The sequence below is a fragment of the Solea solea genome, chromosome 3, assembly GCF_958295425.1.
Source record: "Solea solea chromosome 3, fSolSol10.1, whole genome shotgun sequence".
Lineage (NCBI taxonomy): Eukaryota > Metazoa > Chordata > Actinopteri > Pleuronectiformes > Soleidae > Solea > Solea solea.
The window spans coordinates 33,419,829-33,704,249 of NC_081136.1; the positions used below are offsets into that span (position 1 = coordinate 33,419,829).

Genomic DNA, 284,421 nt, shown 5'->3' on the forward strand with positions numbered 1-284,421 from the left:
GGTACAATCTGAAGAAAGTGGAAACCATAAGCAGTCAGGCATTTCATTCCTTATTATTTACATTATTAATGATGAGTAAATGTAATACCAAGGCTTCTTTATTGACTAAATACTATGTGTTTCCATATTTAATACTGGCCATTAACCCTTTAACACCTAAGCCTCAAAATGTCCACATTTATTATTTTTTTACTTATTTTAACCTTAAAAGAGCCAGAAAATGTCCTGTGAGTAAGTGTTTTGGCCCATTTTTCCAGAACACATGGATTTTTTAATACCTGGCAGTTTATTTACAATTTACTGCACGTTAAGAGAGTGTATGAACAGTTTAAAGTCAAGAAAAACTCATTTTGACCAGAATGAAACATGCTTCCAATGGAATCTTTCGAGTATTTGTCATAAAAATTCAATGCTCTCTGCTCCGCTTCTCCACCGCTGATTCGCCGGCTTCCCGCTTTCTTTTTCCGATATCACAAAACCACCGCGTAATTACGGTAACGCAAAGACCGCGTGCCCAAAAGTGTCCACAAGATCCACCCTGGGGTTCTCCTCTCACTCTTCAACAGTGCTGAACTGTATGCAGGAGCTGCATAGAGGGTTCCAGAGTGTAACACATCAGGAGGCCACACAGACAGTAATAAGTCAGCTCCATCCTGACTGAGAGGTCGGCCTTTATTAAAGCGGGTCGAGTGCTGCAGTGCCCTTGAGGAACACATACCTATCTGCATGATGGATGGAGATTTTAGCCACAACAGAACCTCTTGTCGCTTTAGGGAGGGAGGGAGGGAGGGGGAGGAGAGAGAGAGAAAAAAAAGTTTTTCACTTTCTTTGAAGAGTATTTTTGAACATTGGAAGCAGGGAGTCAGGAGTTCAAGCTGATAAGACGCTGTAGATTTACAGAAGACAGGCTTGGCCGGGTTATTTGTTGCCTCCCCGCGTCTGCTGAGGATTCGAGTGAATGAGCTGCAGACGCTGAGCACTTAGGGAAGTTGGGAAAGTGTGGACGTGAGTTGGAGAGGTGCTAACTTGTCAACCACCCATCAGGCTGCGGGGTGGATGTAATGAGCTGTGTGTGTATGTGTGTGTGTGGGTTGCAGTGGTCATTTCTTTCCCTTTTCTCCTTTTCCTTCCATCCTCTCCACATGCAAACACTCACATATGCACAGTTACACTGCAACACCTAAATGAAAAATAACAAGACAATACTACATTATACCCGATGTCCACTGGTCAAAAATACTGTATAATCCTGGGTTTTAATGGGTTTTTGACTGTGAATAATCTGCATTCACTCCCACACCAAATGGCTCAGCATTGGTAGGAACACAGGACTTGTTCGTTTCGAGCCAACCTTACTTTTTACAACCTGGTACAGTGCTCAATATTCTTTATTCTATCCTTACCTTATTGTTTTTGGGTTGTTTTTATGCTCCCTCACAATTCACTTTAAATGTGACTGATGTGAGATGCAAATACAGCAATAAAACACAATGAAAAGGAAAAGGCTGTAGAGTCAAGAGGTTAAAGCCCTGTCTTAACTTTAAAATAAACTGAAAAAATGCAAATAAAACACAACTGCTGAAGGCTGGAGTTAAAACAAAAAGAAGCTAAGTTTTAAGTCTTTATTTTAAAGATATCTCGTGAGCTGGCTTTCCTGATATCTAAGAATAGTGTGTTCCAAAGTTTAGGAAGTAAGAAAACATCCCCAGTTTTCTTTCGACTGTTGTGGGGAACCTCCGATAAACTAGCAGCACATAGCTTAGCAATAGCTTGGCAATGTAGCTTGATCCTAGCTGAGGAGGAGGAAGAGCTTAAAGTCAAAGTCAAACAGAATCTGTTTTTACAAGTCTTGCTTTTCATTTTGTGTAAAAAGTAATTGGTGGAAACAACTTTTTTTTTCTCCCGTTATTGATTACGAAGACGTGTTGTTCTGCTCAGGCTGATAGTGTGAGATTCATTGACTTTTTAAGGCCCTCGAATGGAGGTCACTGGAGTTGTGCTTTTTCACGGACTGACCCCACAGTACGTGAAAAAATTGTGATGTATTGATTTATATTCACTTTATTAAAATCCGGCGCGCTGATGGATGGCGGTGCTCAGTTGGGACACGTGTCAGGCCACCGCTGATGGATGTTTGGCCTGGGTAACATGTCAGTATTGATAGGTGGCGTGAAAGTGCTAAAACATGCATGCTTATTGATTTGGTTGTGTGTGTGTGTGTGTGTGTGTGTGTGGATGTGCTGGTATGAATGTCAACCAAGGTTGCAACACGTGTGTTTAGGGTGGGCTGGGGCCTGTTTGAGGCAGTGTTTTCACCTTGAACCTTGAGTGTTTCCTCACTGCTGACTTTTGTACATTAATGACCCTGCTTCCTTGTGTAGATTGATATATTTGCATCTATGTGTCTCCATACTCGCGTCAGCTTCTTCTCTCTGTTTGCAATTCTACGGTCAAGGCCAAAATCACGCACTAAAAAAAAAGAAAATGTAATTGCAAGGCTATCTGTGCGATGGCATATAGCCACACCAAGATAGATTAGTGGAGTGATTTTCTTCAGAAGGTCATTTCCACTGTAATTTTAAATACCACTAACATCCTCCTAGTGTTGCGTTACTCTCATAGTTTATAAATTGTCAGTAAAGTGGTGAGCCTCACCAATTTCTTCAAACCAAACCAGCGTCGTTTGGCCTCGCTTGTGCTGGCGAAGCCTCGAAAACAAAGGAGACAATGATAGGTGTTTTTCCATTAGGTGCTGCTGGGAGTTGAGGACGTTGCAACAGAGTTCTCGCATTGTTCTTCGATTTCGTGTGTGTTCCAGTCTGAAACGCACGCTGACACTTTCATTTGGTGGAGTAAATAGTTATGTGTTTGGCTGAGGAACGTGTCTCTTGTTGCCTTAAACCTAACACGTTTTATTGTGATACATGTACAGTTCAATACTGGCAGAGATGTTTTACGACGGAGACAATTAGTCTCGGTGGCTGCTGCCAAAAACACAGAAATACCACGACTTTTTTCTCATGTGTGATGATTTGTGGTTTTCACTGATGCTTTAACGTTTGTTTGTTTTTTCCTCTAATCCACAAACAAATACCAATAAAGTGATTTGAAAAACTGCCACCACTTGAATTTCCAAATGTATATTATGTAAAATACTTAAATATTGGAAAAACACTTCAAAAGTCGTATATAAATGCACTGGAAAAGGCTCTAAATGTAACAGGCGTTTGTGCTTCAGAAGATGTGAATAGTTACAAAAAACCCCATTCACAAATAACTAAATCCATATGTCTTGGATGATTACTGAATATCTATATATATATTATTTTCATAATTGATTAATCTGTCGATGATTTTCACGATTAATCGAGTCATCGTTTGGTCCATAAAATGTTAAAAAACGTTGATCTGTGTTTGTCAAACCTGGAAATTAAGAAAATATTGTCATTTAAGGGGCGGAAACATCCAAAAATCTTGTTTTAATCATGGAAAAAAGCTTCAAACCCATTTATCAATTATTAATAATCATAATTAATAAAAGTTTACATTGGGCTTTTTAATTCAGAATATGCTGTGTCTGAACAGTTGAGGTGGAAGTTGTTTTTATGGCCTTGAAGATGCGTGAAAACTCCCCAAAATACCTTTAATCACATTCATAAAAGATAATTCTCGGAGACTGATGCCGCCGTGGCGCGCTGTTGCTCTCAGAATGCAAGGTCAATGCCGTGTTCAGCTTTAAACGATATTAAAAGTGTTTTGTATTTTTTTTAAATGTCGTGTCCTTGTCTCAGTAATGACGGTGTAGGAGGGAACACCTGCCGCACGCATGCATCGCTATCAAGGACTGAGAATCTTCAGTGCGGTGTGGATTTCCGCGGATATTTGTTCAGTAATTGTTAGCAGAGCAACCCGTGTCACTAATGTTACAGTTATCGTGTTAGTTTTGTCACGATATCGCAGCCTAATCTCAGCGAGACAACCCTCCAGACGACGCGGCTCTGTTGAGTGTTGTCATTTGATCCCGGTGAGCTCACAGTTTTGGGGGAGGTTAATAACACTCTATAGATCCTGTTTGGATAGTATCCACAACATGACCCGGTGTTGTTACTGTGCCTGTTTGTTCAAACAATCAAACTGGCCTGAAATAGACAACACGGTTCTACTCTCTCATTGATTTTATAGTAGAAACACATACTCGGTTGTGATTTGTTCAACATGAATGCGAAATGACAAGCGTGAGAATAAGATTCAAAGAGTTGCGACGCGGCACCTTCCTCCGTTTCCACCCAGTGATAGCTGCGCGATCACGGCTTGTTCAGTGTCCGACCCATCGCTATTAACTCAGTTAGGTCATGTGACCTAATGACCCCAAGTCCTGATCGTACTGCACTGCTTAATCAACTCTTTTTATTCCATTTTAATACTTCTCATGTGTTTTATTCATTTTTTTAATGTAAAATATTAGCATTTAGACAAATAATTTGTTGATGGTCCCTAAATGAGACAGCAGTAGTTAAGATTCAAGATTCAAGAGTCAAGAAGTTTTTATTGTCATTATGAGGACATAATGACATTTTTGCAGAGACTCCCGGCTTGAGGTACACAATAAAATAGCAAAAATAACGAAGGACTTAACATTTAAATAGACATAACGAAAGGCTTAACCCTTAAATAAGACCCGAAAAAGACTTGACATTTAAATTTTAGGCAATTTACCATAGGTACACCTGCGTTAAAACAGTATTTTAACATGCAATAAATTGTAAATAACTGCCAGATATTGGACGTTATTCTGGAAAAAAATGTCCAGACGGAGATTTTGAGGCTCAGGTGTTAAAGGGTTAATGCGTCTGTGTGCAACGGTGAGTTAACCTTTTCACTCGGCAAGAAAGACCGAAAGAGTTTTCCTCTCTCATCCTCACACCTGCATCAAGCATGGGGTGGAAAAAATGAGCCAGGCAAAGAGAGAGAGAGCAAAAAGCAGTGGTGGATCACGTCTTCATGGCTGTCCTACAGTAAATTAAAACGAGGAGCAATTTCCTGAGGCCCAATTAGCAGAAAATTGGTCCTGTCTGTTGGAGTGATTCCCGCGGGAGGAGAGGGGGCTGTTGCCGAGGGAATGAGAGAAGGTAAACTCTGCTGTGCACAGATTGTCGCGTCACACTGTGTGAACCATAGACGTGTGTGTGTGTGTGCGAACAGTGAGCCATGCTGAATTGACGGGGGTAAAAATAGTGGCAATGATGACAGGGTGAGCAAAGTTAAACAGACATAAACAGGGGAAAGTGTGCGTTACAAAGTCAGGGCTACACCTAGAAATTTGGATTTATGTGGGGGGGGGGGGGGGGGATGACTCTACGCTTCCACTCCTCGTATGAAGTATGTGGTCTACAGGAACAATGCGAAAACAAACAATTCTATACGCTTGTTTTATCTCGGCGAAATATATCCATGATTAAACGTCCTGAATGAAACAAAGGAAGTGGCAAATCATCCGCCGCGGCCCGACAGAGTCATTGAAATAAACATAAAAGCATGTTTTTCCCCCCATAAAGACAGTTAAATCACATGAAAGGCGGCTGGAAAAGTTGTTTTGTCACGGTGGAGGAAGTATTCAAGTGTTTTCTGTGAAATTGAAGGATCAACATGTAGAGAAACGGGAGGAGAAGCCCAAAGCATGACCATCATCCATCCCCAGTCTTAACACATGGAGAGATGTTCTTTTCACAAAGTTCTGCACCTGTTTTTCCTCCAAACATTTGTTTTTGTCCATTGTGACCAAAAAAACATCAATTCCAGCCTCACCGACGCATGTGATTTGTCTCCTTGGATGGTTTGGATGTTCCTCAGCAATATTCAAAAGAAGAGTATTAGGGCCACAAAAAAGCAGAAGTCAGAACTCTGAGAAAATATCTGAATTCTGATATAAATCTCCGAATTCTGACTTAAATCTCCGAATTCTGACTTTTTTTCTCCGAATTCTGACTTTAACCTCAGAGTATTGGGGCCACAAAATCAGAAATCTGAGATTAAAGTCAGAAATCGGAGATTAAAGTTAGAATTCTGAAAAATATCTGAATTCTCACTAAAATATCTGAATTCTGACTTAAATCTCAGAATTCTGACTTTTTTTCTCAGAATTCTGACTTTAATCTCAGAGTATTAGGGCCACAAAAAAGACTAAAACAGCAGGAATCCTGAGATTAAAGTTAGAAATCTGAGATTAAAGTCAGAATTCTGAGAAAATATCTAAATTCTCACTTTGATCTCAGAGTATTAGGGCCACAAAAAAAAACTGCTTGAATTCTTAGATTAAAGTCAAATTAAACAAAATGGGTCGATCCTGGTTCTGGATTGACCCACTATCTGAGATTAAAGTCAGAATTCAAATTTTTTTAATCTATAATCTCAGAATTAAAAGGTTTTTTTTTACATGTAGCCCTAATACCGTAAATGGCATTATCTTATTTGATATATATTTGTTTTGTATTGTAAAATTGAGCATACAATTTACATCTTAAATATCATAATGATATAAAGTCGCAGAGTAAGTGAAAATACAAGTATCTCTCAGCAGATGAAAGCCAGCGAAACAAGGAAAACAAAGAAAAAAAAACGATTCACACATGTGTTCAGGATCAACTTTCTTGCAACTTTGCAGATGTTGGTGGACAAAGTGGACTTGAAAAGCGTGTGAGAAACAAAGAGTTCTGGGCAGCTTTGCAGATGATTTTCTGTGTGAATGTCCCGATGACAAGGCTGGCAGTGCAGCAAACAGAAAAAAGGTTGAGAGAGAGGGGAAAAGAATGCAGGGAATTAAAACTTCAGTTCCCATCAAAACAACCCAGAGGATTTCAGCAAGTGTTTGTTTTCACCAAAACACACGACGACCACGAAACTAATGAGTGGTTGAGCTTTAATTTCACCATAATGGAGAATTGATAGCAGCAGGGAACATGTGTGGGCTTTTAATTGTGAGTAACACATTCTGCATGTGTGTGTTTCACACTTGTTTCGACACTGATGATGGACTTGGGGTCGTCGCAGCACTCGCACGGGGAGGGAACTGGGTCAATGTCAGTCCTGGTTCTGGATCGACCCGCACTGGGCGCCCTTCACTCATTGTTAATGAAAGTGCCCACGATCCATCGATCCATCGATCCATCGATCCGAACTGAACTCATCAACCCGGCGAAAGTCAATGAGCGACAAGCAGCCATTCATGCACTTATTTTTCTCAATCTGCTAATGATGCAAACATTTATCTGCTCTTTCTTTTCTTGCGAGGGGGTTTTTGACCCAGAGATGAATATACGAGCCCTAATTCTCGTCGTAAATCCTTGTCTCGCCCGTGTTTTCAGTAGAAAAAAAAACACATCTTTAACATGTTTGACATGATTATGCACGACCTAATTAAGACGGAGCGATAAATCACGGAAACTGCAGCACAGAAATGTGTGTTAAAGCTGTTTCTGGCTCCAATCGGGCCTTTGTACAGCAAAGCTATTTATAAAGTGTGTGTCAAAACAGCCTGATTTATAATTTTCATCGATGGCTGCGTGTTGCACGAGCGCGATTTATGGGTTTATTAAGATTATTTGTTGTCGCTTCATGACTTGGAATCTGTAAATCTTTCATTTCTTGTGAGATTTTCATACATTTTAAAGCAGTAAGCGAGAGCTGTTGGTCCCTTGCTTCTTTCATGCTCTGCCTTTAAATTAAATAAATGATAAAAATAAATCACAATCAGAGCCAATTCAGCTGAATTCGGAGCAAAAATCAACAGCAAAGTCACATAAAACAAACTCATTATACGTATGTATGAATAACGCATTTATTCTTAACTCAATCTGACCAATGTCTGCCTTTGTGACCCTAACGAGACAGGAAATAACCTATAGCCGACACGGAGCATTCGCTTTCAGCCTTTTAAAACACCACATTTATTATAATGGACCAAACTTTTTTTAACGAGCAAGTGCCTCTGTGGCCCCAACAAAGAGATGAGGACACGGCGCCCCAGCATTGTCTGCTTCCCTGTTGTTCCTCACTGATAAGATTCAGCTCTCTGTCTGCCCATCCATCTAATTATCTGTCTACCTGCCGGCCTCTGTCCATCGCCACCCTGCTCCATTGTTATTCACTCCAGGCAGGACAAACATGACACGCTGACCTCTGGCCATTAGAGACCTTTAATGCCAAAAGAAACGGTGACCCTGTTTTACTTGTGGCGCCCGGGGGTCACCGGACGCCACTGTTTCAGTCAAACATGCCATTATATCAACTGAAGGGAGGACAATGCTGTTGCCAGGTTTCATAGCCTCAACCCCGAATGAAACGGCCGCGTCCAAAGAGACAAAAGCAGCGCACTTCGGGGGTTAATATATAATTAAGCACGCAAGAGTTTCTTCAAAGACCTCAAAGACACAGACGGGGCTTGACCTGGATTTTTGTGAAGCTGTAACTCTCGGTGACTGCAGAACTATTCAGAGATATCAGCCTTATCATCTTTCTTTTTTTTTTAATGCTTAAGTAGCATCGCTTAGTTCCGTAAAAGCTGTGGTTTGTAACAATGGGCCTTATTCTCCTGGTGATTGAGGTGCAGCTTTCATGCTGCAGACCCTGATGCAGAGGAAGGTAATTTCATGGCTCCTTCCTGCAGACACGAATCAGACACAGCGCTTTATTATCAAGCCCTGGGTATTAGGCTCCTAGGTAGGGGATGGAGGTGGAGAGGAGATTAAGTCTAGGAGTGGATATAGGTGTGTGTGTGTGTGTGTGTGAGAGAGAGTGTATGTGGTCTCCATGAAGCTATAGAGAGGGGATGGTGTGCCGTGGTTTGCAAGTGGACCTGTGCACGATGTATCATGTTCCTGACTGTGTGGCTGCTGCCATCACATCCAAGAACAAAGGGGTGTTTATGTCAAGTCTGACTGATTTGGTTTTTATTAATGTCCTACCTCTCCCTTCTCCCCCTACCATCGCCCCCGCATCATATTAACTCCAAACAGAGCTGCGGAGAGGCCACGCTGATTTCTTTTGCACAGGGCTCCTGTCTCAGCCGGGGCCCCGCACTGAAACATGCCATGTTTTCTCCCTGAGTGGATGGAGCGCAGTGACAGACCTTCATTCCCACACGAGTTACTCTTCCTCCCTCGGAGCCATTTACATAGTGGAAAAAAGGTTAATTGCCTAAAACACCCGACAGCTAAATCCAGGAGCATTTCATTTGATAATAAGCAGAGAAGAGATTACGGTGATGATAGCAAACGGTGTGCCAGTGGATTCTGTGCACGTAGATGCTTGGATTTTTAGGCTAAAATCTACAGTAAATGATCCTTTAAACGTGCGATTCGAAGCCGCTCCAAAAATGATTTTCTGTTCAATCCGCCCTTTACTCTCTGCTTTTCTCACACATGAGTGATGGCTCCATGTGCAGAGAGCCGGCCCTAATCCCTCATGACCACACTGTGCACACTATCGTCACCGCATGAAGACCATTAGCATCGTAGCTGTGGATGATTAGTTTCTACGGTTCAGGGTCAGCGCTGAGTTTACTTTGAGGTAGCAACCAGCCTGCCGCAGGAAGCACAGATATGGAAAAGTGGGGGGGATTTAAGAGGAGAAAAGAGACGACAGACACGGACGGAAGATTAACTGACAGAAGCGTTTGAGTCAATAAGGAGGAAAAACAAAAACTCAGCCGTTAGAATGTTCCCAGGTGACGCCACAAATCCAGCAATTAGCCTGACATCACAAACGTCCCCACTGAAGAAATACTATACTATATATTTTGTCATGTACTCGCTTCAAGAGCGCACCAAAGTCAACTAAATGCTATACTTAACAGTATGCTCATAATGACAGGGATTAGGAGGCAAATTTGCTGTGATCACAGTTTAGCATGCTAGCATGATCCCATTTGGAAAGTAAAGACAAAGAAAGACAAAGTGCGTGTGAAGATGAAGGGGATGTCATATTTTAAGACGGGAACACACTGCAAGAAGTCTTTGCCTGATTTTACCCATGATTCAGAGTCTGCGCTAGTTGGGGACAGTCGGCATGGCGAGTTAGCACGGAAATCATAACGTGAGGGGAACAGAACCAGCCTCAGTCGCAATCAATTTTGTCGTTTGAATTTTTTGACGCACTTGGGTCGCGTGTACTTATTACTGACCCGACTGTTGCCAACAGCCAATGAAAGAGAGTAGGAGGGACACAGGAAATAGCATCCGATGACGGCAGGAAGTAGCCGGAATATCGAAAGAACAATGGTTTGTTTACCCTTTAAACCAGGGGTGTCAAACATACGGCCGGTATAGGGTTCAATCTGGCCCGCAGGATGAATTTGTGAAAATTGAATTCAATCAAATACTGTATTTTTCAGTTCCAGATACAGATTGTGTGTCTTTGCAGATTCACTGTGATCTCGCACAAGTGAGATATTTCAGGTTGTTAATAATAGGTTTTGATAATTCATTAAATGGAAAAACAATTGGAGTTCTTGTTGTTTATCGGTTATTATGCGTTTACTTCAGGGTTCCGGTCGGTGCAGTTTGACACCCCTGCTCTCTGTCGTTTCATTCAGCTGGTTTGACAAACCATGTCGTCGGTGTTTGCTCCAAGTCTTTTCAAAAAAATCCTGTGAAAGTTGCGTAGTGTGACCTCAGCTTAAGCCCCAGAGTGAAGGGTCAGAAATTAACTTTATTGTCGGGGTTTGTGCAAAACTGCATAGCAGTAGCATGGTGGTGAAAACACACTGCTAGCCCAGCAAACTGTGTAGATTAATGAAGAATTCGGTTTTGTTGTCATTAATGAAATTGCAGCAGGGCAAAGTGCCCTTTCAATGTGAATTATTCATATTGCACTGTCCTGTTTAAGTGTTGTCATAATGTTTAATTTAGCTCGTAATAAGCGGCACAATTAGCCGCTGCCGCATCTCATGAATTTGTTATGTCTGTGTTATGTAAGTTTTTTGTTTTTTTTCTCCATACGTGTGTGTGTGTGTGTGTGTTACTGTGCACGCACATGTGCGATTCTGTTAATACTCAAACATATTAGGTGTAAGTGGCGTCGCAGAGTCTTGCACAGTCAAACAAAATACACAAAGGAAGCGGTAGCCTGCGCTCTCCAAGACGTTACAGTGATTGAGCTTGAGAGGCTGAGTGTGGCATTCTTTAAACACGCCGTGTTTGGGGAGTGGCGGCGTATTTAAACACATTATGGATAAGAGAAATGGGGTCTTGCAGCAGAATGCATTACAGAGTCGGGAAAAGGTTGAGGGAGTGCGATATTTCTAAACACATTATGGCGGAGCGGCAATGGCATGCTTAAACAGAGTGTTGATGGAGAGTGGGGAGAGAGCGGGAGGGTCAAGAGAGTTTCTGTTTTATTTCGGCACGGTGTGTGTGTGTGTGTGCTCTGTCTTTCCATTGAGCACTGACGGAGCTTTGACATCAGCTCAACCTGAGTACACAAACTTATCACAGCGATTCGTCTCACCCTAAAGCATACTTGAGGGCTTATTGGCACACTCGAATACACAAATAAGGTACACGCACACAGGCATGGGTGCAGGAGTACAACCGTGTTTTATTGTTTTTTTCAAAAAACCCGAAGCATCTAATAAAAGCAGCTTGTAGAATCACTGCCAGACCTACACTCCTGACCCCGCCGATAAAGCCTGTCATGAAAGATTAAGCTCAGATGCAGCAAAACACTTCAAGACATGTTCCCCCATACTTTATCTTGGCACTGTGTCCAGCCCAATTAACCTTACATGCAGGGCTATTTTCACATTGCCAACTTTGAAGCAGTGGGGCACCTCTTCCCTGACATATTTTTTCCCGCCTGGCAACAGAACACCTTGAACAATGGGTGGAATAAATGCTCTCTTCCACTCCTCTGCTCCTGCCGTGGTACTCATGTCGAACCTTTTCAATTAGCCAGGTTGACTTTGCATGGCTAATTAAGTCCTCATCCTTGACGAACTGTCTGACTTCTCCTCCAAGCCTCTTACCGGGGCTTTACAGCCATGCAGGGGCCACAGGCCAGACGGATTGTTGTCCAGTTGGAATGAGATTAGCAGTGCACCAGGGCCCTGAGGCCCACAGTCCTCCAGCTTTTGTTTGAATCTGAAGTGTCGAGTTGGAAGGGGTGAAGCAGGGAGAGAGGATTGAGGTAATCCCCTCCTCTTCAGGACTGTTCCCCAGAGGAGCAAATCCCCAGTAAACCACTGAAAACCGTAGACCACCAACTGCCATCATAGCCAGTGTTTACCCATTGCACCCCAGCAGGTAGAAAGCCAAAGAAGACAACAACCGTGCGCCGCTGAGATGAATTAAAATGTCTTCTGTGGGGCAGTCTTCAGTGGCTGTAATCAAAACATGACGCTCCCTGGTGAAGCATTGTTGTCTGGCTGGATTAAAGGCTTCGTGTGATGCAGCAGCCGCTTATGAAACCCACCTCGTCCGATGGGATTTTCATTTGTCGCAGCCAGAGCAATCAGATTATCTAATCAAATAACTGCCAATCGCAATCATTATTATGGAAAATAAATTGACATTGGCAAGAAAAACAATGTTAACTCACAACAAAAATCATACTTCAAACTTCAATGGCTTTAAAGGAGCCATATGTATTATATTAAGGCATAAAATGGCCTTTATATGTCATCAGTGATTAAGGAAATTTAATTGGTAGGAATGGTTCACAAAAATACACTTTTTTTGTGCGAGTTGCAAACTATGCTCATGTTTTGGTCTGCTGCCAACTATGCATTGACATAGCCAAATATTACCAAACTTAAAAAGCCTCACTACCCCTCTCAAAAACGACTCAACTGTTCATGATCGGCTCCTGCTATAACGCAGTTTCGTTTGCTGTTCAGTTTGATTGCTCTGTGACATCACTCTCATGACTCTTCCAGTGACAACACTGACCAATCAGTGGCCGACACATTTCAGTATCGGCTCAGCTTGCTTGGAACTGGGTACTAAAAAAAGTACCAGGTACCAGGTACTATCGCTAATGGAAAAGCAAAAAAAAAAACTGTGCTGGAACTGCATAGTGGAAAAGTGCCATAAATGACTCTCAAAAGCACTCCAGCACACCTCAGCAGGTGTTAGTAGACAAGTCCATACTTCAGGATAAGATAAGAAAAGAGCATTCAAAAAGGCAGATATTTTGCTCAGGGTCATGATTTGTGGTGAAGTGTTAGCGTGCATATTTCCCCCGACAACTGTTGTTATAACATAATCCCGTATATACAAGATGAAGACATGTTAATCACAACTACCTCAGGTGCCGAGGCTAAACTTGTCAAGTCTGCCTGGATCTTGCAACAAAGAGCACAGTGAGTCCGCCCATTTTGAAGGATTAGAAGAATTCTGTAGATCGCTAGGTTTGTAGCTGCAAAATCAGGTTTTACAAGTTCAAACCAGCGTTGTCCACTGCTGTTGAGTGACTGGCATTCATCAGTCGGGAATCCCTGTCACTTGGCCAATTTGTTTAATTCGTTTTTCAATGAAAACCATATATTGAGTCTATTATTTGCACGTAGGACTAACATTATATTACACGAAGCGCTGGGTTTGGCTTGTTGTGTGACCTCTCCTCTCCCCTGGTGCACCTGTGCGTCAGCCTCAGTATTGAGCCAACACCAACAGGCTGTCTTTCATCGCAGTATGACAGAAGCACATGGGATTAGAGCAGAATCCACCCAAAACAACCACACTGAGCTGAGGGATAATGCAGAGCCCAAACATCAGAGGAAAACAGGAGGATACGGCCTCATCTATCATCCATCAAGAATCCGCCCCAAAGAAAAACAAGGGGGGGGGGGGGATGAGATGTTCGCCCATTGTCCAACCTCGCTGGCACAGGAAAAACAGGATGTGATGAGTTTCTGTGCCTGGGGTGACTGGTGAACCACTTTGCCACTAACATGGGAACTTGTGATTTTCACTGTTGCAATAGCAACTCCTTCATTTATTCATGTTTGCAAAATGGTTTTCATTTATGTCATCGTCCTTGGCTTCATTTGGAGGCCAACAAGTGTGTACAAAAAAAAAAAAAAAAAAAAGTTGGCCCGAGTGCAGCTTCATCAATGATGGGCTTTGAAATGAAGCTCTGAATAGACGTAAGGCTTCGGGGCATTTTCACTCTTTGACGGCTACTGAAAGAAATCCTATGCTAATTTGAACAGCGTACCATTCTGCACCTTTCACTGCTCAGGTGACTCATGTCGGTTTTTTAACAGTCGGCGCTTCACATCTCTTTTTGCAGTCGCCACAAAAGCTTTCGTTTCAAAGGCCGAGCATACGCAGTTACGGCTGTTTGAGACACTCTATACATCGATATCATCTTAATCTTTACTTTATGACATAAACCAACACCCAGGCCACACACAGCTCCCCTGCAAACGTACAGTATCTTGTCGGCGCTCCCTATTGAAATGCAAGATGACTACACTGAGCCTCTGTGCCGCTGCATGATATGACTCTTGTCTCGGAGAATGCATTCAGCGAGCTCTGCCCAGTTCTCACCAGCAGGACCAGAAGCTATTTTTCCAAGCAGCATTTCTTGTGTCAGTTTTCCGAGACGTCAGAAGTGACAGCTCAGAAGAAAAGGAGTCACTGACTGAAGAGGAACAAGACGGATCCTTTGCCAGACAGCCTCTGCTGGGGGGGGGGGCACCATCCAGTTTCCCAACTAGGCCCCACGTCCTCAAAACTCCACCCACTCTCTGCCCTCCCTACATGCCTTTCTGGACGTGCAGTGATAACAGAATTTGTGGGGAACTGTCCAAACAGCCTGCCCGTGGACATGGACACTTTGGATTGATTCCATAATAGTTGTGTCTTCATTGTTATTGTCTTTCTGTCTCTAATTCACCAGATGTTGGACTGCTGAAGCTCAAGCCTTTGTGGTCCTCACAGGTCCCACATGGACAGTGGTGTTCCGGTCGAAACAGAACAAATAAATGACACACTGACTAATTTCGACACAGGCACTAACTGCTGACATTATAATCCACTCAATCCCTTCTTTCCGCCGCACTTCCTCATCCTCTCTGTCTCTCTCTTGTTCTCTTACGGTCAAAAAGAAGAGTCCTCAAAAGTTCACATCTCACAACCATTTATCCTGATCCCTGGAGACTTCCTTTTTTTTTTTCAAACTAATGGAGACATTCTTTAAAGACATTTATTATAAGGCAGTAAAAAGTAATGGAGTGTTTCATTTGACATAATGAAACCTAATCACTCTGTGGACAGTGCTTTGAATCCATCTGTCTCGTGGTTTAATAGTCCGAGTTGAGGCGTGGAACATGAGTGGCTCTCGCTCTGCCGGCTGTCAGGGAAAGCAGTTGAAGGAAGGGATTCCTTTACATCCTAAAAGATTGAAGTGTGGATAATGATGATGATGAGAGGAGTCGTTGGAAGTCCAACTTTTTTTCCTTACCCCCTGGGAATAGAGGGATTCAGACTGATGATGGTGAATCCATGTAAGGAAGCTCTCAGTGGCATTTGCTAAGGGGGAAAATAAAACCGTTTTACTGTTGAATTTTTTTTAACCTTGGTTACAGCAATATTTAAATTGCAATTTTTGTCTGTGTCTCAAGGAATTGCTTTGTTTTTTATTGCATTGTGTCCAAAAAAAAATGTTCACTCGTGACTTATGTGGTTGTGTTCTTATTGTTCCAGCTGAGCCAGAGCCTCCAAAGTTTCATATGATTGAGGCTCCAAAAACCATTCTGCAAATGTCCCAAAGCCCGCATGCCCCGGACTATGAATGTAGTCAAACAGTGAAGTAAATAGACATCACTGCCAGTCCATCACAGGGACACATAACGGTCAATTTAGAATGTCCAATTTGCCTAATCCCCAAATCTGCATGTTTTTGGACTGTGGGAGAAACCGGAGAACCTGGAGAAAACCTCAGTGTTATTTAAAGTAATTATGACTCTCCTCATTCCCTCCTGTCCCCAGAACAAATAATATATGTGTTAATTATTTTGGTAAATGGAACGTTTTCAGCCCAGTCTGAGGACCACCTTTAAAGACCCTGGTTGGTACCCAATGCGCATCAGTATTAAGCCTCTCTCACCAAGCAGAAAAAACACTTCGACAACAGAAGAACAAGTAGTCGCCAAGGACAGTCACCCGAGCCTCGACCTGGCGACCCTCAAACCACCGGACACCCCGACTCCCCTGCCCGAACCAGACATGTCTGAGGGAGCTGTAGCGTCATTCTCTTCTTCTTTGGTAGAAGAAGAACGCGTCCAGACTCAGATACAACAGGACCCCAATGCGCGAGTATACCAGGGTCTTGAGGCCCATTGGTGGGCTGCCACCCACATATTGGGCAACACTGAATAGTTTTGTACAGTTGCAGTTGTAGCAAATGTTGAGCAGTCGTGCAAACTCAGAACAAAATGATACACAGTCCTAATATAAAGTGTGTGGAAGGAGGAAAATGGCCCAGTAAACTGAAAATAGAGACAAGCTCTAAGAGCCATAATGACCAAGTAGCTCTGGTTAATGTGTAAGCGCATACAGTTGCTTGCCAAGTAGGCTACATAAGATTATAGTACTGCATCGCAGGCCACACGGAGCCGCGTGATTTTCTGTGGGCTTTTTTTGTCGTGACCAATCGTTCAGACTTGAGTGAAGGACACAGACTTCTCAGAGCGACTGTTGAACTCTTGAAATCAAAAACAAAATCGTTAGATTTTCAGCTGAACTTTTATCATCGGCATATAAAACTTTTCCCTCGCTGCCTTAGCTCACCGCTAAGTGTTTTCTCTTTACTATCCTTCTGCCTGTGTTATTTGCCAAGCGTGTGTGAGAGATAATTGGTCGCCTAGGAGGTTTTAATGGAGCCGCTTTGATGGAGTCATTTAGTTGCACCTCTTTGCATTTCATCACTTCTGTCTGTCAATTATACTTGATTTACAGGGTGTCTAAGGGACGGCAAATGTGAAGCATCAATTTGTGAGTGGGTGATTGCGCTAGAGAGAGAGAGGAGATGGCAGAATATATCATTCATTAACATGGCAGGATGTCCTTCAATTATCCCTTGTCGAACTGGAATGAGTCCTTTTGGTCATTACTCTTATCACCAAACGACCTCTCCTCAGGTGTACGCAGAGACTTTGAAATTGGATGTAGTCTTCTAGTTTGAGAAGTGAACCCGAGGGGGCGACTCCACTGGTCCACGGACAAAGAAAAGAACTCAGTTTGAATTGAAGTCCATGCGAAAATGAGGGTTAATTGTCTTCATCATTCGTTTTCTTCAAGAGCACAGGATGTTAGTTAGACATCACCCATAAGAATCCAAGCTCCTGTTCTGAAGGCGTTCCAGAATCGGGACTTCAGGTGTTGTTGAATCAAAGTTATGATACATTTCGTATAGCATATATATGTTTTTTTATCAATAATGGTGCAGAAGTCCCAAAATAGACTATTTTTGTTTTATTTTTCTTCATAAAAATGAGCCAAGCGAACTTTGAACTAGTGATGGTATTTCCAACTTTCACCAATTTTAAATACTTTTTGCTCAGCTGTGTTTATGTAATCTGTGAAAATTAAAATTTTGCCTAGGTCTAGGTTGAAAAAAGGATTTAAGACCAAGTATTCCATATTGTTATAGCCTCTGTATATACCTTTTAACATATTAATGGTAAAAAAAACTGCCTAAATTCTCAGTTTCCTAAGGGTCTAAGGGTTTTCCCTTTACATGGAAACATACTTTGCAAAAGCAACTAGACCCAAAACTAGTGTTTAAACTTTCATTCAAATGGGGTTATTTTTACTACCAGCAGAGTTGCCCCCAATTAGCTATCCAGTATTCTTATTTCTGATTGGCTATGTCCATATTTCATATATATGTATATGGTCTATGGGTGCTATGCAGGTGACTGTGAATTTCTGGTTTCATGGCACCGGTCAAATCCTGAAACTTGAGGCTTCACAACAGGAGTTTGTTTTGCAAGTCTAAGACTATATATATATATATATGATATACTATATATACATGGGTGTACACTAAGAGTCTTCACCGCTGTGCATGAGTGTCTGTGACTTGTCAAAAGCAGCTACATAACCACATCAGAAAACCTTTGCCGAGGTATTGTGCTCGCGTACAGGTGGGAGCCATCGCTCATCATACAAGCTTGTCAGAAGTCTGTGTTGACACAGATGGTTTTTATTCACCCAAGGCCTTGTGTGAATGCTGTAAAGCTCGCCACATACGCGTCTGCGTACAGAGAGGAATGAATGGAGCGTACACAAGAGTTTGGTTCTCAGGTTTACATGACACGGGGTCTCTTAAAAAAAGTTAAAGGTGACAGACATGAAACACATCCTTCAGACAGACGTGGGCCACAAAGGTTGTAAAGTTCCCCGAGGTTGCGTTATGAGCCCTGATAAATTTGAACTGATAATATTGTGCTAATGGCCTTTTAGAGAGAGCTAGGACAATAAATAGAGGAAGATAATTACGTTGTTAAAAATGGGGGCCATAGCTCAGTTTAAGAGGTACGGTCTTTTATCTGGAGGAAAAACAGGTTGTGGTAATGAAAGGTGATGGAGTTTGGAGTTACCAGCCGAGCAACGACCGCTGTGCGTCGTGTGTGTGTGTGTGTGTGTGTGTGTGTGTGTGATGAGTTTTCTGCTCTTGATAAAACACAGAAATGTTTTCCCTTGGCGTGGAAGTGTTAGTGAGCTCTCGCAGCTGGGCCGAATCACCGTGGAGAAATATGTGACAGCTGAGTCACCCACATGCCACGACGCATCGAATATATTATCAAGAGACGTTTAGCAAACAAGCTGAAATACATGACATGACTTTGCTCCATGTAGTTTCATCTACATTCGTAGCGGTTTCTGAAAACAGTGATTATTGGGTTTTTTTTTTAATGCAACTTTTTTAGTGGAAAACCACAAATGGTGAAAGTGTCATTTCCCCCTAGAAATAATTATCTTTTAATTGTTTTTTTTCTTCTGCCCTTAAAGGAAAAAGTAACTGGTTTCTTTAACTTTTTATTTATTGGGACAATTTTCAGTGTCATCCAATTTAAAATGATTATTTTATGACAGACATTTCTGTCCACGATACATATGATTATTTTATACTTGTCTGTTTTTCTATCTATCTATCTATCTATCTATCTATCTATCTATCTATCTATCTATCTATCTATCTATCAAGCTATCAAGCTAACTAGCATTTATCTAGCAAGTTAACTAGCATCTAAATAGCTAGCTAGCATCTATCTAAATCAAGATTTTATTCAGCTCATGGTAATTACAATTCAACTTTATTTATAAAGCACTTTCAAAACAACAGCAGCTGAAACAAAGTGCCGTACATAAGAGATAAATAAAATAAATAAAATATAGAAGCATAATACCAAAAAAACAAACAATAACATACTGTAGAAAATATAAAAACAACAGTAATTTTGCAGATTAAACCCTGTATAAAAAGGTCAACTTTCTCACTGTAATATCACTGCTGAAGTTTATAGTGTAATATGTAAAAATCCCACCTTTAAAAAGACTTGATTGATTCTTCATCCATGCACAGTCGCTGCACTTTCACCATCGTTGTTTAAAGTTTTCAAATCTTCCTGTGGAGGAAACACAGTAGCAGCCGGGAATCCTTCAAACTGACTTTACTGCACATGATCTGTTCAACCGGTGAGGCCAAATAGAGATTTGAGATTTGTTTCACAGAGAAAATGTATGTGCAGTTTCCTCGTGTGGGAATTTTAAGGCCTTGGCTTGACACAAAAAAGACTCCCCCCTTGCCCATTACACACACACATGAATGCAGTTGGTGTCTCTATCTTCTGTCTCTCTCTCTCCAGATCTCCTTATTTAACGCACATATTCTTGGAAGCGAATGTGAGCCATATTAAATCCGACTCCTCTGCAGAGCGGTAACGCGAGCACCGGTGGTTAGTTTTATATGTTTCACAAGCGTGTAAATATTTAATATAAGCGCAGGGCCCGGAGTGCTGTGTCACTGTTCCTGCTCCGTCGGGCCGTGGAGGAGAAACGCTCGGAGAATTTCCTCCTGACAGATGAAATTTATGAAGCGACCAGAAGATTCGTACACAAGTCTTATTCTTAACCATTCATGGATCGTGTGACACGGACACGGATATACAAGCTGTTTATGGTCGCAGGAGATGTTAGTTGGTATAGATGTTGATCCCTAACTTGATACGTATGAAACATGATGGCGACAAACCGGCATTCCAAACTAAGGATGTGTGTGTGTGTGTGTGTGTGTGTGTTTGAGGAACCTGGCCGTGCATGTACTTGTTATGTGGTCTTATAGAATTTTCCATTCATGTTTCCATCTTCACTGTGAGATCCTAATCGGCCGAGAGGCTTGAGGATGTGTGCCGGACTCATACAAACAATCAAAGCTGGATTAATAAACACTGATGTCAAAGTTTCCTGTGGAGCCTGTGACGAGTGTCAAAACACTGGCTGCACGTCTGCGTGCCCCCACAGGAATCTGACTCGGGGGGGGGGGGGGGCAAATATAATCATGTAATCATGTAAAATAGTGGATTTATTTCCTGATATTTGCATCTCGTTTCAGCTGAGAGGTTGAACAGAGTTCAGTGCAACATCATCATCATCGTCCTTCATAATGTGATTTCCCTGCACGGCATAAAAGGCAGACTGAGTTATTATTACTGTGTCTTTGTATGAATGACTGTGATTCTACTTTAGTGAAAAAATAATAAGATAATTAACCCAGCAGCATGAATTACTAATGATTATAGTTTTTTTTACCTATTTATATTAATTAATAAGTTATATTTTTGTTCTCTGAGGCTGTTTTTTTTCATTCAAACTATTATTTCACAATATTTAGGTGTTTTTTTTTTTAAATCAACTGTTTCATTTAATTAATATACATTTGATTGACGAGAATAAGTGTTATTCAGAAAATGTTTACTTAACTTAAACCTTAAATACCTAAGCCTCAAAATGTCAGCCTGGACTTTAAGACTTATTTTAACTAGAAAAGGGCCAGAAAATTGTCCTGTGAGTGAGTGCTTTTGCCCATTTTTCTAGAATCAATTTCAATATCTGCCACTTATTTACAGTTTACAGCATGTTAAAATACTGTATTAACAAGTTAAAATGAAGAAAAACTAAAGGTTTTGTTTAGAAAAAACACATTGTAGTTGTGTATTTATTTTTTTTTTTATGCCGTAAAACATGGAGGGAAAGAAAGAAAACTGGTCAAACATATTGGCCAAAAAAAAGCATCATATATCAGCTGCACTGATTTCTAAAGTTTGACATAGTTTGGATTCTACTGAGATGTTTGTGTACGTCTGAGAATGACAGGCCAACAGGCTCAGCTGTGCAAAAATACTTCAAATATTTAATAAATCTCTCCACACTCCTGCAGCACTGACATTTCCGTACGAGCGTTTTTTAAAAGAAAACATTATGAAAATGTGGTCACGTGACAAAGCAGAGTCCCGCTGTAAAGCTTTTTAGTGTCATCATTACGCCCCCACTGCCACTTAGGCCGCTCTTTAATTTCAGCAAAGCCACCGCAGAGGCTCTAATGCCCTTTGAGAGAAATCTCTCACAGGCTCCATTCACACTGAATAAGCTCCCTGCTCCGCTCACACACGGGGAATAATGAGCTTCTCCACCGTTGTCTCATCCTTAAATCCCCCCCCCCCCCCATTCACAAACGCTGTGTTTTCTTGCATTTACATATACATACGAGTTAAAAGAAATCCCTCAGGTTTCAGATTAGTCCGCGCCTCTCTCTCACTTTGGTTCCTTTACGCCTCGATGACGCTGCATGACGAGCTTTCTTCAGGGTCAAAGGGGACGCGGGAGTCTTTGGTCACCCGGTCATTCATCTGTTACATCGTTCTTGTGATGCGGTCGCTGTCGTTTAAAACTGCACTTTAATAATCTTTATTATCAGAGACAATGCAGTGAGACATAAAGTGCACTGAAAACTACGAGTCGTAATCTTATGAGAATAAAGACGGAATATTATGAGAATAAAGTCGAAATCTTATGAGAAAAAAGTCGGATATTATGAGAATAAAGTCGGAATCTTATGAGAAAAAAGTTGGAATATTATGAGAAAAAAGTCGGAATAATATATGAATAAAGTCGGAATTTTATGAGAAAAAAGTCTGACTATTATGAGAATAAAGTCATAATCTTATGAGAAAAAAGTAGGAATATTATGAGAATAAAGTCGGAATTTTATTAGAACAAAGTCGTAATCTTATGAGAAAAAAGTCATAATAGTACGAGAATAATGTCGTAACATTACGAGAATAAAGTCGAAATCTTACAAGAATAAAGTTCTAACATTACGAGAATAAGTCGTAATCTTATGAGAAAAAAGTTGTAATCTTACAAGAATAAAGTCGTAATATTAGGAAAAAGTCATAATATGAGAAAAAAGTTGTAATATTATGAAAAAAAGGCTCATAATCTCAAAATATTACCACTTTATTGTTGAAACGTAAGGTTTTTTTTTCTTTGTTGTTTAGCCCTAATACTCCCTCATAGAAAACACAAAGAAGTGTCCGTGAAACGTTAAGTGAATTCTGCTTCTTCCAGCAGTTTATACTGCTGTACACACACACACACACACAGACACACTCACTCTGTCAGGTCTGATAGTATTTCTTGACAGAGCTTATTTTTTCATGAATGTCTCAGGATACAAATAACGGTCTGCATAATCTGTTTACATTACATATCACACACTGCAGCTTTAAAGAGAACCTGTTACATGGAGAGTAGCGTATCCTGATCTGCTCCATTAGAAGAGATTACACCTCTGCGTCAGACAACTCGGTCATGTTTTCACTCAACAAGTGCACACTTGCTGATGTCAGACAAACACAACTCCCACGTCCTTCTCCTCCTCCTCCTGCCCCCGAAACCCCAGCGTCAGCACCGCGTCTCACCAGGAAATGATCATATTTTATGAATCAGTGTTACGTTTCAGTCAAATTTCCTCGCTTCCTGTAAGCTCCTCCTGAACGGCCTCCGCCTCACGAGCAGAGCGGACACATCTGCGAGACGCAAGGCCTCCACGGGAGACTCCAGTCAGCGGAAGATGGATGGAAATGGATCAACATTGGATAAATACACCCAAACATCTCCCTCCTTCACTTCAGCAGATGTTAGGTCTTGCTCGGGTTTTCTCTCCCATGGTGCAATGTGGTTCCACTTGTGTTTATTTATACTTTATTCATTCCCGTACTTGTCCTGAGTGGATGCGGAAGCGGAATGTGCGCCCATAGAGCGGCGCATATACGCATTATGTAGGCGGAGGGTCTCGCTAAAAGAGATAATCCCCCGGGCTCCGTCATGCACACGATGGGGTTGCGCGACCCCATTGTAAACCTGCAGGCTGACCTCTGACCTTTTGAGAGGCAATGAAATGGAGGGAAACCGCCCATTTCCCTCGAGCCCCGAGTTTGAAGACTCTTCTTGGTGTAGAGGAAGCTTTTGTTAATGAGCCCTAGAATGGATTTTAAATAAAAGCGCCACTTTGTTTGGGGAGCTACCAAAAGGCAGGTGTCGGCACTTGAGCGGACAAACATCGGGGAATTACTCTCATCATTTTATAAAACTTGACTTTGAAGGAGGTCACTTTCTTTTTGTTTCTCTATCAATCTTGACATGTCATTTCTGTTCTTGGAACCACTTCTACATTCTTTCATGTAGCCCTCACAGAAACACAGATTTCTTTCTGTTTTTTTGTTTTCTTCTTCACAACCTGCGATATATTGGGTGAGCTCTGCACACATGCTGCAGGTTCTGTTCCTTACTCGCCCGCTCGTCGCTGCGTCTTCCAGGCCTTTGTTTGTGCTCCTGTGAGGCAACGCTGCAAGGAGATCATCTGGATAAACAGGAAGTCAACATCTGCTGATGCTGTTAAATTAGACGAGATACAGTGAATCACTTCTTTTTCCCCCATGTTTACCATCTCCTTCATTGTCACTTTCCAGCGAAACCAAAGCGGGCCACCGGCTGGACTGGAAAGTGTTGTGCGACTGGAAAACTCTCCACGTAGGGTCCACGTGGACCACTGTGGAAATGGGCGGATGACAGAGTTTATGTCACACGAAACCCAGCAAACCTCGGCTGTGGAAAGTATGACCCGGCCTGAACTTCTCTCCCTGTGTTGTCTTTGTTAATCGTGCCATAAAAACTCCTCTTTTGGAGCTCGTACCTCGGCGGAGATTATGTCATTTCAGCCGCGAGGCACGACGCAGCAGGTACTGTATAACCTAAGCTTCACACGACTGCACTGTCATACCTCCCTCCCATCTCCTCCCTCATCCTGGACAAGTCATTTGTGCTGAGTAAGCGGTTGTCGTCTGACCTCCAGTAGCGCCAGAGAGAGAGCACAGGAAGAGGAAATCCTCCGGCATTAAGGAAGTGGGGCGAGCGTCCTTACCTTGAACTTCATATTTCATTTTATTCAAAACTGCGGTTATAGTCATTGTGTGTGTGTGTGTGTGTGGTGCTGGCAACGACCTCGGAACACCGAGGGTGGGGGGTGGGGGGGGGCTCGTTTGTAGGCGTGTGCTAAATAGGAGTGAGGTCAGAGGGCAACGTGTGCGAAGTACAGGGTGGGAACATTTCCGATGTTCCCTGTAAAAGAGACATCTGAGGTCGTGTTACCGTAATCATTTTCTCTTCTCAGAGACACACACACACACACACACACACAGGGAAGATTAACAGCGCTTCCCATACCTCCGGATGAAGATACACAGCCATATCGGTAACAGCACATTGACACACACACACACACTGACGCCTATCCCCTAACCACTGTGTCCTCATAAGCAGAGTGTCTCATGTCGCCGTCTATTTTTACCGACAGGCGCTGAAAGCCTCCTGTCAATGGGCGCCTCATACCACGGTCAGCGGCGTGTCACCATTTATTAAGTCGTCATTACTCGGGGGGTGCTGGGGTGCCGGCGCGGCGTTGGAAATAGATTGGCAGGGGATAGGGTGGGCTGTTGCTGCACTCCCTAAAGGGCACGTCCCGCTCCGCCAAGCCAAGATCGATGCCATTAGTTTGGTTAATGGAAGGGAAGGGAAGGGTCGGCCGATCGGGGCAACAGGCAGAGGTCGATGGAGAGTGGGCTGAGTGAAGAGAGGACACTTCCCTGTGTCTGTCCGCACAGCTTGTTATGGGTAAACATCTAAAAAGGTTGCTTAAACTAAAGGGGTGATGAGTTACAGGGAGGTGGAGGTGAAGACCTACTGAAGGATTCACTATAACCCTAACCCAAAACAATGAGAAAAATCATAAATAAATGTTTCTTTCCATAGTTAAATCGTACATTTTTTATTTTATTAAAACCTACCTGGGAACATCATGACGCCAGATTAAACTTAACCACTTTCCTTGGAGGTGACAGCCCAGCGTTACACAGGAAACTGCTTTCCCCAAACTACAATACCTCTCAGTCTGAAAATCAATCTGTAAACTGTGGTGGAGATATTTATGAGCTTGAGTTTGGATTAAAATTTTATTGTTTACCTTGAGTTTTTTCCCCACTTTCAGAGGTTCAACAGTGGTTTCTTGCCCAGACTGAAAAAAAACACACTTTTTAGAAAGTGACATGTGTTTCCATTTGTGGGCAACTGTTAACTGTGAGGAACTGTAACCAATCGCAATAATGACTGAAACTATAAAAATAAAAGTTGGAATAAACTTTACTTAGCCCCCACATGCTTGATAAATTAGGTTAGGATACATGAAAAAAACACCCAACAATATTCTGGTAGTGCTACTGCAGATTAAATCCATTTAAACCTGGGATTAAGAGTTTTTTTGACCAGCGGGAATGGGAATATACAAGCTCATTTCATCCACTATTTGCTTTTTAGTGTGTTAAGGTGTGTGAGTTGACACATCAGCACTCCTGTTTATCAAAGCTTTTATCACCTCACCAGTGCAATGTCACCCCCCCGGAGAGGAAGCAGGAGATGTCCACACACACACACACACACCTGCAGGGGCCAGCAGGGGTTGGGTTGGGAGGGAGGGGGGGGTTGTTGTTGACCTGCACTGAATGACTTTACCAGAGACAGGATCCATCTCAGACTATACAGGTTTAACTAACCGCATGTGTCTGAAGTCTCATCTGTCAGAAAACACAGCGAGTGAAATCCGACGGTCACTGTGGGAACGTGATAATATACTGACCTTTCATTTTACGCAGGTTATGACTCACAGTTCTCTGCAAACGAGTGTAAATAAATATCCCCGAACTCCAAAGAAAACACGATTACGAAAGCCAATAAAGGTCGTTTTTTTTTTAACCTTTTTTAATAATCCGCCGCTCTGTCTCTGATTTATCTCTCTCAACATTTCCCCGGCCCCCCCGTGACTGTTTTTCTTTCAGAGTCCTAAACTCATTTAAATCCCTCTGTTTTAACATGAACTTTAAGAGATATATATGTATTTGCTGTAATTGGTGAATACTTCACTGGAGTATTTCCTGAAAATTTCTGCAAAGCAAACATTCACAAATCAGAAGCCGGCGCCCGAAACAGCTGCAACGTATAAAATGGCTGTTACCAGATTAGAACGGCTCCTCCTGTCAAAGTCTCGGCAACCCAAGATATACATTTTTACATTGAAGAAAAACAAACGATATCTTTTAATGGCTTTATAATCAACCAGGCATTTTTGTTCAACTGTTGGACAACTGTCTTTGTCCCGGTGTGGACACACACACTCTCTTCGTACTATCCATTAACTCAAAAATATCATATTTTATTAAGCTGCATAAAAGCAGTCTCCTCTGGTCAGACTAACGCAGTAATTTGTTTTTTCAAATGTAGATTTTTTATACAAATTATTGCGTTGGTCTGACTAAAACCCAGACTTTTACAATTCATGCAAAAATGACTTAGTCTGACTTAAACCAAGACTTAACACGTTAGTCTGACTAAAACCAAGACTTAACATGTTAGTCTGACTAAAACCAAGACTTAACACGTTAGTCTGACTTAAACCAAGACTTAACACATTAGTCTGACTAAAACCAAGACTTGACACATTAGTCTGACTAAAACCAAGATTTAACACGGAAGTCTGACTAAAACCCAGACTTTTACAATTCATGCAAACACGTTAATCTGACTAAAACCAAACTTAGCACGTTAGTCTGACTAAAACCAAGACTTAACACGTTAGTCTGACTAAAACCAAGACTTAACACGTTAGTCTGACTAAAACCTAGACTTTTACAATTCATGTAAACACGTTAGTCTGACTAAAACCCGAACTTAGCACGTTAGTCTGACTAAAACCAAAATTTAGCATGTTAGTCCTACTAAAACCAAGACTTAACACGTTAGTCTGACTAAAACCAAGACTTAACACGTTAGTCTGACTAAAACCCAGACTTTTACAATTCATGTAAACATGTTAGTCTGACTAAAACCTAGACTTAACACGTTAGTCTGACTAAAATTGAACTAAATTGAGTTTCACAAGGTTAGAGCGACACACCCAGAAAATAGAAGTGGAGCTTCTCCTGAATGAATCTGCAGACAGTCAAACCAGAGTCATGTAAATGTTGTGAGTGTCTGTATCTACAGCTACAACAACAGAAAAAAACAATAATAAACATGCTCCACAATATTTGTTTTGATAAAAAATAAATCGGAAATAAGCGAGTATAAGGCTTTATTTATGTTGTACTTTTTAAAAACTGAGTTCCAAACAATAGCATACAGATATTAAACAATTTATATGAAGGAAAAACTGAATAAACCCAGTTTGTTTATTTTAATTCACTTATTTTTAGACTGACATTCCAATGTTTTATGTTACTATTTATTATTCTTTGTATATAGGCATTTAATTTATTCAGTCTCATATATATACATATATACATATATTATTTTTTTTGTATTATTCTTCTCTCTTATACTCCTAGTATACAAGTATTACTGATTCTCCTGATGCTTTTTAGAGCTTCAAACCTCTATAAAACAACCAGTGTACAACCAGACAGACAAGAAAAAAAAGGGGGGGAAGATAAAATAATTGAGCAGAGAGTGATTCTGTTAAAGATATCAGAATACAGGAAACGGAGAATTGATGACTTAAGAAAAGAAAAAACTGGAGAGGAAAAGACAACACTATAAAAACCTGACATCCACTGTACTTCCTATCCAGGTTTCATCGTTTTCTCACCAGCAGCACTCCCGTTCTCTCTATCTCTCTCTCTCTCTCTGTGTGTGTGTCTCTCTCTCAGCTGCTCTCTCTCTCTCCCTCCCTCCCTCCCTCCCTTTTCTTCCTGTGGATGGTGTAGCGCTTGCTCTCTCTCACTCCCTCTCTCTCTCTCTCTCTCTCGCAGTCTGGTGGAGCCGCACTCAAGGATTAGAGGGTTGCTGTGAGTGTCTGCTCAGAAGAGAGAGAGAAGAAGAAGCCAGATAAAAATAAAATAGAAAGAAAGAAAGAAAGAAAGAAAATCTGCTGAAGGGAAAAAAGAAACACCTCTCCATTGTGGATAAAGTGATCTGATTTACCTTTCATTTCATTCCTGCCAGGCTAAAGTTGCTGAGGCTTCACCTGATCAAACCGAAGGACCATAACAGATCCTGGACCTCCACACACGGAGCCATGTGAGCAGCGACCCATCCGCCCACTTCACACTCTCCAAGTCCAGCCACCCCAACCTCCTCAAGACCTGCACTCTGAGCCTGGGGAGCACATCCAGGATTTTTTCCCCCCCCTCCTGCCTGGGACCCTCCATCCAGTGTCAGGGACTCTACGGGCTCGGGCGTACACCCCCCCTTCACAGCGGGAGACGCTCATTTCAGTCGGGGGGGGAAGTGGTCGGGGTGTAAGTGCCCCCTGGTCTGGAGGCCAGCCAGCAGCTCTCCAGCACCATGGATTACCTGCTTGGGATTGTAGTGCTGCTGTGTGGGGCAATGCAGCTGGGGAGAGGAGCGGAGCCCAAGCACAATGTACCCAGGCTAAAGCTGTCATACAAGGGTGAGCCCATTCTCCATTCTCTCTCTCTCTCTCCTGACTACTGTGCTGCTTTTAACACAAACTGCCCTGCCTTAGTCTTCTTTTTCCTGCCCTCCCCCCTCCGGGGCCGCTCTTTCTTTTTCATTTATTCTTTTTACGTAGAGAATCCCTCTTTGCGTACAGCATCCAACTCTGTATTCTCGTCTCCTATGAGCACACAAACCTTCCTTCCTGCTGCCTTCCTCTCCCAAAAAAAAGAGAAAAAGACTATTACAAATAGTCAGATTGGTTCCATATGGCGAGGAAAGGGCTCTTGCCTGTAGCTAAATGTATATATTGGCCCCTGTACCAGTTCCCCCCCCCCCCCTTGCGCTGTCCCCTTCTGCCAGTACTGAGCAGCGCTGTGAAGTGCCTCTGTTTTAATGGCTTCTGTCCCAAAAAAAAAACTCAGTCATGACATAGGACATTTCTTTAAGGGGCCGCGCAGCCTCTCTACCCCCCCCCACCACCCCCTAACTTCTTATTACTGCACTGTAAATGGATCCAGCAGTTTGTTTTTAAATGGGGGGGGGGAATGCTGATTTATAACGCACACGCAGTAAATCGCGCATCTGCAGCGTATTTGCCGTCCGCACTGTGCACGTGTACATTTTGACGTACACAGCAAACATGTTATTCTCTCTCTACCCTCTGTGTTATTTTGAGGGGAGACTGCGGAGCGCCGGTTCTTCCTCTCCTCTCCTCTCACCCTTTCTCCCTCTCTTTCTCCATCCCTCACACCCTACACTAAATCAGGCTCTTTGTAATAGCAGACTTTTCATCTGGGCTAGAAATAACTGTCAACATTTTTGGCATATTTTGGGAAGCTTTTTTCTTCTTCTTCTTCTTCTTCTTCTTCTTCATGTCAGTGAAGGAGGCTATTGTGGTTCTTTGTCCTGAAACATGACCAAAAGTATAGAGCTGGGACTGTGGTCTCTGGAGTCTTTATTTTAGTCCCCGTTTCCTCCATAAAACATGTCCTCTGAAAATTTACGAACACGGCCGGCTTGCCGTTATTCTGCAGCCGAAAACACGAGCGCGCGGTTCAGAAGTGCTTTTCTGTGTCTGACCGTCACCCTGAAGGTTTGGTTTCCTCAGATCATTTCTGTTCCCGTCGAGGGGGGGGGGGGGGGGGAATCAAATGTTTATGAATATGATGTTTGTCATCTAATTCGTTGTCTATCTTTAGCCGAGACGCTTGGCGTAACTTGTGTTTAGAGGCCTGCCGTGTGACATGCTTTCTTCTTCACATGGAGCGCGAGTTGTAATTTGGGCTAGTATGTTTCCCTTTATCACCCTCGTCTGCGTTCTAAACCCATGTCGGACTTTTCCTTTATGTTTCACGTTAAAATCACAAACTAATGGACGGAATAAATCTGGAGAGAATCGCAGCTGAACTCACCTGACTCAGGAGCCACAACATGTCCCCGGGGCTCCATCACGTCAGCTCGCACAACGCAGCAGAGCCTGATGGGAAAATGTCATCCCGTCTTTGCACAGCCATCTGTTCAAAGAATGCAAATATCATTTTTTCTCTCTCTCTCTCTCTTTCTCTCCCTCTCTCCTTCCACTCTTCAGTCTGACAAGTGAACATGTCGCTGACAACAATACGACGACGAGAGATGTGTCGTCGAGCGTCAAAGTGTGTGTCGGCTGACTGTGGAAGTGATGGATGTGTGTTGGAGAGCAGGTCCACGGGATTAGATGTGCGATTTCTGCCAGAAAAGCCTCCTTGTTTATGTATATACAGTACATATATGTGTGTGTGTGTGTGTGTGTGTGCGTGTGAATGTTCTTGCCACATCTTGGTGTGGGAACTCGACAACCTTCTCTTGTGATTTCCTCCTCTTAGACTGTAAGCAGTGTCTCGGTGTGTGTGAATGTGTTTGTGTGTGTTTTAGCGAGACATGAAAAAGTGTCAGGTCTGGAGTGTGTGTGTGTGTGTGTGTGCGCTCGTATAATTAGACACCTGGTTCTGTGCTTGTGCTTGTGCCCGTGCGCGGCAGGCATGAGCTCACAAAATGGTATCTTTTATTGTGCTGTTGAATCAGTGTTTCTATAATTACGTGTGATTGCAAACTGCTGTTGGCTCGCACACTCGTGTGTGTGTGTGTGTGTGTGTGTGTGTGTGAGAGTGTATCATTCGCCACTGCCTTTGTGTGTCACTGCTCGCCCGGGGCCTGCGTGTGCTTGTGCGCCGGCCTCACAGGTGTCTGATGGCTCTCTTGATGCCTGTCAGTGGACGCTTCTCCGTCAACACCCCACACCGATGGCACAGGAAGGTGGAGGAAGGTGGAAGTGATGCAGAGGGGAGGAGATTGCTGTTAATGAAGGGGAGAATAAAAAAATAAATAAAAAAAAGAAGCTGGCAGGCGACGTACAGTAGAAGTCCACGCAGAAGGAAGGGAGGCTGGTCGCTAAGTGAAGTGTCACTCATCCCGTCTCCCGTCTCCCCCTTTCCACGAAGCCGGGCATAGTAATTAAGTCAAATAAACAACGAGGAGGAGGAGGAGGAGGAGGAGGAGGAGGAATCCTCCTGGGATGCACAGTCAAACAAGTGCGAAAACAGAAGAGTGGCCAAGGCCCTCGAGTGGGACGATCACACATGTAGTCTCCTAGTTTACGGTTTCCTTCCTGAAGCCAACGCGGAAGTAGCGATATCATACAAGGTCTCTGAAGGAGGAGTTAGGGTCTCACGCGGTACTTTCAGGTCTTCTTCTGCAGTGGAGCATGATGTCATTGACCGAAAGGAAAATACAGTAGATGATAACGAAAAGGTACATAAGAAGTTGTGATTGACAGTCTGGTTACAGGTTGTCTCGTCTCTGAGAGTCCATTTTTGCCAAATCCTGAATCTGAAAAATCCTTTTTTTTATCATCTTTATCACTTTGCCATGTTTACTTATTCAACATTTTGTTTGTCACCAAGTTTCATCGTGTTTTTTTTCACTCTGATTCATTTTGTGTCATGTCGCATTTCCGATGTCATGGGAATATAATCCTAATTTTTAATGTGAAAAAACCCTCGGGTGTGAACTGAAGGACCTGGACAGCGGGGGCTGTAAGTCTGAGGCAAACACACACCGAGCACGTGAAATCACTCTCAAATGGCCGCCGATGATCTGCCTCCGGGGGCCGATAGTCGGACAAAAGTAAGTGATTCTCCCCGTCCCCGTCCCCCCCCGTCCCCCCCCTGCGTGGAAAGGACAGGCAGCCAGCAGAGCGACTGCAGAGTGAGCACTTTGAGTGGGAGAATGTCTGAGAAATGGAGGCAGGTAGATAAAATGACCTCTCGGGGGAACAGCTGGTGCAGCAAGTGTGGAGTAAATGATTTCCCAGTGGGGTCAGTTAGACATTCCGCGGAAAAGGGATCTGACTTCACGGGGACAGAACAATGATCACAGGGGTTAATTATTTTCTCGTCTCCTTCGCGCTAAAACAGCTCTTTCTGTCCGTGTTACAGCAAGGAGCGGCGGACGCTGCTGAAACGCTAAAATAAGTGTTTATATGACTTCATTTAACGGGAAATAATCAAATAGTGATAGTGCTGCAAGTGCAATACGGTCGCTGTATTACAAGCCTGCAACAGTGACACACGAGCAGGGATCAATGCATCCCTGAACACAGTCCGTGCACAGGAGGAACACTGACCCCTGAAGGTCACTACGTGCTCATACAGCAACGTACAGTGTATTATGTGCAAGGGTTTGACCCCATTGTGATCCCTGCGAGGGAGCCAGGGAGCGGCGCTTTTCAGAATAAAAGCTCTCGTTAAACAACCTGATAATTACCCTCAGCTCCGGGGGTAATTACGCAGCCTGCCGCGTATGACCTCCTGACGCTGGGGCCGCCCGCCCTCGCGTACCAGGCCCCGCATGGGTGGAACCGAGGAGGGAAGATAGAGAAACAGACAGAGGGAATCCGAAATTGGCTCGCGAGCCTTCGAAAATAGACACTTGGTGTGGAACCGCACTCGACGCAGTCTGGACTCAGCCCCATATTAGGCCCGTCTGTGTGTGTGTGTGTGTTTGCGTGTGGGCGTGCCTGCAAGTGAAAATAAGCACCGTGTGTGTGTGTGTGTGTGTGTGTGTGTGTTTGTGGGTGTTTGCATTCATCACCGAGTGTTTCTTCTCTTCGTTATTTCACGGATGTGAATGAGTGAGTCTTTCTCGCCGTTTCCCTGTCCGCTCTGTGGGCTGAGGTTGACAGAGCGGATGTAGATAATTAGAAGGTGTTCTCCCAATGCGCCAACTTTGGAGATGTCTGCCTCTCCCTCCCCTCTCTTCCCTCTCTTCCCCTTCCCTCGCTCTCTCCTCCTCCTCCTACCCCCCCCCCCCTTCTTCTTCCTCTCCCGTGGCTCAATCTCGAGGAACCACAGCGCCGCAGACCCTAAGTGCAATCTTCCAGCAGGCTGTTTGTGTGTCAGTGTGCGTATATAATTTTTGCCTAACTCGCCTCCTTTTTCCGTCTCTTTGATTGTAGCTCAGTTCGTACATATCTTTTTTTTTTTTTCATCCCTATTTGCACACACACACACACACACTGAGCTGCCCTCATCTCTGCTCCCACACAGCCACATTCCTATTGTATATAAACCAATGTTGTGCTTCTCAACTCGTCCCATATGCTGCATTCTGAATATATGACATTTGCACACACACACACACACACACCTGACCGCAGTGTTTGGTGAGCTCCCACCACCCCTCGGCCACAAGTTGAAAGATGGCATAGCAAAGTATGTGTGTGTGTGTGTTTGTGTAGTCGCGCTGATTGTCCCGCAGATAATTGTGCAATGACACAGCCGCACTTTACAAAAACAAAAAAAAGCCATTCATCACCTCGCGGGAAGATGTGTCACTTGTTTGTCGTGGCAGTTTCACACTTGCACACGACACAGTCAGAGCACGATTCCGTCCTTCATGCAGTGTTTCGCCAGTTCACGCTTACACAAGAGAGAAGAGGGTGGAAACGGCGGTGTCGTCAGAAACCTCACACTTTTCAAGAGGCGCGACCGACGGACGTAGACGAACGTGCCTCTGGACGCAATCTGTAGAAGATCCCAGTTCTCAAATGATCTAGTTCACAGACTTACTCACTCATTTTCAAATTTGATGCACTTGTGGGTGACATTTGATGCATCTTGTATCTCAGCATTTCAGAAAATCGCTTCAAAAAGCTCAGGAGTTGAACTTGCGGCGCTGCTGTTTGTTTTTCCGGTTTGCTCCGACAAAGCGGGAAACATTGTTCTGCGACACGGAATGTCTCTTGCGGTCATTTTGAGTCTTTATGTTATCATAGATTGTTTCATCGTGAATCTGCAGGGTCAAACCTGACTTCTTTCCCGTGCATCTGTCTTTTATTTCCCCCGCTGTCGTGTGTCGTGTTTTGGAACATGCCCGCGTTTCCCGCTTTGCTTCATAAAATGTTCTTTTGCAAATGTGATTACAAAAGAACTTTGCTGTAGAAAATTCTATTTAAACGAGGGGGACGATGATCAGAACCAGTCTGGATGCTGCACCGTGCTCACGGGAGGCTGCAGGAGGAGATAGTGTCAGCTATGTGTGTGTGTGTGTTTGCTCAGAGATTAATGTGTGTGCACACGGCGAACACGTATGTTCCGTGTACATTTTTCCTCCGTGTGTGTACATAAGCGCTGTATGGTCATGCACACAGGGAAAATATCCAGTGTCTTTGCATCTGTGTTTGGGACGTGGGCTTGGGTTACAGGCCGTTTGCCGGAGCGAGGGTATGAATGGGTCTCACCACCTGCTAAGTCTCGTCAGTCAGACGGAGAGGGAGCCAGGGCGCACCGTTCGAAACCCGGACAGAGTCGAGTTACAAATGAAATCTCTGCAGACAGACAGACAGACAACGGACAGACAGACAGACATACAGACAGACAGACAGACAGACTCGCTGACAAAGAGCGAGGCGGACAAAACTCGAGGAAGTGGGTGAAAATATACAGAAAATAGACGAATCGCAATTAATTCATCATCGCCACTTTCTTTTATCCGATATGGACACTTTTGAGTATTTGCCAAACTTAAAACTGTCAAACGTGGCTTTTAAATGTAAATAAATAAATAGATTAATAAAAAAACTGACACTCCTGCACAGAGGAAGTGAGAAATCCGGTCGTTCAGCCGTTCGTCGGGATAAACGCCACATTCATATTCTGACATCCGTCACTTTTGACCAGTATCATAGCGTCACTGATTCTAAATATAATATGGGCTCATATTCCTCCTGTTATAGACCCCGTTATTGATCCCAAAGTCAAATTGAATCTCGTCTTGAAATGCCAGCCCCTTAAAATCTCAATTTCTTTCTTTACTATTCATCTTCTCCTGTCATAAATAACACAAGCAGCATGACATGTAATGAGGTACGCTATGAAAACCCCCCACAAAAAAAATCATATTATAGATTTCCACATGACACAATCTTGACATCGTAAAAAAAATAATAATAATAAAGAAATTGCTGCACTTGGAGATTTTATAGATTGTGATTTTTCCAGTGTAAAAGCCGGTTTTATCCCCTGCCCTGAAATGTCGTTCTGCGAAAGAATTATGAATTGTGTTCCAGCGTCTCCGCCGTTGGATGTGTCGACCGTGCGTTTTGCCCGGGACAAACGCTCACATCTGTAACCGTGCCTCATTAATTTCTAATGAAATGGCAGCGCTGACATTCAGCGGCGGCATGCAGCTGACAGGCCGCACTAACAGGCAGTGGCTCCAGACATGACCACGCTAACCACAGCCTGGTTCCTCTCAACCTCCATCCATCAAACTGCGATAGCAGCATCCCCCCCCCCCCCCCCCCCCCCCGAACGCCCCCTCCTCCATGCACGGCTTTACTGCACACAGTGATTGTGCGACATATCTGCACACACACACACACACACTTAAAGACTTTGTCGCTCTTACGCGCATGCAAACGTGAGTGTGTGTGTATTCTGCGTTTGAGTTAAAGTGTTTTCTGTGTTTGTTTTCCTTGAAATGAATGTAAACCAGGGAGGGCCAGGCAGCCTGGTTATGCTCGGAACACTTAGTGATGTGTGAGCGAGGTTTCTGTGGCCAACATGGCCAGGACTGAAGCCGACTGTGGTCGCAGCGCTGGAGAAGCCATGAAAACCTCACTCAGTGGTCCAGTCATCCAAAGGCATGAGGAGACACACACTAATGAAATCATTCCATATCTGACCGCTTTTCTTATGTATGTGCATTTTTATTCCTTCTCCTGCACTCCTTGCTCATTGGTGCTGCTGTAGGGCTGGGCCCAAAATTATACTGTGTATAATTTCTTCAATAGCGGCGTAACAAAGGTTCAGCATATATGGATTCATATAATATTAATTAATTCATTCATTCATTCATTTATTGCTCTTAAAGAAGTTTGAAACCTCAATTATTTAACTGATTTAATTCAGATTCACAAGGATTCGATTCAATCCGATTTCCATTCCAATTTTCCCGGATTATGAAAGACATTATTTTACCAGGATAATCCCATTGAGATTACACAGAACTAAACATTTTTTAAATCTTTCTTACCTGGTAAAATAATAATTTGTACATTTAAAAAGTGACCCCAAAGTGCAAATGAACTCTACTTCAAAATGTTCAATCGATAGAGCCTAGAAGCGCAGCAGACAGTTTGAAGTAATAACCAAGTTGCCCAGCAGGAGCGGTGCTGTGAGCACAGCTCGGCTTCTTTGCTTACCAGAAGAAGAAGGAGTTTCTCTGGGACGAAAAACAATGAAATGTCCGCGCCGTGACATCAAAGTAGCTGAAAAACAACGCGTGAACTCAGCTGTTCGTAATAGTCTGTGAGAGTGAGATGTGCGCACAGGATACAGGAATCGTAACGTAGTGAAAGATTGATCTGAGGATTTTGTTAACCGATATTGATCTTTTGGACGCAGCCCTGTGGAAAACCTTCTGTTTTTGTGGCTCCATGACACAAAAACCCTCTGCTTTTCATCTCTCCTCTTCTCTTCTCGTCTCTCGTCAACTCTTCTTGTCTAACTTTGCTCTTCGGCTCTCGAGCGAGGGGAGAAAATCGTGCCGCGTGGTGAAAAATCCAACACATACTTAAGATTACACGCACACATATAGTCCGTGTGGTTTGAGACGCGGTCACATTTTCCTCTGACGCAGCCTACATTATCCTATGGTTAATCCTAAGTGTTAATACAGTATGTCCCATAGGGTATGATACGTGCTGCGAGTCAAAAGAACACTTCTCTGTCTTTTATTTCTTATAATAATAAATGAGTGTATATGCACTGTGCTCTGTTGGAGTTTAACCACACAAAGGGCTCCGTGTGTGTAGGGAAGCACACGTCCTGTAGGCGCAGTCACTCGGCTACACCTGAATGACAACAGCCCAGGTTGTATTGTGCACGGGATCGCCATGGAAACCAACCCACACCTGCTAGTGCCTTCAGAGGCAGAGAAAAGAGAGAAAGGGAGGGAAGGTGAACGTCCAAGGCATGCGTGGATGATATCCTTGAGCTCGGAGCGAGAATTCATCTGAACATTTTTGTTAAGCAAAAAGCTCTCGGTTTTCTTTTTTTATTGTTTGTTTTTCTTTTTGTTTCTGACACCTGTGTTTTTACGGCCAAGGCCGTTATGAGAAATGTACACGGCACCACACACGGAGAAAAAGGAAGAAAAAGGGGGAGAGAGCGACGTGCCAAACCCAAACCGCCGGAGATATAACAGCACAGAGTGTGCCTTTGCGTTTGTGAAGCTAGCCTTGTATTTGAAAGATAAACGTGTAATTCTCTGCGCCCAGGTCCTTTCATGCTGCTATTTTCTTTCAAACTTTCCCTTTTTTCTCCCTCCCCGCTGCCTGTCAGCGTAGTAGCTCTTTAGTATAACACAGTAACTCACCTAGTGGAGCTAAGTCTCGCTGTTTTCTGCCAGCTGCAGTTTAGGGGGAAAAAAACAAGTCTGAGTGAAAACGCCATCGACTGCATATATAAACACTTTAAGAAGTCTGACAGTATTTTCAATGGAACATAGCCCATCAGGCTTTTATGTTTGACGTCACTCACACACACACACACACACACTCACAGCTGCGCGTACAGTTCACGCACATCCAGATAAACATAATTTAATGCCTTGTCTCCTTTCTTTCATTCGGTTTCATTATTCCACTATTGCGTGGCATGTAGGCGTCTGAAAAATGCCTGCCTGTTTGGAGAATGGGGGAGTGAAGAGCTCTCCACAGACAATTGCACTTGAATTTTCAATGTAGCTCTTTTTTTTTTTTTTTTTGAAGATAAGAGCCAGGTTATTTTCCATAATGGAGCTTGACAGTGGAACAAATCATAATTTATTTGAATGATTTGCTTTTATTTAGCCAGTTTTTAAGGGGCGTCCTTGAATATAATGCATTGTTTTTGTGCAAAGTGAGCGTGAAAACGCAGGCATAAAACCTCATTGTAATTACATATCGTACGGCGTTATGTATATTTACGCCTTAGATTTAGAACCGCGTGAACTCCTGCATGTGCACATGAGGCCTCACATGTGTGTGGGTCAACGTTTTCTGCCTGAAAGACAGAAAGTGTGAGTGAAAGAGAGCAGACAGCGGATATGTAACAAGAGAAAGTGGGATGAATGTGGGTAGAGACTGAATGGTGTGTGTGTGTGTGTGTGTGTGTGCACCATAGCCACTGAAACACATTTAAAAGCACATATATATACTTGTGTGTATGTGTGTGTGCGCACATGCATTCCAGCCACCACACGGTTTCCATGACTTCAGAGGACTGAGATTACGTTGACTTACATTCATTTCCTGGAGACTTTAACTCTTAACTTTAACCATAACTACTACTGGGCCTAACCCGAAAACCTCACCCTCACCATGCAACATATCTTCATCTTAAAATAATAATAATTTTACATTATGAGAACTTGCTTTTTTTGTCCCCATAAGGAAGGAAGACGAGTCAAATTTAGGTTCCCACAACATAAGTTATGCCTACACACATAACGCTTTCTAACCTTTATCATAACCAACTAACCTAAGCACAACTCAAATCTTAGCCCTAAACATAATCAGTACCTCAGAAAGGAGGTTTTGATTTTTAGTCTCCATGAGGACTACTGGTCCGGAAGTGTTTGTGCCAGAAACGGCTCTAAAGAGGTAACAAATACAAGTTTGCGCACACACAAACACACACATGAAAAACGGTGTCTTTGTGTGTATTGGGGGTCTGGGTCCATAGAGGGTGTCAGAGATAGAAGCTGCTGAGTGCGCTCTCTGTTCAACTAGTTTGTGCCGCGTAAGCAGAAATACTTATTGGATTATAATTTTCATCTTGTGTGTGTGTTTGTATATGTAGCTTTGTGAGGACCGTAGAAAGTGAAGGCATTTTGCAGGTCCTCACATATTTAACCCTCAAATTTTTTGTTGTTGCTTATTTTAACCATAAAAAGACCAGATAATGTCCCGTAACTACAATATTTTTGCACATTTTGCCAGAATAACGTCCAATATCTGGCAGTCATTTACAATTTACTGCCATGTTAAAATACTGTGTTAACAATTTAAAATGAGGAAAAACAAAAGGGATTATTTGTTTAAAGAGATTTTGCATGTTGCATTTGAAATTTGGACAGTATGAAACATATTTGCGATAACATTTTTTTTGAGTCTCTCAATGTCTCAATGTGCAAAAAACAGGCCAAAAATTTGGAAACTTCTGTATGTACAGGTGTTCTTCCAACTCTATCCTCTCTGGCGACAAAGACGCTGATTCGCCAGCTTCCTGAAATTACCGTAATGACCACACATAGGCTTTGACACAACTCCTCAGCTTCCAGAAACTGTTGGAATTTTTCCGTTAGCACAAACCGTCGCGTAACTACGGTAATGCAAAGTGCGCTCGGCGATACATAGAACTTGATAAGGGTTTTGAATTGCTTTTTGAGGGTTAGGACCCGGGTTTAGGTTAGAATTGTGTTTAGGATAGGGTTACACATTTAGTTGTCGTGGTTAAGGTTAGGTGTGTGTGTGTTTTCAGAGAGAAGTGATGGGTTGCAAACATTTATAGGTCACTATTAATTTATGGACATGACTTTAAGGCTGTGTTTGGTGTTTTTAAAAGTAGAGCAAAGTGAACTCATGTTGAACCTGTCGTGTGTGTGTGTTATTCCAAGCATACATCCACTGAATGTGGATACTCTTTCCCTCTTTGCCTGGTTTACTATATTATGTGTGAGCTGTGTGCCATGTGCTCTCAGCGTTTCTCTGCTCCCACTTCCAAACGAGCGTGTCTGTGTTTAGGTTGGAAGGGTCCTTAGGTGCTCACGCCCCAGTTCCTCCAATCCTCCAAACCGCAGAGAGATCCCAGCACAGATAAAGCCTCTTTGTGTGTGTGTTTCTATGTGCGCTCTGTCCACCTTGTCTTTGTCAGTGATCACCACGTGTTGAAATATGCGTGTGTTTTTACTTAAGCCCATCATGGGAAAACCTTTCATGAGGATCCGCGTACGGTGCCAGTTTGGACCGTCTCCATGGGTTCAGCTCCAGAGTGTCACTTTCAGTTGATATGGGTCGTCACATGATCGGGGCCCAAATGGCAAGCTTTGAGAAACGGTTCCAAGTGGAAAGAGGCAGAAGATACAGGATATTCTTTTCCTCCAGTTTGTCCACTTGCTACTGACTGGTTTAAACTCTGTGCCTCAGAAACCTGCCTGGATACCACCTTTTTTTCCCCCCCACAATATATTAACGGATAATACAAAAATAATAAGATTTGAAAAGAAACTTTTAAAAGATAGATGTATTAACTACATCACTCTAAATGTTTATATCCATACAAACAGCATTTATGTAACCACTTTTGTACTATTACTTATTTCCAGAACAATGCTTTTAGCATAAGACGTATATCTATCACGATGCATTTATTTATTTTTAGTATATTTATAATGACTCTCTCTACCTCTTTCCCAAAGAAATGCTCTGACACATTGTGTCCATAAATCCTTTGCCTCAAACAGTTAATATTTCTTTTTTATTTAGGGTTTTTTTGTCTACCTTGGCTTTCTGCCACACCCCATACCTTTTTCCATTACTTCATTCTGCAGTTGAAAAATAAAAAGCAACAATCTTTGCTGACTTGAAACCCCATTTTGCTATTGGCCACCACATAATCACAGCATTTATCTGGATACACCTCATCATGTCTGCAGAAACATGAGCGCTGTGCAGATTCCTCTCGGGGTGGATGTGGATAGTGGTTTCGCACGAAATGGCCCGTGTTGAATCAAGGATACACACTGAATCCCACACACACACACACACACACACACTCAACCCATCTGTGTCACAGTACAAATTCTGACACAAAACACACATTCACAGACCTCCATTCATGCCCACTCCCACCCACACGATTTCTTTAGCCCCCCGAAACGTAGATGAGCTGCGACCACCTTTATGAAGTGACGGCAACGCCGTGATCCGCCTCTCTCTCTCTCACTCGTTCTCGACTTGCAGAGACGGTCGATGCACCACTTCCTCCCCGGTGGTTTCCTTCTTTCATGTAGACACAGATGTCCAAGGTTTTACACAGTGTGAGTGGGCGCAGATGGCTCCTATAGCAGCTCGTCAGTCACAGCTTTGCAGAGAGAGAGCAGGGAGATCACAATCCACTGGACTCTCTGTGTGTGTGTGTGTGTGTGTACACATCCTGGTTTCTATATATTGTGTGCCTGCATGTGTCCGCGCCGTGTTGACACTGACGATGACGGATGATGTCGTGTGATAGACTGCGACTGATGTATGGGCGGACTTCACCTGCGGTGAAATATGGAGCACATGTTCCGTGTCCAGTGAACCAGGCAAAGATACACGTGTTTAATTATTCATTTCATTAAACAGGAAATCACTTCTTTTTTTTTCCCACTGCTATCAGAATTATTTTATTTTGGAGCGGCCCGCTGCACTGCTGATTGTCATACTGCTTTGTCAAATGGATTTATATTCGGCATTTTGCTCAGCTCGGGTTGTCCGTGATTGATTTGTTGTCGTATAATTTTGTTATGGCAAGCTATTTTGGTCAGATGAGCCTCAAAATAAGAGATTTTGATCTCAAAGGACTTCCTGGTGGGGCTGAATAATTCATCCGCACTTTAAAACGATGCAATTAAGGCTGTAATTGCCTTTTTTTTTTTTTTAAGTACATGTTGGAAAGGACCAGAGAATGATAATGAAAGTGCTTTTGTCCAATTTTTTCAGAATAACTTCCAATACCTGGCAGTTTTTTATTCACTGCCTGTTAAAATATATGAAGAAAAAAAAGGTTTATTTACAAAAACACTGCAACTTTGTCTCTCAATGTGCAAAAACAGGCCCAAAAATGGATACTATATACCAGCCTTCTTCCCACGCTCTCCTCTCTGGCGACAAAGACACTGATTCTCCGGCGATAGCACAAACTGCCGCGTAACTACGATAATGCAAATTATTCTGTAACACAGCATTATTTAACTGCAATTAAAGTATTTTTCCTCAAATAGTTTAACTACTTCCTGGCTGAATTATAGTTATAAAGTAAATAGAACACAACAGAAACATCCTGTAATCAGATTACAGGTGTCTTAAGTGTCTTTAGGGCAACAGCACTTTATATTTTGACTTATTAGAAAACAAGTGCAGATTTTCAGAGATCTTCTTCACTGACACTGAAAGCACCAGGATTACACATCCTGTGGGATTTACTGGCTGTATAATCCCGGGTTAACCTGTACTCAGGATGGGAGTGTTGTTGTTTTTTTGTTGTTAATACAACACCAGTGCTTATTACAGAGTTGATGAACTCCTCTTCGGTGATTAAACGTTAACTGACATGTCGGCGATTATGGTTTGACTTTGACCCACTTTAACTTTAAAGTCTGAGTGCACGGTGCAAACTCTCACCTTTACATTCTAACATATTTACACACAGCGTCTGCTCACGCCTCCCTGACTCCGCATGAATTATTCAGCCAATCACACGACTGAACAGTTTCAATTGTGTCCCCGATCGGGACATGCTTCACTTTAAATGTCTCACGCTATATCTGACTCACGTGTGGGAGGAAAAGGAACGTTGAAAAGCAATTAAAATAAATAAATGACTTTAAGGTCCAGTGTGTAACGTTTCACTGGCAGATGTTGATGTTTGAATACAGCTGTCACTCATTCGCACACACTGGACCTTTAAGAGACAACAACAACTTGTTTTTTTGTCCAAAATATGTATTCAAATGAATATTTTACTTTAGAATGATGCTTTCATAACATATTTCATACTACTTTTATTAACATCAACTCTTCCTCCTCCTCCTCCTCCTCCTTCTCTTTCAGAGATGTTAGAGTCCAGTAACCTCGTCACCTTCAACGGCTTGGCCAACAGCTCAGGCTATGACACTTTCCTCCTGGACGAGGAGCGGGGGAGACTACTGGTGGGAGCCGAGGACCACATCTTCTCCTTTGACCTCGTCAACATCAACAGAGACCACAAACAGGTTTGACTCATGTACTCCTTTTCTCCTCTCCTCGCCTCTCCTCTCCCTCTGGAGTCCATTACCCCTTTCTCCACCTCCCCTTCACCCCCTCCCCGCCGCCTGTCTCGGTCCAGACAGGGCTGTCCGTAATTCCATTACTCCACCTGGACTAGGTTAACAGTGTTTTTATCAGATTCGAGCAGCTATCATTGACACACAAGACTGACCGAGGCTTGCCTGCAGGCTGCAAAGAGCCGAGCAGTGCTGAAAAATTCATAGTCAGTTCACAGAAGGGGGGTGTGTGTGCGTGTGTGTGTGTGTGTGTCTCCTTCTTTCTTCTTTGACTGATTTTAACATTGCAACATTACGAGATAAAAGACCAAAAAGAAGTGATTAAGCAAAACTAATGTAATTACTCAGCTTCCCGAGAAAGGAAAACTCAGCTGATCTAGAGAGGAGTTAAACTATGATGGTGTGTGTGTATGTGTCAGTGTATTATAGGGACGTAATAATGCATAAACATGCTTCTGCATACATTTTCGTTGCCTCTCAAGCTCTCAACACCTGTTCGGCCACGGGCAAATAGATCGAGCTCAGTCGCACCCAGGTTTTTCTAGTATATAATCATTCCCTTATGCATTAATGCTCGTACATGCACAGCCATAATAATATGCTCCATTCGTGGGTGATAATTCACGTGACACGAGGACTCGTTCTGTGTGTTTGCTCTTTACAGTGCGGCCACATTCACTTTGGCTAGTTTACAGTTCAAAAGAGCTGAACTTGGAGTTTAAACCGATAAAAATGCCATCCCTCTTTTGAACAAATCATTGTTTTCAAATCTAATTAAGAATTTGTAACTTTTAATTGTTCTATTTTTAAAATGTAACTATTCAAATAATCAATTAATATGTTAAAGGGGTTCAGTACATAAAATAAAATTCAGTTCAGTGAGCTTTCAGCTTCGTAAATGTGAATATTCACTGGTTTCAGATTAATAAATGATGAACATAATCCCAAGTAACAGCCATAGTAACTATATTTATGTATGATGGTGCTCCATCTTGTTTTTAAATCTTTAAAAAGTGAATATTTACGTGAAGGGAAACTTAAAAAGTATCGCAATATATGCAAGAAAAGCGATTCTCTTTTTTCATCATCTGACTTTGTAACACAGCCTTAAAATACTGTAAAAAAGTGAAATATGACAGAACAGAAACAGTAAGTCAATCTATTCCAAATAAGAAAGACCAAAGCGATCCCTGACGCTCATATCGTGTGAGAACATATTTCCTATTAAAACAACATGGACATCTCAGTAACCCTTCCGTCATGTTTGGCGCCACTTGTCAGTGTGTGTGTGTGTGTGTGTGTGTGTGTGTGTGTAAGATAAGGCCTCCGGGGGTCATATATGGATTCACCATGAGGAAAAGTACAAAGTACTGAAATAAATGCAAGTCCCATCTTTTTCTGTAAGAATATATCAAAAGCTTGTTTTCTCTTCATATTTGAAGTGAAAAGTATAACCATATGCCCGGGATTGTAACTATACAAAGGACTTTAACATTTTAAATCCTATAATTTGAACCAGAAGCCATATTTAGGAAATGTAAAATGTCTTTTTTTCACCGAGCATGTGTAACATAAAGGGTAGAGTTCCTGCCTGTTCTGTCTCACCCCCCCCCCCCCCCCAAACCCCGCCCCGCCCCCCCAACTTTGGTTTCAAGTCATTCAAATTCCTTTTCTTCTCTTTGATGCTGTCTGCCTTTATTTATTTAGTTATTCATGTATCATACTTACACTCAATGCTAATGTTGCAACAAAGGGAGTGAGTCGTATGGATTTCTGTCGATATGAAACCTGACAAATCAAAAGTCATTCTCCGGGAAGGACACAAATCCTTCTCTCCCTCTGATTCACCGCTTTGACTCACTGCCTCCCTGTTTCAAGAAACAACATGTAAAAAAAAACAAAAAAAAAACTCCTCTGCACCTCCTCCAGCATAGTGTGACTTTGTCTCTGTCTCATTTTGCACAGATTGCATGGCCTGCCACCCCCTCCAAGAGGGATGAATGCAAGTGGGCAGGGAAAGACTATGGGGTAAGTCCATATTCATACCGGTGTCATGATTTGTTGCTTCTGTCGTAAAATTTGAGTCACTCGCATCCCTTTATATGTAAGGATTGTATAATACTAAGTGATGAAATGACAATGGTATGTGATCAGAGCGTAAGGAAACATGTTAAACTGAAGTACTGGCTTCACTGATCATTATGTTTTGATTAGGATTAAAATCCAACTGTCACCCACCCAATAATACAGCTTTGACACTGGGGTTGTCAGCGGAATGTTTCCAAACCTAAAAAGCCTCACTACCCATCTCAAAAACGTCTCAACCGAAAGATGAGAAGAGATTACAGTAGCGGCAAAGGGTTAAAATGTGGACGATTGAAAGTGTTTTAAATCGGGATTGCAGTCACTGATTTAAATGCAAAAGGTCACTTGTTGTACATACACAATCTTTCGGTACCTGTTGGATTTGTATTTCGGTAGTCAGAGAGTCAGTTTATGGAACAATCTATAAAGAATCGAAATCCAGTGTTACATGTAAAAATATAATTAAAAGAAGTATGATAAGGAAATATAATGAACTGTGTTAGTTAATTCGATACCAATTGGTTAAAAACATGTAATACTTGACCTATTCATTATAATTGCTCTGTGTCAAGTATTTATTGCGACAAAGGAGCAGATTTAATAAGATGAATTCTCCTTTCTGCTTTTGAATTTTGACTTATTCTAAATGGTTCTTTTCTTTTGCCAATGAATGAATTAAATACGTAAATAAATAAATAAATAAACAAAAACAAAAAAACATTACCAAGATTATTAATCATAGCAGTAACTGTGTGGTTCCAGCGTCTGCAGAATTAAAAGAGCACTGAAGGAAATTCACTCGGCTAAAAATAATGGTGCCCCACTTCACCTCCAGCTCACTGTACCCTCTGTGGACCAGCCATTAACCACTGACACCAACATCTGAACACACTGTACGACAGATGTTCGGCCACACTTTTCCCAGTGGCTCAAGAACAATGAAGCACTTCCATGAACGTGTGGTTTTTGCGTGCGACCGAGAGTGTGCACACGTTTGCATATTCACGCGGAAGCGTATTGTTTGTGCCCGTTATCTGGCGCGGTGTGTTGGCTCACATGTGCAGTTGTGCACAGGTTTGCTGAACACACACTGTATGGCACCAGCTCTGTTTGTGTTGCCCGACGGTGTCGCAGTAGGCCCTCCTCTGTGTGGTATCTGATCCTAATTTCACGGCTGGATGAGTCTCGAGTGCAGCGGCTGCAGGGTTTAAGGATTATCCAGAATTACATAGTGCCTTTTAAATCACAGAGGTTCCACTGGTGTCTGTAGATCTCTAGCTTTTTTTCTTTTTTTTTTAGCGTTCACACTCAAACATGAAGTCACAGCCGCTTGAGGAACACTGCAGCCTTTCGCTGTGAAAAGGTTGTGCTCTGGCAGCAAAAAAAAAAAACACACACACAAAATACAGCGATGAGATATTTGCGTGCTACAAAATTGTTTACCCTTGAAAATGGAGCAGTGAGAGCAGCACGGGAAGCCTTGATTGGGACACTACCAAAGCATTCAGGGCTTCCAAAGTGATGCATTTCTCCAAACCACACTTTATAGCCGCAGAACAAATGTAACAGCTGCCCCCCCCCCCCCCCCCCCAACCCCCTCTCCAAAATGCCTGATGGGTGTATCATCCTCTTTGGCAGGATGGGTCTGTAACTTGGCCCTGCTTGTTGCATTTGATTTAGTGAACAAAGGTTTGAGATACTGAAATGTGTCATGATGTCATTTCCGATTTGTCTGCCCAGCCATTATGGATGTGAGAGGGAAATTAATAGTCCCAAAGTTGTGCTACATACCCGCTGAATTTTCCATATTCAATTATAGAGACCTCAGCACAATCTCAAAATTCACTCAACTCCAAATTTACACAAACCGCATACATATCTGTGAGCCCATTTCTCTCATGGAAAGTCACCATCAATAGCCAGTCCAATGCCAGTCATTAATTTTATCCAATAATGACTCATTTATCCTCTGCTGCTGTTGTGGTTTTCGTATAATCAAATGGTTTGTGATCAGGAAATCCATTTTTTCCTCAGAGTGCAGAGACAGACGGGGCTGCCGTCAGTGTTTAGGTGCAACCTGCCTCCCACGTAGCTAATGAGCCTGACTTGAAGACAGCCATGTACTGTAATCCTAAACAGAGCTGACAATGTGAAATGCATATAATCTGGGGCGTGAGAATGATGCGAGGGCACATGTGCTTTCACTGTTCGACAGTAGGAAAAACAGAGGGTAAAGTCATTAAGTTAACACAGTCATCTAGACATAGAGACGTGGCTGAGGTTAGCCACAAGACATCGTGGAGGTTTAGTCCATCTTTGTCAAATCAGCAGCAACAGTGTGGCTGAACTTTGTTGGGATTATGATAACATGTACAGATTAATGGTGTTAAATACCTTAATTCAACCCAGATAAATGCAAACACGTGTAGTACAAGATAGCTAATGTCAGCTCTCTTTCTTTGGGATCATAATCATTTTTAAAATGGCAATTTAAAAACAGTGTATTAATATTTTGATGGTTGTAATGCGCTTTAAGATAGTAAGTATTGAACTGAATATTGACCTAAAAAGTTGTATCACAAATTAAACAGCAATTACAATGTGTTTTATTTTGTTTTGTTTTGTTTTTTTAAATGCAATAAGATAAATATCCCAAATCTTTCAGTCCTATAAGCTATAATGACCAATTAAAACAAAAATCACCTTAAACAGACACACACAACAATTGAGACAAACAATCCAAACAGTAAAAATAAGCATTTTACAATAAACTGTGATAAATATAACCTGCTGGAAAAACCAGCATAAACCAATATAGTTTCCATGCTGGTCTGTGCTCGCCTATGCTAGTTTTTCTAGCAGGGAAGCTAAAGTGAAAACCGAAACAAACAAAAAGGTAATCACATAATGTATAAAAATGTTCAGAATACACTGTTCAGGACAAGTGTAAACTGTTGCGTCTGTACAGTAAATTCAGCTGCAGTCAGGTTAGCTTAGCACGTAGGCTAATGGGGAAACAGCGAAGCTAGCTCTTTCGACAAGGCCACAAAATCTGCTGCCAGCATTTCCACACCTAACAAATGAATATCTTATTTAGTGTGTTATTTTAAACTGAATAATAATGGAAGCAAAGACGGAACCATTTTCAGCACTTTGTTTTAGCTCATTTGGCCCTAACAAATCAAACATGCTAATTGCAGGGTGAGGCTAGCCAGCTAACTTGGCTTTATAGCTCTATAATGAGCTTATAGTGTGTGTGTGAGCTCAAGTATGTGGTGTCTATTTTCACATTCTCTCAACAAGTTCAAGTGTATTTCCCAAGTTGTCACCTTCAATCATATCAAATGTGGAGGAAAAACAGTCGACACAGTATTATTTTAAATAACATGGATTAACACCCGGGGTTTCTTTTCTCGGTGTATGATGCAGAGTTAATGTTGTTTTGCACTGGGAAATGTCTTAACTCCAACCTGCAACCTCATATCCATTTATGTCTCATCTGAGAGACATCAAACTGAAACGACGGAGACGTTAAGAAGCCTGAGGAGATACATGTGTTCAAGGGAGGAGACGAGCGGGATCATTTGGCCGCCTGTGTTGTGATGCGACGACACGGCAACGTGCTACATTTCCAAATCCCCAAACAACTTGGTGTTCTTATTTGTTCGCTGGGTATCCAGCATGTATTTTGTAATTAGGCAAAACCCCAGACTAATCTCTTAAACACATGTGCCCAAATCAGGTCCTCAAGGCTGCTAATAAGCCTCCTACACCGACCAATCTCCTTGATTAGCACTCTAATAAACAGTCTCACACCACTGGGATTATCAGCGTCTCCTGGAGAGCCAACCCAAATACCCTCGCTAAATTGAAACATATGGATCATTAAAGATTGGAGGTAGATTCGCTTGATTTGAGTTACAGGTGGGATTTCCCTCAGTGCCTTTTTTCCACTGGAAAGTCCCTGCTTTAAAGTTCCAACAAAGCTTTTCTCTATTCCCCAACTATTCTCCCCATTTTCAGTCAAATCACATCAGGGCTTTTCTTTATTGTAAGTGTCTAGTTTGTTTTAATAAAGGGTAAACCCGTCTATAAAAGGAGGGAATTTGGCAAGTGCGTAAGCTACTGCTAACATGTGTACATTGTCATATAAATCCTCGCACGTGGACAATTTTCTATTTCTCTTTTCCAGCTGTTAATTTTACTGTAGAAAATTATCTTTATAGCAACACTTTACTGTTCACTAACAAAAGGGTAATTGTGAGGCACTCATTTTGTTCAAGGGAAATAATACCATTTTATGTCTATGGTAAATCAATGAGAACAAGAGAAATGTGTGGAAGACTTACAGTATAGTAAAAAATAAACTTATAATAATATAGTTTTTATTAACAAACATTTTCAGCCTAAATAACAGGAGGCGCAGTATTAAAGCCAAAAATGTGTGTCAAATTACCATTTTATATTAAATATTGTAATTTAATATGGGCTAAGATTGTGGGATATACTGAATAAAACATGACAATTTATTATATAAATTCTATATTTATTACAAATGACTCTGTTTTCTTTCCTTCTTGTTTCTTCTTTGTTTGTCTTCTTTTTATTATTATCACGTTTCATTGAAAATGAAATAATGATCTTTGTGAGGATTTTTCACGGAATATCAAAGGACAAGTGTTTCTTTCGACATGGAACGACGATGAAAAATGAAAAAAAAGTCTTATTATTCAACAAAAACATGCTGGAATCACTAATTGTAACAAGTCTGAGACCCCTCTTTTCCACAGACTGAAGAAAACGTCTTCGTTTCTCACAGATCTGCACAAAAATCACACAGTGATCATTTTAAACGTGTTATTCAAATGAAAATCAGATTAACTATGTAAAAATCATATTGCAATCGCAAATTCATGATTATTTCACAATCAAGTTTTTAAACTTTCTTCCATTTTGTCACAAAAATATTACTACTGTATGTTATTTCTACACTGTAATGTTTGTTTTCAAGTGTTTAATATATATACCCACTGTTTCAGAAGGAGTGTTCTAACTTCGTTCGAGTCCTGCAGCCGTACAACCAGACTCACCTGTACATCTGCGGCACGGGAGCCTTCCACCCCATCTGTTCTTATCTGGAAATGGGCAAAAGAGCAGAGGTAAAAACACTCGCTCCGTTGAGTGTTAGTTAAACGAATGTTGTGTGTGTGTGTGTGTGTGTGTGTGTGTGGGGTTTAATCAGTTATATATATGCATAAAGTCATTTAGACTTCAATTGAGTTTTCATTAAGGAGTCATGAATTGTGACACCCGCGCTGTGCTGAACTAATGAGAGATAAAAATCCAAAAAGTGTGCCACGTCAACCGCACTGGGTTTCTGTCAGGCTGCAGCGGCGTCTGGGGGCCGCTCATTGATTATCTCCTCATCAATGTTTTCCTTTGTGCGAAGAAGTGGAGACAAAAAATAAGCATAGGTCAGTACACGGGAAATTAAACAGCCTCTCGCCAACATGAAAGTTTAATCAGTCTCTGTGATAGAGGGTTTTACAAGAGAATCAATGCAACAGCGTGGCTCCTGCAGCCTGTCAATGGGGAAGGGATTGACTGTTTGCACCATGCAGATTTTTAGTATAGGAGACCCTGCGTGTGTTCTGATTTGCCTAAAAGTTGGATTTCTCTTTTGTAACTCTAACTTTATTTAAAAATAAAAGTTTCTTTCTTTGTATTCCCTCTGTGTTCCTCTTGGTTTCTCTGCTGCAGCATAAAATAAAAATGCTTGTGTTGTGGTCCTAATATTGCTGAAGCTGCGGCGCTTCCCGTCACCCGTAGTAGTGCGCTATAGTCAGACTATGCTGTAATCTGAAACACGGGCTTTAAGTGCACCTTTAGCCAGTCTTAATTTGGCTCTCACTGCCCTCATGTTGAACTCTGACCCATTCCACGGCAGGACAACATCTTCCGACTGGCTCCACATTTCGAGAACGGGCGCGGGAAAAGCCCCTATGACCCCAGGATGCTCTCAGCCTCGCTCCTGATCGGTGAGTTTGATCCCGGGGCCTCGATTAGTTCCAGAAAATGTGCATGTGCACGTCAGAGCTGCATAATTTGTTCCTAACTCAACTTGTCTCACTGGCAGATGGAGAACTGTACTCTGGCACATCTGCTGATTTCATGGGAAGGGACTTTGCAATTTTCCGTACGCTGGGAGATCATCATCCAATCAGGACAGAGCAGCATGATTCAAGATGGCTGAATGGTAAAAAAAAATAAAAAGTATTCAATTTTGCACTTAAAGTAGAACTTTTTTGTGTTTAATATCTGTTTTAAACTCTCTGTAATTCTGCAGGTGAATCTAACCCAAAAATGATCCAAGTAGGCACCTGTCGCCTCCACACAATATTCCGAACAATGTGGAATTAAGTCCCCTGTAATTGGACAGTTGCGAAGAAAGATGCGGCGGAACTTTTCCAGCGGATTTTAAAGCGTCGGATTCCCCTCATAAGCCTCATGTGCAGTCATCAGATATCGGAGCCCATTCACAGAGTCACAGGAATTGTCCGCGCGGGTCAGATTAGCACGGCAGTGAGGGTCGTTGTCTGTGCGGTCCGTCTGGGTATCAGTCGGCACCGAAAGGAGACATAAAAGGTTGAGTTTGAACCTTTCCCTCAAGCTGTGCCATCGCTTCGCCCCCGCCCCGCCCCCCCCCTTCGTTCCCACACAACTAATCCACTCTCAGCTGTTTTCCTGTAGAGGAGTCAAATTCCTCGCGAGTTCCCCCCTCGACCACCACCTCACCCAGCAGCACTGAAAAATCTCTGCGGGGGCTGATTACCGTGACATATTAATAATAAAGCGCGAGTTGAAAAGGGAGAAGTCATTGTTGCCACTTTAATCCCCATCGATCTTTCACCTTGTTCAAACAAATGCTCCCGTGGATTATCTCCTTTCTTCAAAATCCAAATCCCGCTCCATAAAAGGGGGATTGTAATTGCACGGATTACTGGAATGGGGATATTCTGTCGCGCCTTTATCAACAAGGTTACACGGTAACTAAAATAATGAATGCTTCTATAGCACATTAAGGAAAACGATTTAGGGTAAAATTCAATTTATTTACACATCTTTAATTCCCGCTCACTGTGAGGTTGGATTAAACCTCCTTGTGTCAGGAGTTAAGTGTAACCTCGATGTGAGCGCCTACACGGCTGGATTTATTAATGTGTGCATTTATGTGGCGCAGTCTCACAATAAAGGTCTGGAGCATGTGTGAGGTGCACATGATTCATGCCAGAGGTCCCTCGCACCCGCACAGAGCTTATAAATCTGCGTCCCACTTTGGCCACAATCTCCGTTTTCACAGCTCCTCTTATATCCCGGGCGGCCATGGAGGCGTAACATGGCACGGCTTGTTTCTCTCCGGCTAACCCCCGGGCTTTCAGACGCAGGCTCGTTTTACGCGTGACGACGCCTCAGTGGCTGTGGCCACTTGCCCCCCACCCCCCACCCCCCACCAAGCCCTCGTGCCCCCTTTCGAATCAAGATCGTTCTCAGCTCGGTCCGCCCCGCTTAGCTTTGATTTCCCCCTCGCCGTGTTTAACGTTGAGATAAATGTGTTCACGTGACAATCAGAGCCATGTGTGTTTGCGAGGATGTGGTCCAGAGACGGGAGGGTTTATATGGGATTTTTTTTTTGTCTCGCCGTGCTCAATCTGGGCTAAAGTCGGATATTACAACGCCGGGGTGTAAAGTAAATGGCTGTTTTTATCGAGCCGTGACTGGAGAGCATCATGGGAGATTGCCTTCCGAGGTGTAAAATAGGGGTGAGAGGCTCTGTTGTTGGCACAGAGGATTGTAACATTAAATCTGTGCAGAGCGAGTGAGTGAGTCTGCGTGTGAACACGTGTACGATCGTGTCTCTTTTATGCACGGCACTTAAGAGGCTTAATGGAAGTACCAGGAAACAGTTGTATCTAGCGACACATGTGGCCATAAAGTGAACTGCAGCCCATGTTTCCTGGGGCTAATTACAGCCAGGTGACAGAGGAAAGTGCAGTACCGACAGGCTGCACATCTAAACTTCTAAACCTTCTATTATATTTTATGCTTTTGTGTGATTTTCTTCAGATTCAGACACAGAAAACTTTATTTATCCCTGTAGGACAATTCAAGGACATTGAGGAAAGGTATATATAGTATATTATTGCACTGAGGTTTGTGTGTTAAAGGTCAGCGTTGAGAGAGTTCAGGGAGTTCAGAGAGTTCAAAAGGAGGGGAACAGTCTGGGGAACAAAGGTCGCTCTCCTCTTCTGGATCCTGCAGCCCGGACACCGTAGAAGGCAGCCTCTCGAAACCAGGGAAAGAGTTGTTGGATATTCGACTCATTCCTGTTTAAATTATAACTTACTTATTCAGTAACAGTGAACAAAAGTACGATCCATCCCAGCTTCAATCCATCTATCCATCTGCAGGCCATTGTGGGCAGAAGGTTGCAGAAGGTCCCATTTTTTAAGTCACATTATGATTGAAGTTACATATTTCCCCTTCATTTCCCCCTCTTTCTTCTTTTAGACCCCAGGTTTGTCAGCGTTCACTTGATCCCGGAGAGCGACAACCCCGAGGACGACAAGATCTTCCTGTTCTTCAAAGAGAACGCCATCGACGGAGAGCACACCGGGAAGGCGACCATCGCCAGGATAGGACAACTGTGTAAGGTAACAACACACAGAAAACACACAAAATCCTCACCGCAGTGTATCCTTGCAGTCGTTTAAAAGGAGAAGGAAGAAGAACAAAAAGTGCTGATTGACGTGTTGATGTCGTTCCAGAATGATATGGGAGGCCACAGGAGTCTGGTCAACAAGTGGACCACTTTCCTCAAGGCCCGGTTAATGTGTTCAGTCCCTGGTGTCAATGGCATCGATACACACTTTGACGAACTGCGTAAGTGTGTATTCTTTGCGTGTGTATGTTTTCATTCAAACTTGTTCAAAATTCAAAGCCTAAAAGTGCATCAGCCTGTTTGAAGTAATTACCATGTGATCCAGCAGAGGGTGCTATGAGTGCAGCTTTTTAAAACCGTTTAAATATATAAGACAGTGATGTTGTGTTGCTCTCGGAGCTGGGCTTGTTTTCTTAAACTTAATGTCTTAATTTAGAGCAGCGTGAGGATTAACGGGATTACTGGACTAATAGAAAGAGGAATAACAAATCCTGTTGTCACCTTTGTGTGAAAATATACACATTTATTAGAGTGTACGTTGAAAAGACGAACTATAATAAGACTTTAAACAACCTTGGCGTCACTCGCTCTTATTTTTGATCTCGTTCTCATTCCAGAGGACGTGTTTCTCATGAGTTCCAAGGACCCGAAGAACCCCGTCATCTACGCCGTGTTCACCACATCCAGGTACGACTCCGTCCCGACGTGTCCGAGTCCTGTCAGTGTTTGTGTTGTTGATGTGTTGCTCGGCGACTAGAAGGTTATTTTCTTTGCATTTGAAAAACACACATGCACACAAAAGTCATCTATTTAAAAACATCTGGAATGACAAGGAAAAATATGGACGTGCAGGACCCAGACAGTGCCTCACCCCCCCCCACCACCTCCCTTTTCCATAATCCACTTACAGGTGTCTCCTGCTTGTTTTCCCCGACCACTCCACTCCGATTGGAGCCCCTTCCCATTTCTTTGCTACCTGTCCCGCTTTTTCATTGAAACCTTGGCAGAGGCTTGCAAGGGGGAAATCCGATTATGGAGCGTCAGGGAGCGAGAGAAACACGATATTCACTCAGTGGCAACGCACGTCTCTCACCCATACAAATCCCCCCTCCTCTGGCTGCCGCTCCAACATTGAATAGGGTTTTTCAGAGTCCGGGTGTGGCTCTATTGGAGCATGTGGAGAGGGTGAAGGCACGGGCCAAGGCAGATAAGTGAAATGAAATGGCACAGATGGTGGCACTTATGAGGATGATGAATTTGCATTTTGGGGCAAAGAAAAAAAAAGAAAAAGGGGGTCCAGTAGAGTCTCTAAACCGCTCTGAACAAAGGAGCCGGGCCACAATCAATCACAGCTAATAATGACAACGGGCTGAAAAGAAAGGCAGCACAAGCAAACACATACTGTCAGTCAGCGTGTATCGCCTGGGCCCGAATGGCCTTTTCTCAGCTTTCAGAAATGAAGAGGGTTCACCTACGCACACCACATGTGTGCCTGCCCACACACACACACACACACACATATGCATGCTTTAAAATTCAATTATAGGGCACTGAGGAATTAGAGTGGTTTAATTGGTTTTCTAAGTGGCCGGTTTTCAGAGATGAATAGAACAGAGATGCAAAAGGGACCGGCTTTTAATATCACTGCTTAATGAGGCACAAAGAAGCTGCCACTGACAGATCACTGTTTGATTGTTTCTCGACTTGTGTGCGTGTTTGTGTGTTTGCTTGATGTTGTTTGGGGGGGGGGGGTTATCGAAATGTGCGCGCCGCTCTCTGTATCTGCACAGACACATGTTCACCCTCCTTCTGAAGCACAGACACAGGAGTGTCTGTTTTTGCCCCCGGAGTTAATTGAATTTCTCTGTAATTAACATTTTTCAAATGCTAATCCATTCATCTTCCATGCTTTGCTGGGTACTATGGGCTGTGTGTGTGTGTGCGTGTGTGTGTGCCAGCCCCATCTTTAATTAGTCTGATACAACTCGCCATTGCAGTCAGCGAGACAAAGGACGTCGCGAATCTCACTGGAGCGTTCCTTTCCTGCAAAGGCAAGAGAGATTCAGTGCAAAACTGAAAATCTGCCATTTGTTAAAAAGTGACACTTGAAACAACTGTCTGTCACATTCAAGCCATTGTGTTTCTCACTAAAGCGGCGTTTAGTTTTTTTTAGTAGTCGGGATGACTCAGGTCCTTTTCACACCTAATCGTCTCCGCTAGACTCGGTGCGATCGGGGGGGTTTGCGACATTCAGCCGGTCCGGGTTCTCTTTCACGCGTAGTAAAGTAATAAAATACTGTAGAAAATATAAAAAAAACAACACAAATAAACAAGTCATACAATAAAACTATAAGAAAAAAGATAAAAACCAACATGTCATATTGGGTCAAAAGCCAAAGAGTAAAAAAACCTTTAAAAAACCTGGTCGAACCTCTTGACTCCACCCACCCCTGCGCTGCCGCTGTATACACACAAACGCTCCTTCAGTCAGGTCTGATAGTATTGCTGTAAAGAGCCCATGAAGGAAACCAGCGTACAGATAATGTGACATTGTTTCTGTTCACAAAGACATCACTAGAAGTTACGTACCGCATCTTTAAAATGAGATTATTTCATCTCTCTAAGTGTGATCTCCACGTACAGCGAAACCTATAAGCGTCCATTACCCTAATCTCATGAATACTTCAATCACATTTGTGGAATATGCAGTACATCTTGGATTGGATCGCGTGGAATCTATGAGTCACGGGCTCAGATTGTCAGATTTTGGACCAAACCAGGACGAAGCATAAATTGAAACCCCCGTCATTTCCCCCCGGCCCAGTGTGATTGATTGACCTTGCCTGCGCTGGACCTCGTCTGGCGAGCGGAGAGCAGAAATCCGCCCATCTGGCTACGGGGCAAACACTCGCAAAACATTGGAGTGGATTTCAAATGTGTTCTGAGGCAGGTCTTCTGTTTTATTGGTGGCGTGCCCAAATTCCTGTCTGCTCTCAAGATGCTGGAAGCAATCACGGAGGAGTTCCAATCTGTCATTCCAGTACTTAGGTAATGACAACCTTGCTCCCCTCCGTCTTTGTGCGCTGAAGGGTCATTTTGTTGTCTTTCTTCGGTATTTCACGAACTCCTAATCCCTGTCTTGTGACCGATCATCTATAAATCCCCTTTTGTTTGCCTCTGTCATCGTCCTCCGCTTCCACCGCCCTCCCGTTCCCTCCCTCTCTTCAACTTAATGTATTTTTTTTTTTTATCAGTTTTACCCCTTCACCTCTTCCCCATTTATCTCTCTCTCTCTCTCTCCTTGCCTCCACAGTAACATATTTAAAGGCTCGGCAGTGTGTATGTACAACATGGCGGACGTCAGGAGGGTTTTCCTGGGTCCTTACGCGCACAGGGACGGACCCAACTACCAGTGGGTGCCTTTCCAGGGCCGAGTGCCCTACCCTCGTCCAGGAACTGTGAGTTTCCTCTCCGTCTCGCCCTTAAAATATAGCTTTCTTTGTGATATTAATGCTGGTTTTATTTGTGCTTTTCCGTCCGCCTCAGTGTCCCAGTAAGACGTTTGGAGGTTTCGACTCCACGAAGGACCTCCCCGATGACGTCATCACTTTCGCCCGGGGTCACCCGGCCATGTACAACCCGGTGCACCCGATCGGGGGGCGTCCCATCATGGTGAGGACGGACGTGGACTACCAGTTCTCCCAGCTCGTGGTGGACAGAGTGGAGGCGGAGGACGGACAGTACGATGTCATGTTTATCGGCACAGGTACGCAGATTTCAGCCTTTCTCTTATTATACATTAAAAAGTCTGTAAACTTGGTAAAGTAAAGTTGGTTATTTGCATTTTAACCGATACAATACTAGTATAGTAGGAGTTTTGATTCTGTTCTAGATCTGCAACACACGATTATTTTCATAATCAATTAATCTATCGATTATTTTCACGATTAATCGAGTAATTGTTTGATCCGTAAAATGTCTGATCAATGTCTCGTTTTGTCCACGAACCAAAATAATTCAGTTTTTAATGATTTCTTTGTAAATAGGTAAATATTCTCATTTAATAAGCTGAAACAATCCAGAAATCTTGTTTTAATCATGAAAAAAAGCTTCAAACTGATGAATGGATTATCAAAATAGTTGACGATTCATTTAGTGATTGATTAATAATCGATTCATCGAGTAATTGTTTCAGCTCCTATGTAAAAGTAGATGTTTGCTCCTGGTCTTAATAAATGGATGATAATTGACTTCAAACTTCCACTTCCTTTCCAGTTTTTAGTTTGTTTTTTTCAGGGTGTCAAAATTTCCTTTGCTTCCAAAAGAAACATAAATAAATTCTACTTTAGAAAACTGAAAAATGATAATATAAAAACAAATAATTTGCCATAATTTACCACAGAGGTCAGTGAACTGCTTCACTCATAAACAAATCTGTCCGTGCGTCATGAAAATAATCTTTTCACATACACATAATGTAATCTGTGTTTTCTTTCAGATGTGGGAACCGTGCTGAAAGTGGTGACGATCCCCAGAGAGAGCTGGCACGACCTGGAGGAGGTGGTGCTGGAGGAGATGACCGTCTTCAGGGTACGGCTTTGACAGTCTTTGACAGTGTCAACGACACCTTTTTCTGATAGGCTTATAAAAACAGTCATTTGTGTCCGTGGATGTGGTGTGAAGCCCGGCTGCTTTTGTCTTTGTACAGGAGCCAACTCCCATTACTGCCATGGAGCTGTCCACCAAGCAGGTAACGACCTGTTCCAGCAGCACACTGTAATTTATGCAAAAAAAAAAGGTTGTTGACAAGCTAACAAAGGGCCAAGCGAGAACTTCTGGGCCTTTCACCAAACGCTGACATCCGAAAACAAAGTATATGTGATGTGCCTGCTGAGAACCCAACCTCCAATCGCCCGTCTTCTCACAAGACCTCTGCCAACTGAGCCACACACAAAGTGTTTCAACTACTAAAGTCCTCGCTGTTTCTTTGGCTCCTGCAGCAACAGCTGTACCTTGGCTCGTCCCTGGGCGTCTCGCAGATGTCTTTGCACCGTTGCGAGGTCTATGGGAAAGCGTGCGCCGAGTGCTGTTTGGCCAGAGACCCGTACTGTGCCTGGGACGGCACCGAGTGTTCGAGATACTTTCCGACCGCCAAGAGGTAGGCGCACACACACACACACACACACACACACACACACACACACACACGGCGTAATTTATGAGTTTATATTGGGCTAGCTGAGCGCGTTTCGGCTGACGCCTTCACACGCGGCTACACCTGGCAGTTATCAGAGCACCTGCAGTGTGCTGTTGAAATTGGCCCGAAGGAGTTTGCCGAATGCCTGGCGCTGTTACCTCAGACCTCCACTGGCCTGTGAGCAAGTGCACCAAACACTTAAATATGGAAGTCATCCGGAGTGGTAATATTTCACAGGTGCAACATACGCTCATTAAAAAGTCCCTTTTCCAAGAGGTGCAGTCCAGCAACCTGTCTTAGAACTCCCTCCAGCAACACTTCCTGTGAGTTGTGATCCCGTTAAAGATGAACGCGCAAACATAACGAGACCCACGTCGAAGCGCACACACACACACACACATACACACACACACACACTAAATTATAGCCAACAGGAGCTGTCTGACCGCTTCACCCTGCAGCACGGAGGTATGAACATACACACCCTCAAATTACCCTCTGACTCTATGCAGCAGGATTAGGCCCGAGCACGGCAGCCCTCACACACACACACACACACACACATTTACACTTACACACTCTCTAGAACTTCTCACACTCGCAGACCGAGGCCAGTGGGTTACAGTCGAGGTGGCACACCCCATGGTTAAGGCCTGGGGCCGGCTCCTCTCCGTGCCGCGCTCCACTACACTGCAAAATAATTTTCCCTCTCCCAGAATGGGAACCAGACACTCGGCCCCGCACGTGTTCAGACGGCCAAAAAGACAGGAATGTCAGCTCGGAGGAGGGAACGAGAAAAGAGATGGATGAGTGTGTGGCACAGAGAGATAATGAAGGAGAGGGATTCTCACAGATGGGACATTTCACTTCCATGGTTCCACGACTTTATCTCTGCCTTTAAAGCTCCCCCTTTTTTTCCCCTCACCTTTGGCTCACCCGCACCTGTCCCCGCGCGTTTTTTTTTTTTACACCATCCATCGTCACATTTGCACTCCATGGCAACCAGAAACAAGGACGACACACATTGGCAGTCAGGCGGCGTGAGTGTGGAAGCCAGGCTGTGAAAAACTGTGAAAAATAAAGCAGTGGACAAAGAGCGAGGAATTCCAAGGGGCGAAACCGAAGCGTTTGTGTTTTATAATAACGACTCATCGGGCAGCAGTGGGGCTTTAGTGTACGGCAGGTTGTTGTTTTTTTTACGCTTCTTACATTCCGCACATGTGATTCAAACTGTAGAGTAAAGGTTGAATAAATACACATTTTTCTGGTCCTTAAATGGGAGAAGCTGCACATGGAGACGCAACATTGGGCAACATTGGCCCCTAGTGGTTGAAATGAAGCAGTACACAGATGAGTGTATGTTTGGTAAATTGGTGTTACCCAGTTTTTATGCTGTTTTTATATATATATATATATATATATATATATATATATATATATATATATGTATATATATATACATAAATATTAAATATAGTGTTATTATGCTTTATTTCAAATTCTGGCACTTATAGGCTCCTAGTGCCTGATTGTGTATGCTGCTGTCTGTGCTTTGTTGTCTTCACCTTGCTGTACTTGTACTCATTGCCTGTAGAGGGATTAATAAGTATTTGAATTTACAAATCTATAACATATACACACAGACAACATATAACACAAGCACATTCACAATCCAGGGTGAGGGAAAATAAAGCGGCTTTATGTTAGATATTAAATCCATTTAGTCCGTCTTTATTCAAATATGTGTCAAGCGGTTCTCTGCTTCTACGTGTCCAAGTGTCTTTGTGTTAATTTAATGTCCACGTCTCTGTCCAGGCGCACGAGGCGACAGGACATCAGAAACGGAGACCCTCTCTCTCAGTGCTCGGACCTGCAGCATCACGGTGACTAAACTTAACGACTTCCGACTTCTCTGCTCGTCGCTCTTCGTTTTTTGTGTCTCTGTGTCCTCACACCGTCTCTCTCTCTCTCTCTCTCTGTGTGTGTGTCCACTCGAGCAGACGACGTGGACGGCGCCGGGGGCAGCGTGGAGGACAGGAGTGTGTTCGGCGTGGAGAACAGCAGCATGTTCCTCGAGTGCAGCCCCAAGTCTCAGAGAGCGCTCATCTACTGGCAGCTGCAGAAGCTCAACGACGATCGCAAGCACGAGGTGTGTGTGTGTGTGTGTGTGTGTGTGTGTGTGTACTTATATCTTTACATCTAAAAACTATCATTGGGCCCCACAACTTAAAGGGTTAGGACCTGGTTTTAGGATAGGCAATATAAAGCAATATAAAGTTATAATGAGTTCATTTTCCATATCAAAACAAACCCTTTTACTTTGGAATTGTGTGAAATATCATCATAAATATTATTATTTTGATGTTTTTTTCTTAAAGGGTTTGACTTTCTTTTCGCCTACTTGACCAAACCAGACCCTCAGTGGCCCCCAGGTCATTTGCGTGTGTGTTACTCATAGTAAATTGCACCTGGGTGAGAAAATGCAACAAAAAAATGTAATTTGAACCAGGGATATGCATGAATATAGACACAAAGTCTGCCATTTAATGTGACTGTTTGTAATTAGATTAAAAGGTTACACGACCACATATTGTTTTATCAAATTACTTAATTGTTGACTTAATTGTTGACAATTCTTAACAGGTTTCTTGAATGCACCTCGAAGCTCAGCTTCGTGGTTGGAGTACTCGCACTTTTTCCTCCCTGGTAAAATCCCAAAGTTAGTTTGAAAGCACACACACTGCTGCATCTGAAACTTGCTCATTTTACCGTGTTGTACTGTTGCGTACTGCTGCTGAATATCTAGCAGGTCACATTCAAATACACAGATTGCATTTTTGCAAATTCCTCCCTAATTTAAAACTGTAGCATCTATTTCACACACATCTATTTTAGTTTCCTGTAGACAAAACATCGTTTCACCTGCCCTGCTGTGATCGTGTCATGACCTTTAGACTGTTGTTACCTTTGTGACTCTCTGACGCCAGAGAAGATTTTGGCTAACATTTGTCTCACCAGGCGTTCAGAGTGAGTTTAAATACAAATACGACACAGTGTGAACCAGGTTCAGCCCCCCTCCCCTCCCCCCCTCCCCTTTTCTCTAACACAGTGGTCCCATTCAAATAAACGCAGCGGCTGCAGTTTTTCAGTTGTTCACGCGATGACGAACACCGCTACAGTTTGTGCTGAACCTTTGGCTAAACCTGAGTTTCTACCGTCCAAATTTGTGGTCTGTGGAAACTAGAAAATGTCCTGTGGAGTTTGGTGTAAAATAAAAATAAGTTATGTTTACATTCAATGTTTTCCTTCATAACTCTTTGTGTGTATCCTGGAGACCTGAAAAACACTTTTTTTATTATCATTGTTCATTGTTTACATCGACATTTGGCAGTTTTCAGTCTTCTTTTTCTTCCACACCGTGTTTACCCCGGTCGGCGTGAATTCAGCGTGTTTTATTTATTCCACACCAAATGGCAGCCGCTTGTAATGTCAACAATTGGATTTGCAATTTGACCAATGCCAGGTTTAAGGAATAAATGACGGGAACCAGGCGTTCACAGGCTTCATTATCTATTTTCCTCTCAGTGGGAACAGCCATCCATCCATCTATCCGTCCGTCTTCTACTGCTTTATCCTCCACATGAGGGTCGCGGTGTCAATCTCAGCTGACATGAGGCGATAGGCGAGGTCCATCGTGGACAGATCACCAGTCCATCACGGGGACACCACTCTCCATCCACTCTCACACCCAATTTAGAGTGTCCAATTCACCTAATCCCCAAATCTGCATGTTTTTGGAAACCGGAGAACCTGGAGAAACACACACACACACACACACACTGGGGAACACTAAATGGGAAAAACATCATTTACAAAAATCAACATCATGAGTTACTGAAGAAGAGCTGAAAAGAGTGATTGAGACCATCAAGAATTGTTTATAGATTTTATTAATCCATCAGTGTGCCCCCTGGTGGCTCATCAGTATATTCCTTCTTCTGTCAAACATCCAACTTTTCAGTTGAACACAAAAAATAACAAGAAAATCAAGTTAAAAAAAGACAGTATATACATATATATATATATATATATACATATATATATAATATACAGCAGCATGAATAATCATTTTTTTCTTTGTTTTCAGATCAAGCTCGACGAGCGAATGCTTCGCACAGACCAGGGTTTGCTCATTCGCAGCCTGACACAGTCGGACACCGGTATCTACCACTGTCAGGCGGTCGAACACGGCTTCATTCAGCCCCTGCAGCGCCTCAACCTTCAGGTCATCCCTGCCCAGAGACTGGGCGACATCCTTCCAGGACTCCCCGGCGTGGGTGGCGGTGGCGGTGGCGGTGGCGGTGGCGGCGGTGGAGGCGTAGATCAGACTGCCAAGCACAGGCCGTGGTACAGAGATTTCCTCTCTCTCCTGGATCACCCCGACCTAAACAGCGTCGAAGAGTTCTGTGATCGAGTTTGGAAGAAGGAGCGCAAACAGAAGAAGGCGAAGACGCCCGCAGCCAGTGATCAGGGGAAATCTGACAACAAAGGTGGCTCCAGCTCTCCGTTGGGGCCTAAAGCGTTTGGTCCTAATGCGCAGAAGCAGCAGTCCGGGCCACCACAGAGCAGGCAATGGCTTCAGGCCGGCGCTCCAACTGTGGAGGGGCCGGCACGGGGCCAGAATTCCCAGAAAGGTCAGACAAATCCGGGGACAGCCAGGAACAACCAGAAGTCGCAGAACAGCCAGAAGGGCCAGGGAAGCCAGGCTGGCTCTCAAGCGGCGGGGGCATCGCGGGCGAGCAGCCAGCACGCGGCCAAGTGGCGGCGGATGCAGGAAAACAAGAAGGGACGCAACAGGAGAACCCACGAGCTCCAGAGACCACCGCGCAGTGTTTGAACGAGGCGCGCCGGTGAAAGAAGAAGCACACGACATGCAAACTGAGATCGACCAACAACACGAGCACAAACCCATGCATCCACACATACCGTACCCACACGAGCACATTCTGTCGACTGTGTGTGTGTGTGTGCGTGATTCAGTGACCTCTCCATAACAACCGCGGCAAGAAACAGTCACACTTTGTAAACGGCAGCAGAGCTCTCATTCAAAATAACAGCACATAACCTTGGACGCGGACAGAGACGAAGAGAGGACGGAGGAACTGGAAGGCGTACTGTAAATGTGTGAGCATGCGGTCGGTTGGTTGCCTGGGATACCGTCTGGCAGACACTTCAACCTCCTGTACATAAGCGACTAAAATAGGACTGGGACAAAAAAAAAAAAAAACAAAAGAAAACGTTGACTGAGGTGTTTGTCGGTGAGCAGATGGACCTAAATACGCTGAGAGGACAGTTGTGGGGACATTTATAGATGCACACGGGGACGTTCGCGGAGGCGGCGGAGACGACGCCGTCGGTGACCTGAGCATGTGAACTTGCAAGTTAGCGTTTCAACGGAAATAGATAAACAGAACTCTTTTATTTTTTGGGGGCGAAGACAAAAAGGAAACCTTTCCGTCGAAGTCTGTGTGGCCAACAGGAATCATTCGAATATAAACATGCAAAAAAACAAACAAACACTGCAAGCGTGGAGAAAAGTGCTTCGTCACAACCCTCTTCCATCCGAGGCTGGGAAAGCATTGTGCATGTTGTTGTCAATCAATGTTTTAATAAGCTAGTTATTTTATGGAGTTCAAGGGGCTTTTTTTTTTTTTTTCCTTTTATATTTTCTTTCCTTTCCAAACCAGTGGTTCTATTTCTTTTTTTTCCTTTTTTTTTTGGCAGAAATGACAAAGCAACACAGTAGTCTCATTGTGCATTATCCCCCTCTGCCGGATTCTGTGTGAGGGATTATGTCGTTGCTTTTTCTAGGGATTTATTTCGAATTTTCCGGCATAAAAAAAAAAGAAGAAAAAAGGGTCTGGAAATAGACGGCCACTTGTTTTCTTTGTGTACATATATACAACAAAATTTAAACTCTCTGTGTATATACAGTACATATACAGTACAAGAAACACCACTTTTATTATTTATTGCTCATTGTTTTGTGAAAGGGTTGCATTTATTTTTGATATTATGGTCATTTTCGGGCTCATCGATACATCGGAGAATCTACGGCAACGGCGACTTACACGGAATCTTTGATGGACCAAGTGACTGAGATAGTAACGAGGAGTCCCTTTTTGGGGATTTTTTTTTTTTTAAAGTGAATTAAGTAATAAGCACAATTTTTGTCTCTCTTTTTTTTTTTTTTTCGTTGTATTTACGTCCTCGCTTTCTCCCCCAAAACCCAACCAACGACGTGTGTTTTCACTCATCGAGCAGCCATCATTATGTGTAAGATAATTCCCCCCGAAAGACTGAGAAAACTTAGCTGTGAAATCTCTGTAAGAAATAGTGGAGAAAAATGTAGTCGGAGGAGGAGGAGACACGTTATTACTGCATGTGAATGCTACCTTACAGTAAGTGCATCTTTTAAAAAAAAAACAACAAAAAAAAATCGTCTCGTTTTCGTGTGAGAGGTCAAGCAACTTTTTTAACACCACAGTGATATCTGCAAATTTCACGATACCGTGGCCAAAGCTCCTCAATCTCCGATTCAACGACAGTTAAACCCCCCCCACCACCTCCGCCTGTCTTCCTTGTCCCCCTTTAAACACATGACAAGAGTGAAGTGTCGATGCAATAAAATCCACGGCAGTTTTTCAGTTTTTTCTTGTACCAACACACAAAAAAAAGCTCTGGTGTGTCAATAATTCAACTTCTCTCCCTCCGAGTTAGAAGAGCTCCGAGAGCTGAACGTTACCACTGCTGTAACACACAGTTCTTTCTGGCATGCATTCAGTTGTCTAAATAAACATCTCCGTTACAAAAAGAAAAGCTTGTTTTTTATGGTTTTTCCCACTCATTTCTCTCCGAAAGATGCTCATGTCAAAATGTATGTATAAAAAAAACCCCACCAGATATTTCAAAGAAGTGGATGTTTCTAAATCAAATTTGAGGTAAGTGAGATTCTTGTTTTATCCTCTTAAGACTTTTCCCATGAATCAAAGCTTGGTCCATCAGATGTCAGAAAACGTTAAAAAATAGGAAATAATCCGGTTACATAATAATCCACAAACCAACATGATTCACTTTAAATGATTTCTTTGTTATTTGGTGCAAAGAAACCAAAACATATTCACCTTTAAGAAGCTGAAACAACCAGAAATCTATTTATAACTATTTTACGACGATTAATTTAGTAATCAATTAACAGTCAAGTAGTTGTGTCACATTTTGCCTTTTCATAGCAGGAAAAGCAAATACTGTATTCCTTTATTAAAACATTTCAAAACAACTTCAGTTGTCATACAAATGAACCATGAAATAAACACAACAACCATTTCGAAAACGTTATATAATGGAGAAAAACAGTATTTAACAATATTTAAATATTTTAAATAATAAAAAATCATTATCCTGTTTTTTAAAGCACATTCTCATCATTCTCATAAAGTACCAGCAGAGGTCGCTGTTGTCAAACTGCCTGTGCAGCTTGTTCATCAAGGCCAGTCTCAAGTGCTGAAGTGAGCCTCTAGAGGGCGCAGTAACATCACTTCTTTTTCTCTCTATTATTTATGACACCAAAAAAATCCCTTGACTGTCAGAAAATAATCCACCAAAGCAGCATTTCCTAACACACTGGCTGTGCTGTTACCATGGCGACTGTCCTTAAATGTCCTGTGTGTGTGTGAGAGACAGAGACAGAGAGTTGTGAGCATTTTCTGCTGCTGAGAGACGACATTATGACCATTATGTTGGAGTGTGTCATTATTATTATTGTCCTTTGCTTTACTGGAGCGTCGCCTCTGTTTTAAGTGGTTTTTCTCTTCACGTGTCAGGTCAGGGCAACATTTCGGTTCAAGTAAATTCATCTCTGTCTCCAGATTCACTGAGGAAACCACTATGTCCAATTCATTTTGTTATTTAAAAGAAATGAACTAGTATATGGTGAGAGAAACAATGAGAATTTAGAATAAAGCTGTTGTTGTGGTTTCATAATATTAGGCTTCCCTTGGTAATGGGACTATTGTTCTCAAAAGATTGCATTTTTGTTTTAAACCTAAAAAATAATTTGGATATTTTACAATTTATTGTGAAAGAAAAAACTATTTATATATTATATATTATATTATAATATATATTTATAATATTAGACAGCTGACCAAGAGTATAGTTTTATCATTTTTGTTCAAAATATCATTATCTGTGCTAACTTAATTGCTTTTTGTAAAGAGAGACCTCGACATAACCAAATGAACCAAAGAAAAATGAAGAACAATTAAGAGTTTTAAATTGATTTTACTTTTCATCCTCAAAACTCTGCTTAATTTGTTTTTAATGAAACTGATTTTTAATGCTCAGTATAAAAATATAATTATAGTTTTACGTTTCAGATCCACTCACTATTCTGTGTTTATATCTAAACCCTCAAATGCAGTCGAAACGGCGTGAGTTTCCCACTAATGCCAGTTCATGGAAGCACTCTGCCGCCATCTAGCGGCCGGAGTGTTAAACTACATCCGGTTTACGGACGCGGAAGTGTTGGCTCGGCAGAGGATGTGGATTTTGATTGCTAATTTCGGGAAATTGTCCGAATTTGAGGTAAGTTGTTCGAAAGATAAAAATATGTAGCCGCTTATCGGTTCATTCTGCTGTTGATATATCGGAAAAGACTACATGTGACAAAAATTATGGAAGTTATTTGCAGTTTTCCGTACTGTTTTCACTACATGAAGTAGTAATGGCTGTGTATAAGTCATATATTTTTTAAAATCTTTAAACTTTGATAAATTTAGCTCCTAATCGGTTTCTGTAATTATTGTAAGAGTGAATGTGTTTAATGACACAGTAAGGAAAATGTTTTCCCTGTACAATGAAGTTCTTGTTGAAGTACTTTTGTTGTAAAATGGCTGACACACGGTTCACCCTGACCTCCTTCTTGGATATAACCAAACAGTAACGGCATTTTTTGTAAGATGTAACTTGCTTGATTGTGGAAAAATCACGGTCACGAGTAGTAGTAGTAGTAGTCCTAAAGTTATCTAGAAGTCGCTAATGACGTATTTGCTAATTTGCATAATTGACCATGTGTAGTAAATTGTAATGGACGCTATAAGAGGAAAAATAAATAAAAATTGAACGATTGAAAATCTCTAATAACACCAGAAAAAGTCTGTAGATCTGTCACTATAAGAGTCTGAATACTCACTTAATATAGAAATCGCTCAATAACGAGCAGGACAGGAAGTCAGACACTTTTACAACATTAAAAGCGTTATTTTCAGAATAAAAGCTCCTGTTTTGTAATAACAATAATAATAGATTTGTTGTTTTGTTTTTGTTATCGTTTGGGTCTGTAATCGGAATGGAAATTTGCAAGTTTAATTGCACAGCCTTAATATTTACCACTCGTTACCACAGTATATACACATACATATATATACTGTATATATATGTACACACACACATGCTATTTGTATCCTCCCTCTTTCTCTGCGTATGTGTGTTTTCTCACGACTCCTCATCATGTAGGCTCTGTTGAGAATGTAAAAGGCTCTGACTCATTCCTTCCTGCCCGGAAGCAAACCCCAGGGGATTGTGGGATATGAAGTCTGTGGGCAAGGAGAGATGAGATTTAGGTGAATGGCATGACAACACAGCAGCAGCCTGCTAACATCCTCCCTCTCCTCTCTTCTCTCTCCCTCTGGCTAATGTTAAAACATCTGTCAATTCTGTTCTGATTAACTGTAAAACAACGACACACACACTGTATGACATGCTTATGTACAGATGGAGGCCTTGTGTGTGTGTGCTACTGTACTGTACTGCACTAATCGTTGAGTGGTTCCATAATTAGGAGCCCTGCAGGTGAGTGGCAGCTGCTGCAGAAACCATGGTAACTGATAAAGAGCAGCTCTCCTTGATGATATGACATTTTCCATCAAGACTGAACCTGAGAGTGTCTTCTACAGAAGCAGATTCCCTGTTACCTCCCCACTGATTGAAGTTGCTGCAGTAGATGTAAGCACATAATACTGTATATACCGTACAGGAATGCAATATCATAGCATATTTTTGTCCATAACATAATGGAAGCAAGAAAAACACATGTTATTGTTTTCCAGCAGAGTTAGAAAATGTCATTATGAATTTGTAACTAAGGCAATGTGACGTGACATTTACGAGGGTTTACTGGCAGACATGGAATTCAGTAACCCAAAAAATACGTTTTTTTTTGAGTGTTTTGTTTTTGTAGCCTTGGAATATGAAGGGCATCATTGAAGCAGAAGTTTACTGCATGAACAAAGTAGGACAGAATACTTTCTCATAGTTCCCTGAGTCTGGGAAATACAGAGGTGATTGGAGGAGTTCGCAGCTTCTTACAATCTCACACACTGTATCTTTTAATGCTAAAATGTACCTCTTTAATCTACGCTGAATACTCCAGAGAAGTAAAACAGAAGAAAACAAACTGAAATCTCATATGTGACCTAGTTTTTGACTGATTGTGATATGAAATGTAATGGCACGTCTTTGAGATGTTTCTCCATGTTGACTGATCTCCACCTGTGGTTAATTCAGCTCATTGGACGTGGTGTGACGATGCAAAACATCCGAGGCAGGATTGTTGTTATTTTGGCAAAGATCTGAAGATGGTGAGAAAAAAAAAATGGTGTTCAAACTTACAAATTGTGTGTAGACAATATCACATAGCTTTAGTTTAAATGAATTGTATTGCCTTAGATGTTGGATTATTCTTTTAGAGTTTGTCAACCACTTTTTTCAGTGATTCAGGATTGTGACCAAGGAATTTTCAATCTCATTGATATTGATTTAAAAAAAAAAAAAAACAACAACCTATATATATATATCTATATGCAGTGCAGTGTCCACTTGGTGAGCTGTCTCCATGTCTCCTGTTTAGGGGCCGTGATTAATGGCTGTGATTCCACCTCTTCAACACTGAGCTACAAGAATGGGAGTCATAAACCGTGACACTTCACTCAGCCAGGCATGTGCAATGACTCACACACACACACACACACACACACACACACACACACCGGCTTGACCTCATTCGCACTCCATTCACTGATTGCTTAGAATTGATGAGGTGATCAATGACCTATTCTTGTCTGCTGCTCCCCGAGAACACTGATTCACAACAGGCTGCTGAGTTACGTTCAAGGACTTGTGAAGCTTTTGGTTCCAAACAAAATACCAGTCCCTTGTAGAGATATTTGACTTTGCAGTATTTCATGTGACTTGTCTTAATTTAAGTTAATAACTGCGTCGTGTGAGCTGTTTGTTTTTCTCTATTTGTACATTTTAATTCACCTTCAGTGTGACTCACTGCTGTTTTCCTTACGAAACACATGGGACATGCCCCATCGATGCAGAGCAGTGACGTCGCCGGCTGTGACGCACTTCACAGCGTGACAACAGGGATTTCTCCCCCTCTCCTCTCTCTTTACTTATGAATCACACCGTTAGACGCCGGCGTAACATCAGTAACAAGTGTCAGCCTCTGTCATTTTGAAAAATGAAAGTGGAGTGTGTGTGGGTGGCAGCGGGGTATTTGAATTTAAATGTCATTTCAGGTTTCTGGTTTTCATTTGCCTTTGCACTTGGCAAAGAGTTGAGGGACAACTCGCTGAAAGAATACGAGGAGCAGCGAATCCTACACCGGTGTGCATCAAGGGGTGAGGCTTGCATTTTTGTATCGTATTATCATAAAATATCATTAATAATAGAGAATATGGCACAGTTGTCGGGAGGAACTTGTGGGTTAGCGTCTTCCCCAGGGACGCGTTGACCCTGTGGTTGGAAGACGCTAACCCAGCCCTAGAACCTGGCAGACTCTGGAAGATGACGACTGAACTCAGTCTAAGGCAGAGGTGTCAAACTGGCGGCACACCAATTAATATCATGTAATAATAAAAACATGGCCCACGACCTCACCTTCGTTTAAACTGAGGCACAGCTACACACTGTATAATATAGACAGAATATAATATATGTTTGCAAGCTAAGCTATTCAGTCATAATTATCATTGAATTACGTATATAAATAAGCTTGTTTGGTCTTTTCATTACAGTTGTCCACATTATTATTTACGGTATTTTAAATGAATGTCTCTGGTTTTGATATTAGTAGATTAATTTTGCATCATAATTATGTTTTTATTCTGAAGTATACGTCATTCCATCTCAAAACAAGCACTTTTACTTTTTAAATTCTGGAAAATATCATCATGAATATCTTAATTGTGATATCATGATGCAATATTGTGTTTTAATTTTAAGCTTGTGCTACTGAGCAGTTGTTTCCCCCCCACACACACTTTTTGTTCTCTAGACCGGCCCCCTCTTGACCAGATTAGACGCTGATTGGCCCCCAGGTCATTTGAGTTTGACAATAAGACATCGTCTTATACTGATAGATTAAATTTCTGCTCATTAGTTCACAGTTAAGTTCTACACACTGTACATTTTTTAATGCTGTCATTACAGCAAATGGCCACTGAGAGAGTGGCTTTAGAGATTGGCTTCCCAGACAGTGTCCAGTAAATCCTATTAACAGACTTGTTACAAGTTAAAGTCTCCTCCCCGCGACCTTCACCTGAGCACCAGACTAAATAAATCCAAGACACTGATTCCAGATTTTTTTTTTAGTCTTTATTTTCACTCATCAAAGAAAAATCATGTGGCAGTGATGTAAGGGATCCTTTTACAGTCGTTTAAATCCTTTAAATCCACCACAGTCGTGACTGGATGCAGATGAGGACACGTGACTGTTAAACCTGGAAGCAGCTGAAGAAGAAGTGTTTTTATCAAGTTTCACAGACGGTAATGTTTGTTAGTTTTTCTGTGCAGTTTGACTTGTGTGCCTTTGTCATTGGTGCTGCAGTGAATTGACGGCAAACAAAGAGCTTTATGTAACGTCAACACTGAGTGCAGAGTGTGAATCGGAAGCCTTTTGTGAGTCTTCAGGGAGCAGAAGAAAAACCATAGAAATCTTGGCTGTCTGCATGAAGCAGTGACAGAGAAAATGCAGCTTGTTTCTCAAATATGCAGAGCAATCTTACATTTGTAACTCTTCTATTAAGAACATAAACAGTTAATACAAATATGCACTAGTGTTGACAACAGTGGTGACAACAAACGACACAGAGGAAAATTACTAAACACATATGTACTGTATATAGTAGATTTTATAATCCATAATTTTTTGCAGAGATCTTGTTCATAGTTTGAGTTCAATCCTCTATCCCAGGGGTGTCAAACGTACGGCCCATGGCCTAGAATTGGCCCACCAGACGGTCCAATTTGGTCCTATTTTCCAGTTCCATATACTTCCATAGACTAAATGCTTTGTGCCTTTGTAGATCTGTTGTAATGTACACATGTAAATGGCAAACTTTTGCATTATATTGTTGAAATTGAAATTTCTATTTTTGTCAAGAAATTTGAGGTTCACAATGTTTTGCTACAAGATACTTTTGAAATCCTTGTTTGTAGATTATTATGCTGTTATTTTACTGTCCATTGACTTTTATGTATCTACGTTTGTGGATAAGATGTTTCCCCAGCACAAACACTAGTTATTGAGGAGTAGTGAGTTTTTTTTTTTACCAGGAGTTCTTCCACTTTTATCACAATAACCTCAAGTGAATCTTGGTGGTATGGTTACTGTCAAACAAGACACAGCATGTGCAGACTGTAAAGTCGCTTATAAAATATTGGTAGTTGCAGGTTTTCTGTGGCGTGTTACTTAAGTGTAGTTGTATATTTGGGCTTGTTCCCAGTTCCATGAGTTGTCAAGTAGATATGTTGTGTAAACACAGGATAGTTTGTCCACTTACTGGATCACCCTTCACCCCATCCTGTTCTCCATACACACAGGTGGCAGCAGAGTTTTCCCCCTGCTTCTGATTGGGTTATTTCTATATATTTAAACTATTTTGGTTCTATTTTATGCCATATGGGATTTAAGTCACATAATAAAGCAACAACACATTTGTGGATTCAGGTTTAATTATCAGCGTTTATTGCATATATAATATACTTGGTACCACAGTCCAAAATTGATTTGCAAATGTCCGTATGCCATGTGTTTTATAATGTATAAGTTAATGCTAAATGCTGGTTAAAAGTCTGTATTGGTGAAATGTAAATTCACTACCCATAAACCTCAACTGACCTGTGGAAAATATAACCTAGCCCAAATATTTTCTTTTTTGCAGAATATTTAAAAAAAAAATGTTGGTCAAAAGTATTCCGACTGAGAGAAAAACATTGCTAGAGATGAATTATGGATTCAAGAGCCCCCCTTTTTTTCCTGCTCGTTTGTGGTGTTGTTGTTGTTTCTCTTGATTGCCAGTGACTTCACTTGACCCTCCACTGTGGCAGAGTGGACTCCATGCCTGCATGAGAACAGCTTACAGCACATGGCACTGTGTGATTGGCCTGTCTCTAAAGAGAAAAGAGGATTAGAGGGACCTCTGTGTATGAGTGTGCTTTTGTCCTAAGTTGCTGCTTGTGTTTGCATGAGTGTAGCGTTTGTGTGTATGTGTGAGCAGCGGGTGAGCCCATGCACGACTACCCTGTGTGCGCGTGTGTGTGTGTGGTTGCCAGACGGTACGGCTGGCAAGAAAAGGAAGGAACGAAGCCTCTGTGACTTTAAAGGTATTTTTAGTCGACAGAATCTCGCTAGTCAGGAAGGGTTGAGAAAGGATTTAGGTGTGTGCCAGGTTCGCTAATAGGGATGAGGGAAGGCTCAGTCCTAATGTACCAGAAATTAAACGTCACTTTTCGCATACACCGTGACTTTGGAGCCACTTCATCACACACAGAGTTTGAGGATAGCAGCTGATACCCCTGCACTCATACAACCCACTTAAGTTCAGGTATGTAATTCTGTTTGCTGTGTGAAACTGTTGCTGGAGAAGTAGTAGGGTGTTGTGGCATTAAAGCTCTTTACAGAGGGATTTATTAGTTTGTTTCAGCAACGATACTGCCCGGAGAAAATGGCATTTCTGGTCCCTACACTGTCTCAAAGGTGTCTTTATGCGTCTATGTGAGTGTGTTTGGTGAATGGTCTCCTGGTGTAAATATGCAACTTGCTGTGCTTTGGAGTGAGTTATTTCTCTTTTAATTTTGAATTCAGACCGTGACATTGATCTTCACGGCAAAAGAAGTAGCCTTTGTTCACGTCTTTGCACTCATTTGCCCCAACTGAGCATTTAAAATTCATGAACAGTGTTATCTGGTTACCAGACTCGGGTTACACAGGTGAGACAGCCCGGCAAAAACCTCTACATGTATCTCTCATACAAACACTAAATATGTAGGAGAGGAGCTTCATTTAAATATAGTTCCACAATATTCTGCTCCACTGCATTTCCTACTGCACATTGTATTCATGATTAATTCAATGTACTGTATATTTAGCAGATTTAACCTGGGAATCTCTTTTACTTGATTAAAATCTTGTTAAAGGTCTAAAAACACATTCATTATTCAACAAAGCTAAGAACAACCAATGCCACAAAAATTCTTATACAGTTTTTGGCTTCATTTTGTGTAGGAGAATATTTTCTATCATGACCCTTAAGATTTCTGGGGTCCACATGTTTAAGCAAACCTAACTGAATAAAAAGAAAAGACATAAAAGACTTTAGTTTGACCTGCTTTGATTCTTATTTTACAGGTGTAGTAATTTAAATGTCTGTTGCATTCAAACTGTGTCCTTAGTTCACAAAATGCCGATTAAGGCTGTCACATGGCTTTCTCTGTCTGTGTTTCTCAGCAGGTTTTTTAAATTTCTTTTTTATCGTTTGCCACATTCCTAAAGCGAGAGCGGTTGACCTAAATTCATTGGCTATCAGCTTTTTAATATATCTGCGGTCATATGCACTGGCCAAATGATTGCTAGTTGTGTTAAAAAAAGAAAATCCATTCGGAAAAGTTTTCCCAACTGCAGCTCTGTGCTCCAGTTTCTCATTGCCCATCCGACAGTAAATGATTGGAAATGCTAGTCTGGAAGTCTTGGCCTGGATATAATCCACTGTCTGGAAGCTTACAATTATTGAACCTCGTGCCCAGAGGCTAATTCATTCCCTTAAAATAGAGTCGATGAGTTTAGAGATTGACGACAAGCTAGCTGCGTCAACTGTCTGTATGCTAAGCGCTAAGCTACGCTAGATATTCTCCGGGTGAAGGGAACCCAAATTGAACCGACTCAGATGAACAGGGTGGAGTAGCAGCAAATATAGAATGCAAATATTCTAACAACAATCAGATCATGTTATGTTTTAAGCTACGCAGCCTAAACAGGGGCTTCACAAGTGCATTAGCGACACTAGCCATGTAGTTAGCTATGATTCTTCTTTGTAGCGTTGCCAAAGGTTCCGTAAAATAAGGACTTGTTCCGTATTTAAAAGATAAAAGAGTAGCATGTAGGTTGTGGGGGTAAACTAGCCTATAAAGTGCAGTATACCAGGTACATGGGGGGAGAGGGCTCCTTGTTTTGCTCTTATGTGGTGGAAACAGAAGTTGTCTTGCATTAACCAACAGATGAGCGAGTTTTCTTGTTCATTGTTTGTCTCGTCTTCTCCTTCATTAATTCTAAATGCAGCGCTGCCTCAGGCGAGGAGGAGAAATACGCCATTCAAACGGTTCTGTTAGTTTCACTAAAGTGCAGCGTGAAAGCAAATTCAGACCGGCTGAATGTTGCAACCGAGTCCCCAATCGCGCCGAGTACCGGACTATCGTCAAGCATTAAAGCAACATGTACATGTGAGTCTACTCTAAGACGCAGATACATTTGGTAAACTGTTGACCTTGCTGGGTGATGCGGCTCAAAGCCTTCAAATCCCGTCTATTACTCTTACCTCGCTGTAACCTTGGCTCTTTCCTTTCATCTTCTCCTCCGGCCCTTTTCTATACATATTTATACATTATCTCCTAAGTATAAATATTCCTATTTGCCCATTCCTCCTCCTTCACCTCAGTGCATGCTTCGGGCAGAGGTGAGGCTTGGTTTCTGTCTCGGGTGATAGATGATGTTAGTACAGCGATTGCTCTGCTCGTCTCCTTCTTTTCCTCATGATCGCTGAGGCATGGCGTGATTGTCTCTATGCTATGAGGCGGAAGTAGGGCCCATAGATGCATACTCTCTTTCTCTTCGTCTCTCTCCCTCTCTCTCATTCTCTGTATTTCACCCACATATTCATATTCACACTGGCTAAAGCATCCAGTCATGCAAAGCAAACATATTCACCCAGACAGACAGACAGAGAGACAGACAGACACTCTCACACACACATACATACAGGTATAAATACGCACAACATCAAACACAGGCCTGAGGACAAGAACTCTCTGAAGCATGTGCAAACCCTGCAGTTTACACACACTCTCCACAGAGTAGACTAATTTGCACAAAGCTATCACAGTCCGTCAAGAATAAAACGTAAACATAATGTCAGGTTTTAACTAAAAGTCCATTGTCTAACATTGAGGAGTTTTTTATATATATATACTGTATTTGTATACATGTATAATCACTTGGAAACGAAGATGATTTGGTTTTTATAGCTTCAGAATACGCCTTTTACATATGCGCTCACCCACCGGCCACACTCAAAACATGGTGCCCATCTTGTGCCACCTTGTTTTTGCCCCCATTAACCACTTTGAAGTGGTAGCTACACGACATCCTCTCTGGTGTGTAAAGGCCATGGTAGTTCCATGGTGTGTTTGGGAAAGGGAGAAGTAAAATCTGAAGTCTCAACTGTAGTTGTAACTAATCCTTACTGACTTGGACCTTGATAGCTCCACTGCAGAACCCCTATCTCCCCTCTTCTTCTGGACTTCTGAGTAATTACCAAAAAAAAACTGTGGTCCTAGATGACCTAGTTTTTCCTCACACACACATACACACACACAGAGGGAGAGAGACAAAAACAAGTATGTTTACTTCTGTAAATTATATGTTGTTAATCTGTCTATTACTTGTCCTAACTGCATCCAGGAAACTTTTAGAGCTGTGAGGTGCAAATGCAGGCACATAGTCAGCAGTTTGGGGGAGCACTATAGGCAAAGTACCTATTTTCAATATGGAATGATCACATTCATGAAGCTAAAATCTAGGTTTATTTTTAGCAGTAAAAATCCACCTCTGAAGCTTCTTCTTTAGCCATATGCTTGACCTGTGAGCAGCCAAAGCATGTTCAAATATGATTGCTCAATCAGAGGAGATGGCTTTCAGCCCTAAAATCTTTCCCCTAGCTTACAGATTCTGCGTATTCAAATACAGAATGTTAGGGATTAGCTAGGCACTGGTAAAACTGCCCTGGGTCAGTCTTGCGTTTTGACTGAGAGCAGTACCTTTACTTGGTAGATTGTGTGTTGGCTGTGCCCGGTGGCTGCGTCAGGGGAACATGTAGCATGACGTCGTACCGGTGCGACGACAACAAATGACGCTTTTCTGTCGCCCAGTCCGTCTAGCTCCACCCGTACTGTACCATTATTCTCTGATATCCCAAGGGACGGGTTCCGAAAATTGGAACAGTTGTGGCCGGTTATTTTCGTACTATTCTTAATGGCAATGGAAAGAAATCTGTACCATATGGAACCATTCCACTCGGTGTAAACAGACCATAACCGGCAAAAGCTTAAGTGAAGGTCTGCCTTTCACCACGTCGTAGCATCTTGAGCTGCTTTTCTCACAGACTCTGATCTACAATCAGTTCATCAAGCAGCTCATTCAGCACCAGGTTCCTTAAAACCATGTGATCCAGGATATGAAAGGCACAACCATCCTCTTGCTGAGCATCAACACTGTTGCAAACAGCCAAACCAAAGTTTTGTGATGCTACATTCGACACTTATTGTTACATCTTACCAGGATTGCGACTCGGAGGCATTCAGACCTTAACACAGATGGTAGCTTTGCAACGTTGGCTCGTCAGCTCAGTACATGCGCCAAATATGCGGTTCCCCGTGTACTGAGCAGCATCTGTAAAACTCACTAATTAGAATATTATATCTCATTTGTTTCATGTATAATAACATGAGTGGGCGTTGGGTTATGTGCCTGGGCTGTGTTTGTTTTTTGGTTTTTTTGGAAGAGATACTTTCTTCCTGGAAAACGGCCAAGAAAAATTCCCACAATGAACACACAAAGAAATTGCTTGAATCGCACAAACAATACGAGCTGAAGAGGTTCTTGAGGGTGGATTGTGTTACCTTTGAACAGGTCGAGGGAAGGCGTGCCATCTCCTGGCTTTTTATCTTAGCAAGACAACAAATCCCCAAAATTGGTTAGGGTTATGAATAAACATTCCATTAGGAATAGTACCAAAATAACCGACCCCAACCGTTCCTTTTTTGGTACCCTTCCAAGAGAAATGGTAGGGTATGTTATGGGTGGAGCTAGACCCACAACAGTCAGTTTATTGGGCGACATTAAAGTGTCAGTCCCTTGAGACCGTTGTGTCTTCAATGCCCCACAGTCTATTCTCATACAAAGTTTGTCTTGTTGAGACAAACAGAAACCTAAAAAGCTAAGAAATTAGCTCCTGGATGTCCTCCGTTGTTGTCCGTTGTGTTACGTTGTGATGACGTTGTTCATTGTTACCACACTGGTGCACACCCTTACCTACCAAGTAAAGGTACTGTTCTTTACCATTCCCAACTGGACTGTACTATACCAAACCGAACTGTTCCACAATGGAAACACTGGATTGACCTTTCAGTACGTTTGTACAGTTGTATAATGGCTTCAGAATAAAATGGTATTATTTTGTAGCTTTAGAGGGACAAACTGGCCAAAGATAACAATGCAAATAAAGAATGACATCCTCACTGGAATGTGAAGGCCACTCAAGCTCCCTGATGTGATTAGGAAAAAGGAGGGGTGAGCCGACTCACCACTAGATGTCACTTTTTCTTACACACTTGACCTATTGAAATGATCTATTCATCTATCGTGTCAAATGGCATTTTGTGCTTTTATTCTGAAGCCCGTCCATGGCCCATTGCTGGAGCAATATCTCCCACTCTTCCTCTCCACTCCTGCCCAGGTACCACAGTTTGAGAGGCGGGTGGCTGCAGGACACATTTTGTCCCGGAGCCATAAAGACGCACATACACACACACAGCAAATGAGCACTCGCTGTCATATTACAACACATCAGCCTTATGTGGAGCAGACAGAGCTGACATATTTTAATACCCTGTACTCGCTGGAAAACCCGTGGCTGGCTGTGTATATTCCCAGTACAGCGCAGCTAAATATACTGTAGCTTTGAATCTGTGGGCCGATATAGTGCAATTGCATTATTTTGTTCTCATGTCTTCATTGGTGGTTGATGCTGTTATGTGTCAGAGGTGCAAGGCACAGCATGGCAGATCTGTCTTCCCTTTTCATTACTGAGCCTTTGTATAAAAAAAAAAGAAGAATTAACATGTGATGTTCACCAGTGACCAATTCTTCACAAGAGAAGAGGAGATAAAGAATTGATTGTGAGTCATTTGGCTGCATACGACCTGGTTTCCCCCCTGTGCCACTGCCAGCCTTCAGCTTCCCTTTAATGTATTCACGAATTTGAAGATGTGAAATGAGACACATCCTACGACTGCCAGTTGAAAGAAAAAGCAAATGAGATGTAAGGCATCTGAAGCAGTTTGTTTTTCCACTATTTATATCAGCAATATTGCCTAAAATGACAACTATGTGGCGCTATAATCATACAAATAATTGATAAATGCAGGAAACCATTTTCCATTATCACAGCATTCAGACACAGAGGTGGAGTGAGAGTTCATAAAATATATATGAACTTCCTCTCGCCTTCAGCCAAAGCCCCTGACCCACAAACATCATCTACAAACTCTCAAAAATCTGAACCACAAAGAGGAGGGGGGTATACAAGGGAAAAGAGAACGCATGACCCCACATGTCTGAGCATCTTGAAACAAAACCAGACACATTGTGTATTTAGTGGAGTCTGTCCCCTTTAAAAACACTTTTTTTTCCTCCTGATGTCTTGTCACCTGTCAGAGAAGGAGCATGCGCACTGAGCAGAAGCAGGAGCGACCACAGAGACTGCTGGAGAAGTAAAGCTAGAGGAGGAAATTAGCGGAAATGGTTCGTGTCACTTCAAAATAAAAGCCTTAAACTATAAAAGCCGTCTTAATACTACTAAATTTTTTTTAATCTTTAATGTATCCTTTATGTAGCCAGGAAAGTCACAACAGTATAATATAAAAGTTAAAAGGAGAGTGAATAAAAGAGAGATAATAAAGTGCAGAAGTATACAGGCCATACCAATGAATATGTTTCTATCATGACAGAAATAGTAGTAATAATAATAGTTATACAGTGCTTAAAACACAAGTACAAAGTGATTTACAAAACACAAGCTAGAAACACAATAAAACACAGTAAAATGCAGACTACATAACACAAAACATACCAATATTTGTGGTAATTGTATTTTTGCCAAATAGATTTTGATTTAATTCCGGGTAAAGTGACACGTTTGTCTTTATTTTGTCTCTTTAACGCATGTTCCAGATAAAGTCGTGTTTGCTGGCTGCAGGTTAATGCACTGAAAGTCGTTATTAATTAGACGTATATTTTGTCAACTCTACCGGAAACCACCTTTTATGGCTGTGCGCGCTTGTACGAACCAGGGGGAGCTCATCATCACGGAAAACTGTGGTGACTGGCGAGCAGCTGCAGAGATGATGCGCGACACAGAAACGGAGAAAAAAAACAAGGAGAAACCAAGGGAATGGAGAGAAGGGCCAAGGAAATGATGTAACCCCCGGAAAAAAACATAATCTGAGATGCTCCGACGCACCGAGGAACGCAGTGTCCGCCGCGCGCTTTGGAGATAAAAACGCGAAGCAGCTCGGATCGTGCATTGATCCGGAGAGTCGAGCGAGAGGAGGGAACGGGAGGGGTCGATCATGGGGAACGAAGCGAGTCTGGAAGGAGGCGAAGGGCCGCCGTCCGGGCTGCCGGAGGGACTCGCACCTGACGGGAAGGGGGGATTCGTGCGTGTCTCCGATGGCGCCCCGGTCAACCTGGCTGAACTCAGCGAGGAGGAGAGGAGGCTGCTCGCCGCGGCGATGTCAAGGGCGCAGGGCAGGCAGCCTGGAGGCGCAGCGGCTGCGCGAAGGCAGGGCTTTATTTTCACTGTCTTTTAATTTGTTGTTGTTGATGCGTTTAAAATCAGCTCGCGATGAGGTGTCGTGGTTTGTGTGCAGCAGCAGCATCAGCAGCAGCATCTGGGGATGTGTTAAAAGATGCTGTAAGGAAGCAGAGATGACGTTCACGCCCATTACAAACCCTTCAAGAAATCATCATCTTAGAGCTGCATGGGATTGATTTAACATTAACGTCTGCCACGATTGATTAAGGATTGAAGGGCTACAATGTGGCTGTAGTGTCTCCTGAGCGTGTCCTCTTCATAATCTGCTTTAAAGTGTGTGTGTGTTTTTGTAAAAATGTGGCTGCAAAAGCCTCGACAATAAGGCGATATGATCCTCGAGGATTCCAGGCCTGAGACAGCGAATGTGCAGCGGGTGGTTTGTTTGTGTCAGTGTTGCGCGGTTTGTGCCTCCGCGTGAGATCACACAGAGTAAAGGGACACACCTCCAGTATTTGTGCGAAATTTCCGAATGCCTGCTGGGTAAAAAAAAAAGGGTAAAAAAAATCTGTCGTGTAATTTTTTTCCCATCCATCCCTCATGTCAGTCTCATCAGACGTTTCAACACTCACTAATAACAAATCCAACCACCTTTTTATTATGTTTAATTTGGCCAATCACACATTCTTCCTCCTACATTTACCTGCATTTCATTTCAATCTGTTGTGTGACAAACAACATAGTGTATATATCATTGTAACGTGCGTCCAGTTCTGTTATGTTCCAGAAAAATACTTCTTACTTCATATGGAATAGATTGGCATCATGTGTGCCACTGCTAATTGGCTCCAACAGTTGGAGAATTGTTATTTATATCTGTGCTGGAGATTGAGAGGAGGGGAGGAGCACATCAATATTAATATGACTATAAATAGAGCAGACGTAGAAGACACCTCTGTGCCTGCCCATGCTTTCCCATTTCCGTTTTATTTAATTTAAAAGTCTGGTTCCTTTTCGGCCACACGGTTGGTTCCGCTTCTAGACACGGTCGGGAACAAGGGCCTTTCTGCATGGAGTTTGCATGTTCTCCCTGTGTGTGTGTGTGTGGGTTTTCTCTGGTTTCCTCCCACAGTCCAAGAACATGCAATATGGGGATTGGGTAAATTGGACACTCGGAATTGACCGTACGTGTGAGAGTGTACCCTGTGATGGACCTTATGTCAGCTAAGATTGGCACAGCAACCCCCAGTGACCCTCATGTGGAGGATAAAACGGTAGAAAATGGGTGTATGGAGGGTTTCTTTTCTTTCTTTTTGTTCTGCCGTTGAGAGACATTGCTTCTGAATGGTCGTCCACTGGTGCTGTCTATGGTGCTGAAATACCCTTCTGCACTGGCTCCTCTGGATCACATGGCCGGCGGTGATGTTTCCCTGCGCTCTCACCCTCTAAAGTCCTCTATTATCATCTCATTGTTATTAAATAATCATAATTAAATGCCGCGTTTAGTGCAGCGTTAAACTTAATTGCCCGGGGAAGGTGATTTATGTGTTATATGGCTGTCTGAGACAGATGGAGAAACCCAGTGACCCGTTTCCACCAAGTGGTACGGTTCAGTTCACGTCGATGTGTTATGCAATCGTCAGAAGTTGTGAATGTTACCAATCTACCAAACTATACCCTTTTTTATACAGTGTTCTGCTGCGCTAAATGCAATCAATTACCATCCAGTTACTTAATTTATACCCATAGGTCGATGTGTTTGTCGTTTCAAGACAGCTGTATCCTTTGAAACATCCCAAATACAGAAGGGATATGACAAAACATAATAAAACATGAAATAAGTAAAAAAAAAAATGCTGAGATAAAAGTACCTAAGGCTTAAAAAAACATAATAAATATTAGAAACCACCAATAAAATACTAAAAAAACTAGGTGAATTAAATAGATTACGTGCAATATAACTTGTTCAATTGTGGATACTTTTATATCATCTGACTATATATACCTCTATCCAAAGGGAAGAAACTCAAATTAACTGTAAAAAAAAAGCTGCAAGTGGTCATTTTTTGTTTTTGGCTGTCTTAACTGACCACAGTCAACCGGCAACCCTCATGTGGAGGATAAAGTGGTAGAAGGTGAAAAAGACAAATTAAGTATGTAGAGAACCATTTAAAATGTATTCACAATCTAAATATTTGCATAGCTGATGCATCTACTGTATCACCATCTGGTCTGTGCATCTTGTGGAAGCCAGATCTGGGTGGTGCCGCTTGGTGGAGACTCATAAAAGCGGCTTACACAATATCCTATCAGCCTGTGAGTACACGGATGCTGATCGCCATGTGTGTGCCTCCTGGGAGTGTGTGTCGGTTGTGCGTGCTGCCACTCAACTTGTGTTAACGAAGATGTCTCAGCCTCCCCTTAATCAAATCCACACATTCCCCCTCTCTATCTCAGTGATCTACACTCCGTGTCATTCAGCAATATACACTTTACTGTCAGATTCACTCCAGGGCTGATAGCTGCACATTTCATGTTCACTGATGTGTTAAAAAGGCTGGAGAGTTACTACCAGGGTCTTAAGTTTTATGATAAGTACAGTGATGCTCTGGTAGAATCACTGGTGGTGTGAGATTGAATTGAAAATGAAAAGTGTAACAACAGTGTATTAAAAAACAAAGTGAATCATGATCCACTTTGACTGAGAGATGAATGAACAGTGTGCTAACAACAACTATTCCTGTGTTCTCTTTTACTCTTTCCCCAGACCTTCAGAATCTGATGCTCAGCAACGATCCCCTCAGGCAGGGGCCTCCAGGGGCCCGACAGGTCTCAGTAAGAGCCGAACTGTAGACGCTTTCAACCAGGGTCCCCCTGGCAAGCCTGCACCGGGCCGTAGCCCTTCATCACTCAGCCTTTTTGAATCCCGATTCCGGCAGGATCCAAAAGACGCTGAGACCAAGTCATCCGGCATGTTTGGCTCCAGCTTCCTCAGTGGGGCCAACCCCCTCAGTGCCATGACGTCCTCCATGTCCTCGTCCATATCCTCTATGGGCGATGCTGTCAACATACCCAAGTTTGGATTGTTTGGGGATGAGGAGGAGGGAACTGCATCTACAGGACCTGATTCTAAGCAGGGAGGAAAGCCACCAGGGATGGGCCCTCAGCAGGGGCAAGGTCCAAAGGGGCCACAACAGGGAGGACCCCAGAAAGGTCAAGCCTCTCCTGGGCAGGGGCCAAAGCCGGGTCAAGGACCCAAGCAAGGTCAGGCACCTCCAGGCCAGGGGCCCAAATCAGGCCAGGGTCCCCCTGGACAAGGACCACCTGGGCAGGCTCCCAGGCAAGGTCAGGGACCACCTGGCCAAGGACCCCTCGGGCAACAGGGCCCCAAACCAGGTCAAGGACCACCAGGTCCTGGTGCCAAACAAGGTGGTCCTCCCCTGCAAAAAAGTGGCCCCCCGCAGCAAGGAACAGGGAAGCCTGGACCCAAGCAGCAAGGGCCACCAGGCCCTGGGGCTCATCCTGGTGAGCCACCTAAAAGTGGAGGGGGACTCTGTCCTCTGTGTAAGACCACGCAGCTTAACGCTGGATCAAAGGAGCCTCCAAATTACAGTAACTGCACGGAGTGTAAAAGCCAGGTCTGCAGCCTCTGTGGGTTCAGCCCTCCAGACTCAGCGGTAAGAGAGTCATTACTTTTCATTTTACTTAAAATATCATGTTATATTCTGCACAGTGTTTCTGTGCCATGTCTAGATTTCTGTACAAAAATACATCAGACAAAATCCTGATTTGTACCTCTTGTCAAAAAGAGAGGTACAAAGACAGGAGGTGATATTGTACCCATAACAAAATTAGAAAAAATCTTGACGGGTCACATGGTGGAGCACTGTTGCCTGGCAGCAAGAAGGTTGCTGGTCCGCATCCCGGTTCTGTGTGGAGTTTGCATATTCTCCCCGTGTGTACGATTTTCTCTGGGCACTCCTTCCTTCCTTCCTGTCTCCTGTCACCCTATGTCAGCTGGGATTGGCTCCAGCTCCCCCGCCAATGAATAAATGAATGAATGAAAATCTAGGCAAAATCTGTTTGTAAAAATTTACGCTAAGCCTTCCAAAAAAAACCAAACGAATCAAATCACACAAAAAACCTTATCACAAAAAAGGAGTGTAGCCATTGCCTTCATTCAAATTTGGTATTTGCTGTGGTACGTCCATTATAGCGTTTTATATTAGTTACTGTGTTAAATTAGAACAGTTAAATATTCAGTTTAGACTATAAAATTAGTATATTTTATTTGTAGTGGCCAACTGTTGTCTTTTAGCAGCACATGTTATTCTCTGAGCCTCCTTGGCTGTAGGGAGAATGTATCTCATAAGGATGGCACTCGGTTTGAGCGGTTTGAGGAACAGAGGGACCATATGGACCCAGGGAATGCTGATCAAGGTGACTCATGTCATGGCCACAGGAAGATACTGTGCCAGCCACATGCACTGTAAATGCTGGTGGGTCGTTACGACAGCAGAGCAGGAAGACTGCTTCTGTCTGCATGAGTATCTACTCTATCCAGTCTGGGGTCAAGGGTTTTGCAGACTGAGTTCTGAACGGACTCTCGACACGTCTGATAATATTTGCAGTTACAAGTGCAATTAAACAGAAAATACACCCATCGTTCTGTTTTAGGTAGTGATCCAACTTTCAACACTGCCTTTAAAGTGGCGTATTTTGCACATGTTGGAAACCAAGGTGATATCCTAACACTGAATAAGGACCATGGTCGTGTAGTCTGGTCTGCTTTGGAACAGGTGTTGAGAAATAGTGTGTGGTCTGAACAAATACAATGAAATGCAAGTGTTTAATCATGGTCTATCCATACACAGTATGTCTGATAAAGTGGTGAATAAAAGCTACTGATGCATGTAGGGTATTTCATTATTATTTTGAGACTTTGTTTCTGAAAAGATGTGTTTTCTTCTTATTAAATTAGAATTAAACAGTAAATATGGAAAAGAGGATAAACGGATTCTATTTCCAGATTTTATTTCAGTCATGTATAAAGAAGCAATTTGCCTGGAAAACAAGATTCTGCATAATTTGACACACTAAAGGGCACATCTCTAAATTTGTCTTTATTTTTTCACTTAACACAAAGAATAGTTTTATTTCATGGGGGTTAATTGCTCCATTTTGTCTGTGTGTATATTATAATAACCCGAGTCACTGATCGTTGTGCTTAAAACAGTGTGGACATTTGTTCCAGTGGAATCTAATTCTTGTTTTGCTTTGTGCTCAGGGCAAAGAGTGGCTGTGTCTGAACTGCCAGATGCAGCGGGCGATGGGTGGCATGGATCCTCCTGGTATAACGAAGCCCAAACAAGGCTCCACCCCTCCCTCACCTCAGAGACAGGCACCCGGGAAGCCTGGCAAACTGTTGATAAAGCAGCAGAGTACCAGCGACCAAGCGCTAACACCGCCAACCACGCCAAAGCAGAAATCCCCAGGTCCTACGTCCCCAGGACCGCTTTCTCCAGGCTCCTCCGTAGGATCACCAAGAATTGACCCCAAAACAGGTCGCCCCATTCAACAGAAATCGACTCCCCAGCAGTCTCCAGCTAAAGCCAAACAGGAGTCGAGCTTCTTTGGAGGGTTAGGTGGTATCAGTTTGGGAGGCCTGACGGATGCAGCTAAACCTCCTGCAGCTGCTTCTCAAGGTACCGAGTCTGTGACGGGGAAACTCTTTGGCGGTTTTGGTGGTTTGATGGAATCGTCAAAGCCACAAGAAAAGGCTCCACCGAAGCAGGAGGAGTCGGTGGCTGGGAAGTTGTTTGGAGGTTTTGGAGGGTTGACAGAAACCAAGTCCCCAGCTGCTGCTTCTCAGATGTTCAGCTTCGGATCATCCTTCCTGAGCTCAGCGACTAGTCTTGTCACCGGAGAAGACGCAAAGGCGGAGGATTCTCCTCCAGACTCCCCTGCCGACTCTGGACCAGGTTCACCTCCTGACTCCCCCTTCTCAGCCCCCGGATCGCCCCCTGATTCTGATTCTGCTCCTGACACCCCACCAGCCAAATCCAAGAAACCTCCCAGAACCTTGTCTGTGGAGCAGAAGGTCCCAGAAGCCCCAGCCTCAACAACCAAGGAAAGCTGCCCTCTGTGTAATGTGGAGCTGAACATTGGCTCATCAGAAGCACCAAACCACAGCTTCTGCACCGAGTGCAAGAAGACGGTGTGCAATCTGTGTGGATTCAATCCTACACCCCACTTAGGAGAGGTAAGAAACCATATTATTATTATTGCAGTTTTCTTAAGCCCCACGGCTTGATCTAAACACACTGCGCCGACCAGTAATTTATGTACTCTGTCATATATAAATAGAATGCAAACATCCTCTAGATGTTTCATTGAAATAGGTCAGTGAAGAGATACCATCAGGAGCAGCAGGAGAGTTTTCAGCTTTGTGGGGTTTTTTTTTTTCCCCACTAGCATCTAGCAAACTACTCTGAAATGAGAATAGCATGTTATTAGCCCGGCGAAATACATTGCTCTGCCCCAAATTGACAGTGTAATGACATTTGCACATGTGTGACCACTGAATGAATGGATGCGGTCAATTGGCAGTCTCATTGCTATCAGGCTTTCTTCAGTAAAGAGGGCAGACAGAAATGCGAGGGTAAAGTGGGGCACTTGAAACTATTGACACTTGACTCTGAAACGGAATACTCTGTGCATGTACAGTAAATATGTGTGCTTTATATCCACAATGCACAGCTTTCATTCAGTAGACTTTTTATTTTATTTATTTTTGTCTATGTATTTTAAAGTCTGAATGCATGCTTGTATGCAAATTAATCAACATACAATAATTTGCGTGAGTGCAGTATGTATGTATGTCGGAGTGTGTTCATTTATGGTCTTTAGTTGACGCGTAACATGGACATGGAAACCAAACACATGGACGTGGAAACCAAACACGTTTGGCCTGCTTATCTCGCAAGGTGCAGGGACCGGTTTGCTGGTGATCCTGCGTTGAGTTCTACAAAACAGATGGTACTCCATGGTGTCCAATCAGTATATTATATGAAAAGAGGCCAAAAAGTCATTTCGCTTGAGTGGTTTCTCAACATGCAGGCCAAACATACTCATATGCAACACCCACTTGTTATTCCATGTGGATTAGCATACTTGTTATCTACATACTGCATCTACCGCATTCTTTGAAAAAGAGTGGCCACACACTTAGTTAAATGAAACAGAAGCTATAGGTCTGTTGCAATAGAGAGTAACTGATCAGTCACGTGTTTGTCAATCGGCAGCACCTTTCTTGCTTCACGTGTTAGCTTGTGGTTTAAGCGAGTCCTAAATAATCTGCTGTGTATTTTTGGCTCTCTCTGTAACAGCGAGCAGATAAATATATAAGCAGGGAATTAGTCAACAACTACTAGTGTATGTACACGAACAACAGTGTTATTATAGGAAATCAACTTTTGTCTTGTAGGAATAAAACTAGCTAATGGGGTTGTAAGAAACATCTTTTTTTATGACTATGTTTTGGCCTGATTTGAAACAGTAGTAGTCTGTAGAATTTTAGGCCCATTAGCTTAAGTGTGTTAGCTGAAAGCTTAGCATAAACACCCTAAAAAGGGAGGAAACCTTTTCTGTAACCCTAGCTTTCTGACTGCCAAAAAGCAGCTATGCACTAAAATATATTGTTATTAGTTTGTAAAATGTTACATTTACTCAGAGATGGGAAACTGTGACTTTTTTTTGCTATACAGGCTACATTAATGATTGTTCAGTGTCATAAAATAAGTGCCCGATGTGTAACACTTCAAAACAAGATGGCTGCTGTTTGTTTACAGTGGTGACAGCACGTTTTAAGTCTCAGTTTCTTTGTTGTTTTTTTCTGCAACTGTTAATTGCACATACTCGACGGAATAAAGTGCGGCATCACTTAATGGAGGCCAAGCAATGGGGAAAATGTAATTACGCAAGATAAAAATGTGAGCGCCATCGACTGATGCTCTAATTGGTTATAGATTGTCTTGAAGCCCTAATTGTCATCTTGGTTTTTTTATCAATTGTGGAGCTAGACATTGGTACAATTGGAACAATGATTACTCAAACTGTAGTAAATAAGTAGACTAATTATGTGACGAAGAAGAAATAAAGGGGGATTTGTTTGAACCTCTGAAGGGTCAAATTCGGGACCCAGGGCAGAAGACACACATGTGTCGGCACGGCACCGTGTTTGAGTCATCAACCCCCCGACATACATGCCTCGCTTCTGTGTCATTTGCTGTCATAAAGACTTTGCGCAAGGGTTTGCTGACGCATGTGAGTGGGTCAGCGTGTGTGTATATGTGAATGTGTGTAATGTTTTATTTGAAAAGACTGATGATTTCTATGAGTTTCGAATTACTTTCCGTGACTACAGTATGTCTGTGCGTACATGTGAGAACTTTGGCTAATTTGGCATCTGATAGCTTATTTTCTTATGTGTTGAAGTACTGGAGAATGGGAGTGCATGCATGGTGTATCAACACGTGTGCGTGTGTGTAGGCTTAATCTCGGTTTCCTAAAAGGATTTAAAGGGCAGCTGGAAGACTGTCATTTCGATCAAGGCCTGATCCTAGACTCAGGTGTCAGGGCGTAATCTCCATCAATACGAGTCATGAAAAGAGACATCCCAGAAGGAGCACTTATCTTAATAGTTTTCTCTCTTATTTTAGTTCTTCCCACCAAAGTCCTCTTAGTATTTTTTGCCCCCTCTGTCACCTTTTCCCAGAATATATGTAATTTCTCTGTATCCTTTTAATCTTTTCCTAAATTTTACAAGGCAAAGGTGAAATGTTTTGCGTTTATTTTATGCTTATATTGCATTTTGAATTTCCCTCTTTGATGTAAGGGAGTCTATAATTGTGTACGTCTCTAGTGCTGCTACGGCGATGCCACCGTAGCAGAGGCTACAAGTCATGTTGCCCTTATCAGTAATGAGCACACACTCGGTGGAGGTCTTAATGTGAAATGGGGGCATGCGCCACTTTGCTAACAAGCACGAATCAAAGAATCCAGATAGGAGGGGAAAAAATGTGAGCAACATTCTGTGTCACCTTTACTCACTCCCCTAATATCAATATGTGGTTCATGTAATAGCCTGGAGCATGAGATGCTCATCCCACATGTTAAGCGTGACATAAATAGTTACTTCATTAAATAACTACTAACCAAACACATCTTCTTATATGATGGTATTTTCCTTTAATCTTTAACACTGAGTGTATCACCGATGACGCACTAACTAATTCTGGAAAAATTGTCAAAAATCACTTATTCACATATTTTTGGCACTTTTATGGTTAAAATAAGCAAGACATTTTGAGGCTTAGGTGTTAAAGGCGTATTCGTAATGCAGGTTGGAATTCAAGATTTAGAGTTAAGTCGGTTTTTATATACCACTACCTTACTTACAACAAAGTTATTTTCTGTCTTATCTGCAGCTATACAGCTCACAAGGTATTCTATCATTTATAAATACAGTCAAAATGTGACTGTGGATCTATATTTTACCCATATTTTCAGGATTAAAAAGGGTGAGGCCAGTGTCTGTCATCTAAAGCTACTCCAGTGTCCTTGTGAAAGCTTGTTTTTGGTAGTATGCCCGTGTCCTCACACATCCTCTGTGTCTGAAGTCTGAGGATACACACACGCACTGCGTGGTGGTTCCTGTCTCCTCCTCCTCCTCCTCCTTCATTGTTATTCCGTAGTTGTGTCCATGACTCAACCCACAGTCTGCACCATCCCAAGTCTGCAATGGCAGATTAATCCTATAATTATTAATTAATCCCTCACTACATTTACACACATGTGCATGTAAATGCATCTTTTAGTATGAACCAGCTGGCAATCGTCATACTCAGCCTGGTGTATTTTTTGTTTTCTCTATTATTGCATCTTGTGATAGAATCCAGCTGTTCTAAGGATTTTCGCTGTTATCTGTTGTGAGAGTATTAGTCAGGTTTCGTGTGTATCTGCTCAACACCAGGCCGGCTGCCTCACAGCTTGCCCATTATTTGCCCCAAAGGCTGAAGTGTACAGAAATAGGCGCAGCCACAAAGGAGGTAACGCCAACAACTGTAGGGAAGCTCTCTCTCTATCTCGCTCTCCAGTCTCTTTTATTGCTGTTATGTGTTCTCCCTCCTTTATATATCCTTCTTTAAAAGGGTCTCTGCTGCTGCTGCTGCTGCTGCCCCAGGCAACTCACAGAATCCCCCACATGGCCATCTTGGAAGGCTCAAAATGGAATTTATTTTTAGGCGTGAAGGTGTTGTGACTGTGCAGTACTTTGGGTAGCATATGTCTGTCTTTTTGAGACACAATTGAGCTAGTTTGACAGTACAAATCCTGCCGTATGAAAATGAAAATACTGCACATAGTGTACGCGTGTACTGCCTGGACATTTGTCCGTCGTATTTACTAGGGCTAGGACGTTTTGTGTGCTAAATCTGTGACGTCGTCAGCCACCTCGTCAGCTCCGCTGTAGCATGATTTTCAATTATCCCCTCTCTACTGTAGTGGTACTTGTGTGTGCTTAGTAAGGACCACTCTTTAGCCACCGAGCCCTTTGGTGCCAAGTTGGCATGGACAACAGCCAGGGCATCATGCATGCCAAGACTGGGTCCCGGTGAGACCGAGAGGCAAGGACACACGAGCAGAGACACACAGACTCTTAAAGAAACACACACATTCCCGCTTTGGACGAATGTGTCCTCCTTAAAAATTGATATTCAACAGGTGGAGCTGGCAGCGGAAGCTGGAAATGACTTCACCTTCAAAAATCACTTACATGCTTAAGAAATCCTAAGAGGCAAGTCCATCGACGTTTTCCCCCTTTCCTCCACATTTAAATTGGCTCCTTTTCTCTCATGTGAAGATTTATCCTTAAAATAAATGTTGTGATGATGGAAGAAAAATTGTGTGAATGTGGTGAAGTGGTGAGCCCAAAGAGGGACCGGAGGAAAAAGGTGTAAAAATAAGACGAGTCCAACCGTGGCAGTCAAGACGAGAAGGGCTGGGGGTGGGGGTGTCGGGAAGGATACGGGTGCTGAAACCTCTGCTGCCCTAAGCAGCGCAAACCATGACAACCTGACTATTGCAGTTTGTTTTAGGGCTTGTGAGTCACACCTGTGAGTCATATTAGCAGCACTTAGAGGCAGGATTTATTTAGCGTGGAGCAGAAACCTCTGATGAAGCAAGAGCTGCACCGGCAAACATTCATTGCGTATATGAATAAAGGCGGAAAAAGGGACTAAACAAGTTCACGGGACTGCCGGTGTGCTGCTGTGTCGCAATTATGATTGTTGGACAAAGTTAGACACCACAGTTCAAAATAAACTGTAGTGTTGTTGTAAATAAATATACATAATAACAGCTGTGTGAGACACTGTACATGCTTGTATCGTCCTGCTATGAACAAAATGTGTAAATAATTAGATTTTCCAGCAGTTTAACACACAGGTTGGGTAATAAACAAGGTTCTGTAGCACAGCATGTTAGCATGTAATTAACATGACAGCCATGAATCCCCCCCCCCCCCCCCCTCTTTTTTGTGTGTGTCGCAGTCTTTTTATGCCGCACATCCATAAAACAACAGCACGCGTCAAAGTGATTCTGTCAAACCAAAGCCCACAGCTCATTAAGGTTAACCTTTACAGAGAAGGGAGTTGTGGGTGGGAACCTCCCCTGTCAACCCACCCACTGCTACCACAGCCTCCTGAATCCCCTCCTTTCTGTCTCCTTCTCTGGCAACCTTTCCCCCCCACCTTCTACCTGCACTAAATATGCAAAACAAAACATTTGTATTACGTACTTAGAGTTCATGGAGGTGAACGTAGTATGTTGTCTGACAGCTGTGCTTTTTGTGGTAAAAACCATTGCACTTAAAGAAGCTAAACCATCTAATTGGAGAATAATAATGTTTGGAGCTTCATGTTACATGTCGTCTTGTGATTCATTGTTACTATAATGAAAATATTGATTGGCGGGGCTTTAAACAGCTCTGCTCATTTAAACAGCTAGGATTACATTGACTGAAGGTTTCCTTCCCAGTAACCAAATATTCACATTTATGTGTGGTAATATGCTACTTTATGTGAGGTGACTCAGCCAAAAATACTGAATACAGCAGAATAAGAAAATCTGCTCGAAAATCCTGGGGCGTCGTGAAAAACAAACAAACAAAAACCCCTTAAATTTCAGTTGGCACGGTGTCATGTCCACTTAAAATATGCAGACCCGTTCTAACACTTGTTCTCACTCTCACTTGCCAAAGGGAATATTCGTGCAAATCAGCCAATAACATTTATGTTGAGGGAGAAATGCTTCGACTCTTGTTTGCAAAGTGTCAGTAACAAGTCTGCAAAAAGATTTACACACAAACGTGGATAATTAACCTTCATCTATGCAGGTAAAGTTCCCTCAGAGGATGTGACTGTGGGTTCCTGCAGCGTTCTGTTTGACTCACATTCAGTTAGATCTGACTGGTCCATCTACAGTCCTCTGGTGCTGGTTACCAAGCAGCTGAGGGTTAAAAGTTCTCAGTTCTTAGTTCTCAGAGGCTTTTTTGACAGCAATGTTTGATTTATTCATCTTCACAGCCCACATCCTGCTTCATATCTTTGGGATTAAAGCCAACCGTCGAGTTCTCCAACCGTTTGTGCTCATATTTGAATGAGAATTACATGCAACTTGGAATGTGTGGGGATCCTTTGGAGAAACAGTTCAGCATATTGAACCCAGAGATGGGAACATCTAAGCGGGGGACATTTATTAGGACAAAGATCTTTTTTGGCTTGCAAAGGAGCTGATGATGTGATGTTCCGCGTACGGTGTAGTGCATTATAATTAAGTTGGCTGGTCAGCGACGCTCGTCAGTGAGAAAAGGGCAGGAGATTTTAATTTTAGCAAGAGCTTTTGCACTAAAAGATGAACGGAGCATTGTTGAAAGGACACTGGCATTTCAACACCTTTTTAATTATAGATTAATATGGATATATTACATTTTCCTTAGCCCTACATGGTTTTTGATGTGTCTGAACACTGTTGATAACCTTTAATGTTTGGAATATGGTCAGTAGTCTTGTAACAAAGAATATTTCCCTGTGTGGTATGGCAGTGTGGCAATTTCAAATTAATTCTGCATCTATTTGTTTATGTTCTTCTACAACAGAGGTCTCAAACTTGTGGCCCTCCAATCGATTCAATGCGGGCCACCACTTATATTAAGTTATGAGCTACTTCTATATGTTTTTGAAGCAATAGATGAATTTTGCGTTGCAAATATATTGTTTTTTGTGAACTTTTCATTGTTCCATGTCAACAAAGACACTTTATTGTGAAATATTGTGATGGAGATATCCCTACCCCCTCCTACTTTTTCCCAAAAACTTGAAAAAGACGCTTAAACAACAAATACAAACACCATGTTCATATTGGTCAATTGGTCAATGATAAGCTAAGCAGCAAAATGTAGTAGTTGTTTTTTAATTTACTCACAAACTCTTGGTCAAACAGAAAATTAAACGGTATTTTTTTAGGCTACAATTATTAAACAAACCCCTATTGAAAAAATATCTTTGAGCAATGGATGCTGGCAGGAGGTAAGCTAACCCTGATATATAGACGTATGGACTGTGTGCCTTTGTTTGTGTGTGGGTGTGTGTACGTCAACTAAATCTTCAGTCTGCACAAATTAAATGTTAAGGTCATTCTTGGCAGGCCTTACAGACAGCAGCTTGTCTTGACTTTACAGCTTCTGATTTGCAGATTTAGGGTGATGATGTCAAGCTTTCTGGCATTAGCCGTGCAGAGTCACCTTCAGTCACCATTAAGCTTCCTCACTGCTTCACCCTTGTCCTCGCGTTGTCATGCTCCAGGTCTTTCTTTGTCAAGTCAAATTTTTAAAAATGTAATTTTAGAACTCTTTCCACACCTGACAGACACATCCCTCTCATTTGCTCTCCTCTTATCTGCCCTTGTCCACCTGAACACTCATCATCTATAGATCCTCTTCCTCCCCCACTTTCTGTGCTAGTCTAAATTTAGCTGGGTAAAACCCTCGCAGGTATCCCTTGTCTTAATCAAATAGCTGCACCAAACCTCACAATACTCAAATTCCCCGTTGGAAAAACAATAACCAAACATGGATAAGGCCCATCTCGTCTCAATATCTGGTTGCTGTCTGCGGTTTTCAGTTGGTCTCCCGTCTGTGTCCTTGGAGAAAGTTTGACGCAGAAGTTTGGAACACTTGCACTGAACCCGTCATTATTCCTTCACGTATGAGCTTGTATTTGCTCAAGCGTCAGAGTCAGAATACAGAATGAGTTGTCGTCTCCTTCCAACGTGTTACTTCCCTTTTTATCTAAACATGTCATCATCAACACTCTCAAACTCAGCTCTGTGGGTGTAGGTGTGTGTGTCAGCTCTTTGGCATCGTGCTCATGTGATGTTAAGAACATCCTTGAGTCCCCCGACTTTTATGATTCATCCATGGTGCCATTGGCAGAAATCATTTCAGCAGAAACACACACACACACACACACAGGCCTGTAATTTATGTACTTGACAGACGCAGTATGAAAGATTGTTTTATGAGTAAAAACAACTCTTATTTGTGCATTTTTTGATGATCCCTGACACAGTCCTTTTAAAAAAAGGATCTATCGTTGCAGCCACTGATCAATCAATTCTTTACTACCAATATATCTTTGATCCGTGGCAGTAATAGTCTCTTGGTTGGTTCAGCTCCTTGATCCATCAATTTTCTTCAGATGGCTAAATACACCAGACTCCTCTGTTAAATATTGAGATTTTAGACATTTCCCTGGTAATTGTTGGAGATAAATCCACGTTTTTTTAAGGATTGTTGTCTTTTTAACTGATCTACAGTTTGGCACTGTTCGGCTTGATTCTTGTTTCGGACGTCTCTTCCTGTGACGGCAGTCTGACCAATCAGTGGCCGGCAGTCTGGCAACATCACGCACAGTATCACCTCAGCTTACTTGGAATAAAAAAAAATATACCAGGAACTAGGTACTATCGCTAGTGGAAGCGCAGAATAACCGTGCTGTGCCGAGGCGAGCCAGTGAAAACACACCATAAAACATAATTTGAGTCAATAAATGACATGAAATTACATAAAATTACATGAAAGTGCAGCTATCAAACTCTGTCCCCTTTATATCAAAGACCATTGAAAATAATCCATTGGTTTGTAAACATATCTTTTCTATTAACATGCTGACATTAGCAGTCAGCTAAAGCACCATTTGACTCTTTAAAACTTCCCATAGCTTTTATTGTGTGACTGTAGACGCTAAGTGAGGTTTTGGCCTTCCTATTCTCCCAGAGTTCAACACCTGAAACTTTAAGACAAAGATACAAACAGCAGAAAGTTAGATTTTAAACTCTGAAAGTCACACATGTTGTCAAAGTTTTATTTGACGCATACATTATTGATCTGTTGATCATCAGTCAGCTGTATTATGCGGTATTAATACCCAGCCATTCAAGAAAGGTCAACACAGACTTGACTGTGTATTGACATTGCAAAATGTATTGGTTTCTCTGTGTTAAAGTGAGAGCTGCCAAAGTTCCCTTGTGTCGCTTTGATTCCAATCAGGGACACAGTTAATGATTCGATGGCCTTTCAAGGTGATTGCTGCCAGGCATCTCTGTAAGAAATACTTTGGAGTCTTGGCCACTTAGCAATAATGATTTAAATTAACATATCTGGAGGTTATTCCAAATTGCCTGAAAGGGTGGGTTAGTTCTGCAAAGTAGTAGGGTTTTTGAGGAAGTAGTAAAAGCCTTAAGTGTGATGTGGTGATAACATCTGTGATGACCGGCTCTGAAGTAGCTGAGGCTCTGACTGACTGTCAGACTGAGTGGCTTTTCCGGCATTTCCTATCGGCGACCATCTCTCAAACGCTCAGTGCCTGCTCTCTTTGGTTTAACCGATAGAGCCGTCAAGCTGGAGGAACTTACATCTCAAATCCTTCATGCTGGGAAAGGTGGGAGGGGTTGTGCTGATAGCGTACGGTATACACACACACACACACACACACAGTCTTCCATATCTGTTCCATGTCCATCATCATGCCTCAGGATTAAATTGATTTCCGTCAAGTAAGGGGCGGCAACTTACCAACAGCAGCAAACCTTAGAGGTGGAAGGAGCAGAGTGTTAAGACCTGTTTTCACCAAGCAGTTCAGTTCAGTATGGTACGGTACGCACATTGCATTGTTAACTGATCCGTACCATCTCAGATTTTGGCACCCTTCCATTGGGGAGCTAGAAACACTGCAGTTCATTGATTTGTCAATCGCAGTTTAAATATGGTATTTTTTTCCCTTGCAGGCTGTAGTATTCTTTCAAATCAAGCTCGTCTTTTTCTTGCGATAAATGCCAAGAATAAACAACACAGAATATGTGCTGGATGTCCTCCGTTGTTGCCCTTTACTGTCTAACCTTCTTGTTTGTAGAACTTTCTGGCGAGCTACACTGTGTCGTGCTGGTATGACATTACACTTTTTACATCGCTTACACATTTTACGGCCCACACACCCCATAGTGGAAACAGTCAGACGAGCAGAAGTGCTTTGTACCACTTGGAAACAAGGCTTCAGCTTCCTACTTTTTTGGCAATGTCTATAACAAGGGCAGCCCATGTCTTATTTACCCCCAACTGTGCTGTGCTGCAACTTCCACTCTTCATCACTGGTGTAACTGTCACACATCTTTTTTTTCATGCAGAAAGTTTGTTTTATTTCTTCACTGACCAGTTTAAGACGTGGTCACAGTTCGACCGTCACATGTTTACACATTTATAAGTTGCACAATCACAAATGCACACTCAAACACTGTCTCTCCATTAAGTTCGTTCCATAAAAATATCTGCTCAGGCCATCCAACCCTCGCTGACATGTTTTGGCAAAGCCCTGTCCTTTTACCTTGCATTATGCATGAGCCTGATCTCTTAAGTCCCTTTAAATGTAAAAGCTTCTCTTGAAATAGAAGAAGTTACGCTGGCACCGTGTCACAGTGACATCTCACATACTTGTTTGTGGGGATCTCACAGTGTTTTGTAAATATTTGTAATACTTTATGTAATACTATTATGTAATATAGTAACAATGTGCTTATATCTTTGTCTTACAGAAAGAATGGCTTTGCCTCAACTGCCAGACACAAAGAGCCATGTCAGGCCAGCTGGGAGACGTGCCACCTGCCTCCATGGCATCCCCAAAGGAGCAGCCACAGGCTCCCACTCCTACACCCTCTACCACCCCTGCCCCTGCTGCTGTAGATAGCAAACCTGTAGTAGCAGCAGAACAAACCCCACCAGTTCCTGAGTCCAAGGTAGTTCCCACAACCATTCCCACACCTGATCATGATGCTTCTCTTCCCGTTAGTGCCTCTCCTCCTGAAAGTAAAATAAATCAACCCCTAGCAGCTGAATCAGTGTCAGAACCTGTAATTAATCCTGAACCAGAAGCTCCAATTTCAGAAAGTGCAGCTCAGAGTATTCCTGCAATTCCATCAGTCGAGCAACAGGAAAACGACTCAGAGAAAAAAGCAGCGAGCCAAGCTAAACATGAGACAGAGAAATTGAATTCTGAGCTACAAAATGCAACTGTCAGTGAAAGCGCAGTAGTTCAGCCACAGAGTAGCACTATAAAAATGGAAGGAGGCCATTATGACTTTAAAGTTGAGCCATCGAATGTTAAACAAGAAGCACAGGCTGCACCTGTCAGTGATATCCCAGCAGTTCAGCAGCAAGAGAATATTTCTCTGATTGGAAGACCTGACATATCTCTCCCTTCATTACATGAGCCTCAAAATCTATTGACTACTCCATGTTTAGACAAGACATCAGTACCTGCTGTGGTAGAAACCGACCCAAATACCAACATTTATTATAGTGAGGCTGCAGCTCCCCTGACACATAATAAAAAAGTGGAGCCCAGTGCAGAGAAGTTTGAAGAAGGGACAACAAACTCTGTTGAGCCAAAGCCTGTCTTGGTCCCAAAAGCAGTCGCACAGGATGTTTCAATTTGCCTCGACTCAAAGTCAGACTCTACACCCACAAGCATAAAAGAGGAGAAAATAATCGAGTCAGGGCTCGGGAAGCCAAATGAGATTCCTCAGATAGAGAAACCCCAAGCTATTCCTGCAGTGACAACTGACACTGCTTTCGACGAGGAGCAAACTGGTGTCACTGAAAAGCCTGTTGAGTGCTGTAAACCTGATGAGGCCCTGCATGACTTCATACAAGAGCCAGAAAAAGGCAGAGAATCTGAAAGTTCTCCAATAGTGACAGAAAAACATCCAGTCTCTGAGGAAGACACTCATGAGAAGTCCAGCGAGGAAACAATAAAGGACGCCGCTGAAGAAACAAATACTGTAGAGGAAGTTATTAAAAAAGAAGCTACAGAGGAGACAGGCTCTGAGATTAAATTATGTAATAGGAACGCTTTTGAAGATCAGGAGGATCTGAAAAATGTAACTGCAGAGAGGGCCACAGGGGTAAAAGCTGATAAAGGGAAATCTTGTGAAGAAGGGGGACTTGAACAGGACACAGCTGAAAAAGCAAATGATGAGAAGTCTCTAACACTAGAGGTTAACGAAGCCGAAACAAGTCCAACGCTTTGCTTTACCAAAGCAGACAAAGTATGTCCTGAAATTGAGAAAATAGAGATACCTATACATAAAAAGATAGAACCAGAAGCAAACTATGCATCATCAACTGCCAAGGAAAGTATCGGTGAGGCAGTAGCACTGCAAGAGGTTATAGCACAGAAAGATGAAAAGCAAACACCAATAGATGGCGTAGTGAAAGCAAATAATGAGTCTGAGAGAGCAGTCGTTATGACTCTTCAACCACGTCCTGATCTCGAAATGCAAGAAATGGTCAGTGTCACGGAGTCGGTGCAAAGTGCAGAGATGGATTTGGCCTTAGCTGTTAGTGACACTAACATAAACATAGAAACTTTGCCACTGACGGGCAGTGATGAGACTGTGCTGTCAGTCAAAGAGAATGAACCAGACATTGACAAAAAAGAAAGTGAATCACAACCTGCTACTGGCAACATCCAAGAAAATATTTGTTCATCAGAGGCTGGCAGAGTCTGCGACAAAGACTCGATGGCACTGTCTGATGTAGGAGAGAATGCAAAATCAAAGAATGAAATACCACAGACTGATGTTGAATGTAGAGGTGCGTCTGTAGTTGCTTCAGTCCCTGTAGCGCCGCTTGAAATTCCAGTCTCTGTAGTTAGTGAGCAAAACACATACCCAAACAAGGACAGCACTAATATGGAGGAGGCCTTGTTCGGCCTCTTGGAAAAGCCCAGTGATGAAGATGCAGTTCCTGAGGTGACCACAGTATTAAGCACATGTAGTAACAGATTTCTCTTTGAGCCTCATTTGCTTTATTCTGATGTTCAACACATTTTTTACTCGTAGAGGGCAGTTATGGAAATGTTTCTTTTACATACTATGTTACGTATTAAGTTAACGGGCCTGTCAAAAAGGCTGATAATGTTTGACAATGCCAGAAATTTACATCTCACAGACTTTATAGTGGTTAACATTTATTTCTGTCTCTGTATTTCAATCTTGCAGTTAAAAACACTGGAGCCTGGAGAAAAACAAATGGCTCCGACGGCGGGCAGTCCCACCAGCCCGTCAGACATAGCGAAGCTGGAAAATACAGTCCTTCCCATTCTCGAGGCAAAGACAAGCACCCAACCCAAGGATGAGGAAGAAAAACTAACAAACACTCTCAAGACGAGACGTAAAATAGAGGTGGTTCCTCTCTCGCCTGACTCACCCAGCTCAGAAGATGACAGGGAACTTTTTGAGAAGAATACCAAAGCTACTACAAAGAAAAAGCTCCTTGTGCCCATGGATTTAAAAGCAGATTCTTTGGACGACAGTAGTGAAAGCTACGAAAAAGGAAGTCCACTGTCGGGGGACGATGAGGAATTTATCCGAAAACAGATCATAGAAATGAGCGAGAATGAGGACGCTTCCCCCTCTGACGAAGAAAACCTGATCCGACGAAAGATCAGAGAGAATGAAAAGAAACAAATGGAACAGGAGAAAACAGAGTCTGTAGAAAGGAGCGCATCAGGAAAAGCCAGACGACTTACCAAGAAAAGCAGTATCAGTCCTGATGATGGAGAAGACAAGAAACTCATTGGTTTATTGGAGAAAACAGATGGACCAGAGATAAAAGTGGAGGAAAATCAAAGGGGTACGGCAGTTCGCAAATTCCAAAATATGGAGCTAAATGCAACCAGTGAAACTACTGAAAGAGAGCCTGAAATGGAATGCCTCACAGACTCTCCAGATGATAGGTCCAGGGGTGATGGGTCATCCAGTCTACATGCATCTAGCTTCACACCTGGGACATCCCCAACATCCATGTCATCACTGGATGAAGACAGTGACAGCAGCAGTCCCAGTCGTATCCGTTCCGATGAGGGTAAACAACACAGGAAAGCCAAACACAGACAACCTGGTCAAATGTTGCCAACTATTGAAGACTCTTCTGAGGAGGAAGAATTACGAGAGGAAGAGGATCTGCTTAGGGAACAAGAAAAACAGAGGAGCTCAGCTAAAAAATCCAAAAAAGACAAAGAAGAGATTCGAGGCCAGAGAAGGCGAGAGCGCTCCAAGACACCACCAAGCAATCTGTCCCCAATTGAAGATGCCTCACCCACCGAAGAACTAAGACAAGAAGCAGAAATGGAGGAGATCAGACGATCGTCCTGCTCGGATTTCTCCCCTAGTATTGACTCAGATCCTGAAGGGTTTGAAATATATGCTGCAAAGATTGCAGCTGTTCAGAAAACATATAAACTGCCTACATCAGTATCTCTCCATTCCCCAACAGATGATCAAAATACTGACAAACAGAAAAAAACTCTTAAATCTGCTGATGAGGCTTATGAGGAAATCATACTGAGAGCTAAGTCTCCAACATTTGACACAGGTGAAATTCAATCAGAAAAGGAGTCCCTTTATGGAGGCATGCTCATTGAAGACTATGCATATGCGTCTCTGATTGACAATTCAACTGCTGATTTGGAAGAGCCCGAGAAAATGATTGTTCCTGCTCAGCCCAAAAAGCTGAGATCACCTGATGAAGTGTATGAAGACATGATAAAAAAGAGGAAGGAATTCATGCAGCTAGAGCAAGAATATCAAAATATGCAGCCCCCACAGAAAAGCAGTAATCCAGAAATCGTGTTACAATCAGCTGAAAGTATGTTCTCTAAAAGCAGTGAAGTAACCCTTAGCAAAGATGGAAAACCCCTGTTAGATGCTGAGGCTGCTTATGAAGAGCTTATGAAAAGAGTTCTGACTCCAGGTACAAGTCCAACTCAGCAGGAGGGAGTGGTAGCCAGTGAATCTAGACTAGCACTCCACCCCATCCCAGACTTAAAGGTAACACAGTGCTCTTCAGGAGAGGTGTCCTCTGATGACGAGTACATAGTTAAAAGGGAGGAGAGCACAACTGCAGAACCAGACATGACATCAGCAAAAGAAACTGAACATGTTACAGTATTTTCTGAATCTCCATCATCAACAAATCAGCAACCTCACCCCACAATCACACAATCCCAGGTTGATATTGTGGACTTATCTAGTCCTCTCTCAAAAATGTCAAACCCAGTGATCGTGAATGTATCACCATTGTCCACAGTCCCCCAGTACACACCCAGTATTTCAAGTGTAGTGTCAACTGCCCCGCCTGTGCCCCCTAAGCCAAGTGTACTGTGTAGGGCTAATTCTCAGGAAAATGCAGATGTACCAGTTGCACCACCACTGCCTCCTCCCACACCACCAAAACCCACAGTTTTTCCCAGAAAACCCCCAGTTCCACTTCCATCTCAGGCTTCAGCAGCTCCAATCGTACCAGAGACAGTGGTCATGACTTCAGCCCAAGGACCGTCCACGAGACAAGCAGTTATACCAACATACAAACCTCATGTTCCCCCTCCTGTTCCCCCAAAGCCATCAATTTCTGCTGGGGGTGGTGAAAGCCACAGGCCAGGACATGGTGTCAAACCACCAATTGCACCAAAGCCTGCCTCACAGCCTTCTTCACCTGCCCATGCCCCACATTCATCAAGACCCACTGCACTTCCTACTGGCACTACTACGACTGACATAGTTCTGAATCTGGGCCCCTCCTGTGAAAGCAAGCCATTTCAACCCTCACCAAAGTCTCCTTCTTCTCCAAGGTATGCCAGCAGTCTCCGTGACACATATGTGGTGATCACACTGCCATCTCAGCCAAGCTCTCCAGTCGAAGGTATCTCAACTCAAGCTCCCTCTGGCTTTTACCCAGAATCCCCTTTACATCAAACTTTGCCCCAAGGTTATAATCTAGCACAGAATCAACCTCAATCATTTCCACAGCCGAATCCACAAACAACCCTTGCTCAAACAACGAGGGTGCCTCTTGCGTATACACGAGTCACAGAGTCTATTGAAAATCAAGAGATTTGTAACTCAGACAAACATATATCTAGCTCTTGTCACATAATTGAAGCTATATCTGCCTCAGCTCAGCCGCCTGTTGTTATGCCTAACCTCATCTCTCAAGTAGTCACCACAGAGGTCCAAAGGACAACTGTATCTGTTGTTCATGAAAGGACGCCGCCACCACCAGTGCCAGCTCCAAGGGCAAATGGTATACCAATATCCTTGGAGAAACCTAAGCCCCAACCGCCTGCACAGAATGGACAGTCACTCCAACCTTCTGATGTGGTAGATCTTAGGACTATGAAAGTGGACCCAGAATCAAACTTCAATGGTGTGGACCTGTCCACTGGCCCAGACTCAAGACATCAGTCCTCTGTGGTTGATGTCAGTCGTCAGAACAGTGCCGTGCAGTCGCCTGTGGTCAACCTCAGTGCTGACTCATCTACTGTTTCTATCGTGACTGATAGCATCACCATTGTGACCTGTTCTGCAACAATTCAGCATTGTGACAATACAGACACCTCTCAAGCATCTTCAGTTCCCCTTCAGCTGACAAAAAATAAAGCATTTGAACCTGTTTCTCAGATTATATACCGGCCAATTGATTCTCAGCCCTCCACACATGTCAGTACAGAGATCCCCATTAACCTCACAGTAGGCTCAAGTACATGTGTAGGAACTTTCCATACCAATCCTGTCACAATTGCACCGACTTGTGTCGCAAGTTGTGTCGCCAATGGATTAACAACAGGTGCAGCCACAATAGCCGGGGCTGTTGACCTTAGCACCACAAAACCATTCGGCACTATGGTATCAGTTGAAGGTTTGTCGGCCGAAGTGGTCACAGCTGTAATCACAGATGATGATGGAAAGCCAGTGGATCTCACAGCAGGAAAAAGAGCTGTATGCTGTGATGTTGTATATAAGCTCCCATTTGCTGGAAGCTGTGCTACCCAGCAACCTACTACACCTCTGCCAGAAGACCGCTTTGGATATCGTGACGACCATTACCAGTATGACCGATCACCGTATGGAATGAGAGGGTTTGGTGGAATTAAACCATCAATGTCAGACACTAACCTAGCAGAAGCTGGCCTGTTCTTGTATAAGAGTAAGAACAGCTATAATTTCAATGGCACCACTGAGGGTGCAGTAGATCTTACCTCGACAAAGATATCTGATGCAGGTCAGTGCAGTGACATTGCAGACCTGTCACTTAAATGTTACTTTGAACTGCCGCCACTTATTCATGGCTAATGTGGCAAGACTTTTTTGTTTTGTTTTTGCTTTTTTTTGGTTTAGCATGGACAATTCAGTTTCTATTTTTTATTTTTGTTCTGTCATTATACTTTTGCATGTGCCTGCATGCTATTACTGTACATATTGTATGCTTGTTGCATCTCTCAGCACTGGATTTTTTTTTTTTTCCTTTTTCCACATTTTTTCATAATTTGGATATGGCATGGCTTGCTTCAACATTGAAAGTGTCTGCATTATATGGACTCAACTGATATTTTGTGACTCTTGACAGGTGAAGCTGTTGACTACTCCAAGAAAGGGACTTACGCAGGAATGACAATTCCACCCTATTCTCAAGCTGGAGTTACAAGTGCTGTTGGTACACTCTTTGGTACAAGCAGTGTATTGAGGTCTTCAAACGGGGTGGTCTATTCCTCTGTTGCAGCACCAATACCATCTACATATGCCATTACCACTCAACCTGGCTCCATCTTTAGTACAACATACAACACCCTGTCAGGTATGCATACCAGCGACACAATGCCATCACTGTCCAACCTCGAGAACTTGCCACTTACACGGTCCCACAGTTTCCTGTCTACTATCTCCACTGCTGATACAGAAGAACAAGGAGATGCCCCACTAAATCTAGAAATATCTAGAGGAGGTACAACTGCTGGCAGTTTGGTCACCAGGGCAACTTCTTTGTCCCTTGACACTTACACTGATGCATCCCTAGAGGCTATAGCTGCTTCACTGGAAGCTCTATCTTCACCCATGGTCCCAGGGGATGGCCAATATCAGGCAGAACGTGAGAGGTTAGAGATGGAGAAACTCAAGCAACAATGCCTGGCAGAGGAATTAGAGAGGGAGCGCCAGGAGATTCAGCGTTTTCGTGAGCAAGAACAGTTCCTGGTACAAAAAGAATTGGAGGAGCTGCAGGCCATGAAGCAGCACATTTTGACTCAACAGGAAGAAGAAAGACAGGCTCATCTCATGATGCAAAAAGAAACATATGCCCAACAACAACAGCAGCTTGAACAAATTCAAAGACTACAAGAGCAATTACGTTTACAATTGGAAGAGCAAAAGTTTCATCAGTTGTACCCAGCTGGGGACATACAAGGGCATGGCTTTCAGGAGGCACTTGTCCTAGGACCTGATGGCACAGTGCTGTCCAGAAAAATCACAGACAGTGGTTGCCAGACAGATGAAGAGGATGATACAGTGAGCAAAGCCTATGCAGCAGGAAGGAAAAAGAAAAGCGCTAAAAAGAGTGTTGACAGTTGTGTGCAAACGGATGATGAGGATCAAGAAGAGTGGGAAGCTCAGACCAGAAGTCGACAAAGCAGGCCGCGAACGGCCAGGGGTGATAGGGGAGGGCAGTCAGAGATGTCTCTTCAAGCCCATACTGAAATATCTATTCAAACAGATACAGAGGGCAATATTAGAATGGACACCAGGATGGAACTGTCTGACTCTGAAAGGACCTCACCAAAGAAACGCCCTTCACCGTTAGATATAGGCCAGTCTCCTAACCTCAATGTTGATTCCTCTTCTCTTCATGCCCCTCTTAAATCTCCAAAAGTACTCTATTCCCCTGTATCCCCATGTTTATCCCCTAGCAAATCCCTCGACTTTGTTTCATGTGAGAAATCACTGAGTGATACGAGCCCACAAAAGCTAAGAGGAGGTGCAGAGACATTGAAAGCCTCTCCAGGGAGTCCTAGGGGGCCCAAAACAATGCAGAGATCCATGTCTGATCCAAAGCCAATGAGTCCAACAGGAGAAGAAAATGCAATATCTGGCACCCAGTGTGGTGATGGCTTCACTGTAAGTACTATAAGTGTCACTTAAATTTAAAATGTTTTCCAGCTTTTATAGGAATACGATGGTAATATCACAAAGAGTTTTTTCACAGATTTTTTGAATAATCGTACTTTGGCTTAACAAGAACAAAGTCAAACTCACCTTGTGCTCGATTTGAATTTAGTTTTATGTGATATTACTGTACATTAATACAGTTGCAGAATTACAGCTCCATACATGTGTGTGTGTATATATATATATATATATATATTTATATATATGTATGTATGTATGTATGTAAGCTGGGACAGCACTACTACACATATATGTGTATATGTATATGTATGTGTGTATATATATATATATATATATATACACACATACATATACACATATATGTGTATATGTATATATGTATGTGTATATATACATAGTTAATATTAATGGTAAACTAATAGAACAGAGTGGCTTTTTAATCACTGAATAAAGTTTTCTGAGCTTTGCACAAAAGCAGTCATACTCATAACTCAGGATACCTAAAATCCTGCATTTACTGCTATACAGTGCTGATTGACATGACCTTAGTCCATATTCTAGCTATAACAACAGTACATTTGGAAAGTGCTATAATTAATGACAGTATGCATCACAATGTATGTGATGAAACTTTTTCCGACTTGCATGCAAAGATCTAATAAGCCTTTTTTTTGCTGACATATTTAGGGAAATTGAGACTCTGTAGATAGTATACATATATTCCTCCAGGCCTTCATGGGTATGTCAATTCTCTGCTTGAGTGATTCTATGCTGAGACTCTCATACACACATAAAATGATGTAAAATAAGCTGATCTTGCAGGAGAATATTGGGGAGCATATTACCCCCTTTAGGATTTTTGTTTTTGAAATTTTGAAGACTACATAACCAGATAAATATTCTTATTTTAGGGATAAGGAAACTCTTTAATACAATTCCAACTGCAGTAATAATTTTATTTTATTATTTTTTTCATTGTAGGGCAAAGGCTCTGGTGGCACACCAACAGGCACTCAAAAGAAGGTGAAGAGGACTCTCCCCAATCCACCATCAGAGGATGAGTCAACAACCACTGGCCAGACGGCATACAGCACTGGTTCTGCCCGCCGAAGAATGTGCCGCAACTCCAACATGGCACGTGCAAAGATCCTTCAAGACATTGATCGGGAACTAAATATGGTGGAGCGCGAGTCTTCCAAGCTCCGCAAAAGGCAGGCAGAGCTAGACGAGGAGGAGAAAGAGATTGATGCCAAGCTCAGGTATTTGGAGATGGGCATCAATCGCAGGAAAGATGCACTGCTGAAAGAGAGAGAGAAAAGAGAAAGGGCGTATTTACAGAGTGTTGCTGAAGACAGAGATTACATGTCGGACAGTGAAGTTAGTAACATCAGAGAGGCTAGAGGTGGGCGTGGAGGTGGTGAAGATGAGGAGATTGAAAGCCACGGTCTGGAAAGGCCCAGGACAGCTCCTCAGACAGATTTGGATGACTTTGTTCCACCTCAAACCAAGCACGAGTATGGAAAATACTCCCAGTATCAATACCCTCAAAGCCAGTACCAGACTCTTTACCAGACTCCCCAGTCCTACCAGTCTCATTCCATCTATTCCTCTGTCCCCTCACTCACTAGTTCCCAGCAGCAGAGTTATCATCAAATGCTGCTGTTGCAGCAAAAAGCTGCCAGGCAAGCAGCCCTCCTCTCAGAGCTGGAATCAACAAAATATGAAGTCATTAGTCGCCAACCTGATGCCACATCATCAGCTTACTTGGGAGTAAAGTATGACAAATATGGCAACCATCTTGATCTCAGAGCCTTGGATGTTGGAAGTATAGCAAGTAGCCCCATGTCAGCTGTCTCTGATTCCTATTACACAGATGTAGATCATCACACACCTCGGAGTTATATGCTGTTGGAGGATGCCGCAGAGCTAGCTAAGAGTTCAACAGGTCTGTCTTCATCATATAGTCTGGCTGAGAGGGAGCTAGCTAAGGCAGAGAAGCTGCTGCGAAGGAGTGCTGCAGATTTGGGGTCGACTGATTATCTGGGATCCAACTCCAGACTCCATACTTATGGAAAGACCCCTGATGAAGAGGATACAATGGAGGAACCATATGAACTGAAACTGCTAAAGCAGCAGCTCAAACAAGAGTTTAGGAGAAGTACGGGCGGGACAGAAAACTTAGAACAACTGACAGGTCTGTCCCAGCACTACTATACCCCAAGCACTGGCATCTCCAGTTACTCTCAAAGGCAATATCCAAAGCTGGAAAAGTATAGCATCAGTCGACTTACTCTTGAGAAGCAAGCTGCTAAACAACTCCCAGCATCTATGTTGTACCAAAAGCAAAAGACTCCACTCTTAGAACCCAAAATATCCTCCAAGTACTCCTCCATTACAGACAGCAGAGGTCTGGAAACAGACTATACAAGTTATCTGGGGCCTACCAGTGCATCTCCAAGATCCAGTCGGCTTATGCAGGATGAGATTACCTTTGGTCTCCGTAAGAATATTGCTGAGCAGCAAAAATATCTTGGGTCAACCTTGGGTGCCAACTTGGCTGGATCACTTAATTTGGGCCAGAGCTTGGGTTTGGACTCCGCTTATCCCAGTGGTAGTCGCTCAAGACCCGCGTCAAGGCCTACGTCTTGCTACGGCTTGGACTTGTCTCTCAAAAGGGACCCTTCCAGCTCTTCACTGAGGCTTAAAGGGGATGGAGAATCATCAGGAGATGTACCAAGTTTTCAAACACCTTCTGGTCGCACCAAACCCACAAGCCTTCCTATTGTGCAAAGCGGACGTGGCCGAATACCCATCGTGGCCCAGAACTCAGAGGAAGAGAGTCCCTTGAGCCCTGTTGGTCAACCTATGGGCATGGCCCGTGCATCAGCAGGACCTCTGCCACCCATCTCAGCTGATTCAAGGGACCAGTTTGGGTCTTGCCTGTCTCTGCAGGACTCCCAGCAACAGCAGCATATTAGGGAGGAGCCAACAAGGGGTAGGGGTTATGTACTTCTGGATGATCTTCAGGGCAACATGTCAGATAGCGAAGGTAAAAAACAGATTTATCCCGCTGTCGTTCTTTCCTTATTTTTTAATGTTTCATCCTTGAGAGTGTCTATTTATGTTTTGTCTTGCATGCATTTAGTACTAATTAATAATATTTACTAAAAGTTTGCATGTGTCTAATGTTTTCTCTGATTTCACGTTTAAATAAAACCTAGGTGGATATACTGCAGTTTCCTTTTATATTGTAGTGTCTTTGCATTTGCTCCTTCATTTCAGATCTGTTGTGCATGCATGCCTTTGTATATTTTCCGGTATGTCTGCTTGTATGCTTGCTTGAACTGTGTTTCTGTCTGTGTTACAATTACATTCAATATATATTCAGACAGTTTCAGTTTATTGAAACGGTCTAACTTTCAGTGATTAATACATTTTTGTCAGTCCATATAATATTTAGAGAATTATATCATTTGTAGCTGTTCTACTACATTAACATTCAAGATTATCCCAGAACTTTGTTAAAAAAGTTATTTTTTCAGTGAAAAAGTGCCTCCCCTTTTGAAATCTTGACAGTATCTTTCATCAACTATCAAGTCAGTTCTAAAATGACTCTTCAAACCAGCTGTAATAAAAATAACCACCAGAAGATTATATATTATGAAACATGTAATCAATTTTGGATGTGTAGTGCCTGTAATTGATATTATTACTGTAGATCATAATCACATTTAATGTCATAAACACTTAGAAAACAGTTAAAACAGTCATAGTAGTGAAGCCTTGATGTTATGGTAATCAGTTTCAACACTGGTGTATGAATAAAATATAAAACTTGCATGTCTTGCTGTGCAGTCTTGCTTGTATGTGTTATGGTACGTCATATTTTATGTTGCATGGACAGTTGTGTCTGTTACTCTTCCTATGAAATAATCTTTACACTACATCCTTTCTTAAAGGGATTACTGCCTCACATTATTCAAAGGGATTATTATTTTTAAAAAAAATTATTTTTCTGAGCTGTGATTACAAAGAGGACCCAGATTTTGCAAAAAGTTATTCCGATCGGAAAGGCAGTAAACTCAGTTTACTAAATTCTCCTTATTTGAATATTTCTCATTAGTAAAAGTGAGCATTCTTTATCATGTATAAACAAGATACTAGTGTATACTCCAAGCCAAGAGCAGGGCTATTCTTCTCTCATATGTTTTTTTTAATTTAAACACTTATTTGAGGTGCCTTGAATGCTGCAGTACTTGTTTTTTTATCATTATTTTACATGGATCACATAATGTCCAATGAAAACCCATTTGCCTTGATTCCAGCCCTAAGTGATTCCCTGATGGCTTTGAACAGAGATGATGCAACCCATGGTAGAGTATTAATTCAGTCCTTAAGTCACCCATCAGCTAACATACTAACCTGCACCACCAAGTTAAACACAGTAGCCTATAAAATTATAAGTACAGTAAATGTTGGGGAGGTTTTAAATGTGTATTTCTAAAAACTTAAATCTACTTGACAAATATTTGGAAAGAAAGAACTGCATTTGTCTTCTGAACAAGATGGAAAAGAATGAGAAATATACCCAGCATTTACCTTCACATACATTTCCACACATATAGGTTATGCTATTATAAATGCCATACTAATATTTCATTACATAATTTCAGCAGAATTTACAATACTTCTGAAATGTTTACAGTCAATTATTAGAGACATAATAAAACATGTGGCATGTAAACACCTTTTAATCAAAACTCATCCTCTCCAGTAGGATGAAGAAGTCTCGGTTCTGATATTGGTTCTGAAGAAGTGCTTGTTTTTATGTTTCTTTTTTTGCCTGAAGCCTACCACCTTAGACGAGAAGAGACGGACTGGTTCGACAAACCAAGGAATGGACGCGTGGAGAACGGACAAGACAAGAGACAGGTGAAACGGAGAGAAAACATAAACATACTGTACGCACACACGTAGAAATGCTCTCACTTGTACTGTTTACCAACATTCAAGCAGTAAAGAAGTGCATGCACCTGCAAACAGAGAATATGTTTATCTTGCAAACTATTTCCCATTTACATGACATCTCACCGTTGTGTATGGACCACAGGGAAAAGTCCCACACTACCCCTTCCCTCACCTCAGGGTCAAACTGCAGAGGGATCCCAAAGACCGCAGTGTCTCAGGTAAAGTACCACTGTTTGCTACATTTCATTCTATAATGACAACATCAACATGCTTATCGGTCTATCGGGGGGGAAATGTGCATGCTGTAAAATTCAATGTGCTGTTGACTGTGATGCATTAATTAGATTGCATCAGCGCCATTGATTACTAACTTCATTCAATACGTTTGAATATGTACAATCTTAAAGCAGATTTTAAATCATTTAAACGCGATAAAGGCAATAAAATGCACATGTTTAAATAGGTCCCAGTATATCATTGGGTTCACAAGGTATGACTAGGATGAATCGTGGATGTTATTTACTTGAAATTCAGGCCAAACCTCAACAAACTGGCAAGTCACTTCCCCTGCCATTACGTTCCATCACACCAATCCTCCAGGCTCAAAGCAGGCAGACATTTCATTTGCTGGCTTCCCATTTGATTTGGCTCTTCTCCATGCTCATCAGTCATTGCTGTGCTCAAAATGGCGTATCCTTCACACTCAGGATTATCTAACGCAATTAACAAACAGCCCACAAAGGAAGCACTTGTTTATATGGGGTCTTGTACTGAACATTTTTGTCTTAATCCTTTTGTTCTTGCAACATAAGTAAGGCTTTTATTCTGTGTAGATGAAGGTTAATGTGTGACCCGTGGAGGATAGTAGTTATTTATAAATTCAAAAATGTAGGCTAGTGAAACTGAGAGCATTTGTTTTGAGTTTTTTTTTTTTAAATTGACCAACAACCAACGTACAGAAATGTTCATTTCTCTTTCAAGAGAACGTTTACTACTGTCAACTATCAACGTCTGCAATGCATTCAAATCAATACTAAATGACAATTTAAACACTTTAAACATGTGCCTTTAGTACCTTGACCACTCCAAATTTCATTCACTTGCCCCTTCTACCCATAGCATGACTTATGCTGTGTTTTTTGCATCATAATGAAATCAATCTTATAGTTGTGTGAAATAATTCTCCAAATGATTAATCTATTACACAGGTTTTTAATTGTTGTATTAGGTAATTGCAATTTTTTTTTATTTCAAAATAACTACAATGGCAGATTTAATACGAGACTGATTCCCATCTCGATTCAATGTTGTCCAAATATGTCCATTTAGATGCGTCTTTGTTTGATGACATATTTTTGGATGTCACAGAATTATACTTTGGCACTCACCAGTCAGTTTTTAACATGAATAGGAAATGGTCTGGGAATCCGTGTGGTCGGAGGGAAAGAGGTCCCCGGCAGTAACGGAGCCATTGGAGCATATGTTGCCAAAGTCCTACCTGGTGGAGCTGCAGAACAAACAGGAAAGATTCTTGAAGGTATGTTAGCCACATTCAAATCTCCTTTGTGCAAAATGTTTGCAACACTAAAGGTTGACGGAATCACAAATCAGTATTTCATGTATTTCTTCAGCTGGTTTCATCGTGTGGTATTTAAAAAGTAAACAGGAAGCTGCCAATTAGCTTAGCTTAGCGAAGAGGGAACCAGCTTACCTGTACTGTCCAAAGTTCACCTGTCTGTTGGCACAGAGTTTATCACCTTATATCTTGTTTTGTTTTTTTTACACAAAAATGAAAGTGAGTGAACATTTAACTCTAGTAGCCTGAAGCAAAAGTGATTATTGTAAGATGCTGATAGCTAACTATTTTCTCCTGTCTCCAGTTTTGTGTAAGCTAAGATAATGAGCTGTTAGCTGTTGGGTTCAAGTTAGGGAAATGATATTATCCTCTTATAAATACTGTCAACAAATTGAATACATAATGCAGGTATATATTACCTAAAATTATAATATAAAATATTTAGACATCTTGTTCACACGTTGTGAGAGAAACACAGTAGGGTTATTTTCAAAGCTAAGCTAACAAGCTACTTACTAAGTTACTTTGGGGAAATGAGAATAATATTGTCGTCATCTTATACATACTGACTACAAAGTTATGTGTTTATATATGTGTGTATACACTTGAATTAGTGCATTTCCATTGAGAGAAACAACAGAGTACTGACAAAGGGGGGTTTGCTCAAAGCTGAGCTAAATGGCTATTTACTAGTTTTGAGGTTTCTTTAGGGAAATGAGGATAGATTTGCCCTCCTCTAATACTTATTGACTACAAATTACTGCATATGAATGTGTGTATATATACTATTTGTATATCTTAGTGCAGGTATCAGTGAGAGAAACACGATAATGACGAGGGTTTTACCCAAAGCTAAGCTAACAAGCGATTTACTCATTTTAAAGTTGCTTTAGGGAAATTAGGATAATATTGCCGACATCTTATACATATTGTCTACAAAGAACTGCATGTGTGTGGGTGTACTTGATATATAAATGGTTATATTTGTATAAATAGGGGTCGTGTGTTTAGCTAAGCTAACCCACAAGTTATTGTATGAAAAGTGAGCAATAGCGACCTCCTCACATAAATATCGACAAGAAACAAATTAATTTAAGATATTTAGACATGTGATTTACGTGTGTAGCTACTGTATGTCTATCTAGTAAACCTCCATTATACAGAATGCCATTTCGGTGAGGGAAAGAGACCTTCATAAGAGACCTCTCAAGGTCTGATTGCCTCTCATTGTGTTGGTGACTGCAGCAGTCGCAGTTAGATACTGTAAGTCACGATGCAAACATATGGCACTTTTATATACTGTACCTCCCTCTCTCTAACACCACCTGACGATAAATTAGTGTGTGGTGTATTAACAGGAACACACTTCATGAGGTGTTATTGATTTCACGTGAGGGACTCTGGGAGCAGTTAACCCTTTCACCTTCCCAGTCCATCTGTCTAATCTCTGTGGTGAGACGCGTTGAAGCTGTCGGACTATTGGTAAAGCTGTGGCCCGGGCCTTTTTGAAGCTGCCACACTGTTGATCTGTGGATGCTGCGATAAGGAGATTCTGCTGAGTAGGGGCCTAGATCGTGTGTGTGTGTGTGTGTGTGTGTGTGTGTGATCCATCTGTCTGTGCCTTGTGGATGTGTGTGTGAGTGTGGGTGACACATTCTGTTCTTGTCTGTGTCTGCTTCTGTTTCCTTTCCTCTCTCTCGCTCTCGAACCTGTCACGATGTTACTTTCTCCTTTTATTTCTCTGTTTGTCTCTCCACATTTTTATCAGCACATTCTGGATTAGTTGAAGGGAAATCCTGCAAATGAAAAGTTGAAGATGGAAAATTAATTTAATATAATTTGCATGACTAAAACAAATGATTTATTATGTACAGTTCTTAACAAATGTATTAGACCACCTGTCATAAACATGAGAAGTCTTTCATAAACTTGTTTAAAACTAATTTATAAGGCAAATAACAAACTGAATTCACCTTTTTTATACCCAAATTTGAGTCAGAATGCAAGTAAATAATTATAAATAAGTATAATACGACATCTTAATCCATAAGTAATAATGTGTTTTACTATTTTTTTTATTTTTTTGTAAAACAGTAAATTAGAAAATTCATGCATAACAAGCATAATTATATTTATTATTATTATTATCATTATTATTATTATTATTATTATTATTATTAATATTATTAATAAAATATAATCTCAGTTGTAGAGCTTCTACGTACCGGTGTGTTAACCATTACAGAACCATAAAAATGATTTTTAAACTAATGCTGTTAATTTAGGGCAGCTGTGGGCATTTGTTAAGCACTGTAATTGTTACAAAATCACGACAGATGCACATGTTCGTGTAAAATAGAGGTTAAATACGTAAATAGAGCCTCTTTTTAACTGGAACGGTTGTTTTTAATGGAAAAAAAAAAGTCCCTATTAATGTGCTCTTCTCGTCATAAAACATCTAAATCATTACCATCTATCTGTTTAGCTCTCCTCAGCGTCGCACTGTGCCGCTCCTGCTCCATAATAGCGTTCCTCATCCATCACTGTTCAGCCTGAAGCACAGAGCGGTCTCTGCTATAGGCTGAAACCGACGAATACCACTCTGGTCCCAGAGTCGGGATGCATCTGTGGTGTCGTTGGCCGCGAGGACAACTCCGGCATGATGATAACACCCATAACTCTGTCATCTACACTCAGCAGAAAGGCTGCAAAAGTACTTTCTTTCCGCCAGTGGGAACGTGGCATCGCTCTCTCTGTGTGTGTGTGTGTGTGTGGTGTGAATATGGAGAAATGCTGTCTGATTCAACGGCCAAAGGAGTGTCGGAATGTGTTCTTGTACTGATTTGATGAGTAACACTGAGGTGAACCTACAGCTGCAGCTTTCCTGTCACTCATTCATGCAGCGAGAGAGTACCGCCACAAACCCAAGACCCTCTTGATGAGCTGTTTCAACCTGTGTAAGTCCTGCCCGTGTGCAGGGGTGTGTGTTTTGGCTTGGGTTTGCTGTGCTGTGTGGAGTTAAATACACAAAAAAAATCAGGAGAAAGCACTCTCTCTGCTTTCTTTCCGGGCCAGTAATGCATCATGTGTGAAATGTTTATGACTCAAAATAAGAGGAAGCCATTTTCTGGGTTCATCTTGACTGTGTTTGTGCCCGAGTGGCTCCATGAGTGGCTTTGTCACACGGCCGCTGTTTGGGCTGTCACCAGCATTTATCTCTCTAGTTTTGGCTCGCAGTCAGATGCACATGTGGGGTGAGTGCTTGTTTTCTCCCACAAGATTACTCGCTGCAAATCAGAGGTTGGATGTTTCGACCATGAACTGGCTGCTCATGAATTTCTGTTTTTGTTAGAATGAAATGAATTGTCCCTGTATTTGTTTGAGGATCTCTCTCCACTATCTCTCTCTCTTCTGTTTTCTATATCTTTATTTAAATGTGTGTATAGGAATGCAAGTCCTGGAGTGGAATGGTGTTCTGCTGACAGGGAAAACGTATGAAGAAGTGCAGGGGCTTGTTGGACAGCCGTGTAATGAAGCGGAATTGTGTGTCCGACTGTGAGTATAACCTTTATATTCTATTAAACCTTATCTTACATGTTGTTTTTTTATTGTCTTCCTCAGTTTTTCAAGCAAATTCATTGATTGCGCTCTCTCATTTTATTATTGACATGTAATAACACATATTAAATATTGAAAATACAACGTTACACTGTTCCCGATTCCCCAAAGTCCCCAGTTTGTTTTGCTTTCATGCCATGTGGTTCGTTATTGAAAGAACTGTGTATGACATGTTATATTTCTTTGTTTTATTCAGGGATCTCAACATGCTTGCCGAGTCTGAGGGTTCCCAGCAGCTGGATTACCAGGACCACAGCAAAAGTAAGTTACAGCGTTTGTTTTATAACTCAGCTTTTCATTTCTACACGGTCTGCTTTCAATCCCCTCGCAGGAATATTATGTCAAACGTGCACAATCAAAAAGGGTGGAGAAGCTATTCCTGGATCAGTGTCGTATGTAGGATTGTGATGATATTGCTTGTACACCTTATAGGTGACAGACCGCCCAGGTCTCCCGGCGTTGATCCTAAGCAGCTGGCGGCGGAGCTGCAGAAAGTGTCACAGCAGCAGGCTCCCACGTCCACCTCCTCCTCAGGTCAGGTAACCACCTCCGCCACCTCCAGTCCCGCTCAGCCCGGATCACCGTCCGTCAGCAAGAAACGCCACAGCAGCAAGGCGAGTCCGTGAGGGGGGATGTTGAGTTGAGATTTCTCGTTGTGGTGGTGCTTAATTTGACATTCAGGTTTAAATCATTCAGATTGTGGATCGCACTTTTCTTTTGAGTTGTGTTTTCTTGTGTTGAAACGTTGGGGGAAAATGTGCAAAAATATGCCTAATATTGCAATAAAGATTCGATTTGCAAAATAGTGGGCACAATTTGATATGACACCTACTCATTTCTAAGAGTTTAACTTTAGCACTTTAGCCTCAAGCACAGCATTAACTATAGTAACAACACAGAAAGTACACAGTGTACAGTGTGAGCACCCACCAGTAAACGTACACCTACAGATTTTCATTGGCAGGAGCTAAACATGTTGTTTTTGATTTATTTTCCAGACTGCAGAGGGAACAAAGACTCCATCCCACCCCATCTCTGGAGAGATACAGGTGAATGACAAATACTCAAGTCCAAAAAGTGCTAATTTACTCATCGTAAAATCCTCTCACACCTAAATTTCCCTTCCATTCACTGTCTCTCTTTGCACAGCTTCAAATCCACTATGACAAGCAACTTGGAAACCTGATCGTTCACGTCCTTCAGGCCAGAAATCTCGCCCCGCGGGACAACAACGGCTACTCTGACCCATTTGTTAAAGTGTATCTCCTGCCAGGGAGGGGGTGAGTCAAGGGTGTTGGCACAACTCAAATAGCTCAGGACAGGAACAGGAAGATGAGTTTGGGGATCAATCAATGATACAAAGTTAGAACAGGTGATCAGCTTGAATAGGTGGATGTACGTGCATAATGTGACATTTATATCATTTTGTTTGCCTTCTTTTTGACATCCAGGCTATGCAGACAGCCACTTTGTTAAGCGGGGTGGGGTGGGGGGGGAGAACCTAATTTCCATTCATTTTAAAATCGATTTACAATCGATTTTGGCTCACCGTGACATCTTTCAATGTGCAGTACGTGGCTTTTTCCTTATGTATAAGTTCCACAGAGTCTTCTGTTTACACTGCTTATCAGGTTCATTCTCCTTAAATCATCGTCCTTAATTGCTGCTACGTGACATAAACGATATGTAAACAATACAGAGTTTTTAGTGTAGTTGCTGGTTCGTTGATGGGTCTTTCCACTGTAGGTGAGAGTGCAGTTGAAATCGATAGTTCTCATATTTACTTGAAATTCAACCCAGGCTCCCTCATACATCCAGAGCTGCCGTCTCACTGTGATTGCGCTTTAATGTAATTGACACTCCCACCTTCTTTGCTGTATGAGGTCCCTCGAGAGAGATTCTTTTTTTATTCTTTTTTTTTTATTTCCTGTGATGATTTCAGATACAAGCAGTATAATAAATGACTGTCAGGCCTTCAATTACACACACACACACACGAAAAACATGACAGTCGAGGGTTCAGTTTAGGGCTGCATGTTAAATCGCATAAAAAAGACTCCACGTGATCTCATTTCTAAATGATAACGATTCTTCTGCATTTTATTTCATGCGCTGCATCGCAAATAAAGGGTCATATTTTCCTCTCGGAGTTTCTCACTGTTAAATGATGAGATTTTAGACCTTTCCTTGCAAAAATGTCGGAGATTAACACACGTTTTCAGGATTGTTGAGTCTTTTTAAGTGATCTACAGTTCGGCATTGTTCGGCTGGCTTCTCGTGCTTCTTCCTGTGACGGCACTCTGACGCCGTTGCGCATTTTCCCTGGTTATGACGTCACAAGTCCAGCAATTTCTTCCAGAATCATGCAGCCCTACTTCAGTTAATGCTTCGATGCTGAGGTTACAAGAAGACCGACAACCTGTGGCCTCCAGGTTATGGAATACATGCCCATTTAAGGGCATGTGCGCACATGCTGTATATGCTACGTGTGTATACAGTAAGTACGTGGAGCACCAACTCCACAAATACTGATTGAATTCACAGAAGCCTAAAACAGTGATAGTTAATGTATGTGTCAATGCAGGAATTATGCTTTTGGAGGCCGCATGTAAGTTAGGACTAATGCTTGAACAAAATATTTACGTGATACAATTATACAATCAAAGACTTGCATGTGCGATGCATCTGCTGGTTCTGTTTACCTGGCGTCATCGTCCCCTAGATGCCTGGTAAGAAACTGCACTGCATCCTTTAAACAATATAATGAAGATGAGACTACAAATATGAACAAAGACAACAACAAACACACTGAAGCACAAGTTCAACCCACCGCAGGACACCACACCTCCCTGTACTTGCCCCCGTTTTTTTTTTCCCGCCTAAACACACGATCACTTTATCGAACTCTCAACCTAAAACTACAGCAGTTTGCAATCCCCCCCACCCCTCCCCCCCTTCCCACACACACATGCACTCACAGTCCACAGACACTTTCTGACCCCCACCCTCCCTCTGACCATTGTTTCTGTATTTTGTTCTTTATATTTAATGCATGCTGGACCCCCCTCAGTCAGGTCATGGTTGTCCAGAATGCCAGGTATGTGACTTGCCCACTTTGGCACTTTGGTTCTGTTTTGGTTGAAATTTGGTTGTCTTGATTTGGTTTGGTTAAAGCTCGTTTTTGTAACTAGTGATAAGAAGCGTCTGATAAAAGTCATTTAGCTCTGCCCCCACAAAGTCCCCCCTCAGTGTGAACCTATTGCACCCCCCCTCCCCCCCTGTTCCCACATTAACATAATGACTGTGACTCACCTTTAGTGTCTTTGCAATGCATTTTTGAAACAGAAAAATCCCTAAATATTAACAACTAACCACAAAATAATATACAAACCTTCTTCTAATTAATACTTTTTCGTTTTCCTGTTAAGACGTGTGTTCTGTTCAGTTTTAAACCTCAACGTTGGACGTGACATCCTTTTAGTTTGTCCCTGTTTTGTGTTGAAAACTTGTCCTACCCAGTGATGTCCTATATCGTGCCCCGACGTTGTATTGTATTTTTTATTTTTTATTTTATTTTATTTAATTCCCTGCCCCACGTTCAGCACATACTCACTCCCATTCATCCCATTATTTTCCCAGTACATGGTGGATTTGTGCTCGTCTCTATCGGACTAACTCCTGAATAAACTAAAACCAAACCCTGCAAACACTGCAAAAAACATCCATATCAACAAGTTATTTGTCAAATTCCACTGAGTCCACTGTGATTTTCCTCAAAACTAGTGAAAAATAATAGTCAGTGAAATCAGATCCTTGTCTTTAGGTCCAGTGTGTAAGATTTAATGGGCGTTATGGGCAGAAATTGAATATATGCTACCCTTAAATAAAAGTTTCTAATTGCTTTTAAATGAAAATTGGCACAAACAAAGTCACAATCTGTAATTTCACCATTGGATGTTACTACATTATAAACACTGGACATTCAACAATCCACTACTGGCGTACATTTTCACTTGTTTTAGGACGTCCACATTTTTGGTGAGACTTACGACGTGAGAGACGTTAAAATGGACTTTTTTGCAGCCCAGTGTGACATCGTACCCTGCTGTCCATGCACGCAGGCCCCTACATTGTTACCGTCCCAAAAATGTGCATCACATTCATCCCCCCTCCCCCCCCACTCTGCCCTCGCCCTCTGCGTTACGGCGGCCCACGAACATGCGCGACACTCGCATGTCTGTGACCGGTGTTTACGGTTGTGTTCCCCTCAGTGCTGAGAACAAGAGGAGGTCCAAGCACGCGGGCAAGAGTCTCAACCCCGAGTGGAACCAGACTGTCATCTATAAGAACATCCATCTGGAACAGGTACTATATGTGTGTGTGTTCACAGATTACAGGTGCAGCTGCTTCTTAAAGGTATACAGTACATGCTTTTTACAAGTTCCGACGCTACGGAGGAGTATTAGGGCCACATGTAAAAAAATAAATAAAAAAATTGAAAGACAGAAAAAAAACAAAAAATGGCATGAATTCTGAGATTAAAGTCAGAATTCTTGATTTTAATCTCAGAATTCGATTTTTCTTTAATCTCAGAATTCTGATTTTTTTCTTTAATCAGAATTCTGACTTTAATATCAGAATTACAACTTCTTTTTCTCAGAATTCTGACTTTAATATCAGAATTCTGACTTTAATCTCAGAATTCTTCACTTTAATCTCAGAAATAGATACTCTTCCATACCCACACAGATTCCACTCTAGCGTTCTCAGTGTGTACTCACTGTTACTACACCAAAACACCAAATTCCAAGCAAAATCACCCACAGGCATTCCTTCAACGATGACACAACTGGCAGTTAAACTGATTCTAATTCTGAGGAACGTTCATTGACGATTGTGCAACATTATGCTTTACATGTTTTTATTTGGAGATATATTTAAAATCATTTGTAGTATTCAGTACTTTTTATAACTCGACGGGAAATACTCAACAAATTGGAGCGAGAACAAACACAAAATGGCTCAGTTTCATTCTTAAAAGTGAAAAAGTGTTGGCACGCTGACTTGTAATGAGGCCAGTAGTTTTAGTGGAGCTGATGAAAATGCCATCAGGATTTAATGACACCATACTGGATCATATTTTGAACTCATTGCACCTGACACAATAACGTGTGAACCTCAGTCGTCTCTTATGAAGCATCCTCAGCTGCTCAGACTGCTGTGGTTTATCTTACAGTTTTATGGTTCACTTGGCCAACATCAGTTTCTATGATGTTCAATAGTGTGTAAATATACAGCTCTCTGACTCTGTGTGTGTGTGTGTGTGTGTGTGTGTGTGTGTGTTCCAGCTGAGGAAGAAGACGCTGGAGGTGAGCGTGTGGGACTACGACAAGTGCTCTTCTAATGATTTCTTAGGCGAGGTAAACCTCTCTGACAATATTGGTTTAGGCTCAACAGTGTCCCAGCGCCTTTTTGTGCACGTGTTGATTAACCTGCTGTTTAAATGTTCCCAGGTCCTTATCGATCTGTCCAACACGACCCAGCTGGACAACACGCCGCGGTGGCTACCACTGAAGGAGCAGAGCGAGGGCGACCACCACCGGCGCTCCCACTCGAGCCAGGGCCGCCACGGCTCCTCCAAACCGCCGTCGCAGCACTCCTCCCCCAAAACCACCGGCTCCTCTCACCAGGACAACCAGGATTCCCCGAAGTCGTCCGTCATCAAGAGTCGAAGCCACGGTGTTTTTCCAGATCCAGCGAAGGGTAGGACACATTTGACTTGCCTTTTTCCCGCTCAACTCTTATCATCCTCGCTCCTTTTTTTGTATTCATTCCTTTAGTGGTCTTTATTCTTCAAACTCCCTCTTCCTGTCACTACTGTGCTTTGTTAAACGTCTATCTCAGTGCTTCTCTCGCTACATATTTACCAGTACTTTTCTCTGCCCATTTTTGTTCACCCACCGTAGCTTCAGCTTCGTGCTTTTTGCTTTCCTCGTTGTCCGTTTTCTTGGTTGCCACCTAGCTCCGAGGCCTAGCCTTAGCTTCCCTCTATCTTCCTTCTAACACAGAGGGCATCATGGCAGTGGAAGGCTTTGAATAATCCCCTCTTTTTAAAAAAAAACAAAAAAACAACCCTAATTTAATGAGAATCCTGGTAACCTTAACCCTAGCTGCAGTAGCTTACGAGCCACCGCCAATGCTACACGAAAGGTAACAGCCTCAGGTCGCTAAAATAAGAGATAGATTTTTATTTGGTAATCTGGTGAATCTGGTTGTTTTAGACATGCAGGTGCCCACTATCGAGAAATCTCACAGTAGCCCCGGCACAACGAAGCCTTCCCTGTCCGAGGGCCAGAGCCACAGCCACGGACACGGCCAGCACTCGCGCTCGCACGGCGCTTCGCGCTCCGGCAAAAGCGCAGCGCTGCAGCAACACCGCCAGGACGGCGGCACTGGAAGCGGCGGAGGCGCTGCCATAGCGACGGGCGATGCCCCACAGCAGTCACAGCCGCCGCAACGCCTCCAACCAAGTAAAGCAAGACGCAAATAAAGCCTACGCAGCATGGCCTCCTCGCACTCATCTGTTCTACCTTCTGTTGAGTTATTTATTTTCCCTTCCTATAGTTTCCTTTTCTGCTCTTGGTTTCCCTCACTTTTGTTTTTTAACGCCCTCTGGTCCTCTTCCTCGTCGTATTCACGGTGTGTCACTGCCTCCCACTGCTTCTCTTCTGTGTGTACCGTGTAGAGCCAGCACCTTTCATTGAACCCAAAGAGGCATAATGGTTACTGACCATTTAAAAACATGTTTAACCTTATTTTTATTTAAAAAGAGAAGAAATAACATGAAACCAGTTGATGTTAGTATTTTCTGTTTTGAATTGCAATTCAACTACTCAAATTGTTTATTAATAAATGAGGAAAGACCACTTGTTTTTAAAGTTACTATAAGACAGCCATTTAAAATATAAATTTATCATAATATTGTGTAAAAGTTCCAATCCCAACCCACTCCTTTAAATATCATTAACCTCTTTTGGTCTTTTTATTTAATTTAATTTATTTATTTATTTATTTATTTATTTATGTTCAACAAGCAATGAGCAGCTTTCCTGAAGCTCCTCCCCTCCTCCACTAAAATGGCTGTGCATGCAGTTCACACTACCCGCCCCCCACCTCCTTTTTTTGTGTGTGTTTTTGGAATAACCACCGGACCCATAATGCACCTCAGTCGATGCTGCACACGGCGGCGAGAGTGACAAAAAAAAAAAGTGCACCGCACACTGTGGCTGCATGTGAATAAACAGTCAAGCTGGTTGCCATGGTGAAGATAAACTGCTCTCTGAATCTTCATCTTGCTCCTCCTCCTCCTCCTCCCCTCCTTCCATCTTGAACTTTGCTTCCTGGGCGTTGACCTAACCCCCCCCCCCCCCCTCCCCCCACTGACATCTGACCTGCACCTGCTCCTCCTGAAACTAAACACGTCGTCCAGGCCAAAGAGGCCGCATCTCACTGACGCACCAGAGACACAGCGTTGTGGGTGTGCTCACCATTCAGAGAGCCCAGCCCGATTGGCTGCCGGCGCTGCCATCAGCCGCGTCGGCCAATGGGAGCCGTTCAGACGGCAGACACCTGACCCTCAGGAAAGCCGTGTCAGAAGAGAGGCCGCAGAGCACCGGAGGTGAGAGTTAACCCCCCTCCCCCCTCCCCCTCAGAGAGTCTCCTCTCTGTCGTGTGACTGAAGCACAGATGGAGCGAGGGGGAGAGAGAGAGAGAGAGAGAGAAAGTGATTCTACTAACGCACACCTGCAGGAAGAGAGACAGAGGAGTCTTTAAATCTAATATAAAGACAGGAAGACGAGAAGTTGCACTCAACCACGTCACCGGGGGTTTCATGCGGCGAGGCACGTTTCCTTCACGGCCACCAACACAGTTCACTAATGCCAGAAAACAAATAGCGTGACTCACTCTGTGTTACCACGTTATTATTGAACTGGTCTCAGTGAGCTTCCATCGATTTGTGTTGAGCAGCCTGAAAGAAAACCATACAAAACGTGTCGGGCATGGATCCTTTCCTGCACCACATCCACGCATCTCATTCATACTCTTCAAACACCGCCCGATCAAAATGCTGGAAACATAAAATCTTGACATTTTAAACATGTTAACACACATAAAGTTGCTTTAAAATCCGAGTGTGAGATTAGACGATGATATAAATAGTTCATACAGTAAACTAACAAATGCCTCTTGTTTAGTCTGCATTTACATATCTGTGTGTTCTGTTGTTTCTCTGGTTTTATTTGTTCTTTTCATGTGACAGCTTTATATGTGAGCCACTGTTGTCTCTGTCTTTGTCTGAGAGAAAGAATTGAAGTATTGTTTGTCCCTTATGCTTACAGCAAATCCCCAATGTTTGTGTGCTTTTGACACGAATGAGGTTTTAGTTGCTGCAGATATTTACTGTTTGGTTTTCTTACTTCCCCGCACCGGGCAGAGGTGCACTATTTTTCCTTCCCGTCCCTCGACCTTGTCCTTGTCTTAACGCGGTTGCGGTCTGATCCCCCTCACAGCTCGTTCAGGCTACAGATCCGGCGACGTCCCCGTCACCGCGGCCTCGTTGGACAGCGGGCTGAGCGGCAGCGCCTACAGCTTGTTGGACGAAGACGCAGACATGAACGAAGTGGACAGTGCCATCTTCCAGGTGCCCCGATTGTGAGTTCAATGTCGTTATTTTCTTAAAAAAAAAAAAAAAATGAAATGAAATGAAAAATATAAAAATATTGTATTTTATTTATTGAAAATACACTTGTTCTTTGTGCTCCCACGTTTATTCTTTGCGCTCCCTCATTTATTTTTTGCACTCCCTCATTTATTCTTTGCACTCCCTCACTTGTTGTTTGCACTCCCTCATTTATTCTTTGCGCTCCCTCACTTGTTCTTTGCACTCCCTCATTTATTCTTTGCACTCCCTCACTTGTTGTTTGCACTCCCTCATTTATGCACTCCCTCATTTATTCTTTGCGCTCCCTCACTTGTTATTTGCACTCCCTCATTTATTCTTTGCACTCCCTCATTTATTCTTTGCGCTCCCTCATTTATTATTTGCGCTCCCTCCCTTGTTCTTTGCGCTGGATGTAGATACTTACAAAATAATTGTAAGTATCTAACGCTTATAATCCGACAAACTTTAGATGATTAAAATTATTTTGTCAGATGTAGACAGGGAAAACTTGAGAGTTCAAGACAGACAGCCAGTCCAAGCCGGTGACGACTTCCTGTTCCATTGTCACTCCAAAAGCTGGTAGCCAATCAGCAGGCAGCTCCCTAAGGCCCGCCCACAAACAAAAAACCATGGCGCAAAGAACAAGTGTATTTTCTTATTTTTTTATTTTTAAATCGATATTTTTTTGCTTCTCAAGAAGTGAAAAGGCTGACACAAATCGAATTCAATAAATCTGTATCATATTACTGTCGTGTGGTTTAATAATTCCTCTGATGTTTGTTCCTCCCGTCTTTCAGTGGAAAGATTCCCAACGGCACTGACGTTATGAAATCATCAGTGGGACACAGTGACGCTGAAGGTGAGGCACACACGAGCAGTTCAACCTTCTCTCCTCCTCCTTGCAGACACACAACGGAGCTGTTTTTGTGTTTTGTGTAATGTGTTAATATTGCTTTTTACTTTAGTGTTTCATTCATGTTTTCTCTTTTAATATGTCTTTAAAATGTATTTAAACGATCATTCACACCGTGAGCTTTGTTGTTTTTATCAATGCTGTGACTGAAAGTCGGTCTTATATATTAGCAGAATTTATTCATTTGTTAACTTTATTGTGTTTTTAAAATCATTGCAAACATAATAATATTTTTAAAGCTGAAGCAATTACTCGATTAATCGACTATCAACCGATTACTAAATGAATCGTGATCTATTTTGATCGTCGATGAATCGCTTATTTCATGATTAAAACAAGAGTTCTGATTGTTTCAGCTTCTTCAATGTGAATATTTTCTTGAGTTTCATGCTAATTTCCCTCCTTTCTGCCTGTGGTCTTATGACGCATGTAACCATGACTAATGCAGAGGTGTGAAGACCTTGAAGAGTAAAAGACAAACACCTTACTTACACATTCTCACTCTTCACTGCACATTATTTCATCTGCTCACTTGTCTTCATCTGTTCATCACACACACACAGACACACAAAGAGACGTTCATTTTCCAGGCTCTTGTTGACTCAGCTTTCAAAACTGTCATGTCCACTGCGTTGCCAAGGCAACTGCAGGTCAAGCGGCAGTGTTCATAACTTCCCAACATCCTTCTTAGACAAATACAGTAGACAGCTGCTGTGTTTGATATCGCTCGTGCACTCGGTGTCCAGTAGAGGGCAGTCACATACGGTAGATTTGAATTGATGGAGTGAGTATTGCAGTTTTGTGCCAGGGAAACGACTCGACTAGTTTTTGGTTGAACATTAGGTTCCCAGAAAATGACTTTATCACAACCTTCAGAGAACGTTCTCGAAAGGTTCCCGGAATGTTCCCCTAACGTTACTTTTCTCTGACCTTCATACAACCTTTAGCAAACGTTCTCTATTGGTTCCCAGAACGTTCCTCTAACGTCACTGTTCTACAACCTTTATACCTTTAGAAATTTACATATTTGTGTGTGTGTGTGTGCATACTCTTAGGTAAATCTCAGATCATGGGTGAGATAAAGATCGCTCTGAAGAAAGAGGTGAAGACGGAGGGTGAGCACCTGGTCCTTGAGATTCTGCAGTGTCGCAACATCACCTACAAGTTCAAGACTCCAGACCACCTGCCCGGTAATGGACCATATCTTCCCTGTGCACTTAACAACAATAATAACAATAATAATAATAATTCTTTATTTAAGATAATTTCATGTGATATACATCATTCTTAATATTCGACAGCTGGGAAACCCACACAGACACCTGTCATCATCTGACAGGCCATGAAATCTCCGCCAGTTTGTGTTTCCTGGCCAACATTTTCTTTGCAGAGCAACAGAAGGACCATATTCTTATTTAATGTACTTTAAAATGCCAGGTTACAGACACCAGAAACTCACGGATGGCTCACACGTGAGCACTTGAGGTGTATATATATATATATATATATATATATATATATATACCATTAGCGTGCCGATGCATTTCCTGTTTAAACATGACAATTATTTTGTAATGTAAAGTTAATTTAAATGTAAGTTTGTGCAATGTAACACCATTGATTGCAACTCGAGCTGTCTTGTAGGATTGAAAACTGGCAGCACGTTGGGTTTACTGTGGTGCTGCCTAACCCGTGATATCTGTTAACAGCCAGCTTTACATGCAGGACATGTCCATTCAACGCTATAAAGACTGACCAGTGGGTGTTCACGCCGGTGACTTCTTTCTCACGATTTGCCACCCACCTCGCCTCCTCCACACCAACTCCCAAAGCTGCCTGCCTTTGCATTTGCTCCTTTTCCTTTAAACAGTTTATACTGTGTGGCTCATCTGCAGTACACAATCTGCTGCACTGACTCACAGTATTAACACTTCAATGCTAATCTGCCTACATGCATCTGTACCTGTTTGGGAGGATTTAGGATCATGTCAAAATACCCAGTTCTTCAGAGTTTCTGCTCTTTTGTTGCAAAAACCCTGATACTCCACCCACGTTTAATGGTAATAACTTGAACACTTTAGAACAGTATTGTATATAAAAGTGAAACTTTTCTTCATAAATTGTATATTTCTCCTGTTTCCCCTTTCTGGTGTGATTTTTCATTTAGTTTATGACTAATTAGGATATTTAAATGTAGGTTTAAGCCTTATAAATAAAAGAATGTGGGTGAAATAAAACCAAACATGACATATGATGTGTGTTGTGTGTCCACAGATCTGTATGTGAAGCTCTACGTGGTGAATATCGCCACCCAGAAAAGAATCATCAAGAAAAAGACCAGAGTGTGTCGACACGACCGCGAACCGTCCTTCAACGAGACCTTCCGCTTCTGTATGAACCCCACTGGACACGCTCTTCAGGTGATCCTGACACAAACATACACACAGTGCACACACTGACCGCTTACAGTATTTGAATCGTATGGACAATATAGAATCGTAGTATTAGCTGAAAATATCCCTTTCTGATTCACTTAAAATGTACGTTAAACAAGTTAAATATTTCATAATCTACAGACACAACATATCCTGAATGAGCTTTTTTTTTGTTGGAAAAAAAATGTAGAAAAAATACTCAGCATTCCCAACTAAAAATTAAACAAGCAGGAAAACAATAGTTGAAAATCCTGAATTAGCATTCCTTATTAATAAAAAGCTAAATGAAAGACAACAGATGGAATTGCTGACTCAGCATTCCCAACTAAAACAAATAAGCTAGCAGGAAAGCAATAGTTGCTGAATCAGCATTCCCAACTAATAAAGAAGAAAACTGAAAACAATAGTTGAAAATGCTGAGTCAACGTTCCTAATTCATAGAAAATGGAATTCAACAGTTGGAATTGCTGACTCAGCATTCCCAACTAATAATGAAGCTAGCAGGAAAACGATAGTTGAAAACGCTGAATCAGCTTTGCCAACTAATGAAGACAATTAAAAACAATAGTTGAAAATGCTGAATTATGAAGCATTCATTAAAAAAATAAAAATAAAAAAAAATAAAAATGGAAATGGAATACAACAGTTGGGCTTGCTGACTCAGCATTCCCAACTAAAAATGAATAAAACAGGGACGCATAAACCCAAGTTAAAGTGATTCAACAAACAAACAAATACGTCTTCACTCAAACTAAAACGTATTATTTCGCTGTCGACTCAGCTGTTCCTGGTTTCCAACGGTGGCAAGTTCATGAAGAAGACGCTGATCGGTGAAGCCTATGTTTGGCTGGACAAGGTGGACCTTCGTAAGCGAGTGGTGAGCTGGCACAAGCTGCTCGCCAGCACCGCCCAGATCCATTCGTAGACGACGACGACGACGACGAAGAAGAAGACGTTGAACATTTGTGGTGAAGGCTGCGTGAAGTTCACGCCGGAGCAGAAAAATGTGTCTTTATTCAAATCTTTGTTTCAGGCATTGAGCAGCTTTTGAAGGTGAAAACAAAACGACACAAACAGAGAGCTGTGGTGGTGGTGATGGTGATGATGATACAGATGATACAGAGTTCATGAGTTCACAGGACATGAACACATGACGTTTACAGTGAACGGACGTCAGAGCGCGACGAGCGGGGCGAGGCGTTCAGAGGTTACGTGCGGAATCAACCAGGTATTAACACACTTTTTAATCCACACACACACACACACACACACACACACGGTTATTTACACCTTTTTGCACATCATCGTCGTCATCATCGCTCGCGCAGCAGATTAATTATTTACTTGGAAAACAAGTTTTAATTTTGATTTTCTCATTGCTTTATTATGACCTGCAGAGTTTTATTCGTTTATTGGAGAATGAAATATTTAAAAAAAAAAAAAAAAAAAAGACCTCTTATTTATTTTTATATTACGATATTAGTACAGAGTTCTATCAGTTGTCTTATCCTGGATTATTTAAAAACAATGCTGGCATAGTATATTTAAAAAAAAAAACATACACTGACTACCATTCCAGTGCAAGAGGGAAACAGAGAGCATGTTTTAACCCCCCTTTGTTTTGTTTTGACCATAAATTCTATCAAATTATTGTCTCTACGTATTGTGCGCATGACTCTGTGTGTTTGGAATGCAGTGCACAAAGTGTCCTAGCTGGAAATGAACTATAACACACGTGTATATAGATATAGATATAGATAGATATCTTTATCAATGACAATCCAGTCTTACCGATTACGTGACATAGAGGATTTTATTTATTCACGCCCCCTAGATTGTAAAACACTTATTTATTTATTGATTGATTTATGAGATCTAAAAAGCACATGATCATGTCTTTTATTGTTCGTCCGGAGCGGTCGACTCAGTGTTGCACGCGTTTCTCGTTGTATTTTTTGCACTTTTTTTGTCCTTGCCTAGAATGTACAGTATGAGCGTCGTTGTCGTCATCGTCCTGCTACAAAAATAAAGAAATAAATACATTTCAAGGTGATGAATTAGAGAGTTATACAGTTAAAAAAAACAAAAAACAAAACCCTCTTTGGTGTTTTTTATGTCCAAAAATTTACAAAATCCTTCCCGAGTGTTGAGCAGCGGGAAACATCTGCGTCAGTAAACTCTCTCAAACTAAATTGGGTGATTTCTATGCAACGCATGAAGACGGAAACTGCGTCCGTGAGACACTCTGGGGAGAGACGAGGACGTACTGTAACGTATGTATTGACTTTCCTTTTGCACTGGCGTGTAAACGGTTTTTATTTATTTATTCATGTATGTATTTATTTATTAATTGTGTCGCCCATGAGAGACTATTTCACATGTTTAAAAAAAAATATATATATATATTATATTTGTTTACAGTACACATCAGGTTTTTTTGGTTTCTATAACACAATGTAGTGCTTGTTTACAAAGTTTAGAGGGCCTAAAAACTCAGAGAACCGACACTTAGCAACGAAACTACCAAAATAAAACACTGTAATCATGGGACGTTGCACCCGAAATAATAGTAGGTTTGAGGTCAGTATGTGTTATTTTCCTTTCTCTCTCTCTTTTTCATTTTTTATATCCACGCCAAGTTCACGCATGTCACCTTTTTGACACTTAAGTGAGTAAGAAACACTTAACTTTAAGAATCTCACACACACACACACACACACACACTTACACATACAGACACACCATCTCTCTATTTCAAACCTTGTAAATACATAACTTTTTATACCGGGGGGTTCGGGGAGCAATAGGTCTTTTAGCAGACGATTTAAAAATAAAATTAAAAAAAAAGAGGCGTGTGATCATAGAAGTAACCGGACGTTGTATTTCTCTGGATTGTTGTACAGTGGATAGACTGAGAAACGGCCGTACGTCTGTCTCTAGGGACCCACTTTAACCCAACCCTTTACACCAAACACTAAAGGTTTACCAGAGTCTTAACGACACACACACACACACACACACACACACACACAGCTCTTATCTTAACAGCTCAAGTAGTTGCAGGAGAATTTAAATGTGCTCACACTGGATGTTGCATGTTTCGTCGGTGGTTCATACTATTTTTGTGTCCAGATATTACTAAAGATTAAGAAAAAAAGAAAAACAACAACAACAGAGAGAGAGAGAGATAGAACAAAAATGTTACAGAGGGAAGGAAAAACATATTTAAATTATCCATGATGTATGCTGACTGTACAAAGATTATTGCTTGTAAAACCTGGTCTGGTTTTTCCACTTGTAAGTAAACTTGGGGGGGGGAAAAAGGACAAAAAAAAAATCTAATGTCATGGTTTCGTGATTGTATACAGGAGGTATTGATAAATTATGCAAATTGTGCTGTAAAAATGGCTGTTGCCCCATGTCTAAATATTAAATATCAGTACAAATGAAGCGTTGTTGTGTGTTACCATTATATCTACGTATATGTATATATATATATATGTATGTGTATATGTATATATATATGTATATATGTGTGTGTATATATATATATATATATATGTATATGTCTAAGGCAGCTGAAACCCAGCAGAGAGGAGGAGCCATGGCAGGACAAACCCCTATGTGGCATGTTCCATCGTCAAGTGGCCCAGGAGCAAGCCCTAAGCACCAGATCAGTCAAGGCTGGGGTCTACCACACCAGGCAGGAACCAAGGTGTAGAACTGTGCTAAGTTGCCCCTGAGGTAGTTCAGCACATCACAGCAGGGTGTGAAAGATGCTGGCTGGGAAGGTCGTACAGGAAGTGGGGCTGGAATAGTGTAGAGGAACATCTGCGCCGCGTTTGGACTGGAGGTCCCAGGATCGAGATGGAAGACGCCTGCAGAGGTGGTAGAGAACGACCGGCTATGGGACTTCCAGATCCAGACAGACCAAACTGGTGATGGCTACTAAACCAACCGGACGTAGAGGTCGTCGAGATCATCAAGGAGGAGGAACATGAGAAGCTGGAGAAATACCAAGGGCTGAGAGAAGAGCTAGTAGATCCGAATTATAGTAGACAGTTATACCAGTGCTGCTCTACCACCTTGTAACCACAAGATGGTGCCATGTGCATCTCATTTTAAGATGAACAGCAGTAACAGCCACTGTACTGAAGCTTTAGAATGCTGGGTGGTGACATTCATCTGGTCTTGGTTCGGTACCTCAAACTTAAAATTACCTGAGGGCCAGTGAACATCTACTCTGGTCAGGAAGGGAATAGACCAAGAGTTTGGGGAAATAACTAACCGTTTAATGATCAGAAATTAGAATAATGTCTTGATAATGTAAAGTAAAGTAAGGTAAAGTCAAGTAAAAATCCTTGTTTTGTCATTTCAAAATAAAATGTGTCCCTAGACCCCTGCTGTGAGGCAACAGTGCCATAATCCAGTACCTTGGACTGGCCACATGACCTCTCATAGGCTGATATAGGGGTTCTGGTATTGTTTTCATTTGAGATTGATTTGAGTTTTCTCATGAACGTCTGTGTTTATTCACAAAGAACCAAAATGAGGTTGAGAGCTGGTTCTTCAGAGATTGAACATTGTCAGACGATTAATTTGAAACGGTTACATTGTTGAGTCGGGATCTCTTTATACTGTCAGGAGTGGAGATTGTGATGCCTCCTTTCATCAGGGCCAATCAGTCGGAGATGAACCGCGCCAGATCCAAGACGAGCCGCGGAATTTGCAGATATTACAGCGGCTGTGTTGCGTGATGTCGTCATCCCCTCTGCACGTCACTGAGGTCAGTGAACCGGCTCCCATGAGACACACACACACACACACACAAAAAAAGGCTTTTGAAAGACAAAATAAAGAAGCTGGAGGGGATTGGCTGCTTTTGTGATCAGTCCTCATATTTGCAAATGTGTGAAGTTATAATAAGTTACTCATGCAGAGCAGCATGTGCTTGTGGCCACGCATGGAAACAAATGAGTTGTTTCTCTGAGACTGGAGCTGGAGGCTTTCAAGGCCGGACATGTGTTGTTTGTTTGCTGGATTGGCCATGTGCTCATTGTGTTTTTGTGACAGATGATAACCAGCAGGCCTTAAAATATAATGATTAATGTTAACGGTTTTAGATTTGAAGTGTATTTGGGTGCACATCATAGGGTTTTTCTTTGACAATCCGTTCTCTGTTCATGCTTTAGTGAGGAGAGGTTTGATCCAAGGGAACAGTGGAAACACTTGACAACACTTAATTAGCTACAGCAACATGCTAATTGGGAATCACAATGCGGGGAAAAAGGGTGATTTAAGGGACTGTTTGTTGTTCAGAAACTGCTCCTCTACTGGGATCACATGGCCTTACAACAGGGGCCTTAAACTCAAAATGACCTGGGGGGCCAGTGAACTTCTAGTCTGGTCAGGAGGGGCCGGGTCCAGTGAAAAAAGGCCAACAATCACGGTTCAGTGGTTAGAAATTTAAATGACACCTTGATAATCCATCATGACGTTGCAGTTACAAACATTGAGCATGACACTGCACACCATTTCAAAGTAAAAGTCTTTGTTTTGATATATACAGTAGTTAATTTATGACGGGAAATGAATCTGTAAAAACACTAAATCAAAATATACATGTAGTCAATTGTAATCAAAACTCTAGACCTATATATATCTATATATATATATATATATATATATATATATATAGTTTAAGGCCCCTGTTGTATATATATATATATATATATATATATATATATAATCAAATGTTGAATTTAATCATTTAAAAAAATAAGTGTAGGGCCGCATGTGGCCCATGGGTCACGAGTTGAGACCCCTGGTAATGCCAGCACTTACATAATCTTACCAGCAGGGGGAGTGAAAACCCCATTTCACAGAGATGGCCAGTGGTCCCTCTCTGCTGAGGATTTCTTTCTTTCATTTCCAATAAATAAAGCATTTCTTTGTCTTCGGTTCACATTTATGACAACATAGAAGCGACGGTGAGATGAAGTACACAGGACATTAGCTGTCCTACTTTGTCCTGCGACGGCTGCTGCGTGGTTTTTATTTTTAAATTTTTTAAACCCAGCTCTCTGGTGACATTTCACATTTAACATGTTTCACTTAATATTTCAGTGGAGGAAGATACAACATTAAAAAAATACAAAGCTCTCTGAAAACAAACCTAAACCATTCTTTTTGATGATGGGATGTCGTCGCCATAGTGATGCTCGGAGTTTTCATCTGCACTTTTAAAAGGAGACTCTTAGGTGGTGTTGCTGCCTCGAGCTATGTTTTCAAAACTGACACTTGAGTGTATTCAGACATTCAGATTCATGTTGTGCTCAATTATTCATGAAAATGAAAGTACTTTTGAAACCCTGAGTGTAGTTAAATAGCTGCAGCTTCTTTTTTTTAACCTTTCGACTGTACAGTAAAGAAGATATTTTAGTATTTTAACAACATGGTCATGGTGGTGGTGTTCACACTGGTTCCTCGTGGTGAAACCGGCCCTGCATGGTCACCAGTACACATGCTTCTCAGTGAGAACTCACACTTTGATGAAAGGATGCCACATCCTGCTCCGTCTACATTACGCACGCTTTGTCTCCTGCCTCTCCTTTCATAATATTCCCCGTTCTCTTTCATATTCACCCTCTCCCGTCCCTCCACGCGTGTCTCTCCCTCTCCGTTTTCATCTCGCGCTCTCCTGGCGGAGCCCCCTCAGATCCTTCACTTCTAAAGATGTTTGTTCCCTTTCTTTTGGCTTCAAAGACGTGGCCTGCATCAGAAATACCGCGCTGTCGCCCCGCGTCTGTGATTCACTGTGAGGCTGATCAAAAACGAACGAGGGAAGGACGAGGATCCGGCAAAGCCGTGCGAGGTGCCGCCGCCGCCACTGCCGCCGGGTGTATCAGCATGTAAAAGGTCAGACGGGGGGTCACACATCAATGTGGCTGCATCACGCACTTAACACTGTGTCAGCATTATCTTAACTACTGTAGCTACACATCCTAATCTAGTCAAAGCAGTGTTAAATACTGTAATTCTTAAAGCTTTTTTTCTGGTGTTATTAATCTGCCTTTGTTTGGTCTTTGGCAACAAAGAGGATTATTTGCTTCGTCTGGCCTGTCTGATCATTTTTAGTCCTATGGACACAGATGGGGAAATGTTGTCACTAATCACTGACTTTATTGTCAGTGTCTTGATATTAGATGAAGCAAAAAGCCAGGCAGGAACATAAATGTCTGGAGGACGCCAAGGGACAGTAAGCTGTAGATCGACACATCTAATAATATAATATATATAATATAATAACTTACTGCTATTCGTATGGTGGAATTAAAAGCCATATTTTGAGTTGTGTCACCACCACTGAGATATAAAATACTGAAAATCAAGAGTATTTTCTAAGTAAGAATATAGAATGGGACAGCTAAGACCCTTCGTACCCAATCACCTCAAATGGCCCCTGAAACTGACTCTCTGTCAGTGGATGCTGGTTTCCTCTTTAGGCCCTCCTTTGCTCGGCCATAACCTCTCCTGCCAGAATAGCTTCCACTTATAGTAATGTGATCAGTCAGTGCACAGAGGGGACAGAGGCTGTCCCGTCCCAAGTGAGACATTAGATCGCACGCACTCGCCGTCGCTCATCTTTCACGGAGTCGACAAGATGCAACCGTGGCTACCAGAACCAAAGAGCCCAATGTTGTTGTGGGAAACACAGTATGACGTGTCGGTGCTGATGAAGACCACTCAAAGACAAAAATGAGGAAGGTTCAGTGTGACATTTACGTTAGTTATTGCTGGCAGAAATTGAATATACTACTTAAAAAACAATTTATTTTTCACTTCCTTATCATCAGGACTATCATTCACAACTACAATATACAATCCACTTCTCACAGCTGGTTAGCTTAGCTTAACGAAATGGACTGAAAACCGATGCCAATACACCAACCGACCATCTGACTTTATTTATTGAGTTTGTACAAACACTGAATTATAAAAACAAGGTTTCTCTTTACAGGAAGTAATGTTCCAAGTGTTTAATTTCACATGTTAGCATGCTACAGGGAGGCAGGTAGGTACACTTTGTTGGACCTTTCACCAGCTAAGTTAGCACTGAGCTTTATATTGACGTGTGTCCTCTTTGTCCTTGTGTTTTTAGAGTTTGTTCTTGGTTAATGTGACTGTGGCTTTCATACGTATCATGGAGAGGCGAGTTGTTCCAGACTCCTGGTAAGAATAGTTCTCAAAACTTGTGTCTGTACCTTGGCCTTGGCCTTTTTTCTACCAGCTAAGCTAGCACTTAGCTTCATATTCAAATGTCTATCTTTGTCCTTGTGTTTTTAGAGTTTGTTCTTGCCTAACGTGATGGCTTTCACATGTATCATGAAGAGGAGAGTCGTTCCAGACTTATTAGCAAGAATATTTCTCAAAACTTGTGTCAGTAACTTTGAAATAAGCTCACGATAATCTTCCACCGTCTCCTAAAATGGTGTTTTCCATTTACCACCATGTTTTGTCTCCTCTCAATTAAAAAATGTTGGACAAAGTATGAATCTGTGCTGGCTTATGTTAGCATAAAACACATGTCCAGTTACGTTTGCCAGGAAGACTGTGTGTGTGTGTGTGGGGGGAGAGAGACGCCAATTAAAACAGGACTTTTTTTTTTTTGCCAGTGAAATTCTCTTGCCTAGAAGAATGAATAAGTGATTACAGTATAATGTAAGTTTAATGCAAGCTTTTTTTTTGCATTCATGTAGTTGAATGAATTTTTTATTTTAGTGAGCACTCAGCAGTTTATAAAATTAATGACTATGTTCTCACAAGATACAGAGATATGTGAGGTGTTTTAACGTTTCAGGCTGCGGTCGGACTTGAGAGATTGTGTCATGGACAGCCTTCATATTTTCTCAGCAGTGAGAGCAGCAGTTTTTTTAAATCCCAAATATAATCAGAAATTCAAGAGTATTTTTATTTGACTAGAAATGGCCATGGGAGCATTCTTTATTTAAATATTACACCTTATTTTTGGGTTACAGCTTGAAAAATTATGTTTTTTTGCAAAGTAATCAACACTATTTTTTTTTTTTACGGTATTGTCCGGCGATACAAATCAAAAGTGTGAAAGTATGTGTTTGTGAAATTGTTCATTGATTTTTATTGTATAAGCACTGATGTTTGAGTATAATTATCTCTCCTGTTTTGCCCTCTCTGCACTGCTCGCAGCATGAAGCCGCACACTTGAGATGTGCACTCACTGGTGAGGAAAACAACAGCCTTGTGGCTCCATTTGTGAGGAGTTGGCGTGGAGACAGTGAAAGCCGTTGCTAGGCGACAGCAGATGGGCAATTCCATGTGCAGGTGGGTGGGGTCGGGGAGCTGGTTACAGAGGCTACACCTGCTGCCTGCCAGGCACACACACACACACACACATTCCTAATTCACTGGGAAACAACCTTTATATCAGTGCGCTCTGTCGCTCCCTGTTACACACAGACTTGAACTCGGCTCTTTTGCTGCTCTTTCCTGAACACATGACCTGAAAACAGCTGAACCTCAGTGGTTTACCGGTAAAAACAAAAGTGCAGTGAACCGCAGAATAGAGATCAAACCTAAAATGCCAGTGAAAACATTTATCTTTCGGCGCTTGAAGCCAGTTGTGTTATTTATTTCGGCCTCGCTGATTTTTATTTTTATTTTCAAAAACCTTAATTTAAGGCAAAAATTACAACTTAAGCGTGACAGAGCAGAGTCACATGCGGCAAATTTCACATTATGCACTGCCAACTGATTTACTATTGTGAAGAAAATGCTGATTATTGCAGCTTTGTAGTTAGTATAATTGTTTATGGAAATTGGATGCGTTTAGTCAAAGTGCATTTCACTTGTCAAAACTAATTTAATCCCTGTGTAAAAAGAGAGTGTCGCATTTGCTCACATGATTCACAAACACAAGCAAGTCCTTGTGTTTTTAGAGTTTGTATTTGCCTAATGTGATGGCTTTCACACGTGTCATCGAGAGGAGAGTCGTTCCAGACTCTTAGTGAGAATATTTTTTTAAAACTTGTGTCTGTACCTTACCCTTTACCCGCTTTTTTCATCAGCTATGCTAGCACTTAGCTTCATATTTGAATGCTGCCTCTTCACTTTTGCTGTGTAAATACACTTCAAAAAAAGCTTCCTGATGAGCAGCTTTTCCGTGGGCTGAAACCTGAGTTAGAGGACCAGGGAAGGACTATTTGCACAATAAATCTCTTCTTTGTGTGACACACCTGCTACCGCTCTCTGTCTGCACATGTCTGTATATGTGTATATATATATATATATACACATATACAGACATGTGAAAATGAGTACAAAAGTGAGGACCTCTGAGGAAATTAGACAAAGATTAGTTTTGTATGTCACAAGGGACTTTTGAGAGAAACTCATTAGAAAGGACACTTTATTCTGGTGTTTACTTTGCTGATGATTGTCCCCCCGCAAAGCAAATGTCACTTTCTATTCTGTTCTTTTTTTCTTTTTCTTTTTTTATCACAGCCCTCGTGGCAAAAGAATGTATTATTGCATGTGTGCATAAGTACACACAATGAGGGGGAACCTTTAATAAACGGGGACTGACTGGGATTGTGGTGATTCACAGAATCTGACGGAGACAGCAGTCACTCGAGGGGGTCTGCAAAAAGAAAATCTTGTGTCCTTATGTGCACATGTCAGATGTTCTACCTGGTTTGTGGTGGATTCTGGACCTAAACTCTAACATCTTCAAACTCAGATTGAACTATTCCAATCATCAGGTGCCAAAAACTTGAAATTTTTACTTCCGTGTTTCCATTTTAAAAGAGAAGATAAAACAGTTGTTTTGTGGTGATCTTCAGCTGAGGAGAGTCCTGCTGACCATTAATCAGAATGGAAACTAGAAGGTGGCATTCCCTGGTGTTTAGAGGTACAGTACTGAGAAAGTGTGAGTGTGTGTGTGTGTGTGTCAAGTGTCCAGTGCTTGATGAAGGCGTGAGATCCATGTGTGATTGCTGCAGTTTGTGGTGATTAGAGAGGATGCCCGGAAACATGTGTGAGCCAGGAAGACAAACGCCAGAAAGCACACTGTAAAAAAAAAAAAGAAACCCTACAACAGTAAAAAAAAACAGTAACATACACTTGAATGTAATTTTTGTGCTTTTTCTCAGATTAAATGTATTGAATACATGACATAACACCACAGTATGTGTACTCAAAAAAAACAACCCCTGGCTAAAAATGGCCCAATTTACTTTTTTTTTTTTGGTTATTTGTGGCGGAATCAAATAGTGTCAGACTCGGCTATGAGTTATTATAACCCTGGAGATTTAGGGTTAGTATGACCACTTTTTTGGGGTGATGCTACCAAAGAATTCTGGGTTATTAATGGAAATGACTTTTAAAAAGTTGCAAATAAGTGTTGCTTTTTGTATAATTATCTGTCCACCTGTTAACACATTGAATTCTACGGAATTAGGGCAACATGTAGAACAAAAAAATAAATTGCATGAAAAACAGCATGACTTCTGAGGGAAATAAAGTCAGATTTCTGACTTTAAGATCAGAATTCTGTCTTTTTCTTTAATCTCAGAATTCATACTTTAATCTCAGAATTCTTGACTTAAATCTCAGAATTCTAACTTTAATCTCAGAATTCTACTTTAATCTAATGTTCATGACTTTTTTGCTCACGCTGTTAAATTGCTATTATCATTATTATTATTATTGTTATTATTATTATTGTTGTTGTTATTACACGTGGCCCTAATACTCTTCCCTAGATTTTGTTTTGCCTTATTTTCCCGACATTTTTTGCAGTGTACGGAGTGGCACCGCTCCTCCGCCGGCCGAGCTGAAGATCTAACTGCGCCCACCCCCTTTTTTCTGCTTTTATTTTTTTGACACACACGCGATAGATCTGCTTAAAAAGCCCTATCACAGTTTCACACTTTCTCACACACACGCGCACACACAGCTGAACCAAAAAAAGCACACTCCTCAACTCCACACACACACACACACACACACACACACCAGATAAGATTTGTTTCCAAACGCGCACCGATGGCGGTGTGAGGCGTTTGGATGAGAAGTGCGCACGGACGACGCGGTGGAATTGTGGATTTGTCTTCATGTTGTTGTTGTTTTTTTATACATATCATTTTTCTGTCTCTTCTCCGCGTGGATTGCGGTCGAAAGTGAAATAAATATGGATCACTCCGTCTGTCTACTTTTGCTCCTGGCAACAGTGTCGTCCGTGTACGCGGGGCAATTCCCAACAGCGCAGACGTGAGTACAGCTTCAAAAACAGCCTGTTGGCTGTGGAAACTCTAACAGTACACAGACTATAATAATAGTAAAGTAAAAACATTCCTATGTCTTTCTACTTGGTACATGATCAAACTCTTGGAGCGTTTTGTTTTCACTCCTTGTCAAGTCATGATGTTTGCATTTTTGCTTATGGGCACAACTTCTCCTTGCAATATAAGATATTTAAAGCCACTGGCCATGTGTTGCCAGTCTTGCAGCAGAGTGGTATGTGGCTTTCTGTCACATGAATCATCTCTGGAGGAATCTTGAGGTCTCAATGTGGTCCTGAAACATTTTTAAAACACCACAGTTTGGGCTTTTTTCCCCCTCATTTGTATGAATGCATAATGATTTGGCTGATGTGATGTTGTAGCCTGACAACATTTCTGTCAAGTTTAACGCAGGATAATAATGTGTTTCTTTCGATGCTGCAGACCTTGTGAGAAACTCTTGGGAAATAACTTGTGTTTATGAGTCTCAGACATACATTTTTGAATGATTTTAATCCTGAGAAAGCACAGACTGGACGATCCAGTCAAGACGCGGGACCACACACTTTGAATTATTTCAGGGGAGGAGATTACAGCGATTTTGGATCTTGCTGGTGGACTGTTGTCAGTTAACACTGCTGTGTTTGCGATGTTTTGTGCTGAGAACGCAGAATCCAGTTACGGTTCTAAAACGAAAGTACGCAAAATCCGTAATATCGTAAATATCGAACATGTTTCCGATTTAAAATTGGGAAGACTCTGATGTTAAAATCGCGTCTTTTAATCCCCTCACATTACAGGATAATTTGGCCAGATAATCTGTTCAAATCAGCCTAGAATTGGACATACCCACGATTGTCGGAAGGACCAGATCGGGACAGAAATCAGGCCATGGTTTCAGAGTAGGTGCAGAGTTCATACATCTTATCTGAGGTTAAATTCAAGTACTTTTCAAGAACTTTCAGGCCCGGTCCACACGTAGGTTGCAACCAATAATTCTTATCCCATCTTTGTCCTCAAAAAAGTGGTGATACAGCCGCAGTTGTCTCATTGTCCAGTCAGAAGACAGGTTCTTGTTCTTGTAGGCAAACAGGACAACAAGACAAATTTGAGCTGTTCCTCAACATCCCACTGGAATACTTAGCTAATGAGACACACAAGAACATATGTCCTGCTCGTCCAAGGAAACAAACAAACCTGCAACATTTCCACGTTGCTTTCTATGCTGTTTGTTTTCTTTCATTTCCAAAGGTCTCTGCCCACGATAACATAAGGAGAATGATAACAGAAGGACAGGAAGACGTACAGTCTGTCTGCTGTCTGGAAGTAAGCTTTCAGAGCTCAGAGAGTGTGGCCCGGGCCAAGCAGCTTTCATTTGACGACTTAATTCAATTTCTCTATCTACAAAGCACACTACTACTCAGTCAGATGGATAATTCTTGTGTTTCAAAGTCAAGCGTCCAAAAAAATCCAAGCACCATTCAAGGTCTTAAAAAAGCCCCTGCTTAGTACCTGTCTCGTCACAGTAGTTTTGGTTTAAAGTATGTCACAAAATGTTATACTGGATGAATTTCCGAGAAGCAGGAGCGTAGTTTGGGTTTGTCTCTGTTATTCATTCACCTCCATTTACAACATGAAGTCATGTAAGCTCACACAGTCACAGCGTTTGAAGTAGTGAAGATACCGGCAGCACGGAGAGGGGGATTTCTTCTCAAAATCTGACACCCACAGCTTCTATATTTATAACATTAATAGGCATACACTATGTCCACATGAATGCAGTGTGACCAAAATGTGTGCGGGCCTGTTTCGGTGCCATGATGCCACACCTCGCATTCATCAACAGGTCCATAGATGTTCCAGATGGTTCTAGCAGAGGCGGGGACTATATTGTGTGTGGTTTTTTTTTGGGTTGTGAATGCAGCTCAATCCCCAGCAGACGCGGTGATGGCACTCAGACTAATGGCCGCGTACAATGATGTCAGACTAGCAGAGTGGGCCCTGCTCGCTCACTCCCTATATTTCATGGGCACTAAGTGGATTGATCTGTGGCTTGAGTACAATGATATTCACACAGGCCGGCGCGCGAGATACAGACTTACATTCACCCGACTGTGGAACTGAACTAGCAGGAAAAAAAAAACCCTGATAGATAAAACAAATCAGCCAGGGCTGCGACCAATTAATCGATTATCACTCGATGACTTGATCGCCAGATATTGACAAAATTCTTTGAATTCAGCTTCAGCTTCACTCTTGTAAAATTGATATTTATGCAGTGCATTTTTTCAAATTGGCATGACAATAATCCTTAGTTGGAGCCATGTTCCTGGAGTTCTTTGTTTGAATATAGAAAAAAGACGACGCTTATCTTCGTCATCTTTCAGCTCAGAGTTCTGCCAAACCCTGAACAAATTGTTGTTGTTGTTGTTGTTTTCACAGTCTTTTATGTACGGCCTGTCTCACTGTTGAGGAGACAATTTAGTGACGACGTTCTTGTTGATTTCCTGAGTGAAGCTGAGAAAGTGGCATGTTTTTCACAAGGTTGGAGCAACTTTACTTTTCTCCTTTCCCTCATCCACTCGTCTCCTGTCTTTAATCACACTCTAAAAAGTTAGATGACTTTATTATTGTGTTAATCAGTTTAAAGTTGTAATAACTGTTGGCATTCGCCATCACCTTCTCTCTCCATCTTGTTAGTTCACCGTCTATCGCCCCCCCCTCCCCCCCATTTGCCTTCCTTCATCCCTATATCTCCCCTCTTCTCTCCTCTCCTCTTGTCTTTTCCTCATTGCCTGAAGGCAGATGATTAACATCATCGAATCTGAAGTCTGATGTCACAGACTGTGCCCTTGAGATTCCGGCGCCAGTGAACACACTGAGAGATCATGGGAGATAAAAAAAAATAAAAAAGAGAAAAGAAATTCGGCCTTGTTGATCCTGTTTCTCTACTTAATATTTATGTCCCCACATGCCGTGCTTGCGTTGTGCTGAATCTCAGCCGTCCCGACTCCCAAGATTTGATCATGTGCTTCCCCACGCCTTTTCGCCTTAGTCACCAACAGACATATTTTGTCTCCATCCTTTTTTTCCCCCATAGTTTCTGTCGCCCTATGCTCCGTCTCTCCCACTCTCATTTGCTGTGTGTGTGCGTGTTTTTTTTTTTTTTAAAGGGCTAAATAGATTTCATGCTTAACCAGTTCAAGAGCCGCGCTTCTTGTGTTTGCACCGATCATTGGGCAATAATGAGGAGGCACTTCATTCAAACAGAGAACAACATGGGGCGGCGCTGGGCGAGGTCAGTTTATTTGTCAGAAATGAACCTTTGATCATATTCAAATTGGAATCATAATCTGAAAAAATGCAGTAAGTAAATTGCAAAGGCTGCCATTTTGGTTCTGTAAAAAAAAAGAAACAATTTGTATCTTTAAATTTGGATCCTTGGTAATGCTCCGCCAAGATTTAAATCATTTACATAGAGAATATATGAAGGAATTGCACTCATACCCGGCGTGACACAAATGTAACTCTTCCACTATTTTTAGAAACACTGAACCTACTCGATTATTTTTTCACCTGTCGATAGCAGTCAGACATCGGAGAGATTGAAAGTGTGTCTGTGCTGTGAACAGCGGCAGAGAATAATCACGAGAGGAGATGACAAGGCTGTGAAAATGTTATATACTTGACAAATTGAAGGATATATGCTCAAGCATCTCCAGAGCAGACACTCGTTTTTCTATTCCTCTCTTAAGAGACATTTTTGAGAGGGGTAGTGAGCCTTTTTAGCTGTAGTTAATCTACTGGCAACCTGTTTGTCGAAGTGCTACAACCTGCGTTATTGGTTGGGTGGTGGTGGGTTGAGCAACCAACTCCACACCAAACCAAAACATGAATTGTGCTGGCCCTCGCAGCCACTGCCCTGGCAGATCAGTCAATGTACACAAGTTATGAGGCACTTCCTGTTTCATGGTGAAATGGCGGCTAAATTCAAAATGGCTGACATCTGTTTGGGTGAAGTTCATGTTCGTAGACGTGTTCAGAGTCGGTCTCTTGTGTCACATATGAAGTTTAGTGTGGATCGTTCAATGTATGTATGTAAGTTTTCTGGAATTTGGTGCAACTCAGTTTCGGCTCTGTCCTACCTGGTTTCATCTTTGGGGGCACTACTGAGCCAATTTGCACCACTTTTACATATTCCCCTTATTTTATAAAATATTTTGCCCAGTCTGATTTGTGTGCCAATTTTCGTCCATTTTCACTAACGTTTAGTACGTCAAAAATGTGATCCTGCAATTGAATATTGGTTATGCAGTATTATCAGGTAGACATTGCCACATGCAGTAAGTCCTCCCTGCATTAAAATAGTTCCTGACTCTCGTTTGTGATGAGATACTGCAGCCAGAGGCAGCGATGCCAGTGGCGCTGTTGAACTGTATTGCGTTACACAAAGTGCTTCATCTGTTGTTCAGCCTCTGCTCATTGATTTTAATGTAACAACACGGTTCAGCGGCACCACAGACTGCACCCGCTAAGATCACCACAGAGTGGAACCAACACCTCCAGTTTAAACAGACACTGAATATTATTGCATGGCTTTGCAGTGGATTGCGTGAGTTGCAGGTGCATCACGACCGAGTAGATAGAGCAGGCAGTTGCCTGGGGGGGGGGCCCCGAGCTGTAAGGGGGGGCCTGATACATCAGTTTACAGCAACTGCAACTTTGTCAGCATGCGCTTAAATTTTATGATGTACGAGAGCAGGGTTTCTCAATCCTTTGTCCCTGGGACCCACTCTCCTGCATGTATTAGAAGTTTCCTTGCTCCAACACACCTGATTCAAATAAAGGGGTCGTTCCCAGGCTTCTGTAGAGCTTGCTGATTAGCTGACCTTTTGAATCAGGTGTGTTGGAGCAAGGAAACTTCTAAAACACGCAGGACTTTGCGCTCCCTCACGTGTTCTTTGTGCTGTGGTTTTTGTGTGTGGGCGGGCCTTATCTTCATTACTGCTAGCATCATTACCATTGTTAGTATCTCCATTACTGCTAGCATCATTACCATTATCTTCATTACTGTTAACATCATTGTAATCATTGGCATTTTTTGGCATTATTAGTTTGATTATCATTAGTTATTTGTTAATCTTTAGCTTAGTTGTCATTTGTATTGTAAGCATAGTTAGCATTAGCAGCAGTTATTATTTTATGAAAAATCAAGGGTTTTGTGGATTTTTGTCAAAAAACCTATTGCTAGCAATTAAGGCCCTGAGTTTTAGAACGACAGCTCAATGGAACGGAAGTCGTTATGGGCTTGGAGTCGCTAGCCAGACGGACAGTGACTCCAAACCCGTGAGGACTTCCGGCTGTCGTTCCAAAACTCAGTAACCAATCAGCAGGCAGCTCCCTAAGGCCCGCCCCCAAACAAAAAACCATCGCGCAAAGAACAAGCGCATTTTCAAACAATAAAATACAATATTTTTGAATGATTTTTTTTGCTTCTTCAAAAGTGTTGTTTGAAAATATTGACACAAATCTAATTCCATACAATTATCCTACAAACAAAAAAGTATGAATAAAGTCAAAGTTATACATGAAAGTCCTGTGGTGAAATTGTAGGTCATGGTGTGCTGTAGTTAACAGAGAAACGTTATTTATAAGATCTAGATCACCTGCTGGTGTCATGTACTATATGTGGTTTTCCTTTCAATGTAAAAATGGCCGTTTCTGTTGATGTGACATAATAATTACCTCCTGCAGCAGCTGGGACTTCCGTCTCCGCTGGTCGCCTGATTGCATCACAGCGGTGACGAGACTCTCCGCTGCCTGCCACACAACATCCTCCATAAAACCACAAATGGATGATTTTACACTTTAGTTTTTGCACAAATTAAACAAACAAGATTGGCGAGCAGATGTTGTTGACTCTGGACGGAGCTGCACCACCCCCCACCCCCTCGTTTGTGAACCAGCCACTGCCTCCAGTTTCATAAAGTGTTTACCAAAGAGATGTGACAGTGGAATCAATCTTATTTTATCTAACTCTCTGGGAAAAGAGTAACAACAACCCATCAAATGATAAATGATTAGGTCTGGATGTCATATTTCTAAATCCATCTTTGTGAATTTGCTTTTGTTTCATTTATAGTAATTGAGTTTTCTGCCTCAGTGTGTGATGTATCCGTCTGTGTTGGTGTCAGCTCACACTGACAGTGGCCTGTGAAGAATATGACTCAGTTACCTTCTTATTCCAAGATATAATCCCTCTGATTTACACAGATAAGTGAAATAATCCCAAACTGGTATCGCCCCAAACACTTTATTTTAGGGTTTTAAAAGTTTGGCTCACGTTGCAGGAAACTTTTAATGCTTTTTACATCCACATTTGACAAAATGTGCCAAATGATACAAACTCATATAGTCTCTGTGTGCTTTGGAAAAGAGATTAACCCTTAGTGTTACGTGTGCAGCACGGATCTGTGCCGCAGGTGCACACATGTTAGTTTGCCATACACAACTCCTTACATGAACATCCGGGGTGTGTGTGTGTTTATAGGTCACATATTCAGGCTTCTCATGTGTTGTCCAAGTTATGATTCATTTTACCGTTTTTTTTTACTGACATAAAGTAGCAATAAGTCACAAAAATGAGACTGTTTTTCTTTTCTTTTGTTCATAAAAACAAGTTTGAAATGTGACGTATATTCTTTCAAAGAGGACGAATGGCACGTAACGAGCAGATGGAAATGACCAGCTCTGGGCTGAGTGTCTTGGGTTTCCTTGGCGAGAGATTTGCACCCTGTATCCTCAGGGGTAGTTGGTGCTAGCAGGTATATTTCAGGAGTTGCAGGAGGCATGTTGTCGCCTACAGTCAAGGAGCTGACGGAGCTAAATCTGTCACAAGTGCAGGACGAGAAATCTGAATATTGTGTTAAATACGTTGGCTAAAATACAAGCCAGCTCTTTAACTTCCGGTCAGTTGTCGCTAAGGGGAAACATGGACTTTTTTAAGTGATAAAAACTTCCGTTATGGATCTTTAACATGTACATTTTACTTAAGAAGTTGTTTTAATAGTTAGCCCTGAGGCCTAAAATGAAAAAAGCGCCTCATTCTATCAAGCTAAAATGGGGTATATCACCACCTTGTGGTCCTACGGTCGATCTACAACTGTATCTCGACTTGCAGTGAAAGGTGTCATTTTTTCCAGACACCTTTCCCTCTTTTTCCCCCGCTCTTTTCTGTCTTCTCTCAATCCACTTTCCCTTTCCCTCAACTCTGTCTATATTTAGGCAAGCCTTTGGGGAAGGGTCGTTGAGTGTCCTGAGTCAGATGTAGGAAAAGATACAGGGACATGGAGAGGGTGTGGGGGCGGGGGTTTTGGGGGGGGTGGCGTCTCATAAATCTCTCCCCCCTCTGCTTCTCCTCTGAAAGTCTCTGGACTCTTTGCTTACGCGTGGCCTCTCAGTGTTGCTTTAGTGTCTCGTTAAATGTTCAACAAAAAAAAGACATTTTCTCAGCGAGGGGAAAAGTCAGAGTGTAAAGTAGCGACCTGGGTCTTTGGTTAATCCTCTGCACAATCCTTTGCCACATGGAAATAACCAAGAATTTTCCATTGCACTGTTTCCTGGGCAACCTTGGGAATTGCTAACAGCTGTTTGAACGACGAGCGTGGTCGTCTGTCTCTGGTGCAGGAAGCACCATCTGTGTGCCATAACATACTGTATAGTAAAGCACGAGCAGTGTAAATGTTTAAGACTGGATGTCACATGTCAATCGTTGTCTTATTCCAAGGATTATGAGTTTCCTTACAAGTGCAGACACAGGACACAGATAGAGAAGTGAAGAGAAGTTTAAGGATGATGATGACGCCACCGTTGGGAATCACAAAAGCCCTATTTAGACGGGATTAGTTTTACATGAAGAGCTTCTCAGTGATTTAATATGAATGTGCCATGTCAGGGTGAAAAGGTCCGGTAAAGTGATGCCAGGTAATACTAATCCTGTACGATTAGACCAGCAGTAAATATGAGCGTTATATTCCGTCATCTCCTGTTTACAAGTAGTTTTTTAAGCATGGATCGAAGCACTATGTTGATGTGTGTCTGCACTGAAGAAGCAGCGGAGTACGCACATGAGTGTCCAATTTACCTAATCCCCAAATCTGTTTGTTTTTGGACTGTGGGAGGAAACCAGAGAACTCCATGCAGAAAGGCCCTTGTTCCAACCAAACTCGGGTCTTCTTGCTGCAAAGGCAACCAGTGCAAACCACTGCACCAACGCTGTGGCCCAGAAAAAAACCCCAAATATGCAATTCCACCTCTCTTCTGTTCTTCTGAACAAAAATGAGTTCCGTCTTTCCAATCTCCCAGTAGACGCTGTAGGGATTTGATAATCCACTCCATCCTCAAAAAAACCATCTTTGAGACACCACTTGCTCGTCTAATGCGTGATATTTTCAGGACATTGCAGAGAAAAGTGGACCCATCGATGGCCCGTGATGGCTTCTCTTGAGACCCTTAATGGAGTTGTGTTTTTTTGTGTGAGAGCTGTTAATGCCTGTGTTCAGACCACAGCGGACGGTCGCTACTCTCTACAACATGGAACAGCTGTGATGTAGGCATTTAGATTGACGTTGATTGGACTTTCTGGCCAGTGGGGGCCTCTCTCTGTAATCTCCATGTTGATGCACATTGTGTGTGAGATCGTGTGTAGCAGTAGTTGCAGAGGAGACGGTTTGTTGTCGAGATAGTTTGCTCGGAGAGTGTGAAGGTGACATCGATGTGGAGGTTTTAGTCATTTGAGCAGAGCTCAAAATGACACATAGCAGGGAGGAAAACACAGCTGGAGGGAGGAGAGGATGAGCAGGAGGAGAAAACAGGCAGCGACAGATCATATTTTTGTGCTTTTTATGACTCATTCCAAAGACGGCTGTGTTTAAAATAAAAAGTATAGCACAAAGTCAAACTTTTAACTGTGTGTAGAGCTTTTTTAAATGTCCGATTCTTAGAAATAGTCATTGCACAGCACGGGGAAACAGTGGTGTTGTCATTCTTAAGTATACGGTGCTGGAGTTTCCCCAGCAGGTGTGATTGCTCTGCAGTGTGTACAAACACTTGCAGGTGTCACAACATTTCGGTTTTCCTCTGACTTAATGTGTCGCGACACCTGTGGGGAGAGGCGATACAATGGGAGCTGTTAGTTCTGTCAGGACGGATACGCGGTCTGACTTTGGATTGGAGGCTGTGTGCGAGACGGACGAGGGCGGGGCTAACAGGCGAGGCTTTCGTGGTCCAGAGTCCGAGGTCAAACACGGGGGAAGGTGGGAACTGAGCCTGACCCCAGGCTCTTTGTAGCGGCGTCATGTTGACACGGTAAAGCCGAATTCTGACGTTGTCTGAATGAACCTATTCGGAAAATTGGAAGCAGGGTTCCCTCACCTTGGTTGACAACACATTGAAGGACTTTCCAGGACCAATTCCCTCAAATTCAAGGACCACAGCTTTAGATGGGAGGACGACAACAATGCGTCCACTTTTATTGATTTGCAGAACAGTCTGCATCTGGACAAGTGATTGTCCTTGGGATCTTGGTCAAAAGTCAGTCTTTGTCATTTGTCCGAGGCATCACGTTGTCGTTTGTGCTCTCTTGTTTAACTTTACTCGCTCATTGTTCTGCTGCATGGAATGTCACGTCAACTGCGAGGGAGACAGGGGACAGTGTCCACAATGCCGTCGTAGTAATTACGACTCTACGTTTGTTCTGCGTAGTCTATGTAGTGTACATCGAGCAATGCAGGGCATGTGAAACGGTAGGTGGCGTCCCTCAGCTGACGTTCTAAACTCCTGAACTTAGCCTCTAGCGGCAGCAGCATCCAGTACCCTCGTGGAGTCACGGGTGTAGTTATGGTCAGTAGCGGATTCCTGAGCCTCATCGACTTGTAGGCTGTTCATACATGCTGTTCCTCGAAAATCGGCTTCGAGTACCACCTTTTTTTAACCCTTTATTCTCATAATAACCCTCTTCCTCCCCACTTTTCGAGACGTGCAGGCGCTCTTCTGTGCCGCAATAGCACTGCCGATAGTTTATCAAGAAAATGGTAAATACTGCTCCACGATTTACCAGGAATGGGAACCAGGAAGTATGATAAAGACCTATTGTGAAAACATGGATGGTCCAATATGGTGGCTGACGTGGCTCCTGATATAAATATAAAAGCTTATTTTGGATTTTGGGGGGGTAAAGAAAAACCACAGATCACAAGATCAGTTGATTGAACACTAACCCATTAAGAACCAGTGCCACCCCGCCATTTTCTAATCATCTCATGTTACATCTAGTAGCTCAGAAAATACTGTTGTCTCAGAGGCTTCACTTCAGATCTTGGTGGGGGGTGGGGGGGGTGGGCACATGGTAAAACTCCCTGACTGACATTCTCAGAGGAGAACATATCGCCGGAGAGGATAACAAGGTTGAAAGACATTTACAAAGCCTGCAATTATGGTGTTATTGACCTCAGTCAGGAGGAGACGATATCACCACTCGTCTTCTTTATGCTTTGCAGTGACACATGTGAGAGGAGGGAGAGGGAGGCGGGACAAGGAGAGGGAATTAAAACAATAAAAAGAAATACGTTCGGGAAATTAGACGATAATTCTGAGGGAAAACGTCACTTCAGATTTCTCGTTAAATTTAACAGCTGATTAAAGGAGACTTGAGGAGGAGATGGATGAGTCACAGTGACTGTTTGTCTCCGTCTGAACGTTACTTTGTCAGGCGTGCAGCTTATTAGATGCCTTTCTTTATAGTCAGAGCTCTTATTACCCATCCCCCAGTGGCTCAATTAAAACCAGGCTGCCATCCTCAAACATCCGTATCTCTCTTTGGCATCTTATTTGTGTTTCCTGTTTGTCAGCCTTGTTTAGACGTCTTAACATCGTGGAAAATGAGGAGAATTGTTTCCCTGGTGCTGGAAAAAAATTCATCACAGATTTTATCGTGATACTTAGGTTTTTGCACATTTCTAAGGATAACGGAAACACAACTATAGCGTCATATATTAAACACGAGGACTGGAGAGAAACTGTTTTCAGTCTTTAGTCCATAATTCTTGAATCAACTGTTTAAATGCACTTTAAAAATGATGAGTTTCAGGAGAGATAAGAGGACTTGAAGCAGCAAGTGCTTACTACCAGTGGGACATTTGTGTTTTATGACAAACTGGAACAGGTTTGAAAACAATGTTTTCATTATTTTTGACGGCCCAGAACATTGAGTCTACAGGGGATTTTATTTAAAGCTGATTTCTTTTTTTGTTGTTTTTGTGTCAGTACGTAAATAAGTTTGAGTAATAATAGCTTTTTTCAATCTGCTTCCCATGAACTCCTTGTGGGAACCATCTTAAGTTAAATACCAAACAGTTTTTTTCCATTTTATCTCAACTTGGAAAGAAAGTAGACATAGCTGTAGGGCAAACCAAATTTCTGTCAAGGATAGTTTGCATACGTGCATAATTTAGTTTTATGGACACATTGGGTCAGGCATTTATTCTATTCTATTATTAATTTTTTATTTTGTGTTTAATACAAAAATCACAAATTCTCACCAACACCTGTGACCCTCACAAAGAAGAGAAAAGGTAAATAATGTAAAGATATCGGTATAAAAAGTGAAAAATATCCACTATTTCTCCCCAGTGTCCATTAAAACACCATCGCAGGGAGACTCCTGTTTCTTTTTAAAAGCATATTCTTGACTTTGAAAACCCCAGTCAGAACCAGATGGTAAAGGATCTGTGGTTTTGTCAAAGTTTCTGTCGAACTTTTTCACTTTTGCTTTCTCTTTAGAAAAATCTCTTCAAAAGAAGAGTATCTTGTAGTGTCGTGGTTCAGGGCTCCTGCTCCACCTGACTTCATGTGCTGTCGCAGTCACGACGTAGAAAAATGAAACCCCAAAACAGAGGTTTTTACCCCCCTGAGATAATTTGATTTAAAAAATCTTGAATTACGCCCTCGATCTAAAAGGTTTCCTGTCATGTCAAACCATAAAGCCAATTCTTCTCCTCCTCAGCTGATTTTCCTATAGTTGCGGTCAAACCTGTTGCACGGCTAATGGTCAGACACTGTGGCTTTAAAGTGTAGAAACAGAGGGAGGGGAGAAGATAACACACACACACACACACACACACCTCAGCCAGAGGCGTAAATGAAGTCTGAAATCAGATAGATCCAGGTCTCATGCTGAGTCATGCTCTCTATTCTGGGATCACATCCACTTCCCTGTGTCTGTCCCTTTGAGTCTTTTCCAACAAATCCTTTTTCTTCTTCTGTTATTGTGAGTCAGGGAGTTTTTTTTTCCCTTCTATTAACATATATTAATTTATGAAATAATGCCAAATACATTGACACCTAACTTGCACATAAAAGGATTATTGGCAATAAAATAACGTAACGTCCTCCAACGAAAATCGCCAAGCTGTCGAGAGCTGCATTAAAAATAGCACATATAATCAACGATGGTGAAGTGTTCCGTTCATTTTTTTGAGTGTTTTTTTGCATTGTAGACGTTTTCATCAACACAGCCAATACTGTCAAAAATAACCACAATTAGATATTTATTCTAAATCGTTATACAGACGTTCAAAATCTCTTTCTTTCAGACCAAATCGTGAATTTCTGTGTCTACGTTGCTTGCACAGTTGTAGCTGCAGCAATATTTAGATTTGTATTGATACAAATAATGTGAATTGTCATTGTGATGCAAAATCTTTGCCCATTTTTCTCTTTACATTGATTAACTTCAATCTGATTGAAAAACTGCACAAAAAAAACAACGCCACCATAACTCCTTTATGTCATGATGCTGAAGTAGTTTTCCTTAAATCGTTAAAGATTCAGCTGTTTCTCTCTGCGTTTACTCAGTCCGTGCCGTGACACCGATCCTTCACACGTAGACAAATGGTTCACGCCCACCTCATTACACTTAAAAGGTTCCCTAACATAGCTGCACCTGCTCTGGTGACCTTTGACCTAGGCCAACCCCCTGCCTGCCGCCCTCTGACAGGACCCAGTGCTCCAGTTACATACACGCGCTGTCACTGCATACGTAGGTGAACACGCTCTTATCAGCCCTGAAGTGGAGGTCATGGGGTTAAGAAATGAAGACACATGCTCGTTTTGGAAATAAGATGGAAAAAGAAAGTGTCATGTGTGTCCACTGATGTATAGATGACCTCCTGTTTGTGTGTTTTTATCTGAATAAGCTCAAGCAGGGATGTGTTATAGCTGTAAATGCAGATGTCATATGACAAACCTGGAGGTAACACGATAACAAACAGCCACCAGGGGGCGAATCCTCTGGTTTGACTAAAGTCATAATATTATGAGAATAAAGTTGTAATATTATGAGAATAAAGTCGTAATATTTTGAGAATTAAGTCCTAATCTTTCAACAATAAAGTTGTAATATTTAGAGAATAAAGACGTTATATTATGAGAATAAAGTTGTTATATTATGAGAATAAAGTCGTTATATTATGAGAATGAAGTCGTAATATTATGAGAATAAAGTTGTTATATTATGAGAATGAAGTCGTAATATTATGAGAATAAAGTCGTAATATTATGAGAATGAAATCCTAATCTTTCAAGAATAAAGTTGTAATATTATGAGAATAAAGTCGTAATCTTTCAAGAATAAAGTCGTTATATTATGAGAATGAAGTCGTAATCTTTCAAGAATAAAGTCGTTATATTATGAGAATGAAGTCGTAATATTATGAGAATTAAGTCCTAATCTTTCAAGAATAAAGTCGTTATATTATGAGAATGAAGTCGTAATATTATGAGAATAAAGTTGTAATATTATGAGAATAAAGTCATAATATTATGAGAATTAAATCCTAATCTTTCAAGAATAAAGTTGTTATATTATGAGAATGAAGTCCTAATCTTTCAAGAGTAAAGTTGTAATATTATGAGAATAAAGTCGTAATCTTTCAAGAATAAAGAATTCTTGTGGGTGACGACATGCCAACATTTGTCACAGAGTTTTCATTATTTTCAAATGCATCAGCACAAATTAATGTGTCATATTGTGCATCCACAGGTGGTGCTCTGCATACCTCGGCTGTAACAGGTTGATTATTTTTAGTTATTTTAATATTTTGCCTTATTTCAAACCAGCCTGGCCATTATCCTCTGATTCACCAGCATCATCAAGGCATTTCTTGTCCTCGAGAAACTGCTGCTCACTGGATATTTTCCCTTTTTCAGACCATTTTCTGTAAAACCCTAGAGATCCTTATTGCGCGAATCCCAGTGGATTAGCAGTTTCTGAAATACTCAGACAAGCCCGTCTGGCACCAGCAGCCGTGCCACTTTCCTTCCTGTTCTGATGCTTGGTTTTAACTTCAGCTTTAAAGGGATAATACGGATTGTTTGAACATTCATTTGGATGACACAGACCCCCAGGACGAGAGTGGACGCAACGTTGTTGGAACTTACAGAAACTAGATATTTACATGGCATTACTGTATATTATGAGCTGAGCTCTGGGTAAGTGAGCTGGTCTCCACATCCTTCATCTCAGTGTCTGTGAATGAGCAGTGTAATGAAAGAACTTATGGAAAAGAAAGAAGACATTCTGAGAAACAGTCTGCTCTATAAACTGGTGATATTAATGACTCAGTGAGACAAGTGTGGGAGAAGAGAGGCTTGTAACGCCAGCAGGTCTCACACTTCACACAGCTCCTCTCGTTTCAGCTCCACAAGGCTCAACCAGCCATGTTGGAGGGAGGCTTCATGCCTTCTTTTTTTCTTAATTTGTCGACCACCTCCTCCTCCTTCTCCTCCTCCTCCTCAAATTTCCCTGAGGAGCAGGACAGAATGAGTGAGAGGGAGAGCAGAATGGGACCCGATCACGATGCTATCTCATTTTTCTGTGCCCAAGTTTCCACCGTGCCGTCACGTGCATGTTTCTTTCGTTAAATCTAATTTTCCCAGACGTTGTCCGTCATCTGCTTCTGTTCTTTAAGACACACAAGGAACTCTTGTAACCACCCACTCTGGTGTTATGCAGGGATTGCGAAGCTTTGCACTGAGAAGAAGGTTGTGGGTATTTGTGGACGTCGGCTTGGCCTGTGAGATATTTATTCCGGTTTATGTCAAGTCAAGTCAACTTTATTTAAAAACAACCAAGGTTCACCAGAGTGCTTTACAGATTTAAAGGCACAGCAACATAAAGTAAAACAGTAAAATAGTGACACAATGGAATAGTAAAATGGTAAAAGCTACATAGAAGTGTCCAGGTTAACTATTTCTGTCTTTAAAGATATTTAAGATCTATCTATCTATCTATCTATCTGTCTGTCTGTCTGTCTGTCTTTTAGCTTGAGTTGCTTTAGATTCGATGGGAACATGTGGTTCATATAGTTTTATTATGAATAAAAATGTTGTTTTGTTGCGCCGTATTAGAAACACAGGACAAATAATGAACTTCAGCTCCTCTTCATTGGAGCATAGCTTTACAGCCATTTTCCCCGTCAGACACCTGTCCCCCTTTTGCTTGAGGACAACATGGAAAAGTCACATGCATGGACAACCTCACTGGACACCTGCTCGCTCTGGTCACTGGACCTTATCTCGACCCTGGATCTGGCTCCATGTGCAAATTTGTCCCTCAGCAAACACATCAAAACTCCAACTCGGGGCCTTAAAAGCCGCGTAGAACGGATTTTATACTCTTAGTCTCACATCGCCATGACCCTGGGGTTAAAAAAGTTATGTGCTGACAGTATGCACATCCTATATCTGCCCTCAGCGACGAGCAGCTGTCGCTCAGGAGGCTAAATATACCGCGTGGCTGTTATGCCACACATTTCCAGTGTGAGCCCAGCCTGCTCGTGTTACACTGTATTTTTTTAAATAAGATAACATAGACAGGGTTCCTGTGTCAGAGGCCCTGCAGCACTGTGAAAGGCGAGGAGGTTAACTCGCACAGTGGGGGAGGAAGGGCAATTCTCTATATGCATTATGTCATGTATTTTTTATTTTCAGTTGTAAAGACGCTGCCGGAGGGTTAGTATGTGAACTTGCAGTGTACACTTCTCAGAAAAAATGCAAATGGCATGCTGTTAACTATGCGCCATATTGCTATAGCACCGATTATTATTAAGTATTAACATTTAAATAAAATAAACATTGTGTATGTAAAGAAACCCAAGTTTTAATGCTAGTTTATAATGTAACATGCAACTCACTTGCAATAGTTATCACTATTGACCTGTCACAATCATTATTTTTTATAAAAAAGATATAGAAAATGCCCTTTTATCATTGTGCTCATGGGCTATGTGTAAAGGCATGACACTGCTACTGCCATTTAAAGAGATTCATTGGTTGTTGTGTGACAGTTATGGTTTGGTCAGCAGTTTCTCATATTCTGTTCACATTTGTGCTTATATTCTGAGCTGAACTGTAGTAAAGTAATTGGTGTCCATAAAAATCCTAATGGCTGAACTACGGTTCATAAATTTGATTCTTGACAGTTTAAACATCCTGGAGATGATGGAGATGTGTAGATGTACATTTTCAGTCACATTTACCAAAGACTAAACGCCAATAAATGAGCATTTACTGAGCTTTTTTTTTTTTTTTTTAATCTTTTATGCCTCTTTGTGTTTCCCTGTCTTTCATTCCTTTCTGATCTTTCTCATCGGAAGACATTAACCAGCATCTCTGCCCCCCCAAGGGTGTGACACTCTCATGCTGGCAACTATGAATAGCCTTCCCTTAATGCACAGCTCATGTGGAGTAGAGCCATGTATTCACTTGGCTAAACATTATTATTTCATGCTTTTTTAACATAATGTTCTAGTAAGTAGAAGATCTGAGGTCATGTTATCAACATGGATGTGTTACTGTACGTGCAGCTCAACAGGTTTGAGTAGACTTTGCAGGTTTTTTTTTTACAGTGGATGAGATTAGGTGATAGACTGCTGTTTGTGTTTTCAGGGTGAAGGAATGGGTGGACCAGATGCAAAATGAGTTGGTCACAATGACGGACACAGCCAGTGGTCTGCATGACCTAATAAAGGTAAGGATATTTTATTTTTTTACATTTTTGTGAAAATGTCATGTCAGGAGCAGTTTAACTTCAGAGTGTCAAGTTATGCTAGTTTTTCTTCAATGCAGCTCTTGTCCAAACTTGAAAAACTCAAAACTGGAGGACGCAAGGGACGACTCAATGATCTTCATTAAGTTTTCATTTATGTCACTAATAAACAACGATAAAACTAATAAAAGCCGACTTTTGTTTTCTCCCACTTTGCTGCTATTGTAAGCTAGCAAGTTAGCCAGCGTTTTTGAGGTGAATTGTTCCATTCAAATGCCCCCTTAATGTTGAATACAAGACATTGTAAATGGAATCATTTTGAAAGCTAAATGTGTAAGTTTTCAATAATGGGGGAGCCCATTTTGTCCTATTCTTAAATGTATTGTATTGTGTTAATGTTAGCGACATGCTAGCCAACACCTCAGTAAGGAAAGTAGCTATTGGATGCTGTAGGAGAGAGGATTAACGTAGAGGGAGAGACAAAAAGTTAATAAAAAAACACACTAAATATGTTAAGAACTACAAATTAACTTTCATTTGACGACTCTTGTTTTGTTTTTTTGACACAAAAGAGTTTAGTTAACTTTTAGTTTTCTTAAGTCTGGTTTTCTCAAGTCACAGTAAAAATTTTTGCGTGAACTAAGTTGTCCCTAAACTATATATAGTGGCTTCTCATTAGACATATTGCTGTATCATTTGTACGCTCAGATAAAATCAATGTCACAACTATGCAGTGACAGCCATAGTTGCTCCACACAGAGGCTCACATAAAGGAGAAAATTAGCATAATGCATCTGGCACCTCCGCTTCCTGCTCCAGAATAAATTAGATTTAAGGCATCAAGGAAATCGTTACAAACATGTTTTTATTAAATGACTGTCAGCGGCAATGACAGTTGAACTCAAGTGGTATTACTTTGTTGAATGGAATTCACTCAAGTGATTCTACTTAAATGACTTGATGCTTTATATTTTACCTTTAACCTTTACGTACTGTGTATGTCATGAATTATCCTAATTGCTTTAATTAATTGTCCTAATTGTTTCATAATGTGTCCTGGATCTGTTTCAAATGTTAATGGATGAAAAATATATTGTACACAATTGTACCAAGTTAGTTTTACAAATATGTGAGTCAAATATTGATAAAACACATAGAAATAATATTGTATACTTAATAAAAAACTAGTAAGACAAACAAAACAAAATCCATCAGATGCAGAGAAGATGTGGACACATGCATGCCCCTAAGATCTGACTCAGTTTGTTTGGTGGACAGTGGAATCCCCCCTAGGCTGCTAAATAATTGGCTGTTTGGCATTTGGCATTGCATTTATATATATATATATATATATATAAAATTGAAGGACAGAAGATTAAACATGGAAGTAACAGCCTCAGATGTAGTAAATCTAAGGAACGCCACAAAAACATGATCATTAGTGTTAAAGCTCCTAGGTGTTAACTTTCTCTTTGCAATGATTTCCTGACGAGTTGTTGCATAAAATTGTACAAATCTTTCATTTATTTTCTGTGTGCTAACCAGCCAGTTTGTCTTCAGGTTTGTTCGTGCTGATTTCTGACTCCAAGTCTTTCTCTTGTGATCTGTCTCAGATATACAAAAATCACAAAGCTCACTTCAGCGTGGAGACGAACAATGCGAGGGCACTGGTGTCAACGGCTGCTGGGAACATAGAGGGACTGCTGGCTAACCGCTCTCAGGCCCTAAAGGTCAGTCTGTCTCTTGGTAAATCTGTTGAGTTGAAGATGTCTTTTTTTTTTTTTTTGCCTTTTTTGGAGAATTGGTCATAGTCACACTGACTCTATAAAGCTGTTGATTTTTTGTATTATTTTTTTTTAACCATACACATTTCTGTATTGTTTGTAAAAATCTGATTCAGCATGTCTCCTGGCACAGTGAACTGAGACACATGGAAACAATCTGCTTCTCCTAACAACAAACAATTCCATAGTTGTATCATAATCCACAGATGATCCGGTTTATATTCTAAAAACCTTACTCTTTGCTGCTGATGAATATTGTGTCCTTGTATGTACCTCACTGCTTTAGGACCCATCCTCCCACTGCTCAAAGCTAAACTCTGTGTTGTTTAATAGCTTATCAGAAAAAGACCTTGGAAGAGCGGTGAGGCTGTGTCTCATTTGGTGTCATTTGTCTGTGTGGACAAGGCAGAACAAGTATAATTATTTTTAATTTGTTTGTATCACACAGCCTTTTTGGGAAACCACAAAAGATCTACTGTAAGGCTAATGGCACTTTTCCACTTTTCAGTTCTAGCACTACTCGGCCTGGTATCAGGCCCGATGTTTTCCATTAATGCAGTACCTCCTCAACATGGACACAAAACTATTGATACAGCAGGTGACATTCATGGTCCTCAGAGGATGAACCCTGTTCATTTTTCCCTACCAACTGCAGGTTGACATTGTACGGCTAGAACGGAAAATTCAAGACTTTTTTGTGCGTACATTCATTGTGCTCAGTCAGGTGGATACACGCCGTGTGCCAGTGTTTTCCGGTTAAATCCTTTTACTGCTGTTTGCATGCAGTTGCAAAGGACAAGCCAAATCAATCTAATCAACCTTTGAGCTTAAACTCAAACTAAATTAGGAATCCCTGGGACGCTTCCCTTCTCAATCAATCTGTCTCTGAGACTCAGAAATATCCAATTAAAACCTGGCAACCTGTTGCCATAGTTACATTGTCATTGATTACGCCATCAATCTAGCCGAGCGTTTTGTTTTTCTTACATCCCAATAACTATCAGGGGATTAGGGACAATTAGGTTTGGTGTTGTTTTGTTGCGCCTTTGGAGAAGCTCACAACTGCTCCGTGTATCGACGGCACGATAGGCGACACGCACGCTCTGTTCTTACATTTGATCAACACCATCTGCTGTGTTCCTCACCTGCTTCACTCACTCGCAGTCGCTCTGCTTTTTTGGTGGAGAATGGTGAGAATGGAAAGGGAGCCTCGGAGGTTGTTGTTTTTTTTTGTCTTCTTGGTGGTGCGGCGGCGTCAACTGTAAATGGTGTTCTTTATAATGAAGCGGAATCGAGACGGCTTTCTGGTGATCAATTCATGCAAGCTCCCATAAATAGGCGCAGGGTGCACTTAGCTGAATCATGAGCAGGAATGGAAGCCTGGAAAGGACGACGACGGCAGCATCTGTAACGCCGTTGACCTGAGCGACACTCGTCTAACACCATCTCTCCCCTTTGACCTCCTCTTTCTCCCCTTTCATCTCTCCCTCTGTCCATCCCTTGTTCCATTTGGAATGGCCTGACGGTGTACGATAGAGACATGATGAGTGGAAAAGAGAGGGAGCGAGTAATAGGAAGTGGAAAAGAGTGTGCATTAAGCTCCACTCACCATGAAGCAGCACACGCAAACACAAGGAGCCTCTTGCCGATTTCCTCTCTATTGAAAACCATGGACTCTAAGTACACGATTGAACAATTGAACTCCATGAGCCATTTAGTCGAGTCACTACATAATGTAGTAAGACACAGCGGCTACCATTGTTGCCTCGCAGCAAGGAGTGTGGGTTTTTTGCAGGAACTCTGACTTCCTTCCTCCCACGATCACAAAAACATGCAGATGAGGTTAATTTTGGACATTCTAAATATGAGAGTATGAGAGTAAACAGTTGTGTCTCTGTATGTCGTACTGGTGTTGACCTGTCCATGGTCAAACCCGCCTTTAGGCCTATGCCGTGACCCTCATGTGGAGGACGATTGGATTTGACGCACCACAAACCCAATCTTAAGAGACTTAAATTGACCTATAATAATTGCATGAATGCTGTGAAGACGTGCCCGAGTGCTCAAACCCACTTTAACCTTCTACGTTTCCGCTCTCCTCAGCTCCACAGTTCAGGCTCGTCCGACTTGTGTTTACTTTTCTTCATTCACTCGGGAGCAACTTGTCGCCTCTAGCTGTGCTTTGCATCTGTTTTATATGTGTTCCAGCATTTGTCAGTGAGTACAATTCCATTAGAGTGATGGCTGCTGTCATTAACTTAATCAGGGGCCTGCTTGGATTTGCTGTCTGTCAATGTGACATCTGCCCGTCGTGTCGACTCAGTCTGATCCCCCGGTGTCCCGTTGACGCGCGACCTATCACATGCTGGCAGCTGTGTCTTCAATCACGGCAAACGGATCACGTGTTACGTCCCTGGGTCTAAAAAAAAAGACATGGCTTTAGGGTTAGGGTTTAGTACTTGACATACAGTAGTAAAAAGGTGACAAACATACCCAGAAGTAAAGCCAAAAAGGTGTCGGCGTGCTTGCAGATCACTGGTAAAATGACCTTTGTTGACTCATTCAGCAAAAAATGGTTGATATTCATCTTTGTGACTTTCCCTTTCACTCCCTGTTAAAGCTGACTGAGTATGTGGCGTGTAGTCGAGCAGCGAGTACGAGCATAAAACATCAGCATCACAGCTGACACAACTCCACAAATATCTTACCACATATGCTCAGGCCACTGCACCAGCACAGCAGCACAAACATACACCACCGCATCCAAATAATGTATCCCAGTCTGTTTATAGTTCTCTTGGACCAGACCATAACAGTTAAATATTCTTGTTAAGTTTGGGTTATACCACCAGCTAAATACATCATTCATTTGAACGTTGTTGTTTATTTTAACTCTTCATACAGAAACACATCATTGCAGAATAGACTTCACTCTGTTCCCAAAGCATTTTGGTGATCCGGCTGGGGATACAGTTTTCTTTCAGACCTCTTATGGCGGATCAAAGAATTAACCTCATTTATTCGGGGCCGCGGGCAGCACAGTGGCGCAGCGGTTGGCACCGTTGCTTCACAGCCAGAGGGTTTGTGATTTCAAAACCTGCCAGGCAGCAGCCAGCCGCCTTTCTGTGTTGTGTTGTTCTCGTCATGTTCTCCCCTGTGGCATGTGTGTGGATGTCCTCCAGGTTCTCTGGCTTTTGTCCTCCAGTCTGAGCAGAGGTGGGTGGGCCATGTGGGTTCATTTGAGTCTCTAATAGGCCACTTGGCAGAGTAGTGGCGAGAACCAGCAGTCCACCTGCTCAAATCCTCAAATCTCTGTGGAGTAGCTTGTTAAGTAATACTTATGATGATATTTCACATACTTTTAAGAGATAGAGAATGATAAATAGTTCAAAATATGAAGAAATTAAATATTGAAATAACTCTTTATAACTTCATATTAAGTGGCGGGCTGCATGAAGTTGATGGGGGGGCCACATGTGGCCTGTGGGCCACAAGTTTGACCCCTCCGCTCTAAATTGACTGTAGCTGTGTTGGATTGGCGACCTGTCCAGGGTGTTTTGTATATTTTTCTCATTTTCTCCTCAGGATATTCAGATACACACAGAACCCATTGTTTCATAGTGTGTGTGTGTGTGTGTAACACATTTTACTGTATCCAAACTTGTTAATAGTTTTTCTGACACGTAGTAATTACAGAAAGCTGCTACTGTGTCTGCTGAAACATGAATTCAATTCAAAATGTGACGACTCAAATACTATTAAATGTTATTTTTGATGCAGATTTTCAATATCCCTCATGTCCATTTGCAAATAATAAAAATATAGAAAATAAAATGAAGGCTCTCAATAATTTCAGAACTTTGCTGTTGCAAACAAAGTGCAGTTAATACTCTAGTTATTAAAGTTATGTGGTATTCAGGTTTTTTTTTTTTAACCTTTTTGTGATTTTGTTGAATCAGTTTATTGCAGAAAAAGCCTTAAAGCGCATGAACACGCTGAGACTCTGCATCGTCTCCCTCCTGAGTTTCTTCTCTTTCTCTTTTTGTGTGTGTGTGTGTGTGTGCGTGTGCGCGTGACTCAGAGCCTCCACCTCCTCCACTGCGCTCTGCCTCATCATTCCATCCGTCCTGCGCTTACACGTATTTGATTGTGCGTAACTGCGAGCGGCGCTGCAGATCCGACCTGTTGACTAATGGTGAAGCCGCGCATCAGAACACAGTGTACACACGCGCGCTGACGCCTTTTGTCCATGTGATCATTAAATTGACCCGTGCTTCTTTTTTTAAACCTGCCTTGCTCTGATATCCAGGCCACCTCTGACTCTGCACTCATCAATTATTAAAACGCTCCTTTTAACCAATTCTCTTTGATGGGGCCCGTGGTTAACCCCCCCCCAGTGGAATAGGTCATTTCTCTTCTTACAGTGACAGCGGCACAGATCTCTGATATGTTCATTTGTCACAGACGCACAGGGCGGGGGGGTTTTGTGCTTTCTTTCACAGTCATTACCACTGAAAATATCTCTGATGTAGTAAAACACACAATAAGCACGGCAGAAATCTTCACTAAACCAAGTTGAGGTATGACAGAAAATGCAGGTAACTGCTCTTAGTTATGTTTCCACGAGGAACACGATTGTTGAACACTGACCCCTGGGTTCTCAAGTGCTGTGGCTTTATTTGGACATTTAGTTTTCTTGTTAATTAATTAATCTGTTGTTTCCATGGACTTTTAGTGCAGTGTTGAAGTGTTAAAGGCTTCACTTGTTGTGTTTTCCCTACACTTCTTGCCTCCCTAGTGTATTTTAGTCTCTGTGCTTCTAATAATCTGTTTGGTTTCATCTGTTTCATTTTGTTTCTCTGTTCCCTTGAGCTCCTACTGTTTACGGCTACTAGAGCTGCAACCAACGATTGTTTTCATAAACGATCATCGATCCGTCGATTATATTCACGATTAATCGCTTGGTCCATAATATGTCGGGAAACGTTAAAAAATGTGTATCAGTGTTTGTCAAACCTGGAAATGATGATGTTTAAACCAAAACGATTCACTTTTTATGATTTCTTTGTTATCTGGAGCAAAGAAATGAAGAGAATATTCACATTTAAGAAGCTGAAACAATCATAAGTCTTGTTTTAAAAATGAAAAAAGCTTCAAACCGAGCATTCGATTATCAAAATAGTTCTTTATTACTGTAACTACTAACGGCTGCAGATGCATCACTGAAGCTGTATCCAGGACTACTTCCTGTAATCCTTTAATCAAGCTAATTTGATTGATTTCACATAAGACTTTGAGGGATTACATCAATCACTGTCTCGTTATACCTGCAGGTTATTTAAAGGTAGGGTTGGAGATCCTGGAAAAAACATTTCAAACCGTTTGAATTCAAAAAGTCCCAGCCCCTTCCTTCAGACCTCCCATCGAAGCTCCGCCTCCAGAGCACACGAACACGCAACAGCATCGATAACTTCCGCTACTTTTCCATGACGCTAAGTTTTTTTGGATACTTGTGATGATGAAAAACAACAAATACTCGTAAATTTAAAGACGTAAAGTTAAACCTAACGGTCCAGTAGAAACAGAGTCTCATTGAGTTTGGTTGTGAAGAGGATTTTAAATAATCTCCCATCCTACTAACCCAAACTTACCTAAGTAACAAAAATGACTTTTACACTTTAAAATCTATTCAGTTTAAACTACATCAACTGACCTTTTTACTCAAATCCTTATACTTGTCAATTTTGACATTAAAAAGTCAAGAAGAGAGGATTCTGTCTTATCAGGACCGGGGGGGGGGGGGGGGGTATCAGCTCAGGGCGACAGGGCCACCTGCAAAGACTTCCCACAGGCAGAAAGAAACTGTGACAGAAAAAGCGAATAACAAGAAAAATAAGGGAAATAAGATGATAATGTGAGGTGTTTTGAGAAAGAGAAAGGACGGCCAAAGCGTAGGGATTCAAATTCTATTTATTTTTTGTCATATTCTCATTATCTATCTGAATCTATACAAATATGTACATGAATATTCAAGCCAGTAACTTTCGTGTACTGCTACCCAAATCACAAATGTTCAAGGATTAATACGTGCAAAATTGGTAGGTATCTCGAAGAAAAAGAAGGAAAATAAAACATGGGATTCATTTGTCTTGCCATGTGTCAATCAGGAAAGGGATTGATAAACATGTACGCTTCAGATGTTGGACAAACTGGAGCCAGGTTATAGCTCCAGGTTCTTGATTCCCATCCCCATAAGGAGAAGAGACGATGCAGGTCTGTGGAGGAGACCTCTGAGGGCTGAGCTATTTGAATATTGATTGCTGGGGGGTTATTTCTGGCCTGGGATTGCATTAGCACTTTGGCAGCAGATCCAAAAAGGGTTTGGCCGCCCACCAGAGTCTGAGCCACAATTGATCGCCTTTTTTTTTTTTGAGACAAAAACAACAGTTGCTTTCCAAACATGGCCTCCCGTGTTTGGTTTGAGTCGCTCTCAGCGTTGGATGTCATCATCGATAGGGAAACCAAATTATCGTTATTCTGAGTGGGTTGTTGGCAGCGGCGTTGAGAGGCTGGTTTGCCTCTTTGACTGTTGAGGAGGAAGACAGCAAAGAAAATGTTTTTGGGGGGGGGGGGTTTATTTTGTGTCGCCATCACATGGGACTGTGGATGCGGCAAGTTACCATGACGCCACGGTCGCCAAGCAACATGGGCATCATCAACAGATTCCTCACCTCTAACCCCCCTCTCACATATCTCGCTCTTTTTCATTGAAACAAAGAGAAAACTTTCTCTGCAGTGTCCTCAACCTCCCGTAATCCACTTTGTTGTAGATCATTGAACACAAAACCGCGTCTCCGGCAGCATTTATTTTTGTTAAATTGTCAGAAAAGATGAGCGTCGGAGTACAGTAGGCACTCGACGAGTACTCGTCGTGTGTTATGTTGTGGTGCGTAATTACAGAGGAGTCACTGATCTCCTGTGTCTAGAAGTGTGTTATTAACCCGACACTGGATGACATGCTGCGAGTCATTAGACACTGCTGTTAAAAAGCCCTAATCACAGAGTACACGCACACACACACACACACTCACACACGTTATTTTATGAAGTTGTACAATAATATGAAAACCGTTTCCCCCTGAGTGTGTAACCACTTTTGCTTTGGATATCATTACATCGCTGAAGCTCATATTACGCAGTCCCTTCACGAAGTAGTGTTCTTTATTGTCCTCTCATCAGGGTGCTGATGAACTCTATGATATCTAAAATTGCTGAATAAACCATGTCATGTGACACACGAGGAACATTGATACTGACGGGTAATTGGCGGCGATGATAACCCGGGGCCTTTCACGGTAACTAGCTGGCTCTTAGCGTGGATCATTGTTAATATTGAGAGAGCTCTCCAGACACGGAGATATTGCCTCTTCTCGTCAGTAAAATTGGATTACAAGAGAGGGATTTAAAACACGCTGTTGCTATGGATGCACATAGTACATTTTGGGATTGGGAACACAAATTGGTACATGTGGAAGTGTGGGTAGCAGCAAAAGACCAAGTTCAGAACAAGGGCCTTTCTGCACGGAGGTGGCATGTTCTCTCAAGTTTATTCCAGGTTCTCCGGCTTCCTCCCACAGTCCAAACACATGCAATATGGGGATTAGATCAATTGGACACTCTAAATTGATTGATTGAGGTGTGAGTGTGAGAGTGAATGGTTGTATTGGCCCTTTTCCACTATGGTCCCAGCTACGGCACGGCACGGTTTCAGTTGCCTTTCCTCGACAAAATAGTAGAGATTTTAAACCTTTCCCTGGTAACTGTTGGAGATTAACCCACGTTTTTAAGGATTGTTAATTCTTTTTGACTGAGCTACAGTTCGGGATTGTTCGGCTTGATTCTTGGGTCAGACGTGTCTTCCTGTTCCTGACCAATCGTCACTCATAGTAGCTACTCAGCTTGCTTGGAACCTCGCCAGAGCAGGTACTAAGAAAAGTACCTGGTACCTGGTATGCTAGTGGAAATACAACTTAACTGTGCTGAGGCGAGGCGAGCCAGTGGAAACAAGCCTCGTCACTCGGGACTGGTGACCTGTCCAGGGTGTGACCCCACCTGTCACCCTATGTCAGATGAGATTGGCATGGATGGATGGATGGATGGATGGAAGTGAGTAGATATGTGTCTTCCTGCTTCACCTCTTCATACCAAAGAAATCTTAAACATTTGAAAATCAACAAAGTCATAGCTGATGAATTGCACATTTACAGATAAAGCTTGACTTCTGTCTCTACTTCCTCTCAGTCTTGTCCTTTCTCTCCCCCCTTTCTGCCCCCCCACCTCTCCTCTGTCCCCCATTTTTCCTTTCACCCCAACCGGTCGAGGCAGATGGCCAGATGGTCAGAGATTGCTTCCTGTTAAAAGGGAAATGTGAATTGTTGGGTTTCTCTGCTCTCGGCGATGATGATGTTGTCTATGTACAGTGCCGTTGAGATAATGTATGTTGTGATTTGGCGCTATACAAGTAAAATTTAATTTAATTGAATTGACACCTGTGCGAGCACATAGCAGGTTGTTGTCTGTTGTCGAGTGTGATGCAACGCAAATGCATGTCTTTCCCTACGGCCAAAAAAAAAAAAAAAAGCTTTAATATTTTATGTGTATGAAGACGTTAAATCGGTGAAATGTAGTGTGTGTGTGTAATTTTGGTCAATAGAGACTAATTATTCACCATTTCCTGGTGTGTGTGTGTGGGTGTGTGCCGAGCTGTTGCACTTTCAATCGCTGCAGCTCCTGCTTTGTGTTTGTTGTCTCTATTTTCTTTATCAGACTCACAGTATATGCACACAGCGAGGAAGTGTTCATTTCATCCCTCTCTCTCTCTCTTCCTCTTCCTCTGTTGTATCCATTCAGACACAGATGGCAGCAGAAAAACAAACGTGCAAAACCAGAGTTGACATTGTATCATTTTTTTTTATGCAGTGGATCTTTTTAAGATGGAGTTAAACTTTGCCAATTACTCTTCTTACCTATATATATATACTAAATATATACTTTTAGAACGCTGGCGGCCTTCCTGCTTGATGCACACCACATACCATAACAACTACATCAAACTACGGGCATGCTGCTGTTACTTCCTGTGTAGCCATTACAAAATAAGGGTTTCTGCTCGTATATGTTATTACAGTGGGGACATTTTGTCTGGGCAGCCCAATTTTAAAGGGCTTTTTCAGGGTTAATTAAGGGTTAGATTTGGGTTAGGGTTAGGGCACTACTCAGCTCGACTCTACTCTACTTCCATTACTTCATAGTACCTCCTCAATGGGCGGGGTCTTCATTAAACACACTAGTTCACCTCGTCAGCCACCAAACTCGGGAACGTCTGCACCTCGTGTATTTTTGCAGACAGCAGCCGTCTGTGCTCACTGCACGTCGCGCTCACGACGCGACACTTTGACCAATCAGTGGCCGGCAGTCTGTTGACGCGCAGGTGCCAAAAAAAGCACCAGGTACGAGTTACTATCCGTAATTGTAATGGGAAAAAAATAGTTTAAAAAAACCCAAGTAGAGTCCAGTTGAGTGGTGCTAGAACTGTATAAAGTCAGGGTAAGGGGCTTTAGTGTGTCCTCACTAAACCATAAAAACAAGTGTGTGTGTGTGTGTGTTCCACCGTTTCAAAATGGCAGCTGTAATTGGGAGGTGCCTGCAGCCAGCTGGCACAGAGTCACTGTGATCGCCTGGAAGAGTTTGCTGCAGGAGAGATGAGCTGTCAGACCGCTCCTCTGTTAGTGGGTGGCAACACTTATGCCTCTAACAAATCACTTCCTGCAGAGTTTTATAATCTTGACAGCTATTTTCTGTCTGAAAGACCAGAATTATAGTAAATAGGGTTTAACCTGTCAAGTGACGCTCTCCTCTGTAGTTCTGTCGTATACTTGCAGGTGTATCTCTCTCAATCTCTTTCCCCCCTTTCCCTTTTTTTTTCTTTTTTCTTTCTCACCATCCTCCTCCTGTGGCTCCCCACAGGCTGAGCAAGATAGATCTGACTAAAGTGCTGCCAGTCACAACAGCAGATGCTCATGTTTCCTTTGCTCTCCTGTGACTCCCCACACACCAGTAGAATGGCAGGTGTGTGTGGGTGCGTGTCTGCGCGTGCGCTCTGTCCCGGTGGGACGAGATGCTCTAATCAGACTGCCAGTAATGTGTGCGAGAAAAGGAACTGTGTGTGTGTATTTATTTACACAATGCAAACACACAATCGGGATGTACTTTGCTTGTACTGTCTAAGAGCAAAGTGGTTCTGATTTTTAGTAATCGGCATTTGTTAGCACTTGTTTGTATTTAAATAAACAGCTCATTATTCCACATTTTTGTTCTAAAAGCTTCCCGAGCCAAAGTCAAATTACAACAACAACAACTGTAGCTTGATTTAAATGTGCGTGGAAGTGCACAAAATTTAAGAAACAGATCATATTCATTATCAACACCTCAGCAATGTGCTATCATTAGTCTCTCCATAGCAGCTTGCTGACATCATACAGTTCCATGCCAGCTCATTAGCAAGTCCATTTATTTTGTGCTTCTTTGCTTATTTATTCTAATTGCTCACAGCACATTTGAATTATTGAGTTGTGTTTTAAAGAGTCTTATCCGACATGTGTCTCAAATGGATTTAACCCTCAGCGCATCGAAGACGACACGTTTGCATTACCGTAATTACCCAACGGTTTCCGAAACCTGAGTAGTTGCAGGTCAAAGTGAACATGTGTATTACGGTAATTTCACAAAGCCCGCCAGAGAGGAGAGAGTTGGAAAAACACCTGTAAATAGTTTCCATTTTTTGGACATGGAGACAAAAACGCAAACAAATGTTATTTTAAATAGGTTTTATACTGTTCACATTTCATATTTAACATGCAAAATCTGGTGTGAATAATCTGTGAAACCACTACAGTGGAGACAGGAATGCATCCTCAATCATTACATTATGTGTCACTGTCCCAGTGTCAGCAAGGGAACAATTATCATTAACTTTAAATGTGCTTGTCAGAGAAAAACTAACATAAGAAAACAAGCTGAAGCATAATGAATCATGAGGGATTAACTCTTTTTACTCCATGGCAACAGGTGACTCAGCTGTAATATCATCACCCATCAGACTAATGTCAAATCCTTGCAAACAGCTCCTGTTTTGGCCTGAAACACAAACAAACACACAAACCTCTTTGCCCTTTGATGCTTTGGCGTAGCGTTGGAGAGCTTCCAGAGTAAATTAACACTGATGGCTTTGTAACCACAGGATCACATGAGCGCTTTATTAAGATGGATTGAAACACACACCCCACGGTTTCTTTGCAGCAATAATGACCTGACTGGAAATTGACAGTATCTTCTCAGCGCTGCTTGGTGGCTACTGGCAAACTGGAACCTGCAGTAAATCTGTCTTTGTGCATAACGGGAGAAAATGTGGAGTACCATGATCCCAGTGGCATTTTCGTGGACGATAACTCACTGAAATGCACTAGAAATGTCATATGAACTGAAACAACTTAGTTTTATTCACGAGTGAACAAAGCATTTCATTTTTGGCTTCCCAAGGTTCAATCGAATGAAGGCAATTTTGTTTATAGAGCACTTTTCATACACAAAGATCAATTCAAGATGCTGAACACAAACATTACAAAAACAAATGTTAAAAACGTCAGAGACAGAATTGTAAGAAGTCAGTACAAAGGTTAAAAATCAACATCTATCTATCTATCTATCTATCTATCTATCTATCTATCTATCTATCTATCTATCTATCTATCGCACATACTGTATTATGCTGGTATCATGTACTCTGCACCTGGTTGCAGGTAACGTCTGTGACCTTCCATGGCGTGGGGCAAATCACGAAAACGGGATTCCAGATTCTCACGGGTGACATGTGACACTGGAGTATTAACAGCAGAGTGAATCTTTTATGCCCCGCTGTACTCGCACAGACACACACCACACGTTTTCACCTTTACTCCTGTTGGAGCCGCGAGGTCCCACCGTCTCTGACAGCCAGCCGCTGCACGTTTTCCACACTAATGAGTCACAACTGAGAGGTAGCCGTGTTTCAGACCACAGAGGACTCAACCCCCTCTGCCACTGCCATGCATTATGGGGGAAAAAAGCACGGTTCACAGGCATTAACGTGTGCTTGGAAGCCAGATCTGCAGGAGGGAGTGATTTCATTATCGAGATGTTGCCTCGGAGCCAATTGATTAAGACGTGCGAGTAGGGTTTTACCTTTAGAGAGGTGCAGTGGAGGAGCAGAAGGGCGATAAACATCAGCTCCACTGCTGCAGCAATGTCTGTTTTATGGACTGTTAAATGTTTGGAGTCATTGGATCATATTTCTTTTAGCTCTCTAGGAAATTTACTAGAGGATTAGAGAATCTAGATATATGATATATAGCCAAATACAGGGTAATGTTTCAATATAATGGTATTTTCTTTCCCGGCAAAATTGTCTATTTTAACCCTTTATCAATACTTTCTTCTCCTTCACTCCTTGACTTGAGAACAACCTACCTGAGAAGATAAGGCTCAGATATACAGATGTTTTTATTGTCTTTATTCTTTTATTTGCTCGTGCTGGCCTCGCCTTTTATAATTCTTTCAGACAGATGTGTTAAGATGCTGTGATGTGTCCGTCCCTGAGTATCCTGTTCTTTTTCTTTCCTTCCGTCAAGTCACTTTGAAAACTTGTGTTTTTAAAAGTGATATATGAATGTAATTATGATGAGAAAGTAACCTGGTGCTCGCTCAAGGTGTTTTGAGTAAATAATTGAATGTTGATGTCATCTAAATGAGGTGAAACCGGTGTCTTTGCTTGTTTAATGAGGTCGATTCCTAAGGTTCCCAGTGATTTACCTGACTGCATTCTGGTTTGTAGCTTAGTTTCAGATGAGTAATTCCCAAAGTTGCAATGGTTGGTGTGATGTTTACCATTCCATACCATTCGGTGCACCATTGTGCACCAAAACACTGAATGATCAGATTGTGTTCTTCAGTAATTCATCATTTTAGCCCACTTCTCTCATTTCATAAATGAATGTACTCCTTTGCCCCCATCAGATCTCATCTCTCTCCATGTCTGACTCGGAGCTGGGTTTGGTATTTGATATTTCCCCGGGGAAATTAATAGTACAGTGCATTTTCTGGACTAGGTAGAGATTAAAAGCTGGGGCCCATTATAAACCCATTAACCTAGTCATTAGGATCAGATCTGGGAGATGATGGAAAAGGTGTGCGTCTAATTTTAGTGCTACATTGTGTCGCGGCTAATTCACACCTGCAGGTGCGGAGAGGAAATTAGCTTCTTTCTTTTTCTTTTCTTTTCTTTTTTTACCTTAAACACACTCATTCTGCCCTTTTCAAAGATGCAATAAGATAACATGTCCTTCCTTCACGTGTAACTTCAAATTTCTGCTGGACACACCATGATAAAAGCTGGTTTTTGACGACTTCTGGGACTTTTTAACTGACCTCAGTTCAGCATTTATGCTGAGCTTGCCGGGCCTGGATCTCACCGTTCGATTCGCTTCTAGCAGTGTTTTGGCTGTGTATGGTTCTTCGTCATGCTACTGAGGCCCCTGTTTCTTAAATCAATTAACAGTAAATTTACAATATATTACAATAATATGTCTTGTTTCTTCAGACTTCAATCATCCAATCAGTCAGAATAAGCTGTTAGGCATTGGCAAGTTTTTCATGGGCACATACTCAACTATATATGTGTATATATATATATGTGTATATATATATATATATATATATATATATATATATATATATACATATAATGTAAGATTTATTACCATAAATAGCATTGAACCAAACATAAATGTCTCAAAATGTCTATCTAGACTTATTTTAAGCAAGAAAGTGCCAGAAAAAAGAGCTTTTGCCCATTTTTCCAGATTGACTTTCAATATCTGGCAGTTATTGACAATTTAAATAATGCATTATTAATTTAAAATGAAGAAAAACAAAAAAAAACACCAGATTTAGCATGTTGAATGTCAAATTTGAAGAGAGGAAAACATATTTAAAATAATACCTTTTGAGGTACTATATAGAGGTGTTTTTCTCCCTGGTGACAGAGGCGCTGATTCTCTGGCTTCCTGCAACAATTACCGTAATAACCACACATTGGCTTTCAGCTTTCAGAAACCGCTGGAATTTTTCCGATAACACAAACCGTCGCGCAATTACGGTAACGCAAAGTGAGCTCGCGCAAACGTGTCGTCTGCTAACATGTCGTGTGTTTCACTTTGCTTTCAGAGGCTGGCAACAGAAGCAGAGAAGTTTCAGATGGAGCACGAGTGGAGGGACGACAGTGAGGTGAGTGAGTGAGTGAGTGAATGAGTGAATGAGTCAGCGGTGGAGGCTCGATCTGATGATGTTATTAACACTCACGGGCAAAGAGAGGTTGTGTCATGAACTCCGCGAGAGGAGTGGAGGGAGGGACTTGTTATTCATGATCCAATATTGTTGATTGCACTAATTTGGTGGCAAATCTCATTACAGTGACAAGCGTGCCCTAATGACTTTGTGCAAGATTGAATTTCATTATTCTTCATAATTGGCAGAAACAACCTGGCAAGCTTATTGTGAAGAGACACACACACACACACACACACACACAATGCTCACATTCTGATATTGCCCATTAATTAAATATTGGGATTATATTAGAAGAGAATGTACAGCAAATAAAATGAACTCAGCTATAATTTTTAATTTTACTCATTCGATTACTGCAGCTTGATTGTTAGCCCCCATTCCTCAGTCTCTGTGGGAATTACAGTGCAGCTCTCTTGGCTTTTCACTGCCCACGGTACTTTAAGTTAGCTCCAAACTTTCCAAATCACATTCATCTTTTGTAGTGAAGCCATTAAACAGATGACCAATGATATATGTATATATTCTTTGTTGGAGCAACTTCAGCTTCTCCACTTAGCCTATTAGCTTTAAAAAGACAAATTGTGATGATTTGTTCGCATTAAAAGTTTCCTGTTATTCTCGATGCTCACTTGTGTTGTAAATAGAGTTAATAAAGTTATGGGATATGCAGCGTTATTATCATTATTGTTATCTGATGATGGAACCATGTGGACCAGACGCCCTCAGTGCGGTAATTTAGCAATGTTTAGCTGTAGTGGAGATGTGCTTCCGTCCAAAAGACAAACGTTTGACAATAAAAACAAAACGTCTGAGTGTTTAAACCTTAGTCTGTGACAAGATTCCATTTATTTGCTTTGCTCTGACGTTCAGGGTGCAGCCAAAGACTGTGCTCCACATTTCATGAGGATCAGTTGTAACTCAGAGCCTGAAATTAGACTTCAGTATCTATACTGTTATGTTTTAGGTGTAGAATATTATGTCTACTTTTATACACTTTTTAAAAAATGCGGTTATACCTGGCAGAGATCAGATTGCACCTCATTAAAAAAAGCATTTCATTGTCCACACGGGACTGCGCTTCGGTGTGACCCGACACAGTCTCGTGTTATCGTGATATATCCAAATCAGCATATTTAAGTTTAAGTTTAACTAAGCTGAGGACACACAACAAGATTTTATGCCCGATTTTACCCTCGATTCACACTTGGGCCGAGTCTGCACCAGTCAGTACTAGTTGGGGATAGTTGGAATGCCCGGTGTGCACAGCAATCAGCAAGTGTGTGAGGGTTTAGAACTCAAAAAAGTTTTATTTATGTTTAATAGAGTTTCTGAGGCGACTCTGGACACAATCAGTGCCGATTACTGCAGACACGAGTAGGTGGGACACAGGAAACAGCAAGCTAGCGGGAAAGAGAGAGCCGACAAAGCGAAACTGGCATTTGGCACGGTTGTCTCGGCTCAACCTAATTGTAAACTGGTTCACCTACAGACGCGGTCGTCCTCGTGTGCCTCAGCGTCAGAGGTGGGGGAGGCAGGTGGTCGAGCCACTCCAGCTTCATGGCCGCTGCAGGGCGTCCTCGTGTCAGCACCCAGGCTAGCTCGTTAGCGGCTCGGCTAGCCTGCGTACTGACAGGAAGCCCCGGCGGTAGCGAGAGCAAAACAACAGCATCACCGTGAATATCACTGAGCTTCATTCAGCGTCAAACCACGGACCACAGCTGCACTGCAGGGACAGAAAGTAGAGCAGCGTAATGTTTTTAGGTGTCGCCGCGCTCCGACACACCTGATTCAAACGGTCAGCTCGTCATCAGGCGCTGCCAAAGCCGGATAACGAGCCATTCGTTTGAATCAGGTGTGTTGGAGCGAGGCCCACGTCGAGAACATGCAAGGGAACCCACGCACAAGGTGTAACAACTATGTCTTTGGCCCGTTTAAAGCGCTGAAATCCTCGTTGAAATACACTGTGCATTAAATATTTATATTATTTAACATGCCTCTTATAAATCACTCTACGCTGCTGCTTAATCGTCTCCAAACAATCGTTCCCCTCATTCATTTTTATGTTGCATGTATTCTCTTTTGTGCATGGTTTGATTTGTTCATCTTTCCCCGTTTTTTAAGTGTTTATGTAAGTTTTTTTTTCCCCCCTTACTTAAAACAGATCCAATCATTTGTATCGCACGGTTTAAATGCACTGTCAAGCATCCGTACGCTGTTGACTTGTATTTCACGATTAAATCTTGTACGTTCTCTTTGGTAAATCTTGATTTGACACTTATGCTTAAAAGTCCATTTGAAGGATTTTCATTTATTATTATTTTTTATATTTGATCACTCATTGTTCATCTCTTTCATCTTTGCAGGCTGACAAATTTGTTTACTACAATGCCAAAGATGGTGTAAGTACAACTTCATTCCACTGTTCTGATATTCTGTCAGTGTGATAACAATTTTTTTTTAAACTCATCAGGAATCCAGATCTACTCATTTCCCACTTTATTAAGGATTTAGGACTTAAGGACACATATGATATAAGTGCACTAGGCCTCCTCACTGAGAGCCCTTGTCCTCAGATGTCACCCGTCTGCTCTGATAAACAGGGATCAGCATCTAATTCCTCGCCACAAGAGCCGCACACTCACAGCAAACTAGTGTCACTGCAGATTTGACTGACAGCCCACTGGGTTATAATGTTTCACTGCAGTTTCTATGTGCCACGAGTGACGAGGTCAGCCAGCGCTCGACACTGACACCGTGTCGTCCTCGCTGTGTGAGGACTGTGTGGACTCACTTCTTACAGGGGGGAAAGTTAAAAGAAAAACTAAAAAGAAGAGAAAAGTGTTCACTTTCAAAACTGGCCGTCGTGTTGTTGTCCTTTGTGTCTTTTGTGCAGCTCAATCAGACGGAGGAGAAGAAGAAAGGATACATGCCCGACGACTTCCACGTAGATCCCGACTTTAAACGTCACGTGTCCTACAACACCACCGCCGTCCACATCCCCACGGATATATACGAGGGCTGTAAGTTGAAATACATGCATTATGGAGCGGAGTTTATCCTAGGAAACATGTGGCCATGCATATTTAACCCTTTAACTCCTGCTTTTTTAAATGTTTAAACATACAGTTTATACAGAGGCTATAAGAATGTGCACCATAGAGTGTCTTATATCCTTTTTTTCAGCACAGCCGAGGCAATCTAACCTACACCAACTCTATAAACACCACCAGAGCAAAAATTACTCAAAATGTTTGGAATCGGGATTGAATTTGTGAAATTTGTGAAATTTGGAAATACGTCACAGTTCAAAGTTCTCATGGCTCGTTTTAAGGAGCAAAAAGAAGAAGAAAAACGGTCTAATTTTGTGACTTCTGACTCTTTGTGACACCACATATGAAAACGCGTTGAAGGCGACGTCTTTTTGGGCTGTTTTGATTGGATCTTCCCCCCAGCTTCGCCCCCAGTCAGGGTAGATTTTCCCCCAAAAGTCTCACAAGCAGTTTGGGAAATCCAGCCCTCCACACCCACGCAGAGCCGTATGACCACATGATGACACGGAAAACTCTGAACAAGACAAAATAGAAAAAAAAGCACATTCCCTATTGTATTACCTTTCATTATAAATAGACAAAAGTAGCAACCGTCGCCTAGCACCCCTCTGTCTGTCTGTCTGTCTGTCTGTCTCATATTATCCCCGTCATCGCTATGTTCGGTGACTACTGTACATTCCATGATCTGGAGCTCAGCCTCCCAGCACTGACTGCAGTGTAGGCAGTTCCACACCAGCCTGTCCCGGTCTAAATATAGCACAGATACCAAAAGGCCAATGGCCACTTCACTGCAGCCCCCTCTTTACCCTGGTCAGTCACCAGCTGCTGCTTTCCCTCCCGTTCACCGCTGACCGGGATGACCTCTTGGGACAGTCGCACCAAATGTTTTTTTAGGGAATGATTTCATCTTGTTGGAACTCATTTTACCATTTTTACCATTGTTTTACATTTAATGAAGTATCTTTTTTACAAAAACAACCTGAAACAACCATTTAGAGGTATCTGGAACTGAAAAATATGATATTTCACAAAATTAAATTTTTTTAGCAAATTCATCCCTTGGGCCGGTTCTGGCCTATAGCACAGTAGCACAGACTGCTGCAAAAAGTGGTGTCTGCGCAAACATGTCCTCTTTTATACAGTATGTACTCTCGGAAAGGGCTCATGTTATGTACAGAAATAGAATAGACACATTCACGCTCTTATTGCTGGTTTCTGTCAGCTGCCACCTCTCTCTCGTTGAACTGATCTTAAGTTAGAGCCATAACTTCATAGAGATATCGACCCCCGCCTAGCATGTGGACAGGCCACCAGTCACCCAAGAGTTAACTTACAGTAATGACATTTTGTATCGTAAAAATGCCAGACTTTTTATATTTAATGCGTCATCAGGACCAGATATGAAACAGACACTGTAACACTGTACTGTACTTAGGACTGATACAAGTCTAGGCTAAAATTTGGGAGTTGTTCTCCTGCAAGACATTAGCATTTTTGCAACTAGGTTCAAAGGATTTTGTGTCACATTTTTTCAGAGTAACATGTCAAACAAGCTGTGAGTGAGACGCCGTTAAAACATGTGTTAAATAGGTGTGTCATCTGACATGTGTTTCGTGACACTGGTCTCACAGTCTGAGGAATCTGTAAGTTCATTTAAATGTAGGAGAAACTGAAGCGTACCACAACTCTGTATCCATTCAGGGGTCAGAACTAGAGCTGAAACAATTAATACATTTTGATAATCGATTTGATGATTCGGTTTGAAGCTTTTTTCATGATTAAAACAAGATTCCTGATAGTTTCAGCTTCTTAAATGTGGATATTTTCTAGTTTTTCTGATTTTTCAGCTTCTTAAATGTGAATATTCTCTAGTTTATCTGATTTTTCAGCTTATTGAATGTGAATATTTTCTAGTTTATCTGATTTTTCAGCTTCTTAGGGTGAATATTTTCTAGTTTATCTGATTTTTCAGTTCCTTAAATGTGAATATTTTCTAGTTTATCTGATTTTTCAGCTTCTTAAATGTGAATATTCTCTAGTTTATCTGATTTTTCAGCTTCTTGAATGTGAATATTCTCTAGTTAATCTGATTTTTCAGCTTCTTGAATGTGAATATTTTCTAGTTTATCTGATTTTTCAGCGCTTAAATGTGAATATTTTCACACGCATACGTACACATAACATGATACTGGCTTCATAAATGTTAAATGACTTGTGTTGTGATTCGTATCAGTCAAACAGTTAAAACGGCATATTTCCATATGTGTCATCTACCCACTGAACCCCTCATGGATGAAGCAAGCATCAAGACAGTTAAATAGCGTGCTCATTCGCAGGCACACAGCACGTTCTATAATCCCACTCCCCAAACCTAATTGAGCATTCAATATCAATCTCATTAATGGCCGTCACAGTGGGCCTGCTAAAAGCAGTGGACTCGTCCACGTAACTTACTTTAATGCCCTTATACAGTGAGTCAGTGCACATGAGGTGGACTATAAATGTGCAGAGTGAGCGGCCTCACAGGCCTCACAGGCCTCTGACTGCGCACAACACTTTTGTTACTGCCGAACGGCTAAATGTACTCGGTTATTTTTACAGGCAGCTGCAGCGGGGTGTTCAAAAAAAAAAAAGTTGTTCCTTTCATTTAATTATTAATACCAGTATTTTATTAGGTACACAGGACACCTCATAAAATGGCTGGTGTTGTCTTCTGCTGCTGTGGCACGTGTTACAGTATGTGTTCAGAGATGGGAAAGAAACGTATTGATCAGTTAAAATATGTTTTATTTTATTTAAATTTTTTGTTATTGTGTCAAAAGTATTTAATTCATTCATAATTCATCCTTCTCTCGAAAAAAAAATCCTGTTCTATTGAGGAAGAGCCGAAACTAGCAGTTGAGACCATTCCTGAAGTCCTCATGAAAATATCAAGTAAGAAGCACAAACTAATTTTTTCCCATAGACCTCCATTCAAACTGACTTTCTTTTGCAATCAGCAGTCGCCCCCTGGTGGCTAATCAGTATACTCTTACTTCCAGGGTTGTCTTCATCTAGCAAAACAGAAGACAACGTCTATATATGTATATATATATATATACACATACTGTATTGTGGTCTATGGGATTCCTGTTTGCAAGGATGGGCTGCCACATTGATGCCACACTGGCTGGACAGCACTGCCATGGTTGCCATGGCAATGTGTTTTCGAGAGTGTGTGTGTGTGTGTGTGTGTGTGTGTGTATTAGGAGGAGACATGTCTACTTAGACACACCCTGGTGTTCTATCGTGCTCTGTGGAGGGAGGACTGGTAACTTGATTAGGGAACACTTTGTCTAGACAAGACGGTCGTCCCCGCCCGTGGCTTTTACTGTTTCTTCAAGGAGAGACGTGTCACGCAGCGTTAATTGGGGGTCGATTTTCCTTCCGAGAAACCACTCCGCCTTAATTTTCCATCATCTTCCTCCTTTTCTGTGTCCTTGCGCGCCACCTCGCCCTCTTCTTCTTCCTCCGTAATTTCCTCTCTCCTTCTCCTGACATCTCCTCACCTCGGCCTGTAACCTCCTCTCCTTCCTCATCCCTCGCTGCACTCCATTAGGTATATTAAATGTGCGGGGGGAAAAAACAAATGTGCCGCCGTCTTTCTGCCTCGCATTAGCGCTGCTGATTGGAATCTATTTCAGTGCGGCCGCTCGGACGGCAGATTCGTTATTATGTGTCGTGTGAGAGTGTGTGAGTGCGTGTCAGGGAAAGAGAGAGAGACAGAGTCACATTACATACACCTACTGTACTCTGCTGTGTGTGTGTGTGTGTGTCTTCTCGCTCATTAAACAGATTGGCATGGACGTTATAAGAGGAGATGAGCAGTGTGGCTGTGGCAGGAGAGCCGAGACTCGTCTGATGCCCGTTTGCGGCTATGCCGTGTGGCACCTGTCAGCCCCGGGACACCCACCCACCCACACACATTGTGACATTCTGAGATGTGTGTGTGTGTGTGTCGCTGAAATCACAGCCCCCGTGGCAAAGCTCACAGTGTACAAATTGATTTTTCTCTCCGCCCACTTCTTTCTTGTGCTCTTGTGCCACTTGACACTCGTCCCGTTTCATTTACAACGCCGGCTGCCAAACTCAGAGGTATCTTCATCTGCGGCCCCCTCCCTCCCTCCTTTATATCACTGCCATTACGCCTGCGACCTGTGTCCTTGTGACAAGTTGGACGCCTTCCCGGGATGTTCTAATCAGCTGATTGAGATATGGGTTTAGATTCTCCTTCATGGCACAAAGTTCCCCCCTCCCTGATAAAGTCTCTTTCTCGTAATCCTGCTGTATCTACTCGTACAGCTTCTTATGAAGGATTTCTGCCGTGTCACACACTGCACTCTTAACTTTAGTCTTAGTCATTAACCCTCAACGACACGTTTGCACAAGCTGAGAAGTCGCACGTCAAAGTGTGGTTATCACGGTAATTTAAAGTAATTTAAGTCGGAGAATCAGCGTCTTTGTCGCCAGAAAGGAAAAAAGTTGGGGAAAACGCCTTGAGACAAAAACTCAAACAAATGTTCTTACAAATACGTTTTATATTGTTCAAATTTCAAATTGAACACAGAAAATCTGGTGTTCATGTACAACTACAGTGTTTTTCTTCATTTTTAATTGGCAATACACTATTTTAACATGGCAGTTAATTGTAAATAACTGCCAGATATTGAAAGTTATTCTAAAAAATGGCCAAAAGCACCTATTTTTTTTGGCATTTTTATGGTTAAAATAAGCAACAACAAAAAAAAGTCCAGACATTTTGAGGCTGTTATTGACCTTGTGATCTTTTAAGGATTTAAATATCTGGTATTTGCTCACTTTTCCTTTACGTCCATGATTTTAAAACTCCTTGATTCCTTTTTAACATTGTGGCCAAATAGATAAAGTTGATTGAATGTAGTAGGAGAAATATGAACATTTGAAATGTCATCACCTCCATCATCTTGACTCCAACTGCAGTCCATTTCATCCATCCAAAGTAGTCGGGACAAAAGGTTTTTGATGGACGTTCTACTTTCTTTGGCGTAGTGAAACTTGATCATTTGCGTCATTTACAGATCTCAGGGGTTGTGTGGCCGATGCAGTGGCCGTCCTTTTTAGACCAGAGAACACAAATTAAAGTTTGGATCAGCAGTTTTATTACTGTAGGTCTTGAGGCAACAAGATGGAAAAAAAACCACAATATTTATGCTGGAGAAAAGTTGTAAAACTGATGGTGTTTGAAAGTGGCTGTCAGTGCCGTGCCGTGGAAAGGATGTGTTCGCGCTCGCATCGTCGCAGTCGGTCGTGGAGTGTCAGAGTATCATTGAGTGGATGATTCGATGATTGCAGGTTCTCACCACTTCAGCCCCCAACATGTAATTACTTCCAAATGCACAGAGGGTTCTCAGCCACCAGTAAGCTGATGACAGGCAACACCACAGGGCACTGTTGGCACGCGGCCTCCCCTCGTCTCCCATCACCATCAACCTCATCAATCAGTGCCACAGTCCTGTTTGATTTGTTTTTGAAAAGCGTGCACATGTCTCACTGGGAATATTTAGTATCTTGTCTTCCCGATGCCTTAATCCGAGCACTGTAACACATCTTTTTTACCAGAAATTCATTCCTGACGTGTCCTGACATGACATGACTCGAGTTTGTGTTTGCAGCACCCTCTGACCAATTGGAAATGATATCAGATAGTCTGATGTGCTTCTTGGCTGTATATTTTGATTTAAATTATAAGGCTTAACTCTTTCAAACCTAACGCCACAAAATCTCCGCCTGGACTTTTTTTTTTTTTGCTTATTTTAACCATATAAGGGCCGGAAAGTTGATCCTGTGACTGTGCCTTTGTCCATTTTTCCAATAACTTTGAATATGTGGCAGTTATTTACAATTTACTACATGTTAAATAATGTGCCAGCAATTTAAAATGAAGAAAATCAAAAAGTTTTATTGAGAAAAAAACACTGTAGTTGTACATGAACACCAGATTTGTTGTTAAAGTTTTTTCAACTCTCTCCTTTTCCAACAGAGACGCTGATTTGCCGGCTTCCTGCGGCAGTGCGAGTGAAATTACCGTAATAATACCAAGTGCAACTTCTCAGCTTTCAGAAACAGTCGGAATTTTATCGCGTATTTACGGCAACGTCCTCTGCGATGCGCTCGGTGTTAACTTTGAACAGATATCTTAATCGTGCGGGAAATGACACGACGACGACAACCATAGTTGCTTACAAGGATTCATCGGCAATAATTGCAATAATAAAAAACAACTTAATTAAAACTGTCTATATTCTTTGAGGCGCACACACTCGCACACACGCTTATACCCCTCGTGATCCCTCAGGACATCATAAGCGTGCGTTGCTGTGGTGATACTTCATACTCATTTCCTTCCCCTCATCTCGGTGACCTCGAGTCAGCGTCGGCCGCGTCTCCGCAGAGATGGATCTGTTTACATTAAAGCCGTGATTTGTTCCAGCGTTTGGCGGGCGGAGATTAGAGGACGCTGCCTTGCCACATATTTGATATTGTTGCCAAGGGCTCATCAGTGGAGCCTGACCTACACATTTGGGTGTGTATGTCTGAGAATCCCTGTGAGGGACTATAATGGCTTTATCAATTCTACACAAAGGAAACTCATAAAAATAAGGACACATGCTCCGTCTCTGTCATTTATCTTGTCCCCGTGTCGTCACACATGTCCTTTCCTCGTTAGTCCACTGCTCACTGGTGCTGTGCGGGGTGAAAAATACCAACACATCCCGCGCGCGATCTCTTGTTACCATGACAATTGTTATTACTGCTGTCACAGAAACCAGCAGGGCTAACCCATTAAGGGCCGTCCTCGGGGAGGCAAGGAGATCAGGCCGGGACAAATTGTCGCCACTTATCATTTGGACACACTTTGCTCTACGGCACCACAGGGAGACATTTTAAAGCCTGGGCATAAACTCTCTATTTATCCTACAAAGCATGGAAATAGAGCCGTGGTCAAGCACAGGAGTTACGGGACAGTGAGCAGAGAAAAACCTGTTGTTTTTTAAGTTTTATTACTGTGTATGTACCTGTTTACGTCGTTTAAACTGTCCATTTTGAGTGCTATTTTTTAATACTTGCTTAAATAAAACTCCATACAAGTCATACAAGCCATCGTGTCATGGACGTGTAGATGTGTGCTCACTCTGGGTTTTAACAGATTCCAATGCCAGCCAACGTGAACCTGAACAAACCTGAAACTGAATCGAATTTCAAAAATAATGTGGTACAAACTCAGCTCACTCGCCCTGTCACTGACCATCAGGGGTTGCTGGGCTTGGGTCTGGTATCCAGGAGCCAAGTATCGACCCCCCCCCGTCAACCGCCTCTACCTCCTGAAACATGGCTGTAGCCTCGTAGTCTCTCAGGTTTCTTTTTGAACCCAAAACCAACTTTTAATACTGAGAAGAAAGTCAAAATTGGATTAATCCAAAATCCCAGTTGCTTGTTGAGTCCGATTTGGCTCAATAATGGCTCAAAATTAATGACTGTGTTTTTTTTTCTCCTCTCTGGCAAGTCTTTAGGAATAAATTAAATCTCCCCCCCCTCTCCCTTTCCCTCACCCGTAACTCTTTTTGCCGAGTTGTCAATATTCCCTAATTGTCTAACTGAATTATAGGTGCAGGTGCTTCACACTAACTTAGCGTGATTTACTTTTGAGCACACGGCTATTTGTTATCCAGCCAAATGACTGCGTCTCAGCAAACGTCAGTTTTTCCCGTGTGTGTCCCTTCTTTCACCCTGATGTTTCAGTTTTGCTTTTGTTTTATTAGTGCTTTTTTACAAAAACACACACACGTCTGAGTATGAGTCACGCGGAGCATCAGTTTGACATGTAAGCCCACTCTCCCCGGCAGAGAGCTGCAAACTTGATTATTATTCTCCCTCTTTCCTCAATTTTGCACACTTTTCTGGAGTTTTCTTGGTGAACCACCAAGAAAAATCATTGACAGTAGACACTTTAGAGCAGAAACAGCGGCATTGTTTGAGCGATTCTTATTCTAATGTATTCTGTCCCTCTCTTGTCTCTCTGTGCTCCAGCTACCATCATTTTAAATGAGCTAAATTGGACAGAGGCCTTGGAGGATGTTTTCCGGAAAAACAAGGAGGAAGATCCCTCACTCCTGTGGCAGGTGTTTGGATCCGCCACGGGATTGGCTCGCTATTACCCAGGTGAGCAGCGCGGCAGCCAATAGGCTTCATCCATCAGCCTTTTGACCTCTCTGTAGTCCTTTGCGTGGACGAGCCACCAAAAAGGGACGTTTCATCACTTTACCGACAGGTGCAACGCAAACAGAGTCAGGGCGGTGCTGTTAAATCGCCGTTGGCCGACTTTGTCTTTGTTTTGAATTTGGACTGAAAAAGACTCAGAGCGCTTGATGAATAAACATGTTGTATATGTGGACCTGGTTGTACGCATGGCAACTGTTTCACACTTAATTACAAAAGTGGCACATGCTGACAGACGGATCATTTGTGACAAAAAGGAGGCAGTCAGGAAAAATCAATGTTCAGCAGTGTTTCCAAAAACTGAAATATATTTAGTTTACTGTGAAAAAATCACATTTAAGGAGTTCAAAACAACAGCTGGTTGATTGACTACTAATCGATAAAAGGAATACTTCACTCATGTGCATTTAGCTTTGTATTGTACTAGAATAGGGGTAGTATTTTTGAAAAAGTGTGCTTTCCAAACTCAGTTTCCTCTGAGTCGAGAAATATTGTCTTTTTTTTTTTGTTACGTGGCCACCAGTGACACTTGGCCCGAGCCTTGAAACTGCAACACTAATTCCTCACTTTTTAGAGCCACTCGTAGGGGGGCGGGACCTCATTCCCAGAATGTAAACAGTGTCCGCCATCTTTGCTAACAGTTATGCTAACAACAAGTGTCACTGGTTGCAGCCTATAAGTCACATTTTGTTTATCTGTACAGATTTAACTAGTGACGTGTCTTCTGATTACTAAGCTTTTGTTACGTTGATAAGAATCGTTTGAATTGTGTAGGCAAACGTTTGTTTCAGCTAAGTTAAGCTAAGCTAAGCACTCCTGCTCTTGTGTCACGGCGAACAGCATTGAACTTCTCAGCAAAGAGTAAATGAGCAGATTAATCAGTCGGCGTGAGATAAAAGAAGACGTACAAGTTCCATACACGGCCACAAGAACAGGTCAAATCCTAATTTTATTTCCCCATGTCTTTTCCCAGCTTCACCTTGGATGAACTTGAGCAACTCGCCCAATAAGATCGACCTCTACGACGTGCGTCGGCGACCGTGGTGAGTGCAGATGCTGGATTTAAGCAGTCACAATTGTCACAACACACACACACACACACACACACGACTCATCAAATCTAGCCGTGTAATTTTCATATTCAACTGTCATTTGCAAAAAAAAATGTACGATGCCCAAAAGTGGATAATCCATCTAATAAAATTTCAAATAAATGCTGTTCTCTTTTGTTGTTATTAAAATATGTTAAAGCCAATGCTCCCATGTTAACACAACACAAAAGAGAGTACAACACAATACAATTCAATATGTGTTTACTTTTGGCCCATGGCCTGCCACCAACTTTCACTTCTGGCCGTCTCAGCAAAAAAGTTTGGGCCGCCATGCGCTCACCAAACACAGCAGAGCACTTATTATGATGAAGCCACTGCAGATCAAAAGAAGCCCAAACTACAGTTTGATTAGTTTTCCCCCACAAAAAAAAAATACTGTCTGACATACTGTAGTTGTATTCTCTCAATTCACTCACTGTGTTTGTGTGTCTCTTCTTACTCACCAGGTACATTCAGGGGGCGGCGTCACCTAAGGACATGCTGATCTTGGTGGACGCGTGAGTGACGAGCGCATGATAGATAGAACTTTATAGAGATTTTTGCAAGAAATACATAAACTTGGATGATTTAATTCTGCTCTAACCAGTTTAAGTGAAAGGGGAGTGTATTTTATGTATATATTATATCGTTTATGCATCTTTAAATGCAAGTTTGTTTTTAATTTTCACTGCAAATCTTTGAAAAATGCTAAACTATTTCCCGGACCTGTTGAGTAGAGTGAGCCACATGCTGCAGTGTAGTTTACTTTGGTACTGAAATATTCTACTCAAGTAAAAGTACCACTATTTTGTACTTAAGTACAAGTAAAAGTGCTGGTCTAAAAGTAGTTTTTTTAAAATGTACTCAGTAAAATTAATTTAGTTAACTTTCTTGTGTCAAACCTCACATGAATTGTTTTTAATTGAAGGCAAACCTTTACAAATTAAAATAGGCTGACAAAATAAAATATGTAAACACATAGTGTCAGTCAAAATGGGTCAAAGGTCACAAATGCTTTGACTTTCTCACCTTAATTTACACCAATTCACCTGTACACAAGTACACAAAAAACCTACTCAATTATAGTAATGCGAGTAAATGTAATCCATTACTTTCCAATACTTCCCAGCACACAGAGAGTGTATTTATACGCAGGTGAAAATAGTCCCCATGCAACAAAAACTCTCTGTAGAAATAATCCATTGTTGGTTTTGGTGTTTTGTAATCTTTGACTCTTTTTAAATGACATTTTTTATATTTTATATGTTTAAAAAAACAAACAAACACATAATATACTTTATATTTAGTTTGCTTTTTTCTGTGGCTTTTTAATCATGTTTTTTACAGTGCTGCGTCGCGCAGTCTGCAGCGTGCGTGTAATTTGTCTGACTGTTTCCACTCGGCTGGAGTTTCATTATAAATGACACTAATGGCGCCGCACCACGGCTCAATGACAACGCGGTGTGATAAACGACAAACTGAATGTGTCCACTTGCACCTCTTTACTCGACACACACACACACACACAGAGGAATGACGAGACATTGTACAGCTGTAATGCTTTGGTTCATAATATTTTTAATTAATACTTACAGTTAGTGTGTAAGCAGAGACAAGACATTGGCACACAGCTCATGTCATTTTTACGAGGATGACTGATAATGGACTTTTCCCCTAATGGAAGTAATAATCATGTCGATTGCTTATTAGTGGAAAACTCGTGTGCACACGGAAGAAATCACAACTTCACAACGATTTCTTGGAAAACAAGACACATTCAGTACACATATTAAATTACTCTCCACACACGCAGCAAACAGCAAAGTAACTGAGAAAGTAGATTTTTCTCTGCATCAATGCACCACGTTTTGGTTGCTTGGCAACAAAGGACAAAAATGACAAAAGCGTAAACCCTAAACGCACTTCTTCTGTGTGTTTTCCAAGCATTTTTTTAGACACTGTATGCATGTATGTATGTATGTATGTATGTACGCTGTGGTTTGATTGTGTTCCCATTACAATATAGTACCTCCTCCACGTGGGCGGAGTCATCACTGCACGGCTGCATGAAACTGCCTCTGTTAAATGAAGAGATTTTAGACATTTCCTTTGCTAAGTGTTGGAGATTAACCCACGTTTTTTAGGATTGTTAAGTCGTTCTAACCGATCTGCAGTTCGGCATTGTTCGGCTTGACTCTTGTGTTGGCGCTAGTGGATGAAATGGACCCAAAATGGCCTCTGGTGTGGTTTGTAATGCAGTTTTGTTTTGTTATTTGTTCACAGGAGCGGCAGCGTCTCGGGTCTCACCCTCACACTCATCCGGACGTCCGTAAACTGGATGCTGGAGACTCTGTCCGACGACGACTACGTCAACATGGTTTATGTGAGTATTCGCGCGGCTCATACTCGACCTCCTGCTACGTCAACATTCTGTGTGTTTCTTTGAATACACACACACACACACACATTGTCGAGCGTCATTGTGACAGTTATTTGCTGTCAGTGACCTTTTAAGTGTCTTCATGTAACACACATGGGTGGATATTTATTCCCGGCTACGTATGTGCATGGATGCACGCCCTGCTCGTGTACTCATGTGTCTGATTCTGAGTGTCTTTGTGGGTTATGTGTACAGTATGTGTGTGTGTGTGTGTGTGTCCATGTCGGGACATGTATGAGAGAAATATCACACGAGCGTCAGCGCCGTGTGCCTAATAGAGCGAACACATGACACAGCTTAAGTGAACCCTGGATTGCCACAAGATAAATTTGACAAATGAGCAGTGAATAGCAAATCCCTCGTTCGCTGTATCGAGTCTTGAGGCACCAAAGGCTTTCCTCACATGGTCGCTGACAAAATACACATCCATCTTTATTTGCTTAATGTGTGGAAAAGAAAAATAGCCGCTGTTTAAAATGGTTACTATGGTTATTTTGCCTCTGTGGCGGAGGGATTAACGTAGCGAGGCAAAGTGAAACGCGAAAAAGCGTCGCTATAACGAGATTTTTCATCCTTTAGAGACGGCGCTGGCCCGTCCTTCTCTTCACGCTGTTGCTAAGCAACGACCAAGCATTGACGTAGGCTCTAATTTAACGAGCTAATGTTGTTAGCTACCTAAAAAAAAAACATGGTGCTAAGGCAATTATATGGCAAAGGAAAGTGAAGAGACTGAATCAGATGTGTCCTCAGGTTTCATTATTTACAGTGGAATAACAGGCACAAAATGTAATAATACAAAAAAGAAAAAGAATAAACTGCCTTATTACCGAGTATTAAACATAAATCCCAAAAAGCACGGATTTGATTTATCTAGATTATATTTATTATCACCTCACTGACAATACAATAATCTGACATAGGTTAATGCTCTTTTTACATTTCCACACACGTATGTTTTGTGCCTATAATTTTTTAAATTCTGCCACCCAGTGTTCAATGCACAGAAATGCATGAAAGGGCAACTTCATTTATAATTTATAGTTAAAGCAAGTAGGATACGGCAAGTTAGAGGCAGATGATTTGCCACGGCGGATTCTTAGATTAAATATCTCACAAGAGAAGAAAGACTTTAATCTCAGAATTCTGACTTTTTCTCGTAATGCTGGCTTTTTCTTTAATCTCAGAATTCTGACTTAAATCTTAAAATTCTGTCTAAGAATTCTGACTTTAATCTCAGAATTCTGACTTTTTCTTTAATCTTTTAAAGTGAAATCTTCTTTTAAAGTCAGAATTTTTTAATCTCAGAACTCTGATTTTTTCTTTAATCTCAGAATTCTGCACCTTTTTTTTTTTTTTTTTAATCCCATGTCAGTTATCGAGCTTCAGCCCCGCAGGTGCAGTTGGAAGGATTTATGGGATGGAGTCAGATTAGCTGTTTCCCGTCTGTGGGCTCAGAAAGAAGTAGATGTTTCCCAACAATAATTGTTGTTGTTTTTTTTCATCCTTATTTCACTTTATATTATTGTAATTATCATGTTTGTCATGTGTGGCATTAAAGTCGGTGCATGCAGGAAACATCAAGCGTTCCTCAGTCCTCGTTAATATTCCCTTTGTTTCCTGCTGTAATTTCCCTCTGACAGTAGAGAGAATATGAATGACACGGTCCCTTTTCCCAGTTTTGCTTTCCAAACTAACCATTAATTATATTTCCCTTTCACTTCCCTTTATAAAGCCATGGTTTATGTTTTTGTCTGGAGCCTGCAAATCAGCTAAGTGACGGGCGGGGTGTGTGTGTGTGTGTGTGTGTGTGTGTGTGTGTGGGGGGGCTTTTGAAGTTAATGAAATCAGGCAGCGGTGACACATATTTGATGGATCGCAGCTCAGTCCTGTAGACCTTGCAGGAAGTTTGTTTGTTTTTTGTGATCGTCTTTCATGACAAAAATGTGTTGTGAAAGGGACTCGGCCGGGTTCACATCTGTGTTTGTGACTTATTCAGTCAGCCGATACGTCTTTGTGTGTCTCTTTTTACAGTGTTTCACAGGTTTTAACTTAGGTGAACTTACTTAAAGTATGTGACATGTACTGGAAGGTTGTGAGTTCAATTCCTGGCTCTGCTCGTCTATAAGTGTCCTCGAGCAAAGACACTTAACCCCATGTTGCAGATGAAAGCTGTAGTGTTAAAGCAGCTCATCAAAACTAGAAAAGCTCAATATAAATGCAGACCATAATACAAACGCTTCTTCTTCTTCTTCTTCTGATTTTATTTGGTAGTAACGAGTGACAAAGACAGTTAGAGGAAATGTAGTGGAGGAAAAGTACAAGTTGCTATAGAAATACAAATAAAGTACAGATTATGTGAATTTTATACTTGAGTACAGTACACTGGGTATATCCTTACAAAATCATTTGATTATTTATTTAAGCGTGGTACAAAATAATACATGAAAGGCAATAAAAAAAACAAATAATTTAAAACCAAAATACAAAGAACAAAAGGGTCAAAGTAACATACATACAACTAAAACTAATGAAAAATTAATAAAATGTGTCCATATCAAAACTAAATTTTATAGACATACATTGTATATAATTACTGCTATTAATACGTTAAATACTGTGTTTTAGATACATGAAAACAAAGTAAAAGTACACAATTTCCTGTTTATGAGTGTCCTCGCAAATACTGCAAAACTAGCAATTGTCACGTTATCTATAAATATATATATATATATATGAGATACTGCAGATTTTATGACTGTCTGTGATATTTTAAGATGTTTTTTACACATTAAATGAAGCTCTAGCTTGCTGTTGGTTGTGTGTATGTGTGTGTGTGTGTGTAGGCGTGCTTCTGTTCAGAGCACCAATGTCTTGGCAGTTATTTGCCCTGAAACTTCCACCAACATGTTGAATCGTTGGAAACCGACATTGTGAGCTGCAGCATCCTTTGGCAAGATAAAAAAAAAGTCTCTCGGGACCAAGTGAAGATTTAGTTTTTCACTTCCTGGATAAAAATCCACTGCTCACTGCAGTCCTGAAACCTCACGCTGTGTGTTGCAGTTCGCTATCACGATATATATCCACTGTGTTCCATATGTTCCTCCAATTCATGTCAGAGCCACGTCACATGCACAGCTGTGGAAATGTCAATTTAAAAAGCGTTTGTATCTGTAGCATAACAAAGCTTCTTGTGTGTGTGTTTTTTCTTTACCTCCTTATGCCACTGTTTTCACGTCCCCACCAACTCTCCTGCCAATCCTTCCTTCTGCTCCAATAGATCCCTTCGGTCTGTGCAGAGTTTGATTTAAAAAAAAAAACAAAAAGATAAAAAACATAAGCACCTTTAATTGAATAAAATCTCTGTTTAAATGTTATTTAAAGTACATGTGTAAGGGGAAAACTGCATGACTGTGCGACGAAGGGACAAACAGGCCACATATTTAACAGGAAATATGTGCAGGTGTCTTCCCACCACCTCCCGTCATCCCTCCTTCCCCTGTTTTTCTACCCTTCCAGTTCAACGGGACGGCCTCGCACGTGGCGTGCTTCCAGAACCTGGTGCAGGCCAACGTCCGCAACAAGAAGATCCTGAAGGAGGCGGTGATGCAGAAAATTGTCGCCAGGGGAATCACCAACTACAAGGGCGGCTTCGAGCTGGCCTTCGAGCAGCTCGCACAGGTAAAGTAAAGTGTATGTAGTGTAGTGTAGTGGAATCTTTCTGCGTGTGTGTCTGTGTGTGTGAGTGTGTGTGGATGAGGACCCTGCTGTCAATCTTTATATTTAATCTAAATATAAAGACAAAACTTCTGTACTCGACGTTTGTTTAATTTACAGTGTTTATTTAATCTTGTAAGTCATGACGACACAACTCAGTCACACTGGTGTGTTCTCATGAAGAGTGTGTGTGTGTGTGTGTGTGTTGCCCTCTTGTGGTTGTTCATGGTCCTTACAGCTTCAGCACACGTGCTTCTAGACTTGACTACTTCAGACTGTTCCTGTTACACAGACAACCTAATGTACCGTAGTCTAAACCAGGACCAGGCTTGCTTCACAAACAAGAGTGCTCTCTGTAACAACAGTATTATTTTTTATTATTATATTTATTTAAGGGCCACATGGTGGGCGTAGTGGTTAGCGCTCTTGCCTTTGCAGCAGGAAGACTCACAGCAGTTCACGACCCGGGTCAGAACAAGGGCCTTTCTGCATGTTGTCCCTGTGTGTGTGTGTGTGTGTGTGTGTGTGTGGGTGTTCTCCATGCAGATTTTCGGATTAGGTATCACTCTACACACTAAATTGAGAGTGCATGGCTGTTTGTCATGGCACGGTTTAGGTTTAGGTTGCGTTTCCACTACAAAATAGTACCTACTCAACGTGGGCGGAGTCATCACTGCACGGCTGCACAATTAAAGTGACGAGTGACTTGAAAAGCAGTTGTTTTCAGTGTAACTGAATGATTAGAATCAGTGAATCAAAGCTATTTGTTCAGCTCTTCCTCCAAGTGTTTACTTTTACAGCCTGCTACCAAGTTCATCTTTTCTTTCTGTGTTCTTTCCTCAGACGAATGTGTCGAGAGCAAACTGCAACAAGATCATCATGCTCTTCACTGACGGTGGAGAGGAGCGGGCGGAGGAAATCTTCCAGAAACACAACCCAAAGCAAGCGGTAGGAACCATAAACACTTTCTACAGAAGAAAAATGCCACATGGGGTTTGTGTGTTGTTGTTGCTGTTGTTGTTTTTTTCCTCATTGTATTTGTTTGTCTTTTATTAATCCCCCCTCACAGGTGCGCGTCTTCACATTCTCAGTCGGTCAACACAACTATGACAAAGGACCAATACAGTGGATGGCATGTGCCAACAAAGGTACCACAAATCTAATATGTACAGTATATGATCTGGTAAAAATGTCAAAACATGTTAAGGTTAGATTTTATTACACATATGTGCAGAAATTCTTCCAGCCTTGTACTTCAAGCTGTCATTTTAATATTATAAGGATGTGTTATCTCATCTTTAATGGTCTGTCGGAATCTTGAAATCAATGCCATCTGATGTACCGTGCTACTGCCATCCCCTGGCCTATTACATGTACTGCAACATAATGTCCTGTTTCAGTGTTTTTGCACAAGCTAAGATTCATTATTATTCTGGACCAATTAAGTGGAATTTGATCGTTTTTATTTTCAGTCAGTGGTTGAAAATAAAGACTTTTTGCACTGGCCTTCTCATATTTAGTCAAGTCATGACGGATCTTACAAACAAACCTATTTCTCTCCCTCCTTTAGGCTATTACTATGAGATTCCCTCTAAAGGTGCCATTAGGCTCAACACACAGGTGAACCATGCTTCCCTATTATGCCCTCTTGTGGTTGAACGGCTGCTGTGCAGGTTACAAAATAAAACTCCCCTCTTTTATCTGTCCCTCTTTCAAAGGAGTACCTGGACGTTTTGGGCAGACCTATGGTGAAGGCTGACAAAAAGGCCAAACAGGTCCAGTGGACCAACGTCTACCTTGATGCACTGGTACGTTGTGTGTGTGTGTGTGTGTGTATATATATATATATATGTATATATATATACATATATGTATATATTATAACAGATTATTAATGAAAGTGGTGTATATAATCCAATCCAAGGCTCTGCCAAGATGATAAGAACTCTGTTTTCTGTCAGATAAGTCTAAAGTGTGTTAAGCCAAAAAACATTTTTGTTAGTAAACTCATCTTCAACTCTGCTGCTGTGACGTTTGTTGAAAAGGGACTGTTTAACGTTTCAAAAAAACGCTGCATGAGGCCTTTTTTTTTTTTTTGGTTGCTCTTAAACTTCCCTCAAGATTTACTTTCCAGAGGTCGGCGCAGATAAGAGCGTCGTCTGGGGCCAGCGGAGCCAAACTCTTCCGTTATTGTCATCACTTTACTGATAAGACGCCGTCAGCGACTGGGACTGCGGTGACCTTGTTAACAGCAGAAACGTCTCTGCCTTTTGTAACGGGGAAATATCTTATTTGGACAATGTTTGGTCGCTGCTGGTTTTCCAGTGACTCAGAGCACAGAAGATGTGTGAGTCTTAGTTTTATGAACGTTTCATGACACAATCCGACATAAATAAACATCTATGGCAGCGGTGTCAGACGTACGGCCCGTGGGCATCAGTTCCACATACCTGTGACTGATGTTTAATTATATGTTTTGTACAAACATATAATTAAATGTACAAACAAAGGGGAAACATTGGGAGTTCCTGTTGTTTTACAGGTTATTATTCTATTATTTCACTGGTCTGACCCACTTGTGGCCCCTGAACTAAAATGAGTTTGACACTCCTGATCTAGGGGCTTGAAAAATCTGCCCTCTCTTTTCACTCTCTTTATAGTTTAAAATCAACTATGAGAAATTAATCTTATATGACTGTATGGAGTGTATTTTATTAACATATATACATATTTTCAATGTTCCATAAGGATATGTAGGAGGAACCTTCTGGGGGGGTCTTGGAAAAAAGAAGTACTTTTTCTCAATCTGTGCAGAATGTAGTAAAATACCAACCTGAGAAATAATTTCATATACATCTTCATTGATTTATTTACATATACAATAAAACTAATTTATAGAAGTTCCATGTATGAAGGAAAAATACCTAAAAATATGCTCTCCACAGAGCATATTACAAGAAAAAATGTATATTTCTCAATTTATTCAAGAGATGTGAAAAATTGAATTTATGCCCTGAAATGAATGTGACATGACTGCATATAAAAACATGAAGATTGACATACTCAGGAAAGCATATTACAGTAGCAAAATCAGACAGTTATGAAGCATAGATATGGCAGAAAGAATCATCTGTAACTTATTCATAAAAAATATACAGGTCAATTCAAATAAACGTCAACATTCCGCACAGTATACAAAATAAATAATGTTACTGATGAGTGTCTGTGATTGGTCCTGCAGGAGCTCGGCCTGGTGATCACTGGAACTCTGCCCGTCTTCAACAAAACACACACAGGCTCAAAGGTAAGGGCTGAAAACCATTCGCTCACTTACTGAATTTTCCCGTCTTACACTTTGACCCAGTGTGGGACTCCTCGTCACATGTCGTAATGTTTGCCAGACCCGAGAAAACTAAACATACAAACATGAATCCTCCCAATTATCGTCTCATCCATCGCGCTTTTATCCCGCCCCGCTTTCTTGTGGCTCGTCCTCATATCCCCCCCCCCTCCCCTCCCCATTTGACGCCAAGGACCCTTTAAAGCTGTCCCACATGCCTTCACAGGAAGAAGAAGAAGAATCTAGGATGTCATAAAGCAGAAATCGTAATGAGATCAAACCTGCAGATCAGAGAAACTAATGATCTGGTAGCTAAGTGCTTCAAGATGAGTTGACATGTCTACCTCTTAAGTGCTCGGGGTTTACCTCGCTGAGGCCTAGAAAACAAGGCTGGAAATGCCTTGACAGTGAGTCATGGCGGCCTCTTAGGCGTTTTGGGGAATGAGATATACCAGATTTCTAGTGCGCTGCACTTCCTAGAAATTGTTCCGAATGCACAGTGGGGACTCGAATCGTCCAGAAAGAACAACAGGAAACAAAAAAAAAGTACTTTGTACGTTTATTTTCTTTTGCAGAAATCACAAACCCAGCTCATCCTGGGTGTCATGGGTATCGACGTGTCCCTGGAGGATATTAAGAGACTCACACCTCGCTTCACTGTAAGACACAAACACACCAGCCTGTTTACACAGAGACGCTGTTCCTCTGTACTATTCCTTCCTTTGTTTCTTTCTTCCCATAGTTTGGACCGAATGGTTACTACTTTGCCATCGATCCCAACGGATACGTGCTGCTCCACCCTAACCTGCAGCCAATGGTAGGACAAAGATTTCTTTCTTTTGCTTTTAATAATGTCTTTTTTCATGTGGGCCGTCAGTGTTAACTCATTAATCAGGATTAATCAAGGGCCGACCTGAAGGCATTCATTATTTTTGTTTGATCAACAGCGCCGTCGTGTCTCGTGCACCATGTTGTTCACACTCTGACTGCGAGAGTCAGACAGTTGGAGGATTGTGTTTGTTTTGAAGTGGCCGGTTATGGCTAGGTGGTAATTACAGAAGCACAAATGTGCTCTGAGCCGCGTTGTTGTTTGAGAGATGTAGAAGCGAGTGTATTAGACGGAGGGAAAACATGTGCCTGAGTCATCCCTACACTCTGCTTTAGATGATACGTTATGATATTTGCTCCTATTTTATAAAACTGTATTAGAGCTGCAACTAACTATAAACTTTTTTCACGAGTCATCGAGTTTTCGTTAAAATGTTTCTCAGTGTTTGTCAGACCTGGAAATGATTTCTCGTTTTTGTCCACAAACCAAAATGATTCAGTTTTTAATGTTTTATTTGTTACATGGAGCAAAAAAACTAAGAAAATAACATTTAAGAAGCCGAAACAATCAGAAATCTCGTTTTTACTCATGAAAAAAGCTTCAAAGCAATTCAATAATCAATTAATTGACTGTATCAAGCTTTCCTTTCTTAGAAAATGTTAATTTTCTTAAGGCCAAACAATGAGAAAGGTTCTTCAATCTACTAGTAGACACTTTACCTGGGTTTTTCCCAGAGAGATATTTTGTACGTTTCCCTTAAGGAAATAAGGAAATACTTTTACTTTTGTTCTGGTGTGTGTGGTGTGGGAATATATCAAGAGTGCTTGATAATTTTGGAAAGTTTGATATAATACGTCTTGGACAATGAAACGACGGACTGTCCGACAGTTAAGTCTGAAAATTTGACTTGAATAACGGCCGCGATAATAAAAACAGAACATTTACTATAGATGACAGACACGTAAACATCACAATCGCATGAAACACGAGTACAAATTGCAGTAATCTCAGTTTCTCAAGTGATAAAAGTAAAACTTGGACTTGACAACCATTCGCAGATGCTTTCAATCCCGGTCATTCCAGGTTAATAAAAACCTACAGTGTTAAGCCAACTAACGGATATTTTTCGCAATTTTCGACAGGCTTTAGGAGATTTCGGAACGCCGGGCTTCCTCGCTATGAAATGCACATTTTCACATCTTCGTCGTGGAGGCATTTTAGTGCCGCAGATATGTGACACACTGAATTAAGACTTTAAGTCCGTCTAATTTGGCTGACATTTGCAGGTTCCTTTTTTTTTTAGTTTTTATGACATATGGCTCCAGGATGATGATTGTTAAATAACAGAAATATGTTTCCTATTTACCTCACACACATTGGTCACAGATGATAACAACATTCAAACCAATTACCCGACGGTTTATTCCAGTTTATTCCAGTAAGTTTTTCCCCTCTTCCAAGGTTACACAGACGTCAGCAAAGTGCAAGATCGTTCACTGGTGTCGCTTGTTTATGTTTTTCTCTGCTTTGTTCACCGCAGATCGTTAATCATGCTGTGTGACGGCAAATTAAGTGAATGATTCACTAATTAATTTCTCATTATTGCATTTCCACGCAGACTGGCAAGTTTCATGAACCTGTGACGCTGGACTTCCTGGATGCAGAGATCGAGAGTGAGATCAAAGTGGAGGTTTGGGAAATTAATTAATTCATGCCTCGATTAGGTGTTTTTCTACTAGCGCGACTCGCCTTCGCCTTAGCCTTGCCACGGCACGGTTATTGTGCTGTTCCATTAGCGATAGTACCTGGTACTTCATAGGAAGAGTCACAAGAATCAATGCCCAACTGTAGATTAGTTAAAAAGACTTAAAGACAGTAAATTGTTCAAACCTCTAAATTTTGTGGTCGCATTCACACTCTGAAAATGACAAATGTAAATGTGTTTTGGCCTGTTAGCACTAGCATAAAAACGTGCGACTGACTGAAATTTGAGCTAGCCTTAGTCAGACTAAGACAATAATTAGGTTTTTGTAATGTCATGTGAACACGCTAGTCTGACTAAAATTCAGCTAGCCTTAGTCAGACTAAGACAATAATTCGGTTTTCGTAATGTCATGTGAACACGCTAGTCTGACTAAAATTCAGCTAGCCTTAGTCGGAGTGAGACAATAATTCGGTTTTCGTAATGTCATGTGAACACGCTAGTCTGACTAAAATTCAGCTAGCCTTAGTCAGACTAAGACAATAATTCGGTTTTCGTAATGTCATGTGAACACGCTAGTCCGACTAAAATTCAGCTAGCCTTAGTCAGACTAAGACAATAATTCGGTTTTCGTAATGTCATGTAAACGCACTAGTCTGACTAAAATTCAGCTAGCCTTAGTCGGAGTAAGACAATAATTCGGTTTTCGAGTTCATGTCCGAACTAATAATGCGCTAACTTTTCATTTTACTCGTATTAATTGTAATTTCTTTTTTTTTTGTCAAACTGGTGAAAAGATACGGAAGCAAATGATTGATGGACTCACTGGGAATTACACAATACACACGCTGGTGAAATCCCAAGACGAGGTGATTTTATGTTTTTATGGATATGTACTTCTTATTTTATAAATAAAAAAATTGGTTTACTCACTTAACTGTTGTGCTCACGCAGCGCTACATCGACCAAGGTCTGAGGACGTACAGCTTTGCACCGGTAAAAGGGACAGATTATAGGTAAATATCGTGCCATGAATGTGAATGTGTCAAGATGGGATATATAAACGTGTTCAACGTCTGTTTTTACCAGTGTACGTCCACAGTGTGTGTATCAGTGTGTCAGGGTTAATTTGTGGAACAGTTTAGAGCTGGTGTTCAAATATAAATGGCTTTAAAACTCTATTTTTCCTCTAAACTGGAACATAATTTACAAAATTGACATCATGTTCAAATGAAGAAGACCCCGTAACCTGCAATTGAGACAGATCGTCCTCAGGAAAATGTTCACTGATGTTTTAAATCAAATGAGAATCCCATAGACTTCCATTCAAAGTACCGGAGTCGCCCCCTGGTGGCTACTTTATGTCCTCTATACCAAGGAAACCTGGGCATTAACTTATCGAACAAGGAGTTAAGTAAAAACATGCATACTGTACGTAGAGGAATTGAAGAATTCTAAATGCTTTACATTGTAAAATGGTACATTTGGTAATTTCCAAAAAAACACATCATAATTCAGGAACATTTCATCGGGACTGAAGCCTTGACTTTGCTCTCAAATTCCAGACCAAAGATGACACAATTCAGAGTGATGCATGTGGAGCATCTGACTGGAGCGTCTCCACAGACCTGTGTCTGTTTTGTGTTTTTCTTGCAAGTGTGCGTCGCAGCTGTGCTCCGCGAGAATGAAATGTGTGTTTTATTACAACTTTTATAACAACTGAGTGAAACAAAAAGTAAGGGCTCACAGAAAGTAAAAGAAATTGTGTGTAAAAATGCAGGAAAGAAGCTTGGGGTGACACTGTCTCGTGGATAGCATATGTTCAGTGTAGGAAAACACTCTGTTGTGATGATTTTTTATGCATTCTTCTCTCCACTCTCGCAGCCTGGCCCTGGTCCTTCCCGACTACAGCATGCATTACATCCGAGCCACAATCGGTGACACAATCACTCAGGCAAAATGTAAGTTCCAGCTTAAGCCACTCGTCTTTCTTGTGCCATTCTTATTTTCCACTTCAGCTCAGTAACGTTCCAAAGTGGCTGCTAATGTTGTCCGGTGACAGCTCTCCATGTAAGGCTGAGAAATGCTTACTGTACGCTTCAGCTTATGGTTCCTATCCATCATTTACAACACACACAGATACGTACACACACATACACGCCGCTCTGTCGCCATGGTTACGCACACCGTCAGTTGTGGTGCCGTTCAAAGTTTCTTGTCGCCAGACAGCGCGACGAGTGGCTCCAGTGTTGCCTTTCACGCGTACAGCACTCATTCATCTATTTAAAGCCAAGTGTGTGTCGCTCCGTGTACAAGTGGTTATCTGTGTGTGTGTGTGTGTTCAGTGAGTGTACATTGAATGGTATACACTGGATCAGAGGCTCCATATGTGTAGTGTTGTCATATTTATGTCTCTTTTGAGCCTCGTCTGTTTCCAGTAGTAAAAGCTGTCACTGACTCATAGTGTTACTCAAAGGACAGTTTTATAGTGTGTGTGTGAGTGTGCATGTGCGTGTGCGTGCGGAGCCATCCCTTGTTACAGTCTGTCCCTTTTATATATGGATGTGCAAAAGTCTAACCCTAACCCAAACCTAACCCTAACCCAGGTTTTACCATTAGAGTTGCTGTTGTTGTTTTTAGCAAATATCATATCTTACTTTGCAACAGCTTAATGTGAATACAACCAGAAAATACTGGAAATGTATATATTATATAGTATTAAAAACTGAATTTAACCCTAGAGCTTAACTCAACTTAACCCTAGAATTTAACCCTACTTAACCCTAGAACTAAATCAAATTAACCCTGTAACTTAACCCTATTTAACCCTAGAACTTAACCCAACTTTACCCTAGAACTTAACCCTATTTAACCCTAGACCTTAACTCTACTTTACCCTAGAACTTAACCCTACTTAACCCTAGAACTTAACCCAACTTTACCCTGGAACTTAACCCAACTTTACCCTAGAACTTAACCCAACTGTACCCTATAATTGAACCCTATTTAACCCTAGAACTTAACCCTACTTAACCCTAGAACTGAACCCAACTTTACCCTAGAACTTAACCCAACGTTACCCTAGAACTTAACCCAACTTTACCCTAGAACGTAACCCTACTCAACCCGAGAACTTAACCCAACTTTACCCTAGAACGTAACCCTACTTAACCCGAGAACTTCACCCAACTTTACCCTAGAACTTAAGTCTAGAATTTAACCCTAGAGTGTGTCAACCTCCTCTAACACATGGCAGTCCTCATCACTGCCTGTTTTTATTGCCTTTTCCTAAAACACTCATGTTTTCCTTCAGATTTTGCTTATTTAATTTGTGTGTTCCTGCTGGTTTTACTGCCCTTTTATGTGTTTTAAAGTGACCGTCCAACAGTGTTGGGTTATTTTTAAACTACTTTATGAATTAAATTGGATTGCAATCAATAGAACAATAACTCCCTTTTTTGTTTGGAATATATTATTTTCAAATGTTACGTATTATTTTCAAAACATACTCACAAATACAAGTACAGATCAGGAAAATCTATACAGCGATTTCCTTTAGGTTACTCAGCAAGCAAGACGTAAACCTAAATGCAGTGTTACCCTAGTTAATGTCATTGATTTAAAAAAACAAAACAAAAAAACTAATTGGAAGATATGAAACCATCTTCCACTCACATCATTCCATTCAAAATGTCAAATATCACAGAACATAAAATCATCATTTTGGCGTCAGGAAGACCAATCCCTGAAGGAAATCAGCAAAATATCAGGGACGTGGTTTTCTTTCACGCTCCTTTAAAGGAAAATGTCAGCCTGTCCCTCTGGAAAACCCCTGATTGGCAACACTTTTATAATAAACCCCCACTAATGTACTGAAATCAGCTGATAAAACACTGGCTGAGTATCACAGTATGGTATCACACGGACGGAGTTAGAAATTAAAGACAACCTTTAATTTAAAGAACAACTCTGTGCTGAAATTCAAGACAAGGCCGTTTCCATACACCAAAAAAAAACACAATACAGAGTATTATATTATATTATATAGTATTATATGATATATAGTATTATAGAATATTAGAATTGTAAAAAAAAAAAAAAAAAAAATTATAAAAATAAATCAGTAAATACAAGAATATGTTCAAGAGAATATATGATTAGGTTTAAAAATATACAGAGATGGATAACAAGATGATTTAAAAGGTAATATATGTATATATATATATATAAAGTTTTAAAAGGTTGTTAAAAGGGCTTGCTAAGAGTTACTCAATTGAAAACACTTTCAAATAAGCAAACATCAAGATGTGACAACACAAGCCCATAAACGTACTAAAAACTCAAAATGTCTTCATTTATTATACATTTTTTTTAATATTTCGTGTGTTTTCTGGTCGTGTCCTCGTAAAGTGCCTGGAAATATAAAAATGGATGGTCATTAAAACTTTGCTTAAACTTTCCCACTTTTACGCAACATTTTACACTTTCTGAAAGCGCACACACACACGCCCCCCCCCCCCCCCCCCCACCCCCACACCACCACCACCACCACCTTTTTGGCTGTGGCACCGCTCGGTGTTTGCGAGCGCGCTGACTAATAATCAGTTTGCAGAGACTTGATGCATTCTTGACTCGTCTCATCCGTCATCACCTGTATTATTCCTGGCTCGTCGGCGTCTCGGCACTTGCAGTCGTGCGTTTCGAAAAGTGTTCCGTTGATCGCTCTTTAAAGTCATTCCGGATTTCACGGTTCATGTCAAAACGTGAACTTTTGCAAGTGACGCTGGGAGTAAATAATCGACATTACGGTGAACTTTACTCAGATTTATTCATGAGCGAATGGCTTCCTCAGGTTCGCTCGGCTCAGCTGGACAACAGATCACAAAGACGACGTCCCTTTTCTTTTTTTGGCAACAAAACAACACAGTTTGAAAGAATTCATGTCCGGTTACAAGAGTTCTTATAACTTGCGGACGCATAAGTGATAATAAAACCACAGGCACATTTTTAACCTTTGAAATATTGTGTACAAAAAAAGTTATTACAAGTACAACTTATTTACTTAAACACCCCTTTAGCTGTCCTTTTTTTATCATAAAGTCTTCTAAATGTTGACACATGTTTCCTTTAAAGAAGAACAGACGCTGGTTTTGCTCCTTCTGGTGCTGAAGAAGACTGATTTACATAATTTGTTGTTGGAATCTTTTCTTCTTAAGTCCAAACTTTATATCATGTTTTGTGCCTAAAATAAAAATCAGGTTCCCCGACATTTGTGTTGAATACACAGTTTATTATTTACACACACACGTGCACGCCTCGCCTCAGACGACCTCAAACACCCCCGTGTATCTTCCTTTCGTTTGTTTACTTTGACGTAAAGTTGAAGTAATCAACTGTCTTTCCTTTCCAATTTCCTGTTTTTCCTCTCCTCATCTTATTTCTCCCTTTCCTTCCTTCCTTCCTTCCTTCCTCGACTCTTCACCGGTGTGTCGGACCCCCCACAGCATTTTTGGGCAAGTATCCTCCTCCTCCTCCTCCTCCTCCTCCTGCTGTGCTTCACCTTCCTTAACCCCACTCCACTGTCTCACTCTCACGCCACCTAACGTGGACGCACACTAACCCAGCGTCCGACTGTCAGACCGCAGCGTTGTTTCTTTTTCTTGTTCTCCTCCTCTTCATTTAATGGGTTCTGATGAATAGCGAAGAGCCTCTCGCACCGGGTCGAGTGGGTGTCTGCTCCGAGAACGTAGCAGCGCTTCGCATGCAACGCCTGCCCACACAGCATGTGTGTGTCTGTCTGTGTCTGTCTGCATGTATGTGTTTAACTCCCCCCCCCCACCTGTTGAAATGGCCCTCAGATGTGGTTCTTGGCACTCGCCCGCTCCAAGTGGGGGGGAGAGAACAGAGGACACAGGATGTTTGCGTTATTGAAAGGTGAAGCCATAAAGGAGAAAGCTGTGACTCTGCACCCAAAACATGAGTCGATACTTTCCTCTCTGCTCTATTTATTTATTCATTTCCTTGACTCACTTTTTTTTTTTTTATTACTACCTTGTAAAATAAGTCATATAATGAAAGACGAGGGGCAGTGAACATGAGTGGATAGTCTGTTGTCTGTTTTATTTCATTGTTAGTTGTTGGAGTCACGTTAGATCTTTAACCCTCTAACACCACTTTGCATTTACCGTAATCACGCGACGGTTTGTGCTATCGGAAAAATCCCAGCTCTTTCTGAAAGCTGAGGAGTTGCTCGTCAACGTGCAGATATTACGGTCATTCCGCTTGCGCTGTTGCAGGAAGCCAGCCAATCAGCATCTTTGTCATCAGAAAGGGGAAAACATAGTTTCCTGTTTTTGGAAAGAGGAAAAAACTCAAACAAATGTTGTTTTAAATCTGTTTTATGCTGTTCAAATTTCAAATTGAACACGTCCATGTACAACTACAGTGTTTTTCTTCATTTTAAATTGTTAATACACGCTTTTAACATGGCACTAAATTGTAAATAACTGAAAGTTATTCTACAGGATAATTTTCTGGCCCTTTTTATGGTTAAAATAAGCAAAACACATTGACATTTTAAGGCTTACTGTAGGTGTTAAATGGTTAAAGCCTTGTTTAAATCAGAAAGAAGAAAAAAAACACAAAAAAAAACCCAATCTTTAGTTATTTGCAAATTTATCCCAACGATAACTGATGTTGACTGATTTCAAAGTCTGAATGACCAGGATTTTTTTCGTGGGCACTTATTTGTGTTTTCAGTCGCCTCATTTTACGAGCAACAACGCGGACGAATCGTCGGTCTGTCTCGACAAAACAAAACACGAATCACTTCCTCTGTGCAGTGCAGGAATGTTGCCGTGAGGCCTGGGTTTCATAACCTCAGTAGTACGTATTACCAATATTAACGCATCGGCACCCTCTTCATCGATAGCCACCGATCTTTTAGACTTCAATCCAGGACTGTTATCAGGATTCATTGAATATTGAAACAAAAACAAGATATTAATAATGAAATGTTGGTACCTGACGTCATGCGGCGTGTTCGAAAAAAACGAATGAAAAAACGAATACTCGAGCTGGAGCTGATTACCCAGAGGAGAAGAAGAAGTTGGGGCTTATCGTGTGTGTGTGTGTGAGAGTTTGTGTGTCTGTTTTGTGTTTCCAAATGATCAAGTAAGTGAAGACAACTTTAATAAAACACAGAAGCGTGATAGTGCACGGAATACCTCGACTGAGGAGTTACCTGTAATGTGAAATATTTTTTGTTATTGATTCCAGAGATGAAATCGGTGAAATCAGATATTGATGCCATGCTGAAAGATTGTAATCAATACTCAGCCTTAGGCGACACAAGATCCAAACACTGAGGAACAGAGAGTCATGTGGAGCTGATAGTCTTAATGAAAATTGTCTGAACTCGTCTCACAATGTTTCGAATCAAAAGACATTTGTTTGCGCTTAAAGGTTACGCACTACAGCTTTAAGACCCCCTTCCCCTCATCCATCTCCTCTGATTGTCCTCTCATGTGCTTTGTCATCATTTTGTCATTTTCTTTGTTGGCGCTGAATCCAAAAATCACTCTGTGGTTTATCTGAACTTGCAGCCTGTCTCGTGTCCGTTTCATTCTTTGTCAGAGAGAGCGAATATAAATGTCAATTTTTTTTAAAACATACCATGCCCCGGTTCCTATTTCTATTTGTCATGCATTCACGGCTTCTAAAGAGCTCTTGTCTCGCATGTGTGTGTGAAATTGATTCATGCTGGAATCCGTTGACAGTTTGGATGGATTGTAGTTGCACGTCTTGGATGTTTTTACTGACCGACTTGTTCATATAAGGGAAAATCCACCGAGCTGGCAGGGATGTCATTATCGGACTACACGGCTACAGAGAATACGTGTTGGTTGCTCCCTAAATCTCCCGGCTATCAATCATCAGCAGAGACTCTGTGAGATTCATAAGTCGTGGACTCGTATCAAAGGAAACCCACATGGGTGCAATTATTTCCCAATCGCGGCTGCTGAAGAGGACATGGAGTAGCCTCATGTCGTCATGAGAAATCTTTCGCCGCGCTGTATAATCAACTGTTGACGCGACACGCTTTCAAGAATGTCAAAAGAAAACGTCTTTAGGGTTACCAGCTTGCGGTTCGAATCCCCCCCCCACCCGCCCCCCGTCGGCTCTGATGTGTGTGGTGCTGCAGTGCCGCTGTATCACCGACGTGTGCTAAGTCCCACCGATTCACTGTATCACCAAAGGAATGCTAATGCTTATGCTAAAGACTTCATCTAAATCATCACATTAAACACTCGCGCGGCCACATTTTAAAGCCCCCCCCCCCCTTCTCTGAGGGCAATATTTCTATTCAGGACTCGCTCTGTGAATAAAATATTGTGACACCTTTGACCCCTGTGGTTTTACCCTGTCTCCTTTGCCTCCCCCCCCCTCTCTCTCCTCCTTCTCTTCTCCCTCTCGTCTTCTTCAACCTCCCTGACGGATGATTCTCCTGTTCGCTCACACTCTCTCTCCCTCTGCTGGGATTTTTTCCACTCCAGGGAAAAATGGCAAGTATTTTCCTTTGAATTTCCTCCTCATGTTCTCAAAGCTCATCAGACCTTTGATGGCAAGTCTGTTCCTTCTAAGTTTACGTGCGGGGTAGATTCTACATTGATTGATTCTTTCTTGATTTGCATTCACCTTCTTCTACAGGAGGTTTTCCTTTACCTTGCTAACCAGTTTCCTAACCGTTCAACTGGCACCTGATGTCGTTGCAGAGGCGTGATCTTCCTGTCAGATTTGACAGGTTGACCACGCCCCTGGGACGGCGTTCCTGGTGTGTGACAGCATGTACGCTCCCTCAGTCCATCGTCCTGTGCGCACCTATGTTACCTTATTTCCACTGCCTCCCTGGTCTAAAAACAAACACAAACAAACAAAGTTTACTACTTTGCATTATTAACAAATATCTTAACCTTTTGCTTAAAGGAATACTTCACCGATTTCCATTTAGTGTTGTATTACTAGAATAGGGCTAGTATTTTTGAAAAATTGTGCTTCCCAACCTCAGTTTCCCCTGAGTTGAGAAATATCTTCATTCTTTATAAATATACATATATATATATATAAATATATATATATATATATATATATATATATATATATATATATATGCAATCATAAAAAAAATCTTTTATCCTTTTCTGAATTAGATTAGATTATAAAGTTTTAGATGCATAAACAGTGCATTTTATAGTTTTCTAGGACTGTGTGTTGACATATCGGGATACTATAAGCACGGTGGTATATTGCCTGGCTGATACGCTTAAAGTTAAATATTCAACAAGTTTTACACTGAGTGGGGGCTCGGCCTCGTCTGTGTACAATCATTCTCTCAGCTTCATATTAAACTGTCTTATAATGACCTGTTGTGAGCGGGGAAACTCATACTGTTGTGCACTTTTCCCCAGTTTCTGAAACCCTGCTCGCGGACAAGTTTGATGAATACGGCTACACGTTCATCGCACCGAGGTGAGATGACATGTCGTTTATTTGGATTTGGACGTTTTCCAAAAGGATTTGAGCAACATGGTGTCGGGGTTTTTTTGAAAGTGTGTGACACAGCACTGATGCAAATGTCTCCTCATCCACCACCACCACCACCACCACCACCACCCACACCATCCTTTTTTCTTCCTCTTCGTGTGAGTTCACTCCAGTGTTCTTCCCACAGGGCGTACTGTAAGGACTTGAAGCCACCTGACAAGAATAAAAACAACATGGAGTTCCTCATGGAGTTCAACAATTACATTGACACAAAGACTCCAAACAATCCCATGTGTGAGTATTAGAACATGAAGAATTGTTCCCTGAAAAGCCTCTTTCTCCCTCAGAGACTCTGCACTAAGACTGGATATAGCTGCACTTTGATCCCCGATTCCTGAACACTACTTTTTATGCGATACCAGATTTATTAAATGGCATTATGGTAAAAAAAAGGCTGGAACCGATTTTCGTCTTCTCTCACTTGTGCCGCACACTTAAGATCCTCTTAAGTTAAACAAAATACCAGCCTCTCCAAACACAACACACACACATGTTATTGTCTTTGGGAATGAACTCGGCTTCTCTGCTCACAGCCTCCTGCACACTTCATGACAGCCAATCACAGGCACAGTTTGATCCCTGATCAATCAGCGCGCTGCTTATTGGCCGCTATTAAGGGACGCTGATGGGATTAACATTAGTTGATACAGAGGAAGTTTGAGACCCAGGCTGAAGCTTTCAGGGTGGCACTGACTTTCATTTACATCTCAAAGGTGTTACAGAATTTGGATGCAATATAATATGAATGAATCTCAGCCATCTGGCTTGGCATTAAGGTGTGCATTAAACATTTCATGGAAACCCAGAAAGTATTCCCAAAGGTCCCTCTCTCCAGTGAAAGGCAGGTCTGGCCGGACTTGTTGTAACGCTGAACCCCCCCCCCGGGTTTCTAAAAGTCTGACCATCACATGCCTGAGTGCACATGTGTGAGGTTCCACGGCTCAGATGTGACACACACACACACACACACACACACACAATATTCCTTCCACACCCCACCTACAGCCACTCGACCTCATCCAATTACCGTGTGTTTGTGAGAAAGAGCAGGACACGTCAAGCCAAGACAGAGCGCGGCAATAAAACGCAAATCAGGTCCGATGGAACCTTCTCCCAAACATCTGACCAACACATTAACATCGTGCACTCATTGATATTCACTTTTTTTTTTTAACCCTACTAAACCAAATGGTCCCTGGGTATTTATGAAACAGCTCCCATTGTATAACTTGATGGTTTTGCTTTTAAGAACTCACTACAACCACCTCAACATGATTATCCAATAAAACCTTTCACCCAATTGAAATATTACTTTCACCATTATTAGCTGCTAGTTTAATGGAGCCCATAGGGAGCACAGGGGAAGAGAGAGAGGGAGAGGGAGGGAGGGAGGGAGAGGGAGTTTGGCCCTGGTGGACTACTGGCAGCTTCAGTATAGTTACACGCTTTACTTGGTTGAGCCACTGCAGTGGCGAAAAAGTTGAAGTACATTAGGAATTCCTGGGCTGCCTTCAATAAAAGACCCCTAATAAAAACCATTGCACAAAAAAAAGGGGGGGGGGGGGGGATAAAGTGTTACAGCAGCTGTTTTCTCTGATGTGTGTGGTGTGTTATAAATGTTGGAGGTGTCTCGTCGAGCCTCCATGTTAATGGGCTGGAGCGGGTCGTCGGAGGGTTGAAAGAGGCAGCCGCCGCGGGCCCAGAGAGTCATGTTCGCCGCGCGGTCGCGTCGGAGGGTGTCTCTGAGATGAATTTGTCGCGCCGTTATCAAACCGCCGGATTACGCATGAGTTAATCGGTTTCCTCTGAAGTTCAATTTCGTACTGCGTTGCCAGTTTCGCAATGATGTCAAATTCTAAACCTGAACAGATTTAAAAAGTTGGAAATCACTTCAATCACTCATGTTGTGTGTAACTTTTTAATATAAACAAATACGCGTTTACACAACAGCATCTCCTCACAGAGCTTAAGGTGCACACAAATAATGCTCTATCGTTTCTGCCACTTTAAATGTGCAGCTCTAATGTCTACAGTGTGATGTACAACAGTACAGATCTGTCTCTTTAGCTCCGTTATTGCTGAGGTCATTTATTGACAGTCAGTGACTCTTCTCTTCCCGTCCTCGCCTGTCGATGCGACCTCCGTCGTTAAAATGACGTTTTCTGGCTCGTCTTGGGACCAGCGTGACCTTTTCAGGCTCCAAGGCAATCAACAACATTCATCTCGCAAAAAGAAAAACATGACGCATTTGCCGAGGCCACGTCTGACAGATCAAAGAGCGAGTGTTTCAACACTCCAAACTATTCCTGTTGCATCTGCAGACAGAAAAACCAGCACATGTTCTCAAATGGTTCTGTCTGTGCCCTCTTAGGTAACGTCGAGCTGGTGAACCGGTTGCTCCTGGACGCGGGGATCACCTCGGATCTGATCAAGATTTGGAAACAAAAAGAGCTGCAGTAAGTGGATGTATTGGGCCGACACGTGCTTTGTTTCTTGGCTTTCGGTAACAAGTGTCCAAATGGAAAGAATTGAGCCCAGATGGCTCAAGTATTTCAGCATCACCAGTAAAACGTCAGGCAGGTATCAAGCGCATTCCAGCCTTTTGTAACTGTATGTTTTATGGCTTTATCTTCTCTGCCCATCAGGCTCGGTGTCTTGGCGAGATTTGTTGCCACCGATGGAGGAATCACGCGCGTCTACCCCAAAAGGTGAGTGTCAAAACGTGGTGCTGCTGCTGATTTAGGAGCACGGAAAGGAGCAAATAATATGTTTGAGATTATCGGATCTAGACTAATGGCCCGGCCTGCCAAGAAAGCTACAGTGCACACATGACATGTCTTATGTTTTATAAGTAATGGAATAAAACCGGAGGTTGTGAGTTTGGAGCAAACCTCCACTCATCAAGTGCAGCATGTCTGGTTCGCGGGGGCATATGGGGTGAAAAAAAGAAAGCAACACAACCAATGTCCAGAGCTTGTTATTCCACCTCCTCCCGTGGTGTCTGAAGGCCAGATGGGAGGAATAATCCCACCTGCAATCGCTGGACCTCCACTGGTGTGGAATGTGACAGTAATGGTTCTACTCCAGTCAGATCCAGTCCTCACAAAGGCCCAGGTAACCTTAGATTCAGAGCAGGATCAGGGTCTGAGCGCTGACTTGTGAGGACTCTTTTGAAACTATAGTGTGTGTGTGTGTGTGTGTGTGTCTTCTTTTTCCATTAAATTGAAATCTAAACGCAATTAAATCAGTAGCAAAAGACCTGGTTTGATGATGTCGGAACGCAGCATAGGATCAGGGTTACACTCAATTAAATCTGACGGGTTTTGCCCCGAGAAGTTACAGCAGAGAAGATTCTAAGTGGATTAAATTTTACCACGCATAGAAATATGGATTTCCCGTGGATTAAAAGTGCGTTGGTAAATGGCTTAAACGTAACTGCTGCGTCTCATATCTTTAATCTATGATGCAAGAGCAACAGCTGCTCCGTTTCTCTGGTTTTTCTTGCTCAAAGTGTGGTCCGCGGACCACTGGTGGTCCGTGAGCGACTCCTAATGGTCCGCGAGGTGACAAGCAAGTACCATAATGTTTTAAAAATTAAAATGTCAGTGATTTAATAACACAAATGTGTTGTTTTCAATATCAAATCAACTAGTAGCCTATGTAAAGTCAAACAATATTATGTTTCGTGCCATTGTCTGACTGGAGCAGTGCAGTGGACCGCTTTGGGGCTATTTTGAGTTAGGTGGTCCGTGAGTGTCCTTGGTCTAAACAGGTTTGAGAATCACTGCTTTAGAACCTTCAGAGCCACGTGTCCTTCATTGATTGTCGGCTGATTTGTCCCCGGGCTTCTTGCATCCGAGCTCTTCCACTCATATTATCCTTTGTATCTCCAAACACGTTTGGTGGGAACAGACACCTGCTGCAATATTTGTTTTTCACGGTGTTAAAAGAACTGAATTCACCGTGATTAAGATTCAAAATGTGATTAATGTCTTTTGGCAGGAATAAAGGGTCTAAGTGATTTTGAAACAAGATTGCAAATCACAAGGAAGCTTTTAAAAACAAACTTTTCTTCATTCCCATTTAGAAAGCAGGACGTTCAGCCATGTGTTTAGAGGGTTTGAGCTGCATCGTCATGAGAGATGAAGATGAATTGCGAGTTTATTATCGCACATAAAAACAGGGAGAGTACATTGTTCCCCAGTACAGATCCTTGAGGTACCCCCATAAAACGAGAAACACTCCGCTGCCAGTTGCGTTTCAGGGGGATTGAAAAGAATGTCGCAGTGAGTTCATTCATGGGAGACCACAATCAACGGGGAAAACTGCTCAGGGGCTGCAGTTAAAGTCGTACTGCAACACATCTTTCATCTTTCATGGGGGATTATAAATGGGCCCTTTTGGTTTGCGAAAGCAATCTAAGATGTGGTGTGTTTTCTCAAACTAAACTGTGTTGTTTTGATTTGTGTTGTGACAGCGCTGGCCTGGACTGGACGGCGGACGCAGAGACGTACGAGTCGAGTTTCTATAAGCGGAGCCTGGAGAACGATCTGTACATCTTCACTCCAACGCCGTACCTCGTCAGAGACAACTGTGAGTTACAAGCACGTTTTCATTCACAGTCTCATTTCAAAAGTTGGGGATTAGGTCAATTGGACGCTCTAAATTGACCGTAGGTGTGAATGTGAGAGTTTGTGTTGACCCTGTGTTGGACTGGCGACCTGTCCAGGGTGTGACGTGGAGGATTAATCTGTGTATCATCTATATTTATTCTCTGTAAACGAATACTGATTCCTTTTTGCTCTTCTTGCAGCGAGTGAGGACTCTGTCCTGGTGAGCAGAGTGGTGAACCTTGACATTAATGGGATCACACTTAAACCCGCCGGTAAGGACACACACACACATCCACATAAACGCACACTTTTTCACAGCTATTTACACGTCCAAATTCACAACCGTGTAGCTTTAATCACACCTCCGTCTCTTCCTGAAACACACACACGGCCTCCTTTTCTTTTCAAAGACTGCTACTCTTCATTTGTCAAGGCCCCCCCCTCCTCCTCCTCCTCCCTCAGACACACACACACACACATACACACAAACCACACATCAGGTTGTCTCGTCCTCTCCTGTGATCCTTGGCCAAGTTTGCATTTCCCCGAGTTCAGGGAGTAAAGTTGACACAGGGGTCCGGCGTGATTGAGAGTGTCTGGCTTTTGTGTTTTTAATCCCAGTGGTCGGCGTGAAGCTGGACATCAGTTCCTGGATGGCGAGATTCATCAACACCACTCAGAGGATGAATGTGAGTTTATACCACCTCTGTGGCGCACACTTGATGTAGACCCGGCGCGTGGCTTTTCATCACCGCTGTGTATCTGCTTTTAATGTGTCTCCAGTGCAACGACGAGATCTGTGGCTGTCAGAGGAACGACATGGTGAGACGTTTTTTTTAACAGCTGTTATTCACGGAGACGGGTGATTAGAATGCCACATGACTGAAAACGCTTCCTTATGTCGTTCCAGTACGTGGACTGTGTCATCCTGGACGACGGAGGCTTCCTGGTGATGTCCAATCGAGACGAGTACATCGATCAGGTGGGTCGCCGGGCGGCGTTTTAGTTTTTTCCCACCGAATTTTCCACTGTTTTTAATCAGGTAACGACACGTCAACAACTCCGATTAAGCAACAGTGTTCGGTGATTAGTTTTGAGGGTGTTATCTCTGGCACATAATTAGAGGATTTCTCAACACTCTGAGCCTTCTCACAATATACAAACACTGATCAATCATGAGCCTTATCTAAAAGTGATGTGTTACATGTGCACTTTTCCAAACATCAGCAGGCCCTCTCTAGTTCAAATCACTCAGAATGTGCTGACAATAATGGAGGAGACTGTTACCCAATACCTGAGATGTAATTAAACGGTTGCAATGTCGATTCAGTACGGCGTGATGTCATGTCACGTTTTCTTCGTGCGTAGAATTAAAAACGATTTGCATGAAAAGTCTTTGTCTTCATCAAAAGACGACCGACGCCACTTGTTGTCTGTCCAAAATTCTCATAGATGACGCAAAGCAGGTGGCCACACGGTCGGTGTAGCGGTTAGTGCTCTTGCCTTTGCAGCAAGAAGACACAGGTTAGAGCCCCGGTTGGGCACAAGGGCAAGCTTTCTGCAAGGAGCTTGCATGTTCTCCACGTGTGTGCGTGGGTTTTCTCCGGCTTCCTCCCACAGGCCAAAAACATGCAATATTGAGGATTACGTTAATTTGACAATACTGTATACTGGCCCTGTCTATCGCCCTATGTCAGCTGAGATTGGCACAGCACCCCCCCCCCGCATCCTTCCCCTGGAGGATAAAGCAGTAGAAAATGGACGGACACGAGCAAGTTTCAGTATTTCTTTTCACTTTTCTCACTTTTTACCTCACCTTGTCCATACTGGTTCAAACCTGCGGTAAAACTATACCTACCTGTGCGATGTCAATCAAACCTGCCTGGAAACAACAACAAAACACTCACACACACACACACAATAATATGACCCATCTTCTCTTCCAGTAACTGCCATGAGATACGTGCACAAACACATACAGTAAAAGTGCGCTCATTTCTCCCTCTCTCCCTCTCTCCCTCTCTCTCTCTCTTGCTCCCCTGCCGCCCTATCCCGAGCGCTGAGTGCGGGCCCCTGCTGTCGTCTACGTAAATGTTTTTTCATGCAGCCTTGGCCCCTGCCTAATCACGGCTGGGTGTGTGCCGGATAAATCAGTCGCCCTCTGAAGTTTGGCAGCAGCACTAAAACCGAGGGACCCGAGGCCTTGTTTGGAAAAGGTTGTGCGCTCTCAATCATATTCCTTACAGGAGCAAGCTTCTCGCTTTCTCTCCCGCATTCGTTTTTTTTTTTTTTTTATTTCTCCGAAAACCCTCGGGGGAGTCTGCAGCCCCAACTGGGTTGTGACTGTTAATTCATTATTTGTGTTATTGTGCGGCGGGGATGTAGAAGAGACGGGCTTCCTTCTTACCTTATAGATTGGGAGATTTATATATCGTTTTACCGCTCGGCTTCAGTGGAATGGATATGCGGGGGACGGCTTGTTAACGGTGACCTTACAAAGTGGAAGGAAAAGGGATAGCTTGTGTCCCCCCCCCCCCCCCCCCCCCCCGTCCCGCCCCCCTCGTGGACGCACACCTACACATTCAGGCACATCTCAGGGAATCTCATCTTTCAGCTCGCATACGTACATGAAGACTAACACTGCCCCCCCCCCCGCACACGGCCGTGTCACACCACCAAGACACCGAGACAAACCGCTTCCTCTGGGTGAAAATGAATAGTTGCCGGGTAGACTGCGGTAATCAGATTAAAGTAAAGTCCATCATCCTGGTTCGAGGTGGATTTCCTGTGTCATTTTCTTCACATTCTCCACTTTTTTTTTGTTCACGTCTTTAGAAAGCTCGAGCTATCGCAGGTCGACAGCATAAATATGTGAGGAGATCTTCAGTCGCTGACACGCAGGGAACATTTTAAAGGGTTTTTTTCAGTTTGTTTGAGAGACGAAGACACGAGCATGGACAAAAACGTTCATGTTCATGTTCATGTTCATGAAGTCCGCTTCTTGCTTGTGTTCGACTGCAAGAATGAGAGCGAGATATAAACCGCGGTTTACTGTGCGTCACCTTTAAAAGAGATCTTCAGTCCTCTGTACATCAAACTATTTTTAGCTGCTTCCTAAATGATTTTCACAGATGGACACTAAAGACTTTTGGCCATCGCTGAATTCTCCTCTTAAAGAGACCATGCAGTTCATTTCTGACTCATGCCCCCCCCCCCAAAAAAAAAACATTTATTGCACACGTTTTCCTGATATTTTTTACTGTGAGAGAAACATCGACAGTATGGTGTCAGTTTTAAAGCTACGGTGCGGTTTATGTTGTTTTTCCCTCTGAAACAACATAACATTTGTGTGCTGCTCGTGATAGCTGGAAAATTCAAAAACTATGGACTGTCCAGGCCTTTCCTTCTATGTCAGCTGAGATTGGCACAGCATTAAGGATAAAGCAGAAGAAGACAGATGGATGGATACCGGAAAGCAGAGAAATACTTCCTCAGGACATCCGTGACCGTCCAATCACAGACGAGACCAGTATGGAATTAGACTTGTGTCAATATTTTTTAAGAAGCAAAAAAATTTAATCGATTTACTCATTCAAAGGTTTTGTATTTTCCTGTTTGAAAATACACTTGTCCTTTGCAGCGTGGTTTTTTGTTTGTGGGCGGGCCTTAGGAAGCTTTTGGAGTGGCAGCTCTATAGACCGTGTTGCCGATGTCGACGGGGAAAAGTTGAGTTCCAAACGTGTGACGACTTCTGGTCCATTCACCTGTCGCTCCAAAACTCAGTAGCCAATTACCAGGCAGCTTCCTGAAGCCCGCCCACAAACAAACAAACAAAAACACAGCGTAAAGAACAAGTGTGTTTTCAAACAATAAAGTACAACATTTTTTAACGATTAAATCGCAATTTTTTTGGCTTCTTAAAAAGTGTTGTTTGAAAATATTGACACAACTAATCCCATAGACCAGCACGTCAGCTTCTCCGCACCGCAACTCTTAAACGGTTGAATAACTGACAGATTTCAAAAGTGGAAATTATCTTGGGGGGGGGGGGGGCAGAATCATCAGAAACTCACTCATTGAACATTTGTGACAGCTGTTGCCTCCGTGTGTCTTCACGTTTCCGGTGTGCGACGCTGGGATGTCACAAGATCTAAACACTGCTGCACTGACAAACACACACTGCTTTCTTTCTCCCACCAAATGTTTAGATCGGACGCTTCTTTGGCGTGATCGACCCCGTCCTCATGAGAAGCCTCAACGACTCCCTGTTCACCTTGAAGCAGACGTACGACTACCAGTCGCAGTGTGACCCCAAGAAAGAGAGCAAGGCGGCAGCGGGGCTGCGATCCGTCTATGTGGTGAGTTACATAAGCCAGACATCACACACACACACACACACACTTCCATGTCCTCACATTTTGATACCCGCCGCACACACGAGCGGACGCAAGTGCACATGCATCCAAAACTGTTTCCTCACACACACACACACACACACACACACACCATTGCTCACCTGGGAGCTATAAATCAGTGTGGAGCAGATGAGAAGGGTAGTAGAGAGGGTATGGTGAAAGCGTTAGAGTGGGAGTCGCAGAAACAGTAACCGGATTAGGTGGTCTGCCGTGCTTGGCTAACACACCCAGTGATGTAGAAAAGGGGTGCTGTTTTTCATCACTCCCCAAAAATGCACAGCCCAGGTTTTTGAAGCGATGTAAATTGTGTGCGCGGGCATCACTCGAACGCCGGCTGGATTCGTCTCAGATTTTGCAGGGTTTACATTACCGGGAGCCCGGGGTGGAGCTGGAACCAGAGGAAAGGGATTCATATTCATGTTAGACACAAACAACTCGACACAACAGCAGGCAAACCACATAATCTCTCCGCCCCGCAGCGCGCAGTTTGCCAAGGTGAGATGAAAAGATGCAGCTTCTGATCAAAGATCGCCTCTTAACGCGGTGAGGTGGAAACGTCTTGATGACTCAACGCGCCGTCCACTGAAGACAGATGAAGCAGCGCTGATTCACCACAACAAGGCCCTCGCATGCTAAGCGTAATCAAAGCAGCATGTCGGGGCCTTTCATTCAAACCGTGTGCTACTTTCTTTTCTCATGGCTCTTTGTTTACATATTTATGTTCCCATCTGTTGAGGAGGATTTTCTTCTGACTTCCTCGGAGTTGGAGGAGAAATTAAAAAAAAAAGTCTCTGTGCAGGAGACTCGGTGCCAGCCTCCACCGGAGCGACTGCTGCAGCCACTGTTAACACAAAGCAGGATGTTGAGGTTTTTACCTGCTGTAAATGATCTTCTCCTCCTCTGATATTCACTTTATTTCTTCCTTTTTTTGTCCCAATCAGCCCACAATTGCAGATATTTTGAGTTTAGGATGGTGGGCGACAGCTGCAGCATGGTGAGTCTTCTTTTCTTTCTTTTTTTTTGTTTCTCAGTGTCATCCCGTTTTTCTTTCTCTTGAAATGATTAATAACAAAATTACACAGCATAAAAGTTTTCACATTGTAATGGGAAACAGGCGAGCGCCCTAGAAAAATGGATGTATAGCATCTGTTCAATAGCTAAAATATTCCCAAGACGGTCAACATTCCGCAGAATCTTCCCTTGATTTATGTCCCGTCCCGATGTCTTGATGTCATTAACAGCACATTTTACAATATGTCAAATAAAAGTGGGTTTTCGGTGGAAGTCAATTTTCAGCAAAGTGCCCTTTAGGTTGTGTTGAATGTTGAGTTTTCATTCCCAGCTGCGTTTACACAGATGTTTTACGATTAAATTGCACCCCTCGTTACTCCGAAAGTCTCTCTTTTTCTTGCCTCGCAGGTCCATACTGCAGCAGATACTGGTCAGCGTCACATTCCCAACTCTCCTGGACGCAGGTGAGTGCGTACTGACCTGAGGCCTGAGAAACTGTGAACGTGCGCTTCCTTCTTGGCTGATGGAAACGGTGTTTTTTGATTCTCTTTGACGAGGCATGAGCAGGCGTCAGATAATGCACTGTTGAGTAATTGTTTCTTGCTCCTCTGGTGCAATACCACACACACACACACACACACACACACACTGCGAGTAAAAAATATTGCAAACATTTTATCACTCAGCAGTTTATCACTTAGCAGCTCGTTTTTCATTCATCTGCAGGTCGTGGCACATATGAGGCAGTGAGTGTGCGAGCGTGTGATTGACTCTCTCCGAGGTGATGTTTAGTGGGAATACAGATGAGCATCTGATCTGTAACTCGACAGCGTTACAGATTGACGTGTTTTCATAGTTTAATGTTGCGTGATCCGGATGATGCCTATTAAGTTATGACTAAACCCTGACAAATTGTATAACCAGAACTATTTTTATCACTTGATATGGCAGTGATTTATTGAGAAAGTAAAAGTACCCTTTAATGTATGAGGTGAGCGTGGGTGCTGTGACAGATAAAGATGATGAATACTGTTATTGCTCACACGGTGGAGTTTGATACAAGTGTTTGTCCCTCTGCAGCCGAAACGGACAACGATGTGTCCGATGCCATGCTGAAAGAAGTCTGCATCACCAAGCAAACTCAGTATTACTTCATGAACACCAACTTCACCTTCAGAGGCACGGTCGACTGTGAAAACTGCTCCAGGTAAAAGCTGCCGCACCTTCAACACGTGCATGTACCATGGACCGAGGTAAAACTTAGCCTTGATCGGATGTTAGACGGAACGATGTTACGATTATGTCTAAAGTCACCTGTTATAGTTTCCTCATTTAAGATTGCACATTGTGAGCGTGGTTAGGCCAGGGAGGCGATGGATGAAAGACTTTATGTCATAATTCTGACTTTTTATCTCCTAATTCTGACTTTTTATCTCCTAATTATGACTTTTTATCTCCTAATTGTGACTTTTTATCTCATAATTACGACCTTTTATCTCATAATTATGACTTTTTATCTCCTAATTATGACTTTTTATCTCCTAATTGTGACTTTTTATCTCATAATTATGACTTTTATCTCATAATTATGACTTTTTATCTCATAATTACGACTTTTTATCTCATAATTTCGACTTTTTTTAAAAAAATGTGCTTCCATAATATACTCTATATAACAGATATATAAATGTATCATTCTAGCCATTCACACTCACATTTACACCTACATGCAGATCATCTCCAACTAAAGCTCTTGTGTGTAACACTGAGGCGGGTTTATTGGCAGATATTGAATATACTACCACATAAGAGTTTAACGTTTTCCTCTAAATGGGAGCATCATTTCTGTTGAAGACGACCTCAGACTAATTAATGAAACCATGAACCCCTCAGGAAAAAAAACGTTGTAAATCAAGTGGGAAGGAAAAAATCTTCTGTCCTTCTGGATTCATTGGTGGAGTCGCCCCCTGGTGGCTTCCGTCCCACTTCCTGGCTTTCACTTATCAAACTGGAAGACTACATTCGTGTGCTTTAGAGGCCACCGTCTTGCACCACATGTTTTCCCAGCGACCCAAACACACACACACACACACACACATGCATTTCATGTTTCACTATGCAAGCACGAGTATGGCTCCGCCCACACATTAAACCATATGCATAAACCAACGAAGAAGAAGGACAAAACAGCAGAGAGAGAGAGAGAGTGGAAGAGTGTTCACTTTCTGGGATGGGATAGTTCCCCGACACACATGGGTCCTCTGTTACTTAGCACTCTGCAGTCTCACCAGTAGATGTCACTAATTCTTACACACTGGACCTTTAACCCAAGTCCACACTGACTGTGTGTCTCCACACAATCATGGAGAGGACACGCAAATCCCAGTTCAAAGGCCTCCTGATGTTTTTCCATGAGGTGGCCGTGCCTCACCGCCTCACTGCCTCACTGCCTCACAACCTCACCGCCTCACCGCCTCACCGCCTCACCACCTCACCGCCTCACCACCTCACCGCCTCACTGCCTCACCGCGTCTAATTAGTGTCCAAACACCTTTCCGTGACCTGCAGTGATACCTTTGCATCCCTGAGACACAAATGAAGTCCCCAGAGGTGGCACACACACACACACACACACAGAGAGAGGGGCCATAAAAACCTCCACATGCCATGGAGGTGAAGTCACGTCACTCGTGGGGGAAACACCGTCTTGGTCACATTTGTGTGTGTGTGTGTGTGTGCTTACACCAATTTAAAGCCCCCTTGTGCCAGCTAATGGAGTGCCTGCCGGCATGCCATGCGCCGTTCCTGCACATTAGCTGCACACACTTTTTTTTTAATGACCTCCATTAAAAAAAAAAAAAAAAGAGCAGAGAAAAATCATTTGTGCTGCAGTAACATGTGGGTTTTTTGGTAAAAGGTCTCTGACGACACTGGGGTTGCCACAGCAGGTTTTGTGTAACCCGAGGGATTATTAGCAGTTAGGGGACATGAATTTGTGGTTCCACGGTCTGTGTTTGCACTTTTAAAGCGTCCCGTTGGAGAATAAAGTGTTGCGCGTTCAAACATGTGAAGTAATTTCCCTCTGCATGAGCAGAAAAGCGACTTCCTTTTATTGTTCTGGTTAAATATTCAACTCCTTCTTGCATCTCTTGTGAGCATGATTCATTGAAATTATATCTCCATCTTTCCTGGACTGGAGCCCACGTGTCAACAACTGCTCCCTGTGTCTCTCTGGTGTGTCTGCTTCTCTCCAGGCTGTACCACGCCGAAAAGCTGCCCAAGACTAACCTGGTCTTCATCATCGCTGATGCAAAAGTCACCTGCTCGTCGTGTGACGCCACCCTGATGAAACAGGACGAGGAGCCGTGTATCCTTTTACTGCGCACAGCTATCATCTGGCAAAGGCTCATCGGCGAGCAGATGTTTAAAAAGTTTGTGTGTTGTGTTTTTTTTTTTTGACGAGACAAACATGGAGAGACGCCGATGATGACATGAAGACATCAGCTGATATTCCTACCACTGACTGTGGCAAGGAAGCGTCTCTGTCCAGCCTTTTATAAAAGTATAAAGGTTGCTGTTTTCCGTTGTCTGTGACCTTCGCTGCAGACCTTGATTTGTATCCGCTGACTCCCGCAGCCATAATAACGAGCAGTGTTGCTCCCACAGGGACCGGAGTCTGTATTGCAGATGGCAGTGTGGGGTAATTATGCTAAATAGCTTACAAACAAATGTGATCTTTTTGAAGATCACACGGCTGTGGTCAATTATGGATTAAGCTGCGTGGAAAACAAATGCTCCAGCAATGTCCTCAAAGTACATAAAAAAACAAGGTAGACAACCTGGTTAAACAAAATCAAAACCTCTTATATTCTAATGTTGTGAGCCTGGGGTTATCGGGGTTAAGTGTCTTCTGCAACCGAACTGTGAAGTTCCTGAGCACACTCGTCCAGCCGGAGGTCCCGATCCCTGCGAGATGGCTCAGAATCCCCGGTACAGGAAAGGGCCCGCGTTCTGTTTTGATAACACAGAACATGTAAGTTGCTTTCGTCAGAGTTTCGAGTGCTGATATCGGTTGCTAAGGTGCTCTGTGTTAGCTTTCACCCCTACAGGATGATTTGCCAAACCTACTTTTGTTGCTTCTTGTTTCTCATTTTAAAAAAAAAAAGAAAGAAAGAAGTTTGAAAATTGATATGTGCACCCAAGGCTACTGTTCACATGTCAATCCCAAAATCATTTACATCTATGCCAAAGAAAATGCAAGCTTGTCTCATTATTTTAATTTTTGCTTGACTTAGCTCTAATAGATGTGTCACATTCATGTAAATCTGCTCGACATTTAAAATGTGAATACGCAGCGGTAAGCCTGGCTAATTAATCCAAAGTACCATGATATTGGTAATAGATTTGTGCGTTTTTTCTTTGTTTTTTGGGAGCGCAACAAGCTGTAACCACATAAGCAGACACTAGACACTGGTGTTACATCTTTGTCTATCTGCTGTTTGGTGACAGTTTACAGGTAATTTGATTATTTGTAGAGGTGTGGGACATATTAGGCTTATGAAAAATGGATAGTTTCATTAACTGATTGACTTTTTATCATCAAACAACTAGTAACCATGACCCCACGCCTAGTTAGCGTGATACTTCTAAGAGACCGAGGAGAAGAGAAGGAGGGAAAAGAAAAAAGAGAGAGTGTGGTTTTGTTTCCGATAAATCAGTTATGACATCGTTTTAATTCGTCTCAGCTGAAAATGAGCTGGTTGTCAATTCAACGTCGAGCTCGTCAGTAAACAAACTGCTGTGGCTTCGGGGGTGGTTTGATGTGACCTCCCTCCCAGGTCCCTGTGAGTCCCTTTAAACGTTTCTACAGCAACAACTAACCAGCTGAAGTTCCCTCTCTCTCTGTCTCTCTCTCTCAATCACAACAAAGGAAGGACGGGGAGAACAAAATATGACCAGCTAGATTTATCATCATACATTGTCAAGCTGTACTGTTGATAAAAAACATTCTGGATCTGTTCTTTGAAGCATCTCGATCTTTCACCAGGAAAGTAAAAGTAAACAACAGCAGCAGCGGCAGCAGCATCATAGTCTCACTGGTCAGAGCTGTTCTTCTGATATGGAAACAATACATGACCAGTGATTACCGTGCCATTTTTCACGTACCGCTGTGTCTTCAAACGCCAAATTTTCCCACGCAGAGAGTAACAATTTGCTGTCGCCCCACGTCTAAGCCAAGCAAACATGAGCATGAGCGGCAGCACAGAGTCTCGGCGTGTGAAAGCCGCTCTGTTTGTTTTGACTCTATAGTCTTTCTCTAATGTCAGACCTTTCTGGGTCTTATGAAAGGACTTGCCCGTGCGCTGTCATGCTCACCCACATGCACATACTTGTATACACATAAACATCCACCCACGCACTCTCTCACACTCCCGTCCTGGAAGTAAATGCATCTTTCCTGCATTACTAATCCCCCTTTTTTTTTCCTCTCCTCTCAACTCACACAGTAGTTTTCTGCTCATATTTGCTTCCTAACCTCTTGCTGACGATGTGGAACTTTTGCTGCATGATTCTCTCTCTCTCTCTGTTTTCTCTTTGTTTCCACCGCTCTTTGATTGGCTGTTGATGGTTAGGATGAGGCCATGTGCCGAACGAGCGCAGGCTCCCCATTGGTTTCCTCTCTGCTCATGTTACTGCTGCCACTATTCATGTGCTGGGTCGGGTCAGTCCCATAACTCCAGCTCTTTCTGTCCCTCATCGACACTTATAAAGGTCCAGTATGTAACATTTTGGGGCGAGTTTATTGGCAGAAGTGATGGCCTCCAGATTTCAGAAACCATGACTTCATCTACATTTCTTTTTGTGTGTGTGTGTGTTTGTCTCAGCACAAAACACAACAGCTATTAACTGATGACACCAATTCTGTTAAGTCACGTTAAATCAAGTTTCTATGAGAGCCCAAATCCCAAATGTGTGGTCCTTGGCATCTTGACTGCATCATCTAGTCTGTGCTTTCTCAGGAAAGTTAAACATTGACAGTCAGTCACGAAGTTCATTGTGTCTGTGGTCTCCCACGTTTCTAAAAAATCAAGTCCGATTTGAACATCCTCTACTCTGGTGCGTGAGGCGGACTTAAGAAGGAGGAGGAGGCTGTTGAGAGGACCACACTGAAAATAAGTTATTCTATCCTCAACATCTTTAATATTTATCATCTGCAGTCTCACCAGTAGTTGTGCAACACTTTTTTACACACTGGACCTTCATCCATTGTCTTATTTAGACTAACAATGTCTGACTTGTGCTTCTTGCTGTCTATCCCCCTGATATTTCCTGCACTTTACCTCCTCTTGTTCATTTGTTCATCTTTTCAAACATCATTTTCCTGTAGGTGTCCTTTATTACTGTTATTTCTTTGTCCAGTTTCTCTCCCCATCTCTTTGTGATGAACATTTTTCTCAGCCTCACCTGATTCTGAACTTCAAATTCTCCTCTTTGTACTTTCCCTCATCGATCATCGTCTCACTGTCTTTTAGCGAAATACTAATATATCTACTGTGTGACAGGTAGCTACCACAGATGCTTTATATGAGGCTAAACAAACACAGACCTGTTATTCCTGGCACTTCCAATTTACCATTCTGCTAAACCTCATCTCCTTAGTTAGCCAGGTACGCTAACGTCTGCCAAGCTCTTTTCTTATTTCTACAATTTAGAGAAGCCGGCATTGAAAAGTGTGTTGATTTAGCACAGAATTAAAGACAAATAAAGACTTAATTGCTGAAATAATGACTCAATCTCTCAACTCTTAGTAGCTACAGCTAGCTTAAGCTGAATTAGCTGTTCACAGCTTGAACTGAGCTCAGACTACATGGATTTTGTGCTTATTTGGCACAAAGAATTGAAGAATTGGTACTTGATCTAGACTTAAGGATCATAACAAATAGGAATTTTAAATGTTAACGAACAATATTTAAGATCTAAAATCAGTATTATGTCAGTACTTTCTGACCAAAGCCCATAAGAGCTTTACTTGTGCAAATATCAGTGGTAACATTCATACAATAAAGATTTTTAAAGTTAGAAACAAACGCTCTGAGGAAAGAAACACAACCTCTGAAAATGTTGTGTCTTCTGTATAAAGCATTAAGCATCATTTTTCTGTCCTAACCCAAACTGTCCCGCCAGAGTGAGATTAACCGAGCTGACCACAGCCCAACTGGCATTCTGGACTTTGTGCCCAGACCTGACCCAAGCCCCTTTGCATTCTAAGCTGCATGGAGTTTGTGTGGCTCACGCTAGCCCAGAGAAAATGACTGATATCAAATATCATTCAGAAACACAGTATTGGTCTCAACTCAACTCAGCCTGACCCATAATGGTTTTATCACAGGTTGCTGTTTTGAAATCCAACACAGCACGTCATGTCATGTCAAGAGGTTCATACAATTGTCTGCTAAAGTGTTTTTATTGTAAGGAATTTTAATTAAAAACAACTTCTTTGCTTGACACCAGGAGGAGGATCCTGACTGCGGCGGCGCTTCCAGCCTGAGTCCCCGTCTGTCATTAATGGTGGCTCTTCAGCTGATGCTGCTCTGGGTTCTGTCAGGCTCCGGAAACCATGTCGTCCCATCATGACCTCTGAATAACCCGATCACACCCTCTATCTTCCAACCTCTGAATCTCCATCATGGCAACCAGCATGCAACGCTGCCACCGAAATGATGAATGGTTTACGGGATGATTACGCGAAAATCCTATGAGCTCCTCAGTTTGCCGGTTTCTTTTTTTTCTACCAGGTCTGAAGGTAGAAGTGGTGAAAGAAATGTGTTTCAGAAGATGTCAGTTTAAACAATCAGGAAGAATTTGACCTACAGGTACCCTTCAGCCCTTCAGTGGTCCCCATCAGCTGAGATTATAGGAATTCAGCGATTCCTTTTGATTGGCAACTTCTGAACTTTCTCTGGCTCGATGTCACAGATGAGGGAGATCGGACCGCCTCACAGTATCAAAGGGATTGAGTCCCATGGAAGGGACTCGCTGTTTATCGAAGATGATTAGCAGTTCTTTTTTTTCAACACTGCCAAAAACAGTGCTACCATTTATTCTGAAGCGATTTGCAGTGGCTAGTTTTAGGTATTTATTCTTTTGTGGTTTAGGATTTGGCTAAGATTGCGATAAGAGATGCCAAATTTTTACATTGCAAGTTGAGGGTTGTTTTTTTTTTGACTTACAGTTGCCTACAGCTGGGTTTCTGATAATATCACGTCGTCTCAGTCTAATTTTTTTGATAGCACCACCTAGAACATTTTTATAACGCCTCTAAGGCCATTTGCCTTCACTTCTGCCCCATGTGTGTGCGTGTAGATGCTGTATTTGCAGAGTGGAACTCATGTTCGTTGTTAAGTTTATACACAGAAACCAAACTCACCCACTGCCACAGAACGCCTGCGTCTCTGTATGGATTCTACCCAAACATCAGTGCTAATCAGGAGCGGTACATGTATGTGGATTTTCCTCCATCACTCCAGTGAAAACTTTGTTGCCATAGCACCCATCAACCAGTCAGGATGAGCCTGGCCGGTGTCCTTTGCATGCTTTAGTAGACAAAATCTCTAGTGCCATGTGGACTGTGCGACTCAGACGAACCCTTTAGCTTTGTTGACTAAAAGGAGAGAGGTGTAGTGTTTTTATTTATTTTTATTATTATTTAATGGTTATTTAAACCTAATCAGAATTGGTTATTTGAATGATTTTACTGCCATTGCGAGAGTAAACGACTGAGGGGGTTAACCGATAGGAGACTTTGTTCTTGACATTTTGTTCAAGAGAAGAATTGGTCCGTTTGTGTTCACTGCTGTCACTTTTTGAATTAAATGACTACTATCTGCACTGCATTTCAAAGTGCAACTTTTCTTTTGTCTTTACAGTTTCGTCTTCGTCCGCCTGAGGAGCACCCTCTGTCTCTGGAGTTTTTAATTTATTACTCTGTGGCTTCATCTCACCATGTTAAAAATCATAATTCATCTGCAGTCACCGTACGGCTTCACAATATCCGTTGATTTTGACTCATTTCTTTTTCTTTTCTTTATTGCATTGTTACTTTAACAGATTTACGGCAAATAATTTTAATGAGATAGTGTCACTGTGTTTGCCAGAGGGCGAGACGGTTGAAATGTCAGATTTAATTATACCAGCCACATCAACCTGTTGGCAACTTTTGCCTGAAATCTTTGATGATTTCTCAGTCTGTTGACTCAGAGTCCGTTGACAGAGCGGTTTTGAGTGGTGTCTTGTCTTTCCACTGTAGTGTGTGTTGGCTGGATAGTGATAGCTGTGATTGCAGGGTCACATAGTGCAAAGTAAGACATTCAGTGTGTTTACACCCATGTTAAAGGTAGGGTTGGAGATCCTGGAAAAACTGTTCGAGCAGGCTACATATTTAATTCAAAAGTCCAAGCCCTTTTTTTAGACTTCCATCCAAAGCTCCGCCTCCAGCGTACAGGAAACGCGCAATGAACACAGATTCATAAGCACTGAGCAAGTTTTTTTGAATACTTCATAGTTCACAAAAACAAAGTGTTGTGAAGACGATTCTAAGCAACACAGTCAAAAAATGCTCCGGGAAAATAATCTCCCACCTTTAAAAGACAACTTTTAGTCAGAGTAAGACAATAATTAAGTTTTCTTAACGTTAGTCTGACTAAAATCGTGCTAGTCTCAGTCGGACTAACATACCTAGATAATGTGATTCATAGTCCGATTACTCCAGCATGTATGCGCTTAGTCTGGACTGGAGTCAGACTTGGAATTCTGCGCATGCACCAAAATTCCCTCCCCGGTCTTTGACCCGGAAGTTGAATGAGACGACGTATAAACTGCAGTAATGTTGCCGGAAAAGAACAAGCAACGCGATGGCGTCGGCGAGAGCGAAAGCTTACGGAGAAGACCCGCTTTTGGACAGATGTACAGCAGGTACAGAAACATACACAACCACAGCACAGTCCATCTCGTCATTTGCTGTTTGTTATTCCTGTGACGTAAAGTGATTCAATACGCACAAGCTTACAGAGAATTACGGCGGAGTCAGATGTACGCGGTCAATAAATCGTTCTTTTGGCATGGCAAGTTGTCTGATTGCCTGTCTTAGTCGGACTATGGTCTTAGTTGGATTAAACTGCGTGTGTAAACGTACTGACTGTGTTACCTCAGGATAATTGCACTTCTTCTGACTTTAAATCAACAAAGTAAAGTTTATGAAGTCAACCGTTATTTTGGCGCCCTTTACCGTTACATTTGCCGTGTCAGTGCTAATAAGGAGCAGAGAGTCAGACTGAAAAGTTGCACTGTGTTGCTTTAACCAAACACTTGTATGTTGTCAGATAGTGACTCAAACTGACCACAGTACAAAGTAAACCATTAGTCATTGACCCAAACACTCACAAGGTGAAAACATCACTACCCACACTATCAAAGAAACAAAACAACACGACCAAGACTGGGCTCTCAAAGCAGTGAAATGTTAGTGCTTCACTAAAGAAATCCGCCAAATTAAGTAAACTTAACTAACAATGGGGGAAAAAAAAACAAGAAAACAAGTTTTAAATCCTTGAAATAAAAACGTCACTTTTACTCCGACCAGCTGCACTTGACGGTTTGTTTGGCACAGCAGCTGTCAACAAGTTATTATACAATTAGACCCTTATTTATTCTGTTGATTCAACTTAAGAATGTTTGGTTGAAATGATCCATGTGTAGCTTATGTAAAATGCCTCGTTAGGAGAGACTTTCCAGTACGGAAATGATCATTTTATACAACTGTTTAGCATTTGGAACAATATGTCCCATTGTTGTTGACACTAGCGTCACCTAACGCCCTCATAACACACTGTAAGCATGTGACAATGCATCTGTTTCGCATTCAACGCGTCAACAAAGGTGTTTATTAGTTTGTTGCGAGGACGCGGCGCGCAGAGCGACACAGGGATTCTCATCTCTGTGCGTATCCGAGGGCAACGCTTGACACGTGTTTGCAAGGGAACGACTAATTTGGTGCGACATGTCGTTAAAAGATGTGTGTGCTGTTTGTGGCCACAGACATTTGTCTCACACTTGTTTTAATTCAATAATTGCTCTCTCGCCTCATGTTGAGTAATGTCTTCTTCTGATCAGGAAACACTAGCTCACATCCGTTTAGCCACAAACCACCACCACCACCATCATCATCATCATCATCGTCGTCGTCAGTAACCTTTGCCAGTGATACGAGGTGAACTTTAACCTCCGTGTTTTACTATAACCTTCGACTAAAACAACGTGGTGACACTAACAACGGTATTTAAGCTCCTTTTACACGTACTAACACTCACAGACTATCAAGTGCCATATGGGACTCTCTTATTCTCTTGTGGAGAAACCTATTATCCTATAATATTACATTTATGCAACGTCACTAAGGCAAGATGTACTTTTCATCAATAGTTTCCCCCTGTGCTGCATGAGGGGAAAAAAAAGAAGAAAAGAAAAAGAAATGTATCCAGTTGTAACCAGTCCTGCTTCCGTGAGTGTGTGATGCGTAAGAAGCGTAATATTATGTATGATCAGCTTTTTACTGCCTTGCTCTTGTGGAGACAGCATTTGGCTCTGCTCAGGTGTGATTTGACAGGATGATGACGGTGCTCACGACACATTGAAGGACACTTCTAGTGAATGAGCCAGTGTTAAGTCATGAATACGTTACATTTCTTACCATATTGAAGTAAGTACACACCGACACGTGACATTGTGAGCATGTCAAAATGCTAATGCACTTTGAGGCTGTCGTATAGATCAGTGCTTCCTTCAACTTTATTATTAAGGGATTAATATTTGGACTATTAGAGGACTCGCTTCTAAAAGATGCCCAAACTCATCACAAGCCATTTCATAATTTACCGTACTGTGCTCCCTTGAATTTGAGGTCATTTGGTCCTTGAAAAGTCCTTGAATTTAAATGTCAACCAAGGTGTGGGGAACCCTTAGTTTAACTCATACAGGAACGTTGTTGTGTATGTGATGCTCAAGCGCGTCTTAGATTAACCCTTTACACTTTAGTTATTTAACAACATGCGAGAGTAGGACAAACTCGTGCTACGGGTCAAGGGTCAAGGGTCAGGGAATGATTATTTTATGGAGTGATTGAGAAATAATTATCCTGTATGTTTATTGTACACATTACAGTAAATCATCTCTGTAACACCTAATCACAACTTCATTTTTTTACGTCACATAAATCTTAAGTAAATGAAAAAAAAGATTAATTTATGATTAAAAGGCAAAGTGCATTTTACATATAATCTATATACACTAACTTATTGTTGTTCCTGTACCTTGGAAAGGAGCCATTTGACTTTGTCAAATTATTTTTTAATTTATGCGACGTAGAGTGATTGAATCAAAGTTGGCATCACGAGAAACGAAAGAAAACCTGAAAGAATTTATACAAATGCACCAAAAATTCCGCTCAAATCCAAACGTGCTGAAATCAAATGCTGTCGCCTGAGGAAAAGTATATGTGAAGTTATGATTTGAAGTGTTTTCTGATTCTGATGGTGCTCTCTGTGTGAATCTGTGTGGATTTCTGGACTCTTAAAGATTGCTTCGTGTGTATATCTGTGTGTGTGTCTGTTACCGTGGATGCTACCAACTCAGTCCCTTGTCCCTGTTTTTTGCTTTTTAATGCCGACTCTAAAGTTGTCCCTTACCAGAATCAGCTTTGGGAGCTCCCCCCCACCACCCCCCACCCCCTTTTTTGGTTGGCCTCTCTGTCGGTGTCCCTCGATTGTGCTTAAATATGTTTTAAAAAAGAAAAGAAAAGATGTTTTCTTCCAAAAAAGAACAATGTTTATAACGCTGCGGAGGACAAATGTGTTTATCAATGCGCAAATGAAGGTTTATCCAGAATAAAAGTTTATGATTATTATCTGTAGCTTATGATTTAGAGTTCAGCCTGATGTCCGTTTCTTGCAAGATGTCAATTTCGCCCCCCCCCCCCCCACCCCTTCCTCCTGCAGTAGATCAAATTTCGCTTTCGAACTCCTGTCACGTTGCCAACGGGCATTTTCTCATCCAAATGTGTGTGAGAATGAGAAGGAAGCACCCCGAGTCCGCTCTCTCCAATGTCTAGCCAACATCAGAAAAACTGACAGCGGGCCAAAGTCAACAATGTCCTGGAAAAGAACCGAGGGAGGCGGCGGGTCCAGGTCCACGTCTCTCCACAACATTGAATTTGGCTCAAGGACGCGTCCATTAACAGCGACTTGAAATGTGCCTCTGGTCATAAATTTGCTCTAATTCCTCTTCTCCCTGTTGCATGTTGATCAAATGCTAAGTGACTTTCTCGTTAGCGCAGACCGCTTTACACTTGAACCTGAAACCAGCTGTGGTCAAGTCCAGATTCTTAGAGCCCCCCCCCCCCACACACACACACACACACAAAGACAAACTACAGGCTCATTTTTCCTCTTTATTATGGACGTTAAATCCAACCCTGGTCCTGAACGGTATATTGAAATCTGAAATCCTTCGGGACAGGTGCTTTGGGAGCCCCCTTCTTTCAAATGAGACCAATTACAATGTCTTTTAACATTTATTTTTTAATAAAAAATGGCCCGTATTGTTGGTGGAACAGCTGGAAAATGGCTACACAGAGAGCAATAATACAGAAGTGCATATTTTACAGACGCTGTGACAGAAATTGACTGTCGCTAAGTGGAATGTAAAGAAATTGACTTATTGCAACTATAGCTTTATTTCTTCCTCTCACTTTTAATGTGTTCTCTACTACTGAGTGAATATTGCATGACAGATTTATTATCAAGATCCTGAAAAAAAAACCTTTCCGGTGACAGAGCCCTGTCTTTCTTGGACTCCCCCCCCCATGCTCTTCCTCTCCAAAAGTGTTATTCCTTGTCTGTCATGGATGAGCTGCGATGTCAACAGCACTCATTGGATTTCCTGCCAGCGGCTCTGGATTTCACGTCTGGCAACAAGATGACCCTGGCGGTTTACACGAAGAGGTCGTTCCTGTTGTGTTTTTGATTGTTATCCTGAGTCTGCGGGCTTGTGTCCCTCTGCCACTGATTGATATCTGGCCCGGAGTCCCACAAGTAAACCGCCGCTGCGGTGAATATGAGACGTTTATTATGTAAGTAATTACATTTCTGAGCATTAACAGTCCTCTCATTACACCGGCAGGTTTGTTTTTGTAAAAACGGGCTTTTCCAAAGACTATAGCGGTCGTGTCACATGTTGTTTGTGCCCCAGAATCAACCTTGAAATGCCTTTTATTAAAGGTTGTAGAAAGCAGAGTTTCTCCTCTTCATACTCTTCATCGAGTGTGACGTAAAGGAGACGAAAAACTTGGCCTCCAGTGTTCTTCACTGGATTTTTTTTTTGGGGGGTGTCTAAAAATATGACTGAACAATGTTCCTCAAATTATTGGTGTTTTTCACGTGAGCCGAAATCCGGTCATGCAGGAAGGGCCGAACGATTCTGTGAACAAGTCTTTTCAATGAACTGACTCTAATGATTCAGTTTACACTGAAAACAACTGCTTTACAAGTCACTCGTTTTGTTTGTGGCCCCTTCTTAAGCAGCCGTGCTGTGATGACTCCACCCACGTTGAGGAGGTACCATATCGTCATGGAAACATGCTGGTACCGTGTAGTGGAAAAGCGCCATAAGTTTGTGACACTCCATTTTCTACCGCTTTACCCTCCACATGAGGGTCGCTGGTGCCAATCCCAGCTGACATAGATCGAAAGGCGGCGTCCATCGCAGAGCCACATAGAGACGAACAACCATTCACTCTCACCTACGGTCAATTTAGAGTGTCTAATTTACCTAATCCCTAATCCTGCATGTTTTTGGACCGCGAGAGGAAGCCGGAGAACTCCATGCAGAAAGGCCCTTGTTCCAACCAGGTCTTGAACCCGGGTCTTCTTGAGTGCTGTTTTAATCATTCACTGCTGCATGGGTAACACATTTACGGTCACATGTTGTAGTTTATCGCCTCATTTGTGTGCACGTGCCACACTCCAAACCCAGCTCACGCTTCTTTGCTTCTACGTTCCATCGTCTAATTCTATATGGAAGCAGTCACACAGTAAAAGTACAGTTCACCCCCCCATCCCTCCCCCCTTATAAAAACCTGCCTCACACCCGCAGACAAACCCGGGCGACCGCCACTGGCAGAGTCTCGCTTCAGCCTCGTCGCAGTGAGATCCAGTCGGCATGTGCTTGTTGGGGAGAAAGAACAACTCTGTGGACTGCGGTCGGAAAAAAACATTTTTCCGAGTGAGCACCGAGACCACCAAGGCATTGTTGAGGTTTCCCTTTGTGTAAACACGTCCTGTCTTTTAGCTCCTCTGTGTAATTTTAAAGGTCGTTATACTTGGACCTCTCCACTCACAGGACCATGTGTAACCGCCCGGCTCCCAAATGAAGTTCTTAGCCCCTTCATTTCAATTTCAAACACTTCATAAAGGGCGTCTGTTTGGCACGGCATCAAAGCCCAATCACGTCCGCCGTCATAAATACGCTATCTTGTGATGCTTAAGAGGCTCAAGGGGATCTCATTTCAAGGAAGCGGAGATTGATATGTTTAGCGTATCTTGTCCGTCTTCCACTGTGCCGCTCTGATTCAGGGAGTCTGCAGCCCGAGGGTCCGCAGTCAGCTGCGTGTGACTCGTGACATTCTTGTGTTTATTTACTGGTCGGAATGTTATTACGTGTGCAGACAGTGAGCAGCTCCAGGTAGCCTTTGTTCCTGAAAAACAAAAATCCATCTGATTGTGTTTACCCCCCAGAGTTTGTTTGTTAGCGTGAAAACACTTGTGCTTTCTTCCTCATGAAAGTGACTCGGCGATGGATGTTGTGACTCTTCTTCTGCACAGTCCTGTCAACATAGCGTTCTTGATCACGTTGGCTTCTCATTTTTCCAGGAAGCCTGTGGTGTTTCTGATTCTTTCTTTTCAAACACAATTACACAAATCGGATTATTGGGCCACATTTTTTTCAGAATCCTCGTCAGATGTTTCTTCTCCTGAAGACAATTTCAGACTCAATCTACGGCCACACACGATGTCTGTTCATTACTTTTACTCCACTACATTTCCTCTAACTATCTTTGTTACTCATTACTACCAAATAAAATCAGAAGAAGAAGAAGAAGAGCTGGTAATGGTCTGTTTTAATACAGAGATTTTCTAATCTTACCATTCACACACTTCGACATGGGGTTAAGTGTCTCACTCAAGGACACGTATAGACTAGCAGAGCCAGAAATTGAACCCACAACCTTCCAGTTGAAAGACAACCCACCTTACCACTCAACCACCATGGCCCAATCCTAACTCCTTACTTACCCTAACCCTTTAATACTGAGCTTTTCGCAGACGACACTTTTGCGTTACCGTAATTGCGGCGGTTTGTGCTATCGGGAAAATTCCAACAATTTCTGACGGCTGAGAAGTTGCACGTCAAAGTGGTTATTACGGTAATTTCACTCGCGCTGTTGCAGGAAGCGGGCGAATCAACGTCTTTGTCGCCAGAGGAGAGAGTTAAAAATGTTATACTGTTAAAAGTTTGTGTACAACTACAATGTTGTTGTTTTTTTTTTAAATAAAATGTTTGATTTGTCTTAATTTTAAACTGTTAATACACTATTTTAACATGGCAGTAAATTGTAAATAAATGCCAGATATTGAAAGGGATTCTGGAAAAATGGGCAAAAGCACTTTACTCACAGCCTTTTATGGTTAAAATAAGCAATTATTAGTATATCTAATGTCAGAAAATTATTTTGATACTCAAGTACAGTAATTATACTTTAGACTTTTACTTAAGTAATGTTATTTATGAAGTGACTTCAACTTCTGCCAAAGTCATTTCCTGGTTAAGATACTTGTACTTTTACTGAAGCATCCTTTTAAGGCGCTTCATGCAACACTGATCACAGCCTCTAACTGTATCTTTCATGATGGAAAAGTGAACAAAGCTTATTTTAAAAACATCCAGGTGCAGAGCAGCGATGCAGCGATGCAAAAATAGCGGTGGTCTGGAGTTCCCTCGCAGTGAACTTGCACGAAAACCCCCGGGGACCACACATGCTGATTATTATAAACAATGTCACTGGATGGATGTGTCAACTTTGTGAGTGTGTGTGTGTGTGTGTCATTATGGCTACAATGAATCTGTGGTTCCCCTAAAGAGTGGACTACATGCTGAAGAAAAGTATTAAACCCTCCATTTTGTATTTTTTTAAAGAGATTAAGAGTTTCTCGCATGCTGACAAATTTGTGAATTTCTCTGTTTTTTTCCTCCAAAAAAGCCTGAATACCCAAATATCCTCCACCTGCTATGTTGTCCGCGCTCCACTTTACAGCCCTGTTGGGAGCTCTGTTCTACTTTGTGACTCATCTGCTGGTCATTTGTGCACTCACTTTGTTGTAATTGCTGCAGGCTGCGAGCACGGGCTTTTTCATGTTCCTTTCATGTGTTCTCTGGGCCGTGGAGAAAGTGAGGCTAAAGTGGAGGCCCCGGCCTGTATCGGGAAAGCAGAGGAAAATACCCCGGGCAGATGTGGGACGGCCTCCCTCCCTCCCTCGTCGGGGGCCGCGCAGTGACCAGTGCCGGAGGTTTGATGTGGTTTTTGAATCACCGGCGTCACCCACGGTCCTGTATCAGCTGTCCTTGCCTGGAAATATGAGTGGTCCTTATCTCAGGGGAGAGCGGAAGAGAAAACAGAGGGAGCACTTGCAGACATTTGCAGACAGACTTGAGGCAAAGAAAAGGAACAAGCTGTCAGAAAGTTTAAATGATGGCGCACGGAACAGGAAAGAAAAAGAGTCGACTTGCACTCGGAGATAAAGGGGTCATCATCATCAAAGTCTCGCAAACAGATAGAAATCTGAAAACTAGAGCAAAGGAAATTGCAAAATTCTAAACGCTAACAAAGCAGTGACGCGCCGTGAATCAGACGCGAAACGTGAGTGCGTTACAAGTTAATTGTGTTGTTTGTGATTTGTCAGCGTTTGACTCTCCCGTGCTATGACTACTGTTCCTTTCTTCCAGCCCAGACGGATTCTTAACGGACCAATCGACCCTGGAACAAACAAAAACCCCCGAAACTGACTCACTCACACACACTGAGTCACAGACGGAGACAACTTTCATCGATTTATGGGATATTGTATAACACAGACGTGTTTTATTTTGGTAGAGGGTGTGAGTTATTTCCTGTCCTGTGAAGCCACAGGTGTCTGATTGGGCTGAACGGCGAGTCAGCAGTTTATTGACTGGGGTGTGATAACACCAGTGATTAAGAACCAAAGTCTGGCACATGTATGAAGACTCACTCTCTCTGATGATCCTCTGACACGCCATGTTCCTATAGTGAGGCTACAGCCACAGCTGGATCACACCGCTGGACTAACGTGCAGATGTGCACAAGCCCACACACACACTTCCAAAAATATGGCCACAAAACAGGTAAACAAACTTGTAAATCCATTACCATCTACACATACTGTATATCTATAAACATGCTTACACTCCTGGCAGCGAAGGTGACTCCTCTGACTTATTTATAAAGCCACATCTCAAGTGTAGACAACTGACGCAACACACAAACCACCCACACACACATTGACATTGGTGGGAAAGGTGTTGATTTGTGTGTGTGTTTTGTATTGTTTCTGTTTGTTAGATAATCTTTGAATGTTTCCAAATGGTAACTGAATTGTTTTTTGTAATATTTGTACAAATAAACAGTTTTTACCGTTTTGAATTTATGACATCACTTCCTGTTAAAGCCAATTATGCTGCTGCCACTTCCTGTTTGAACCACAAGCTAGCCATGAGACATGCTGTCCCGAAATGTTTGTTCTGGGGACAAACGTCATAGAAGCAGTGCTGTAAGTTGATGAATTTAATGTTGATAATGTTAAAAGGGATGTTTTAATTAATCTTTAGTTGAAATGCTGTTCATAAGTCAATGTAAAAGCATTTAAGTGTGTTTAAGTTAAAAAAAACAGTGGTAGCAGTCGTAGCAACGGCTAATTTAAGCAATATACATTGATATAAAAAGTTAAACATTCAGACGTTTGAAGGTTAATGTTATATTTAGGCTCTTGGAGTCAGGTTTGGCTTTAAAAATGTGTTTATCTGTCATAAGTAGGAAAGTTCTTCCTTGGTAAAAAAGTTTTATCCTTTTATTGTGCTTGTATCAAGAGCTTTTAGACATGTGGCATCATCTGCTGGTTTGAAAATGCCCACAAAACCATGAAAATTCCTCTTTATCCAGGAACTTTGGATGCGACACAAACATGGGGCATTTAGTTTTAGCACGTGAACGTCAAACGAGGGGGAAACAGCCCACAATTGCTCTCTGCATCACCTTTAAAACTTGCTAATTAGCCCATTATCGTCCTTGTCACTAAAGAGACGGTTAAAGTTTTATTGAGGGTTAAGTGTGTGGCTATTTAGTGGCCCTGCACAATGACAAAGGCAGTTTTGTTACCTTGGAAAAAGCCACTTGCTGTGTTTGTCCTTTCCTTCTCTTTATGCTCAGATGCACTAGCTAGCTAGCTAGCCTTAACACTGCTAGCTATTATGGTTGGTTGTTTTTTTCTTTTTCAGGCAAATATTGTTGTTTTTAATAACGTTAATACCGTTTTTTAAGTCTGTACCCAGCAAGCATTAGTGACAGAATGTTGTGACTATTTTGGGACGACTTAGGAACAAACTGGACCTCAGTGAAATGGAGATCTGGGGTTATTAGCTCCTCTCTTCTTCAGAATTGTGTGTATATCCTTTTCTTTTTTGCAGTTAAAATAGCACCAAGTCATTATTATCGCAAATTCCTGACTCAATATTTTGCTATTTTTTTTATTATGGGGAGAAAATGACTTTGGTAGAAGTTAAAGTCACTTTTTATCATATTACTTAAGTAAAAGTCTTAAAGTATATGACATTTATTATACTTAAGTATCAAAAGTAATTTGCTGATATAAAATGTACTTAGCTTTAGTTTTTAGTTTTAGCCATGGTAGCTCAGTGGCACAGTGAGTTGTCGTTCAGCTGGAGGGTTGTGGGTGCAATTCCTGGCCCTGCTAGTCTAGATGTGTCCTTCAGTAAGACACCTAACCCCATGCTGCAGTGTGTGAATGGGTGAATGGCAAAACTGTAGTGTAAAGCAGTTCATCAAGACTAGAAAAGCTCTATATAAACACAGATTATTACCAACTCTTCTGATTTTATTTGGTAGTAACGAGTAACAAAGATAGTTAGAGAAAATGTAGTGGAGTGAAAGTGAAGATTGCTCAAAATATAAATAAAGTTAAGTAGATGCGTGAATTTTTTTGCATTTGCATTACAACGCTGCTAAAAATGTAAAGTCTACATTTCTTGCATTGCTGCGTATATATAACACTCAGCCACCGTGTCATTCTCTATTCTGTGTGATTTAATCAGAATCATAAGGTATTCATTTGGACCTCGGGCAGAGCCAGAGCAGCTGTTTCCCTCAGCTCAAAATCTCTGTTCTTAGACAGTTATAATTTCAGCTCATGAGATGCACGTCAAACTAAATCAATAAGCAAATTTATCCACATTTAATCGAATAATTGTGAATGGTATTCATGAGTTTGTGAGGGCCTGTCACTACTGGGGATGTGAGTAGGGAGTTGCTGAGACTGTCCCACTCTGTAGGTGTGTGTCCGTGTGTGTCGCAGGCGTGTGTCTGGGCCGTGTGTTGAGGGGAGGTCAAACCACGGTCCGGGTAATTTGCCACAGATGAAACCCGACTCCATTCCAGGGGACCAGCACAGGCAAACGTTTCAAAGCTGCAGGAAATCTATTAGCACCTGGTGGGACTCTAGCCCCCCCACCCACCCATTCCCCTGCTCTGTCCTTTCTCTCTCCCCCCTTCCTTCCAACCTTCCTTGGCTTGCTTCACCATCTCACCTCTCCCTGCCCCACCCCAGTCAATAAAGCCACACAAGACCACCGCCCTCCCGCTGTGCCACTAAAGCCAGGAGGACTAGTGAGTGTGTGTGTGCGCACGTGTGTGTGTCTGTCTGTGGCGTGTGGCAAGGTGTGCAGAAGTGTGGACCGCAGAATATGCATGCCATGTACCTGGACTTGTCCTTGCACACGTGGAGCTAGTTAGCAGTGAATGAGGTGCCAGACAAACATGCAGCAGCTGCCACACGAGAAACAATAGCTCAAGATCCAGACTGAGTCGGCTGCAGAGCACTGAACTCCAGGTTATGTACTGCTGTAATTGCTGGGATGATGTTACTGTCCAGCTCACGTCAACTTGCCATTTTCCAAAGGAAAAAAAGTACTATTTATTGGCTGTGGTCAAGAACAGATGTGGACAAATAATCCCTCTTATCGTTAATCAGCTGGCTTACACTGATTTATCATAATTGAATCATGTTCACTGTTATGCAAGCTCACCGTGTCAAATTTGTCCTTTAGTTTTGACTTTAATTTGCCGTCTCTGCTGTCTTGAATCAGACGTGTGTGTTTGAAAGACAACACAAGAGAAAGTCGCGCACAATTAGAGATAGATGATGAAAAGCCTGAAATATTTTGAGCTGGACCAGCTGCTGTTGTTGTGCTTTCAGCTGCAGACATGTGACTCTGAGCAATCTAATATTGGAAATATTCAATTACTGTATGTTTTAGAAGGCATTCTTTCAGAGACAATTGACCCTGGCAAATTTCCACCAAATGTGATTTATTATTCGTATTATTCAGAATATTCAAGGTTACGCTGTGAATGAGATCAAAGTAACATTACTATGTTGTCTTCTGAAAACTGCTTTTGCAAATGAGTGACATTCTCAATTTAATTTCACAATAGAACACTTAATCAGAGGAGTGATCTCTGAAACTCTGTCATGAAAATAATTTTAATCTATTTCTCTGGAGGTACGTGTTTGTAGCCGGCACATGGTTCTTCGTGTTCTTCACTGCTGATGACGATAGAATTTTCAAATCTGACCTGATTTTAAAGAACGTGGGAGACCACAGACCGATTTCCAGTGTTGTAATCCTGATAATCCTTGGGTTCTCAGAGGGATTTAACATGACTTCAGACAGGACGTGGATGCACTTTACGTCGATACTTTACTAGTAAAAGTAGAGTCACTTTCAAGTATATATAAAGTACAAATAAATAATATTTGATACCTCTTTTGATAACTAGCCACACAAAATAGGATTGCTTATTTTGTTTAACTGTATATTGGCAAACATGTTGCTTCTCTTCTGTCATAATTCGTGCAGTTAAAATCCGTCTTGATGTTGCGATGTTGGTGGTGTGCAGAGACAAAATACTTGATAATTCTCCTTGAATGTGTTACCACTAAAGAAACATAGGGAGTAGAAAGTACAAGTATTTGTGTCCAAATTTGGAGACTAAAAAGTTGTCCTGTACCGTCATAAAGCCACAGCTGGCATCGGCTCACGTCTTATCTCATCTCTCTTAGTTCATCGCGTGTGTGTCCACAATGACTCATGGTTGTGCTGCCATATCTGCTTTATCATCGTCTATTTCTTAAGAAATATCTATTTGTGGAACCAGGAGGGGTTTTTGTATTTGCTACACCTGGCCCAGAACCAACAAGTTCCAGTTTTACTGTGACTCTCTAGGAAGGGATAATTTAGATTTCTCAGTAAGAACCTTAAACGTTTCCTGCTGCCTACTAGTACCTTTAGTCATGCCAAGCCACAGTGTAGCAAAGACAGTTTTGATTTGCCAACTTTGCTCTTCAAAAAGTACCCGTTGTATCCAAAAGGCTTGGAATAAATTGATCTCGGCCCCATTAAAAGATTTATGAATTAAAATCCCTCAAATAAACCAAAGGTCCTTAAGCTACCAGGCTTTGCATAATCAAGGTCAGATAATGTATTATCACGTCAACCTTGGCACATGTTGTGGTTCGATCTGCATAATTTGATCCCATTGCAAATCGTTGGATGAAATTTGAGAATAACCTCTCCGTGATGTAACGTTGGCTTGATATTGTCAACTCTTTTTTTTTTTATAACTCTTTTATAAAACATGTTATGAAGATACCATCTGTGATCATTTTTCACGGATGTTCCCTCTCTATTATCAGTCGCGTGTCGAACACCTGCATTTCAGCAGACGCTGCTGTCAAAGCTGATCGCCACCCTCGACGTCAAGACCAGACAAACCCAAACAGCCTGAAATCCTGAATTACAGCATTGGTTTACTTAAGCTTAGAAAAAACTTTCACCATTACGAAGTCTACACCTTCTTTACCTGCTGCGAGAAATGTGATTATTTAAGTCAACTGTGTCTGAGGAGCATTTGGGCGGTCCGGAGTGCACTCGCCTGCTCGCCCTGCTGGCTCGTGTGCAGGGTCCGGCCTAATTGGATTTATGTGCGGGAATGTTTTCCAAAGCCACACTTGTGAAATACCTCCACATCTGCTGGCCATTAGCAGTGGACATAACACACAACAGAGAGAGGAAAGCCCCCGACGCCTTGATTCATTGGACCACAGCTTTGCTTTTATTGCGGCGGAGGAAAAAGGGGGCTTGCTGCAGCGTTTCAGCACAGCAAGTGCTGCCTTATCTGTCCTTGTCTTTTCTCCCTTTTTTTGCTTTCTTTTCCCCGTTGGTCACTTAATACCACAGTTCATTCACTTTCTTATTGTGCAACCTCTCACTCTGCAGGTTTGATGTCCAAAGGTTGTCATTCTTGCTACAGTCGCTGTCTGTTCTCATCAGGTGCAGCCATGTCTCCACTGTTCTCCCCTTGAAAATCTTTCTTCCTGTTGAAGTCCATCCAACAGGTCTGACTTTCTTTCCATCTGTATCCCACAACCATCCCCCCCCCCACTTGTAATGCTCCTGTGCCCACTTTCCCGACTCTAATTTGTCTCTGTCACTGAGTTCCACTGCTAAACATTTCCCCCAAATGCAAGAGCATCCTCCTGTTTCATCCTGCGGTAGGCACAAGGAGAAACTAGCAAGAGGGTCCGACAACCTCCGACCCCTCATCTGTCATCTGCAATGGGGAAAAGCGCCCTCCTAATTTCTTTGGGGTGTGTTGAGGGGTTGGGGGGCTGGTATGGAGGTTGTTATTCTAGTGTCGGGTGGGTCAAAGGTGGAAAGGGGGAGATGGCAGTGGTGATTAGCCTCCTTCATGTTCATGGGGAGTTCTTGCCAGGGCAGCTGGTGTGTAAAGTAATTTGGGTTAAAGTCGCGTTGGATGGTCAGAGCTGTTAATGCCTCAGGTCAACGCATGGACACCTGGGTCCTGATAAAGAGATTCCAGGTAAGACATGTTTAACAACGATGGAGATAAGATCTTCTCCAAGAAGATATGTTAAATAATTGCCTGTATATGTAGATGATGCCCTTAACTTTTTATATCCACTAACAGCTTATTATACATTTCCGGCGTTAGTTAGTTTTAAAATTGTGGGTTTGGTCCTTTTAAAATACAGTACATTCAACTTCTCATAAGGTCATAAATCAAAGACTTGAAGTTGCCAGCTGGATAAGTGCATCAGCCGTGTGCTGACAGGTTCGAGCATTGGGAGGTGACGCTTTTAGAAAACCTGGCTTCTTCCAGGTCCTCCTGCTGCAGATGATGATGATAAGAATTGTCCTTTTTCTCTTGCCTTGTTCACTTCCACTTGTCCACACCTCTCTTTCCATGGCTTGGCAAGTCTTGGAATAGGTGTGTGTGTTTATGCAGGCAGGAATATAAAAAAGAAATGGGGCGCCAGAGGAGACAGCTGGAGACAGTGGACTATGTGCCAAACATTGGATCTGCATTGGACTTAGTCTTCTTGACGCTTGACAGTCATCATTTAATTCTGCCTTTTTGGAATAAAATGTTGGATGAGTCAGTTAAATGGAAATAAATGTAGAAATCTGAGATTATCATGGTAACGTGTTGTATTGACAGCGCTGCTGTCCTCAGAAATGCCCCGTCACCTCCTGCATTGATTGCTGAGACTGTCCTCTCGTTGGTCTACGACTTACCCTCCTCTATAAACTCCATTTGGTCCAGAATCCAGCTGCTCAAACCATCACTAGAACCCCTTCCCATGATCCCATCACCCTTGTCCTCCAACATCTGCACTGGCTCCCGCATTGGCTGTAAAATTCTGCTCCTCACCTTAAAGTCTCTCCATAGTCTTGCACTTCCGTACTTCTCAGATCTCCTCCACGTGTCCTCCTCACCACATCTTCTGCTGGACTAATGTCCATGGGTTCCAGAGCATTCGGGCGAGTTGCTCCTCGGCCACGGAGCCATCTCCCACATCTCATTCATGACACAGGCTCTCTCCCCACCTTCAAGTCCTGCCTCACATCTCTCACATCTCTATAGGCCTGCGTATTCACTCTCACCACTCCATAATTGTTTATCTGTAATTATTTTAAAAACAATTTCCATATTGGTATTGGAATTTCTTGAAAGGCAACTGATAAATAAGATGTATTATTAGTCGTTGTAGTAGATTGGCTTGGAACCAGTTAACAGCCCACACAAGCTCAAAAAAGTGTAAAATATAAGATTAAAGGAACTGGCACAGTAAGTGTGTTAATCACGCCAGATCTGTAGATACAGCATGAATTAAATTCCATCAAGGTGTACATTACATGCGAAACCATATTCAATTCATTTTGGGTGATTAGACCATAATGTTTCCTACCTGGAAAATGAAGTGACTGTCAGATGAATACTCATAAACAAAGTCAGGCTGCAGTCAGTAAATATTACCTCTCAGTAGCCCCAGGACATAATGTGACTGCTGGAATTTGTTGTGAGTGATTACTCATTACATGGAAGTCATCTGGGAATGCTTTTGCTATCTGACTGAATGTAGTGCGTGATTAGTCTCTGCATGAATTAGCTTTTATTGTTCCTGGCACTGGTAATGTATGTCAGTCACACTGATTACATCTTAAACATTTATTTAAATAAAGTTGCACATCAGTCTTGTACATCATAGCACGATCAAACTTCTCATGTCCTAATTAAAAATGCCGCAGAATGAGTGACATTTTGGAATCGGCAACAATGGGCCCAGAGTTTGGAGTGAAAGCATAAATCATGGAAGTTAATACTCCCTTTGCTTTGGTTTGTTTTGAAAGGGCACTCCCGCTTCCAACATCATCTCCCCAAATGCATAATCAGCTGTCAAATGTAACTTATTTACCTGAAGCTTGTGACACACTTGGGACAGGGCTATAGCTGCGGTTCAAAAGGTACCAATCTACAAAAATGTGCTTGAAGACAGATTTTCTGAGCATCTGGATTTCTTCTTTCTTTCTTCACTGACACTGATTGACATTGAGGCAGTGATGTACATGTGCCAAGGCCACCGTGTGCATCCGCCTTGGCTCACACTGGCAAACAAACACGCACACACGCACGCCTCTACACCTGCTGGTACTTCCCTGGACACGCACACGCGTATACACTCACATTCATGCAGACCAAAGGGAGGAAAAAGGGACCAAAGAAAAGTCAAATGACCTCCACACGTCTTTATGAGAGAGGGTTGGGTGTCTGGCATTTACCTCAAACCATTTCTCCCCCCTGCTGCTGCTGCTCTCAGGAGGGCTTTAACTCCGCCGCCTGTTAACGGCTGAAGTGTGGATTTCCTGTCAAATAAGGGTTAGGGCCCAACAAAAGACCTGTACCCTGGTACCTAAATTGGATCACTTCCAGCTGCCCCAACACACACACACACACACACTCTCCTCTTCATGTGTTATACTGTCCCTACAGGGATGTATACTCTCTCTGCGGTGCTCAGTATTGTCTTTATAGTGACCCTTCTTACTGTTATGACACTTTTAAACATCTTATAATAACTCTAATATCTATTTAATAGAAATTGCGCATCGTTTACTCTTATGTATTCATTCATTCGTTCATTCATTCATCTACCGTTGTATCCTCCACATGAGGATCGTGGCACTGCTGGTGCCAATCCCTCCCTCGCAGAGTCAACACAGAGACCAACTTTTATGTATCCGTGTATTTGTAGTCGTCTCACTTTACTAGCGTAATCTTGCACTTGCCTCTTTCATTTGTGCAGAGCATAGTGAGGAATACAAAGGTAGTTGGGTAGAGCTGAAAGGCTTATTGTGTGAACTCCATCCATCCAACCATCAATTTTCTACCACTTATCCAAGTTTGGGACGCGGGGATAGCTTGAGCAGAGAACCCCAGACCTGCCTCTCCCCGGCCACTTCGTCCGACACTTCTGGAGGAATCCCTGGGTCTTCCGAGTCCTCTTCCCAGTGGGACCTGCGCGGAACACCTGAATTGACCGTGAGAGTGTGGATGGTTGTGTGTCTCTATGTGGCCCTGTGATGGATCTGTCCAGGGTGTACCACGTCTATCGCCCCATGGATGGATGGATGGGTCCACAATGCAGTTTGGAAAGAGCACTCACTCATCTTCTACCGCTTTATCCTGGTGGTATTGCTGGTGCCAAACCCAGTTGATGTCTGGCGAAGTACTTTGCAGGGCAAACGTACAGAGATGAACAACTATTCACTCTTACATTCACAACTACGGTCAATGTCCAATTTGCCGAATCCCCAAACTTGCATGTTTCTGAGCTGTGGGAGGAAACCAGAGAAACCGATAAAACCCACGCTCACACAGGGAGAACATGCCCGGGTCTTCTTGCTGCAAAGGCAAGAGTGCTAACCACTGCACCAACCATGTGTCCTGGTTTGGCTTGACATACAAAGTAGATGAGCAGCGTTTCAGTTGAAGTCTCCACCATGAGTTCTGTACTGTGGCATTGGACCAAACCATGAATAGACTGTTGGTGTTTTTCTTCCCGCAGTATTCCTTTCTCTCGGGGGGATTGTTTAAAAAGCAGGACAAATATCCCCTCAGTCCCTGAAAGATGTTTTTCATTTTTGTCATCATTTCATTTGACTTTCATGTGAACAGCTGACCCCTGTGTGTTTTTGCCTTACAAAGGCTGTGCAGTTTCCCATGTGGCGTAGCAGCACATTACTTAATTAGGTTTGAACTTCCACGTCTCCTGATTCCTGATTCGTATTATTGGGCAAATTAGTTGCACACGTTTGGTCTTTCATAGCTTGTTTGCTTGCAGCCATTCAGAAAATCACAGTTCTGTCCTGAAGCACATAAGACCTTAAGAGCATTATCTTCCCATCAGCAGGTGCGTCTGGCCGGAGTTCAATGTCCTCAGCGTGTGATGCAGTTGCAGCTTCTCACTTAAGAGCAAATCAAAGGATGTTTTATTTTATGAATGATTTGTTTGTCCATTGTGATTGTTCCTTTACCCGGAGCCGAAGTTAGGTGACAGAGGCAGGGTGGAAACAAATATGTCACAGGTATACAATTACTAAGGTATGCAGTTATACACGGGTATTAGAATGTTACGTCTGTGATCCTAATCATGTTTTAAATTCTGATTATGAACTATTACCATCAAAGGCAGTCTTGTATAGGATACTTGATTAAAAATACAAGTAACTCACCAGAAAATAACTTAAGTCAATTTTTTTACAATATTACTCGAGTAAAAGTCTTAAAGTATATGACATTTACTGTAAGAAAAAGTGAGGAGTTCGGATTGATCCATGGTAGCTCAGTGGTAGGGCTAGTTGTCTTTCAACTGGAAGGTTGTGGGTTCAATTTCTGGCTCTGCTAATCTATATTATGTGTCCTTGTAACATGTCTATTTGTATTTTGTTAAGTTCATCTTTCGCTCTTTGTGTGACAAATGGAGAGAAAAAAGAAAAAGTTCTTTAAATTTGTCATCTTATCTTACAACGCAGTTACTGCCACAAATACTTTATTCATTGTGCCAAGAACATACTCTAAAGAGTTTATTAAAGTATTTTATGTGAGCTTTTCCACAAACTTAATTATTTACAGCTGATCTATAGGGGGTTTTATTAACCATTAATAAAGTATATTAAAGTCGTTGTTTTTTACAGCGTATTAACCCACCATAAGGGCTGTTTTATTAACATGTGCTGGTGCCATGTGCTACCATCCATTGTTTTGGTTTTTTTGGGGGGTTTTTTTAAACAAAAACTAATGTGCTGAAATAAAATGCTCTGCAAAACAATTTATTACACTTGAGGAAAATATGACAGATTTACAAGGACTAAAGGTTCTTAAATGAAAGCAAAAGCTTTATATAGCAAGCGGGAGTGTAGAACAAACAAAGCATTATTCTATCTCTTATTGGCTTATTCTGCCTGACTGGTTTGATTAATGTCATCGTACTGTACTATGGCCTAAATTCTGATAGAAATATGCTGGAATTCTTTTCATTTAAATTAAAAGAGTGGCTGCTGTTAGCCTTCAGAATATGGCACTATACTGTGAGGCTGGTTTTTCTAGGAAGATGGAGCTCTTAGAGAATTGGTGACTCATTTGATTTTAAAAACAGGGTTCAGTTGTTGCCAATCAACGGTGTTTTGGTTCCCAGAATGTTCCCCTGACGTTAGTTTTTGGTTGCACAACTTAAACCAAGCAGTTTTTGTTTTAAAGCTATTGTACTGTATGTTTGTCTAAAAACTATAAACTTAGTATGTTCAAGTAGGGAATTATCATTTCTGCCATGAAATATGACCCACTGCACTTTAATATAATGCTGATACATCTTAATTACGAGATAATTGTGACGCTAAATCAAACAAATACCATCATTAATGGGAATTACATTAAAAATGAGATGGTGCTGCCGTAATATTACCTCCTTTTCACACTATTTTTCTCAATATATTGATTTTCTTCATCAAATTCCAAACAGTTCTACCATATACCATTAAGTTCGACTTCATCTTCAAGTTTCTCGAGCTCCAAAGTCCGACAGAGGATCATTCTTCCAACAACTGAACGTCTGTGTTGAAGTAGGCACAGGTCAACCATTTTGTTTTCCTTTCAGATTCAACAGAGCTCAGATCTCAGGATAATTTCTGAGTATGCACAGTTTAGTACAGACTGGGATAGTGAGGATGATGTGATTTGAGATATAAAGTGAACTCCAGAGCTCCATAAAATTTAAATCCCTTTACAATCCCATAAACCAGGGGTCTTAAACCCGTGGCCCACGAGCCACATGCAGCCCCAGCCCATGTCCTGCGGCCCTATTCTTATTTATTATTAAAATGATTAATAAAATTATAATGAAAACTGGCCCAGACTGCCCAGCAGGGAACAATATTTGTATAACGATAATAATAAAACATTAGGTTAAATATAGACTCATGTTTTAATTACATGTTATTGTAGAAAAACCTACTCGCAATACGCAAGTAAATGTAATCCATTACTTTGGCAGTGAGTGATGAGGACAGGTGAATGATGAGGACAGACAGGTGAATAATGAGGACAGACAGGTGAATAATGAGGACATACAGGTGAGTGATGAGAACAGGTGTCTAATGAGGACAGGTGAGTGATAAGGACAGACAGGTGAATAATGTGGACAGACAGGTGAGTGATGAGAACAGGTGTCTAATGAGGACAGACGGGTGAGTGATGAGGACAGGTGTGTAATGAGGACAGACAGGTGTCTAAAGAGGACAGGTGAGTGATGAGGACAGACAGGTGAGTGATGAGGACGGACGGACAGACAGACTGGTGGATGATGAGGACAGACGGGTAAATGATGACAAACAGGTGAGTGGTGAGAACAGACAGGTGGATGATGAGGACAGACAGGTGAATGATGAGGACAGACCGGTGAGTGATGAAGACAGGTGAATTGGCAATAATTAAGGTCCCTGAGTGAGAAAGACAAAGTATTTGTGACCTTTGACCCATTCTGACTGCACATTAGATGTTTACATTTTTTATTTTGTCAGCGCTTTTAACAATTAAAAACAATTCATGTGAGATTTGTATATAAGTAACTTTAACTCTGAGTACATATTAAACAAGCTACTTTTTTTGAGTACACTTTTAGACCAGTACTTAGTTCTACTTTTACTTGAGTAGAATATTTCCCTCTTTCCACCTCTGGTAAAAACTTTTTGTTAATCTTATCAGATTTTATTTTGTGGGGGGGCAAGAAAACACCCGGAAGTGGAGGGGTTTATTACGCAGAACTTGACAGCAGTGAGGTGAGAAGCTGACACAGAGAGAGAGAGAGCGAGGGGAGAGAGCGAGGGGAGAGAGAGGGGAGAGAGCTGCGCTCATTCGAGTAAAAAGGGGGTTGAACCGAGGACGTTTGTGCGGTTTCTTTGGAAAAGTGGCGTCTGAGTGAAGAGGACGAGTCTCGCGCTGGTCACCAACAGTCACGCGGGACTTTACATCTGCAACCACCCGAGTTTAAGTTGAACCCGGATTCTAATTCTAAACTTTGACACTGTCACCATGAGGACAAACGGATGGATTTACCACGCGCTGGTGTTTGCTGTGGTCACTCTACTGGACTCAGGTAAGTCTGACATTATTCATCACCATCATCTCACATTATTACTATTATCATTAATAATAGTTCTATTTATTTTGAAGTGAAAGCATGACAGAGTAGAGACACTTTTATCAAAGAATGGATGAAATAAAAAAATGTAACAAGTTAGAAAAGTGGATAAAAACGGTAAAAAAGGGGAAAAAAGTATCATAATAATTCTTATTTTCGTTCCATGTTCACATAAGCATTTGCGTAATAGCGTTTTTAACGTGACTTTGGTGATATAACGTGAACCTGATGATGACAAGTCCAATCTTGCGCCGACTCTTTTGATGTTTTGTGTGCATGAGTGTGTATGTACGTCCTCCTGCGTGTGTGTGTGTGTGTGTGTAATTAAGAGGCGATGATATTGAGATTGAGCTCGAGGCGGTTTTTTTTTTTACATCATTGAGACTTTCCCGAACATTTTAATTTTATTTTCATACAGTGAGTGAAAGTTTTAGTGCCGTTGACTCACGAGGATGTACCTCAGGATTGTCTTTTATTGTGTGTGTGTGTGTGTGTGTGCCGGTGGGCAACTCCAGCTAAACGCACTGTAATGGTTTCATGCAGTCTTCAATTCAATTAACAGTTTCACTGTTTCACTGTTTCACCTCCGGCTTTAACAAACTGCCAGTGCGGCAGCCTGTAGGTATATGAACCGCAGCCAAAGCGCTGGGGTTTTGAAGTGCATGCGCTGCTCCAGAGTCGTTAAACCCCCTTTTTTTATTATTATTTTATATAGGTCATGGTCAAATCCGTAATAGAGACACTCCTGCATGCGCTGGACGCGGGCCAGCTACTTAAAAATGCACAAAGCGTGTCTTGTAACGCTGTAAACATCACACACACTCACGCGAGACCCGGAGCAAAACACCGGCTCGGACAAGCTTCACACCCCAACCCCGCTGACATGTCACCGGGTAACGACCTGCATCCATAGCTACCACCTCTCCAGAGGTGCCGACCCTGACCTCTGACCTCTGCCTGGAGCTGCATGTGGGGGGGAAAGTAAAACGCGCCCCTGAACTGTGGTATTCGTGCGTTTTGTCCCTATAGACAGATATAGAAAGAACAAGGTGTGTGTGTGTGTGTGTGTGTGTGTGTGTGGGCTCTGAGGACATTTAGCTGCTCCTCAAAACTTTAAAGTGTTTTTGAAGATGGAGACTTTGTGGTTAAGGGAGAAAACGTCTGTGTTGGTTACTTTTCTGGTATAAACCGCCTGGTCCTTATGTGGGAGAACACCCAATTGTGCTTAAGATAAGGGGCAGGGTTATTAGGCCTTTAACTAGGCATGGTTAAGGTTAATCAGTCTTTTATAAAGTACCTTAAAGGGATGCTTGAGTAAAAGTACAAGTATATTATCAGAAAATGACTTTAGTAGAAGTCAGTCACTTTTTTAAAACATTATTACTTAAGTAAAAGTACTTAAAGTTCATGACATTTACTGTACTTCAGTATCAAAAGTCATTTTCTCATAAGAAATTTGATAAAGTTTCAGAATTAAAAGTTTAAGTAATGATTGAGCCAAGGTGGTTCAGTGGTAGGCCGAGTTGTCTTTCAACTGCAAGGCTGTGGGCTCAATTCCTGCCTCTGCTAGTCTATATGTGTCCTTGAGCAAAGACACTTAACCCCATGTTGCAGCGTGTGAATGTTTGAGTGGGTGAAAACTGTAGTGTAAAGCAGCTAGAAAAGCTCTATATAAATACAGACCATAATACCAACTCTTCTTCTGATTTTTGTTTGGTAGAAATGAGTAAAAAAAAGAAAAGAGAGGAAATGTCGTGGAGTAGAGTATAGATATGTGAATTATGTTCTTTTTAGTATTTGTCCAAATGAATGGAAGGCAACGCAGTGCTGTGTGTGTGTGTGTGTGTGTGTGAGGGCCAGATGTGAGGAGGGGGTGAACATCTGTGTGCAGAGCAGAGCGCGGCTACACATTTTTCGTGTTTTAGGAAGCAGATGTAACGTCTGCCTAATTCACAGCAACTCCAACCTGCCGTCCTTCATCCGATGCAACGTTTCCTGCGCGTCGGTTAATATTGACTTAACTTAAAGGTTCTGTCACTCGAGTGGAATCACAGAGCGGTGGCTTTTCACCTTTTCAAAATGTCCAAAACCTACTTCATTTATCAACGCCGTCCTTTTCTTTCTCCCGCCTCTCTCACACACTCTGAGCGCAGCGCCTTCTACCGCGGTCTCCGGCTCCTGCTCGCACTCATGGGGACTCTGGAGATAGCAGCAGTCCGGCTTGCGATGAGAGGAAGAGACTGAGTGAAATCTAATTGAGCAGCCTGGCCAGACATCGGGGCTGGAACAACACTGTGATGAGTGCCAGATGTGGTCCAGAGTCCAGCCCAAACATTAATAACACGTCCTCCCCAAAAACCATTTTCGACCACGAGGAGCCTCTAAACGCTCCACAGTTTACAGTATCTTAAGTACACACACAACGCCTTGTGTCGGCTCTTGGCACGGCGGCGGCGCGTTGCTGTGACTCGTAAGTAGCGTGAGATTTTCCCTGTGTGATTTATTCCGCACTTGCCCCCCCCACACACACCCGACACCCCCAAATTATAAACGGGAAAAACCTTTGCGTAAGATGGTGCCATGACACTCAGAAGCAGCGTTTATACCAGGACTCTTGTTTTGCTGAAGGATAGAAGCTTTTAACTGTTTCCAGCAGGTGAAATGATTGATTTGTGTCACAGAGGATTTGGATGTAAATAACGGTTTTGTCCTGCTTTTGAACTCTCGTGGATTTCTTCTACATTGTGCAGTTGATCTTGTTCTCTTTTGATGCGCCGCTTCCAAACAACGGTTCTAGGTGAAACGAGGCCGCCTTCTAATGTGTCCATTTACGTGTATAATGCTGTGTAAAGTTTTACTGTTGAGTAGAAAGCTCTGCCTTTTTTCCCCAGAAAGCAGGAACGCTGATTCCATCTTGTTTTGTTCACTCTTGTTGCTCGTAATGAAAAGAATGAACTGCGGCGACGCTAATAATACCACGATATCTCCACCCCTGAATGCGAGTTATTGCGCCGGTTACCATGAAGTAGTAAAAGCAGCGTTTGGCTCTTTCTGTGAGCAGTGAAATATGAGATGTGATGAGATACAGTAAGTGGCACTGGAGCATGTCAGCGTCTTGGATGGACATCATTCTGTTTTTCTTGGCCGCCTTCGCCACTTTGCGCCCACTCTTCTGGTTTGAAGTCGGGGGAAGGGTATTCCCAGCGAGGCGCTAATCGCGCACACACTCCATAGCTTACCCCCAACCGCTGAACGCTTGAGGTTTGCACAACAACGCCGCTGCCATGATTTCAGCTGGGTGAACTCGAGCGTGCCAGCATGACGCAAACTGCAGCTGAAGGACGCTTTCATCGACTGTTTCGCTGTTTGATAATGAAATGGTTTCGTTCCTTGATGCCAAAAAAGAAACTCAACAAAAAGAGCAGCATTCTTGTTGATCACAACGCCAGGAGAGAACTCAACGCTCAGGACTTTTATTGCTTTGACAGGTTCATCTTCAGCCTCGGGGTGTTTCAAAGAATCGTAGGGGCCCCAGGCAAAAGGGACCTCGGGGGGGGAAAGATGCATTGTGTCATGTAAAACATTACATGACACACATTACGGTACAACTCTGAAGTTTCAGCTGGCCCAGTCGTCGTCTTGCGGCTGAATGTGGAGCGGACTTTCTGCTGCTCGTATTTATCCCTCTGAAACTAGATCTTTTCGACATTTGTTCAGGCGCTCACAACACAGACACACACACACATATGTCTTCATCTTCTCCTTTGAGGAATGAGGTCCATCTCTGGTTCCCTCAGAACAGCCAATCGTGAGCCGTGTTAGATCTCGGTGGTTCACTGACGCTGCTGAGATGAACTCCTTAGGCACTGAAATTTAAACACGTTTTAAAATATGAGGCGACGCAAAGGAAGATGGATTCACGGCATGAAGTTTTTGGTCGTGGAGTTGTCTCATTGGCCGTTGCGGTGGAAGAACGTAACCAGCCGTCCTCTCCACTCTCAGTGTCACTGCTGTTGGTGTTTCACAAATGTTCCATGTTTCTTTGTCACTGAAGAGGAGACAAGGTTCTCCACAGAAAAACAAAGGAGGGACTCCACGTGACGGGTAAAACTGAGCTTTTCCATGGAATCCAGGTGACGTGGGATCAGTTAGACGTTTTTTTTTACAAATCCGAAACATATCCGACCTCCTTGTCCTCCCCGTTTCCTGCCAAGATTACAGATCAGTGACTCCGGTGATGTTGCCAGACATGTACTTTACTGTGTGTGTGTGTGTGTGGTTGCAGGTTGCTGTAAAAGGCCTCATCAGTCATTACAGAGGTATGAGAAGACAGAGCGGCGCATGCTGGTGTGCAAGGACTGCCCTCAGAGTCCTTTGGTACGAAACAGCCGATCGCAGGAACACTGCGCCCGGAAGTGCAAGGTCAAGAAGAACTTCAGCTGCAGGTGAGATGGATTTACCCCCCTCTTTCTCTGGCATCCAGCACATTCTTCCTTCCTTCCTTTCTCTCCTCCTCCTATATGGACACCGTATTTACATATTTTGGTTGTTTATCTTGTTTATCGTGGTCATCTCTCAACCATTTCTCTCCCCAGGGCCTTCAACTTTCAGAGGCACGGCAGCAAGTGCCACCTGCTGCCCTTCGACCGGTTCACCCGCGGCGTGAAGAAGCAGGCCAACGCCAACTTTACTTTGTACGAAAAAAAAGGTGACTCCTCACTCGTGTGGCGTTCAAGTGCAGCAGTGTGTGTTCTCCCTGTTCCCTGGTCCTGTAAACATGCTGCAGACTTGAGCGAGGTATAAACAAAACAAAAGAAAACAAAAATAATTGTTTACACAGAGCGCCAAGGCTCTCGCAGGGACGGGATGAAAATGTACGCATATTCTTCCCGGTGACATTTAACACTCACACACACACACACACACTGTAAAGAGAAAAAAAAAGTCTTATTGACCATACATGGGAAAATATACTCCAGGTGGTCAAAGCTTCAACTACACAGGGAGACTTTGTATCAAAGTCAAAACATGAATGAATGTTTTTGTTATGCCTTTTGCCCTCAGATTACATAAGGGAGTGTATTATCGGCACTGAGGACTACAGAGGGAGGAGGTCTTGGACAAAGTCAAACATCACTTGCCAAGCTTGGTCCGACAACAACATCAACGAGCACACGTAAGTCCTCTCCTCTTTAACTAAAAAAAGGTGCATTGTAACGTGGAGTACAAACTTCCTCAAGAGTCGTTTCTTGGCAGCGGAAGGTGTTAATTATTCATTTCCCCCACTTGGCCGCGTTCCTGCGGCTGTCCGAAATCCTCGGGCCTCCGCCGCCTTCCTGGATGCTCCTTCTTTTGCCTCGTTCTGTGTGTCTGATACAGAACAGGCCATGGCAGCTGATTTACTGACGCTCAAATCATCCCCTTGCACCTCGGGGGTTTAGGGGAAGGCAGAGGCTCTGAGATGGTTGAACGTTTATCCAGAGTTAAGTCAGATTTCTTTCAACACGTGCAGGGATATCCTCCCCTGTGAGGCTGGTTTTTGTGACACTGTAGGTCATCAGGTGTATGCTCAGGAGTTTTTTGAAAGAGCAGGATCCTGTGCCAGCGTCTCATTAGTCATGAGATATTTTAACAGCGATGGGGAGAGGGGTTGGATGAGGGACAGAATATTGAGTTTGAAGAAGCTCAGAGGGGAGGAAGAAAGAAAGAAAGAAAGTGCTAAAGATTTATGGACTAAAGTCTTGTTCTGTCTGTTTTCCAGCTGAGCGAACAAAGCCGCAAAAAAACACAAAGAGGAAGTACAAGTTCAGTGATCTCGCAAAATTAAAACACATTGCCGAACAACAAAATATCAGCACATTGGGATCCCTTTGGTCCCCCTTATCCAAGAGCAGTATGTTCACACCACCAGTCCTGTTGTTGTCGCTTATGTGACGAGTAGTCCCGGTCGCTCGGCCACGCGGAGAAACGAGGTGGCTGACGGCGTCGTCTGGGCCTTGTCGACAACTTTTAACTTTCAAATCATCAAAGGGGAACTCTGCCTCAGGGAGATTTAGGGCCGCGCCGGGTTAACCGAACATGGCTCTGTCCTGCTGTGTGAGAGTTACCGCCGTAATGAACCACACACACACACACACACACACATTCTGAGTTTCAGGTAACTATTATTTTCACGCTTGACCGTTCGCCGCGGGGCAAGGGTGATTTCTCGGGAGGTTCCCCACCAGGAATGGGACTTCCACCTGTTGTATATGCTCCATGTGTGTGTGTTTTCACCGCGGCTGTAAAAGTGGCGTGCATGTGTGCGATGCTTAGCCAAGCGTGGAGGAGAGGAGTGGAACATTCTTATTCATATTAATAACAATAGATAACATCACAGGCATGTATTTGTCTACACGTTTCCCAGTGGGAGGTTTGTTTGTGAGCGCAGCTACAGAGACACACACAGGTGCAGCTGGTATTGGAAAAGCAAACATTTTGAGAGAAAAAAAACCACTTTTATTGACTTTGCTTCTGAGAACTGAGGCTTGTAGTGTTCGTTGTGATTGTTGCCACCTGACGATAGCTCAAGAGAGGCGGGCACAGGACACGAGGAAGGTGGTCAGAACTTTTGTTCCACTCTCTTTACAATCGGGCTACGATCAGTGTAAAGGACGCATGATACATCGGCGTCGGTGTCATTCGGCCTCGTCATGAGAATGAAAAAAAAAAGCTGAGCTGATGAAAACAGAAGAGAAATTCCACATTTGCTGCTATGTTGCACCAGCTTAAAGGTGCAGGAGTGCAGAATGCACTTTGGAGGAATTCATTGCTTCTTTTTCAAAAACCAGAGGGTATTAATCTCTACTCGTGCCATCGGCTTAGAGGCAGTTTTGGGAGCTTAGCCTGGAAACTTTGCCTTCTTGCTCAAAAACCTCCAGACTGCAGCTTTAGACTTATGCTAAGCTAAAAGTCAGAACGCGCTTGATCTCCTCATCGCGCTCTTAACGAAACAGGACACTTTTGCGGCTCTCAGATGTCGGCTGTCGTGCACTGCTTCCAAAAAAAAAGTCCTTATTTATGTCTCAAGATTCACAGAGTCCCTTTAATCCTTGGATTCTTTATTCCTTTGGACGCCGTTGCACTGAAGCGTGACCCGTTTGCTCCACGGCCGCCAGGTGCAAGTCGCCGGACATTTTCTCGGCAGTTATTTCAGGTCTAGATTTCATCCTTAGTGATGTCCAAAATCTAGCCAATGTGTTCAGGCGGCCCAGGGAGCGAAGCATGTGTGCGCAGTGCGCTCCGATGGGACCAGACTTTGGCAACCAGATGAATAACTGGCTAACATCTGTTAGCACAACATCATTATGGCTAACTTGTTCCCATGCCGCGGCCTTTTTACGGACTCTCCACCAGATGCGCTTTTGTGATGCGAGGAACCTTGTAATTCCAATTATAAATTAGGGATTCTGTATTATGATGGAAATATATGAAGCTTATGAGTTACACGTAACAGATGTGGGTTTTGGCACTTGGGAGAGTGCTGCTTTCAGAGAGGAACAAGTGTTTTGTTTTAGTTAAATGTGTAAGTGAAATGTCAGCGTTAGACTTAACCCCGTAATATTTTGACACTTGTTGGAATTACGCTGTGGTTTCAAGATCTTACCCCCTCTGTTTCCTTTAGATCTCTCTCTCAGACTCTTTCTGTGACTCGGTTCCTCCGCCTCTGGATTCAATGATATTTGCATCAATCCCAGGAAACAGGCGGCCGAGTGGACTCTTTCCAAGAAAGGACGCAGTGGTTTGAGAGTAGAGAGTTTGAACAAGCTGCTGAAGGAAGAACGGGCTCTGATGTTGATCAGTGCCGCGCTGTGCTCCCATCCTATTTCGCTCACTCCATTGATTCCGCTGAGTGGCTCTTAAGTCAGTGATCTAACGCGTTACTCGCGCTTCATCCTTTACATGCCCCAGAACTTTTAATCTTCTCTCTCCGTCTCCCTGGGTGGGGGTGGGAGGGGGGGGGGGATGTGGTTTGCATGGATCAGCGGGTGTTGACATACCAGCTTTTCATCATTCTACCCTGACAGAGGATGAATTTCACAAACTGTCCATTTAGCACAGGGGTCTCTTGCTGTTCCCCCCCCTCGTTGTTGCAACCCATATGTTGGGCCTGGCCAGGTTCTTTTACTTATGGCCTTACGTTCCCTTCTTTCTTTTCTTTTCTTTTTTTTCTTCACACTGATGCTGTGTAGCCGCTGACAGAGAGGTATAAGGTTCAGACGTGTTCAAAGGCTGCCAGTAAATGAGCTGCTTGGGCTGCGCCAAGTGATTCGTAGCTTTGCTCAGTGTTGTTGTTGGTCACTGTGCTGTGACGGAGTCTGGCTGCTTCACACATGAGGGATCCGGGACAGGGCTGGAATTAGGGAAGGCAGTCACCCAAAAGGTGCAAACCTGGAAATGAGACACATATCGATGACTTACTTTGCATTCGAGTGCGAGGACTGGTCATTCCAGGATGTTTAAATGTAACTCGGTCACAGTGTAGACACTACTGTTTCTCAGAATGAGGAGGAATTTATTTACTTTGTTACTGAGAGCACGAGGAGGCAGGTTGCATACTGTATACATTAGTGGAGCAGTGGAGTGTTTGAGTACTCCCTGCAGTATCAGTTAACACTTTCAGTGAAGTCTGTCTGCTCCCTTGCAGGTATTATCCTGATAGGTTCCCGAGGCAAGACCTCAGGGAGAACTTCTGTCGGAATCCTGACAACAGTTCTGGTCCGTGGTGCTACACCACAGACCCCAACGTCCGAACCGAGGCGTGTGGCATACCACAGTGTTCAGAGGGTAAGGCTCTCCAAGACGCCGTTACTGCACTACAGAGGAAAAAAAGAAGAAAAGTTTCCAGTAAATGTTGTTGTGTTGACAGAAGTGTGTATGAAGTGCAACGGGGTGGATTACCGAGGAAAAGTGGACCATACAGAGAGTGGCAAGGAGTGCCAGCGGTGGGACTCCGTACGGCCTCACAGACACCGTTTCCAGCCCAAAAAGTGAGCAAAAAAAGAATCACCTGCATATACTTATGACATATGTTTAAAGAAATGATGCTTAATCTCAGGGGAACGTAGACCTGACCAGTTATTATGACTTACTTCTCCTCTCCGTTTCCTGTCTCAGGTATCGCGACAAAGATTTAAAAGACAACTACTGCCGCAACCCGGATAATCGCCTCCGTCCCTGGTGCTTCACGATGGATCCCAAAACTCCCTGGGAGTACTGCAACATCAGCGTGTGTGGTACGTGCTGAGGCGCTCTTTTTTTTACCCCCACCCCACCCCACCCCGAGCTTTGTGTGACAAAGCCTTCAGCAAATCGGCAGGGTGACCTTTTTTGTTGCTGGTACCCTCGCAATCTCAAAAGTATTCAGAAGTTGGCAGTGAAGATCTCTTTGGGACAGACAGATGGTGGTTTTGTAAAACCAGCAATTACTTTGAGTGCGCCAAAGCGTTTGTTACATGCAGGACTTTTGTGGTTCTTGTGGTCAGCTTAGTGAAAAAGCTCCCGCTGTCCCTTGTGGAGATGGCTGGGTGTCTCATGTGGTGCTCGCGTCCAAATCCTTCGACCTCAACAAGAGACGAGAGTAAATGGGTTGTGTGTAAATGCGGGGAGTCCGACTTCAGAGAGCGAGAAGTGTTTTTACTGCGACCGCTCACAGATGACAAGGAGCTATTTAAGTGGAGGAACACAATAGGGGCTACTCCACAGATGTGTCTCACGACGCCAAACGAAAGGCCTAATAGTCATTTTAGTGGTTTGTTTTTTAACATCTTGACGTGTACAGTATGTGGAGAAAAGGCAAACACGGAACGAACTGAAGGAAAACCCTTGATTAAGGCATGCAAGACAGAACAGTGGCACAGAAAACCCCACTGAGATCATCACTCTCTACCCCATCAAAACATCAAATAATGGAACGTTCTTCAAAAGAAGGATTCAAAAGGGTTTTTGGCAGCACCAGATGTCTGAGACTGGTCTGATCAACGCGAAGCCTTTTAAAGAAATTCAATGTTGTCACCGATTGCAAAATGATTCGTGACAGGACTTTAGACCATTGTCAGGAAATGGCAACTGTTTACATGATTAATCTTTTTTTAGGTCTCTTTGATTTCTGAGGGTTGCTCCTAAAGAAATGCAACGATGGTGATGCTTTTTGGTTCAGACACAAGTACGATGTAAAGTTTCGTCAATAATTCAACTAATAATCATTATTTGCTTATATCACATTGTATGAGAGGGAAAAGGAAAAACAAATAGTGGTGGTTTCTCCTGTAAGGAAATGGTTGATTTTTGTCTTCTGGAAACACAGAGAAATATTCCCACATGCTCCCTGACAAACACAGAGCATCTCTCTTTGTCTCTGTCAGACACATACGCACATGCACTTTGCAGTTCATGTTATGATTTACAACCTGGGTGGAGGATCTGCATTTGTCCAGATGTGTATATCCTTCAATGCCTGTCCTCAGAAAAGATAAAAACCACTGACCTGTGCTACTCAGTGCACACGCCAGATACTGGCATGCATTACATCAAGCCAAAGAATCCCTTCTTTTTTTCTTCTTTTTTTTCCATTCGCCCTCTCGTTTGTGCCTCAAATATTCGCTTCCCTCCTCCATCTTCTCCAATCTCATTTGTCAAAGGCTAAAGAAACAGAGACAGAATCCGAAGGGGGCGAATTGCTCCCTATGTACCGCTGTTCCTGCTTTGCTGTAAAGCAGAATTCCATCTGAGGATGTTTAGAATAGTTTTCCGGTGGAAAAGCTGCCCCAGCCCGAGCTCGGACTGCATGTGAAATCTTGTGGTGGGAGCTGCGATAAACAAACTCCAGAATCAAAACCCAGGTAGAGAATTGTGATGCTTCGCAGGGGTTTTCATGGGATTTGTGGCATTGTGACATTGTGTTCTTATTATTAGTTATTATTGTTGTGGATGTCCCTACATACAAGAATGTGAGGCACCAGTGTTATGAATACACAAAGTTTCCTATCGCTGTAGAAAAGAGGAGGGGGAGCGCTACTGTTTTTGATCATCTGTCTCTAGGTTAAACATGACACATTCTTTTGGGGATTAATATCTCCCTTCTTCTCTCCCTCCCCGTTTCCTGCCTGCAGATTTTTTTTTACAATTTCTCTGCCTCCTTTCTTATACTTATAACAACCACAATTACTATGTCTTTTTCTCTCTTTTTGCTAGAGTCAGACTCCAGTGAGGACACATATGTCAATGTAACAACATCCTGTTTCCAGGGAAATGGCACAGATTACCGAGGCACGATGAATGTCACTCCTGAGGGGGTGACCTGTCAGCGTTGGGACTCTCAGTTCCCCCATAACCACTCGTTCCTTCCCCAGAACTTCAGGTGCAAGTGAGTTGAGACGCCCGAAAATGACGAGGGCTGCGACTGCAACTTAAAACTGACAAGCGCACTCGCCGGCACCACCATTTAAATTGTAGTTCCTGTGTGTGTGACAGAGACCTGCGGGAGAACTACTGCCGTAATCCTGATGGGGCAGATTACCCGTGGTGCTTCACTACAGACCCGAATCAGAGGATTGCCAACTGCACCCACATCCCCAGGTGTGATGCTGAGGCCACACAAAAAATAGGTAAATGAATATACACCTTTTTTTTGGAAAGGAATAAATGAAAATATGATTACGTCTGTTTTCGTCACGTCAAGTTTGAACACAGATTACATTCATACTTTTCCTTGGAAGACATTTGGACGTTCCACCCGCCCACACAAACATATAAACCTGACAAAATGATAACTTTTATGATCATCAGTCATTGTGGTGCTCGCCTGTGATGCCTCTGGCGCTAATGGAGTCATTTGTTTTGTTTGTTTGTTACTTTGCCGTCTATGGTGTAAAATCCTGAAATACTTCCACAAACCGCTTTCCCGATGCTTCGTTGTTGTGATTCCCTGTTTTCGCTTGCTTGTGTCCTCCGTTTGTTTCCACAGTAAAACAACATAACATCCCTGTCGTGGTTTTTATCTGATGCGCTTCTAGGCTGCATGACTTGAATTTTACGTTTGAACAGATATCCAAGTTTTGGATTAAAAAAAGAGTGAGACTCGCAGCTAGTTTCCCCCCTTGTTCATGCTATGTTAATCTATACAGCTGTTGGCACTATAGCTACATATTTCATACATGAGTTTAGCATCAATGCTCCGATCCAACTCTCAAGACAGACACGTTGAACTGTTCCTTCAGAGCTGCCAAAGAATTTTCCGAGGTGCCAAACCTCATAACCAGGACAAACGATCTATAAACTACTATGTAAGCTGGTTCTTCAACCATTTTGATTGAGATGCCGGGGCAACAGGTGCTTGAAAAGGCATGTAATGTTTTTCCAGAGTGAATTACATGTAATGTTTTTCCAGAGTGAATTACACAGACACTTTGTGTATTTCTCCCGGAGGACTGGACCACTTGGCAGAGTACTGCTCAATGAATTCTGGTTCACAGAAGATCAAAACACTACTGCTCAAAAGTGCTCGCTGTCATCTTCCATCTTTCTGTACTTTATATTTCAAAAGACCACACATGTCAGAAAGTGGCCAGTCAGTTACTGCAGGCCCTCCTCTGATCCTGTTTAAGAACTGTCATAGCACAGTTTATATTTCTGTTACATTTGAGAACCGCGAGTTATGCAGGGGCCCTTAACATCTAAATAATTCAAACCACAAGTAGAAGCATACGTCCAAATCCCTTCCCTTCCTCTCTCTCTCTGTCTGTCTGTCTCTCTGTGAGTTTGCCCACTAATGTCCCGCATGTAGGTGTCTGAGAGACGGCGAGGCTCGGTAATTCTATGCCGCGCTGGATAACAGGGTTTAACAGGGTGGTCTGAAATGACTTTATCCTGCTTTTCCTCAGAGTGTTACGAAGACAACGGCGAGACATACCGAGGCACTCTGTCCATAACTCGCTCTGGGATTCCCTGCGCAAACTGGTCACGTCACATAAACAGGTAACGAGCTCATTTACTCGTCGTGCAAACGTGCTGTTCTCCTCCTTATGACTCATGCACAGTTAAGTCAAGCTACAGCTGCAGCTCGACTGGACTGCTGCCGTTGTCCTGCTATAAAACACCAGCAGGGAAATGAAGTGTGTGGCAGTACGGCCTCTTTCAGCTTGTTAGTACAAGGCGGTTGAAGGTTAATCTGGGGGCTAGTTGTTAAAAGTCTTTCTAACATCCATTCAAAATATTAAATTCTCTAAGAAGACCGAGCATGAAATTCTGTCTCCTTGCCAGTCCAAAAAAATGTACTGCCCTGGATTTTGTTGCGCTTATTTTATCCTTCTGTGTCCCAACTTCCTTTATCCGACTCTGGTCAGACTGAAGGTATAAATGCAGTAGTAATTTGACTCTTCCTGTACAATTATCTGGGTGTGTCAATCCCCATTAGGTACCATTTCAGTTGGACTAACTGGTTTTAGACAGAGTAATACAATAATTCATATTTTTGTTGTACTGTTGTGTAAACATTGTGACCGTGCAAAGGTGGAGGCTGATATTTTTCTCTTTGCCATGTGAAAATCACTTTCATATGAAAGAAGCTTAGCAGTGAAAACAAACAGCGAGAGGAAAATGGGGGACGGGGGGGGGGGTTCCTCAGGGGTCAATACGAGGCCCAATTATTATTCATCTAACTGACGAGAGGAAAGCCCGAGGTGCTCTACACGTGACCCATCCTGATGGAGAGCTTGTCCACTACGGGGCTGTTGTTTCACGCTCAAGTTGGGCTGTTGGAATTACTTAATTTATAGGAATTTTAAAAGCCAAAATGGCACAGACAGATGGACATGTTCCAGAGCTGACCCCTGACCCCAGGAAGTGCTTTCTGAGTAAAGTAGATCAAAGCCAATCAGCTCCCTTGCGTGGAGTGCAGCCAGCGAGTCTATCCTGCTCAAGGTGAAGGGTCATCCCAGGGAAAACCGCTGAGCGCCACTGCTTGCTTAACATTCTCTTGGGAGGGAGAATTATCTTCACCTCCTGACAAATTGTTGTATATCGCCTTACGTTGTTTTTGCAAAGCTGGTTTGTTTGGGAATATCTTACATGCTTACTCTTCATTTTTTTTTTTTTTGGAACACTGCAGAAAGACAGAAAAATTGAATTTGGATTTGTTCCACGGAGGATGTGGCTCCGACTGCTCTGAGCCCTGCTGAAGTTTAAGAGTGCATACTTTCATACTCCCATGAGCAATCTTCACAGAACTCTGCATTTCCTTCTTCAGGCTCAGTGCAACGAATGTAGAGGATTCGTTCACGGGTCCTAATTCTTTGTGTGTTTAGAAAATCTAATTTTCTTCATGTATCTGTTCTTGTATTTTAGTCCATTTTACCTGATTAGTTCATCCTTTTTACTTAGCTTTGTTTTATTCCTGCTGTTTTTTTAGTTTTATGCCGTGAAAGCACTTGTGATTTAAAGTGTGCATGTGTTGCACATGCTTAAAAGTGCCCCGTTTGCCACCTGTGTGCAGGTGTGAAATCACTGTGTGCTAAGTAACAAGCAGAGTGTGAGAATGTGTATTTGTGTTTCTTACAGTGGGGATTCTCACTCTACAGTGTCCCATGTAGGGCTGGAGAAGAACTACTGCCGGAACCCGGATCGCGACAAGCACGGCCCGTGGTGCTACACCAATCCAAACACCCGCTTGGCCTGGGACTACTGCAAAATAAAGCACTGTGAGTGACTCATATTTGCCTCCTCTTACACCCAGCAGTAGATAAATGTGCGGTGTGCCGCCCATCGACATTAGCAGACTTTAGGTTCCCTGGACTGCATGGATTGGATGCATTAAAACCCATCATTTTTCATGTATTGTATCGTTGTTGTCTATGTCAAGATAGCACACGTATACATTTGAGCTCAGAACATATTTCATTCATGTGGCTCATCATGTGATACAAGTGAAATTGCTATGTAACCTTCAGAGGTGGGAGTAAACCACACATATGCAAGTCACAGGTCTTAACCTTAGAGTCTCAAGCAAGAGCACGAATCAAGTGGAGCCGAGTCCCTTGTTTTACAGTAAATCAAAATCAAGTCGCCTGGATATAGAACATGATTTCCCACATATTCCACGTTTAAAAATGCTAAAAAAAATACTTTTTATCTGTAACAGAAAATCTGTATCACTCATACAATGTAAGCACTGCTTCATGGTCCCCAAAAGAAGATAGAATGGCGCTTCAAATCGTGACCTTGAGAACGACACTGATCCTCTCACCTAACGGTGCTGCAAACAGAGGCAACAACATTATGAAAGAGGAGCAGATGCAAAATGAAGTCTGGTGGAAGCCCCTTGTGAAAATTACGGCTTGTTAGTTTGGGTGAAAAACACAACACAGACCACAGGACATAAAGTTGCTTTTACAAGTCGTTTAAACCACATTTCCTGGTGTGAGCTTGATTTCCGCTGTGGCACTTAAAACCTAAACCGCGGGGTTTGTGTCTTTTAATCAGTGTTGTTGTTTGGATCCGTTTTGTTTGCACCAGAGACATCTGAAGTAGAGCTTATGTTACACTGGTTTTTAATTGATTTAAGTATATGTTGGTTGGCACATGATGGCTTCCTTGCACGTGCTGCATTATGTCATGTGTGTGTGTGTCGTATGTGTGTGGGTCCACTGTTGCGTCCACTTGTAACCAAGCCTGTTACTGCAGGGGGAAAAGGTATATCAGGAAGTTTTGAAAGGAAACTAATACCACTTGTTGAAGCTAATCCCTCTTCTGCCTCTAAGTAGTCAAATAAATGTATCATGTATTCAGGTCTACAGGAAGTCATTCCATTGTCAGACTTGACTCTTAATGCTCCCCCTGTGCCCTGAAGCCCTGAAGCCCTGAACCCTCACAGACTTAATGTTCATCAGCTGGTCAGTAATTGAATGTGAGAAGCAGCAAGGGCTCAAAATGGTATCATTACAAATGACAGACAGCACTTAATGCACCAAAACATGTGATTAGTACCCTGGTTTTCTGCTTTTCCACCAGTGGGAATATTATGTTTAGTCAGGAAAAATGACTCGGCAAAACATTTAGGTTTCCAATGCTTCGGTTCTAATCAGAGACCCGGGCCGAACACGGTGCAGCGCTACGACATGCATTCATCGGCCAGCCGTTAACTTGACTGGGGCAGTCGTGGCCAAGTGGAAAGGTCAAAGAGTTGGGGTACGCCTGAGCAAGGTGTCCAACCCCCATTGCTGCCGGGGTGGTGGTCAGTGGTCCTTATTCTAGGAAGGTTCCTAGTAGAGGATGGGTTAAATGCAGAGAATTAGTGTAAATGTTTGTAGCAATCCTTGCTGTGGACAGAGCTGTGACTGTCACTGGAGTAAACTATGCAGAAGATTAACTCCAGTAACATGATCACTGTTGCTTTGTTTCTGGTGCATCTGTAATGTCACAGTTCATGAGGGGGTGAAAACATGAAAACAACACATCACAGGCCACCGCTGGCAAATGGAAATTGTGTTGATTCATTCAAAGGGGACGAGGGCCATTTTCAAAAATGATACATTCCCATTTTGGCCGGGCGGAAATACAAGTGTTTTACAGAAATTAAAACAGCTTGGTGAATAATCTTGGTGTGAAATTCTTACGTTCATCTGATCACATGAAAACGTTTGAGTCGGCTGTTGTGTTTTGCTCCCACCGCGCTTGTTTTTTTTTTATGATGTTGGCGTTCACTTTGTTTTCCCACATAAACTGTGGGTGATTCCCTTATTCCTATAAGGCAGAGCGACAGAAGAACTGTACGTTTGCATTTTAAAGGGCTCGCAGAGTCTGAGACAAAGACCCTCTTGAAGATTTCACAGTGGGTAGACAGCGGAACTGGGCTAATGTGGTCCTGATCAGCCTCCATGACTCTTTTAATCTCCTACATGTAGAGCACATTAGACCATTCAACACTTGCGTTTGCATTTAATATATAGAAGGAGACAGCGTTGGTGTTTTGAGTGAAGTACGATAAAAGACCACAAGGCTCTGCAGCCTTCGTCGACTCCAGCTATGTCATAATTTTTGTTTTATTCAACTCGGCTGGTGGTTTACGTAATGTGTTTTGCTGCGGTTTTGTCCAACTGGCAGAGAATACATGATATTTGCTCACATTTTGCTCAAAGTGCAAACAGATGCAGGTCACTGCAGTGATTCTTTTATTTGAGAAGATAGCTGGTTTTAATAGGGCTGCACTGAAGAGCCCCTATTGAATGGCTATGCAGTAATTGCCGTAATGTAAAACATGTCCGCCGTGAAGTTTCTCAGGCCTCGGACAATCTTTCCACCCCGCGGTCGCTAACTGATTTTGCCTCCAGCGATGATTCCCATTCCGAGTTGTGTTTTTACAAAGTGAATAAAGGTGTCCCCGAGGTCTGAGGTTTCATGCTGTTTGTGTCAATTTATGGCCCGAATCACTTTTCCGCTGCTGTTAGCTGTCAACTCACAGTCGTGCTTCTCTTTCCTTCTATCAGGTGAATCAGCGACAGTGGCTCCTCGAACAAACAGTGAGTTGCGCTCCGTCTCGTCTCCTTCCTCCTTCTCCGCTCTTCTCTAATCTCTAATCTCATTTTCCCTTCAGCACTTTTTTATCAGCACCATCTGCTGTCATTTACCCAAACTAATCAAATCATATTTCATGGTGCTCGTTTGAAGTTTTAACAAATCCTCTCTGATAGAAAACCAGTTGTTGAGGCTGTTTTGAGTTTTGAATGATGTTGATGTGATTTATGGACGTGCATAATAATCAAATAATCATCTATTATTGTTATTATTATTATTTAGGGGTTACATTTGAAAAGGTTGACGTGCAAATTGTTACACTCATTTAGCGGCAACATTCTTCTTCAACATTCGTTTTGGGAGTGACTTCACTACTGTGCATCGCTTCAATCTAAGATTAATCACTGATAATACGGCGCAGAAGTGTTTTTACATGTTCCATCATTTTAGCTTCTGGGATTATTTTCGTGATTAATGGAGTACTTGATTGGTCCATGAAATGATGACGTCATGTTTTGTCCTCAAACCAAAATTGATCAAAGAAAAAAGAAACCAGAGCATATTCACATTTAAGAAGCTGAAAAATCAGGAAACTTCTTTTAATTATTAAAGAAAACACTCAGAGCAGCAATTAATTATCTTATTATATGATCTTAAATGGCTCTCATTGCTTTTATTCCTCTATTGTTTTTAGTAGAACTCATAAATAAATAAATGAGGGTCACCCCCTCAGGTATTTTCTTGAGTATAAACAAGGACTGTGTGTGTGTGTGTGTATATATGTAAATCAAATATCCGTATAATACACCTGATTTAAAAATGCCCTCTTGTTTAGATATAACCGTGCCCAAGATCTCGTGCTTCCGCCACATAAACACCAGGATAGTTGGTGGACATCAGGTGTGGGGTACAGACGGCAGCTGGGTCGTAAGCATCCAGAGAGAGTAAGTCTGGTTATTTCTGTGTTTCTACTTCCAATAATCCCCCTCTATTCCTCTTTATTCTTCCCCCGTCATGGATAAAACTTTGTTGTATTTCCTCAGGAAGGCTCATCTGTGCGGCGGCTCGCTGATCAGAGAAGACTGGGTTTTGACAGACCAACAGTGCTTCACCTCCTGGTAATAATTCTTGTTTATTCCCCCTTCTGAAACAATAACCACATCCTTTTACTCTCCATTTACTCTCCGTATCTCCTGGACATGCTTCTGTAAAGTGAAGACACAGGCCGGATCCTGTTTACTGAGGCAAGATATGGGACACAACATGGTTTGGACTGGAGATTTATTTAAATTGTGCACTTGTCAGAGGCACTTATGCGCTGTACATCAGGATCTCTATCATCTGCAGCCGTGGCTTTAATGAAAACCTCCCTATCTCTGCAGTAATGTGCCATAATGCGGGAATTACATGTGGTTTAAATCGGAAGCTTTCAGCTGATATTGGGAGATGCAGTGGAGTGAGGCACAAAAACGCTTTTGGAATATTCAAAGATTCATAATAGAATTAACATTTTTGTCTTTCTGTCTCTATATGTACGATACAATCACAGATCCCGTCATAAAATATGTACATAAAACCTATTTTAGAGAACTAAAAAGAGTTCAACACCAACAGGTTCAGAACAGTACGAAGGAGGGAAAACATAATCCAAGGGGAACATTGTTGTTCAATAAAAAAAACACACAATAGCGAGAACAACCGTCAACAAAAGCAGTTAATTTATGGAACAGCTGCACTGAACAAATGGAAACGAGTAGAACAGTGAATACGTGTAAGCAGATCATTGAAAACAACCATTTAGACGGATTAAGAAAAGATAAATAAACTGGTTTATTTGGACTAGCATGATCCGCTGTGAACTTTTGGCTTTTTCCCCCATGTGTTGTTTTTCACGTTCCTATGGAGATTTGATTCAAATGTTAAGTAGAACAAAAAAGAAAGCGCTTCTTACTTACAAAACTTTTGAAGACTGAATGATTATCGTCTTGTTTATTTAAAGAAAATGAGCCGGCGTTTCTATGGAGGTGACTCGGTCCGTTTGTTTTACGCCACCATGTTGGCAGGAAACACTTTGGCACAAAAGAAAGTGAGCGTTTCAAGCTGTCGGAGTTCACTGCGCAATTTTAATCCACGGAGATCGAGCAATATATCGCAGACACAGTCGGAGTGAATATATCTGACCCTCACAATGCACCGCAGTGTCACGACAACATTCCCTCAACCTACACCATAGAATACTTACTATATATATTACGATAAGAGCATCTAAAATGAACAAGATATTCAAGTAAGCATTGGATTCCACATCAACGAAGTACATTTCCTGAGAGTTTCCATTGCTCCGCCTTCTTTTACCTGCTTTTGGAGCATTTTTTGGCAGTGATACAAATCAGGATCCCTGACCGTCAGCTGTCCACCTTCTTCACTTTTTATGGTTCTGACTTTTGCATGACGTCAGCTACCAGAGCTCTGTATTATTATATAATGTCATTTTATGTTATTTGAATAAATAAACACAACGAAACACAGCAGGACATTATGTGGCAGCCCATAAAAAAGAAGGTTTCTATCGCTCACTGGTCCTTGTGGTCTTCAGTGTTCCAGATCTCAGTGAGTACCGCGTGCAGGTCGGCCTTCACCACCTCAACGAGTCCTCGAGCCACCTGAGACTCCGCATCTCTCGTCTGATTTGTGGCCCCGAAGGATCCAACTTGGTTATGCTGAAACTGAAAAAGTGAGTTGTCAAACGGCCACACACACACACACACACACACACAAGAGTCCCACAGATGGTTAATGTTTCGGCGTCAGGACAGAGCGTAAACTATGTTTGCATGATTTTCATTAGCTCCATGATGTGTTTTTTATTATTTCTACAATGATGTGTCTATTTTTTATTTTTTATTTCAAATTAAATAATATTTGGTTCAGTGAAAACAAAATACATGTCAAAGAAACTGAACTGAATGTTCGACACGTCTTTGTTGTTGTGGATCTGGAAAGATTTACAAGCTGAATTTTAAAAACATTTCCAGTCAAAAACAAGACAAAAAGCAAATGAGAATTATTCAATTGTGTAATTTCTACATGAGACATGTGGCAGATGATTCATCCGCGAATAAGTGACTGGAAATCATTGACTGTTTGTTCTTCACTTTGTCTTAGGCCTGCACCAGTGTCTGAGGGCGCCTCCACGGTTCATCTCCCAGTAAAAGACTGTCACATCACTGAAGGCACCAACTGCACCATGTATGGATGGGGGGAAACTAAAAGTACTGCCGTCATGTCACACTCCATTAGAAACATTCCTTTTTTAGAAACTTTTTCTTACTTTCTTCACTCACTGCTTTTGTGTCTTCTTCTCTGCGCAGACACGGGACACGACGAGTCTCTGAAGACGGTCACCATGCCCATGGTCAACAATGACATGTGCTCACAAATCAAAGGGGACGCGGGGGAGAGTCGAATATGTGCCGGTGGCAACATCGGAGAAGGTGTATGTGATGTAAGGATATCATTAAAGGAATACTTTTTTTTGCAATTAGCTTTGTATTACTAGAATAGGGGTCGTATTTTTGAAAAATGATGCTTCCCAACCTCAGTTTCCCCTTCTTTGTAACGTGCCCACCAGTTGGTTTAGTTTGATTGATTACAATAATGATCAATCACTGTTCGTGTGCTCTGATGTCTCTGATGTTTTCATTCTCCTATCTTTTTTTTGTCCTCGCAGAAAGACAACGGCGGCCCGCTGGTCTGCCAGGAGCACGAGCGCAAAGTCATCGTTGGCGTGAGCATCCAACGGACGAAATGTGCCTCGTCGCAGCCGGCGCTTTTTGTCAACGTCGCGTTCTACTCTGAGTGGATATACAAAGTCTTCAAGCTTTACCCCAACGTGGAAAGGAACTAGAAATACTCACAATGGGGGCTCTGGTGCGGGACTCTACCACTAAAGAGGGACGATGCTGGGGACAGTACGCGACATGAAATGTCCGGCACGGACCACAGGGAGGGGAGAAGAAGCATGTGTCGGGACAAAATGGCTGTTTTGGGATTTTCTTGGCCGAGCGTGTCATTTTTTTAAGAAGAGGACGTGGGATTGAGGAGCGGATATGATAAAAGTAGAGTTTCACACGGTCTTCCACGTGCAGGTGGTTTGGCCTTGGTAGTGTTTTTTAACAACCAAACTGTCGGGCACATGACATGAGAATGACACCTGCGACTCAGTATTATCTCCTGGAATATACTTGAATACGGACAGAAACCCAGATTCTTGTTGGATACCACTAAGCCTGGGATGTCGTTATTGTTTTCATTCAAAGCAGAGCGCTGGACTGTCAAACATGGTGATTTATTTACCTCCTGCACAAAGTGGAGAGAAGTGGCCTTCAGTAACATGGACTTATATTTTGTTTTCGTCTTTCACATTTAGCCTTTAAAACAATTACTGCGATCCCAAGTGTGGTTGCCAAGTTTTCAAGTAACATGCAGACTCAGAGGGATGCACTTATACCCAGTGTTACAACATGCACATGCACAACTGTCCCACAATCTGGTTCATGCTCACTCCTGGTCCTGGGGAGCCACTGCCCTGCTCCAACACACCGGATTCTGAACGCTCAGCTCATCAGAAAGCACTGCAGAAGCCTGATGACGAGCAAGGGGAATGTCTAAAACCTTTACACCAGGATTGAGAAAACCCTGCTTTAGCGTGTCGGCAACAGGCGGAGATCGGAAAAGAAGACAAAGATGACAATGATGGAGCGCAAAAACATTATATACATTAATTTTCACTTACAATGTGTATGAGAGAGAGAAAGCGAGCGTGTTATTATATCAGTTTTCTCTGCTTTCTGCCAACTGCACTCTTTTTTGCTTTGTGACGTTTGTGAGAGGGGTACTGAGGCTTTTCTTTTTCGGTTTGGTAAAGTATACTGGCTGCACCATTGTAGTCAGGGAAGTTTCTCTCATCTCTGATGATGTATCACGATCATTCTATGAACTTAATATAATGCATTTCTTACACAAAGCACCTTTTAAGGAGACTTTACAGGTGTCATAATATCCCAAAAGAAGAAGAATCATGTGTGTGTGTGGATTTCCTCCCACAGTCCAAAAACATGCAGATTTGTGGATTATGTCATTCTAAATCAGGGATCAGCAAGTCAATGTGGCCATGGGCCATTTTTTTGTGTAAGAAATTGAATATTTGGGCCAAAACATTGTATCTTCATCAGGCAAAAGTGCCTTAAAACGTCTTCAGTCCAGAACAAAAAACCCACGTTAATCTTTAATCAGCAGCTCGTTACAAAGATACTGTACGTACTCGTACTGTTACTATTTATTGTGCATCATTTCAATTTTAAGAATCACTGCTTCTTCTTCGTCTTTGAGCCTAACATATGCAAGTAGTTATTTTATGGACATTAACTGCCCCAAACCTGGCTGTCTCCATGACGACAGCAGTGGTTTTTTTTATTGTTTTTATTAACAGAATCTATTTGAATTAAGTTCAATTTTTTTTTCGGAATAAAAGCTCTGAAGATAAGCAAATCATTTAAGATCGGATTTGTTAAATTGGACACTGATGGTGGGTTCAAGTGCTGACAACTGCTCTAAATTGACCGTGAGAGTGGACGCGTGTTTGTCTCGATATGTGTCCCTGGGATGTGTGACCCCGCCATTCGCCCTGTGTCTGTTTATTAATACCAAAAAAAAATGACGCACACATGAGGATAAAAAAGCCATTGAACTCAGTTGTGGAGACACCAAACAAAGATGGAATGAAGTGTATAGAATACACAGAAACAGCAGCAGAAACAGCAGCAGCAGCAGCAGTAGCTGAGCCGTCTTCTCCCCAGTTAACTGTTATTTCCCCCACGAGAGCAAAAAAAAAAACCTGCTCCAGAAATCTTATGCTAATATTTGAAGCATGAGAGAGAGAGAAGAGCCATGTGCCAAATATAACATGGCGGCTATTTGGTCTCCAGTTTGGAGGGAACTGTGGCCCCTGGTGGGCTGTGTGTGGTCAGTAGGATATTTTATATATTATTTTTTCGTGGAAAGTGACTCCTTATGTACATAGCTGCAGATTTATTGAGTATGTTTCTGCCGTGCTGTAAGATTTTATGGGTCTTATAGATCTGGAATATGTAAGATTAGCTTCTTCTTCCTGCTTCTGATTGCTTGATATTTAAAAAAAACAAAACAAAAAAAACACACACACACATACAAAAAAAGAGACTGGTTGCGTTTAAGCAGTAGATTGGTTTATTTATTTTTTAACTAGCAGCAGAAGACATGAAATTCTGTTGTGACACCATTTCAGTAACACTTTACATTACAGAACAGTAAAATATAAGTTATATTATGGTCATAGCGTCTTATTTTCATGGTAATATCTATACACTGATAGTATTTCTGACTACCAAGCTATTACATGGATATTAACTTGGAAATGATATGGTTTATGATAATATTACAGAAATCATTACCACGTTATTACTGTACTTTAATGTTGAGTAAGACCCATAATAACTGGCGACAAGTGTGACGTGAAGGTTACAGCCACACACATTAAATATGGACATTATGCCTCAATACGGCATAAATTTGAACATTTATACTGAAACAAATGATGTTTGTTATTATAATTTTGCAAATTTGTCATTAAGAAACAGATAAGAAATTTGGATATTATGGCGAGAATAAACCCTCGTCAATATGGAACAAACCACTCCATTTTCATAACGTAAACGACGACTTTAACTGGTAACAGGTAACTGGTTATGCTTGGTTCCAGCAGTGCCTTCAGTGGTGTTGCCTGTGTGAGGCTGTTACCAACGTCTCAAAGTGGGAAAATTCTTTTCTCAGCTCTAGGATGAATGTTGTGAACACCACATGGAAAGTGGTACACACATTAATCTGATCCAGAACTCCTCTGATGGCCTTGCACAGCCCAGATGAAAGTCTGTGCAGCAGAACAATGACTGACTGATTTTAGAAGGTGAAACCGAAAAAATCCAAATATTCCCGGTGACGTGGTGGATCATAGGAAGTGATCAGCTTTCTTATGGAGTTAAGTAACTGTTAATTTATGCAATTTGTTTATTTTTTACGTTTGTGTAAATAGCCTTGCGCGCGTTCTGTAAATTACAATGTGTAATTTTTGTAAATATCACACTAACTGATCTTTACGTGTCTGTATGATGTAAACTTTAAAATATAACAGCTGCTATTTTGTGTTAATGAGTTGTTTCATATATCTATATAGATATAGGTATAGATATGACCATCTCTGTGTTTTGTAGCCTTTTCTATTATTCCTATTTTTAATAAACAACTTGACATCACACATAAAGTCCGACTCTGGACCCTTACTCTCGTGTCCTGGCACGGTGTCTTGTGCAACACGCTCCGGCAGAGAGTGTTTACTCAACATTTGGCCGTTTACTTCCTCCATCAGTCAGGGCAGCAGTTTGTAGCACATGTGAAATATCCTGAAGTGTCTGAAAGCAACGCACGTCATCCATACAAGCACCAGAAAATAAAAAAGATAAATAACAATATGTCTTAAGAAACATTTAGGGGAGGGGGGGGGACAAATTTCCAGATTTCAGTGATGCAGAGCCGGACTTGGATCGGCTACTGTGAGACGTTTCGGTTGCTCAACGCGAGATAAGACTTCCTTAATGCTCCCAGTGTGAGATGAATGTCCGTGTCAGAGCGCTGCATTTAGGTAAAAGTCTGTGTTCTCTCATTTTGTTGAAACAGATTTTGGTTGACGGCGCCCGAGGCAAGAAATATAGTTTTAAAAGAAATCCTGTTCATAAGTATCGTCATTGTGAAACAAACAGTCCTTGTAACTTCTATACTGTTTGCAGTATCGGATCCTCTAATAGTGAGGTGTACTGATGCGTGATTCTGATCAAAGTAAACATGTCGTCTACATGGAATTATCATATGTTATAATTTACAAACACACTACTGAACGGTTGTTTTTTGCTCACTTTTCCTTCTTTACCTGCTCATTGGCCCCCTCTACAGGTCATTTGAGTGTGACACCCCTCCTCTAAGGATTCCCTTAAGGTCATTTAATTTAATCAAAGGAGGGAAGTCAATGTTTAATCTCCTCTCAGCAGTTGTGAAACCATGTCATTTCTGTGTGACCGTGTGGAAAGATGACACATGCTTTCAATGGAAGAACCAGTTGTTTACAGTGGATCCGGTCCACGCATAATCATGTACTTAACATAAACGAATCGCGTGCTATTAAAACACGTGAAATCATTCACATCCAAAGAACAGAAGTAGAAGAAATAAATGTACTCGCTCACTTTCCACCACACTATCAGGAGCGGATGATTTACACAGCAGCAGAAATCACAACATGTGGAGGTGTACTTATATCTGGCCTCGCTGTGTTATTAAATTCCGACGGGTCACTCTGCCAGAAGGCCACTTCCACGCTGCTGACCGAGCTGTTTGCCTCCCGATCCCAGCGCTTTACCCCGATGACCAATTATCGGGGAACTCTCGAGCCACAACTGTCTCCCCGCTGCAGTAAAGGGATGTGAAGGAATCCTATGCCTCTGTCCTGTTGCACTCATAAAAACTGATACTGAGCGGCACACGGATCAGATCGCGTTTGGGCCTTTTTTGAAGTTAGACTTTTATAGATTTTCCCACCGGCCGCCGCTGTACAGAAATGTTGGAGGCGCGCCCGAACCACCCTCTGCACTTAAACCAACAGCAAGCCCAAGACTATAAAAGACATAACATCCATATATTATTATAGTGGTAACCTTAAATGAGCCATGGAGCTATGATTTATGTCGCAATCATATTGTATCACTGACCACAGAGAATCCAGATGAAGTTCTGCTCAAGTATCCACAAATATTATGAGTGAATGTCTCAGCTATGATCTGCCAACTGCTTTGTGCTTTTTGTCTTTTCACAACTCGCTTAACTGCGAGTTTATAAAGAAATTGGCGTTAATTTCTTTATAAATGGATGTATTATTAATGGTTGTTTGTATTGACTCCAGAATGACGATGAGGAGCATGCTGCCGTTTTGGACCACCATGGTTTCACAGTAGCCCACAGAGGACAAAACTGAACATCTAAAAAACACCTACAAGGGTAAGAGAGAGGTGAGGAATAATCAGCTGCAACACCATCTGTAACTCTTGCCTGGCCATGGAATTTGCTTTTGTCACCAAAAGAGGAGAGAGTTGGACATCTTTGGCCTGTTTTTGGACATTGAGACATGTGAGAGTGAATGGTTATTTGTCTCTATATATGTTGGCCCTGCGATGGGACTGGTGAACCCTGGTTTTCGCCCCATATGTCAGGTGGGATTGGCTCCAGCAACCCTCCTGTGGAGGATAAAGTGGTAGACATGATGGATGAATTATATTTGAGTCTTGTTATCCTGGTATGTGTCTGCTCATCCAGGATTTAATCCATGGAACTCTCAGAATGTAGTAAAAGGAGATTGAGGCCCAACACTCTTGAAAATCATGCCGTAAAACTACGTTTTTATCAGTTTCATATGGTTGCTTATTCATCTTCAGACATTCGTATCCTTGTGCCCGTGTCACTTAGTGTCAAGCACTTTCTTTTCATTTTAAACTCACTGTCTTTTCATTATCTCATGAAGCTCTTTGTGACACTTTAAATATCAACACCTTTGTGCACAACATGACAAATCAGTGAAACAACAGAAGCTTTATTAAGCATTTCATGTCTTACACAGTATAAATAGTGCAGTAACTGTGAGTCTTGTGTTAATTCTGAATACTTCATGTCGGCTGATGAGACTAGTTATAGATTAAAACAAAAAATAAATTGGATGTGGTGCTTCCTCTTACTGATGACATTTCAAGAGCACAGATTCAAAGAAAAGTGGTGCGTGTTGGGTAAAATATAGAAACTTCAGTCACTCGTTGCCCTCTGCTGGACGACTATGGTCATACATTTAGTCCCGATGCACTAGTGTGTACTGACGTCCCAGTGCTGCTGGTTGAACACAAACCTCGGATCTTTGTGGTAGTGGCTCCACGCCAAAGAAATCCCCTGCTGATTCCAGCACTGAGTCAGAGGCCGTTCTGCCCTCAGAGGGAGGGACGTCCTGGTGTCGGTGAGATGGTGAACCAGTGGGAAAGTGTATCTGTCTGTGTGGAGAGCCAGTGAAGCCGCGTCTCTGCTCGGGGTCGACATGTTATTTGGCTGCTGGAAGAATGAAGGGGGCATCGAGACGGAGGCCGGACGTCCAGAACCTCTGATTCCTGCAGGTTAAAAGAATGAAATCACTTCATTTGTTCACATCTTATACACTTTTAAACTTGCTCAAACTCTCACTCAACATTATTCGTTCTTTTGAAGCTACAGTGTTTAAAATTTAGCAACATGCAGAGGTGTAAAGAAAGAAAGTACAAATATTCTACCCAAGTACCACTATTTTGATATAATTTTACTTAAGTACAAGTAAAGGTACTGGTCTAAAAATGTACTCAAATTAAAGGAAAAAAGTAGCTTGTTTAAAATGTACTTAGAGTAAAAGTTACTTAGTTACAAATCTCACATGAATTGTTTTAATTAAAGGCAAAACTTTAACAATTACCAGTGCTGACAAAATAAAATACACTATCTATCTTAGCTAGCAAGCTTTCGTTTTAGCTAGCAAGCTCTTTATATATCTATTTATCTTTTAAAAAGCAAGCTGTCATTTTAGTTAGCAAGCTCTCTATCTATCTGTCTGTCTGTCTGTCTGTCTATCTGTCTATCTGTCTATCTATCTATCTATCTATCTATCTATTTATCTATCTATCTTTTAGCTAGCATGCTTTCCTTTTAGCTACCAAGCTCTCTATATAGCTATTTATCTTTTAGCCAGCAAGCTGTCATTTTAGTTAGCAAGCTTGCTGTCTATCTATCTATCTATCTATCTATCTATCTATCTATCTATCTATCTATCTATCTATCTATCTATCTATCTAAATATATATCTATCTATCTATCTATCTATCTATCTATCTATCTATCTAAATATCTATCTATCTATCTATCTATCTATCGAGCTAGCTAGCTAGCTATCTATCTATCTATCTATCGAGCTATCTATCTATCTATCTATCTATCTATCTATCTATCTATCGAGCTAGCTATCTATCTATCTATCTATCTATCTATCTAGCTATCTTTTAGCTAGCATGCTTTCCTTTTAGCTACCAAGCTCTCTCTCTCTCTCTCTATCTATCCTTTTAATCCTCACTCACTCTTTATTTCTCTTACGCCAAAACAAGCTTATATGTATATCCACTATACAAAACAAAACAAATTAAAACAAACTTTTAGGATCTAGGCATTTATATACTTTTAGTTGAATACACTGATTTGATTAAACTGACTTTTTACCTGTTTCTGTGGGGGAAATGTGGCTGTTTTGCAGTTTGCGGGCCCCTGTGCTGTAGGAGGATAAGGCACTGGCGTTGTGACAGTAGACTTTAGACACTCCTGGTGCCTTCAAACCAACAAAAACAAAAACAATCCAAATGAGACCATTAATATGTTTCTGCCATATGGGAGAAACTAAAGCCAGATTTTATTTGATCACTGTAATCCCATTTATTACCTGAACAAAAAATACATTTCAAAGTTCCAATAAAATTTCAAACTGTAGTGTGTAACTTTTAAATATAAACACATGTCCATTACTTTTGAAACCCGCTGTCAAATTAGGTCACGCATTGCTGCCTGAAAAGCCAAATCAGGTCAGCTGTTTCATTTACATGAGGTTCATTTAAAGGAGAATGACAACAGCTGTTGATTAATCGGGCTTAAACTGGGGGCTTTCGTGTTATTCTGTAAAATGAAGAAGGTTTTCCGGGGCCTTTACCCTGCCTACCACAAATTACTATTAGAAGAAGACAAAACAACAACAAAGAGTTGGAATTTCCTCCTAACCTTCATAATCCTGAGTCTGTGTTTGTGTCACGAAGCAGCAGAAGGAGAAGATAAGTCTTCCTCACAGCAGCGTCACTGTCACTCACTGCAGAAGCTCAGCTCATGTCTATTTTTACTTATAGCAGCTTTTTTTGTGAGCGTTAGATTGTAACTGCTGAGAAACCATCAGAAAAATACCTACTAATAAATGATAGGTATATCTGTGGTATTCTAACTTGTGAGCTCATGAAAGACCCTGAGGCTGCAGGGCTTTAAAGTTCATCTCACTCTCGTTGTACCTGCTCTGATGGGAATCTGTGCAGCTCCGTTTCATTCACTGGAACAAAATCCCGTTGCTTCTGAACGTCTGAAGCTGTCAAGGAGAAATGGACTTCATCAAACAGTGGCGATGCTGCAGTTCTGTTCATTTTGGGTTTTTTTGACTGACAGTGTCACACACTCTCTCTCTGTCTCTGTCTCTAGGCCTTCACTCCAACTTACCCTGTGGTCCACTCAGTTTAGTTTCCCTCCTCCACTTAGCTCGTCTGTTGGAGAACCAGACCTTTGAGAAACAGACAGTTTATATCAAGTTTTGCAGAATAATATATTATAAAATAATAATAATAATGAATAATAACCTTAATAGTTTCCTCTGGAAGATTGATCCTGGCAGACAGTTTCTCTCTCAGGTACATGTCTGCATACTGGCTGTGACAAAACTCTGATTGTGTGGAAGAGAGGGACGAATATTTCTTTATTTACACTCATACGAGTGGGAAAACGTTTGACGGTCACATGCGTGGACAATTTGAAGTCACCTTGCTCGAGTGCTCGGCTCTGGTCTGGGCTGAAGGTGGTGCGGTTTCGTTGCTGGACGCCTTTGGGCGTCGGGTCATCGCTGCGCTGGGTCTCTGTGTGATTCACTTCCTCTAGCATCAAAGATTCCAAATCTGTCCATCACACACACACACACACACACACACACACACAAGATATTATTTTTTATAACTTTTAGATAACTAATAGATAGATAGATAGATAGATAGATAGATAGATAGATAGATAGACTCACCCTGTTCTGTGCTGATATGCGCGTTGATCTCCATGCACATGGGTCCGTGGTCCAGGTGAATTTTCCTTAAAATCCGGTTTATAGAGGACACCTTGTGGAACACATGGTGCCATGTTTGTACATACGTGTAGACTACAATATGTGCATCATTTATCGTTTGATCAGGTTCATGACAGAAAAGCGTTTGTTGTTTTTATTAATTGTCACTTACGCTTGGAACTTTGGAGACTTTGCATAAGCGCGCGGCCGTCAGCCGTTTTCTGATCTCCCACGCGAAAATAGTTGGGTTTTCCCTCTTGTACTGGATTATGGTGGAGATGACGCCAGGCGTGAGGAGTCGAGGTCGACTCCCTCCAATGGTCTTGGGCTCCAGGAGTCCAGTGCGCCGGTAACGGCTCAGGATCTTACTGACGCACCCGTTAGACACCTGCAATGTTGTTGTTGTTGTTGTTTAATCCACTGAAACTGATCCGGCATTACAACGATCTACGTGTGATTTCATGCGTACCCGAAGTATCCTGGATATCTGACTGGGTCTGACTCCCTCTGAGGCCAGCTCAATCATCTTCCTCCTCTTGGACTCAGGTAAAGGTCTGCCGTTGAGAAACGTGCCGCCCAGCTGGTTCACGCGTCCACCACCTTTGCCATAACATGATCTCTACAGTTAAAATGTGTCTATACAGTTAAACTACATAGTGTGCATAAGAACAGCTTTGATTCCACAACTAACTTGTGGCAAAGTCGGTTTTTAAGTTTTTAAGTTAATATAAATGTAATAAATAAATAAAAAGAAATACATGTACCTTTGTTTTCCAGATCAGCGTTTGTTCCACACATCGTCGCCCTGGTTTCCAGTCTTTAAAAGATGATTTCTTTGGGATGGAAAGATTGTGAAAAGTTGATCTGCTCCAGGAGAAGAAGTCTGTTGCCACAGAAAGTCCACGCGCCTGTGGAGCGTGACAATGGCAGGACTCGCAGCCTTCAGCAGGTATTTATAGGTCTGCTCACCTCAACGTGACGCGATCTGTGGTCTGCATCCACGAATGTCAACATCACCTGAGAGTGCATGTGGGCATCGTGAGCCTAAAATACAAGAGTCTGAGTTCTGTCAGTGCAGGACAGTCATTTTCTTTCAAATGAAAAAAAAGTGTTTTTTGTTTTTTTTTTCCAGGATTTCCAGGAAGTCTTTTTCATTTAAGCACGAGAGAAATTCATGATTTATGAAATTCATCCTCCAAAGATTGTTATGATTTATCCCAATAGATAGATAGATAGATAGATAGATATATATATAGATATATAGATAGATAGATAGATGTTATGCTCATAAAGAATGAAATAAAATAACAAAATAATGTGGATTTGATCAGATTTAACACATTTCCTCTACAACACATGTCCATTCACACAGATTGTGTTTTAATATCAAACATTCCTCGTGTTTTGTTGCCATATTCCATGGATGTTTTGGCTGCTCATCTTTGCGCAGGCACAGTCTCTCAGTCAGACTCACTTTTTGGTTCTGTTTTTGTTTTCCTTAAAGTTTCTGCTTCGCTGCGTGTTGTCGTGCTGCATCATGTTAAACATTCATTGGTGCAAAGATTGGAAATTATAGTCAACACCGGTATGCTTGAGGGGGGCCTCGTGGTCACGTGACTTGAGCATCTTTTCCCAGGTGAAGTGGCTCCGATTAAAAAGGCTCTCTGGTCCCCTTTCATAAAGCAAACATTTGGAAATCTGCTCCAATGACGACTGCCATATGGTAAAGTGCTTTTGATAAATCATAAATCCATCACCCTCTCTCTTTATTACATTTTCTTTCAAAACGTGAACAAATAGACTCGTGCATGGGCGCAAGGAAAGGGCCAATTGGTGGAGCTGGTGTGTCCATAAGAGGGAGGCTAAAATAACCCTCACAGATGTTCCTTGTGCAGCCAGCAGATAAAAATGCGTTGTAAACGTTTCAAAGGGAAATATTTGACGAGCAAATATTAGCCTATGTGAAAACCCACGCAAGGCCTCGTCCTTTGGTCTGTTTAATGACTAATTGAATATCATTAGTTGGGTCCACACAGATCGAAGTGCCACCGAAATAAAGGCTCACATTTTAAAATGCCATATGGTCCAAATTATACATTAACCACGAGTTAAAGGACAATAATACTCTGTGTGTACAATCAGCCAGGTTAGATAGAGGGCAGTCATTTTTGGACACCATCATCTCCTTGCCAACGGAGAAAAAGGACAAATAAAGCGAACCTTTCTACGTATTAGTGTAGACTTTATAGTGATGGTTGATTTAAAGTATTTATTGCATGTAGAGTGTGTGTCAAACTACTCTGATTAAAATACTTTGGCCGGGGTGGTCAACGCAGTATACAACATACTCGTGGTGCGTAAATGTTCATGTGTGCTCGCCAAAGCAAGGAGCGGGAGTTAAAGTGCTTAGATTGTGCCAAAGAACGCGTTTACAACGTAAATTACTCGCCGTGTGTGTTTGTCCTGTGTGTAAATGACACGCGTTTGTGCTTCACTGTGTCCTGAAACGTTTTAATTTAGAACAAACCGGCCGCGTAAAAGGTTACCAAAACCTCTCCAAAGCGCACAAACCGAGGTGCCGTGTGCGCAAAGGAGCTGCCACCATGGTCTGTTGTTTTACAGCTTTCTGCAAAGGCAGCGCTGATATTTATATTGTATCTGCGTTTTACATTTTTTTTTTTACTTCAGTTGGTGTTTTCTGTGATTGTAGACGAGTTTGTCTTTCACACACAAAGATCTTCCTCTGCTGTGGTCATGGACAAACACCGACGCCAGTGCTA

General features: G+C 42.1%; 5 protein-coding genes across 12 annotated transcripts; 4 read left to right on the plus strand and 1 right to left on the minus strand.

Moving 5' to 3' along the window:
- The first annotated feature begins 28,411 nt into the window (after positions 1-28,411).
- On the plus strand, positions 28,412-66,559 carry sema3aa (sema domain, immunoglobulin domain (Ig), short basic domain, secreted, (semaphorin) 3Aa). Of its 2 annotated transcripts, none has more exons than XM_058625130.1 (17): positions 28,412-29,064; positions 43,468-43,628; positions 45,645-45,707; positions 50,804-50,923; positions 51,712-51,802; positions 51,901-52,020; positions 54,333-54,475; positions 54,590-54,704; positions 55,101-55,170; positions 57,797-57,941; positions 58,030-58,249; positions 58,982-59,073; positions 59,192-59,233; positions 59,484-59,641; positions 61,496-61,563; positions 61,681-61,829; positions 63,828-66,559. In XM_058625130.1, the coding sequence occupies exons 1-17, from the start codon at positions 28,959-28,961 to the stop codon at positions 64,575-64,577; spliced, it is 2,613 nt and encodes an 870-aa protein (XP_058481113.1). In that variant the 5' UTR covers positions 28,412-28,958; the 3' UTR covers positions 64,578-66,559. The 2 variants fall into 2 exon arrangements, with proteins under 2 accessions (XP_058481113.1, XP_058481114.1); XM_058625131.1 differs by having other exon boundaries at positions 50,807-50,923.
- Positions 66,560-74,564: 8,005 nt separating this feature from the next.
- pcloa (piccolo presynaptic cytomatrix protein a) lies at positions 74,565-133,202 on the plus strand. Of its 7 annotated transcripts, none has more exons than XM_058626017.1 (27): positions 74,565-74,634; positions 84,659-85,568; positions 87,179-88,153; positions 99,097-99,297; positions 101,563-105,622; positions 105,968-107,508; positions 108,502-110,569; positions 111,846-111,893; positions 112,370-112,452; positions 112,631-112,706; positions 113,900-114,025; positions 117,511-117,619; positions 117,879-117,943; positions 118,115-118,296; positions 118,681-118,731; positions 118,832-118,962; positions 120,753-120,779; positions 121,954-122,047; positions 123,031-123,102; positions 123,196-123,445; positions 123,964-124,212; positions 125,172-125,360; positions 126,253-126,394; positions 127,202-127,263; positions 128,373-128,507; positions 129,592-129,737; positions 130,534-133,202. In XM_058626017.1, the coding sequence occupies exons 2-27, from the start codon at positions 84,864-84,866 to the stop codon at positions 130,675-130,677; spliced, it is 11,931 nt and encodes a 3,976-aa protein (XP_058482000.1). In that variant the 5' UTR covers positions 74,565-74,634; positions 84,659-84,863; the 3' UTR covers positions 130,678-133,202. The 7 variants fall into 7 exon arrangements, with proteins under 7 accessions (XP_058482000.1, XP_058481996.1, XP_058481999.1 ...); XM_058626013.1 differs by lacking the exon at positions 74,565-74,634 and adding an exon at positions 81,438-81,921; XM_058626016.1 differs by lacking the exons at positions 74,565-74,634; positions 123,964-124,212 and adding an exon at positions 81,438-81,921.
- An 8,515-nt stretch (positions 133,203-141,717) lies between these two features.
- Positions 141,718-228,396, plus strand: cacna2d1a (calcium channel, voltage-dependent, alpha 2/delta subunit 1a). Its single transcript, XM_058624205.1, has 38 exons — positions 141,718-142,058; positions 159,074-159,155; positions 160,787-160,903; positions 175,277-175,336; positions 177,763-177,798; positions 178,293-178,419; positions 186,556-186,687; positions 187,718-187,787; positions 188,303-188,353; positions 190,119-190,218; positions 193,792-193,953; positions 194,833-194,937; positions 195,059-195,137; positions 195,560-195,609; positions 195,708-195,797; positions 197,231-197,293; positions 197,905-197,988; positions 198,072-198,146; positions 199,777-199,848; positions 200,658-200,729; positions 200,815-200,876; positions 201,745-201,821; positions 209,328-209,388; positions 209,591-209,697; positions 211,835-211,919; positions 212,109-212,171; positions 213,941-214,056; positions 214,277-214,348; positions 214,698-214,765; positions 214,860-214,898; positions 214,987-215,058; positions 218,285-218,434; positions 219,433-219,485; positions 219,911-219,966; positions 220,583-220,709; positions 222,757-222,869; positions 223,453-223,535; positions 227,015-228,396. Exons 1-38 carry the CDS (start codon positions 141,979-141,981, stop codon positions 227,135-227,137), a joined length of 3,234 nt encoding a protein of 1,077 aa, XP_058480188.1. The 5' UTR covers positions 141,718-141,978; the 3' UTR covers positions 227,138-228,396.
- Positions 228,397-250,749: 22,353 nt separating this feature from the next.
- On the plus strand, positions 250,750-275,934 carry hgfa (hepatocyte growth factor a). The gene is made up of 18 exons (XM_058623511.1): positions 250,750-250,992; positions 255,323-255,482; positions 255,633-255,745; positions 256,102-256,213; positions 259,724-259,863; positions 259,946-260,066; positions 260,194-260,312; positions 262,270-262,441; positions 262,531-262,682; positions 263,958-264,051; positions 265,633-265,772; positions 268,557-268,589; positions 269,420-269,528; positions 269,628-269,702; positions 271,181-271,318; positions 271,750-271,856; positions 271,956-272,089; positions 272,315-275,934. The coding sequence occupies exons 1-18, from the start codon at positions 250,929-250,931 to the stop codon at positions 272,489-272,491; spliced, it is 2,160 nt and encodes a 719-aa protein (XP_058479494.1). The 5' UTR covers positions 250,750-250,928; the 3' UTR covers positions 272,492-275,934.
- A 2,643-nt stretch (positions 275,935-278,577) lies between these two features.
- pax4 (paired box 4) lies at positions 278,578-282,550 on the minus strand. The gene is made up of 10 exons (XM_058625776.1): positions 282,406-282,550; positions 282,111-282,241; positions 281,814-282,029; positions 281,603-281,693; positions 281,349-281,480; positions 281,169-281,251; positions 281,032-281,092; positions 280,830-280,903; positions 280,003-280,108; positions 278,578-278,873 (listed from the first exon to the last, which is right to left on the minus strand). The coding sequence occupies exons 1-10, from the start codon at positions 282,437-282,439 to the stop codon at positions 278,578-278,580; spliced, it is 1,224 nt and encodes a 407-aa protein (XP_058481759.1). The 5' UTR covers positions 282,440-282,550.
- Positions 282,551-284,421: the final 1,871 nt, after the last annotated feature.

Coding starts and splice junctions, on each gene's coding strand:
- pcloa (XM_058626013.1), top strand. CDS start 81,710: ATGGGGAACGAAGCGAGTCTGGAAGGAGGCGAAGGGCCGCCGTCCGGG. Junction 118,732..118,831: donor CCATCTCTGGAGAGATACAG/GTGAATGACAAA, acceptor CTCTTTGCACAG/CTTCAAATCCACTATGACAA. Junction 129,738..130,533: donor CCACTGGACACGCTCTTCAG/GTGATCCTGACA, acceptor CTGTCGACTCAG/CTGTTCCTGGTTTCCAACGG.
- hgfa (XM_058623511.1), top strand. CDS start 250,929: ATGAGGACAAACGGATGGATTTACCACGCGCTGGTGTTTGCTGTGGTC. Junction 256,214..259,723: donor AACAACATCAACGAGCACAC/GTAAGTCCTCTC, acceptor GCTCCCTTGCAG/GTATTATCCTGATAGGTTCC. Junction 260,313..262,269: donor CTGCAACATCAGCGTGTGTG/GTACGTGCTGAG, acceptor TCTTTTTGCTAG/AGTCAGACTCCAGTGAGGAC.
- sema3aa (XM_058625130.1), top strand. CDS start 28,959: ATGGATTACCTGCTTGGGATTGTAGTGCTGCTGTGTGGGGCAATGCAG. Junction 50,924..51,711: donor AAATGGGCAAAAGAGCAGAG/GTAAAAACACTC, acceptor ATTCCACGGCAG/GACAACATCTTCCGACTGGC. Junction 51,803..51,900: donor CTCAGCCTCGCTCCTGATCG/GTGAGTTTGATC, acceptor TCTCACTGGCAG/ATGGAGAACTGTACTCTGGC.
- pax4 (XM_058625776.1), bottom strand. CDS start 282,439: ATGTGTGGAACAAACGCTGATCTGGAAAACAAAG. Junction 282,242..282,405: donor CGCTGATCTGGAAAACAAAG/GTACATGTATTT, acceptor GTTATGGCAAAG/GTGGTGGACGCGTGAACCAG. Junction 280,109..280,829: donor ACAGATTCCCATCAGAGCAG/GTACAACGAGAG, acceptor GTTGGTTTGAAG/GCACCAGGAGTGTCTAAAGT.
- cacna2d1a (XM_058624205.1), top strand. CDS start 141,979: ATGGATCACTCCGTCTGTCTACTTTTGCTCCTGGCAACAGTGTCGTCC. Junction 188,354..190,118: donor ATGCTGATCTTGGTGGACGC/GTGAGTGACGAG, acceptor ATTTGTTCACAG/GAGCGGCAGCGTCTCGGGTC. Junction 201,822..209,327: donor CACAATCACTCAGGCAAAAT/GTAAGTTCCAGC, acceptor ACTTTTCCCCAG/TTTCTGAAACCCTGCTCGCG.